This window comes from Festucalex cinctus, chromosome 2 (assembly GCF_051991245.1).
Source record: "Festucalex cinctus isolate MCC-2025b chromosome 2, RoL_Fcin_1.0, whole genome shotgun sequence".
Lineage (NCBI taxonomy): Eukaryota > Metazoa > Chordata > Actinopteri > Syngnathiformes > Syngnathidae > Festucalex > Festucalex cinctus.
The window spans coordinates 2,316,191-2,570,806 of NC_135412.1; the positions used below are offsets into that span (position 1 = coordinate 2,316,191).

General features: G+C 39.5%; 9 protein-coding genes across 15 annotated transcripts in view; 4 read left to right on the plus strand and 5 right to left on the minus strand.

Moving 5' to 3' along the window:
• syn2a (synapsin IIa) overlaps positions 1 to 12,010 on the minus strand; it is a 16,029-nt gene extending 4,019 nt beyond the window's left edge. Inside the window, exons 1-9 of the mRNA XM_077512098.1 lie at positions 11,298 to 12,010; positions 2,664 to 2,721; positions 2,451 to 2,542; positions 2,192 to 2,348; positions 1,996 to 2,085; positions 1,829 to 1,891; positions 1,581 to 1,723; positions 1,424 to 1,498; positions 178 to 280 (exon numbers count right to left, since the gene is read on the minus strand). Coding sequence (XP_077368224.1) covers positions 178 to 280; positions 1,424 to 1,498; positions 1,581 to 1,723; positions 1,829 to 1,891; positions 1,996 to 2,085; positions 2,192 to 2,348; positions 2,451 to 2,542; positions 2,664 to 2,721; positions 11,298 to 11,653 — 1,137 coding nt within the window. The 5' untranslated portion in view covers positions 11,654 to 12,010. The remainder of the gene's footprint in view (positions 1 to 177; positions 281 to 1,423; positions 1,499 to 1,580; positions 1,724 to 1,828; positions 1,892 to 1,995; positions 2,086 to 2,191; positions 2,349 to 2,450; positions 2,543 to 2,663; positions 2,722 to 11,297) is intronic.
• Positions 1 to 21,026, plus strand: part of LOC144013357 (transcription cofactor vestigial-like protein 4) — a 27,597-nt gene extending 6,571 nt beyond the window's left edge. The window contains exons 1-6 of one of the 2 annotated variants that reach the window (XM_077512100.1): positions 13,896 to 14,300; positions 14,690 to 14,840; positions 16,673 to 16,835; positions 17,189 to 17,414; positions 17,518 to 17,632; positions 18,558 to 21,026. In XM_077512100.1, the coding sequence (XP_077368226.1) occupies positions 14,759 to 14,840; positions 16,673 to 16,835; positions 17,189 to 17,414; positions 17,518 to 17,632; positions 18,558 to 18,769 (798 nt within the window). In that variant the 5' untranslated portion in view covers positions 13,896 to 14,300; positions 14,690 to 14,758 and the 3' untranslated portion in view covers positions 18,770 to 21,026. Of the gene's footprint in view, positions 1 to 13,895; positions 14,301 to 14,689; positions 14,841 to 16,672; positions 16,836 to 17,188; positions 17,415 to 17,517; positions 17,633 to 18,557 lie in introns of those variants that run through there. The other variant, XM_077512101.1, reaches the window with a different exon arrangement.
• Positions 21,027 to 36,049: 15,023 nt separating this feature from the next.
• Positions 36,050 to 56,190, minus strand: LOC144013358 (sodium- and chloride-dependent GABA transporter 1-like). Its single transcript, XM_077512102.1, has 15 exons — positions 55,785 to 56,190; positions 54,398 to 54,731; positions 54,196 to 54,327; positions 54,007 to 54,107; positions 53,792 to 53,901; positions 52,112 to 52,244; positions 46,694 to 46,828; positions 46,500 to 46,603; positions 43,926 to 44,050; positions 43,703 to 43,815; positions 42,192 to 42,323; positions 41,992 to 42,094; positions 40,773 to 40,873; positions 40,472 to 40,639; positions 36,050 to 38,612 (listed from the first exon to the last, which is right to left on the minus strand). Exons 1-15 carry the CDS (start codon positions 55,878 to 55,880, stop codon positions 38,163 to 38,165), a joined length of 2,337 nt encoding a protein of 778 aa, XP_077368228.1. The 5' UTR covers positions 55,881 to 56,190; the 3' UTR covers positions 36,050 to 38,162.
• A 26,472-nt stretch (positions 56,191 to 82,662) lies between these two features.
• On the plus strand, positions 82,663 to 89,977 carry tnnc1a (troponin C type 1a (slow)). Its single transcript, XM_077512103.1, has 6 exons — positions 82,663 to 82,934; positions 85,812 to 85,842; positions 85,941 to 86,087; positions 87,844 to 87,958; positions 88,215 to 88,351; positions 89,755 to 89,977. The coding sequence occupies exons 1-6, from the start codon at positions 82,911 to 82,913 to the stop codon at positions 89,784 to 89,786; spliced, it is 486 nt and encodes a 161-aa protein (XP_077368229.1). The 5' UTR covers positions 82,663 to 82,910; the 3' UTR covers positions 89,787 to 89,977.
• Positions 89,978 to 104,066: 14,089 nt separating this feature from the next.
• Positions 104,067 to 111,530, minus strand: LOC144013360 (dual specificity protein phosphatase 7-like). Its single transcript, XM_077512104.1, has 3 exons — positions 110,494 to 111,530; positions 109,447 to 109,878; positions 104,067 to 107,152 (listed from the first exon to the last, which is right to left on the minus strand). The coding sequence occupies exons 1-3, from the start codon at positions 110,861 to 110,863 to the stop codon at positions 106,842 to 106,844; spliced, it is 1,113 nt and encodes a 370-aa protein (XP_077368230.1). The 5' UTR covers positions 110,864 to 111,530; the 3' UTR covers positions 104,067 to 106,841.
• An 8,634-nt stretch (positions 111,531 to 120,164) lies between these two features.
• spo11 (SPO11 initiator of meiotic double stranded breaks) lies at positions 120,165 to 130,068 on the minus strand. 4 transcript variants are annotated; one of them, XM_077515210.1, is made up of 13 exons: positions 129,838 to 130,068; positions 129,302 to 129,412; positions 128,596 to 128,684; positions 128,274 to 128,340; positions 128,079 to 128,187; positions 126,664 to 126,750; positions 126,335 to 126,371; positions 126,112 to 126,221; positions 125,877 to 125,976; positions 125,546 to 125,583; positions 124,155 to 124,231; positions 121,148 to 121,259; positions 120,165 to 120,732 (listed from the first exon to the last, which is right to left on the minus strand). In XM_077515210.1, the coding sequence occupies exons 1-13, from the start codon at positions 129,873 to 129,875 to the stop codon at positions 120,613 to 120,615; spliced, it is 1,095 nt and encodes a 364-aa protein (XP_077371336.1). In that variant the 5' UTR covers positions 129,876 to 130,068; the 3' UTR covers positions 120,165 to 120,612. The 4 variants fall into 4 exon arrangements, 3 of the variants coding, with proteins under 3 accessions (XP_077371336.1, XP_077371337.1, XP_077371338.1); XR_013282628.1 differs by having other exon boundaries at positions 120,586 to 120,732; positions 121,148 to 121,252; XM_077515211.1 differs by lacking the exon at positions 126,335 to 126,371 and having other exon boundaries at positions 126,112 to 126,231.
• A 12,546-nt stretch (positions 130,069 to 142,614) lies between these two features.
• Positions 142,615 to 174,558, plus strand: bmp7b (bone morphogenetic protein 7b). 2 transcript variants are annotated; one of them, XM_077512106.1, is made up of 7 exons: positions 142,615 to 143,647; positions 163,435 to 163,627; positions 166,543 to 166,691; positions 170,162 to 170,365; positions 172,760 to 172,832; positions 172,917 to 173,027; positions 173,119 to 173,268. In XM_077512106.1, the coding sequence occupies exons 1-6, from the start codon at positions 143,248 to 143,250 to the stop codon at positions 172,993 to 172,995; spliced, it is 1,098 nt and encodes a 365-aa protein (XP_077368232.1). In that variant the 5' UTR covers positions 142,615 to 143,247; the 3' UTR covers positions 172,996 to 173,027; positions 173,119 to 173,268. The 2 variants fall into 2 exon arrangements, with proteins under 2 accessions (XP_077368232.1, XP_077368231.1); XM_077512105.1 differs by having other exon boundaries at positions 142,616 to 143,647; positions 172,760 to 172,836; positions 173,119 to 174,558.
• Positions 174,559 to 176,116: 1,558 nt separating this feature from the next.
• irf10 (interferon regulatory factor 10) lies at positions 176,117 to 185,615 on the plus strand. The gene is made up of 8 exons (XM_077512110.1): positions 176,117 to 176,585; positions 178,875 to 179,070; positions 179,153 to 179,229; positions 180,038 to 180,089; positions 183,255 to 183,359; positions 183,429 to 183,815; positions 185,136 to 185,254; positions 185,397 to 185,615. Exons 1-8 carry the CDS (start codon positions 176,406 to 176,408, stop codon positions 185,520 to 185,522), a joined length of 1,242 nt encoding a protein of 413 aa, XP_077368236.1. The 5' UTR covers positions 176,117 to 176,405; the 3' UTR covers positions 185,523 to 185,615.
• Positions 185,616 to 186,517: 902 nt separating this feature from the next.
• Positions 186,518 to 219,609, minus strand: LOC144013362 (uncharacterized). 2 transcript variants are annotated; one of them, XM_077512108.1, is made up of 3 exons: positions 219,431 to 219,609; positions 188,395 to 190,041; positions 186,518 to 188,118 (listed from the first exon to the last, which is right to left on the minus strand). In XM_077512108.1, the coding sequence occupies exons 2-3, from the start codon at positions 189,883 to 189,885 to the stop codon at positions 187,648 to 187,650; spliced, it is 1,962 nt and encodes a 653-aa protein (XP_077368234.1). In that variant the 5' UTR covers positions 189,886 to 190,041; positions 219,431 to 219,609; the 3' UTR covers positions 186,518 to 187,647. The 2 variants fall into 2 exon arrangements, with proteins under 2 accessions (XP_077368234.1, XP_077368235.1); XM_077512109.1 differs by lacking the exon at positions 219,431 to 219,609 and adding an exon at positions 194,498 to 194,837.
• Positions 219,610 to 254,616: the final 35,007 nt, after the last annotated feature.

Here is a 254,616-nt window from a genome sequence, read left to right on the forward strand (position 1 = left end):
TCCCATATTGCAAAAAAACATAGGGACCCTATTCCTATGGAGATTCAAGAGCGGGTTCATTTTTTGATAAATGCTCCATAAGCCCCTCCCCTCGTGTTTAATTAATTGTACTTTCTACCACAGCTTGTTTGTAATGATGTATTCCCCCAGACGTGCGCTCATTTGGGAGACTCCCACCTCTGTGATGTAATCTCTTCCATCCTTCCCGTGAATGGCCTTGACTGCGCAAATATCCAGACCCCCAAAAATCTCGGAGCAGGTGTCAACCCACAGTTTGTATCTGAAAAGAGTCAAAAACGCAACACGAAACTTGACTCAAGTACAGCATCTGAAGCTGTTCTTTTTAAGTACTGTATCAGTTCATTCCTCCCCCTTTCTTATTTTACTCTCATTAGGCGTTTATCCACCAACAAGCCCAGGAACATTGAATTCTGGGTAAAGGGAGTTCTTGGTTGTAAAAGTTCTGCAGCGTCTTCGAGTTCTCTGTAATTAATTCAAATGAGGTGGATTGAGCCCAGCTGATGTAAAAACAACGCCCCCAAATTTGACCAATCAGCCGTGGCCATTGTAGCCCGCCCCCCCCTCAAAGTTCCTGCCTGGCTCAGCAAGACCCTGCTGCTGAGATAGTACAGTCAAACCTCGGTTTTCGAGTGCTTCTGTTCTCGACCAAATCGGTTTTGGACCAGAAAATCCGAGAATTTTATGTCTCAGAACTCGTCCAAAAAAATCGGCTCTCGACCAAACTGAAAAAAAAGCCGAGCGTACCTGAACGCGACCCACTCGGGAGAAAAAGCCGAGCGTACCTGAACGCGACCCACTCGGGTGCCGAGCTAACTCAAATGCCCAGGATGCTTCCTCTGTAGCACATTCGTGTTCAAAGTTCGTTCGGAGCAGACCTGTTCATTGTTATTTACGCAAATCTCACTGGTTTTTTTTGTTTTTTGTTTTTTTTAAGTTTTGCATCGTGTATTAGCCCCTAATCATGTTTCCAAAGAAAGCAAGTGCATTTTTTTTCATCATTTTAGATAGGATATCTTCTATTAAAATAAAACTGTCTATTTGTACCCTTTTCTATTTATGGTAAACAATATACAGTGCAGTTTATGGTGTAAAATAGTAAAAAAAATAAATAAATAAAAAACTTGGAAAAAGCTTTTTTTAGACTTGGAACGGATTAAAATTATTTACATTAATTATAATGGGAAACATTGTTTTGGATTTCGAACAATTTGCTTTTGGAACAGCCTTCTGGAATGGATTATGTTTAAAAGGTTTGACTGTACTTGGATGGCCCCTGGGGAATTTAATTACCCTGCTAATTGTTGTTGGTGGAAAAACATCCAAACCGAATTTTACCAAAGTAAACTGAAAAGTTCTCCAAAAGTTCCAGCGGTGGAAAAACTCCTATTTTTTAAACACCCACTTGTCAGTCATGGCCACTTGTTCCAGCATGGCCGAGCCGGTGTTGGTCTTCCAGTTGCCCGACATAGATGTTCTCCTGGGGTGACAAAGCCTAAACATTAGAACAATTCCCACCCTCTTCCATTTAATTTGAGCTATGAAAGTGTTGTCAAACTTACATGTAGGCTTTGTAGTCTGCGCCAATCTTCTGGATTCTAATATCATACTTGGACTCAATGAGCGGCTCGGTGGTGGTGTACGTCTGGGTGAGAGCCACGACACTGGCTATGTCCTGGAACTTATTGTGATTGTCAGCCTTTACCTGCAAATCCACACACAAGTATGTTTTGAATGCAAGATAATTGTAAATTTAATTCAGCAAAAGGTCACAATAAGGTAAGCGTCGTAAACTGTGGAACTGCCAAACCTTTCCGATGCCAGAGTGGGCGTGTCCAATCTTGACAACCACAGGGAAGGATGGCATGCTCACCTATAAGATATGAAAGGTAATATTTGAGCATTAACCAACAGTGGATAAATAATGCCGAGTGTCACAGATTGATACAAGAAAGAGTTGCTGCTCTTCGTTCTCACCATCTCCTTGTAGTTCGGATAAAATGTCTGCTCAATCAGTGGGAACTTATCAGCACCCAACTTCCTGAATGTGTTGATAAGTTGGGCAAACTGGACACACAGAGAAATATACCGTATTTTTCCATTTTTCAAGTGAGACAAACAAGCGCAAAGCACGTCAGGATCTCGCAAACGATGACGGCGTGCCTCGCCTTACCGCCCAGGGCTTGTCACACAGGTTGTAGATGGACTCCAATGAGTTCATGCTTGGAACACCTCCGTACTGCAGACCGATGACGAGGTTGCGGAAATCTTCGTTCTGGGTCATACTGAAGGCATGCTGGCGAATGAGCACGAAGTCTGGCTTGAATGACCTAGAAAATAAAAAGAGAGACGGATGCGACCACAAAAAGTCAACAACAGGCAGAATAAGGTCATCGGCACTATATTTAGACATCCGTGTTAAATTCCCATACCTGACGACCTTGGTGCCATTTCTGAAAGCCTGCATCGTAACACTGCATGTCCCATTGGCCTGAGCCATGACGCTGATCTCACTAAACTCCGCCTGAAGGGTTCATGATTACATTGGCACTTGAGGACCAATATATATATATATATATATATATATATATATATATATATATATATATTTTATACAGACGTGCTTAAGATGGAGACAAACTGACCTGTTCCACTTTGACGTCATAGTCGCCATATATTTTCTTCCCTCGGAATAACTTGGCCCTGAGTTGAAATAAATGGAAAAATGAATAACACGACATCTTACAATTGACAAGCAAAAAAATGCTACATTCATCATCATTACAGCCCGTTTCAAACAGCGCAAAGAAGGAATTGCATGAGCGCAAGATTCCACATATTAAACCATCACATTTAGTTTGTGAGGATTTTTTTCTGGGTTAAAGTTAGCTAGCCACCTGGGATTAGGGATGTCACGATAAGGGCAATATCGTGATATCGTGATATTAAAACTGCCACAATATCGTCGGCGTCATGTTCACAATATTTAAAAGGAACACATCTGTTAAAAAAGTCAGGTTGATTTCCATTTGTGCAGTTCTAGCACCGTCTAGTGGCTAGTTTATTAGTGCAATTTAATTTTCATTAGGGTTGTTTTGGCCTTCTATGTTTAAAATCTATGCTAATGGTCAGAAGAAGGGGAACGTAATTTGCTTGTGAAGCGATCAATATGTGGAGGAACTCAATGTGTGCATGTATTAACAAGTAAGTGACACAATATTATTAGAGATAGAGCACAATGTTGTGCTTTTTTTTTGTATGGCCTCTCTTTTTTTTTTTACAGTATTGTGATATTTTTTAAATATCACCAACGCCCCTACAATATCGTGATAATTATCGTATCGTGACCTTCATATCGTGATAATATCGTATCGTGATGTTTGGATATCGTTACAAGGATGTAACGATATCCAAACATCATACAAAAATAAGGTCACAATAATGTAAAAAAAATTAGCTCATACTAAATAAAATACACATAATATTGTGCCTACAATAACACGTAGCCCGTAGGCAGTATCTTATTTTGAAATGACTTAGAACCATCAAAAAGCCCAAAACGGGTCACAATACTGCCTACAGGCACTTACTTGCTAATGCAAACACATTGAGTTCCTCCACATATTGACCCGGTTCACAAGCATATTACGTTCACCTGACGATTAATGTGGATTTTAAACATAGAAGGGCCAAAACATGCCTTGTGAAAATTAAACTGCTCTATAAAACTAGCCACCGGAGGGTGCTAGAACTGCACAAATGGAACTCAGCCTGACCTTTTCAAACAGATGTGCTGCTTTTAATATCGTGATATGACGACAGCGATATATTGTGGCAGTTGTAACATCGCAATATCACGATATTTGTGATATCGTTACATCCCTACTAGCCACTGTCTCATCTCAAAATACTTTTTTTATGTGAAGACACTTTCCATAGAGGACAAACGCATGCACGTTGTATTCAGAATCAGCGTATCATTGGGTAGTATTAAATAGCCACACACAGAAGTGAAGTAGTAGTGGAAGAGATGAAGACTTGGTTGGAAATGAGAAAACGAGCCAATTTTAAGTACCTTTGTACTGATGGTAGTGCTAACACAACATGGAGGCTGCCAGTCCTGGTCCGGTCAATGGCAATTGATAAAGATGTTTTTGCCTTTTTACAGGACGGTTCACCATACAAATGATTTTGTTTTGAAATTCTTATTTCAAGATATATATATACACATTTGCTGTGGAGGCTGATCTGATTTCGTAGCAACCAATATTTGTTTTTGAGGGTGATGGAATGAGGCCAGATTGTCTATGTGGACTGTTACGTAACTTCAGAAAGTACTGCACCTTTCGTGAGCAGTGAATCGGGTTACTGTGTATTTAAAGATCAACATTAATATTATGAGGACATTATCTTCTTTGAGGGCCGTTTCTCGAGGCTAAACATCCGACTGGATCAATATATGAAGAATGACGAGCACTTACAAAGACTCTCTTACAAAATATGATGAAATGCTCAGCCTCTCCATAGAATGCATCAGAAAACATGTCGGCTGCCATGTGTTGTGCTCTTCCTGCCTAATTCCTGTGGCTCTAAAGCTGAATAATTCATTCAGAAAGCAATTGCAGTGGTGGAGATTTGTTTGACTTTGGTGGAAAATAAACCTTAAAACAGGACTCATTATAGGTGCGTAAAAAAAAAAATGTTGCTGATGGAGAATTAACTCTTTTACTGCCATACAATATAAAAAAAAACAAGCAAAAAAAACGGTAATGATTTTGAGCATTTCAACTCATTTTTCAGGGCAAACAGAATATTGTGTACTTTTACTACATATACAATGTGGGTACCAAATGAAAGATCACATGCCATTCTTTCATTAGAAACAAAAAATCTTATTCTGTTGGTTAGTAATAATTTAAAAAGAGGTCATTTGAGTGACATTGAGCAAAAATTGAAAAGATAAGAAAACAAGCTTTTTGTGAAGATACATTTTCTCCACAACGGTCACTTTGACACAAAATATTTTTGTTTTGTGACGCGCTACAAATTAGGTTTAATGTGACAAAGGCTTTGATCGTTCACGCCCTCCTTGAAAACGTTTGATTTCATTCAATTTCATCAGATTCCGTCACGTTTCATTGTAATTCCGTACACCGGCAGCCCCTTGAAAAAGAGATTCAATGCTGCCATCTGCTGGCCATAACTAGTGTTTTTGATTCCACAATCCATTGACCTAGGCAGCACTCCACTTAGATGTTGCACTTCCCATTGATAAAAAAAAACAAAAAACCTTGTTGACGTCATTTAACGTTTATGGCAGCATACGTCGCGCTTTCACTCATCGTTATTAAACGTTTTTGGCAGTCAAAGAGTTAAATAGATAAGCGACAGAGTGTTTTCCAAAACATAAATCTTAGAAACGTGCACATGGATAATGCAGGGTAAAGCCTGTGATTTCTGCTTGCTGAAAGAATTATTCTATTCTGCACTTGAAGTGGAATTATCAAATGCATCCCTACCATTGACGACAAAGTATTAAAATGTATAATTATAATTACAGTTGTTATTATGATTGAGCACCTTAACTCATTCAGTGCCATTGACGGCTATACACGTCAAAGTAGGGCTGTGCAATTAATCGAAATTCAATTATAATTTCAATTATTACACTCCACAATTACAAAATCAGCATAATCGCAAAGTGAAAAGATGATTGAGTTGTTTGAATTTATACATTTGCACCTTTTTTTAATTTTAAAATAACTAATTTGATCAATTTTGTTTCATCCAAAAGGAAGTTACATAAATATAGTGTTTTAAATAATTTTATTTGTCTTAATATTTTTTTTATTAGTTTTTATATGTTTAAAAATGTTCTTGTTTTGTACCAAATATATAAAAAAAAATATTGCCCTACTGCACAGTGCATATGTTGCACTCCAACTTTCACCTTTTTGCCAACATAAATAAATATATATTATTATAAATTCTCTTTAGTCCAAAACTTAATTATAGTGTTTCGTTTTTTATTTTTTTTTATTTGGTCCTAATATTTTTAAACGCTTAAACATTTTCTTGTTTTGTGCAAAAACATAAATAACCGTTTGAATAATCGTGATTTCAACTATTGCCAAAATAATCCCAATTATTATTTTTCCCATAATCGAGCAGCCCTAAGTCAAAGATCCATTTTTACTGGGCTGGCAGTGAATGAGTTAAAAATTGGGTACTATGCATAAATGGACTTTCCATTAAAAATTATTTATATGTACAATTACTGTAGGTCAATTTTCCCTGAAAATGGACTTATGTACTCTAGTGTAATTTCTAAATGGTAAATAAATACCAAATTTTCCCTCAACGTCTTAAATTGAAGCCAAATGTCCTCACATATGCATTACATGGTTTTAAATACATTGGTGTTTAATGGAAAAGTCAGAATCCCTCTGCCACACTGTCAAAACACTTGTGAGCCTGACTGCGTGCACCAAGAACATCATCCAGCGTATTAATATTCTCCACTACAGCCACATCACTAAAAGCATCCTCAGTCCAAGGTTTCTCACTCCCCTTCACTGTGGCCGACATCCAAAAAGCATTCAAGTGGTTATATACCTGATCTACGTCCCGACATGCTGCATATGCTACATTTTCTCCTGCGTGGTGCTTAAGACGCCTTTGCGTGCACACCAGGGGAGAAGCGAGAGCACGATTGCAGCTGTTTACGTGCATTATTTATATGTCGGAGGAATCGATATGGGTTCACTTTGACCTGATTCAAACATTAGATCGCGAGCAAATGGAGCTGGGATATGTTTTATTGTGGCTTTGTGACTGCATTTGATGATCAGGATCATCAAATAATACCAATTTAATGAAAGGCTAGTATGTTAAAGCTGTCATTGTAAAAATGTTGACTGTTATAATTCTTTGGATAAGGAGATGTTAGTACTGTAACTGGGTATTGCCGCCAACCTCACGATACGATACGTATCGCGATACATATGTATCCCAATACGTGATCTTCAAGGCGATACGTATCCCAATATTTTACGTTCATTTACTTGCATTTTATAATAACAGTTATATGTAGGGGTGTGAATTGCCTAGTACCTGACGATTCGATTCGTATCACGATTCACAGGTCACGATTCGATTCGATACCGATTAATCCCGATACGAATGGTCACGATTCGATACCGATTAATCCCGATACGAATTTATAAGTCGATTGTTGCGATTTTTTTTCATTCATATTTAGAAAATACTAATCACTAAGCTTGTAGAGTGTAAGATTTATATTAAAATGTATTATTTATTTATCTGAAATTTCAGTCTTATAGAGGTTGTAATCTGTTTCATGTTTGAACAGCATTAAAACAAAAATAATAAGGCTTAATGTGCCGTTCATATAAAATTCTTCCATGCTCAAGGTGTGAATCCTAAAAAAAAAAAAAAAAAAAAAAAAAAAAAAAAAAAAACGATTCTGCCGATTATTGAATCGATTCGAGAATCGCGCGATGTAGTATCGCGATATATCGCCGAATCGATTTTTTTTTAACACCCCTAGTTATATGTGTATATACCTAAAGGAAATGTTTATTATGCTGGATGACAAAAATGTTTTTGTTAGTAGCTCTTCTGGTTTCCCACCAAGCGGCATGCCTGCTCTAAATGTGTTCGCACTGCAGAGCAAGGAAGATTTATTAATAGGCATGAGCCGATATGAGCAAAAAATATCAAAGTATTAAAATTACAGCTCTAAGATGTGCTTATTTGAAATATTTGGGGAAATAAAAACAGCATTTTTTTTTCATGTAACACATTCTATTTCGTTTTTAAACAAAATATACGAGAATTGGTACATTAAGACACGTGCCATGTTAAGTTTAGAAGTAAATAAATGTTGATATTCTTCCTCTGCTTTCATTTTTCTTAGCAAGACTGTGTGCAATCACTGGTGAGCTATTTTTGCATTAATTGAAGGCAATTAACTTCAAAGACGCTGCTGGTTTTTATTTTTTTTAGGTACAATGCAAGCTGCAAAGGCAAACGTTAACTGCCTATTTAAAGTTAACGAGCAATAGCGATTCTGACACCTGCGTATCGATACGTGTATTGTAATGAGGCCCGCAAAGATATATTGCCGTATCGATTTTTTGAGCACACCCCTAACTGTAAGTGAGAACTTTTGCCGAGTTATAAAATACCCCATTTTGTCAATTTATCATTGACTCTTATGTTATTGGCTGGGGGAAATAAAACCTGATTTCAGCCAATATAGTCCTCTGTGACATGATCCAAATATTACAGTCTCTCTCTCTCTCTTTTTTTATTTTTTTTTTATTTTTCATGGAGTGTATAATAAAATGTCAGTCGGCAATCAGTTTAATGTTAAGTGAAAGAGAAAAATGCTCTCCTCACACCACAAGAGCAATTTATAGCACAGTCTTCCTGGAACCAAACAAAGATCCATGGATGACTTGCAGAATAATCTGAGCTCTTTATTTGATCAGTGTTTTTTATCTTGATGACTTTACCAAATAGCTGCACATAATAAGATCTTCCAGTTAGTATGGACAGTATATCTAATTGCAAAATACCACAGTTTGAGTGCATGTTACCACTTGCATCTTATAGAATAACAATATAGTATGTCAGACACCAAAATCTTTTTACTTCATATGATGTTCTTCTGCACGATAGAGTAGCTGTCTGTATACATCGTTTTTTGTTTTGTTTTTTGTTGTTGTTGTTTTATCAGTGATTTACAGAAAGTAGGCGATGGTAAAAGTGAAGCTTTCTATTGTATAAGCCACTTCACTTGGGAACTTATGTTTATATTTATTCAGAACCCCCAGTTTAACTCTTTGACCGCCAAAAACGTTTAATGACGTATTCTAAAATCCTCATGAATGCTGCCAAAAACGTTAATTTACGTTTATTACGTTTTTGGTTTTTTTTGCTTTTCTCTCAATGGGCAGCGCAACGTCTTGTGCTGCGCTGCCTTGTCGCTAAACAAAAAATATTCGTGTCAAAGTCACTATTGTGCAAAAAAAATGTATCTTTTCATAAAAAGCTCGTTTTTCTCTTAATATTTTTGTATTTTCACTTATGTCACTCAAATGACCTAATTTCAAATGCTGATTACTAAAGAACGGAATAAGGTAGAAACATTTTTTTTCTCATGAAAGAATAGAATCCAATCTTTTATATGGTATCCACCATATTTATGTTGTCATACCGCACAATATTCTCTTTGCTTTGAAAGATGAGTGAAAATGCTCCAAATCGGCTGCCACCGTTGGGGTTTTTTTGGATAACGTTTGGCAGTCAAAGAGTTAAGTAATGTCATGGTGATTATGATAAATAGAGAACTCTGGACTTTGCCACAAAATCCTTTGAGAAACCTAATTTAGTTGAATGGAAGCATTATTTCAGTCCGAGCAGGTCTCATTTTTGCATCAGCCCAATGACGTACTGCACTGCACGAGGGTGCCAGCATTACAGAGGACAGAAGCCACTCAGCAAAAGCCATAAAAATAGATTTCATCAGCCTAATGCATTTGCCAGCAGCTATATGTTGCATCTTGCTATTGTACGACCAGAATTCAAAGTATTGCAAAGATGTGGAAGTGTTCCTGAAAAAAAAAAAAAAAAAAAAACTCTCTTGAAAAGATTAAAAAACAAATACATTTCAATTGTGTTTACAAGTTATATGTCCCATTACAGATAGAAAGAGTTTTGAAATTATTTATCTTATTTAGTTTTTTATTTATCACAAAAATCTGGTATTTGAACAGAGGTACAGTACTGTATTATGACCGACTCCACAGCAAGTGTGTGGCTTTCCTCTCACAGAAAAAATAGTAGCTAGCTAATGCATAAGCTTGGCATCTTGCCTGATCTTATTAACATTGATCCAGGTTTATTCAAGACGAATGCTCTGCCCTCCTCGCAGAAATTGCACTCTCCGGCCTAAATCCAGCTGCTATCCTAACATTCGCAATCGGGTGATGTGGTTTGAATCTCATCTTATTGCAAGGTCGAAATTGCTGTAACTGTTCAAAGTAAATCAGATGAGCAATTCTTCCTTCTGGATTGCACAGCTAACATTTTGTGTTGCGGTAAAATATAGGAAATAATAATAATGATGATACTCGGGGTGTGAATTGCCTAGTACCTCACAATTCGATTCGTATCACGATTCATAGGTCACGATTCAATTCAATACCAATTAATCCCGAATTTACAAGTTGATTGTTGTGATTTATTTATTTTTGACTCAAATTTAAAAAATACTAACCAGTAAACTTGTACACTATAAGATTTGTATGAAAATGTATTACTGATCTGAAACTTCAGCCTTATAGCTGTGAGCCACTGAATTTAACAGTCTCATCTTTGAACAGCATTGAAATAAAAAAAATCTTAAGGCTTAATGTTCCATTAATATAACATATTGTTAACTCTAACCATAAGTAAGACATTTTGTTGAATATTTTTCCATCAAAAATGGATGTTTAAAAATCGATTCGGCCACCTATTGAATCGATTCGAGTATTGTGTGCTGTAATATCGCCATATATTGCCGAATCGATGTTTTGTTTTGTTTTTAACACCCCTAGATGATACATTCGTAAATATATAATGAACTCACTTGCATTGCTGTAAAGGGAACCAAAAGTCGGTTGTGTAGAGAAATAAAAGCGGACGAGTTTACCATCTGAAGTGAGAGCCTGCCCTGAGATGATTTCAGCTACCGTACATGTGACATTAAATCACTCCTGTGAAAGATGGTAAGCCTTAATATAGCTCAATTAGTCGTCACAAAAACTGGCAAAGAGCATCCACGATAGAGTAAACAGTATTGTGCTGTCGTGTAGTGTGAGATTCTTGTATGTTAGTGCAGAGCAGGTCATGTGATCTGTGTGGAGGGAAACCCCATTGATGATGGGGGGGTGGGGGGATGGGGGGGAAGCACTGCAGTATTTTGTCTTGTTGCAAGCGTTGATGCAACCTGTGGAGCATCCATTTTATAAACAGACACATTGTTTGGAAATGTTGAGATAGTCAGAATGGCACCGATGAAAAAAAAAAAAAAAAAAAGCTCCTCACTCTTTATGTGATGAGTGGTGGGATGGGGATCGATATGTGTTTTAGTCTCGGCAAAAATTAAACCTCAAGATCCTTTCCACGCTGCTTCATAGAGACGTGATCACTCACCACATCGATACATTAGCAGGCTGCTGAAGACTGAAGATAAAATAGTGTCTTACCACTCTTGCTGCTGTTCGTCGATGACCAGGAGAATCTTGAACTTCTTGGCTGTCGTGACTGACGTTTGCTCCACGAGCCCAGCCGAGGCAGCCGTCTGCTTGACAACGTTGGTGATGGAGCTGAAGAAGCCGGCTCCGCTCGATTGAGCCGGCTGAGCTTTTTTCTCGGGAGCCGGGGAAGTGGCTGGAGGCATCGGCCCGGCTGTGGGGGACTTGGCAGGGGCGGCGGCGGCGGCGGCGGCGGCGGCGGGCGCAGAAGCCTGAGCGGGGTCAGGCCTCTGAAGGTCCGTCATGTAGCCATTGGGCAGGTTGGAGATAAACGTGCTGTCCGAGAGGCGCCGTCGCAAATAATTCATGGCTGGAGCTGGAGAACGGAAGCGGCGGCGGGTTGCGGAAAAGCTCTCACTGCTCTCGGTTGCGCGGCTGACGACGGCTTGAGCGCTCGGCGTAAATCTCCCAGGGAATGTGCTCCCTTCCAGCTCGCTGGAACATCCTCAGAGCTCCCACTCACTGGTGGTGACGTGACACCCTCCCTCAGCCAATCTCCTCGCTTTGTCTGCACCCTCCTCAGCCATCGCAAAGGATGCTGAGGCTTGTGCCACTCCTCTTCTCCCTCACTGCATGATGTGCTTCTTTGCTACACCTCCCCCACACTAGGCTGCCCATCAGGCATGCTGTATTTTATTTTATTATTATTATTATCATTTTTTACACCTGCTGCAGGAAATGCTAATGTTTCCAGTGGAAGCGCGGGTGTGATTAGAGAACACAACCGTCTCACGCCTCTCTTCCGTGTCCTTGTGCGACATTTGTGTATGTGTGTAAAGCTCAGACTTGAAATCTAAAATGGCTGGTCGGACATGTGGCCACTGACGTGTGCCGTAAGCGCAGCCCACTGAGACACAAATGCAGTTAACCGCGAATCCCAAATGAATGTGTTGATGTTCATGTAGGCCCGCCGTAGATTGTTTTCTAGTAGAACGTTCTTTTCAACCTCTTTGATCTAATTCTGCCGTTTCAGTGCCTTTTACACGTGAACATTCATAAACGAATTGTGTCATAAAAGAAATCGCAGCAAATGAAGTTATGTTGAAAAGAAACTTCATGTCCTATTTTTAGAACACTTTACTCTGTTTACCCTGTCTTATTATTGTTCTTCTTATTATTGTTATTGATTGATTGATTGCTTTACATCTGCATTTTGCACATCACACATCCTCACACAAAAGTGGACATTTGGTTTCAGTTAGAAGTCATGTTACTGATGCTATTCTTCCCAATGAAATAAATAGCACTTCGTTTGACATTATGTTGCTAAGGAGAAGAATAAACGGATCAATAAATCAATAAGTTGTCACCCTTACAAATAACCAAAGTCTGACTGGAAGGGAAAAAAAAGAAAAAAAAGTGTCCTCTCAAGAGGTGCAAGACAAAATGGCGGTCTTACTAGGTGAAAACAAACTCTCTGCTCATTGAAAAGCACTGGACTTTGGAACATTGTAATTTGATTTGTGAGGGTTATTTTGATTTCAAAACATGATAAAATATCATTTGACTACTATAACATAATTGGTCTAAAGCTAGATGATTGTCCTGACAGCCAAGAGGCACTTTTACATTACAGTATTAAAATAACGTAACATTATTAAAAGTTAAAGAATCAAAACAGTGTATGTATACAGTCCTTAGGTCATCTGAATATTGTAAATTATGCTAATAATTAAAAAACAAAACAAAACGGTTCCATAGAATATTAAAATGGGCGACGTACGATCTAAAACATCAAAAGACTAGCATATAGCACGTTAGGTATAGTACGGAGCTGGTTGAGATCGCCTCGCCTGGCCAGTCAATCTACAATCTTTTAATATTCTATACAAAGAGTAGGACGTCACATTTGCGTCAATAATTTCAGCGGTTTGGACAATTTGAGTGATGTTTCGCCCATTTTTATTTAGTTAACCTTTATGCTTGCTCTCCTGTTGCTGAGAAAAATGGGTAAACGTCACTCCATCACTTTTCGCAATTAAGCCAATGTTCAGCCATAGTCCATGTCGAAAAACATATAGATATAATTCCATCAAAATGTCTGGAACATCCAAGTCCAACCACATAACTTTTAAGCATGATTTACTGAGAGCTTTGCATGCTAGTCACAGGCTAAAGCAATACGGTACACAGTTTGTTTTCACCGAGTAGCAAAACCCACAGAAATATCAGAAACGCATGGATGGTTGGAACTGTCTGTGACAAATATGATGCCTTTATTAGAGCTGCAACTCATTTTAACTTCTTCTTCTTTCAAGCAGCAATTAATCCTGCCTTTGACAAGTATACTTGCCAATTATATTTTGTGGCAAGATGGGCTAGATTAGAATCTTATTATGCTCCACTGTAAATTTGAAACTTGGAAACAACTGTACTGATGCACAATCACCAGTAGGTGACACCATCGCCCCATTTTATATGAAATAAACACAGTTCGAGACTCCATGGGAGTAATGGCTGCATTTTGTGCAACCTACATTTTTTTTTTATATCATTGATTATAAAAGGATGCGACAAGGCAAATAGGACGGCGTCTATCCTGTCATTTGGTAGATTCTGTTTATAATATATAATTATTGAATATCGTGTGTGTATTGAAATTTTGACATTTTCTAAAATGGCTGGCAGTGAGTGAGTTTTAATGTAACCAACTATAATATTTAAGCAAACAAGAAAACAAGCAAGTACGCAAACAAACAAACATCAAACAAACAAACAAACAAACCCCACCCCCATATGCAGACGCGTTCATAATTCTTCGGAAGCTGTTGTCGTGGCGTGTCTCCTCCAGTAGGGCGCCATAGAGCTCTTTGTCCGCATACGGAGATAGACAAGTTGGGCTAAACATGTTTATGTTGTGTCTGGGGAAACTAGACGATTTTGTACAAGTCACTGGCGGCCAAAGCTACTGATGCTGGACACAGTGGAGGCACCGCCGCTGAACTGAAGTCGTGGGTGGGTGTAGTTGGATAGAATAACAAAAGACAGACGATAAAGTTGGCGACGAGCTGGCGGCTAGTTAGTGCGCATGCTAAAGTTAGCTAGCAAGTTTTATTATTAGTACAAGTGAGACATTCGACCGCTAATCGTAAAACGGTGTTTAAAACGTGTGATTCTTATAGTGGCAAGAAATAGACTACCAGTTTAACCGAACGTGACAAATGAAAGACGAGCTGGTGGGTTATAGCTATTAGCTTATCGTTGTTTTCGTTGGACGCCTTTAAAACATGAATAGATTCCCAACTACCGTCCAGAAAACGCACACTACTCATGTTAAAGTACTTGGAATGTTATTCCCGAAAGATGTTAACGAGTAACCAATTTCCCCAACTTCAATTCTTTAGGAAAGAAGTTTGTTGTCTTCGCCGGTGTTGCCTGCTAGCGTCAATGTTAGCAGCTAGCCTGTTCGTGTAATGCTGTTGCCTAGAATGGACCTGTTGAACTCTCAGTACCTGGACAAGATGAACAACAACATCGGGAGACTGCATTATGGAGGTGACTTTCTCTTTTAATTCGATTTGGGAAATACATATGTCGAGTTAGATTCTCTGTCCTGAACATAACAGGTTTGAACAATACTGCTATGGAGCGCTCTTCTAATCTTAGCAATGTGAGCGTTTATTTATTGCAGCGAAAATAGATATTTGCCTGACCGGTAACTCGCCACCTAGCGCTCTTTTGCCGTGAATTGCGCGAGAACTCCAAGTACAAAATACATTTCAGTGAATGTGTACTAGCTCGTGGAATAATGTGTTATGCCCCAATAACGAGCGGACGAAAGCCATACACCACATAATGGTGAAGGCTTTCACCCCTAAAGTGTGGGGTCACGGGTTTGAATCCCGCTCTGTACATCCCCCACACAATTTCTTAACAACCTGTATGAGGTTTAGGGTTAGGCTGGTATTGTCGAAAAGACCCTGAGAGTTATGGTTAGGCTGGTAATGCCGATAGCCAGGCCCTAAGTGATTTGGTAAATAAATACATAAATTAATAAATATATATATATATATATATATATATATATATATATATATATATATATTTAATAGCACGCAACACAATGCCAAATTTCACAGACAACTACAAATAAAAAATAAAATAAAAAAAATTATGCCTTTTCTCCAGGGTTCACCAATTCCGGTCTTGGAGGTCCGGGTCCTGCAGGTTTTAGGTGTTTCCGCCCACTAGCACACCTGATTCATATAATCATCTAATCACCATGCCCGATAACGATCCTGATGTTTAGTATCAGGTGTATTGGTAGGCAGAAACATCGGAAACCTGCAGTACTCCGAACCTCGAGGACCGGAATTGGTGAACGCTGCTTTAATATATATTTGTTTACACAACCAGCACACAATTTTTATCTTATATAAATTGACGTGGTTATGTGAAACAATGATTTATGTAAATCTGTTTGCAGGTGTCTGGACTGGACTGATTGCTTTATTTTAAGGGCTAGATACACCAATCCGACGTCGGGAGTCGGACAGCGTTGGGTTGACGGCATGCACCTTCTGATCAGTGTATTAATTACTGTCATAACGTCGAATCGAGTTGGAATACGTCAGGGGGGCACTGTAACGTGCACAATGCCGCATCGTCCAATCAGCACGAAGTATTGTACAGAAAGTCCCGCCTTTCCCGAGTAAATTACCGTGGAGCAATCCTAGATTGATATTGTGGATAACTCCCTTGATTGAATCACAATATTCACAATATGTGTATTTACGCCATTTTTCTACGCGACATGCCGGCGTCTGTGCCGACGCCACAGGGTAGGCGTCAGTCACATTTGTCCGACGTCGACATTTGTGTATCTAGGCCTTTAAAGCCAGCAAGGTTTGCCTCGGTTTGGTGCACCGAGTAGCATGGATGTAATGGTGGAGTAAACAAGTTATAAGCAAGCTAAGATGCTAATGCTATTTTCATGTTTATATTTTTTATAGACAATGATGATTGACTGACATACTTTCCTCAACCATGGGCCCATTTTTTCCTCCTCCTCCTTTTGCTGGGCTTGGACATTTTCATAGCAAATGTTTTTTTTTTTTTTGTTTGTTTGTTTTTGCCCTGCAATTTAGTGACTCCTTCACTAGATGGTGCCATAGTCTACCACAATGATTTATTGTCCCATTTTCATCCAAGGTGACGCTTGGCATTGATGTTCCTGCCATGTATGGTAGCAACTATTGGGTGAGGCTGATAATGCCGGTACCATTTGTGGACTTAACCAGTTTGCTGAGAGCTTATTAAATGAAGTGTCAGCTAGCTAATATGCCTGATGCACTGTTTTATTCAGATTTGATGATTTATTCCAACAGATGAGTCCAGGACACCCTCGCTGCCCTCTGCTATATCAAACATAAGCGGGCCGCCTCCTCTTTGCCCAAGCAAACGGAAGTATGGCGATGAACAAACGAAGGACCAAATGAATTGTGATGATGACCACGTGACCAAAATGAGCAGATTGTTCGCAACTCACCTGTAAGTTCCTTTAGTGCAAAGACTGAACTCTCCTCTGCTGCAATGTTTCACAGCATACATACTTTTCTATCCTGTACAGCAATTTGAAGCTATTGCTTCTTTAGCTGTACTTGTCAACATGTTGAAGGAATTCTCCTGGTCCTATTGTGTTTAAAACGGCAATAGAATTGACCCCTGACAGATTATAGGTTGTTATATAAAGGGCAGCTAGCTCCTTCGACATCTCATATGTGATGGAACTATGTAAGATGTTTAACAGAGGCTCTCCTTATTGAGTGGCACACCAGTCAGCAAGTCAATGGGTTGAAATATGAGACTGGCTGCGGTGGTTTAACACTTCTGTACTCATCAAGGGCTCGTCCCTCTGCTGGAGACTCCCGCAACGAACACTGGAGCATGAGCCGCAGTCCTGTGGAGCACATCAGCTCTTCCTCCAATGGTCTCCATGGGAACCATCTGTATGCTTCCATTTCTGGCTACGCTGTGGACCAGCCGCTGGCTCTGACCAAAAGCAGCCTTGACAACGCAGTCGGGGGCAGGGAGAGGTCCGTTGTCAGTGCAGCCGTTGAACGGCAGCAGGTACGGTGGTCCTCGGTCACTTTGTTTTATGGGAGAAATGTGCTTGATTGAACGTCCTAATTTTGTTTCACTAAATAATGTATTTTTTTTTGTAACCCTCCAGAATCGCCCCTCTGTTATTACCTGTGCTCCTGCAAGCAACCGCAATTGTAAACTCTCTCACTGCCACATGAATGGCTGCTCCCCGAGCGCAACTTCTGATGAGAGAAAGACCAATGGTAAGCTGTGAGCAGTCTATTTTGTGTGCATATAATACTTTTTGTATACGAGATACGTGTGGTCCCTGTTTTACAATATAGTTCGATTCTCACAGTGGCAACCTAACCTGAATTTATACGCAAGTCGGAAGTTGTTCTGACAGTAAGTAAGGTGGGAACTGTGTGTGCCACCTCACAAAGGCATTTCCGTCTACCATCGTTGATGATGCCCACCTTTCGCTGAGTGCTTCCGCATATTCGTCGGATGCTTTATGACGCAAAGCATCGCAAAAATACACAAAATAAGAGGGACCATCTGTTCCGTACTCGCCTCGATCGATGGACGTAAACATGCTTCAGTCAGTGCTAAGTCTGTGTATTTATTTGAGGCTTTGCGTCGTATTGTGCAGGTAGCCAAAGTTGGGTGTCGCTAACGATGGGAAGAGAGCGTGGGCGAGTAGCTAGCAGCTAGTTACGTGAAATTTGTGACCTTAGCCGCGTGCTGTTGTAAACTGAAGACCCTATTTACTAGATAATAAAACTAACTGCTGTATGTTGATACAGGAAAATACAACAAGGTGGCTTTTTGTGACACTCAAACTATGAAATATGATTTCAATGGCCATTTTACTGGTTGAAAATTGTTCAGTTTACTTTGGATGATAAGGGGAAAAAAAACAAACAACCAAAACGGTTGGATGTCTATTTTACTACTAGATGTCACACTTGCCTTTAGCTCTATATGATTCTACTGTTTGTATTTGCAAATTTGTTTTTGCCCACACTTAGGGAAAGCAAATGTTGTTCTTGTTCCTAAAAAAAAAAAGTCACTTAATTCAACTTTGATAAAAAAAAAAAAAAAAAAAGGATGTATATATGAGCATGTATGAACATAATATATGTACACGCACGTTTGTGTTTTTTAACACAAACATTTTTGTCTCAGCTAACACAGTTTGCGATCCTGTGATTGAGGAACACTTCCGCCGTAGCCTGGGAAAGAACTACAAAGAAGCAGAGCCCGTGACCAACCTGGCATCCAACTCGGTCTCCATCACAGGCTCAGTGGATGACCACTTTGCCAAGGCGCTGGGAGACGCCTGGATCCAGATCAAGGCTAAAGGTGGGGGTCCCCAGGGCCCAGAAGCAGATCCATGAAGGAAGGAGTGGAAAAAAAGGTTCCCAATCACTTGTGGACATCATGTTCACTATCTTTTCTTGCTGAGTATCAAATCTTTGCGGCCAAGAACAATATAAGACATGATTTTCGTCTTACTGAGTCAAAATTCCACTTTTTTTTTTATCTGACCTCTTGCCTTACAACAGAACGTTAACTAGACAAAAGAATTGTGGCAAAATTGGCTCCAATGACAGCTGTGAAATTATAAATGGATAGATTTTTGAATTGATAAGAAAAGCAGAGCGAACAAGAAACAGTTGCCACTTTTTTCAGAGCCTATGTTCTGTTTAAAGGCCCAGTCTGCCGGTTTCACTCAGGAAAATGCACTTTTTAAATACAGGATTTAAACAAAAAAAATGCTTCTCAATTTACAGATCTATGCTTTTCTTAATTTCTGGTGGTGATTTTGTCCTAAATCCCCACCCCCCAGCCTGTATTTTGCCATTTTGTGTTTGTTTTGTAAACACAGAAACGTCCCGCTGTTTACAAAACAAACACAAAATGGCAAAATACAGGGTGGGGTTGGGGGATGTCTCAGGACAAAATCACCACCAAACATGAACATAAGCCCAGATGTGTAGACTGAGAAGTAGTTTGTTTAAATCCTGTATTTAAAAAGTGCATTTTCCTGAGTGAAACCAGCAGACTGGGCCTTTAACTGCCTTTTGGAGCCAAAGAAATTTCTCCCTGCCTTTCAGTTTGTAAGCCATAACACGTTTTTTATGGCTTAAATGCATTCGGATTCAAATCCTCACCACTTTTGCTTCTGTATTACTTGAACATAATGTTCCCTGTCTCATTTGCACTATTACATTTCTAATGGTTTATGAAACAGGTTCCCATTTTGTGATTCTGAACCTTTATTTTTGTTTGTTGTGATAATCCAGTTGATATTTACTTCCCTTGCTTCCTAATCCACTACGTGCCCCTGAACTGGACTCCACTGTTAAATAATTGTAATTGCCTGTATGCGCTCTCTGACGTAGTAATCTAATCCTAATAGAAGTCTAACTCAAAAGCATGTTTCAAATAGCTGGATTCTATCACAAACCTTGCTAAATATTTTCTCAGAATTTATTTTTTATCTAACATTGTAGAAAATATTCACTGCTGGTACAGTTGTACTCAATATATATATATATTTTTTGTATCTGTTTCACATAATGGCAGGAGGTTTGCATCTTGGCCTCCTTTAAACCACAGCCTCTGGAAAGGTTGTCTGAAAGCAGTTTGCTAGGCAACATTGCTTCATTACGCCGCGTAGCGGGAAGATACACCTTTTTGCATGAGACTGAAAGCGACTCAATCGGAGCTTCTGTTCGCACGGACTCTATTTATTCTTTCTGGGCACGCCGGTTTTCTTGAACTTTTGGAAAAGTAAATTTTCAATTTCTTTTGAAGCGCATCGCCGTTGTGCACAAAACAAGTTTTCTTTTAAATGCAGTGTGGCGTGTTTAACTCACAATTAGGCAACAGACCTGACAGAACTGTCAACCCCGACTATCAGTCGCATCCTGTTGGCATGTTTGAGGGATGGAACTGACTAAAACTGAGTCATCGTTTGACTTTGACAAAAGGTATGGTCCTCAAGTTTTTTGTTTTTGATAGTTTATTTAAAAAAAAAAATTTTTTGTCTATGATCACAGTAGTAGTATGTGTTGGCCAACACTGATTGACGGGATTGTAAATTCAAAAGAGTTTAAAAAATAGATATATACAGTATATATACCCTGTGATGTTCAGTGAATCCCCATACGTTTGTATTAATCGACATTTTTGGAGCTGTTACACACTTGTCTTTATATTTTACTGTACTCTTATGTGACCATCATTGCGCGGCGCGGAATGATCATGTGTATTTCGTTTGTATTGTGTGAGGGATATTTGGATGTAGCATGGAAGTTCCCTATTCTCTTACCATGCATTTCATCTTTTTCTATCACTTGATGACTTTTTTTCCCACAGTTATGATGAACGTGCAGGAAACACATCAGTCTTTTTGCACGAAGAGCTCGGCAAAGTGTCAGATGTCCGCGAGACCAGTTAGGAGTCTTAAGATTTCTGTGCATACCACAGTGGGCTGGAGGGACGGATAAGATTGTCACCGATTTGACTTGTTTGACACAAGCAGATTTTTCATTCAAATATTTGGGCTGTCAGCCCATACGTATTTAATTTCTTTATGTAGACAGACTTTATCACAAAGTTTTTTTTTGTTTTTTTGTTTTTTTTTTTGTTTTTTTTTTTGTTTTTTTTTTTTTGTTTTTTTTGTTTTTTTTTTTACAAAAATGTACCTGCGTCATGTATCACGCCAGTTTGAGGAGAAATGATGCATTTGTACACTTGGGTCCATATTTCTCTGGAAGAAAATACCACTGTTTTATAATAAATGTCTTCCAAATAAACGCAGAAAAACAAGTTTGTGTTTCTTTTTTTTTTTCCCCAATTGTTGTGTCTGTTCTGATGAGAGTAAAACATTCACTTGCCATTCAAGGGTGAACTATTTTTGGCCCGAGTGCTTGTGATTGAGAGCAGACTTTTGCTCTTGATTGTGCCTTCAACAATTTAGAACAACAAATTGTGATCCAGGCAATAAAGACAAAAGCACTTGCACTGGGGAAGGTATTTATTCAACATAAGTGGTTACTAAAAATAAGGTTAAACCTGAAGAATTTACTGAAAATCACATATGACATTGGCCATTTTTGTTGACCAACAGACAAAATGGAATAAAACTGGCCTGCAGCAAAAAAAAAAAAATATATATATATATTGTATCCTTTATATTGTGTTGCACAAGATTTTGAGGCAATCAGAAATGATTTTTCTGTGAAGTGCTCAAATGAGACCACAAGTCTTTTGGTCCACCTTCAGTGACCAACTGCTGCATTCAGCTGTCTCAGGTTTGAAGGGTGCTCGCTCCAAACTAATGGTTCAGCTTAATAAGGTTAAGATCGGGCCTTATAGAAGGCCACTTAAGAATAGGCCAGCGTTTTTCTTCGAGCTGTTCTTGGGGCTTTTAGCTGTTATTGTACAGATTGAACCCACTCTTGCTGCATTTGGCTGCAATCACTCTTTGGCGGACTTGGAAAGGTCACAACTGTTAACCTTATCACTCAAGCATTAGACGGCTTTTTTTTTTTTTTTTTTTGGAGATGGTCTTTGCTCCCAGCAGATGGCAGTGTACACACACGAGACAGATTTCTCGGTTCGTTCAAGCTCCAAGAGTTGAGCATCGTCTTTCAGGTGAGATTTGTGTGGATGCGGTATATTTTGATCGTGTCTCCGAGTAATGTGCAAATGCAAGGATGCATGCAAACGAGATGTAGCGGTAACAAGACTCCTCACAAATTGTCTTATTAGAGACATAACTGCCAATATAAATAGTATGCACTGAATGAAATGTAAATGAGTATATATCTGCTCCATCTTGGCTCATTTGAATTCGCTCAGCACCATTCATACGGAAATTTTCAAATCAATAATTATATATTTTTTCCCCTGTCTCTTCAGTTGGTACTCGACCCTCCCCAGGCTAAAATCTGCTCCAAACCCCACCACTAGACCACTGACTAGACAAGATTAGAACCGGCTATTTACTAACCAGCTTGTGATGCACCGTGCTTTCCAAACAAGATGACGGGAAACTCCACATTTTGCCGTTTGTGCGAAAGCAATCGCTCGCACAGACCCACGCAGACGTCAGGTTTCATTGGCGGTCTGTCATGAAAATAGCGTCTAAATCAAGATGACTCATCGGGGTCACACCAATTTCATCTTGGCCACCAGGAGCATGCCATGACATTTTGCCGACCGCTTCCAACAGTAACAGGAGCAAACGATATTGCCTCTGTTAGACATGGTCAAGACAACGGCCCTCGCGATGTTCTCTTCATGGTTACGTAAAAGCCAAGAACCAATCATTGGGCTCCAGCACAGCGTCACTTTGCATGTGCTGCTGAGTTCTAATGAAACCAATTGGATAAATGCACGATTTTACTATACTGTAGGCTCAAAAATGGGAAATGTTGTTGCATCATCCACGCTGGCTCGCATATTAGTCTTCACAAATGGCTGACGGAACACGTCTGTTTTTGTATTTCCACATTTTTTTGTGCCCAAATAGAATGCACCCCTATCTGCAGCTTCCCTGAGCGCTCAACGTCTGGGGAATTTGCATGATTGCCTGTAGATTATTTGAACATTATCTATTCCCCCTCCCCGCCTTTCCGTCTTTCTTCAGCGGCTCTCTGCTGTGATGATGCACACACATCCTTGGGCTAAAGAATCGAAAATAAATCATACAAGCAACTGGAGTAGATGCACAGGGAGAGGAAGTGGCTCACGGGCAGACTTGAGTCATGCTGGCAAGATCATGCACCCTGAGCTGACAGCCTAACACGCCAGATTCCAGAGGACGTCGTTTCCAAAACGCAGGCCCGGCCTCGCAATTGGTCGCAAACATTAAGAACCGCCATTGATTTGCCAACACGTTCGGTCGCAGGCACACAAAAAAAAAAAAAAAAAAATTAAAAAAATGGACCTGATGAGCTCAAGACATTGTAGATCATTCATTGTGTCACGTGGACTGCTGGCAATGGCATAACCTTTGTGGAGGGAAGGCAAGACGCGGTCACTGTGGATCACAGTCTCCCACTGAACAGAAACAGACCCTGTCAGGCCATCTCAACATCAGCTTTCAGCAGCGCGCCACCACCAACTCACTCCATGATCGCTCTTTTTCTCTCACGTCCTCCCTCCGCCAGCTCGGACGGCTCGACGAGGCCTGCGCACGCGTCACATACATGTGCCGATGCATTTCTCCTTTACGCTGCCCCAGCTATGGCATTGACCTCTTTAGTCGCACTCATTTTTGGACGATTGTTTGGCCGTATGGCGCTGCGCACTGCCTGTGTTTCCTACTGATCGACTTGGCTGTGATTCAATTTATTTATAATTGACCGATTTGTCAATGATTGATTTGCAGGCCATCTGGTGTGCAAGAACATGCAGCCAATAACCCCCCCACCCTAATCTTTGTGTTTCGGAGCAAATGAAATCTGCACATTTAACACATTCACTGCCATAGACGATTTTAGACGTCAAAGATTATTTTTTTCCTGGACTGGCAGTGAATGAGTTAACAATTAAATGACACTAGATTTTAGGGGTGTGAATTACCTGATGATTCGATTCGCATCACGGATTTGATTCGATACGATTAATCCCGATATGAATTCATAAGTCGATTGTTGCGATTTTTTTTTTTTATTCAAATTTAGAAATTACTAATCAGTCAACTTGTACAGTGTAAGATTTGTATGAAAATGTATTACTTATCTAAAACTTCAGTTTTATACAGGTTGTAATCTGTTTCATGTTTGAACAGCATTGAAATAAAATATTAAATGTTCCATTAATATAACAATCTTTCATGTTTAAGGTGTGAACCCTAAGACATTTTGGTGAATATTTTTCCATCAAAAATGGATGATTAAAAATCGATTCGGCCGCCTATTGAATCGATTCGAGAATTGCGCGATGTAATATTGCGATATATTGCCGAAACGATTTCTTTTTTAACACCCCTACTAGATTCACATCTTTTGTACATTTTACAATAATCCGAAATAACATCTCAAAATACAGTTGACATATTTGGTGTATGCAAACGTATGAGCACACTGTATGGTGAGATAATGGCTTAACGTCCAAAACTACTGTGGCAATTCTGATATTTTCAGCGCTAGAAGTTGACACGAGTAGAAATGTGCATGTGCATTTTGGTGACTATTCATAGCATTTTTTTTTTGTGTCATTAAGCAGTGTTAAATTTTGTACATTTACAATTGTGCTCATGCCCAAATGTTTACATACCCCAATGGTATGTAAACTTTGAACTGTATACAGTAAATTCTATCAAGTAAATTTGACTGTAAACTAAGTCTATTTGGTCCCACTCTAAATAGAGTAGAATTTACACTTAAAAGAGAGTAAGAAAAAGTCACTCAAGGGTTGAGGAACAAACCCACAACTTCAGGTTGGGAGACAGCCAATCTACTCCTGAGCCACATAGCTCTTGCTGTGTGTTAGTATATCGCTCGTGTCAACTGGAATCTACGTAACTCCAAGACCAAAAACATTTGTGGTTTCTTGGATATAAGCAAACAGTAGGAGGGGCATAACTCAGGTGTTAGTGTGGCAGTTTCCCAGGCTGAAGGCTGTGAGTTCGTTCCTCAACCATTGAGTGACTTTTTTTTTTTTCTCCACTTCTTTATTTTCCAAAGGGAGGGACCAGCAACAGCAAAGGCTTGATCTCCTCTAAGCCTCGGCTTAGCTCTCGGTACCTCCAATTGAGTCCGGTCTGCTGACCTGAGGCACCGGGCAGGTGTGTAGGGATGCAAGAGCTCGGCGAGATAAGGTGGGGCAAGACCATTGAGAGATTTGAAAACAAATCTTATAGTGGATTCTAAATTTCACGGGCAGCCAGTGAAGAGAGGCCAGAATAGGGGTTATGTGTTCCCTCTTACGGGCACCAGTAGCATTTTGGACAAGCTGGAAACGCTGCAGGGAGGACTGGCTGATCCCAAAATAAAGTGCATTACAGTAATCAGGCCGAGATGTAACAAAGGCATGGATTACCATTTCTAAGTGCTATTCTATTCTATTCTATTCTATTGTACAATATGTGCTATGAAAATGATTCTGATTTTATTCACAGACATTATTTTGCAAATGAATGGCTGCTCTTATTACTCAAGATTATTGCACACACTACACGATCCATCCGATGGCTCTGGTGGGCCGCTTGCCCCGCTTTGCCCCAAATGCTAAATATCCACTGATGGAGATGAACATGAACTAAATGTTGGCATCGTCGCTCAAGGGCATTTTCATGTCTCATTATGAGGTCCGTTAAGGCCGACGTTATCGCCGCTCGACTGAGCTGCTTTAATAAGGAAAGTGACCCGACACCAATTTGAGCAGCAATATTTTTCCTCTCCCACGTCCAATCTTGCCGCCGCCGTCTGTGGTCATATCTCTTTCTCCTCGCCAGTGTTGAACAAGCGCACGCGCTCCGTTCCCATTTACCACAGCGCCCCAAAAACCCGCTACAACCCCCCCCCCCCCCCCATGTTTGGCAGTCACACAGTCAGCCATGTGTGCGCCCAAGACGTTACATAACGCTCGCTTTCCTGCACTCCAGATCAAAGAGAACAATCCAGCACAGGATTGCTCCTTGCTAACTTCCCTCCTCTTCCACCAACCATCCCATTGTTGCATCGCATCCCGGTGCCCGGAGCTGTTTTATAGTAAGGCTACCTTCAAATCTGCTTTGCTTTTGCACTTCCATTTGGAAGCCAAATGTGAGCCAACTGAGAATGATCACAGGTTTCAGCGTAGACGATTCGGATGCCTCAAGCGCAAGGGATCTTAAGACTTCACTTTTTTTGATGCGCTTGCCTTCATTTGCTCGTGTCACCACATCACAAATGTATGTTAACCCAGTCTGGTGAGGAAATGAGCAGGTGGCGGGCAGAGGCTGATTTTAATAAATGAATATCAAATTCCCCCCTCCTGAGTAAAGCGACAAAAATATTTCATTAATCTCAAACTTTGATATTTCATCTTTGATGTGCTGCCTCTCTCGAAACTGCTATTGAATAACCGACGCAATCATGACGAAATATAATTTTTTTTTTCTCTCCACAGGGTTTCCGCTCAGCATTTTTCACAAAAGAAGGCCAAAAGAGAGAGAGAGAAAGGGGGAGAAAAAAAAAACAGCATTGCTGAAAGCTTTTTTTTTTGCCAGCAAAAACAAAGGTCTCTATTAAGTGGGAGAAATAGTGACAGAGAGGGAGGCAGGAAGGGGGTTAAAATAGAGAAGGAGAAGAGTATGAAATGCTGTCAGAGGGGCCGGCTGGGCCTGTCTACTGCAGAGTGAGGATTGAAATAATGAGTTTGTGCTGGAGGAAAATGTACCTTCAATGTCAAATGCACAGTGGACGACCAAAGGGTAACGACGACAAAATAAAAAACAACAAATTGTTGCAGCCTTTGCTGTGTGCAAATGTACGGAGCCCCTAAGGTGACATGGTAAAAAAACAAACAAACAAAAAAAAAAAAAACCTTTGCGTTCCCTCGCAAAACATTTTGCGTTCTCTCACAGTTGTTTTGCGAGGGAACGCAAAGTTTTTTTTTCACCTACCATGTCACCTTCGCATCGCCGTAAACACTTCCGGGTTATCTTCCATGTGACCAAAAGCGACGTGTAAACAAAACAGTGGGAAAAATACATGCTCCATCCTAGTCGCTTTGGGAAAGCTTTCCCACTGTTTTGTTTCATGTTTACAAACGTTCCATCCTCGTCGCTTTTGTTCACATGGAAGATGACCCGGAAGTGTTTACGGCGCAGCTAAGGTGACATGGTAGAAAAAAACAACAACTTTGCGTTCCCCCGCAAAACATATTTGCGTTCCCTCTCAAAAACTGCGTGCCCTCGCAAAAAAAAAAAAAAACCTTTGCGTTTGCGAGGGAACGCAAAGTTGTTTTTTTCGCCTGCATGTCACCTTAGCTGCGCCGTAAACACTTCCGGGTCATCTTCCATGTGAACAAAAGCGACGAGGACGGAACGCTTGTAAACATGAAACAAAACAGTGGGAAAGCTTTCCCAAAGCGACAAGGATGGAGCATGTATTTTTCCACTGCTTTGTTCACACGTCGCTTTTGGTCACATGGAAGATAACCCGGAAGTGTTTACGGCACAGCTAAGGTGACATGGTAGGCGAAAAAAACAACTTTGCGTTCCCTCACAGTTTTGCGAGGGAACGCAAAGGTGTTTTTTTTTCTTTTCTTTCTTTTTTCTTTTTTCTACCATGTCACCTTAGGGGCTCCGTACATTTGCTTTCCCACTGTTTTGCTTCATGTTTACAAACGTTCCATCCTCGTCGCTTTTGTTCTTGTTTTGAGCGGGAACGCAAAGATGTAGTTGATCTTGAAATTAAATGATGCATTTTTTTTCTTTCTACCATGTCACCTTAGGGGCTCCTTACTAATGTATACAATAGCTAGGGGCCAAAAAAAAAACCTTACTGCGATTATTAAAGTTGTCATTCAGTGTAGCATAACGTGACCTATCTTGTGTTTGCTGCGCATACGGCTAAATACACACGCTATCTATCGCCTTGGTCTGTCAAAGTACCCTCACAAGGCAAGATGTCTTTGATTCACTTGAGTAGGCGCCGTTGCTATCTCTGGTCAACCCTCAGTGACTGGGATCACTTGAATGGTCCAAGGGGGCAAGTGGCTGCGGTATCAGTAGTGCCCAGTTTGGCCCAGTGCAGGTAAATCAGGAGTAAAAAAAAAACAAAAACAAAAAAATAAAAAATAAAAACAGCTCATAGTGGTGGTGCACATCCAAACGGAAGCTGGATGGGGGCGGGGCTTCTTTCAGAGGCTTCAGAGTCGGTTTGCCTCTCATGCCGTTATCACACCTGACAGTGTCTGGTTTGGGATCCAGCGGTGCGTGCGCCATACGTAAGCGGCTGGTCATCTGTGAGGCAGAGTGATAGGGTGTGACGTGTCACACGCTACGTTAGCACCCCCCCCCCCGTTCAACTTCCTCTTAACCCGCCCTTGCCCTTGGATGTGTTTGGCAGTTCGCAGGAACTTTTCAGATTTGAGCCCCGCAGAAGAAATGGAGTGTGAAATCAAATAAATATGTGAGCACGTTTAAACCGCTTTGCTTAAATGAAATAGAAGCAGCCGTGACAAACTAAGGTGTCAGGTGATAATCTTTTAATAATAATAAATAATTGCATGACTTCAATAGTTAACTCCTGATTAATTGCTAATTTTATATGGCTCCTAAATGTACAATAACATTTTTTTTCTAATTTTCATACGCTTGTAACATAAAAGTGTGGAAAAAAAGTTAAGCTAATAGAAATACGACTGTGTCTTTTAGTTATTGACACAGTAATTTCATATTAATTCATAAAACTGAGTTAAAATTAATTTAAAAAGATGTACTAAACTGTAAAAAAAACAAGTGTGATATTGTTTTGTTTTTGAGGTTATTTTTCTGCCACTAGAGGGCATAATAGCATTTATAAGACGTTGGTGACAGCTGAGTGCATTCTTCTTTTCATATTAAGAGCTATCTAATCTTGAACATGAAGTCACTTGTGAAATTCTGCACAGTTTTTTTTAAATTGTGAAATAGAACTTGACCCCAGCCCCCACAAATATGTGCATTAATTTAACATTTATCAATGCAAAATTTTACGCGGACATGTCTGCTGCGTTGCAAATGGAATTTCCACAGTACAGGCTTTCCAAGTCAGGGGTGGTCATTAATCACAAGTAAAAAAAATAAAATAAAATAAAAAATAAATAGCGTCATTAAAGGAACTTTAAATTAACTCACTAATTTTTACACCCGTACGTAGTGCTGTCAAAGTTAAAGCGTTAACTAATTAATTAATCACAAATTATCGCATTAATCATGTATTAACGCAGATTAATCGCACTATTAATTTTGACTGCAGATGATCCTTTGGCTTGACAACGGATGGCTACGTTAAAGGTAGCACAGGTTGTGTATGAACAATAAACATAACATGCATTAAAGAGAAGCATTTAATAAATGTTTGCATGTGACATTCAGAATATTTTTTCCATGTCAAACTATACGGGTCATTTTTTTCTACTTTAAATTCTGCAAGTAATGTTAACTGAATGCCGGAAAAATTAACACATAAGAGGTGCATTTTAAATTTGGCAGGCAAAAGATGTTGATAAAAAAGCCTTTTTAAATAAGCGATTAATCGCGATTAATCGACATTTTAAGATGTGATCAGATTTTTTTAATTTAATCGTTTGACAGCTCTAGTTAAAAAGGCACTTACAATACAAAATTAATAAATGTTTAAAAAAAAAAAGACACTTGAATGTCTTTATTTGTCATTTTGTCTTGCAAAGCAGACGAGAGTCGATCATGACAATGTGTCTGTAAATTGAAACAGAAATCATTTGTCAATCAAATCATTTTGAATCAAAAATCGTTTGAACCGAGAATCGAAAATCGACTCTGAATCGAATCGTAGACCCAAAAATTGTAATCGAATCGAATCGTGAGACAGTCAAAGATTCCCATCCCTAGGGGACAGTGTGCGAAGCCTGCTGTGGCCCTCGCTGGCCTTGCCCACTCATTAGTGAACAAGATGGCTCCCAAACTTCCCTGACAGATCAGAATAGAAAGCATGCGCCACATCATTGCTATGATTCACGGCAGCCTGGAGTCTGAGTCTCCCCCGGGGGGGCCTTCGGACCTCTTAATCATCATATGCATGTGTGTGCGCGCCGTTCAAGGAAAAGAGGGTGAGCCAGACGCTGACATGAATGAGCTTGTTTGCATATGACAGTGCTTCTCTAAAAGTAGCTTGTGTGTGTGTACCATGTGTCAGGCAGCGTAAACTGCATCTTATCAGAGCTTCACAACAATTTTTTTTTTGGAGCACTGAACTACTTATACATAGGATTTAGGTGTTGCAGTTTTTTTTTTCTTTATTTGTATTATAATTAGGGATGTCGCGATAAGGGCGATATCGTGATATTAAAACTGCCACAATATCGTCGTCGTCATGTTCACAATATTTAAAAGGAACGCATCTGTTAAAAAAAAGTCAGGTTGATTTCCATGTGTGCAGTTCTAGCACCCTCTGGTGGCTAGTTTATTAGTGCAATTTAATTTTCATGAGGGATGTTTTGGCCTTCTATATTTAAAATCTATGCTAAATGTCAGATGAAGCGGAACCAAATTTGCTTGTGAAGCGATCAATGCGTGCTTGCATTAGCAAGTAAGTGCCTCAATGTTGTTATTAGAGATTGTAGGTTGTTTATATGCATTTCTGTTATGTACAAAAGCACAACATTGTGCTTCTTTTTTTTAGTATGAGCTCTCTTTTTTTTTTTACAATATTGTGATCTTTTTTTAAAGATCGCCAACAATATCGCGATAATTATCATATCGTGGCCTTCATATCATGACAATATCGTATCGTGATGTTTGCATATCGTTACATCCCTAATTCTAATACAGAATGATTTGATTGATTAGTGGCGAACCCGCCCCACAATTTAGAAATCCCCTCGTAACAAAGGCATTTAACTTTGTGCTTAAAATAGAATTGGAACCTCCAAGGTCAAGACAGTCACTCCGGGATGGTGGCGGTTCTCTGTTTGGTTTTGAAAACACTTTTGTACAAAATAACAATGAGTTTATGGTCAAACTGTTGACATCACAGAACCGTAATAATGTCATGGTCAATTATTGTTATCATTATTGATTGTTACACTATACAAGTGTAAAAGTTTGGTACTGCAATAAGATGTGAAAACCACAAACAACTCCAATAATGACAGACTAAAAGCAAACGTAGATTTGCAGATGTGCCTCATGCTATTCATTTTTTTTTCAACACGCTTGTCTCACAAGCGTATAAACGTCAACCAGTGTAAGAGATAAGTAACAAAGAACGTTAGTAACAAGTAGTGTTGTTCCGATACGTTTTTTTGGCTCCCGATACCGATACCGAGCTTTACAGTATCGGCCGATACCGTACCGATACTTAAGGTTTTTTTCCCTCAACATGAAAAAGCTGTCCTGCCATTGGTTCAGAGCATTCAAGCGCCAATAGGAGATCTTAGATCGGCATGCAGTGAACATGTCACATATCAGTGAATGTCGTGCACCAGCAAGACACAAGATGCTGCATCCAAAATTATATATTAGCATTGGAATTAATGGTATCGGCATGTTACTTGTGAGTAGTCACCGATACAGATACCACTGTTTTTATGCAGTATCGGCACCTCTGCCGATTACAGCATCGGTATCGGAACAACACTAGTAACAAGTGACCACGCATACGGTATGATGTCACTCACCTCTCGTGTATATTCTGCTACTTCTCTCTCCCGATTGTTCTTCCCTTAAAAACTGGTCCAATCTCTTGGAATGGCTGTTACAAAAAAAAAAAAAAAAAAAAAAAAAATGAGTGAGCAGAATTTGGCCTTAGTTGTTGCAGTAAAATGAAGCTAAAGTGCATCTGGTTGCTCTGCTTGTTTTCTGTCTGATAAAACACAAGAGACCTGAGACCCTTTGGGCAGAGAATCGAGTAGGAGGCCATTAAGGGAGTCTCACTGCAGACTTTTGAGCTCATCCTCCTACGGGCTTAATATGAGGGCACGCTGTGCGTGACATCCGGCTTGAGCAGCACACCATGTTGAATTTTTTTTTTTTACTCCGTGACAGCCATTTTGGGCCTGATTTACTGAAGGTTTGAACAAACCGGACTACTCACGCAAACAGAAGTGGAAGCTCATCTACCAAACTGGGCCAACCCAATTTTCAGTGATTGCAGCGCAGTTCAATTTATGTGTGCCACTTCTTGGATCCACCAATCGATGCCATATTAGGAATTGTAGTCGCGCCATTGGGTGGGTTGGGTCTTTGATATGGCACACCCGTGAGATGGGATGGATTATCTCGGCAAAGGAAAAGTGCTCACCATCACAGATTTGGACTGGTTTGTGAGCAATATTTGAGGGAAATGGTGATATTGTAATATGCGGAAGAAGTTTTAGATCAAGTGGTGTCCAAAGTACGGCCCGGGGGCCATTTGCGACCCGCCGTCCATTTTTTAGTGGCCCGCGACGTATGCTAAAAATGGCATTTGACTCAGTTCAAATAAGACAAAAACAAAAATGTTTGGAGATGGTCAAAGTAAGAAGGGAAGGTGTCGAAAAACACAGGTGCTAATAAAGGTTATTTTAGTTAACTAAAACTAACAAAAAAACTAAAATTCAAAAAACAATTTTGTTAATCAAATAAAACAAAAACAAAAATGCTTTTTAAAAAAGAAAACCAACTGAAACTACATTTTATGTTTACAAAACTAAAATAAAACTATAATTATAGCAAACATGTCCTTTGTTTTATTCTTTGGTAATTAATTTAATACATGAGCCTTTGGGGAGGATTTGAAATGTGACTTTTAGTAGATTTATTTTAATAAAAACCGGAATAATGATGTTGCACCCATGGTGTTTTTTAAATGTTGCGCATGAGTAAGACACATTTAAAAAAAAAAAAAAAAAAAAACTAATACTGAAACTAACTAAACTAAAAATAAGCATTTATTAAAGAACTAAAACTAATAAAAATCTAACAGAACCACCCAAAAATAATTAAAACTAACTAAATTTAAAAAAAACAAAGCTCAAAACAAAATAAAAACTAAAATGAAAAATTCCAAAACTATAATAACCCTACTGCCATATTACAAATAAATTGGTTTATATACTGTAGCATTTTTCTAAATATGCAAAAGCACAAATCAATTATTTGTCCAATTTTTAGGACTAAACACAATTTCTCTTCATAACATTATGTGGCCCTTGAGGTTCTGGATGTGGCCCTCAAATGAAAGAGTTTGGACACCCCTGTTTAAGAACTTTAACTCATTCACTGCCAATGACGACTATAGACGTCAAAAATCCAAGCAAACAGCCAGTGCAAATTTTGACAAGAAATTTTAGTTTAGTTTTAGTTATTCATTGTTTTCACTCATAGTTATTAATCATTGTTGTTATGAATAACAACGATGACAACAATTTCATTGCTAAGTGCTTCCATTGTGTGTAGAACGGATTCCTGTTACCCTACAACACGGGCGTTGACGTTTTGTGATCGGTCTTGGTCTTACTGAGACCACATACTGGGTCTCGGCCTCCAAAAGCCAATTTTAGTTGACTAAAATTGCTCTTTATTTTTTGGATTAAAATTGGATTAAAACAAAAATACAATCAGGTGACTGAGTTATAACTAAGGCTTTAATTAAAATTAGTCAGAAGACTATAACTAAAACTAAATTAAAATGTTTTTTTTAATTAAATTTTTAATTTTAAATTGTCTTTTTTTTTCTTTTTTTCCCAAAATTAACTTGCTTGGATTTTTGACGTCTATAGTTGTCTTTGGCAGTGAATGAGTTAAGTTCATCTCATAACAAATGAAAAAAAAAAAAAAAAAGTGTTGCCTTTATATTCCCGAGCTCTTGCTTCATGACAAGGACAACGACCTTTTTTTTTTTTTTTTTTTGCCGTGTCACCAAATAACAACAAACTCATCGGAGGGTGTTTGTAGTTTCACATGTCCCAGTGTGCACCCAAAGAGTGCATGCATGTGCATATTAAAAAAAAAGAAGGTTATTTGTGCAAAGTTTATATTCACATTGGAAAAATGGTGCCCGATTAGCATGTATGCAAGAGAGGCTTTTGCATGCTTGACATCCTCTCAGCCTCCACTGCTGGAAATAGCCACGCACACAACATCCACTGATTACATTGATATGGAGATTCATGCATCTGCAAAGATGAGTTATTCATTCATGTATTTGCTTGCAATTCTCGGGTGAGCGTACCTCAGACAGAAGTCGAGGCCAAACGGAACGCGTGAGAGGAAAAAAGGTCACAAATGATCACATGCAATCTCCACTAAGATACGCGCAGGTTCGGTGACCCACAAACATGGCGCCGATGGAGCGTTAAAATGAAGAAGAAGAAGAAAAACAAAAAAAAACGAGAGGTATAAACTGGAAATGATTACGAGTCTTTTAAAGTTTGCAGCGGAATGCGCTTCTCTTCCTCTAAGTGGGATTAATCAGCGCAGCCTGTGCGACTTCATAAGCGGCGCTGTTCTGTCATCCTTTCATAAAAGCATCATGGATCACCAGTTTGCTTCTTCCGGTGTCCTCTCTCACGGACACACTGCGAGCACTTTTTCACATTTTAAAAATAGGGTTGCAGCCGAGTGCCAAGAAATTTCAAACAATGTCCCCAAACTGGGATCTGGACACAAAAACTAACTATAATTATAGCAAAAATGTCCTTCGTTTTAGTCTTTGGTACTTAATTTAATGCATGAGCCTTTGGAGATGATTTTAAATGTGATTTTCTTTTAGTAGATTTATTTTGATATGAACCAGAATAACAACGTCATGCCCATGGTGTGTTTTAAATATTGTGCACAAGTAATAAACATTTTTAAAAAAAAAAACAACAAAAAAACTAAAACTAATACTGAAACTAACTAAACTAAAACTAAGCATTTATTAAAGAACTAAAACTAATAAAAACCGAACAGAACCACCCCCAAAATAATTAAAACTAAATTAAAAACAAAAAAACAAAAACTCAAAATAAAATAAAAACTAAAATGAAAAATTCCAAAACTATAATAAGCCTACTGCCATATTACCATATCACCAGTTTGCTTCTCCAGTGTCCTCTCTCACGGCCACACTGCAAACACCTTTTACATTTTAAAAATAGGGTTTAATAACATTTTAAACAATGTCCCCCCCACTGGGATCTGGACTCAAAATGGACCTGAGCCGCACCCAGTAAGAAAACACTTAATGGTGTTTTGTGTCAATTAGTCTAATCTCGTCAGTTGATGACGGTGAATAGTTTCACAATAATCAAGAGTCACTGGGTGAATATTAGGGGTGTGCCAAAAAAAAATAAAAAATCGATTCATAAAAAAATCGAGATTCTCATTTGTTAATCGAATCGATATTAATATCCAAAAATCGATTTTATTTAAATTAGAAATGAAGCAGAAGGGGGAAAGGCAGTTGTAGCCGCACATGCTGTTTTTGTGGAAAAAGGCACTTAACTCATTTGCTCCCAATAACGTGTAAATACGTTTGTTGTTTTTAATGTTCTAAGTGTCCCAAAGACGTATTTATACGTTTTTTTTATTTTTATTTTATTTTATTTTTTTTATGCTAGAGCATACAGAAGGCGGGGGGGGGTGCACATCTCATTCTTTGATCCGTGGCGAGTCATTGTGGCGGTGTCAGCTGGTCGCATCTCTTTTATCACGCTGGCATCTAATGGGAGCAGCGACTGCAAGCGGTGGGGGCAGAAGACTGAAGCGCGTGCACGTACACGCGCATATAAACACACGCGGGGGGGTTGGGGGGGGGGGCTCGACAGGGCTCGGGGGCAAAGAGCTGTTTTGGTGGTGGTGTTTTTTCTTGTTGGCTCAGGTCTGTCAGACTTGCTGCTTTCTCCTTTTGATGTTTTTCGTTGCCTTATTATTTGCCCTTATTTTCAAATTAAGCTTGATTCCATTTTCCCTGTTTCCCAAAAAAAAAAAAAAAAAAAAAAAGAGACCCACACACAAGGAATTCTACTTCCGTTTTAACGCCTTTTTGTGCTTTTATTCGTGTCACATTTCCTCAAATGTGATGAACTATTGAGTAGAAATACTTGAAACATCAACAAGATGGAACAATGGCCGACAGGATTCAGCAGTTCAATCCTGATTACAGTGTTGAAAAAAAAAATCATGGGACTGCTACTTAGCACACATTGTTTTCATATTTTCTATAACTCTTTATTATTATTTTTTTCATTCTTTTTCTGTTTGTAGAACATAACAATCGTGCTTTATCATTTGACACCATTTAAATACATATCATGTCTATATAATGTTTTACATTAGGCAGTGAGACAGTTAAAAATATACAAAACAATATTGTTTTACTAGACATAGTTTCTATTTTTTTATTTTTTTTTTAATATATAATCATCGGTTATCTTCATTGTCATTTCGTCGTTTCATATAGTTCTGTCAGATATGTGCTTCAGCTTCTGTGACCAAAATATTATTGCAGAAAACAGCAACTCCATTTTTTTTTTTTCTTCAACATTTAGACATTAACTTCCAATGTATTACAGACATTCACAGTTACATGTTTACACGGTACGGATTTACAACAAAGTTCCAGAGAAAACTTGTGGTAGAGTAACTTTATACAAAGAAATAAAAATTCACAGGACATGAACAGTAGCCATTTCACATTTTTCACTCAGCTTGTTTTGCTTTTTTCGCTGTTTACTTTCCAAAACCCGATACTTTGATCGCAGTAGCTGCCGCAAGAAGCTAAACTAGCATTGTGCTAACGCGCTATTGGTAAACATCCGGGCAAATTAAAGCTTTGGGGGCGTTTTTCACGAATAAAGCAAAAGACAGCAGAAACAAACAAAAAAAACGGAAGCAGACCACTTGCTCACCGGCCTGCGCTTAATAAACATCTACATATGTATTGCTGAATACATATTGATCAAACTATAATTGATCGATATACGTACAGAAAAGTCATGACTCAAACACAGAGTTGGTCCAGGTTCTTGTGCTAGCGTACGATGTGGTCCTTTTGTTGTTCTTGTTGTTGTGCCCAGTCATGTAAACAGACCGAAATTGATGTTTTGGCTTAAGGCCATCTTTTTTTTTTTTCTTTTTTCTGTCTTTTTTTTTTTGGTCAGGAATTTCAGACAATTTTCACTGATGTTCCTGAGGAAAGCATGCAAATCGTAAACAGCGCTGACTGTAAAAGATTAAGGGATAGTCTAACGTTTGTAAATCACTTCCTCTAACCCTGTGACCCCTCCCCCCGCCCCCATTTTATTTTTGTTCCTCTTCTACCCTGTGCTTTTTGCCAACCAGATGCTAAAATGGCATCGTTTTTGCATGTGTCTGCCTATTGATTTGGTCCTCCATCACATCGACAACATACAAGTATAAAACCTCCTAAAAATAATTCTAAAAATGTTTTCCATCACATAAAAGTTTTCTTTTTTTTTTTTTTTTTCACTGAAAAAAAAAGGAAGGGAAAAAAATAACAGTCTCTCTCCACACAAAACATGACTGGATCGCTCCAGCTGACTTGGAAAACATGAACTTCTTATTGGCATTGTGCTTTCTCAACGAGCTCCTCTCGACTGCGCTCTGACCTTCCGTTTGCCTTACGGGAAGTGCAACGTTTTTGAAAAAAAGAGACAACCGTGTGAGATTTAGTAAACATCCACGATAAAATTGACGCGGCCCTTTTTTTGCTGTCGTCGGCGATGTCAATTTTGTTCACTACTTCATCTACTATATTCACACAGGTATTTACTCGATTCATGAAGATATTCAACAAATTTCTAATCTATATCTCTATTTAGTTTTTTTTTTCTTCTTTTCTCACAGTATTACACAGTATGTTTATTTTTTTTATATACTCAGATTTATGGTTGTACCGGCACACGAACAGTCTTTGATATTTTCGGAACGCAAACCAACAACGAGACATCGTTGGCTTGAAAAAAATGTAGGAAAATTAAATATGGTTGGAAAATCTGTTTCGATCAGGTATTGCCCTCGGAGGTAGGTGAATCAATTAAAATCTTGGAAGTAAGTCCTTTGTGTAAATGTTCTCTTTTTGTCTACATGCTCCAAGAGGGTTTCTTTGTTGTCTACACGTTGGCCTCGGCAGTGGTCAGGTTAGAGGTCGCACTCGCCGGGTTTGGCGGGTTGACGGGCTCCGCCGGGTTCGCCGGGTTCGGGGGCGGGACCGTCGGACTGACTGTTGTGGTGTTGATGGCCGGACTGGCCGCGGTGCTGGCGGTTGTGGTGACGGTGGTCACGATGGTGGGGCTCGTTGCTGGGTTCACGGGGCTAGCGGCGGCGGCGGCGGCAGCGGGAGGAGGCGGGTTAGCGGCCGGCGGAGCCGGGTTAGCCGGGGACGCGGGGCTGGTTGCGGCGGCCGGAGCCGGGTTGGCCGGGACCGGGTTGGTCGGGCTGGCGGGGTTAGCCGGATTAGCGGGGCTGAGTAGGTTAGCAGTGTTGGTTTCCACCTGCTGCTCAGGTCCGTTTTCCTGCGGCCGCCGGACAACCGCCGGAGGCTGAAGCATAATCCGAAGTCGCTGCCAGAGAGATGCGCGCGGGTTACAGACAGTCGTGAAAACTCCAGTTAAAAGGGGAAGTCAACCTTACACATTTCTTGACAATATTATGTCATTCGTGAGTTATTCAGCAAAAGCCAGCTGCTTTTAGCCATCTCAGGGGGCGGCCATTTTGCCACTTGCGGTCGACTTAAGATGACATCACAGTGGCACAGGCAACGACCAATCACAGCTCACCCGTCTTCTGAAGCTGAGCTGTGATTGGTTGTTACCTGAGACCTGAGCAACTGTGATGTCATTTTCAAGTGACAAAATGCTGGATTTGGAATATTTTGCAATATTAACCAAATGTATTTTTGACAAATGGGGCTGAATAGAACATCCATCCATTTTCTTGACTGCTTATTCCTCACAAGGGTCGCGGGTGGTGCTGGAGCCTATCTCAACAGCCTTAACATCGACTTAAACGCTTATATCAAGCCATCGTCTTCTTTGTCTTGTTTTCAGAATTATATACTTTGCAAGAGCAGAATTATTTGATTAAGATTATTAATCTTGTTTTAAGATTATTTGTCTTATTTCTCATTTAGTTTGTAAATCTTAAAATTGGTTAATTTTTATGCACAATAAGCTAAAACAACCCTACTGTTGCATTTCAGTATTCCTGGTCATACTTACTAAGCTCATTTGCCCTTTTTCCAGTAAACAGGTTCATGACTCTGTGGTGTAGTGGTAGAGTCTCTACCCTCAGACACGGAGGTTGTGGGTTCGATCCCAGGCTGAGTCAAACCAAATGCAATTAAAATACAGTTTTGTTAGTGATTTACGCTTTTAACTCATTGACTGCCATTGACGAAAAAAGACGTCAAATAATGCATTTTTGCTGGGCTGGCAGTGAATGTTTTAAACACAATGTGCCAATATATTTTGTGATTATATTGCAGCATCCTTTTTTCCCTTTTTCTTTTTTTAAGGCAATTTTTGCTTAAAAATCCGTCAATTTTGGTTACATCTCATCTTAACTCATTGACTGCCATTGACGGAAAAAGACGTCAAATAATCCATTTTTGCTGGGCTGGCAGTGAATATGTTAAAAAACAAAAAAAAGATTAAGTGTTTATGGCTTATTTTAAGATTTAATTTCCTTGATTTGTTGCTTAGAATAAGTGTTTTAAATTCATTTTAAGATTAATATAGAGCTACACATTTTTCTTATCTTACTGCACTGGCAGATAATTTCACTTGTTTCGAGTAAATTTACACTAAGAACAAGTGTATTTTATCTAGTGCTGTCAAAGTTAAAGCGTTAACTAATTAATTAATCACAAAAAAATTGTCGCATTAATCATGTATTAACGCAGATTAATCGCACTATTAATTTTGACTGCAGATGATCCTTTGGCTTGACAACGGATGGCTACGTTAAAGGTAGCACAGGTTGTGTATGAACAATAAACATAACATGCATTCAAAGTGAAGCATTTAATAAATGTTTGCGTGTGACATTGAGAATATTTGTTCATGTCAAACTATATGGGTCATTTTTTCTACTTTAAATTATGCAAGTAATGTAACTGATTAGAAAAACAGGAGGATGAGACGTCCTCTTAACATTAAATGCCGAAAAAATTAACACATAAGAGGTGCATTATAAATTTGGCGGGCAAAAAATGTTGATAAAAAAAAAGCCTTTTTAAATAAGCGATTAATCGCGATTAATCAAAATTTTAAGATGTGATTAATCTGATTTAAAAAAAAATTCATCGTTTGACAGCTCTAATTTTATCTCATATTAAGCAGACGTGTTTTTGCAGTGTGTGTGTGTGTGTGTGGGGGGGGGTTGACTTCCCCTTTAAGCAAATTCCAAAATATCCTCATACCTCTTTGTAGGTGCCCTTGAGGCCAAGATACATATAAATCATGTATCCCGGTATGAGAACCATAGAAGAGAGTGCCATGAGCCAGCCCACTCCCTGACCCCAGCCCGGGAACACGTATTCTCCCATCTTGAGAGGGACCATTTGTATGGCGCTGAACAAGAACACCCCCTGCGGCAGACACGAGACACTTTATGACATCATGACACCCGTTGACGAGCGGCGGCGGGCGGGCAGGCGGGCAGCAAATATCGACTTCTCACGATGTTCCATTTTTCACGTCAAGTGTACCGATCTCACGCACAGCGACAATGAGGGGGGTGAACACCACCCAGCACATCTTCCACCACACGCAAGGCTTGTAGCCAATCATCTCCTGGATGTTGTCGTAGAACTTGTTCACACCTGAGAGACAAATAAATGGAGGGTGAAAAAAAACGCGTCTCCAATCTACAGTGGAAGCTCGACTTACGAACGTCTCGTCATACGAAATTTTCGAGTTACGAAACGCCTCAACGGGAAAATATTGCCTCTTGTTACGAAAGAAATTTCTAGATACGAAAGGTGAAAATACATTACAGAACGCAACATACTTTCGGCTATGGCTATTTCCTACCATAGGTATCTATTAGCCTAAATACTAGATCGGTGTCTGTACAGCGTCCTCATCATTCATCCCGCGGCCCATGATGTGTTCCAATAGTTTTTCGTAAATGTGTGAACTAACGGCCGACAAATTTCTGCAAAAATTCAAACAATTGGTGATTGATGAAGGCACAGTAAGTTTTTAATTGCGACGAGACGGGCCTTTTTTTGGAAAAAAAAAGATGCCTCGCCATACCGGAAGTTTCCATGAATTTCAGAATTTGTTTAAAAGAATCGGCCATAAAAAGTGTTCACCAGTCGGGCGTTTGCTCACTAAGATGATGTTTGCCTTGGACATTTACGAAGGATTGTTAAAAAAAAAAAAAAAAAGGAAACATCCATGGATCAGTTCTTTACAAAACACCAGGCAGAAAAAAAAAAAACACTTCTGAGAGAGGAGGACATGAACCAAAGAGGGCAAAAAACAATGAGGACAGCAGTTTAAAAAGGTAAATGAGCATCATTTTTATTCTTTACTCTATTTTTCGTTTTTCACATTACGCACAACTCTCATTTATTGTGCAATAATCGAATTGTAACATTATTTGTTACATGTTTTGATACATTTTTATGCTTTAGAAAACATTTATGTCTGAAGTTTGGGAGTCTCGGAACGGATTAGGGCATTTACATGGAAAATGCGTCTCTCCTTACAAAATTTTCTACTTAAGAACTTTCTTCCGGAACCAATTAATTTCGTAAGTAGAGGTACCACAGTATATCAATTTGCAGCAGGTTTGCCGCGCGTGATGACGACGATGAGCGCGCCGCGACCTTGACGCCTGACAAGTTTACATCCCTTTTCACGAGAACCTCTGACTTCGAATGTCGCCGAATGAATGAACAAAGCGTCCGATTTTCGTGATTTTCATACACACCGTAGCACCAGGATATGGAGATGCATTCAAAGAAGACCAGGAAAAGCAGACACATTCCGCTGGCAGAGTAGTAGTCAAACAGTTTGAACACATAAATCCCACCCTGGTGGCAGAAAAAAAAAAAAAAAAAAAATGGAGTCGTGCCATTTCAGCGTGATATCACATGCGAACAGTTTTGGAGAGAAATCCGCCGGCTGTACCTGTGTGATGTTCGAAAGGCCGATCACGTAAGACACCAGGCAGACGACTGCGATGAAGATCTCTCGTCTACCTCGGAGCACTCTGGGAAATTCATCGACTAAAGCAGTAATGAAGCCCTCCACAGTGCAGAACTGACGGACGAGATAAATATGAGAGGCCATTATGGACAAGCATTCAACCTTGCAGCGTGATTGTGATTTTATTGCTCTCTATATCTACACTAGGTGCCATTCCAGTGTTCATATTTAAATTAACTCATTTGCTCCCAATAACGTGTAAATACGTTTTTTTTAATGTTGTAAGTGTCCCAAAGACGTATTTATACGTTTTTTTTTATTTTTTATGCTAGAGCATACAGAAGGCTTTCATGCAGCCTCTCAACTGCAAAGAATGGTTGTAGAAATGGTAGTTATTACACAAACGGCCAGCAGATGGCAGCAGAGCAAAGGAGATCAACCAGGGCCATGTAGAAAAAAAAGCTCAATTACTCACAATTTTGAATAGATTTCTTATTCTATAATAGATAGATTCTGACGTTGCAAATTTATGTAATCAACTCATTTGCTCCCAATGACGTGTAAATACGTTTTTTTCATGTTTTAAGTGTCCCAAAGATGTATTTATACGTTTTTTTTATTTATTTTTTTATGCTAGAGCATACAGAAGAAGGCTTTGATGCAGCCTCTCAACTGCAAAGAATGCTTGCAGAAATGGTAGTTATTACACAAACGGCCAGCAGGTGGCAGCAGAGCAAAGGAGATCAACCAGGGCCATGTAGAAAAAAAGCTCAATTAATTACAATTTTGAATAGATTTGTGAAAACTGATGAAACTTAGCTCTCTTCTAATGCTAATTGCTGCAAAACAGAAACAGATAGAAACATACTTTTTTTTTGCCACCTGTTGCCGTTTTTGTAATAACTACCATTGCTTCAAGCATTCTCCAGTTCAGAAGCTACATCAATCCTTCTGTATGCACTAGCATAAAAAAACATAATAAAAAAATCGTATAAATATGTCTTTGGGAGCATAGTAATATTTAAAATAGAACGTATTTATACGTTTTTGGGAGTAAACGAGTTAATGTAAAATTAAAATAATAATCAATAGATGAATCGATTCTAAAAAATATTCAATAGTGACAGCACCCAAAAATCCACTTGTTGGAATAATTCTCGATATGCAAAAATCAACATTTCTACAACCGCAACGTATGGCTGCCTCACTGCTCACAGTTGCCTCATTTGAACCGTGACATCACAAAATGCGGAGAAAAAAAAATAAAGAAATAAAGAAATGGCAGGCAGTATAACCTGCAGGCACGCCGAGGTGATAAAGTTGCATTAAAACACCTTGACAGCTAATGTCAAAACTGGCTTCAATCTGCACAACAAGAAGCAAATTGCATGCTTATCATGCAGCGAGCAGGGGGGTGCTGCCTTGTGATACGTAACCCGCATTTGACTATTTAGGTCAGCCCCATGAGCAGATTGTTACTGAGCCCCGCTTACCTGGCTGTCGATCCCCAGCATGAGCAGCATGGAGAAGAAGAGAATAGCCCACAGTGGAGACACGGGCAACTGGGTTACCGCCTCAGGGTACGCCAGAAAAGCCAAGCCGGGACCTGGACAGCAAACGGCAAAAAAAAAAAAAAATCACATCTCGCCAATTTGCATGTTAGGAAGTTGAGTGGGGTTGGCCGGGCTGGCCGACACGCCGTCAGTGGTCAGTTACCTGAAGCCGCTACGTCAGCAATGTCCTTCTTGGTCACGTGTGCCATGAAGCCGACGATGGAGAAGATGACAAAGCCAGCAAACATGCTGGTGCATGAGTTGATGCAGCACACAATAATAGAGTCTCTAGGGAAGAGCAAGTGGAGACAATTCACATTTTTGGAGATGGACGGAACATATTACATACATAATAGAGCAGGATTGTCCAAACTTTTTCATTTGAGGGCCACATACAGAAAATCAGAAGGATGCAAGGGCCACGTAATGTTCTGAACAGAAATTGTGTTTAGTCCTAAAAAAAAAATTGTACAAATTTATTTGTGCTTTTGCATATTTAGAAAAATGCTACAAGTACATAAACAAATTTATTTGTAATATGGAAGTAGGGTTATTATAGTTTTGGAATTTTTTTAATTTAGTTTTTATTTTGATTTGAGTATTGTTTTTTAAATTTAGTTAGTTTTAATTCGTTTTCAGGGTGGTTCTGTTCGTTTTTATTAGTTTTAGTTCTTTAACTCATTCACTGCCTTTGACAAGTATACTTGTCAATTGTATTTTTTAGAGCGGTGCTAAATGGGGGCGAATCTGAGCATGCTCCACTGTAAATATCAAACTTGGAAACAACTTTACTGATGCCCAACCACCGGTAGATGACATCATTGTCCCATTTTTTACGAAATAAACACAGTTTCAGAGTCAAATGGCTGTATTTTGGCAAACATACATTTTTCTGCTGTCAATTATAAAAGAACGGGACGGGACAAAAAGTAGGGAGTCTATTCTGTTATTTGGTAGATTCGGTTTATATATAATTATTGAATGGAATATCACGTGAGGATTGGAAATGTAAAAATTTTCTATAATGACTGGCAGTGAATGAGTTAATTAGTACAATTAAATGCACAATATTTAAAAAAAACACCATGGGCGCAACGTCTGAAGCTGCTTTTCTATTGGTTGCTGCTAGATGATGTCACTTATGATGCGACATACTTTCAAACGTCATTATTCCGGTTTATATCAAAATGAATCTACTAAAAATTACATTTAAAGTCATCCGCAAAGTCTCATGCATTAAATTAATTACCAAAAACTAAAACAAAGGAAATTTTTGCTGTAATTATAGTTAGATTTAGTTAGTTTTGTAAACATAAAATGTAATTTCAGTTAGTTTTTGTTCTTTAAAAAGCATTTTCCTTTTTTTTTTTTAAATTTCGTTAAGGAAATTGTTTTTTGAATTTTAGTTTTAGTGATTTCGTTAGTTTTTGTTAGCTAAAATAACCTTTAATAGCACTTGTATTTAAAAATAAATAAATAAATAGATAAATAAATAAAGAAATAAAATGTAATTTCAGTTAGTTTTCGTTCTTTAAACAGCATTTTCCTTTTTTTTTTTTTTTTTTTTAATTTCTTAAAGGAAATTGTTTTTTGAATTTTAGTTTTAGTTATTTCGTTAGTTTTTGTTAGCTAAAATAACCTTTAATAGCACTTGTATTTAAAAATAAATAAATAAATAGATAAATAAATAAAGAAATAAAATGTAATTTCAGTTAGTTTTCGTTCTTTAAACTGCATTTTCCTTTTTTTTTTTCTTTTTTTTTCTTAAAGGAAATTGTTTTTTGAATTTTAGTTTTAGTTATTTCGTTAGTTTTTGTTAACTAAAATAACCTTTAATAGCACTTGTATTTAAAAATAAATAAATAAATATATAAATAAATAAAGAAATAAAATGTAATTTCAGTTAGTTTTCGTTCTTTAAACTGCATTTTCCTTTTTTTTTTTTTTTTTAAATTTCTTAAAGGAAATTGTTTTTTGAATTTTAGTTTTAGTTATTTCGTTAGTTTTTGTTAACTAAAATAACCTTTAATAGCACTTGTATTTAAAAATAAATAAATAAATATATAAATAAATAAAGAAATAAAATGTAATTTCAGTTAGTTTTCGTTCTTTAAACTGCATTTTCCTTTTTTTTCTTCTTTTTTTTTCTTAAAGGAAATTGTTTTTTGAATTTTAGTTTTAGTTATTTCGTTAGTTTTTGTTAACTAAAATAACCTTTAATAGCACTTGTATTTAAAAATAAATAAATAAATATATAAATAAATAAAGAAATAAAATGTAATTTCAGTTAGTTTTCGTTCTTTAAACTGCATTTTCCTTTTCTTTTTTTTTTTTTATTTCTTAAAGGAAATTGTTTTTTGAATTTTAGTTTTAGTTATTTCGTTAGTTTTTGTTAACTAAAATAACCTTTAATAGCACTTGTAATTAAAAAATAAATGTATTATAAATATTTGAACTGAGTCAAATGCCATTTTTTTTAGCATATGTCGCGGGCCGCTGAAAAATGGACGACGGGCCGCAAATGGCCCCCGGGCCGTAGTTTGGACACCACTGTAATAGAGTCATCAAAAATGGAGTAGAAATCACTTTGAAAGCAACCAAACAGCCGACGGGGGGGAATCACACATTGCAGTCCCGTTTGATTTGCTTTCAGTACGCAGATTTAAAAAGCAAGAAAGCGTCTCGTGCCAACAGCAACCCACACTTGTTTTGCCACTGTGGGTTTTGTCAGTCTCACCTGTAAACGTTATTATTGAACGTGTTGTAGCTTCCGAGAGCTATAAGTGACCCCAAGCCCAATCCGTAGGAAAAGAAGATTTGGGTCGCCGCGTCCAGCCACACCTGATGAGAGGAGCACAAATATTTGAAATTCGCCGGCCAACGCTTTGTTCACTCACGCGTGCCGTCTCGTTGACACTCGCTCGTGTTCACCTCGGATTGTTTGAGCTTTTCAAAATCAGGGGTGATGTAGAAGAGAATTCCCTCTCTTGCTCCGGGCAGGGTCACTCCACGAATGAAGAGGATGAAGAGCATGAAGTAGGGATATGTCGCCGAGAAGTAAACCACCTGCGAAAGTGCGAAGCGGGCAATCAGCGAGGCAAAAAGTTGCAAAACGGGTCACGTCCGGTCAGCATCGTTTCTGTGATGCTAACCGGATTTGGGATGGACAGAATAATGAATGAGGGCGGCATAACTGACATTGTATGAAGCCACAATTAACTCATTCACTCCCAGACATTTTCACTGAAGTGTTTTCCTGGATTTTGACTGATTTTGCAAGGCCCGCGGAATATTGTGTTCTATTGCTAGTAAAACATGGAACCGACCATAAGAAAGATTAGAGTCTCTTCTTTCATCAGGAAAAAAAAACAACTATTTTCCTATCTGTTTCAGCAATTAGCATTAGAATATAGCTAAGTTGCATCATTATTCACAAATCTGGTTGATCTCTTATCCTCTTCTGCCACCTGTAAGCCGTTTTTGTAATTACTACCACTGCTTCAACCGTTCTCTGCAGTAGAGAGGCTGCATCAAAGCCAATGCTCTGGCATTCAAAAACAAAAACAAAAAAACGTATAAATACGTCTTTCGGACACTTAAAACATTTAAAATATAACGTATTTATACGTTTTTGGGAGCTAAAGAGTTAAAAAGCAAAAATTGAAATTTTCCTTACGATGCAGCACCACTAGTCTAAGTACGGCATTCTGATTAATATTGCATTTGTGAAATATGAATTAAGTCACCTGTTTTCTGTTTGGTCATGTGACATTCGCAAGCTGAACTGCGATTGGTCATTACCTGAGCCCTGAGCAACCAGGACAGTGGTGTCCAAACTACGGCCCGGGGGCCATTTGCGGCCCGCCGTCCATTTTTCGGTGGCCAGCGACATATGCTAAAAAATGCCATTTGACAAATAAAATAAAACAAAAAAATTTTTTTGGAGATGGTCAAAGTAAGAAAGAGAGGGTATCGCAAAAACAGGTGCCATTAAAGGTTATTTTAGTTAACTAAAACTAACGAAATAACTAAAATTCAAAAAACAATTTAATTTACAAAATAAAATAAAAATGAAAATGCTTTTTAAAAAACGAAAACGAACTGAAACCACATTTTATGTTTACAAAACTAACTAAAAATAACTATAAATATCGCAAACATGTTCTTCGTTTTAGTCTTTAGCAATTAATTGAATGCATGAGCCTTTGGGGATGATTTTAAATGTGTTTTTTAGTAGATTTATTTTGATATAAACCTGAATAATGACGTTTGAATGTATGTCACACAGAAGTGACGTCATCTTGCAGCAGCCAATAGAAAAGCACCAAAAGATGACGTCGCTCCCATGCTGTCTTTTAAATATTGCGCACAAGTAATACTTTTTTTTATTTTTAACTAATACTGAAATTAACAAACTAAACTAAAACAAGCATTCTTTAAAAAACTAAACTAATAAAAACGAACTAAAATGAAAAATTCCAAAACTATAATAACCTTACTGCCATATTACAAATAAATTAGTTTATATACTGTAGCATATTTCTAAATATGCAAAAGCACACATCAATTATTTGTACAATTTTTAGGACTAAACACAATTTCTCTTCATAACATGATGTGGCCCTTGCATCCTTCTGATTTTCTGTATGTGGCCCTCAAATGAAAAGGTTTGGACACGCCTGTTCTAGGATGTCATTTTCAGCTGGCAGCAAGTGTCAAAATGGCCGCCCCCTGAGACGGATGCTGCTTCATTCATGTTCCACAAATGCATCATTAATCAGAATATCGTGTTTAGGCTAGTGGGAGTGTGCAGAACAGATTATTGTAATGAATGATCGTCCCCATTGAGAAACAGTCTCTCTTATTTAACTCATTCAATCCCAAAAACGTGTTAAAACGTTTTTCAACACTTTGTCCTTCCCTCCCAAAAACATGTTTACACGTGTTGTTTGTGGTTTTTATATAATACAGAAGGCTTTGATGCAGCTTCCTGACATGAAGAGGTGGCTGAAAGCAATGGCAGTTATTGCGGCCAGCAAGTGGCAGCAGATTATAAGCAATCAGCCAGGGCCATGTTGCAACAAGCTCTTTTTGTCAGTGTTTTGACCAGGAATGTGAATATCTCAAGTCAGGATGAAACTTAGCTAGATTCTAATGCTAATTGCGGCAAAACGGAAACAGATACAAATACACTTTTTTTTCCTGATGAAAGTAGAGACTCAAATCTTTCTTTTGGTGTGTTCCATGTTTTTATAGCAATAGAACACAATATTCCGTGGGCCTTGCAAATTCAGTCAAAATCATACAAAACAGCAGGAAGCGGAGTTGCTTCAGTGAAAATGGTTGGGAGTGAATGAGTTAATTACTCCTTTCTTTTGTGGCCAAAGAACTAAGGGGCCTATTCGGTAAAGGTTTGCGTCACCTTTGCACCACACTAAGCGGCAAAAATAGAGCAATCCGAGAGTCCCTAATTCAATGAACACGCGCAGATGGGGAAATCCGTCACTAAGCGCGCTGCCAACCAGATTGCGTCACGGTGCGCCGGTGTTATTTGCGCGTATGTAAATGAGGTCATTTGTATACATTTGACGCAAAATATGCCCAATGCAAATGAGACTCATTGATATGCAGCGTCTAATTCACTAACGCCAGCGCAAACAGCCACACCGAGTTTGCAGATAACGTATTAACCTGACGCAACCTCGATCTCCGGGATCATGACAGCAGTGCATGGCACGGTGCACTTTGCTGATCACGCAGAGAAGAGAGATGGAGAGAGAGAAAGGGGGGGGGGGTATTTCCGTGTTAGTTTAGGACACATAACGTAAACTGGGCTGATCAGCAATGGCGGGGAGGCATTTTCCGATCATTTTTACACCCATGCCAACCTCTGAAAATATATTTTTAAAAAACGATCGCACCAATAATTTGTACTTTATGAATCAGCGATCAGGTTGAAGTATAACACGCAATATCGATCCAGATGTGCATCCACAACACTGAACAGGAAAACTCAGTTGCCAGCAAGCTTAGCGACACAAAATGGCACAAAATGAAAGTCGCTCTACGAAAGCAGACACATTCATTCATAACTATCAGCTTAAACGTAAGAAAACTGACCAACATTTTTTTGTCTGTTTTCTTGCATGCTTTGAATCAAACACGAGCCCAGTCAGTCCCAAAAGTTGAAAAATGAAAATGCTGAAGACTACCAAAATCTCATTTCTTTCTTTCTTTCATTTTTTTTTCCTTAAACATTTCTTGACAATATGTTTTATGTGACCTCACTAGTCTAAACACGACATTCTGATTTATGGAATAAGAGTTGTGCAGCAAAATCCAGCCGTTTTTATTCCATCTAAAGGGGCGGCCATTTTGCCACTTGCTGTCGACTGAAGATGACATCATAGCTGCTCAGGTCTCAGGTAACGACCAATCACAGCTGACCTGTTTTCTGAAGCTGAGCTGAGACTGGTGATTCCTGATGACTGTTTATTAACCAGTGGTTGGTGTTTATTTCATACTTCGTATTTGTATAGTGGTTTAAAAAGAAAAAAAAAAGGGGGGGGGGGGTGACTGATGTACTATACCCAAAGTAATTAATTAAACCAAGAAGATAATCAGTCTTCTATCCTGAAGGACTACAGAAATCCGTCAACAATTACTATATGCTGAAATCACAAGATTTGGCCATTTTTAAATTAAAAAATGGCTCCAAATGATTACTCGACTATTAAAACAATTGTCGATTAATTTGATAATCGATTACTTGTCGATTAAGTGAGTAACTTTGACAACTCTATTCAGAAGGTTTTTTTGTGTGTGTGTTTGCCGCAATCCTCCTTTAGCCGGAACACCAACTAGCTAACCTAATTGCATGCTACAATTTAACTCATTCACTCGCCGCCATTTTCACATTTCGCAATCCCGTTCGCTCCCGGCTGTTTTCCTGGATTTTGACTAATTTTGCAAGGCCCACAGAATATTGTGTTCGATTGCTATAAAAACATGGAACCTATCAAAAGAAAAATTAAAGTCTCTTCCTTCATCAGGAAAAAAAGTATGTTTCTATCTGGTTCCGTTTTGCAGCAATTAGCATTAGAAGAGAGCCAAGTTTCATCAGTTTTCACAAATCTATTTAAAATTGTTAGTAATTGAGCTTTTTTTCTACATGGTCCTGGTTGATCTCCTTTGCTCTGCTGCCATCTGCTGGCCGTTTGTGTAATAACTACCATTTCTGCAACCGTTCTTTGCAGTTGAGAGGCTGCATCAAAGCCGTATGTATGCTCTAGCATAAAAAAAAATAAATAAATAAAAAACGTATAAATATGTCTTTGGGACACTTAGAACATTTAAAAAAAACAACGTATTTACACGTTATTGGGAGCAAATGAGTTAATTTAAATATGAACACTGGAGTGGCACCTAGTGTAGATACAGAGAGCAATAAAATCACAATCACACAACAAAAAACTTATAAATACGTCTTTGGGACACGTCTTTGGAACATTTAAAAAAAAAACGGATTTACACGTTATTGGGAGCAAATGAGTTAAAATGCTCATAACTTTTGGTCTAAAAAAATTGTGGGTGATAAAAATAATGACTGTTTACTCATGACCTCTTAATTTGTTGTAAATTTGGCTACTTGTATTGCTTGGTTTGAAAAATCATTGCATTTTATTTTCCCCCTCCAGAAGCGACCGTTTCAGAAACGCCTGACAAAAGCTATCGGAAGGCAGCAAATGTCTCCGGGCAACATCGGTCGACACGAAAAGCCCACTTTCATGTCAGAGAGAGATTCTGCCATCCCTTTAAAAGTAACAGTTAATCCATGAATTCTTCCCTCAGTTAATTACGTGCTGTAAACGAACACTCCTGCTCTTGAAAGCGTCTCCGAGAGCAAAAAATGCTGCTGCAGCCTCGCCGAGCTCGTTCTGCTCTTCCGCCGTGCGCGTTCGTGACAAGCGCGCGAGCTATTTATTAGCCAAACGTGCCGAGGAGAATATGATGTTTTGTGACCAAGTCTAATTTTATTTGCCGCGGTCACATGACAATGGCGACGCGGGCCCGTGAGCGGAGGCGAAGCACCCGACAAACCCAGATTGCGGCCAATGGCCGTTTTTGTTGCTCCTCCTATCACGGATCCGCACGCGCTGCCAACGGTGTCGGGAGGCTTGGAATTAGAGGAGCCACGATCGGATTGTTTGCTGCCTCTTATTTTGAAATTCATCCCGACGACGCTTGCCTGAATTATGAATCACGTATGAGGCAATATTAGACGGATTAATAATGCATCCCGGTCGCATACGTCTCAGCTCCCGACGCCCAAATATGCGGAGGTCTTACCTTCCCTGTCCAGCTGACCCCTTTCCAGATGCAGAAGTAGACGAGGACCCAAGCGATGGCCAGCGTGATCGCGAGCGGCACTCGGATCTGGCCCGGTTTTTCCAAGCCGTCCGTCATTTCATGCACATTGCGCCTAGAAATCAAAAATCAAAGCCAGTGACCGCACGCCTGTTAGACAGTTCGGGATGCGACGATATCCGAACATCACGATACGATATTATCACGATATTGTGGCGATATTTACAAAAGATCACAATATTGTAAAAAAGAGAGCTCATACTAAAAAAAAAAAGAACAATATTGTGCTTTTGTACATAACAGCAATGCATATAAACCACCTACAATCGCTAATAACAATATTGAAGCACTTACTTGGTAATGCAAGCACACATTGATCGCTTCACAAGCAAATTAGGTTCCCCTTCATCTGACAATTAGCATAGATTTTAAACATAGAAAGCCAAAACATCCCGAATAAAAATTAAATTGCACTAATAAACTAGCCACTAGAGGGTGCTAGAACTGCACAAATGGAAATCAACCTGACTTTTTTTTTTAACAAATGTGTTCCTTTTAAATATTGTGAACATGACGACGACGATATTGTGGCAGTTTTAATAATATCGCAATATCACAATATTGCCTTATCGTGACAACCCTAGCTAGTAACGATATCCAAACATCACGATACAATATTATCACGATATGAAGGTCACGATACGATAATTATCACGATATTGTGGGGGCGCTGCCGATATTTAAAAAAGATCACAATATTGTAAAAAAGACTAAAAACTAAAAAAAAAAAAAAAAAGCACAATGCATATAAACCACCTACAATCTCTAATAACAATATTGAGGCACTTACTTGCTAATGCAAGCAACATTGATCGCTTCATCTGACAATTAGCATCGATTTTAATAAACATAGAAGGCCAAAACATCCCTAATGAAAATTAAATTGCACTAATAAACTAGCCACTAGAGGGTGCTAGAACTGCACAAATGGAAATCAACCTGACTTTTTTTTTTAACAAATGTGTTCCTTTTAAATATTGTGAACATGACGACGACGATATCGTGGCAGTTTTAATATCACGATATCACGATATTGCCCTTATCGTGACAACCCTAGCTAGTAACGATATCCAAACATCACGATACAATATTATCACGATATGAAGGTCACGATTCGATAATTATCATGATATTGTGGGGGCGCTGCCGATATTTAAAAAAGATCACAATATTGTAAAAAAGAGAGCTCATACTAAAAAAAAAAAAAAAGCACAATGCATATAAACCACCTACAATCGCTAATAACAATATTGAGGCACTTACTTGCTAATGCAAGCAACATTGATCGCTTCATCTGACAATTAGCATCGATTTTAATAAACATAGAAGGCCAAAACATCCCTAATGAAAATTAAATTGCACTAATAAACTAGCCACTTGAGGGTGCTAGAACTGCACAAATGGAAATCAACATGACTTTTTTTGAACAAATATGTTCCTTTTAAATATTGTGAACATGAATATTGCGGCAGTTTTAATATCGCGATATTGCCCTTATCGTGACATCCCTATTACACAGCCTGCCGGCCTTTTTTTTTGTTTATCTTGGGGGGATTCATGGAGGGCTACAAGACGACGAAGACGACGATGACGATATCTTACTCCCAAAACTCCACAACTGCACTGGTGAGATTGGCGGCGTCCGCGATGGAGTAATTCGTATAACACTTCTCTGTGTTCCATAGATTGTTGCATGAGCTCCACGGTAGTTCCTGGAATCAAGCACAAAAAAACAACAACAACAACAACACACGTACAAAATCGTGCCTGCGATTCTTTCAGAAATCGATTTGGTGCTTTTTCAATTTGGTACTCACAGCAGTGAAGGAGTTGTAAAGGTAATAAATAGCCCAGGAAATGATCACAATGTAGTAAATGTTAAGCCAGAAGGAAAGCACGGCAGCTGCGAGGCCCACACCTGCCACGCAAACATTCAAAGATGCCACCTCAAACGATTTGTCATCACTGATGCTGCTTTCAAATGCATCGGGAGAGGAGCCATATACCTTTAAACATGGGAGCCAGTTTCCACACGCCGAGCCCCCCAATCGAGGTGTATTGACCCAGGGAGCATTCCAGGAGGAACAACGGCATGCCGGCGAATATGAGAGTCAAAAAATACGGAATCAAGAAGGCCCCTGGATGGAGATTTGGAAAAGCGCGTCAAGTCAAGAACACGAAATCACGCCAGTTTTGCGCTTTGTTTACCTCCGCCGTTCTTTCCACACAGGTACGGAAACCTCCACACGTTGCCCAGTCCGATTGCGTAACCCACACACGACAGGAGGAAGTCGAATTTGCCTCCCCATGTTTCTCTATCCGGCAACTCCTTTTTCGTATTCTCCGGCTTGACGTCCAGCGACTTGGGCTTGTCGTTGTTGGCCGCCACCTCGTTCAGTTCCGTCGCTTGGCCGTCCGCTTTGGCGCCGTTCGTCGCCGCCATGTCCCTGCTGGCTTTGGCGCAGGCCCTGATGGCAGTCGGACGGGAGGCTTCTGCACCGGTCCACGTAGACAGCAGCGTCGCGGTTTTCGCACCCAAAACCTTGTTTTTTTTTTGTGGGGGGGGGGGGGGGTAGGGGGGAAGAAGCCCGCCGCGTATACGCACGGATCGTCAGTCGCCGTTAACCTGCAGGTGTGGTAAATAAACAGCAGTTGGTCCAGTTTTGTCTGGACCCGAACCGGCTCATTGTGCAATTTTTTATTTTTTTTGCACATTAATTCACTCCTCGTTTGGCGCAATAAAGCCAATTAAATCGAGCAAATCTGCTTCGCTTTGATATGTGCATTTCAAACACACATTAAAGAAGCTGGTGTGAATTGGGACCTTTGACATTCAAAAAAAAAAAAAACATTCATATCAGAATTGAAAAAAAAAAAAAAAAGTCATATTGGACTGAAACGCATGGCAGATTCAAGCCAATTATTTCCACATGCAAATTCTGGCATTTAATGCACCAAACGAACACAACCAACAAAAACGTACAAATGAAAAATAAAATGAGAAAAAAAAAAAAAAACTTGGATGAATCACTGCAAGCGCAACACGCGCGCGCGCAAGCAAATCGCCGATGAGCTTGCATGGGAATCATAATAAATCAGGCGTCCTCCAATTACCACCTGCAGATTCTCCTGACGCTTCTTCCAGAAAAAAAAAAAAAAAAACGTGTGCACGCGGAGAGGTCTCACACCAGCTGGAAGACACAAACACACCGCGGAAGACAAAAAGGGGACGTCCAATGCGTAAAAAAAAAAAAAAAAAAAAAAAAAAAAAAAAAAAAAAAAAAAACCTTTACGTGTCCGTCCAACCTCGACTTAATTAGCAAAAAAATAACGTGACTGCACAATTTGACACGATTGCACACGAGACATCACAGCTCATTTCTTCTTCATTTTCTTTTTTTTTTTTTTTTTTATTTATCGCGGAAGTCGCTCACGCGCACGCGCGCACGCGCGCACACCAATAAACGAATTTCTTGTGCGTTAACCCACTGGCGCAAAACAAGAATCATACATTGAGAGACGTTTGTTGTTGCCCAACACGTGCACGCGCGCGCGCGCACGCACACACACACACACACCAGCACCTTTTACTCACAGTGGACGTGGAGTGAAGGTGGAGGATGCTCCGAATCTGCGTGGATTCCTCCTCCGTGTGGTTGAAGTTGTAAACTCCCAATATGTCTTGTAACATCAATCGGCGTTACTTCCATTAAAAGCCTTTAAAGGGACCATGTGCAGCGTCCAAAGGGTCCAAAAAAAAAAAAAGCGCGAGAGCTGTCCAGCCGGGGAGCGGTGCTGAAAAGACCAAGAGGAGGAAGAAAAAGAAGAGGATGAAGAAGAAAAAAAAAAAGAAGAAGAAGAAGAAAAGGAGGTTGAATCAAGCCGGGCAAGCAGCAGCCGCTTTGCCTTCTTGTCGCGACTGTCGAACATCAACAAGCAGAGACTCAACTCCCATCTACACATGCAAGCCTCAATGTCATCTCAAAGTCGACCCCCCCTTCCTCCTCCTCCTCATCTTCATCTATAGGCTGCACTGACGTCAAACTTGCACCCTTTGTGTATTTTTTTTTTTTCATATTGTTGATATGTCCAATCACAGTCCAATCACAACACTGAACATCTTTTCAGCATTTTATCCCAACATTAGTGTTGTTCCGATACCGATGCTGGTATCGGCAGAGGTGCCGATACTGCATTAAAACAGTGGTATCGGTATCGGTGAGTACTCACAAGTAACATGCCGATACCATTAATTCCAACGCTAAAATAGGATTTTGGATGCAGCATCTTGTGTCTTGCTGGTGCACGACATTCACTGGTATGTGACATGTTCACTGCATGCCAATCTAAGATATCCTATTGGCCCTTGAATGCTCTGAACCAATGGCAGGACAGCTTTTTCATGTTGAGGAAAAAAAAACTTAAGTATCGGTATGGTATCGGCCGATACTGCAAAGCTGGGTATCGGTATCGGTCGATACTGCAAAGCTGGCTATCCGTATGGTATCGGTATCGGTCGATACTGCAAAGCTGAGTATCGGTATCGGTATCAGGAGCCAAAAAAACGGTATCGGAACAACACTACCCAACATGGTCAATATTGTCAAGTGAGCCACATTACGCTGCAACGTTATTTCCCCTGATACTCTTTTTTTTTTTTTTTTTTTCACAATGAAAGGCTTCATAATTTATCGGCGCCCCGTGCAGTGCCACAAAAAAAAGGAGGCTCATGGGGGCAATGCAGACCTGATGATTTGGACGGGGAGGCCAGTATGAAGGCAGCAGGTCAATAAAAAGGAGGAGATAAACACAACATTGCCCTCAAAAATAGAGTAATGATGACGAATACAAGTCTTGGAATGAGATTTATAAACTCTTGTAACATCTCGGGATGTAACGAGGGGTGCACCGATCACAATTTTCCATCCAATCACCGATCCCCCATCTTTTAAAAAGTCCAACCTGCCGATCCCGATTTTTGTCGATACCGATTTTTTTTTTTTTTTCTTCATTACAAGCAGCATATACCTTCAGTGTTCCAATCTTGTTTTATTGGAAAACATTGTACAATATCGGCAAATTAATAGAAATGGGTTGTTTTATTTGCACATGAAGTCGTTCTCGCAAATAAAAATGAAAATCCTATTAGTCATCTCAGCAGAAGAGGACAGTGGCTGATTTTTCAGAGCTCTGAGGAGGAGATGAGATTGGTGGAAAAGATCGGTTTATTTTTAAGGGATCGGCCGATCACCGATCTTCCAAAATTAAGGAAAGCATGGCCGATAAATCGGCCAGCCGATCGATTGGTGCACCCCGAGATGTAATGATATCCAAACATCACGATACGATATTATCACGATACGAAGGTCACGATACGATGATTATCACGATATTGTGGGGGCCTTGGCGATATTTAAAAAAAAGATCACAATATTGTAAAAAAAAAAATAGAGCTAATGCTAAAAAAAAAAAAAAAGCACAATATTGTGCTTTTGTACATAACAGCAACGCATATAAACCACCTACAATCGCTAATAACAATATTGGGGCACTTACTTGCTAATGCAAGCACACATTGATCGCTTCACAAGCAAATTCGGTTCCCCTTCATCTGACGATTAGCATAGATTTTAAACATAGAAGGCCAAAACATCCCTCATGAAAATTAAATTGCACTAATAAACTAGCCACTAGAGGGTGCTAGAACTGCACAAATGGAAATCAACATGACTTTTTTTTTTTTTTTAACAAATGTGTTCCTTTTAAATATTGTGAACATGACGCCGACGATATCGTGGCAGTTTTAATATCGCGATATCACGATATTGCCCTTATCGTGACATCCCTAGTAACACCACAAAATCAAAACATCTGCATTTTGTGATTTGCCTCCATGTTTGTAGTTTTGTTTCCCGGCCCCCCACACACTTGTTGCTGGCTAAAAAAATAAAATAAAAAAATAAAAAATAAAAATAAAAATAAGCCCCCCCGTCTTTAATAATTGGCAGTGTCAAGTGTGACTGAGTTGCAAAAGGTCTTGGCAGTAAGATGAAGAGCGTTTCCTGCATGGCAAGCTGAAGAGCGCCAGATGGTGAAAGCAATGAGGGGTGAACGAACCGACTAAACGATAGCACATGAAACGCAGCATTTCGGATCCCATCTGGGGCGGCCGGCGGCCCCCCGCAGCCGCTGTGAAACATGATACATATTTGCACACCTGCTGACGGCGCGCACGGGCATGTCCAATAGGCGGGTGACATGTTGACCTCCTCGGCCTTTCCACCAGCCGCCGAGCTGGAAAATGGAAAATTTGGCTGGACGTAAAGCCTCGTTAGGGCCAAGATGACTCGTTCGGCTTTTACGGAGCGTGCACGTGTGTCGCCGCTTTCCGAGCCCGCTGGCTGTAAAATCACTTTAACTCATTTGCTCCCAATAACGTGTAAATACGTTTTTTTTTGTGTGTGTGTGTGTGTTTTAAGTGTCCCAAAGACGTATTTATACGTTTTATGTTTTTTTTAATGCTAGAGCATACAAAAGACTTTGATGCAGCCTCTCAACTGCAAAGAACGGTTGCAGAAATGGGTAGTTATTACACAAACGGCCAGCAGGTGGCAGCAGAGCAAAGGAGATCAACCAGGGCCATCTAGAAAAAAAAAAAAGCTCAATTACTTACAATTTTAAGTAGATTTGTGAAAACTGATGAAACTTAGCTCTCTTCTAATGCTAATTGTTGCAAAAAGGAAACAGATAGAAAGATACTTTTTTTTCCTGATGAAAGAAGATACTTTAATCTTTCTTTTAATGGGTTCCATGCTTTTATAGCAATAGAACACAATATTCTGTGGGCCTTGAAAAATCAGTCAAAATCCAGTAAAACAGTCGGGAGCGAACGGGATTGCGAAATGTGAAAATGGCGGCGAGTGAATGAGTTAATAATGTGCTGCAGGCTTTTCCACCTCGACTATAGCATCGTTATTTGACATCATGTCTACCCTCTCATGATGCAATGAAAAACTGGTGAGCACATTTTGGTTCACGGTTCCGAGGTTGGGAGTTCAAATTCAACCAATGTCAACCAATCAGTGCCCTCGGCCACTTGTGTCTTGCCCAGGTGTGCAAGACAATAATAAAGTACTTTGTATCGGTGGCTATACAAGAATTGAGTACTCGTACTGATATCGGTCTGAAAAAAAGTGCGATTGAATTTTGAATTATATTATATAGAATTTGAGTCCCTTTTATGGGCCATTATGAAGAACCAATTAAAGTTTTTATTTCAAATATACAGTGCTGATGTTTATTCGATCTGTCTTTGCAGAATTGTTGATACGGTTCTTATATTGCATTTAACTGGAGCTGGATTGAATTGGGTTGTAAAACTTTACCTAATATTGATATAGTTTGTTTTATTATCACATCAAACTGGCATCATTGATTTAACAATATCATCAACCTTGGATGCTTTGAAAAAAATTAATCAATGTAATAAAAAACAACAAACTAAAAAAAGAAATAAAAATGACAGCATTTCATCAACACATTTTAAAAATTGGAAATTTAACATTGACGCTGCTGGTTATTGTACATTTGTGTTCTGTTAGTTATGATCATCATTACATTCAAAATAATGCTACAGAAGCATAAATACATGTTCCTGAATTCATCTTATGCATTGCCAGTGCTCAATTTTTGCGATGCACTTTGGTGGAGTCGCATCTCCCAACGCTTCTGTGCAATTTGAGGCCACAGATGAGCTCATTAGCATGATGATGTGACATTAGTATGCTAATCAAAAGCAATTCACATATTTTATTCATATTGTCCCAAAGTTGTTTTCCTCTTGCTGAAAATGTGCACACTTTCTCTTGATTTTACACTATTTTTATTTTGTACAATCAACATGTAAACAAGTAAATTGTTGTTCTCTGACTTTCATTATTATGGAAATCCATTTGGAAAAGGAAATACAGTATTGTCGGTCCGTGTACTTTTCGGCCATTCGTTTTTCCTTCTGAAGCAAGGACACGTGGAAAAATGGGAAACAAACCGATTCCCGTTTTTTGTTTTGATGTGTATGAACAAATAACGTGAAACGAGTCGTCTCACGTTTTTGCTGAAATAAAAATGAAAAACCGATGTTCTATTATGTGTTTATTTAGCACAAATCGGGAAATGAAATGTGGCCGTCAACCGTTTTTCGCAAGCTGGTTTCTCCTTGACCCGGAAGCTGTTCATCTTTTGCGGCGCGTCACTGCACTGCCGCTGCTGCAGTGGAAGCGGCCTCTGTTGGCGCCTCTTCTTCGGGACTTCCAAACATGGCTTTAGATGGCTCTCACAACTTGATAGTGGAAATGAAAAATAACGACGTGACGTCTAGTGAAATCGCTGCACATCTATGTAGCTAATTTGGCCCTATAAGAGGACTTTCGGAGAAAAAATGTCCGAAGGTGGCTCTCTGATCATTGTCTGTCAGAGGCCTCGAAATAGACACTAGGGGGCAGCAAGCTTCCACTGCAGCAGCAGCAGTGACGTGCCGCAAAAGATGAACGGCTTCCGGGTCAAGGAGGAATCAGCTTGCGAAAAACGGCCTGTGTCCAAATTCACAAGGGTGGGTCCTCCGAGGGCCAAATTTGTCGGCTGCGTGACGTCACTTCCGGGACGACTCGTCAATACGCACGCACAGACTTACACATGAATGGAGTGTCAGTCAACGCACTACCGACAAGCAACATTGACAATCCATTCATATGTGATTCAGTGCGTGCTGTCGCGTCGTGGCGGAAGTGACGTCATGCAGCCGACAAATTCGGCCTTCGGAGGACCCAGCCTTGTGAATTTGGACACAAGCACGGTTTATGGCCACATTTCATTTCCCGATTATGTGCTAAATAAACACATAATAGAACGGATAAGCCTCGTTTCCCGTTATTTATTCATATAAATTAAAAAATAAAAACGGAAATCGGTTTGTTTCCCGTTTTCCGTGTCCTTGCTTGAGAAGGAAAAACGAATGGCCGAAAAGTACACGGACCATCGTTCCAGTGAAATTGCGATACATATAGCACAACACAAACTATTTACAAAGGTGCATCCTTTCAGCAAGGTATTGAGACTAAAAGAACGTCTAATAATGACACGATCCCACACGGGATTGTGCTGTCCTTGTTCCCATCAGCCTCAAAGTGCCATTGCTGCAGTGCAAGAGCGTATAATGACACTCAAGTGGCCCACTTGCGTCTTCACAACACCCATTTTTCATAGGGGAAATGATGCATAGCTCGCACTTGCATGTGCTGAGGGCCCGGTTGGACGTGGCTCACATTGTATAGCATTCTCTTTACTTGCCCAGCTCTCCTTTTGGCGTAGCGTTTGTTTAGCATGACCTAAATCGCGATGAAGTGAGTGTCCCAGCAGCTCCGTCGTCTCGCCTTTTTTTTTTTCTTTGTGAGCCCCCCCCCCCCCCCCCCCGTCTTCCTTTCTGTCGCGCACGCACACGAGCGCGCGCGCATGCGCCACAATTTGCAAGCAAGCAAACAAGCTGAGAGGACCGTTTGTTGATAGCAAACAGCTTTTGCCAGACATACTTTGCATACGCGGCAAAGTGTTGTGGGATTCACAGAGGTCAGCTGTCCTCTGATATGGAAGCAATCTTTAGTGATTCGCCTGCCAAATTTGTGGCGCGTGCTTCTGCTTGCATCTTTGCTCTAAGTTGTAGTTTGTTTCATAAACTCGGATTTTCATATGCGAAGGAGATAAATCCTGACAGACAAGCTTCTTCTAGCATTTGCCGGTGATTCAAAAAAACAAAACAAAACATGCGCTTTGCACAAAGCAATAGAAATAGCTTACGCTGTATCAATTTCAGAAAGTTAGCAGCGTTAGCATGAACACATGCAGGCACTGAAAAGGACCATTATTATTTTAGTTAACTAAAACCAACAAAATAACAAAAACTTAAATTCAAAAACCACTTTCGTGAACAAAATGAAATAAAAATGAAAATCCTTTTTAAAAAACAAAAACTAATATTTAAAAAATGTAACCAAATTTAACTATAGTAATAGTGAAAATGTCCTTCGTTTTTGTCTTTGGTAATTTTTAATTATTTAATACATGAGCCTTAGGGGTTGATTTTAAATGTATTTATTAAGATATTAAGCGGAATAAGGAAGTGACGGAAGTGACGTCATCTAGCAGCAGCCGAGAGAAAAGCACATTCAGATGACATCACTCCTAGGTGACAATTTTGTGTTTGACTTTTGGCTCCAGTTTATTATTATTTATTAACTCATTCCCTCCCAGCCATTTTCACTGAAGCAATCCGATTGGCTCCCATCTGCTTTTACTGGATTTTGACTGATTTTGCGAAGCCCACAGAATATTCTGTTGGATTGCTATAAAAAAAAAAAAAAACATGGAACCTACCAAAAGAAAGAGATTAGTGTCTTCTTTCATCAGGAAAAAAAAAGTGTATTTTTTATCTGTTTCCGTTTTGCAGCAATTAGCATTAGAATATAGCATAGTTTCATCATTATTTACAAATGTGCTGAGAATTGTGGGGAAACGGCTTGTTTTCATCATGGCCCTGGTTGATCTCTTATACTCTGCTGCCACCTGCTGGCCATTTTTGTAATAATACCATTGCTTCACCCGTTCCCTGCAGTTGAGAGGCTGCATGCAAGCCTTCTGTTGTATGCTCTAGCATAAAAAAAAACATATAAATACATCTTTGGGGCACTTAATACATTTAAAATAGAACGTATTTATACGTTTTTGGGAGCTAAGGAGTTAAATCTTGCACACAAGTAGTACAGATATAAAAAACTAATACTAATACTAAAACTGAACTAAAACTAAGCATTTTTTGAAATAGCTAAGACTAGTAAAAACTAACAGAGCAGCCCAGAAAACTAATTAAAATGAACTAAATTAAAAATGAAAAAAACTCAAACGAAATAAAAATTAACGATAATGAAATTTCCCAAACTATAATAACCCAAAACGACACACCTGCTCGTGCAAAAGCACAATGTGACAACCAACGCACAGTGTGCATTTCATAAAAGTAAACATATGACCTTAATGATAAACAGTATGGGGTCACTCAATCGCTTCAAATTTTGTACACGGGTTGCTAGGCAACAGCTTCAACCAATCTCCATCTCTTCCCCCACTCCCCACATGGTACTCCTGGGATCACTCCGCTGCTATGATTGGAAATGATTAATTCACTTCTACAAAAAAGTCCATTAATGATGCAGATTAGGTTTCGAGGGGTTAAAAAGCACAGTTAGAGACCCAAATCCACTGCAACCTACAGATGCATGTCAGAGACGGGAAAGTCGTCCGTCATCATGAAAACTTGATTGTTTGCACTAGGAGCAACTTTTTTGTTGTTGTTTTGCACTAAGACACTCGTGTCCAAACTACGGCCCGGGGGCCATTTGCGGCCCGCCATCTATTTTTTAGCGGCCCTCAGCATATACAAAAATGTACTTTTGACACAGCCTGTTTTTTCTACAAAGAAACTTTTTAAATCTAAAACAGAAATATTTATTTTTGTAATTTAACGAATTAAGTCGGTGATTTCAGTTCCAGAAGCCAAACTGTTTTCCTCCGCGTTCCGCCGTCTGTGTCAAGGTCTAATTTGTGAACACATCACATTAATGATTAACTAAGATCCTCAAAGTGATTTAAAATTTGTCATTTTGTTACCGACTACTCTTGCTTTGATTCCGATTCTGCCTCCTCTTTCCGCCACTTGCTCTGTAAGTTAACAATCGTTGGTCCCGCTGGTAGCCGAAGACTCTTTTTAAGAAATTCCTAGCAGTGATCGGACTCGCCGACGCTCGCGCTGTAACCGCAAAATGTTGCTAACTCAAAGGCTGGCGTTTTATTGACATCAGCTTCTGAGGTCTTCACAGCAACTCCCCACTCAGCTAGAAGCTAACAGGCTAACTCCACTTTTCCACAGAACAAAACCTTCCCACCCGGAACTCTCCCTTCGTCCCAACGTTCCGTGGGTGAATTATGTTCCCATCACCACAAGTTATTCATATAACTCTAGCATAAAGAACATGGGACTCCCCGACGCTCGCGCTGTACCTCAAAATGTTGCTAACTCACCGCACTTGGCTAGCCTCTGCGAATCTATCCACTTTGAAGACGAGTTGGTTTGGTGGCCAGCGGGGGGAGAACACACAACTGATTGCGATCTACGCGAGAAGGCGGCTGCGTTTTCAAGCTGGTGTGACCACTTGAAAATGAAATGCACTCGTTAGCGTTGACCTCCTCTTATTTCAGTGCAGAGGTGAAACATCAGGGGGGGGGGGGGGGCAATCACAAACTAGATTGCAAGTTGTGGCTCTCACTCTGTCAAGCCATTGGACGAACTTGCAGGTGTTGTGGAAAGTTGAACCTGTGACAGAAATGAGGAAATCGTGACGAAAGCAGGACAAGCATATCAACCCCGCCTCCCCCTTTGCAGCCCTGACCAATCACCTTGTGGACGCACATTCAGGCGGACATCTGTGAGGACTTCCATGTATGCCTCAACACGGCAGCTCTTCCGGTGGCCGAAGACCTCCAATTTTAGTGGGCCGAGGCCGCCCGTTTGGGTCCGTCACAACCAAGGTTGTTGCAGACTTCCTTTCCTTCACGTTTGCCCGCTGGTGTGTGTCTGACGTTATCGCTTCTGATATGAACTGATGCATTCATCTTGGCTGACTTTGCAAGGTTTTGCAGGAAGGTTGGGGATTAAACACATCAAAAAGACTTGATACCATCCCCAGGCCAGCGGCGGTGTGGAGAAATTCAACCAAAACTTTTAAAAACAGGCTCAGGATGCACCTGGCAGACGCTCCGTCCGTCTCTGCTGAATCACTGCATGGGAACTGAATTGAAATTCTGGAATATGAATTGCATCTCGCTCTGGACTGTCTACATCCTCCAATAAGCGAAGTGCGCATCTCCAATTCAAGGTGCATTATGGGTAGGCGGAACTACCAAACGGTCATTGAAAATGAATTGGATCCGATGGAATCGGCTCTGATAGAAACGTTTCAACGGCTGGAAAGTTTGCTGTTTTTTATGAACACGCATAGCATGTGGCTTACTGACATCGGGGAAGTTGTCTTGCAAGCTTTAAAGTGGACAGTTAGGCAAAGATTGTCACCACTCGAATCTCCGCCATTCAAATTGATAGGGTAGCTGGTAGCCTCGTTTTTTCCCTCGCGCATGCGCAAACTTAATGCACACTTCACTTATTCCCCAGGATCAAAGCCGTCTGAGTAGCAAATTGGCCGTTAAAAAAAAAAGTCACAAAATATATGCAGGGGGTTCTCAAGTTAGCTGGCGATGTAACACGAATTTCCGCGTAAATCGGAATTTACCGTTAAAATTGAAATTTACATCAAAATACTTTTGTATAAAAAGAATAAAAAATAGAATAATTAAAATAAAAAATAAAATAAAAAGCTGCTGCAGGCTACTTAACATTACTGCTTAGAGATGGATGGAAAAGCCGAAAAATACTTCCGGTGCACAAACACAGACAAGCGCTAGCTAAGCAGAAACACTGGGGACAAAATGGGGACAAAATGGTGGACGAGAGACAAAATGGTGGATGAAGCGTGCCTGTCGTGTAGTTGAAACGTTGTAGGTCATCGTAGGTCAAGTGCATTGTAACTCAAGGACTCCCTGTGTATGTATCCATCCATTTCATACATACATATATATATATATATATATATATATATATATATATATATATATATATATTAGGGCTGCACAATATATCGAAAAAATATCGATATCGCGATATTGGCCCTTGCAATATGCATATCGCAAAGGCATGCAATAAGTTTTATACTGAATTTTATGCTTTTTATATGAATTTGACCAGTCAGATGCTAACCAAAATGTGCATCGCCATTCAATAGTTGAAAATTATCAAGACATAATTACAATTAATGAACTAAGATTACATTAAGGTTGCTTATTTCTGCCACATGGAAAATGTTTTTCTTTCATTAGGTAATAAAAATGTAATTTCCTTAGGTACATGTTAAATATCGCAATAATATCGATATCGCTATGTTCAGCAAGTATATCGCATATCGCATGTTTTTCCAATATCGTGCAGCCCTAATATATATATATATATATATATATATATATATATATATATATATATATATATAGTATTTAATTGAGCAAAGATGAGCTGATCACCAATACAGACTTGATCACATTATTTCACCAAATTTGAGATTCCAAACTTTCCACTTGGTGGTATTTATTGCAAAGGTTTGGAACAAACGGAAATCAAATACAAATCCGATAATAAATTGCATGTGAAAAAGAAGAAGGATTCGCATGTTCCAGTACTCACGCGCACGTATTGTATACATTCGGGAGCATGGAAAGGAAGTGAGAGGGGAGGGGCCCGTCATCAGTCTGACCAAATTGTAGGCAGGCGAGACACGGAGCCCTTTAAGTGTGAGCTGCAATCCTTTTCTCAGTACACTGGCCCTGCGAATCTCCTCCATTCTACCACATCACTATGGAAACTGACTGGGTGTCTCACCCTCGCAGCCTATTCGTGCCATGCGGCCCCGTCTGCCGCTGACATGGACATTGTGCTGCCAAACGCGAGCGTAGGCGCATCTCCATATTGTCACGTTGAAGACGCAAAATCAAGAGGTTGCGTGTCCTTTCCAAGACTGTAGAACCTCAAAATGACCAAGTGAAGTATTTGCCACTCCTCGGGCAGTATTGCAGGAGAATTACTTGTCATGCTTTTAAAAGGTTTATCGTCTTCAAAGCTGAGGGAGCGGCTCCTCCACCCCATCAGTGAGACCACACGCAATCCTTCCAGCACTTGACAAGAACGGGCAAAAAGCTTGTGGACAAAATTCACGAGCTAAGCTTCCAATCCGGAGCTTTTACCGAAAGCTTGGAGAGGCGTATTTGCATTTACCTCCGACGTCAGCTTTAATCCACCACAAACCACTTCTCCAACTCGGCCGACATCTTGGCCTGAAGCCACACTGATTGTTAATTACAGGGAGGAGACGCGTACAATCGCCGGCGCGAACAATACGGTTACAGTGCAACGTCGCACGCAGATTCGGTAACACCGGCCGGAACCGTGTGGCTCAAGACTATCTGCCAGCTCACATTTGCTGGTGCGTATGTGGTGTCCTTGAGCAAGACACCAATGCCGCAAACTGCTTCCTGGCTGCATAAGGAGCCGCCTGTTCCGGTGTTTACGCTTTCTGTGCCCACGACTGCGATGGATCAAATGCAGGGGTCAAATTCCACATAAGCATGTGGACATGACAGATAAAGACGAGTCGTCTTCTTCTTCTTCTTCTTCTTCTTCTTCTTCTTCTTCTTCTTCTTCTTCTTCTTCTTCTTCGTCTTCTTCTACTTTGTCTTCTTCTACTTTGTCTTCTTCTTCTTCGTCTTCTTCTTCATCTTCTTCTTCGTCTTCTTCTTTTTCTTCTTCTTCATTGTCTTCTACTTCTTCTTCATCTTCTTCTTCTTCGTCATCTTCTTCATCTTCTTCGTCTTCTTCTTCTTCTTCATCTTCTTCGTCTTCTTCTACTTTGTCTTCTTCTACTTTGTCTTCTTCGTCTTCTTCTTCATCTTCTTCTTCATCTTCTTCTTTTTCTTCTTCTTCGTCGTCTTCTTCTTCGTTTTCTTCATCTTCTTCGTCTTCTACTTCATCTTCTTCTTCCTCTTCGTCTTCTTCTTCTTCTACTTCTTCTTCTTCTTCTTCTTCGTTGTCTTCTTCTTCTACTTCTTCGTCTTCTTCTTCTTCTTTTTCTTCGTCTTCTTCGTCTTCTTCTACTTTGTCTTCTTCTACTTCGTCTTCTTCCTCTTCTACTTCTTCTTCTTTGTCTTCTTCGTCGTCTTCTTCTTCTTCTTCTTCTTCTTCTTCGTCTTCTTCTTCGTCTTCTTCTACTTTGTCTTCTTCTACTTCGTCTTCTTCCTCTTCTACTTCTTCTTCTTTGTCTTCTTCGTCTTCTTCTTCATCTTCTTCTTCGTCTTCTTCTTTTTCTTCTTCTTCGTTGTCTTCTTCTTCTACTTCTTCTTCGTCTTCTTCTTCTACTTCGTCTTCTTCTTCTACTTCATCTTCTTCTTCTTCTTCTTCGTCGTCTTCTTCTTCTTCTTCTTCGTTTTCTTCTTCTACTTCTTCTTCTTCATCTTCTTCGTCTTCTTCTTCTACTTCGTCTTGTTCTTCTACTTCATCTTCTTCTACTTCTTCTTCTTCATCTTCTTCGTCTTCTTCTTCTACTTTGTCTTCTTCGTCTTCTTCTACATCTTCTTCTTCGTCTTCTTTTTCTTCTTCTTCGTTGTCTTCTTCTTCTACTTCTTCTTCGTCTTCTTCTTCTACTTCATCTTCTTCTTCTTCTTCTTCTTCGTCGTCTTCTTCTTCTTCGTTTTCTTCTTCTACTTCTTCATCTTCGTCTTCTTCTTCTACTTCGTCTTCTTCTTCTTCGTTTTCTTCTTCTACTTCTTCTTCTTCATCTTCTTCGTCTTCTTCTTCTACTTCGTCTTGTTCTTCTACTTCATCTTCTTCTACTTCTTCTTCATCTTCTTCGTCTTCTTCGTCTTCTTCTACATCTTCTTCTTCGTCTTCTTTTTCTTCGTCTTCTTTTTCTTCTTCTTCGTTGTCTTCTTCTTCTACTTCTTCTTCGTCTTCTTCTTCTACTTCATCTTCTTCTTCTTCTTCGTCGTCTTCTTCTTCTTCGTTTTCTTCTTCTACTTCTTCATCTTCGTCTTCTTCTTCTACTTCGTCTTCTTCTACTTCATCTTCTTCTTCCTCTTCATCTTCTTCTTCTTCTACTTCTTCTTTGTCTTCTTCGTCTTCTTCTTCTTTTTCTTCTTCGTTGTCTTCTTCTTCTTCGTCTTCTTCTACTTTTTCGTTGTCTTCTTGTTCTTCGTTTTCTTCTACTTTGTCTTCTTCTTCGTTTTCTTCTACTTTGTCTTCTTCTTCTTCTTCTTCTTCTACTTTGTCTTCTTCTTCGTTGTCTTCTTCTTCGTCTTCTTCTTCGTCTTCTTCTTCCTCTTCATCTTCTTCGTATTCTTCTACTTCATCTTCTTCTTCATCTTCGTCTTCTTCTTCTTCTACTTCTTCTTCTTCTTCTTTTTCTTCTTCGTTTTCTTCTTCTTCGTCTTCTTCTACTTTTTCGTTGTCTTCTTGTTCTTCGTTTTCTTCTACTTTGTCTTCTTCTTCGTTTTCTTCTACTTTGTCTTCTACTTTGTCTTCTTCTTCTTCTTCTTCTACTTCGTCTTCTTCGTCTTCTACTTCTTCGTCGTTTTCTTCTTCGTCTTCTTCTACTTCTTCGTCTCCTTCTTCGTCTTCTTCTTCTTCGTCTTCTTCGTCTTCTTCGTCTTCTTCTTCTTCGTCTTCTTCTACTTCTTCGTCTCCTTCGTCTTCGTCTTCTTCTTCTTCTTCTCACGATACAGAGAAACAGAACTTGCAGACAGTCAGGTTCGTGACGCCAAACCAGACTTGTTTTTCATCCTTGGTAGAAAGCACAAGAAGGATCAATAGTCGCAATAGAGGTGAATGGGCCACCGTACCTCCACTCGCACAGTCGTAGCCGTTGATTTAGCCTCAACATCCCATTTAAATGAGTGTTTTGTTTGTTTTTTGTTTTTATTTTTCCAGGATTTTATGGTGGCCAGCAGACCTGTATGCCACAAAAAGAAATGTGTGTGTGTCGTCTCCAAATTCATCCTGATGTGTCTGACAGTGCTATAATGCTAACTTTGGATATGTCTGTTCTACATTGTCCTTTTTATAGGTTCAATTGTTTTTTGTTTCATTATGGAAAAGGCAACTTAAAAAGACAAAGACAAATACAATACACATACACATAACAAGTTCATTTCCGGAGAAAGTTTCAGAGAATTAATATCATCAATTAGTTTTCTTTCCTGTAAATTCAGATCACTGTGAAAGTAGAACCCTTCTAAAAGTTCCCCGAGTCGAATTTTGCCTCGTTATCTTCAATTTTCTCTGATAATATCATTTGAACTACGAAATGAATAAATGATGTGCTTAATAACAGATTCACGAGTCATTTGTTTTTACAAATTCACATCCGGCAGTACCACGATCAACACTATTGTAACATTCATGAGCACCGATGCTGCTGTTTGGACACATTCTGTCTCGGTGTGTCTCAGGGAACACCAGCAAGGACATGTTTGATCAACCATGACATGTCTGTTTTGGGAAAGTGCACATGTTCAAGAGAACGGAACTTCCTCAAAACAGAGCAATTTGTGAGCTCCATTCCATCAGATGTGAAAAATGGTGGCGGTGGTGAGGAACACACAAATCAGCTTCTCACTCCCTTAACTCTTTCTTAGCTTTAAAATGCACCACCAATGTTACCAATAATGTAAACCTTACATTAAGAACATTAAGAATGCTTCTCTTATCCTTTCACAACGTTCTTTTTCCATGCACACGTAGTAAATGTTCTGGGTCAGTTTTGTCCTGTGAAATATTATGGATTGCACATATTTTGCTGAGGAAATCAAGTGAACACGAACTCATTAACCCCCGTAACCCTGATGGAAATACGGGACGGTCGCTGTTTTGAGGTTGTGTCCCGAGTCTTGGCAGATTTCACCAGTCTCATTGTTTTATTTGAATTTTACGTAGGCGCCATCCTGGGTCTCATTTTCTTTCTTTCTTTTTTTTTTTCAGTCCAGTCATCCATTGGCCAGTTAAAAACGAAGTTCCTTTCTATTTATGTTAACCAACAGTATAAATAATATTAAAGAAAAATAAATTACTGTGTGTATATATTAATAAAGGATTATTAACCCTTCATGGTATTTTAGAAAAAAAGGTCAACTGTATTTTTACTTGCTACATTATAGACATTTGTTTTAAAGGTCAAGATAGTGATACTAATACTACTTATAATAATAATAATAATAATAATAATAATAATAATAATAATAATAATAATAATAATAATAATAACTCTGGTAGTTGCCCTGCGATTGGCTGGCAACCAGTCCAGGGTGTCCCCCGCCTACTGCCCAGAGCCAGCTGAAATAGGTGCCAGCACCCCCCGCGACCCTTGTGAGGAATAAGCGGTCAAGAAAATGGATGGATGGATGGATGGATAATAATAATAATAATAATAATAATAACTCTGGTAGTGCCAAAGATATGGGCAATCAAACTCTGGTGAGGCAATTAGCAAAATACATTCGAGCCTCTAAAAATCAAGTTACTCTTCAGAGAAGGTCTATAATTCCGAAATGGTAGCTGAAAGTCAACAAACGCATTTCAAATCCATTGTGATAAAAAAAAATAAAAAATCTCCAATCAATCGTCCCTCAGTCTGAAGAATGTTTAATACCACGAGGGAATTTTTTAAGTATGCTGCACATGTGTTGTGACATTTGTGACACACGACAACATGCAACGTTGTTCACTGTTTTGTTTTTTTCACGGCCACACATCACATTTCTGTTCGACGGGTGACACTTTGAAGACGCGTTACTGCTCGCTGTCAACTGACGCGCGTGACGTCAAACCCAGAGGTTGCAAACACGCTACATGGCCGACGGTAGCACTCGGTAGCACAAAAACAACACATGACCTTGTGTGAACAAAACCCCATTTTTCATAGCGCGTGCATTGCGTGCTCGTGATGCGCGTGCGCGCTCTGAATGATGCAACACCTCCAAACACGTCCGCTATGGAGTTAAATATGGTGCAAAAGTAACTCGTAAAAAAAAAAAAAAAAGACATTTTTATTTGTAAAAGGCGTGAAAAAAATGTACGTAAAAAAAAAAAACAATGTACGTAAAAAAATAAAATAAATTGTGCGTAAAAAAAAAATTGTACCTGTAAAAAAATTTGTAAATGTCATTTTTTTTTACGAGTTACTTTTGCACCATATTTAACTAAAATAGAAAAGGTGTACTTAAAAAAAAATGGACGTAAAAAAAAAAAATTGTACGTAAATTTTTTTTTTGTAAATGTCATTTTTTTTTACGAGTTACTTTTGCACCATATTTAACTAAAATAGAAAAGGTGTACTTAAAAAAAAATGGACGTAAAAAAAAAAAACAATGTACGTAAAAAAAAAAAAAAAAATTGTGCGTAAAAAAAAAATTGTACTTGTAAAAAAAATTGTAAATTTCATTTTTTTTTTACGAGTTACTTTTGCACCATATTTAACTAAAATAGAAAAGGTGTACTTAAAAAAAAAATGGACGTTAAAAAAAAATATTGTACGTAAAATTTTTTTTTGTAAATTTCATTTTTTTTTACAAGTTACTTTTGCACCATATTTAACTAAAATAGAAAAGGTGTACTTAAAAAAAAATGGACGTTAAAAAAAACAAAACAATGTACGTAAAAAAAAATAAAAATAAATTGTGCGTAAAAAAAAAATTGTACCTGTAAAAATTTTTGTAAATTTCATTTTTTTTTACGAGTTACTTTTGCACCATATTTAACTAAAATAGAAAAGGTGTACTTAAAAAAAAATGGACGTTAAAAAAAAAAATGTACGTAAAATTTTTTTTTTGTAAATTTCATTTTTTTTTACGAGTTACTTTTGCACCATATTTAACTAAAATAGAAAAGGTGTACTTAAAAAAATGGACGTTAAAAAAAAAATTGTACGTAAAAAAAAAAATTGTAAATATTTTTTTTTACGAGTTACTTTTGCACCATATTGAACTAAAATAGAAATGGTGTACTTAAAAAAATGGACGTTAAAAAAAAAATTGTACGTAAAAAAAAAAAATTGTAAATTTCATTTTTTTTTACGAGTTACTTTTGCACCATATTTAACTAAAATAGAAAAGGTGTACTTAAAAAAAAATGGACGTTAAAAAAAAAATTGTACGTAAAAAAAAATAAATTGTAAATTTCATTTTTTTTTACGAGTTACTTTTGCACCATATTTAACTCCATAGTCCGCCCCTTTAAAAATGAGACAGACGCATGAGCAAGAGATGAAATGACTTCATTTAGTTGTTGGGAATGGCATCAGGAAACACTGACCTTTCGTAGGCTCCTTGAGGCCATGAAGTGAGTCACATGATGGGGGGTGGGGGGGGTTTGGATATTTACAGTGCCTCTCGTCAGTGGCCCTGTCAAATCACAGCACACTTCAGTGGAGGCCAGTAAGGCCCAAGGCTGGACTTGGGCTACACAGACTGACGCAAAGGTGTTTTTTTTTTTTTTCTTCTTCTCTTTTAGGCTGCACTCTGCGCAACCCCGCGTGGCAGAGAACAACACGAGGGCACGAGGGGACACGCGTGTATGTTTGTGACAGCTCGTGTAAGTGTTTGCACATAAGAGCAGGCGAGTGACACACACTGTTGTGCGCAAGCGCAAGCAACGAATTTCGGGCCAATTTATCTTGCGAACGAGCCCCCGGCATGAAGACCGGATAGGTCGGTGAATTGTTGGGCAAATAGTGAGATGTCGGGCTCCCGTCATCAAGGTCAAAGTCCTGATATTGTATTCTTTATTGTTGATAGATAGATAGATTTTCTGTTTACAAAACTAACTAAAACTAACTATAATTATAGCAAAAATGTCCTTCGTTTTAGTAATTAATTTCATGCATGAGCCTTTGGGTATGATTTTAAATGTGATTTTTAGTAGATTTATTTCGATATCAACCGGAATAATGACGTGCGAAAGTATGTCACACAGAAGTGACGTCATCTCGCAGCAGCCAATAGAAAAGCACCAAAAGATGACGTTGCTCCCATGCTGTTTTTTTTAAATATTGTGCACAAGTAATGCACATTTAAAAAAAATACTAATACTGAAACTAACAGACTAAACTAAAACTAAGCATTTTTTTAAAGAACTAAACTAATAAAAATGAACAGAACCTCCCTGAAAACTAATAAAAAACTAAAGTGAAAAATTTCCAAAACAATCATAACCCTATTACAAATAAATTGGTTTATATACTGTAGCATTTTTCTAAATATGCAAAAGCACAAATAAATTATTTGTACAATTTTTAGGACTAAACACAATTTCTCTTCAAAACATTTAAGTGGCCCTTGCGTCCTTTCTATTTTCTGGATGTGGTGACTATTTCCTTCTTCTCTTTTCTTAACTTACTGTCACTTGTTAAAAACTCATTTACTCCCAAAAACGTATAAATACGTTCTATTTTAAATATTACCATGCTCACAAAGATGTAATTATACGTTTTGGCTTTGATGCAACCTCTGAACTGCAGAGGATGCTTGAAGCAATGGTAGTTATTACAAAAAAAAAACGGCCAGCAGATGGCAGCAGAGTATAAGAGACCAAAAAGCTCTTTTCCTCACTATTTTAAACAGATGTGTGAATAATGATGAAACTTAGCCATATTCTAATGCTAATTGATGCAAAATCGAAAAACAGCTAGAAATACACTTTTTTTTTTTTTCCCTGGTGAAAGACGAGACTTTAATCTTTCTTTTGGTAGGTTCCATGTTTTATATGCTACGGGCCTTGCAAAATCTGTCAAAATCCAGTAAAACCACAAAAATGTCCTAGGAGTGAATGAAGTTAAGAGCAAAACATTCCTCCTTTGATGTCGCTTTGGAATGACGTCTACTGACTAATGAATAAAGATGATGATGATGATGATGATGATGGTTGGACCAAGTTCCTATTGGATATTATTCACGATATTATTCTTACACTTTTGCTTCGATTTTGCAGCATTTCCACGGAGAGATGCATCACATGTGTCCTTAGTCGGCCTGACAAAAAAAAAAAAAACACAAGTCAAATTGTGCTGCATTTCGGGACTTGTGAAACATTGTCACAAGCCCCCGAGGGATGGAGGCTGGATTCCATTTCCAGGGATGGAGGCTGGATTCCATTTCAAAGTGCTGCCGTTTGACCCCGGGTTTTCACCGGATGCGGTTGCGGTGCGGTTGCGGTGCGGTGCGTCTTGACTGCGTGCTCCGGACGGGTCAATTTTTGTGTCAATCCACACCGGCTCCGCACAGCTGCGGTCCGGCAGCTCCGTCGCCGCCCACTTCCCAACGTGTCTCGCGGGACCGCGCGCGCGCGATCATGTGGCATTTCACAACGACAAACATACAGAAAGTCTGTGCTCAACAGAGAAGCAGAAAGAGAGGTGGACTTCTTTTGATTTAACCTTTTCTTCTTCTTCTGCTATGAGATTCCATGCAGCATCCTTTTTTTGGTTGTCCTTATAAAAAGGATGTGCCGTGTCATATATTATTTTGTGGTTTTCCACCTCCAATATAAACCTCTCCTCGTCCATGTTCGCTGGTGTCTAAACCGTGAATGAGCACATGGCCCGGCGACGCCCACGTCACGTTTTGCTGAAAAACTTGCGAAATAGGAGCTGGCGAGTGTTTTATTCTGAAAGGTAACCGGAAATTTATTTTGAAACTGCGTCGGTCTTCCTGTCCCGCTCGATGTGTTTTGTGCTAGCTTGCCATTTGCCGGAGGCCTACCGCTGCGGCGTCCGGCAAAAATAGAAAATAGGTCTATCCTTGCGGAAGGCTTGCGGCTTACGCCGCAGCTGAGACGCAGTCGACACGCAACGCACCTGCAAGCGGTGTAAACTGCACCATTCGAATGAATGGAATCTAATTGCTTGCGTCGCCGGACCGCACCGCAACCGCACCGCAACCGCATCCGGTGAAAACCCGGGGTTACGTGCACATGCAGCAGGGAAAGACGCTGGCAGATTCCAAAAATGTGTGCGTGCGCACATGTTTGCGTTTCCATGTATGCATGAGCAGGTTTTCTCAAAGAGGTTCACTCGGGGTTAAAGGACATCTTGGGGGGGTTCTCCATGGTTGCTTCCATTTGAATCTTTATGTACTATGCCAGGGGCGTCCAAACTTTTTCATTTGAGGGGCCACGTACAGAAAATCCGAAGGACGCAAGGGCCACATAATCTTATGAAGAGAAATTGTGTTTAGTCCTAAAAATTGTGCAAATAATTGATTTGTGCTTTTGCATATTTAGAAAAATGCTACAGTATATAAACCAATTTATTTGTAATAGGGTTATGATAGTTTTGAAATTTTTCACTTTAGTTTTTTATTAGTTTTCAGGGTGGTTCTGTTATTTTTTATTAGTTTAGTTCTTTAAAAAAAATGCTTAATTTTAGTTTAGTTTGTTAGTTTCAGTATTAGTATTAGGTTTTTTAAATGTGTATTACTTGTGCATAATATTTAAAAAAACAGCATGGGCATGACGTCATCTTTTGGTGCTTTTCTATTGGCTGCTGCGAGATGACGTCACTTCTTCTGCTTTTATTTGTCATTGTCCAAATAATTCCGTGTATTGATCAGACCTGTGACTGAGTTACTGGTCCTGGTACATCTGTGGTGACGTTCTTTCTTTCTTTCTTTCTTTCTTTCTTTCTTTCTTTCTTTCTTTCTTTCTTTCTTTCTTTCTTTCTTTCTTTTTCTTTCATTCTTTCTTTGTTTATTTGTTTGTTTCTTTCTTTCTTTCTCTTTTTTTCATTCTTTCTTTCTTTGTTGGTTTCTTTGTTTGTGTATTTGTTTCTTTCTTTCTTTTTTGTTTCTTTCTTTTTTGTTTGTTTGTTTGTTTGTTTGTTTGTTTCTTTCTTTCTTTCTTTCTTTCTTTCTTTCTTTCTTTCTTTCTTTCTTTCTTTCTTTCTTTCTTTCTTTCTTTCTTTCTTTCTTTCTTTCTTTCTTTCACTGGGATGTGCTGATGTAGGCGTCCAATATAATTTAATCAGGATGAGACCTGTCAATGTCATTACAAATGGATTTAAAAAACAAAACAAAACAAAACATAACGCTTAAGGCGCGCAGGATGCAACAAGCGATGCGACTGTATTCCAAGAAATGAAAGCGATGTGCGTATTCCATCCAAATCAACTCGAAAGGAAAACATAGCTACGGGCACACAGGAGAGCTTGAGCTTGCTTGCGCAAATGCAAATGTGTGTTTCTTCTCACACTTGCATTGGTGGTGCACGCGCGCTCGCATGCATCTGGACCGTCAACTCCAATCGGGAGCACTTGGACGAGTCCTTGCGCAACTCCAAGTGAGCGGCTCACGTGTCATGATGTCGATACGCATCATCTGCAGATATCACAGCACACAGTGTCGATAAATATGCAGTAGATTCGTGTCATGTCGATTGTGTTCAGCCACTAATGTGGGATTATAGAAGCTACGAAGCTTTTATTATGAACACTCATTCACTGCCTTTGACAAGTATACGTGTCAATTGTATATTTTTTACAGCGGGGATAGATGGGGGATAATCTGATTCTGCTCCACTGTAAAAGTCAAACTTTACTGATGCCTAACTAGTGTTGTTCCGATACCGATACTGGTATCGGCAGAGGTGCTGATACTGCATTAAAACAGTGGTATCGGTATCGGTGACTACTCGCAAGTAACATGCCGATACCATTAATTCCAACGCTAATATAGGATTTTGGAGGCAGCATCTTGTGTGTTACTCGTGCACAACATTCACTGATATGTGACATGTTCACTGCATGCCGATCTAAGATATCCGATTGGTCCTTGAATGCTCTGAACCAATTGCAGGACAGCTTTTTCATGTTGCGTAAAAAAAACAACCTTAAATATCGGTATGGTATCGGTATCGGCCGATACTGCAAAGCTGGGTATCGGTATCGGTATCGGTATCGGGAGCCAAAAAACAGTATCGGAACAACACTATGCCTAACCACCGGTAGATGACATCATTGCCCCGTTTTATACAAAATAAACAAAGTTTCAGAGTTCATAGGAGAAAATGGCTGTATTTGTCAAAACCTACAGGAAGAAAAAAAATCTTCTTTGTCCGAGACCAGTTTCAAGAGCAAGATTACTCAAGTACTTCAAACTCCAATGTCGAATGCAACATTTTTGGGGTTAGTACAAGTAACAAGTACCGTATTTTCACCACTATATGGCGCACCTTCAATGAATGACATATTTTAAATTTTTTTCCATCTATAAGGCGCTACAGTAGAGGCTGGGGCTACGTTATGCATCCATTAGATGGTGCTGCGCTGAAGGGAATGTCAACAAAACAGTCAGATAGGTCAGTCAAACTTTATGAATAGATTACAAACCAGCTTTCTGACAACTCCATTCACTCCCAAAATGAATAAACAGCTGTTTTATTATTTTCTCTGAGCTAAAGTATTAGTATTAGCTAGCGATCCAAGATGGCGGGATCTCCGATCGTGCAGGGTCACCGATAGCGTCTTGACAGCGAGACCTGTTGCGGCTCAATATTGATCCATATATAAGGCGCACCGGATTATAAGGCGCATGGTCAGCTTTTGAAAAAATTGAAGGCTTTTAGGTGCGCCTTATAGTGCGGAAAATACGGTAGTAGAGGCGGGGTGTTATTCTACAGCAACGTGACCACTTTCCTTCTTCCCTAACGACCTACAGTATCTCTCAATTTGTCAATTTGGGGTGAAGCTCTCGTCTGGCTTTGCCACAAAGTCACAGCCCGGCTGCTGGCGGCTAAGACGAGGTTTAAAACGAGGTAGAGGAAGAAGAAAAAAAAAAAAAAAAAAAAGGGACGACAGGCTCAGCCTCCCTCCTTCCTTTCAGCAATCAAGGAGGCGAGACTTGGAGCTCAGCTGCATGTTCAAACCCGATCATTATGTCACGCGAGCGTTTCGATTGGGACGTACGCTGTTTTATATGTCGGACAAATGGCGGCCAGCTGATTCAGTGTTGCCTGCGTCTCCCACATGGCGACATTTCTTGCAGATGTTTCTTCACTTGATCGTGGCCAATTGTCAGTCTGACATGCGTGTGCAACTTGGCCTTGTAAAGGAGCCGCCATGTTCATGCATTAAGCCTGATTGTGACCCCCCCCCCCCCCCCCCCCCCCCCCCGCCGCGGATTTGATTGGTGAAACAGACAAAGAATAGAAAATGATACAGTCACTCCAAGGAGCGAATGTGGCATGCAGAGAGGGAGGTGGAGTGGAGTGGAATTGTGGTTGTGTGTGTGGTGGGGGGGAAATAGCCCCGCTCATCTCTCATTTTCTCCCCGCTACTACCCAGCAGAGTTTCTATGGCAACCCCTCCAAAGCGGCGTGCAGTGAATTGTGGATTTGAGATGCGCCTTCTGATTGCGCCGTGTCGAAGGAATGGCGGCCGCTTTCGTCAGCCGCCCCCCCCCCCCCTTGTAAGAGGAAATTGGTGGAGAGGGCCAACGGAACAGCACACGGCATATGCTTGCTTCCATGTGCGCGACAATCTTTGTAGACACACACAAAAAAAAACAAAAAAAAAACAAACAAACAGAAGCTTTATATTAGCAACCGAGGCCTCATCGAGAAGGCACTCTGCTTTCCAAACAGGTCTGATACCAGACACGCTCAGCTTTATGTTTTAGGTTGCAACTGATCAACCAAATGATAACACTTCTTTTTTTTTGTATGTGTGCTGCTCTCTTGCCACACAAGAAATAGTGGCCAGGAGCGAGACACACACAAGGACAAGCAGCACAAATCATGTTTAACTTCAAGCCCCTCCCCCTCCTCCCTGGCCTGTGCCACCATACCTGCGTCGTGTCAGCCACGTGACGTGAGGTCTTTCTTTGTCAAGGTGTTGTGCGTGAACACAACATGTGTGTACGAGTGTGTTCAGTGCGAGCTTACGGAGTGGCAGCACGTTGCTTGTAAGCTGTGCCAGTCGCCATTAGCATCCCATTAGAAAGCAGCACGATCACTCGTCACTTTGAATGCCTGCTGCAGCATGAGAGAGAGAGAGAAAGAGAGAAAAATGATCGAGATGGCCTCGTTTCAATAGCCGCATGAAAAAGCAGCAATGTTTTTGCACTGTGTACTATTCAATTTCAATGTGTCTGCAAGTGCTTTGGTCGGGTTGTTTGACCCAGATTTCGCACCTACCCCACTGTTGGTAAATTGGATTTCCGGGAGGCAGCCTTGCGCAACTGTTAACGTTCGAGGGGAGGGGACAGGAAGTTGAACAGCGCCATCTGCTGAGTGGGTCTTTTTTTTTTTTTGTATTCACAATTCACGTTATGTCAGATGATTCCTAACATTTATTGAGTCATGGCGGCAAATTTTATGTTTGAAAAATGTCCCGGCGCTCTCAAACAAAATATGAATATCCATGCCAATTTTATAGGCTGCTTTCTGCCATCTAACAGAAGAGCATTTAGATGTTCTGGCTGTCACTCACTGTGTAAAATGCCTCACAAGACTGTCTCAGAAAATGAGAATATTGTGATAAAGTCCTTTATTTTTTGTAATGCAATTAAATAAATAAAAATGTCATACATTCTGGATTCACTTGGAAACACTTGCAGGTTTTTCAAGTTAATTCGACGATTCAAGTGATTAGTCGAATAGCCTACTAGTATACTTTTTCGTGATATTCTAATATTTTGAGATAGGATATTTGAGTTTTATTTAAGCTGTAAGCCATAATCAGCAATATTAAAATAATAAAAGGCTTGCAATATTTCAGTTGATTTGTAATGTATGACATTTTTGTTTATTTAATTGCATTACAGAAAATAAAGGACTTTATCACAATATTATAATTTTCTGAGACAGTCCTGTATATATATATATATATATATATATATATATATATATATATATATATATATATATATATATATATATTAGGGGTGTGAATTGCCTAGTACATGACGATTCGATTCGTATCACGATTCACAGGTCACGATTCGATTCGATACCGATTAATCCCGATACGAATTTATAAGTCGATTGTTGCGATTTTTTTTCATTCAAATTTAGAAAATACTAATCAGTAAGCTTGTAGAGTGTAAGATTTATATGAAAATGTATTATTTATTTATCTGAAATTTCAGTCTTATAGAGGTTGTAATCTGTTTCATGTTTGAACAGCATTCAAATAAAATATTAAGGCTTAATGTTCCGTTCATATAACATTCTTCCATGCTCAAGGTGTGAATCCTAACCCGAAGTCAGACGTTTTGTTGAATATTTTTCCATTAAAAATGGAAGTTTAAAAATCGATTCACACACACACACACACAAAAAAAAAAGGCAATGATGATAAGACGTTGAATCGGTAAGACTACCGAATGAACAATTCCGAGCTCTTAAAAAAAAAAAAAAAAAATCGTTTTTTATATTGAATCGATTCGAGAATCGCGCGATGTAGTATCGCGATATATCGCCGAATCGATTTTTTTAAAACCCCTAATATATATATATATATATATATATATATATATATATATATATATATATATATATATATATATATATATATATATATATATATATATTGGCACGCACACATACACAAATCCCCCTTGCAGCTACTATAGGCCTTGCTTGCTTCCCGATAATCCACATCCCCACTGTCAAGTTCTGTCAGGTTCCGGTGAAAACTTGTCTGTGGATTATCCCCAGAAACAGCCACGTGTCTGCAGGGAAAAAATATTTGTACTTTTATTAATGCAGAGATGAGTTTGCACTACTGCATGACAGGAAATCTAAATGAATTGTGTCTTCTTTGCATTTATTACAAGTACGCCTCAAACCACCGGGAGGTCAGAGACGATGTTTTATATATATATATATTTATATATATATATATATATATATATATATATATATATATATATATATATATATATATATATATATATATATATATATATATACATTTCCCCCTTAAAATTGCATATATTAAAACGGCCACAAGAGGGCAGCTTATACTGCTATCAGTACTCATATATGCCTTTGTACATAATATTTGTAAACATTCTAATATTATTTTCAAAGACAAGGCTATAGATTGTAACGTCAAATGTCCGACTACTAAATACATGCCCTTCTTCTCTTGTCTGAGAACCTTCAGCGGATTCGTTTTCTTTCCTTAAGTGCTTTGAGATGCTTGACACAAGTTGGCTCTTGCCTGACTTGTGTGCAGACAGCGTCGGTTCACTTCCCACTCAGTGACAGCGTGAATGTGATTGTGAATGGTTGTCTGCCTCTCTGAGATTGGCTGGCGACCCATCCGGGATTGTACACTCCCCTTTCAGTTTTTTTGTTTTTTGTTTTTCTTCACTCCCCTTTCAGCTGATGGCTTCAATTTTGGATCATTGTCGTTCTTCTTCTGTCCTGAATTCAATTGTGACATTCCACCCCCCCCCCCCTCCATGTTCTGATGCAGACCACATGGCACACATTCCTCCATGTGTTTGTTGTCCCTCCACAAACACTGTGCAGACCTGTCTGACAGTACCTCCGCTTTTTCTATTGTCTCTCGACGGACCTTTTGTGATCTGCTTTGCTTCGCCTGCCGGCCTCTTCTTCTCTCACTTCCACCACCACTCGCGCTCTCCAGAGCTTTCCGTGTCTCTCGTCCAGTTCGAGGGGAATGTTGAGTGTCTCTTTAGCCCCCCTCACAAAAGATTAAGCCGCCCCCCTCTCGCTTCATTCCATTCCCAAGTATGCCCCCCGAAGAGTTGCTGCATTTTTATCTGAGCCCGGTGATTGTGACGGATTGGCCGCATGACACACAGACACAGACAGACACACATTTGGAGTTGGGGAGGGACCAGACATCGGCAGGTATAAAACCTTGCCATGATGGGGCCAGCGTCCTGAGCTGGACACTTCCCACTTCCTCCGTGGACACCGTCAAAGACAGGCAGCAGACCGGCCTCCAACATGAACGACATCTACAAGGCAGCGGTACGTCCTCATTTGTAGTATAAAGTTTTGTTTTTGATAGCAACCCCCTCAGATTAATAATACTTGTGTAACGTGAGGGTTCGTTGGTGGTTAATGGAGCGCTCTTTAAAAGATGAGAAAGCAGGATGGAGACGGATTTGTTTCTGTTAAACAACGCTGTTTACTCGTCACACTTGGAGCGACACTTCCTGATCACTCGTCAGCTGACCAACTCTAACCAATCAGGAGCGAGCCAACTCAAACAAACGCAAGTAATTGAAAATAACAGATTCACCTCGTCGATTTAAGTACAGTATTTGTATAAAAAAAACAACCCAAAATATATAAATGTGTAAATAATAATTCTAGAAACATAAAAGTATTACTAAATATATATTTTGACAAATTAACTTAAATCTTACTCCTGTCTGAATCTTACACTTGTATGTCCAGTGTGGAATATGATATGTCCATAATATACAGGGGTGTCCAAACTTTTTCATTTGAGGGCCACATATAGAAAATCAGAAGGACGCAAGGGCCACATAATGTTATGAATAGAAATTGTGTTTAGTCTTAAAAATTGTGCAAATAATTTATTTGTCCTTTTGCATATTTATAAAAATGCTACAGTATATAAACAAATTTATTTGTAATATGGCAATCGGGTTATTATAGTTTGGGAATTTTTCATTTAAGTTTTTATTTTGTTTTGAGTTTTGTTTTTTTAAATTTAGTTAGTTTAATTACTTTTCAGGGTGGTTCTGTTAGTTTTTTATTAGTTTTAGTTCTTTAATAAATGCTTAGTTTTAGTTTAGTTAGTTTCAGTATTAGTTTTAGGTTTGTTTTTTTTTAGGTTTTTTTTTTATGTGTATTACTTGTGCACAATATTTAAAAAACACCATGGGTACAATGTTATTATTCTGGTTGATATATAAATAAATCTACTAAAAATCACATTTAAAAGCATCCCCAAAGACTCATGCATTAAATTAATTGCCAAAGACTAAAACGAAGGACATTTTTGCTATAATTATAGTTAGTTTTATTTTTAGTTAGTTTGGTAAACATAAAATGTAGTTTCAGTTAGTTTTCTTTTTTTAAAAAGCATCTTCGTTTTTATCTGATTTCGTTCACGAAATTGTCGCTTTGAATTTTAGTTTTTTTTTGTTAGTTTTAGTGAACTAAAATAACCTTTAATAGCACCCGTGTTTTTCGACACCCTCCCTTCTTACTTTGACCATCTCCAAACATTTTTGTTTTTATTTGATTTGAACTGAGTCAAATGCCTTTTTTTTTTTTTACAATATGTCGCGGGCCACTAAAAAATGGACGGCGGGCCGCAAATGGCCCCCGTGCCGTAGTTTGCGTTGCATCACGACCCCTCGATGTTGGCCCTCGTCGGCCCTCGTCGGCCCTCGTTGGCCCTCGTCGGCCCTGAGTGGAACCCCTCGGGAGGTTTCTGCCACAACTTCATTCATGACTCCAAATGGATCAGTCCAACTTTGCTATGTGCTAATTTGGGCTGCTTGCTTGTGGACTTGTGGTGCCAGAGAGGGTTTCGAGGTTTAGATAACCCAACCCCCCCCCCCCCCCCCCCCCCCCCCCCCCCCCACCGCCATCACCACAGGGCTGAATTCCGGCATTATCTGTCAGGTTGGTCTCGGACATCCCAGAGGAGCGATGCGGCTGAGACAGGAAAACCACACAGGAATGTTTAGTACAAACGCTCGTGCGGATTGATTCTTTTTACATTTACCCACCCTGACGGGAGGGGTGCCTTTTTAATTTATAGTGGACAGACAGACAGACAGACAGACAGACAGAGTAACTCTTACATAAGCAGCTGTCTCCTTCTCTCATTCGTGCGAGCTTTTCCAGGATTACGGTTCTATTGTTGCGCCAAGCTGTGCTCATTTAAAACGCCGTGTATTCTGTCCGTTATCGACAGTTCCCGATCCTCGGGCCTATTTTTAACTCCGCCTCTCACTGGCTCGCACTGGATATTTAGATTGTGTGTTTGGTCAGGGATAGCCCGGCGTGGCCAACTAAAAATAGCATCTTTTAGTTGGTGGAAAAAAAGTGGAATTCACATGGCGTGATTTGAAAGATTACTTTACGAGCTGGTGTGTTGTTTTAACTCACTTACTCCCAATAACGTATAAATGTTTTTTTTTAAATGTTCTAAGTGTCCCAAAGACGTATTTACACGTTTGTTTGTTTTTTATGCTAGAGCATACAGAAGGCTTTGACGCGGCCTCTCAACTGCAAAGACCGGTTGCAGAAATGGTAGTTATTACACAAACGGCCAGCAGGTGGCAGCAGAGCAAAGGAGATCAACCAGGGCCATCTCGAAAAAAAAAAAGCTCAATTACTTACAATTTTAAATCGATTTGTGAAAACTGATGAAAGTTAGCTCTCTTCTAATGCTAATCGCTGCAAAGCGGAAACAGATAGAAACATACTTTTTTTTCCTGATGAAAAAAGAGACTTTAATCTTTCTTTTGATGGGTTCCATGCTTTGATAGCAATAGAACACAATATTTTGTGGGCCTTGCAAAATCAGTAAAAATCCAGTAAAACAGCTGGGAGCAAACGGGATTGCTTCTGTGAAAATGGCAGCGAGTGAATGAGTTAATGTAGGGATGGGTGAGTACCGATACCGGGTTTCGTTATCGTAAAAATTTAATCGTTTGACAGCTCTAATTTTTAGTGATTATTATTATTTTTTTAATTTATCAAATGTACCACTGGTATCGGCACTTGATATCGGTATCGGTAAGTACTGAGGGTCTGAGTATCGGTATCGTATCGGTCTGTAAAAAAGTGGTATCGAACATCCCTAGTTTAAATGACACACAAATAAACCAATAACCAAAATATTTGTACTGTTTGCAGGTTGAGCAGCTGACAGATGAACAGAAAAATGGCAAGTGACCACATTTCATACAAACTTATAACAAAATATTCCGCTCAGCGACACATTTCTGACACGTGTTGCTAATTGACATCTGGCCGTTCTTCCAGAGTTCAAGGCCGCGTTTGACATTTTTGTACAAGATGCCGAGGACGGCTGCATTAGCACCAAAGAGCTGGGGAAGGTGATGAGGATGCTGGGCCAGAATCCAACGCCGGAGGAGCTGCAGGAGATGATTGACGAGGTGGATGAAGATGGTAAATCAGACGGCGGATGTTTTGATAGCAAAAGAAAATGGCGGGGGGGGTCCTACTTGTTGGGTAAATCAGGATGTTTTTGGCACTGGGAATATGAATATCAATATTAACTCATTCACTCCCAGCCATTTTTCATTGAAGCAACCCGCTTCGCTCCTCACTGTTTCACTGGATTTTGACTGATTTTGCAAGGCCCACAGAATATTGTGTTCTATTGCTATAAAAGAATGGAACCTACCAAAAGAAAGATTAGTCAGGGAAAAAAAGTATACTTCTGTTTCGTTTTGCAGTAATTAGCATTAGTATATAGCGAAGTTTCATTATTATTAACACATTTGTTTAAAACAGTGGTGAAAATCGCTTTTTGCAACATGGGCCTGGTTGATCTCTTATACTCTGCTGCCACCTGCTGGCCGTTTTTGTAATACTACCATTGCTTCAAGTATTCTCTTCAGTTCAGAGGCTGCATCAAAGCCTTATGTATGTTCTAGCATAAAAAAAAAACATTGAAAAAAAAACGTATAAATACGTCTTTGGGAGCAAATGAGTTAAGGAGCCTGGTTAAGCGACATCTGACATACTATTTGTTACTGTCAAATTGACTTCCCATTTTAAAACTCCCAATATCATAACAGCATCTGTTTGAGATAGATTTTTATGCTGATTAACTCATTCATTCCCAAAAACGTATTTATACGTTTTTTAAAGTCTTTAAAAAAAAAAAAAAAAAAAAATATGCAAGAGCATACAGAAGGCTTTGGTGCAGCTTCTGACATGAAAAGGTGGCCTAAAACAATGGTAGTTACTACAAAAAAATGTCCAGCAGGTGGCGGCAGAGTGGGATCAGCCAGCAACAAGCTCTTTTTGATAAGTGTTTTCACCTGGAATGTGAATATCAATGAAACCTGAAATCTGCATTCTAATGCTAATTGCTATACAACGGAAACAGGCACAAATATGTTGTTGTTGTTTTCCTGATGAAAGAAAAAGACGAATGTTTCTTTTTGTAGGTTCCATGTTTTGATGTACTGTATTTTGGCTGATTTTACAAGGCCCACAGAAGGTGGGAGCCAAAAGGGGGCGTTGCCTCAGTGAAAATGGCTGTGAGTGAGTGAGTGAATGAGTTCAAATGAACATTGGCAGGCTCATTCCAAAATGGCAGATAAGCAAAACTCCGCTGATTATCTGTAGTAAGACTGTAGTAAGAAGAGCTAATTATGATTGGACTTGTCTACAGCTACGTGGCAACTTGTTTGTGCGGTCGCAATTCATCGGTACAATCGATATCTGAAACCGAAATATCGCATCGTAGGAATCAATAAGATTCGTACTCTTAACCTTGTAACCATGCAGGTAAGTTCAAAAGAATATTGTGTTCAATTGCTATAAAAGCATCAAAAGAAAGATTAAAGTCTCTTCTTTTATCAGGAAAAAAAGTATGTTTCTATCTGTTTCCGTTTTGCAGCAATTAGCATTAGAAGAGAGCTAAGTTTCATCAGCTTTCGCAAATCGATTTAAAATTGTAAGTAATTGAGCTTTTTTTTCGAGATGGCCCTGGTTGATCTCCTTTGCTCTGTTGCCACCTGCTGGCCGTTTGTGTAATAACTACCATTTCTGCAACCGTTCTTTGCAGTTGAGAGGCTGCATCAAAGCCTTCTGTATGCTCTAGCATAAAAAAAAAAAAAAAAAACAATAAAAAAAACGTATAAATACGTCTTTGGGACACTTACAACATTAAAAAAAAATGTCTGCGCAGGGAGTGGCACGGTGGACTTTGACGAGTTCCTGGTCATGATGGTGAGGTGCATGAAGGACGACAGCAAAGGGAAGTCCGAAGAGGAACTGGCAGAGTTGTTCCGCATGTTTGACAAGTGAGTTGAATTTTCTTCTTTTTTTTCTTTTCTTTTTTTTGGGGGGGAGTTAAATTTTCAATGTAGCTTTTATTAAAATAAGATGTAACAAAACATGGCTGGACTGGTAATTTCTCATTTTCTGATAAATCACCGCAAATCCCGGCACATTCTCCAAAAATGTGGCAGCCTCACGTTGTGTGCGGCAGACATTTTTTTTTTTCTCACCTCTACCGAAGCGTCACAAGATGAGATCAAGATCGTGTTTTTTGCGCAGGAACGCCGACGGTTACATCGACCTGGACGAGTTGAAAACGATGCTGGAATCAACGGGAGAAGCGATTACCGAGGACGACATCGAGGAGCTGATGAAAGACGGGGACAAGAACAACGATGGCAAAATCGATTATGACGGTGAGGATACTTGAAGTCACGAAAAAGGCTGCGGCGTTTTCTTCTCTCTCGCTCGCTTATAAAGGCAAGTTAATTTGTATACAACATTTCATACACGAGGCAACTCGATGTGCTTTACACAAGGAAAGACAACACATAAGCATCAACAAACAGTAGTTAACATTCAGAGGAAGAAAAATACATGAAAATAGGTTACAAAATTTTACTAAAAAAGAACATACAATAATAATCTTAAAACATTATTCAACATACTTTAAAACTTTTTCATTTGAGGGCCACGTGCAGAAAATCAGAATGATGCAAGGACCACGTAATGTTCTGAACAGAAATTGTGTTTAGTCCTAAAAAATTGTACAAATAATTTATTTGTGCTTTTTGCGTATTTAGAAAAATGCGACAGTATATAAACCAATTTATTTGTAATATGGAAGTAGGGTTATTATAGTTTTGGAATTTTTCATTTTAGTTAGTTTTTATTAGTTTAGTTCTTTTAAAAAATGCTTAGTTTTAGTTTAGTTTGTTAGTTTTAGTATTAGTTTTTTTTTTTTTTTTTTTTTTTTGTTAAATGTGTATTCCTTGTGCGCAATATTTAAAAAACACCATGCGAGTGATGTCATCTTTTGGTGCTTTTCTATTGGCTGCTGCTAGATGACGTCACTTTTGTGTGACATACTTTCCAAAAGTCATTATTCCGGTTGATATCAAAATAAATCTACTAAAAATCACATTTAAAATCATCCCCAAAGGCTCATGCATGAAATTAATTACCAAAGACGAAAACGAAGGACGTTTGCGATAATTATAGTTAGTTTTAGTTAGTTTTGTAAAACTAAAATGTAGTTTCAGTTAGTTTTCATTTTTTAAAAAGATTTTCCTTTTTATTTTATTTCGGTAGCAATATTGTCTTTTGAATGTTATTTTTTTTCATTACTTTTATTTAATTAAAATAACCTTTAATCGCACCCGTGTTTTTCGACACCCTCCCTTCTTACTTTGACCATCTCCAAACATTTTTATTTTGATTTGATTTGAACTGAGTCAAATGCCATTTTTAGCATTTGTCGCGGGCCACTGAAAAATGGACGGCGGGCCGCAAATGGCCCCCGGGCCGTAGTTTGGACACCACTGCTTTAAAACATTTAGCATAAGGAAGTTTAAAATAATAACAACAATAATAATTAAGAATTAAAGATCACATGATCAGAACGAGAATGGGAAATTCACGACGCATTCATTTTTAACAGTCCACTGTTCTCTGCTTATTTAGTGAATCCGTTTTTTTTGTGTGCAATATATATTAGGTTTATCATTTAAAAAAAATCATTTTTGCCACTGTGTAATCAGGAAAGGATTAATTTCATGTTTTGGAAGCTGTTTGCTAATGCAGCCTGCTCATTTTGCAGAGTTCTTGGAGTTCATGAAAGGAGTTGAGTAATTCATCACGGGAGAAGATGATTTTTTTTTTCATTTGATTTTTTTTTTGTATTCCTCTGTCACATCTGGAAAACTGGAAGCCGACTTCTGGATGGAGCGCCGGAACGACTTTGCAAGATTTTCTGCATCTGACTGCGTCTGTTCTATTTTTCCTGCTCTTGCAAACGTTGTAAATAAAACTTTGTAACTTCATTTTGAGCCCATTTAAACTGAATTTGTGTAAATGAGATATCACATTTGCAATCTTTTTTTTTTTTTTTTTTAACTGTCTGAAGTTCCGTTTACAGCAGGGGTGTCCAAACTTTTTCATTTGAGGGGCCACATACAGAAAATCGGAAGGACGCAAGGGCCACATCATGTTATGAAGAGAAATTGTGTTTAGTCCTAAAAATTATACAAATAATTGATTTGTGCTTTTGCATATTTATAAAAATGCTACAGTATATAAACAAATTTATTTGTAATATGGCAATCGGGTTATTATAGTTTGGGAATTTTTCATTTAAGTTTTTATTTTGTTTTGAGTTTTGTTTTTTTAAATTTAGTTAGTTTTAATTAGTTTTCAGGGTGGTTCTGTTAGTTTTTTTATTAGTTTTAGTTCTTTAATAAATGCTTAGTTTTAGTTTAGTTACAGTATTAGTTTTTGTTTTTTTTAATGTGTTTAACTTGTGCGCAATATTTTTTATTTTTTATTTTTGTTTTATTTCAGTTTTGTAAACATAAAATGTAGTTTCCGTTAGCATTCTTTTCTAAAAAGCATCTTCGTTTTTATTTTATTTTGTTAACGGAATTTTTTTGAATTTTAGTTTTTCCGTTAGTTGAACTTTAATCGCACCTGTGTTTTTCGACACCCTCCCTTCTTACTTTGACCATCTCCAAACATTTTTGTCTTTATTTTATTTGAACTGAGTCAAATGCCATTTTTTTTTTTTTAGCATATGTCGTGGGCCACTTAAAAAATGGACGGCGGGCCGCAAATGGCCCCCGGGCCGTAGTTTGGACACCCCCTGGTTTTCAGGATTGTCACTGTGTAGCGGGTGTGCAAAAGCCTTCTCGGAGTCTTCACGGTGACTTTGGGACACATGACAAACATTTTTGTATGTTTGCGGCTTTTTGTTTCCCTCTCACAGCTTTGGAAAGCGTTCGTATGACGACGTGCTTGGAATGTGCAGTCCACAAATAAACAAGAAGCATTTGTCAGAGCAGTTTGACTCATCCGCTTTTTATTTCCTTACAACAGGGGGTGTCCAAACTACGGCCCGGGGGCCATTTGCGGCCCACCGTCCATTTTTTTTAGTGGCCCGCGACATATGCTAAAAATGGCATTTGACTCATTTCAAATAAATAAAACAAAAATGTTTGGAGATGGTCAAAGTAAGAAGGGAGGGTATCGAAAAACAGGTGCCATTAAAGGATATTTTAGTTTACTCAAACTAATGAAAATTCAAAAAACAATTTCATTCACGAAATAAAACAAAAACGAAGATGCTTTTTTAAAAAAGAAAACTAACTGAAACTACATTTTATGTTTACAAAACTAACTAAAAATAAAACTAACTATAATTATAGCAAAAATGTCCTTTGTTTTAGTCTTTGGTTATTAATTTAATGCATGAACCTTTGGGGATGATTTTAAATGTGATTTTTAGTAAATTTATTTTGATATAAACTGGAATAATGACATCGTGTCCATGGTGTTTTTTAAGTATTGCGCACAAGTAATACACATAAAAAAAAACTAAAACTAATACTGAAACTATTTAAACATTTATTAAAGAACTAAGACTAATAAATAAATAAAAACTAACAGAACCACCTTGAAAAATAATTAAATAAATTTAAAAAAAACAAAACTCACAAAACATGGTGTTTTTTAAATATTGTGCACAAGTAATACACATTAAAAAAAAAAAACTAAAACTGAAACTAACTAAACTAAAACTAAGCATTTATTAAAGAACTAAAACTAATAAAAAACTAACAGAACCACCCTGAAAACTAATGAAACCTAACTAAATTTAAAAAAACAAAACTCAAAACAAAATAAAAACTAAAATGAAAAATTCCCAAACTATAATAACCCGATTGCCATATTACAAATAAATTGGTTGATATACTGCAGCATTTTTCTAAATATGCAAAAGCACAAATAAATTATTTGTACAATTTTTAGGACTAAACACAATTTCTCTTCATAACATTATGTGGCCCTTGCGTCCTTCTGATTTTCTGTATGTGGCCCTCAAATGAAAAAGTTTGGACACTCCTGCCTTACAATAATCAGTCGAAAAATTCCTGGAAAGCTTTTTTTTTCCACCCCCCTATTTGTTGTGTTTTATTGAATTTCTCACGTTAAGAACATTATGACTCATTTGAAAAGTCTCTCACATCCGTTTGCATTTGTTTCCTGCGCTCGAGCTCGTCTGCGGCATGCAAACGATTCGCATGCTGGCTGTGCGACTCTCGAGTTGCGCGCACGATTGCGACTATTTACGTCGAATCACGTGAGTGGCCATGTTGGGGGATCTGGACTGGCTGACAATCACGCGCTCTCCTTTGTCCTTATAAAGAAGTGCAAAAGTGTTGCAGAGCGACCGCGGCGGATTGGACGACATCTGCCAACCAGGAGGACGCTGACGACGAACGTCTTTGAACATCGGAAGAAGATTTGGTGTTTGAAATTAATTTTTAAAATTGTAAAACTTTTCAAACTTTGATTGACTCATGGCGACGAGTCCAACGTGTCAGTTGAGAAAAATTCGAGCTCGCCACAGTAAGCATGAGAGCATTGAATGTTTTTTTTTTTTTTTTAAACCTTTACATAGACCAGTGGTGTCCAAACTACGGCCCGGGGGCCATTTGCGGCCCACCGTCCATTTTTTAAGTGGCCCGCGACGTATGCTAAAAAATGGCATTTGGCTCAGTTCCAATAAAATAAAACAAAAATGTTTGGAGATGGTCAAAGTAAGAAGGGAGGGTGTCGAAAAACACAGATGCTATTAAAGGTTATTATTAAATATTATATTTTTAATATTAATATTAATATATTATTAAAGGTTATTTTAGTTAACTAAAAATAACAAAAAAAAAAAACAAAATTAAAAAAAAATTCGTTCACAAAATAAAATAAAAACGAAGATGCTTTTTAAAAAACGGAAACTGCATTTTATGTTTACAAAACGAACTAAAATAAAACAAACAAAATTAAAAAATATTGCGCACAAGTAATACACAAAAACTAATACTGAAACTAACTAAACTAAAACAAAAACATTTATTAAAGAACTAAAACTGATAAAAAACTAACAGAACCACCCTGAAAACTAATTAAAACTAAACTTAAAAAAAAAAAAAAAAAACTCCAAACTAAATAAAAACTAAAATGAAAAATTCCAAAACTATAATAACCCTACTGCCATTTTCCAAATAATTTGGTTTATATACTGTAGCATTTTTCTAAATATGCAAAAGCACAAATCAATTATTTGTATAATTTTTAGGACTAAACACAATTTCTCTTCATAACATGATGTGGCCCTTGCGTCACTTCTCATTTTCTGTATGTGGCCCCTCAAACGAAAGTTTGAACACCCCTGACATAGACTGACAGTATCGCAAAGCATATCCCTTATTTTATTTTATTTTTTTAAAGCATATCCCTTATTTTATTTTATTTTTTTAAAGCATATCCCTTATTTTTCTGCTCTCATTTATCTCCAACATGCAGTGAAGTTCAAGCGCGACACGACTGCAACTTACAACCTAAACAATCAGCTGGTCGTTCTATGAATACGTCCCAAACAGATCTTAGCATGTATTGCCTTTGAGTTTTTTTTTTTTTTCTTGGATTGTGCACTTCTTACATGTCAACATTTATTTTTACCATTCTTCCATATGCAAAAGAAGTTCAAAGTTCAATGTTAGTGACCGTAAGCAGTAAAAAAAAAAAAAAAAAAAAAAATTCATGGATTGTGAATGCTGATGACTTAAAACACACTTTGGCCGAGTGACGCAGTTTCTGCAGTAACAAGTTGTTCACCACTTGATGTCAGCAGTGAGCCGGTGTCGTCATCACTGAGAGGTGACAGGACAAGGAAACAGATTTGTGCTGCTCTAAAATTCCATACTGAAATGTGGTGATGATGGATAAGATTGATCATCTAATTCTTCACTTTATTCAATCTTAATCTCTTTAATGGGAGGTGACTTGCTTCTTTTTTTTTTTTTTTGTTAATAAGTAGTTATTTTTGGGACCATCACTAGGTTGTATGGACAACGAGATGCCAAGAATATTCTTTCTATATCTATTCTGTTGCAATTTGGCTACTGTCGGTTTTCATTTCGATCCTTTTTGTTTCCTTTGGCCAGACGTTCTAATTTAGCATATAGAATTATTTACATGTAGTATTGTGAGAATAAGTAAGTGTGTTTTCTGTAAAATAAATTCATTATTTAACGAAGCTGTAAACAATGAAGTTGACACGCTTGGTTGAGATCATCATGTTGGAAATGTTGAGGAAAATGCTGACAGACGAGTCTTGGACAGGCTCTCGTGTTAGGTGAGCTCAGATCTCAAACAACTGGTTGTGCGGTAAATCCCACGGCTGGTCTGGCAGATTTATTATTATTATTATTATTATTATTATTACTACATTTTTTTAAAATTAGAATTAACTCATTCACTGCCATTGACGGAAAAAGACGTCAAATGATGCATTTTTTTTCTTTCTGGTCTGGCAATGAATGTGTTAATAAATAACTAAAAAAAAAAAATCTAAGTGGCCCTTGCAGCTTTCTATTTTTCTGTATGTGGCCCTCAGAGGAAAAAGTTTGGACACCCCTGCTATACATTATATCAACAATTTATAATTTCTTCATTGATTTTTACCATGTTTAAAAAAAATAATGTAGCTTAACAATATTTAAGGGGGCTTCTGCCACTGCCCAAGAGGATTGCATCACTCTTCGCATCTGTGCATTTGATAAAATATGAGTTAGTCAATGCTAAAAGGCTTAGTTTCTTTTTTCCTTTTTTTTTTTTTTAACACATTCATTGCCAGACCAGCATCATTTGACGTCTTTTCCCGTCAATGGCAGTGAATGAGTTAAACGTGGTAAAAATCAATGAAGCAATTGTAAATTGTTGATATAATGTACAGCAGGGGTGTCCAAACTTTTTCCTCTGAGGGCCACATACAGAAAAATAGAAAGCTGCAAGGGCCACTTTGATTTTTTTGTTGTTGTTATTTATTAAACATGGTAAAAATCAATGAAGCAATTATAAATTGTTGATATAATGTACGGCAGGGGTGTCCAAACTTTTTCCTCTGAGGGCCACATACAGAAAAATATAAAGCTGCAAGGGCCACTTTGATTTTTTTTTTTTTAGTTATTTATTAAACATGGTAAAAATCAATGAAGCAATTATAAATTGTTGATAAAATGTACGGCAGTGGTGTCCAAACTTTTTCCTCTGAGGGCCACATACAGAAAAATATAAAGCTGCAAGGGCCACTTTGATTATTATTTTTTTAGTTATTTATTAAACATGGTAAAAATCAATGAAGCAATTATAAATTGTTGATATAATGTACGGCAGGGGTGTCCAAACTTTTTCCTCTGAGGGCCACATACAGAAAAATAGAAAGCTGCAAGGGCCACTTTGATTTTTTTTTTTTAAAGTTATTTATTAACACATTCATTGCCAGACCAGAAAAAAACTGCATCATTTGACGTCTTTTTCCGTCAATGGCAGTGAATGCGTTAAACATGGTAAAAATCAATGAAGCAATTATAAATTGTTGATATAATGTACAGCAGGGGTGTCCAAACTTTTTCCTCTGAGGGCCACATACAGAAAAATAGAAAGCTGCAAGGGCCACTTTGATTATTATTTTTTTAGTTATTTATTAACACATTCATTGCCAGACCAGCAAAAAAATGCATCATTTGACGTCTTGTTCCGTCAATGGCAGTGGATGAGTTAACTGAGTTAACTCAGGTGTATTTTGTGACGTTAATAGGCTGACTGGCGACAACATTTTGCCCGCCTCTTTCCATCATCCCAGCGACCCCTCGGGTCCTTTCAGTCCCACCGCGTCCGCGTCCTGTTGTAGCACAGCCGCACGGCGGCCTGGTGAATAAACAACAGCGCATCGATTGGCTCCGCTTCCTCTGCCCACAACGTGCATTTGTAAAAGTCGGTGATCTGCGTGGACGAGGTCGAGCGGCGCTCACCCCGCCATCAATGGGAGCAGCAAGAGGAGCGTGTGAATGAATCCGGGGTGTGGCGCCACAAGCCGCAGCCTCTTACGCAAGCTCAGCCTGATGACTCATCATGCTGGATGTTATTTATCACACATTGCAGTTTTAAGGAGGCACCTTCGGATTCCAGCGACACAAAAAGGTCGCACGAGCCCAGCGTGGACGCCGACGGGATAAAAAGGGATTTGCGTAGATAACAAGACGTACGATCACCATTATGTAACCGATTTCATTCAGGTTTATTCAACCAGCGTGTGTGATTAGTGAGTAAAGTTGAGTCACACACACGTACAAGTGCACACATCCTCTGTAAAAGATTTTTTTTTTATATGGGTAATTCATTCATATTCACACATGTCATAAAATTGGGCTACAATTGAGCTGTGCCAACAATGTGATGCTTTTATAACCTCTTCCCAGCGCTGTAAGATTTATAGCGCAATAAAAGGGTTACAAAATCCTTGGAAGAATGAAAAAGGGCCCGGATACAATGTGAACTGCTCATGCCATCTTTGTGCCACCCACACAGGAAGGCTTCCATTGACGCTTCCTGTCTTACCACATAGTGTTGGAACGTGTCACTGAACCGACTAAAAATAATGAAGTCATCATTTCTATTTCATTCAATCTACGGTGAAATAAACTTATTTATTGATTGATTGAATTTGTATTTGTTATTATTATTATTATTATTATTACTATTATTATTATTATTACTATTCTTCTTATTATTATTATTATTATTATTGTTATTATTAATTCAATCTCTGGTGTAATAACCTTATTTATTGACTGATTGAATTTTTATTTGTTATTATTATTATTATTATTATTATTATTATTAATTCAATCTCTGGTGTAATAACCTTATTTATTGATTGATTGAATTTCTATTTATTTCTTCTTCTTATTATTATTATTATTTCTATTATTATTATTATTATTATTATTATTATTAATTCTATTTCTGGTGTAATAACCTTATTTATTGATTAATTGAATTTTTATTTATTTATTATTATTATTATCATTATTATTATTATTACTATTAATTCAATCTCTGGCGTAATAACCTTATTTATTGATTGATTGAATTTTTATTTTTGTTATTATTATTATTATTATTATTAATACTTAAATGTCTGGTGTAATAACCTTATTTATTGATTGATTGAATTTTTATTTATTTATTATTATTATTATTATTAATTCAATCTCTGGTGTAATAACCTTATTTATTGATTGATTGAGTTTTTATTTATTTATTATTATTATTATTATTATTAATTCAATCTCTGGTGTAATTACCTTATTTATTGATTGATTGAATTTTTATTTATTATCATCATTACTATTATTGTAATTATTAATTCAATCTCTGGTGTAATAACCTTATTTTTTATTTTATTATCTGTTCTTATTGCTGCTGGACATCCCAAAGGGATCAATAAAGTCAAGTCGAAGTCTCTTAAGACAATTAATAAATTACTGACGCCTCGAATGATGACACTGAAAGTTGGATAAGCGCCATCTCTTGTTGCGAAAGTGGTCGGCTGTTTTAGTTGTCATAAATACGCAACGAGGAAGTGGACGACGACACAAAAAGAGAGTGGAAGGCCTGCGAATGCATCTTGAACAGACAGAATATTGTATGGCGAGCGCTCCGTCCCACTTGTGGCGCTGAGAACACTGAAGTTCTGTTTCTCCATGGCCGGGACATAACGGCCCACACAACAGCCAGCCCCAAACACACAAATGTGCAAATTCCACAATAACTATTCATTCATTCAAATGAATGACGATTGTTTGGCGTGATTGTACCACTGGAGGCCTTTTTCTATTTTGAACACTTTCAAAAGGGAAATCCTCTTATATCTTGTAAAAAAAAAAAAGACCATTTAGATCATTTATGCACTTAGATTCAGTTTGTTTCCTTAAACATCAACAGGATGATATCAACACGCGTCTCATTCTGGCATCATGGTTGTTTGTTCCCATTCACCTTAACCATAGACCAGGGATTGTCAAACATAAGGCCCGCGGGCCGGATCAGGCCCGCAAAGGTGTTTAATCCGGCCCGCGAGATGATTTTATAAAGTTTAAAAAAATAAAAAATAAAAATGTCGGACTAATTAATCAAACGGCAAATTTAATTGCATTATTTTCTGTAATGCAATTAAATATGCAAAAATGCCATACATTCTGGATTCATTCCAAATCAACTGAAATATTGCAAGCCTTTTATTGTTTTAATATTGCTGATGATGGCATTTTCAGCCAAATATCCTATCTCGAAATATTAGAATATTTCCTCAGACCAAGTAAAAAAAAAAAAAAGCCATAATCAGTAATTAAAAGAATAAAAGGCTTGCAATATTTCAGTCAATTTGTAATGAATCCAGAATGTATGGCATGTTTGCTTATTTAACTCTTTGACCGCCAAAAACGTTTAATCACGATGAATAAAATCACGATGTATGCCGCCATAAATGTTAAATGACGGCATCTATGTTTTTTTTTTTTTTTTAAATCAATGGGCAGTGCAACATCTAAGTGCAGCGCTGCCTGGTCAATGGGTTGTAGAATCAAAAACACTCACTAACAATGGCCACCAGATGGCAGCATTGTATCTCCTCAATGGGCTGCCCCAAATTACAATGAAACATGACGAAATCTGATGAAATAGAATTTTTTCAAGGATGACGTGAACGATAACGTTTCGATAACGCGTGGCAGTAAAAGAGTTAATTGCATGACAGAAAATAATGGACTTTATCGCAATATTCTCATTTTCTGAGACAGTCCTGTAATTTTTGTCAGATGCTAAAATGACCATCCTGAGTCCCATATATCTTTTTTTTTTTCAGGCTTTTTGGCCTGATGTATCATATTCCATACAGCAAACAGCACGCCGCCTTGCGTGACGCTAACAGCAAAACAGATGACCTTTGTGTTGTGTAGCATCGAGTCGGCCATGTTAGACAACACCAGTCGTTCCCTTTCATTGGCTTGGCTAACGGATTGGAGCGCAAACACGCACATTTGTGAGCTCAGTCTACTGTAAAGCGGCGGATGGTGGAATTGGCGCCGAATCGAGACTTCTGCTCGTAACAGATGGGCGGATCGTCCATGTGGCTCTGCCTCACACATGACCTATATTCTCTTGGACAGAAGTGATACAAATTGTACATTGCCCTCCAAGGACGTTTCACTTTGTTGTTGTTTCGCTACAGATACATTATTTACTGTATATCAAATAGGGATGCAAATTCAAGCCCTGTAGTATTGCATGACATGATGGATGTCTTCAAATAGGATCACATTTAACTCGTTTACTCCCAATAACGTATAAATACGTTTTTTTAATGTTCTAAGTGTCCCAAAGACGTATTTATACGTTTTTTTTTTTTTTTTTTTTTATGCTAGAGCATACAGAAGAAGGCTTTGATGCAGCCTCTCAACTGCAAAGAACGGTTGCAGAAATGGTAGTTATTACACAAACGGCCAGCAGGTGGCAGCAGAGCAAAGGAGATCAACCAGGGCCATGTTGAAAAAAAGCTCAATTACTTACAATTTTAAATCGATTTGTGAAAACCGATGAAACTTAGCTCTCTTCTAATGCTAATTGCTGCAAAACGGAAACAGATAGAAACATACTTTTTTTCCTGATGAAAGAAGACACATTAATCTTTCTTTTGATAGGTTCCATGCTTTTATAGCAATAGAACACAATATTCTGTGGACCTTGCAAAATCAGTCAAAGTCCAGTAAAACAGCCGGGAGCGAATGGGACTGCGAAATGTGAAAATGGCGGCGAGTGAATGAGTTTTAATCTTATAGTATGGTGACAAAATCTTACACATAGTCGCGCCTTGTACTGCCTCTAAATGTGTCCTCTCCAGTGTTGCCACAGTTACCTTGAAAAAGTAACTTAGTTACTTTACTGATTACTTGCTTTTAAATGTAACTCAATTGCGTTACTGATGACTTGATTTTAAAAGTAACTAAGTTAGATTAAAAGTTACTTTTTTAGTTACTTTCAGCAGCTGCCGATAACTAAATCTCAAAATAAAAATAATGCGGTAGAAACGGAGTTCCAAATACTTTATTGAAAGGGCTTTTTTAACATGAAAATAAAGTTTTTTTTTTATGAAAAACAAAATAGGCAGTCTCTCTTGACTTCTTGTAACATAAATACTTTTTATAAAACAAAAAATAAAAATCTATCCAGGTTGAAAATGAAGATCCCATTAATTCCTCTATTGTTTGTTCCGCTATTCCAGTGTGTACACTTGAGTCGACTCGTGCATACTGAAAACGTGACTTGTCTGACGTCACTCCCCCTGGCGAGAGGGCGGAGACGACCTCATCCCATAATGCTTCGCGGACCAGTTGAGGATGGAGGATTGAGGATTTTTTTACCACTTTTATAGTCCATAATGTACACTTTTTTTGTTGCGTTGTGTGCCCGTTGGTTAATAAAACTAGTAGTAAAAGTATCATCACTTTTGTTTTGAATGTGCAAACCATTCACGACCAGACCATGACTGAATTCAGTGTTGTGATCAATGACTTCCGCCTCATCGTCGTAGTTAGCGGAAGTTGTTGGTGAGATATTTTCCCTGCTTCCATCACATAAATTGGCAAGAATGAAGTACTGAAAATGACTTTAATTTCAAATAAAAGGAGATTAAGATATTTACATTCCAATAATACAAATATAGATGACTCAATGGCGGCACAGGCGGAGTTATTCCTGTCACCGAACGCAACCGTTGGAAGTATTCACGGAACTCCGTTTGGGGCACGTCAGCTGCCATCACGACTTGGAACAAACATGGAAAGTATCCCACTCATCCAGCTGACCCTATAAAAGTGGCATCTTTCAAAAAAAAAAAAAAGATGACAGACATACATGATGTCATCGCTGACAGCGTTTACCAAGTAGCGAGATTAGGATTAACCCCCGGCATGAACATCTGCTGTACAAGCAAAGGGAGTCCACAGAGAAATGTTACTTGCCTTTCTCTAAAAAAAAAGAAAAAGAAAAAAAGTCGATTCATAAAATTGAACAAACATATTTCTCTTCCAAGTATTGCGCAATTCAGGAAGAAGCAGCTGCGAACATACTGTCAGCCTCGCGGTATGCGAAGCACGCGCTTCGAACCGCAGCAGATGTCAACCAGCTCCGACTGGCTTCGATATCGCATAAACACGTTGCGAATGAGCCTCGACTCGAATCCCATCCGACGCTTGCACGTCTGCTTCCGCAAGTGCTGAGCTAGCACGTTTGCCATAGCGGAAAAAAAAAAATGTTTGCGGATCATCGGATTAGTCGTCTCTCGTATCTCCGTACTACATTTGGAAGTGAAACCCGTCCCAATACAATGCTAATCTAGATGCCAAATATCACATTCAGTCATTGGGCATCACAATGTCAGAATGAGCATTGAAAAATATGATTTGTGGTTCCAAAACCTGATTTATTCACTTGATTGATGGAATATATTAATGCAGTGGGTTTCAAATAGTGGGGCGGGGGCGGGCCCCCCCAGGGGGGCACGTTTGACCTCGGGGAAAATGCTTTTTTATTTTTTATTTTTTTACTGTCCTAGAATAAAGTGCAATTGCACCTCCACTACATTAGGGGGCAGTGGCGCTCTCATTATTGGCAGAGTGCACGCAGGGAGCATTCGCTTGGTGGTGTAGGGGTTTTGTTTGCACTGAGCATGCGTGCTTTGCACACAGCAAAAAAAAAAATATATTTTATATATTTTGGTTTTGCAGGTTAAAGTTTTTTGTTTTTTTAATATTGTGCTCTTGAGTTAATGTTGGTGATCAGTTTCATTGATTTTATGTAATTTTATTTTTCCGTATCGTATGGTTTGACGTGCTCAGTCAAAAAATGTTTATAGTTTAATTAAGGATTTAATTTTATTTTTGAGATGCACTTTAAATCTTTGACCAGCAAAAAACGTTTATTAACGATTAGTAAAATCAGGACGTATGTTGCCATCAACGTTAAATGACGTCAAACTAAGTTTTTTTTTAATTTTTTCCTCAGTGCAGCGTCTAAGTGCAGCACTGCCTGGTCAATGCGTTGTGGAATCAAAAACACTTAATTAGGGGTGTGAATTGCCTAGTACCTGACGATTCGATTTGTATCACGATTCATAGGTCACGATTCGGTCACGATTAATCCCGATACGAATTTACAAGTCGATTGTTTTTGGGGGGTTTTATTCACATTTAGAAAATTCTAATCAGTAAACTTGTACAGTGTAAGATTTATATGAAAATGTATTATTTATTTATCTGAAACTTCAGTCTTATACAGGTTGTAATCGGTTTCATGTTTGAACAGCATTGAAATAAAATATTAAAGTTTAATGTTCCATTAATATCTTTTATGCTTAAGGTGTGAACCCTAAGATGGTTTGGTGAATATTTTTCCATCAAAAATGGATGTTTAAAAATCGATTCGGCCGCCTATTGAATCGATTCGAGAATTGCGCGATGTGATATCGCGATATATTGCCGAATCGATTTTTTTTTTTTTTTTTTTACACCCCTAGTATTAATGATCCAAATGAAAGAAAGCCCGCCAGTCCCATCTTGGGCTGCAACACCTGTGGCCTACTGCCGCTCTTTTCAGGCCTAATCGCAGATCTGGCCTGCAGGTATGTTGTGACTTGCCAGGTTCAGTCTTGCAGGAAAAGCCCATCACTCATTATTCGCACTGTCGCCAGGCGTGCCCTTTCATGCGCCGTACACTTGCGGTTACAAAAAGCTGGAGGCTGGTGTATAATATACTGTCATTTTCTCAAGCATATCAATCCTGAAGCTGGAACTAATAATACAGCATCAGCACGGCATGAAATCCCGACGGACAATTAACTGCTTCATGGATCATAAAAACAGTCCTTCTTCCTTACACACGTTGTGTATAACTTTGTCATGGAAGGTCATTTACTGCACTATATTTTCCTCTTGAGTTGATTAAATGACACAGATGAGGCAAAAAAAATCATCAGCATGTGTTAAGCTAAATTCAAAACTAAGCATGCAAATAAATAGTTTTCTACTGTAAATAAAGTTTTCCAAAATTTCAACAATTCCTAAATTTATTCATTTTATTATTATTATAAATTAAAAAGTGTTGGGACTTCCCAGTGTTTGCAGTGAATAAATAAATGTTCTAAAGTTTTCTACTGTAAAAAAAAAGTTTCCCAAAATGTCAACATAATTTCTATTTTTTTTTTAAGTATTATTTTTAATAAATTAAAAAGTGTTGGGACTTCCCAGTGTTTGCAGTGAATCAATAAATAAATACATAAATTAATAAATACCTTTTCTAAAGTTTTCTACTGTCAATGAAGTTTTCCAAAATTTCAACATAATTTATAAATGTATGTTTTTAATTATTTAATGGCATAACTTGATTCCAGCTTTATTGGCCTTCAGCTTTGTAAAAAGGCCGATGCCGATATTTGTCAACAAGTCAAATATCGGCACCGATAATCGGCCCAGCCGATAATTGGTCTATCCCTAATATATTTCCTTTAATTTTGACAAAAACAACAGGAAAATCACTCTTCAATAGTCTTAACGCTCAAAATAAAACACAAAAATGCTCTTTTAGTCTAAGATTGACAATTTTGAAGTATTTCCAAACTGGTGAAGTTTTGGTGAAAAACTGCTGCAAGCTAGCTAGCGCCACTTACAGGCAAGGAGGACTCACCTAACGTCTTCCCCCTCCGCCATCGCTCGCTTGTACCCGTCTGCGTCACGAGTACTCGAGTACTTGAAAAAAGGCTGGTATCAGTACTCGCCCACCCCTATTCAAAAAAGAAGTGAATGTGTACGATTAGCACTTGCAGAATTACAGTACATAAAACTACTTTTTAAGATTATGAACAATTTGGAGTTTAACTGTATTTGTTGTCTAATATGGGAGCCCAGCTTGTCATGTAAAAAACAAAACAAAACAAAACAAAGAAAGACAGGCAAGAGCATATTCAAGTAAAAATATACAATATATTTGTTATATAAACTTGTACAGAATACTTTGGACATTTTAGTTAAACATACACGATATATACGGGTCAGAATCAGGTCACTGTTTGATCCTTCATTATTCTTGAGAATAACAATTTGCCGTATGTACATCTTTACCAAAGGTAGCAACCAAAACAGCCCTTTGATGCACTTGGGAGAGACCGCGACGCGATAAGAGATGCTTACAAAAAATCCCTGAAAAAAAAGAAGCTCTCGGTGAGGTAAGAACACGTTAGTCCAACTTTCACTCATCATTCTCACGTGTCAGTCTCGCTCGTTAGCTGGAAGGCCCCGAGGGGCAAGTGGACAGCTAATTATGCGCCAGGCGCTTCCCGGACCGGATTCTGTCAGGAGTACAAAAAAAACAAGGCGCATTATCAGTCTGTTATGTGTTTTAGTGTAAGACCTCATGTTACACTTTTTCTTGCTTAACTCATTCACTCCCAACCATTTTCACTGATGTGTTTTCCTGGATTTTGACTCATTTTTCAAGGCCCGCGAAATATTATGTTCTATTGCTATAAAAATATGGAACATACCAAAAGAGAGATTAGTCTCTTCTTTTATCAGGGGGAAAAAAAAAAAAAAGTATATTCCTTTCTGTTTCCGCTGTGCAGCAATTAGCAATAGAACATAGCTAAGTTTCATCGTTTTTTGCAATTCTGCTTGGAACTGTGGGGAAATCAGCTTGTTTTAACATGGCCTGGTTGATTTCTTATACTCTGCTGCCACTCAACCATTTTCTGCAGTAGAGAGACTGCATCAAAGCCTTCTCTATGCTAGGCATAAAAAAACGTATAAATATGTCTTTGGGACAACTTAAAACATTTAAAATGTGACGTATTTATACGTTTTTGGGAGCTAATGAGTTAACGTGGCGCTAAGATACGCGAAACCTTGGTCCAGTTACCCGAGGTCAATTTCATTCTGTCAAAGTTAATTAAGAAATATTTTTTAAACAAAACAACAAGGTCTGTGAAAGACAATCATGCAAATCAGTCTTTTGTGATAAACAGTGTTATACGTTAAAAATGTCATTTTTTGCAGTATGCAACCACTTACATTTACCTCCCTGTTGTTAAAAAAAAAAAAAAAAAAAAAAACACGAGTGAGAACATTCTGACTTAAAACATGAGCCGCCCAGTTGGACAGAAATTCAAGGCCGGATGAACTGTAGTAGCTTATTTTCCCTCCGTTGCAAAATATTCGGAATTGAGAAAGATTCTATTAAGACTAGTGTTGTTCCGATACCGATACTGCTATCGGCAGAGGTGCCGATACTGCATTAAAACTAGGGGTGTGCTCAAAAAATCGATACGGCAATATATCGTTGCGGGCCTCATTACAATACACGTATCGATACGCAGGCATCAGAATCGATATTGCTCATTAACTTTAAATAGGCAGTTTTATTTATTTTTTATGTACTTTTTTATTTATTTATTTCCTTATTTATTTACTTCTAAACTGAACATGGCACGTCTCAATGTACCAATTTTCGTATATTTTGTTTAAAAACAAAATAGAATGTATTACATGAAAAAAATGCTGTTTTTATTTCCCCAAATACGTCAAATAAGCACATTTTAGAGCTGTAATTTTTATACTTTGATATTTTTGCTCTATGGGCTTGTGCCTATTAATAAAATTTCCCAGTGTGTTTGTAAAAACTGCTCCCTGCTCTGCAGTGCGTGCACATTTAAACCAGGCATGCCGCTTGGTGGTAAACCAGAAGAGCTGCTAACAAAAAATATTTTTGTCAGTCAGCATAACAAACATATCCTTTAGGTATACATATAACTGTTACCATAAAATGCAAGTAAATTTATGTAATATATCGGGATACGTATCGGCGTGAAGATCAAGTATTGCGATACATATGTATCGCGATACGTATCGTATCGTGACCCCCTGTATCGCGATATGTATCGTGTTGTTACCCCTGTATCGTGATACGTATCGTATCGTTACCCCTGTATCGCGATACGTATCGTATCCTGAGCCCTGTATCGTGATACGTATCGTATCGTTACCCCTGTATCGCGATACGTATCGTATCCTGAGCCCTGTATCGTGATACGTATCGTATCGTTACCCCTGTATCGCGATACGTATCGTATCCTGAGCCCTGTATCGTGATACGTATCGTATCGTGAGTTAGCGGCAATACCCAGCCCTAATTAAAACAGTGGCGTCGGTATCGGTGAGTACTCACAAGTAACATGCCAATACCATTAATTCCAAAGCTAATATATAATTTTGGATGCAGCATCATGTGTCTTGCTGGTGCACGACATTCACTGATATGTGACATGTGACACTGCATGCCGATCTAAGATATCCTATTGGCCCTTGAATGCTCTGAACCAATAGCAGGACAGCTTTTTCATGTTGAGGAAAAAAAAACCTTTAAGTATCGGTATCGGCCGATACTGCAAAGCTGGGTATCGGTATCCAAAAAACGGTATCGGAACAACACTAATTAAGACCATTGAAGCAGCAGTCATTACTAGTTCAAAGAAAAGCTGGTTTAAAAAAAAAAAAAGAAAAAAAAGAATTAACAGTCAAAGAGCAATCTCATTTGAGCATGTTCTGGCTATTATGGCGATTACACATGATTAACGCATTTCTCCGCGTGTTACATAATAAGGCATCAGACGCAGACTCAAATATGGCTTTGTGTCCTCCGCCCGAAGTGGCAGCGGCTAAAACGACCGCCGCCGTTAAGCGACGTTCACGCGGAATCCAGTGCGTCCAGCCGAAAGACGTTGTGATTGGTCGGCGTGGTGAAGAAGAGCTGCCCTTCGCCGGCGGAGCGGTTGTCGCAGGGGCTGTGCAGCCCCAGCGTCCGCTCAAAGTCCAACAGCTGACCCATAAAGTTAAAGTTGGGGGAAATGTTGGACTTCTTCCTCTTGACGAAGTCGTAGGCGTCGTTGAGCGACAGGTTGAGTCTCTGCATCAGGTAAGCCACGGTGACGGTGACGGAGCGGCTGATGCCAGCCAGGCAGTGCACCAGGATGCCGCACTGCTTGGACCGAGCTTCGTCTGGGAGAGCGGAGAGAAAGCCGCCGTCAGCACATTTAGCACATTTGTATTTTTTTGGGGCCAATGTGACTCAAGAAGACAAAAAAAAAAACAAGTTGGGCACAATGACGCCGTTGTAACCCTCTAACGGAGGACAGAAAAAAAAAAGCCGGAGACTTATTCTGGGAATTCAGTCGCTATCAACAAAACACGCAGCAAACATCCGGTTGACTCCAGACTAACTTGTGACCCTGCAATCAGACGCAGCACACGGAGTGGAAGTGCCACTTCCTTCCTGGTTCGGGCCCTGAACCGCTCATGAAACTGACAAACAAGCTGCGGTTTGGAAGAGCGGTCGAGGTTGCAGAGCATCGGTCGAATTGGAAAACACAGATATGTGCTCCTTCCCAAGTAACGAGGCATCGTTGCTTCAACTATTATCATTAACTCATTTGCTCCCAATAACGTGTAAATACGTTTTAAAAAAAAAAAAGTTTTAAGTGTCCCAAAGACGTATTTATACGTTTTTTTTTGTTTTTGTTTTGTTTTTTATGCTAGAGCATACAGAAGGCTTTAATGCAGCCACTCAACTGCAAAGAACGGTTGCAGAAATGGTAGTTATTACACAAACGGCCAGCGGGTGGCAGCAAAGCAAAGGAGATCAACCAGGGCCATGTAGAAAAAAAGTTAAATTACTTACAATTTTAAATAGATTTGTGAAAACCGATGAAACTTAGCTCTCTTCTAATGCTAATTGCTGCAAAACGGAAACAGATAGAAACCTACTTTTTTTTCCCTGATGAAAGAAGAGCCTTTAATCTTTCTTTTTGTGGGTTCCATGCTTTTATAGCAATAGAACAAAATATTCTGTGGGCCTTGCAAAATCAGTCAAAATCCAGTAAAACAGCCGAGAGCCAACGGGATTGCGAAATGTGAAAATGGCTGAAATTTACTATAAGCTTTTCCTTTATTACACTATGAAATAATCATCATAGATCCCACCAGGTGTCAAAATTTGCTCTAATATTATTTGCAACAAAAACAACAAGGCTCTACTACATTATATGACTTAAAAATAATAATAAAGGCCTCAAGTTTTGTTAAAAACACAATTTTAACAATATAGTCCTGTAGCAAATTTGAAATCAACTGTGTACCCTGAATTCCACTCTGAAAATTTCAAACCAATTAACTACAGTATAAGCAACCATGTGAGAATCACACAGCTGATTAGGAGTCATGTTCTACATTACAAATATATCATAAGAAAATATAAAATACATGTGACAGATGTCGATTAAAATGTACAAGCACATATTTTGATTGGGACTTTTTTCTGGCCACTGGATTATTAATCTAGAGTTATATATGTATAAGTAATAGGGGTGTGAATTGCCTAGTACCTGACGATTCGATTTGTATCACGATTCACAGGTCACGATTCGATTACATACCGATTAATCCCGATACGAATTTATGAGTCGATTGTTGCGATTTTTTTTCATTCAAATTTAGAAAATACTAATCAGTAAGCTTGTAGAGTGTAAGATTTATATGAAAATGTATTATTTATTTATCTGAAATTTCAGTCTTATAGAGGTTGTAATCTGTTTCATGTTTGAACAGCATTAAAATAAAATATTAAGGCTTAATGTTCCGTTCACATAACATTCTTCCATGCTCAAGGTGTGAATCCTAACCCGAAGTCAGACGTTTTGTTGAATATTTTTCCATTAAAAATGGAAGTTTAAAAAACGATTCACACACACACACACACACAAAAAAAAAAAAAAAAAAGGCAATGATGATAAGACGTTGAATCGGTAAGACTACCGAATGAACAATTCTGAGCTCTTAAAAAAAAAAAAAAAAAAAAAAAAAAAAAAAAAAAAAAAAAAATCGATTTTTTTAATCGATTCGAGAATCGCGCGATGTAGTATCGCGATATATCGCCGAATCGATTTTTTTTTTAACACCCCTAATAAGTAAATACAAGTACAACACGTGTATTTTATGAAAAAAATGGAAAACAGATAATAGAAAATTGCCATTAATTTGATGCATTTTAAGGGAAAATGCAAAATTGGGAATTTGGGATTATATAGGTCTTTATCTGTCCTTGTTTTTTTTGTTTCTTTTATATATCAAAAGTACTACTTGATATCGGTGACTACTTCAAGAGTACAAAAAAAAGTGGTATCAAACATCCTGAATTAAAAACATGAAGGTCTATCGAGTTGAATTCAATCTAAAATTTCCAAATAGCACGTCATTGTGATAATAAGCAAAAAGAAAACAATTGTGGGCACACTCACCTATAAATGATATTGCCTCTGGGAAGAACTGGGACAGATTTTGACTCCAGTGGTCCGAAATGGGGATCTGTTTATACCTGAAGCGTCCGTCATGTTCAAACATGTTGGGGAGATTGGGCGTGACGTTCAGGATGTACTTGATGTTGTATTGGCCCAGCACATCCAGGTTGGTCGAGTCTTTGGCGCAGCCCAGGTAAAGGTAAGGAAGGATCTGGACCGGGAAGGCAGGCTGATTGCTGGGGAGGGGGCTCTCCTCCGACGACTCGGTGGCGCTGCCGGGTTCTCGGTCAGATTCCCCGTCTGAACAGTCCGAGCTGATGCGCAAATTTCCAAACCCCAGAAAGGAGAGCGGAGGAGAGGAGCTCGGACAGGAGCTGTCGAGGAGCGTCTCACAGTGTTCTGGGTACTCGGTGTGGAATTTTACAAAGCCACCTGGCGGAGAGCCAAAACGACACACAAGAGAAGAAAAAAAAATCAGCTTCCTGGTTAAGAGAATTAAAAAAAAAAAAATTAAAAAAAAGTTACAATGTATTTCAGTGAAGATTGCGGCGGCACAAGGAGTGAAGTGGCGTAGTACACAAGTAGATCCGGTTGTCCTAACAGACCATTCATGAAATGCATGCATGCTCCAGCACAGCAAAACACATCGTAGCCATTTTGGAATTTTAATTGAGAATCTCAATGGCACACTAAAAAACTTTGGAGTCTGCTAACAAGCACACAGTAAACTTTCGCGGCGTATTTGGAGGGGACCGATAGTTCCACAAACAATTCACATTAATTAATTAAAAAAAAAAAAAAAACTGCAGTCGGCTTAAAGAAAACAAAAAAAAAGTTTTAAACGTGCTGTAAAACTTGTCGCGTCTCTTCGAACAGAACAAGCACCAAAAAAAAAACACAATTAGCCTCGCCTTAATGACGAATTACTACTACTACTACTAGTGACATAAGCGCGTGTTTACCTTTTCAAGTTAACGCTAGTTAACACCAGATGGAGTTAGCGACATGTTAGCTGACCCTCCAAAAGTAACTTACTCCGACACATACCTTCCAGGTAATACGCTTTGCAGCCATCCTCCCACAGCTTTTGAAGAAGCAAGCCCAAAACGGACGACGGGGCTCCGCTGTCCGGCCAGCTGACGGTGCTCTCGTCGTACAGGAGCACCGTGTCCGTTTGACACCGCCGCGCGAAATTCTCTTTGTCCTCGTGGTTCGGAATGATGGTCCGAATGGGGATGTTGCCCTTCTTGAACCTGCGGAGCATCAGGCCCGGGATGGCCACGCTGATGGCGCCCTCGACGTGAGACGACTCGTACAGCTCGTGTGCGCGGCAGTCGAGCAGGAGCACAGAAGTGGCGCCCGAGTCCAACTCCACTTGCAGCCATTCCACGCTCTTACTCGCCGTCGCATTAGACATGTCGCGCTCGGTGTCGAAGCTCGGGCTTTCGTTCTACATGCTCCGGTTTGACCGCGGCGACACACTACATTTTTAGCCCGCAAAACCCGGAGCCCCGCGGCCGCGACGAGCGTTCGGCTTGACGCATGAGCTGAGCGGAGAGCGTTTCCCCCTTTTTTTTTTTTTTTTTTTTTTTTCCTCCTCTTCGCTCTTCCCATCAAGCGGGGCGAGTGAGCCTTCCACTGATGCACCTAAGCGAATCCGGGTTAACTTGTCCAGTATCCACCCTTGAAACGTGCGTTGTTTCTCCAAGGCAAAACAAATGTTTGTCAACTTCAGCTCCTCCGCGTTGTACCCGCACTCGGGTTTTGTCATTCCGATGCATGACAAGCACAGCAACTCCGGAGGGAGGAGTTTGCTCCGGATGACTTAAAGTCGTAGCAGGAAAAAAAAAGTTAGGTAACAATCGACCGTTTCTTAATCGCCTTCAAAGTATATTTTCTCCTTCGCGTCACTCGTTAACCTGTAATGCGATGTGGAATCCCCACTTGGTTGTTTTTCACTTGCCAGTTGCCTGTTGCCTGTTCCCGGCTTGACACGTGACCTTTTCATAAGCACGGAGAACATCCATCCATTGCACTCGCTTCGCTTGTCTGCACCTTCAAGCTTCAGTTAATTTGCAGTCATAGTCCCTGCAGAAAGTTTTGGAATACATTACTAACTTAAGTAAAAATGCAACTAATTAATATACAGTGGTACCTCTACTTACGAAATGAATTGGTTCCGGAAGAAAGTTCTTAAGTAGAACATTTTGTAAGTAGAGACGCATTTTCCATGTAAATGCCCGAATCCGTTCCGAGCCTCCCAAAATTCAGACATAAATGTTTTATAAAGCATAAAAATGCATCAAAACATGTAACAAATACATGTTACAATTAGATTATTGCACAATGAATGAGAGTTGTGCGTCATGTAAAAACAAAGAATAGAGTTAAGAATAAAAATGATGCTCATTTACCTTTTTAACTGCTGTCCTCATCGTTTTTTGCCCTCTTTGGTTCATGTCCTCTCTCAGAAGTGTTTTTTCTGCCTACTGTTTTGCAAAGAACTGATCCAAGGATGTTTTTTTTTTTTTTTTTTTTTTTTCAAACAATGCTTCGTAAATGTCCAAGGCAAACATCATCTTAGTGAGCAAACGCCCGACTGGTGAACACTTTTTCTGGCCGATTCTTTTAAACAAATTCTGAAATTCATGGAAACTTCCGGTATGGCGAGGCATCTTTTTTTTTCCAAAAAAAGGCCCGTCTCGTCGCAATTAAAAACTTACTGTGCCTTCATCAATCACCAGTTGTTTGAATTTTTGCACAAATTCGTCGACCGTTAGTTCATACATTTACGAAAAACTATCGGAACACCTCATGGGCCTCAGGATGAATGATGAGGACGCTGTACAGACACCGATCTAGTATCTAGGCTAATAGATACCTATGGTAGGAAATAGCCATAGCCGAAAGTATGCTGCGTTCGGTAATGTATTTTTACCTTTCGTATCTAGAAATTTCTTTCGTAACAAGAGGCAATATTTTCCCGTTGAGGCGTTTCGTAACTCGAAAATTTCGTGTGAAGAGACGTTCGTAAGTAAAGGTTCCACTGTACAAGTAACAAATTGGGTCAATACAAAAATACAGTCCAATAATGTAGTAGACCAGCGGTGTCAAACATAAGGCCCGCGGGCCGGATCAGGCCCACAAAGGGGTTTCATCTGGCCGGCGAGATGACTCCAGTCGGTGTGCTCGGTGGTAAATTTCACTTTAAAAACAAAACAAAACACCTCAACGGGACTTTAGATAAAACAAAAGTTATTCGCATTTAATTAATTAATAATTGCTTAATTGAACCCAGTTGATGTGATGCTGTTACCAAGTTTTCGTCAGTATTTAGCATGTTCTTTGCAATATAACTGATGAATTGCACCCAATTGATATGATGCTATGTTTTGAGCAATACACGCATGCATTTGATCAATGTTTGCAAATGACATTCAGATAATAAAATGCATTAATGTCAAAACATTACGGTATTTTGTATTTAATATTACGCAAGTAATTTAGCTGATTAATCGTGATTAATCAAAATTAAAAAGTGTGATTAATCAGATTGAAAATTCGTTTGACAGCAGTAAAAAATATATAAAATTTGTAACTTCACAAGTAGTCCTTTACACACAACTTAAAGTTACGGTTTGTTTAATTATTATTATTATTATTATTATTATTATTATTATTATTATTATTATTATTATTATTATTATTATTATCATAGACCGACAAATGTGTTAAATATGACACATATTAAATTACTGGTAACACAAATAGATATGACAAGGATTAGCGTCCTTATAATGCCATTAACTGCGCCACGCAATGCATTCTGGGAACAATATATATGCAAAACGGGTAGATGTAACACATCCAGGACTCCATCCCATTTGCATTTGTATGATTTTTTTTGGAACAATATGATTACAGCTGAGCGCCGTAATTTAGGGCTGGCACACAAATAGAGAAAATCTGCGTATAATTGACAGCAATTGTTTTTAAGTTATATACCGTTATTTGACCGATGTGGCCCACTTGGTAATATATTTTCCTCCATGTGGCCCCTGAGCTAACATGAGTTTGACACCCCTGTAGTAGACAATACTGCAGTGCATGTGTCTTGTCTCTTCCTTTTGAACTATAGACAAAAAATAAAGAAGAGACGAATACACAACATTTAGCAACCCGATATTAGTCTATAATGGACAGTGAACTTATTACAATTGGTTACCATGAATGTCAGCTAGAAGTATTCAATCAAGTCAAGCGGACAGTTGCTGGCAGACTGCTATTGCCTATTACACATTTCATTAAATTATCCAACAGTTCAAAAGACTTACCTTGCAAAAATACAGTATTGTTTATGTTCAGGTCCTAAGTGGCTAATCTGGAGCACCGGGAGAATTCCCGTTGGGCCGGGCTGATTTATGGGCTGCTATTCAGGTCCATGAAGTGAACTCCTATGCCTTTGGTTACTCTAACCGTGTTATTGCTTTCTTGTTACAACAACAACTACTTTCCATATCGAATTAAAAAAAAAAAAAAGTAGGCCATTAAAATATACAATATATAGCACTGACTGCACTAATTGTGTCATCAAAAGTCACAAGAATTTAATGACCAAAGGTAGCCATGATTTGATACACAACTAGAAACAACACCACTGTAACACCTTGTCTGTACAAAGTGTTAATTGTAATTACAACAAAGAATGATGGGAAAACCTCCTCCAGTTCTCAAACAGCCCGTTGTGAAGCACCCATGACAAAAAAAAAAAAAAAAAAAAACTATTCCTGAAAAGGCCACCATGTAATTTATTCTTAAAAAGAAATATGTTGTCTGATTATTTAAGTGTCTTAACCATTGATTAATTTGCATGCATTTGTGTTATGTTCTTTCGCAAGTGACATACAGGGGAATCAAAACAACAGGTTGGCCGACTCGAATCGATTTGTATTCTGCGGATTTTGTCGTCTTTTGCGGGGTAAATTTAGTAACGTAAGCACCGTGATAAACGAGGGAAGTTTGTGTTCTATTTTAATTTACGTTTTGACACAATGTCCAAAACTTCATTTGATTTGGGGTTTGCGCCATTCTTGGCATATCTATAAAAATATAGGCAATAATAAGAAAATGTGTTGCCTACTTCTCAATTAGTTAAAAAAGGCTTCCATGATTTTATTCTGACATGTGACCATCCAATAAAACTGACCCAAAGTTTGGGAAAAGTATAGACGTGATTGCAAACCTTATCAATACTGTTGTGACACAAAAATATTTGCATGGACGTGACCATGTGAGAAGTTCTGTCAGAAACAAAAAAAACACGACTCATGTGATGATATTGAGGATGTTTTCATATCGCATACGCATCAGATTCTTCATTTCATAGTTTTGTTTTGTTTTTTTGTAATGCTGTGCAGTCATGTTTGTCAACATCAATCCTACGGTTAATAGGGCTGCACAATATATCGAAAACATATCGATATCGCGATATTGGCCCTTGCAATATGCATATCGCAAAGGCACGCAATAAGTTTTATATGGAATTTTATGCTTTTTATATGAATTTGACCAGTCAAACGCTAACTAAAATCTGCATCGCCATTCAATAGTTGAAAATTATCAAGACATAATTACAATTAATTAACTAAGATTACACGAAGATTGCTTATTTTGCCCCATGAAAAATGATTTTCTTTAATTAGGTAATAAAAAATGTAATTTCTTTAGGTACATGTCAAATATCGCAATAATATCGATATCGCTATGTTCAGCAAGTATATCGCATATCGCATGTTTTTCCAATATCGTGCAGCCCTAACGGTTGACTATTGATGCATACAATCGTGCAAGGGGGCTTGGTGGTGAATGAGGATGAATACGAGGGTTGGATGCGTGCAGAGGGAAGGCAAGCATGCAGCTCATCTGCTTCCACACGTGAGTGGGGGGGGGGGAGCAGATGTGCAGAGCATCAGGATTAACACAGAATGAGGAATACAACTAAACCTGCACACGCATTCTAACCACAGCACACTGATGATCCAGCAACAAGCACGTTGCTTTCCACATCCCACCACCGCTTCGTATGCACCTGCCTCCATCACTTATGAGCAGCATGTGCAAAAACACACCGTGCCTGTGGATCTGCATGCTCGCCCACATAATCGCTGTTCTAGCTGAACTCCCATACAATAAATGTCAGTTGTTGTTTTTTTGCAGTAAACATTGAAAGATGGGAAAGTATAAACGGAAAACTCTTTGCATCAGTCATACACTTTGTGGCTTTTCTGTGGGTGATATGAGGGACCTTGTCAATTACATCTGTCCCACGTGGCCTATACAATTACTGCATTAATTTTAGCTACATCAGTACCTTCATAGTGCATTAAAGATTAACGCGAGCAGGGGTGCATGATAGCGTTGCAGTGGTCACCTGACTGCTTCACTTCCACCAGCACTTTGGTGTTACATAATGCTCTCCAAAACGTGACCTCATGATAATTCGAGAGTGAGAGAGAGGAGGCGTCTTCGGTTCACAGAAGTCCAGGTTTTGCGTGTCAAGTTCTGCATCTGAGAGCTTTCATGCAAATATATATATATATATATATATATATATATATATAAAAAGGCGGCACGGTAGTCGAGTGGTTAGCACGTTCCTGGGTGGAGTTTGCATGTTCTCCCCGTGCCCGCGTGGGTCTTCTCCGGGTACTCCGGTCTCCTCCCACATTCCAAAGACATGCATGGCAGGTTAATTGGGCGAATTGTCCCTAGGTGTGTGTGTGTGTGCGTGTGAGTGTGGATGGTTGTTCGTCTCTGTGTGCCCTGCGATTGGTTGGCAACCAGTCCAGGGTGTCCCCCGCCTACTGCCCAGAGCCAGCTGAGATAGGCGCCAGCAGCCCCCGCGACCCTTGTGAGGAATAAGCGGTCAAGAAAATGGATGGATGGATATATATATATATATATATATATATATATATATATATATATATATATATATATATATATATATATATATATATATATATATATATATATATATATATTAGGGGTGTTAAAAAAATCGATTCGGCGATATATCGCGATACTACATCGCGCGATTCTCGAATCGATTCAATAAAAAAAAAACTAATTTTTTTTTTTTTAAGAGCTCAGAATTGTTCATTTGGTCGTCTTACCGATTCAACGTCTTATCATCATTGCCTTTTTTTTTTTTTTTTTTTTGTGTGTGTGTGTGTGAATCGATTTTTAAACTTCCATTTTTAATGGAAAAATATTCAACAAAACGTCTGACTTCGGGTTAGGATTCACACCTTGTGCATGGAAGAATGTTATATGAACGGAACATTAAGCCTTAATATTTTATTTTAATGCTGTTCACACATGAAACAGATTACAACCTCTATAAGACTGAAATTTCAGATAAATAAATAATACATTTTCATATAAATCTTACACTCTACAAGCTTACTGATTAGTATTTTCTAAATTTGAATGAAAAAAAATCGCAACAATCGACTTATAAATTCGTATTGGGATTAATCGGTATCGAATCGAATCGTGACCTGTGAATCGTGATACGAATCGAATCGTCAGGTACTAGGCAATTCACACCCCTAATATATATATATATATATATATATATATATATATATATATATATATATATATATATATATATATATATATATATATATTAGTGCTGTCAAACGATTAACATTTTTAATTTTGATTAATCACGATTATTTAGCTAAAGTACTTTCATAATATAAAATACAAAATACCGTAATATTTTGACATTAATGCATTTTATTATCAGAATATCATTTGCAAACATTGATTAAATGCATGTACGTAATTGCATGCATGCGAGTATTGCTCAAAACGTATAAGCATCATATCAATTGGGTGCAATTCAGCAATTATGAATTAATAAAATGCAAATTACTTTTGTTTTATCTAAAGTCCCGTCGGGGTGTTTCTTAAAGCGACATTTACCACCGAGCAAATCAACTGGAGTCACCCCGTTCATTTTGGAACAACAGGCCTAGTAAATGACGTGCATTGACCTCATCACTGACCTGTGCAGCCTTCAATGTCACCATCCACGGTTGCGTTCAAGGCTCTCCCTTTCTAATCTTTGTTACTTCCTGGTCCGCCACATTTGCCCCTACACTTCTTTTTCTCTCAATTTCCACATCTACTCCTCAAAGTATTCTTTCCCTCTATCCAGCACACGACTAGCACCAGTCAACACATTTCCATCTTTATCCATAATCACCCTAACCTGCTGCACATCACTTCCATCTCTATTTCTGTTTGGCCAACCTGTAACAGCCTGTTTATCTCCTTCTTTACTGTCCATCCTGGCATACATGTCATCATTTTGGATGGATATTTTTTGTTTATTGGTCCCTTGATAATTGAGTTTCAACATTTAAACTACACACAGTACTGTTTAAGATCTATATCAAGTGTGCATCTGTGATGCACATGCAGCACAACACAATGCGGGCGTATTTCATGTGCTGATTTTTGTTGCGATTCCTGCGTTATCTCAAGAGGAAATGCAATATCCTGTTGGTTGTTGATACCATCTAGTGGTTCATCATCTAACTGTACCGGTGTACCGCATACATGAGCATGAGTCATCAGCAGAAAGAGGCGCCCGTGTCACGGTCCAACACACTTCGCCCCCTTGTGGTGAAATCAAGGATGTCTGGAAATGCGTTTATGAATGAACCGCCTGGGAGCTACACGGTTGGACATACTAGTAACTAGTTTTAAATGTTCAATGAGTGCTACTATCGCTGAAGATACAAGTCACACTGGTTTTGTGCTTCCATTGGAAGTAATCAGCACAATTTTCTCGCTGTCCATTTTTTCTCTCGTTAGTGACCTTCATTTCCTGCCTTTCACTCATTCTTTCTGCTTCGGTCTGAATTTCTCCCCGCCCCTCGCATTTCCGTTTCCTTAATGTTTGTTGTCTGCTGTTAACTTCTTTATTCCTCACGCATTTTCTCTTTGTCAATCACTCCCCTCTGACCCCCAACCCCAAAGAGGATCTCCTCCCGTTTTGACTCGTCTTCCGGCTTGCAATGTTTACTGAGATTTGATTGGCTGAGTGGCGTCACGTGGGATTATCTCGCAATGGTCCGAGTAGTATCCAGGCCACGATCATCTAATATTTATTACTGATTTAGGATAGCTTTGCGTCATTAAAACTCAGATGACTGATGAAAGTAAAGTTAAACATGGCATAGCGGGTCTGATAATTGTTCTTAAGAGTATTTTTGTTTATGACAATTAAATATTTCTGTTTAAAGGGGACTTAAGGAGCTCCATTTTTTTTATGTGGTAAATGTTACGAGTCATATGAAGATGTATTATCTATTTTATCTATTTCTTTTCAAGGCAACAATTATTTTTGTTTAATTTGAGTAAAAAAAAAAAAAAAAAAAAGCCAGAAAATGAAATGTTACAAATAACAGTGATGAAGTATTTTCATACACGTGTAAACAGTTGTGCTACGTTCTACTTTTGCACAATCAGCAACAAGCAGCGGTTAATCACGTTCTGACAAAAGGTAGGATGATGGTGTTTTTGACGTTACAAGACCTTTCAAGGTTGGGAAGCACGGATCGAGCCCACAGTCATGATGGTGTGACTGAGACCATTGAAGTAGGACTTCACCCCGCTCTCTCATCGGACCAAAGTGGAGAGACTTGCTGACAAAAGTCACACTCCAACTGATGAGTGTGGACGCAACTCCAAGTCCACTTTTTTTCCCCAAGTTTTTACCAGGCAGTCTGTGGAGACATCAAGTAGTTTGTATTAGTAGTAGGGGTGTGAATTGCCTAGTACCTGACGATTCGATTCGTATCACGATTCACAGGTCACGATTCGATTCGATACCGATTAATCCCGATACGAATTTATAAGTCGATTGTTGCGATTTTTTTTCATTCAAATTTAGAAAATACTAATCAGTAAGCTTGTAGAGTGTAAGATTTATATGAAAATGTATTATTTATTTATCTGAAATTTCAGTCTTATAGAGGTTGTAATCTGTTTCATGTTTGAACAGCATTAAAATAAAATATTAAGGCTTAATGTTCCGTTCATATAACATTCTTCCATGCTCAAGGTGTGAATCCTAAAAAAACAAAAAACAAAAAAAACAAAAACGATTCTGCCGATTATTGAATCGATTCGAGAATCGCGCGATGTAGTATCGCGATATATCGCCGAATCGATTTTTTTAACACCCCTAATTAGTAGTAAAGGTTACTGTAAAACGTACTCTTGAGAGTTAATTCTCAAAACACAAATGCGAAGTGCAATTAGTCGAGGTTTGTGCAACTCACCAGTTTGAAGTGTGACATCCTGTTGCATTTCTATGCTGGCCTCTCTCACAACTTCCATCATCTGTCCGTACCATCTCTGAAGCAAAAAAAAGGACACTTGGAGATAACTTCCTCGGCAGCACCGGGTATAGCGTGACCTGCAGTTAACATCACCTCACCCTTGGAATCTGATGAAAACACGCGTTTCAATGTTACCTCAAACATACAATGTATTTTTCAAATATTTAGCTTGCACTCACCCAGTGATGTTTGGTGACATAACGGGGCTGAGGAGGGCAGAGCTCGTGCGAGGCGGGACAATTAGATGCAGAAGCCACCATGCAAGAGTCATTGTCAACAATAATTGTCACTGTGTTCAAAATAATATTTTCATTTAATTAACTTAAATAATTGTAATATTTAAAATACAATTACAAAGGAAAGGCAATACATGTACTTTCAGAAGGATAAATACAAAAAATAGATGTGGAACAGCTTCTTTTTTTTTTGCATTTAACAAATGCTACTAACCATCAGCTGTTTTTAAATATTGAAAGCTGTTTTATGACTGCAATCTTACTTAGAGGAATTGCAAAATAAATAAATAAATAAATAAAAATACGACCGCACCCACTGATGCTCCCAATCTGACAGAGATCATATTACAATAATAATAATTGAAAAAAAAAAAAATCCCCCTAGTAATTACCAATGCAAACGAAATAAACAAGGAATACTTGTCAGTTAGAGGTCAAAATAATGGGTCACACACAGGGTGAATTTTGACATTGTCTTTTTCTCCCGCTGGGTGGCAGCATTGCGCTCATAACCAGCCCCCAAAGCGCAGTTTGTTCGGCAGGTAGATGTTGGTGAGGAAATCTGGACCGATGGCTGCCAGCGACTGAATTTCAGCTTTGAATCTATTCTTCTTCATCAGCATCAGCTATAAAAAAAATAAATAAATAAAAATAAAAATAATAAAAAAAAAAAGAGTAAAACAGGCTATGAGTAACATGTCAAAGAAGGACCTCAATACATTAATATACATGTACTTGGCAGTAATTATTAGAATTAATGACCAAAAACAAATGATTATACAAGTTATCCTTAGTTCAATATACAGCAGAGGGTGGAGAATTGGATGAGCATAAAGATTAAGAAAAAAAAAAAAAAACACCCTCACCCATAACAAAGATCTACTGTACACAACAAAATGATGTCAAAATAAAAAGTCTAAGATCTTAAAGGAGATAATTAAAATTTTCAAGGGTGAGCCCTAATCCGTAGGGAGGCCACCCCTTATAGCGCACACATGTACCAAATAAATCACTGATTTATTGCTCTTTTTTTTTCCTGACCTCTTTAAGCCATTCGGCTTGGTCTGTTACATAGGACCTTTTAAGGAGGCTGTCAAGTTTGTTTTCATCAGTCTTGGTAAGCGGGATCAGAGCATTCCTGGGAACCTGTAACCTCAAGAATGAAATTAGTGTTTTAGCCCTCAAATTCTTTTCAAGGGTTAATACGAAATGAATATAACATGTAACTGTAGGTTAATTAAAAAACTGTTCAACGTAGACAAATCTATGACTTATTTTGTCAAATGGTTACGAGCTGAAGTGTAGTTTGCCAGTCTCTCCACTAGGTGGGATGATTGCACTCCAATTGAGCATTCATCCGCTTTCATAATTATTATTATTTTTTTTTTCCTTGCTTTATTAAACCAAAGAATAAGTGCAGATCAGGATAATGATTTTAACAAAATGGAACATATATCAACATACTTAAGTACAACACAAAACAAATACAACACTACTAAACAAAAAACAAAACAAAATAATAATGCCAGGGGTTTCATGTGCATTCAAACAATCTAAATTTTTTACAAATATTGATCGTTTTCATAGCCTTCCTGTTATGAGAGTCATTTATAAGTCTAATATTGGTGAGCATGTCAATGTGAAAGTGTGTGAAGTTGGGTTTTTGATTTCCATACTTACATTTATGAATAAAGAATTTTGCCATAAGTATTAAGAGATTAATAATAAAAAATATATCTTCATTAACATACTTCCTAAAAAAAACAAAACACTATATTTTCCCATTTCAACAAAAAGTCTCTATATAAATGCCTAATAACAAAATTACTAAACTCTCTCCAAAAAGTCCGAGTGTGTCCACAGATCCAGAAGAGGTGTTGAACTGTCTCTGGGTGGGTTCCACACAATGAGCAGTTTGTGTCGATGTCCCTTTTGAACTTGGTCATATAGTGGTTGGCCGGATAATATTTATGCAAAATCTTAAAGGACACTTCCTTCACCTTATTTGTCAGCAAATACTTATTTGGAATAGACCAGACCTTTTTCCAATTAATGTCTGTAACAAAGCAATTCCAATAGGACACAACATATGAGATAGTGACAATATTCTTCTGAAACAGAGCACGAATTTTCTTATTGCCATTATTACTTGATGTCAGACAGAAATGACCAATCTCTGTCTCTAAAATACTGGGGAGAGAAAGAGGACAGGGCAATACAGAATTATTTTTAAAAAGCATTTTAACTCCAGTCGGTATTGCATTAAATACAATAGCATATTGTTTTGGTGAAACTTGAAATTTGTAGGTATTCACAAACTCTAAATAAGACATGAGTTGCCCATTGCCGCCAAATAACTGCCGGACGAAAAGCACCTTTTTCTCTACCCAGTCAGAAAAACATTTGTTCTTGTATAACATGTCTTTGTTGTTCCATATTGTATATTTATGTGACGAAAAATTATGCTTGTAAATCATTGACCATGCCAAAAAAAACTTGTTTGTGGAAAACAGATAGTTTGACAGGAATTTTGTCCACATTATAATTACAACTTAAACTAAAATTTAAACCACCAAATTTAGCAAAAACATAATGAGGAATAAAGTTCCAAACTGAAACAGGATTTTTAATAAAATGTTTAGCCCAATTAACTTTAAATGTATCATCCGCTTTCATAATACCTGAGATAGAGTGTGGATGCCACTGACTGTTAGGGGCCAGGGCTGGGTGATTTCTTGGCTTCTCATGATCATAAAAAAACATTATAAACAAAGAAAAACTATTAAAATGTGCTTTAAACTGTTTACTAACATCCAAGTTGGAATTGACTGTCAACTAAACACGCAGAAATAATTATACACATTGTATATTCAAATACAATAGCCTACATACAGTACTTTGTTTGGAAGACATTGCCAGTTTATTGCGAGCTTTCAATACAAAAGCCCGTTGAGGGGCGAGTAAAAATTAGCATTAGAACTCGCAGGAGGGATTTAATTCCAAGTAACGATTACTCACACACAAATGCTCTATTAACACATACACAGGTAAAATAACAATACATACACTCAACCTAATCTGTGAAAATCCATGCATGGACCACACCAGACCACCCAGAAGAGGCTGAGGTGCTCAGATCATATATTTTTTTATTTATTGTTTACTATTGCTATTATTTTAAAATTATTTATTATTTTGCTTGTTATTAATTTATTTTCCGGTTGTTCTTTCAAGTCATTTTTAAAGTTGGGTTGTGGTAATCAACTCATTTACTCCCAAAAACGTATAAATACATTCTATTTTAAATATTACCATGCTCCCAAAGATGTATTTATACGTTTTGGCTTTGATGCAGCCTCTGAACTGAAGAGAATGCTTGAAGCAATGGTAGTTACTACAAAAACGGCCAGCAGATGGCGGCAGAGTATAAGAGATCAAAAAACTCTTTTCCCCGTGGTTTTAAACAGATTTGTAAATAATGATGAAACTTAACCATATTTTAATGATAATTGAAGCAAAATGGAAAAAGATAGAAGTATACTTTTTTTTCCTGATGAAAGAAGAGGCTCTCATCTTTCTTTTGGTAGATTCCATGTTTTTATAGCAATAGGACATGATATTCTATGGGCCTTGCAAAATCAGTCAAAGTCCAGTAAAATAGCCAAAATGTCCTGGGAGTGAATGAGTTAAATAAATAGATAGTAAATTTTGAAATCACCGAATAATCATGTTTATTAATCATGATTTCAATATCAATATTTCAATAAATAATTGATGTGTTTTTTCATAACCGCCCAGCCCGATTAACTCGGCACTCAGTTGCTTATTCACTTACTTTAAAAAAAAAACAACACACACTGCAGAACTGCAATAGTTATATTTACCGAACAATACAACTTTTTTTTTTTAAGCATTTAAAGTAGCCTAAGTTAGAATTCAATTATTCTCAGATCCTCCAAACAATAAACTAGTAGAGACGGCAACAGTGACATAAACCAAAACAAATAGTCAGGAGGAAGTAGCAGAAAAAGTTGATTTGAGTCCAAACCTCTCGAGGTCCGAGGGGAGGAGGCCTAACCACATGACACTGGGGATGGTCAGGCTTTCCGCTTCAAATGACATGGCCTAACAAAACAAAAAAATGTGCAGAAATAAATGAATCAAGCAATATTGTAAATAAATAAAACACAAACAGCCCGAGCAACATATGATTTTCATGTTAGTTTAAATCATCCAGGGTGGGTGACTGGTCTATTAATACATCATCAGAAATCGGAAGCTTATAGGAGAACACGGTTCACCAACATGGTGGCCATAGGTTTATTTCTATAGGAATGTTGAAGAAGTGATCATTTGAACATGGAAAAACAGAGATTTATAGAAATAAAGGGCTCCATGGGCTCCTGGAGCCTATCTCAGCTGGCTTTGGGCAGTAGGCGGGGGACACCCTGGACTGCTTGCCAGCCAATCGCAGGGCAAACAGAGACAAACAACCATCCACACTCACAAGCACACCTAGGGACAATTCGGAGCGCCCAATTAACCTGCCATGCATGTCTTTGGAATGTGGGAAGAGACCGGAGTACCCGGAGAAGACCCACGCAGGCACGGGGAGAACATGCAAACTCCACCCAGGAAGGCCGGAGCCTGGACTCGAACCAGAGTCCTCAGAATTGGGAGGCGTACGTGCTAACTAGGGATGTCACGATAAGGGCAATATCGTGATATTGCGATATTAAAACTGCCACAATATCGTCGTCGTCATGTTCAAAATATTTAAAACAAACACATCTGTTCAAAAAGTCAGGTTGATTTCCATTTGTGCAGTTCTAGCACCTTCGAGTGGCTAGTTTATTAGTGCAATTTAATTTTCATGAGGGATGTTTTGGCCTTCTACGTTTAAAATATATGCTAATTGTCGGATGAAGCGGAACGTAATTTGCTTGTGAAGCGATCAATGTGTGCTTGCATTAGCAAGTAAGTGCCTCAATATTGTTATGAGAGATTGTAGGTGTTTTTTGCATTGCTGTTATGTACAAATGCACAATATAGTGCTTTTTTTTTAGTATGAGCTCTCTTTTTTACAATATTGTGATCTTTTTTAAATATCGCCAACACCCCCACAATATCGTGATAATTATCATATCGTGGCCTTCATATCGTGATAACATCGTATCGTGATGGTTGGATATCGTTACATCCCTAGTGCTAACCACTCAACCACCGTGCCACCTGGTACATTTCATATGTTATGTTAATGGTTGAACAACAAACATGCAGTTTTTGGGGTCTCCTGAAAAGTGATGATTTTGGAAGAACAAGATGTTGGCCCCATGCCAGCAATATGTTTTTTTAAAAATCACCTCCCTGGCCACAGCACAAAGCTATGGGTGAAGGGGATGGGGACATACAAGGCAGAATGGAGCAAACGGGACTCACCACTGATCCATACTTGTAGACACACATGATCTCAATGCCTGGGAAAAATGGGAGACACAACACGCCACAATCACCGACATACAAGAGCAATTACGCTAGGAGATGCGCAACAGAGCGGCTCGGAACAAAGTAAAGCATTACATATGTGTCCTGCCATGCAATACAAAAGAAGTTGAGTGTCTGGATGAGATTAGGCCTGCTGGAATGATAGCCTGAGAAGATACCCTCAGGCAGCTAGCTAACAGGTGCGCTGAGTCGCAGACTGTTTAGTGAGAAGAAATATGTTCAGTGGTATAAGATGTCAAATTGGGCCGCACTCAAGCAGATGTACCATGCGGGTCCGCATCCACCAGAGTGAAGACGGGGACATGGAGCACGTCCCAGAGCTTTCTCACCATCAACCTGCTGTTCACATCTGGAAAGCCTTTACCCTTTAACAAAAAAACAAACAAAACACACATGCGCGCTCTAAAAAAAAAAAATGGACAGCTGTAATTCGAGGCAACATTACGATGTGAAGATTATTATCGACGTGAGGTTGAAGATAAAAAGAAATGCTCACATACTGTGATCATGATGCACGGAGAAAGCTTTGTGCAGAAGTCATCGTGAAGAAGTCTCTGGAACGTCGCGTCCTTCTCAACCACCAGGACGAACTTGGCGGACGAAACAATATCTGTGCATGGCTAAGGCACAAACACAGCCCCTGCGGCCGATTAGCACAAATCCCCATATGCTCAAGTACAAACATGAACAGTCGCAATCTTGAACAAATAAATCAAAGGATACTTCGGATGCCTGCAACGTTTGATGAGACCGCAACAGCCTAAAACAAGCAAAATTAATGTCTCGTACTTAAATATGCATGGTTCTGTCTGCCCTAAGCCCAGTTAAGGGTTTGTTTGTGCAATAGTTTGTATAACGGCACCACTGGCAACCAGTTCAGGGTGTACCCCGCCTACTGCCCGAAGCTGGCTTGCGATAGGCTCCAGCACCCCCGCAACACTTGTGAGGAGTAAGCGGTTAAGGAATTGGATGGATGGATGAATATTTCTACTTCCGTGACTCATATTGAAGAAAGTGGTCTTACTTGACCCGTGGAAGTGAGAAGAACTTACAGCAGAGCTTGAGTGGCAGTCAATCCTTGTACCATCCTCTTCCAGATAGCAAAGATCACCCGAGATTAAACCTTTGGACGTGGCCAACTGTTGGCGTCAAAAATGCAACGTTGTTAGTTCAGGCTAATATTAACGTACACCTGCAGTATGTTCTTCATATCTTAATTACAGTACTACAATTTTGAGCGGATTAATATATCGATGTGTTTTCACTACGCAACATAGGATGAGGCAATAATTGTTTCTACTGTATATATGCACTGTATGGTTCCACTGGAAAGCCCAGTAAGCCGATGCCAGTTTTGTTTTTTTCCCTCTTGCTCTGGTCAAATGTCTGTAAAACCCCACCACCAACATCCACAAAACACCAGCTCACAAATCAGAAGAACAGCAGAGTGCATCTTAGTAAACATAATGTGACATTAGGGCTGGGCGATATGGTAAAAAAAAATGTCATATCATGATAATATAAAAATAAATTCATGGTCTCAATTTTAGCACGATTTTTTTTTTTTTTTTTTACATATTTTTAGATTAAACTTCAAATTTTTTTTTAACATTTTTGTAAAATTTAAAACATATTTACGAATTCCGAATTGTCCCTAGGTGTGCTTGTGAGTGTGGATGTTTGTTTGTCTCTGTGTCTCTTGACTTCTTTAGTGCACCATCATTTTTCTCTTTTATTTCTTTGTGAAACATTTTCCAAGCATGTTTTGAATACACAACTCAAAATTGGGGGTTGGCGATATTTAAAAAAAGATCACAATATTGAAAAAAAAAAAAGAGCTCATACTAAAAAAAAAAAAAATAGTACAATATTGTGCTTTTGTACATAAAAGCAACACATATAAACCACCTACAATCTCTAATAACAATATTGAGGCACTTACTTGCTAATGCAAGCACATATTGATCGCTTCACAAGCAAATTAGGGTCCCCTTCATCTGACGATTAGCATAGATTTTAATAAATATAGAAGGCCAAAACATCCCTCATGAAAATTAAATTGCACTAATAAACTAGCCACTAGATGGTGCTACAACTGTATAAATGGAAATCAACCTGACTTTTTTTTTAACAGATGTGTTCCTTTTAAATATTGTGAACATGACGACGACGATATTGTGGCAGTTTTAATATCACGATATCACGATATTGCCCTGCGATTGGCTGGCAACCAGTCCAGGGTGTACCCCGCCTATTGCCCAGAGCCAGCTGAGATTGGCGCCAGCACCCCCCCCGCGACCCTTGTGAGGAATAAGCGGTCAAGAAAACGGATGGATGGATGGAAATATCGGCCCATGTCGCCCAACTCTTTCTTAGTTTTAATAAAAGATACCTTTTTCTATGCAATGTGGTCAAAGGTCGTGTTGTTACTGTTATACATTGACAAAACATATCCAAACACACTCACAATGTGTAGAGATCTTCGAGGAACCTTCAGCATGCAGGACACATCATCCACTATTTTGTCGACTATTTTCTGGGAGCCAAACAGTTGTGGATGGTTGTAATAGATGTCTCTGTGCGGGAAAATACAGATAAATAATAAAAAGCCGAGTTAATGATGTGGAGTTGATTCGGAAGAAATGCATGCTGAAATTCTGACCTTTTTGTGGCATACGTGTTGCTCTGCACGAGAGTGTACATGACAGAGAGAATCTTGAGAATCTGGGCTTCAAAACAGAGAGTGGGGAAAAAAAACACAGTATGGAATGCATGTATTGGAGGTTAGTGGTTAGGTTAGGCTGGTGTGAAAATATTTAGGATATCCATGTGGTTAAAAAAATAAAAATAAATCCCCCTTTATAATTAGCAACTGAATGTGCCGTAGCCCCCCCTGAAAAAAAGAATGTCAGTTGTGAAACACAGTTGTGCGTAAGGAGGAATAAATGGAGGTTAAGTACATACAAATGCAAAAGTCCTCTTACAAAATGTAGTAGCGGTCTTTGGGCAGTCGCTTCTGATCATCCTGACAGCACTTGTTGAACTCATCTGAAGCCCAATGGCACTGTCAAAACTTAAAGAGGGACTTAGTTTAAATTCCCAAGAGCAAATGAAGCCAAATGAAAACACATTAAATAAATAAAGTGTGTGGTGCATTCTGATTTACATACTTTTACAGGTTTGAAAATCTGTAAAACCACATGTAAGCTATCAAGAATTCCCCACAGCCAGAGGGCTACCTGAGAAGACCCCCACCCGACGCCACACAATGTGCTTTGCTGAACATCTTAGTCACATTAGGCTCTTTGTTGTTTTAATCATTCAGCCATCTTTTAAGCAGCAGGAAGTTATTTCAGCTTCAATCTCTGTGGTCTAAAGTACATTTTTTCCCCCACTGCTAACACCTGGCTACCCCACAGTTATTTTTGAACTCTCCTTTGTGCAAAATCTAAGAGGTATGTTGTTGTTGTTTTTTTTTTTCCCCCTCTCCTGAAGGAAATGCAACAATTAGCTGGTCATCTTGTGTGGCCCAACTGCCTACAAAAACAACAACAACAACATATAGGTAAATGTTTTTCAGCACAACAGCATTATGTTATCTTTTTAAAGTTCAACCATCTTACATATTTTACACACAGTTAATGAAGGGTGCCAGGTACATGTCCATCTGTTCAAATGAAGTCAAGTCACCTGACATTGTCCCAGCTGGATCTGTTTGGCAGCACAAGAGCTGGTGCCTCGGACTTCGAGAGATGAGTCACTATTTCCAGGATTACATTTTCAATGCTGTTCAAAACATCGCTGGATATCCAAATAGAATTGATTATTGACGCAGTCAAGCAAATTATGTTTGCATTTGAATTATTCATGGCGAAATAAGCTAATGTGAATACAGTACTTCAATCCTTTAGTTATGAAGCATACGCATGTATATGGATTGTCTTTATCAGATGGCATCATGATATTACACTTTCTGTCTAATTATACAGTACAGTAAAACACACATGGGCTGCCCCTCAGACCTACATAGCATTAAGCTCAGCAAGATAAGTGAAAAAAAAAAAAACATTAGCGCTGTATACAGTATTAGGTTTAGGTACAAGCTACAGTACTGTATTGACGAAGCTTACTAGCTAATGCTAACTAGCTAGCTAGCCCGATTTTGTATTACAGTACCTACTCTGTATGGACTGATAGTATGAGTTAAAAAAAAAATACAAACATACAAACTATTTTCTTCATCTCCACGATGGTGGTCAGCCATTTCTTTTCAGGTAGTGTACAACGAGTGTAGCCAAAATTCTTGAAAATACTGTACTACTAGTGTACTCTAATTTCCCATTTCCCGCCTCAGAATAGGGTTAAAAAGTTAGCCCTCAATGCTGCCTCACAGGAATGCCTGCTAAGAACTGGTATGTACGTGCATTGATATCTTTCAAGTCTAAATGTCTCGTCCGCGCTGCTGGCCAATGGAATCGAACGTTTGTGTGTTTGTTTCACAAATAGTGGTGACTGTGAGTGGCTATGGGTGATTAAAAACGTACACAAATACTAAACCACAATGAAAAGGTGGGTCTCATTTCATGACCCTCCTAAGAATGGCCTAAGTTTGTTTATTTATTTATTTATTTTCAGGAAAACATGAAATACCGAACCAAATAAATATTTTTATTATATGTATTAATAATTTCATTTCAGGGGTATAATAACATTTTTTATATATAGAATTAAATTATTTAACTAAGGATGTAGCCGATTTTAGCAAAGGTGGTCGGCATCCAAGGAGGTGTTTAAGGTATTTTATTGTCTTTATGCAACAATCGTTGGCTTATACATGTTAACATGTGTAATGTGTACAATATTTATATATGTAGAGTATGTATGCTATATTCAGTATCTATTAGCTTAGTAGTGGCAATGTTACATTTTGAAATTGGACTGATTGTACAAATAATACAACATATTTTTGTGCTATATATTTGTCACTGTCTGTAGATATGCAAGCATGAAACTTTTTTTTTCTCTACTGCTTTGCGTAACTTCTTATTTTTTTTTTTTTAAGTCTTGTTTGGTTTTGTAATTTTTTTTTTTTTTCTCTTTTGTTTTTGTACTTGTACATGATGTGCAGTATTGTTTGCAATATTATGGGCAGCATAGCTCATGTCATGGTCTTGGGCATTGGCACCGGAGGTTCACGGTCGAAGTCCTGTTATGGACAAAATGAAAACATAGAAAGTCTTTGAGTTGTTGGGGAGATGCGAGTCTGCTTAGGGTCTGCCTTGCTCCCATCGTAGTGCCTTTGAGCATGGCACTGTTGGCTTTAAATGTCATTTTATTTAAATGTAATTAAGACTTAACAATCTGTGTATTGTGTGTGAATATTGCTGCTTTGACAACTTATTTTACATAACAGGTCGAATTAAGTATATTATTGCGTTAAAATACAGAACAACCGATTCAATTAATCATTACATATTACTTGGCTGACAAACTTTCACAAATGGTTCCGTCCCTTCTTGTACCTACCTTACACCACTTTTCTGATAAACCCTTAAATCGGGTCACCCTGAGTAACCGTATCTTTGTCCGTTGACAGAGCCACACTGCAGTCCATCTTTCACAGTGTGAAGGCCTCGTCAGAGTGCGTGTGAGAGACAAGATCCAAAGAGAAGAGGTCTGTGCCCCTGACCTGACCCTGAATTTCTCCTAATGTGCAGCTTTACCAAAAGTATTCATTTACCCTGAGTGACTGTGACAAGCTGCTTCCGTTAGTAAGGGTTCTTAATTTCCCGAGTAATTGCTATCTCTAAGTGATGAGGGACAACCTCCTCACCCAAGCTGGAAAAAAAAATCGTATATGTGAGCGACCTCAGGTTGTTGTTTTTTTTCTTGTGCTGTGGAAAAGCTGAGCCCCCTGCTGTTCGCTTTGCCCAGGAGAGATTTGTGTCGAGTGCTAGGCTCTAACCTGAGGAGACAGAGTGCAACGAGTCATGTGCTTGTCTCGGGATGAGTGTTTGTACTGGGCAGGAGTGAGCGGGGCACAGGGGAAGTATCGGGGGGGAAGCTGGGGGCTGTCGGGTCAGAGGAGAAGAGAAGGAGGAGGGGAGAACTCGCTGCAGGTGAGGGGGATTAACTGCAGCTTGGCCCGGAGAAACTAAATACAAATCTGTCAGCCTAATCCTCACAAATAGAAAACAGAGCTGCCCTCCATTCACAACCGCCATAGTTCAGCAAATCTACCCCCCCCCCCCCCATCTGGCCCCCTACCTATCCTCTTCGGGCTCTCTTGGCTGCTCTGTTTCTCATCATCTCTTGGCCGGTCTGACGATGCCGCCTCAACTCTAATGGCTCCTCAGTCCAGTATCCCCTTAAGGAGGTTCTGACTGGTCAACCGGGGGTCCTCTGTGATTGACAGGTCAGGACACACTTAGGCAGTGATAAAATAACCAGTCAAAGGGGGCAAGGCCTCTCAAGTGACGAGAAAAGAATCTAAATGGGACCTCTGCCCATCGAGGTCCACCTAAGTGGACAGAATTGTATCAGGACCTGACACCTTGGTAAAGCCTACTGATAAGCATGTGGCTCGGTGTGGAGAGCAGTCCAGTGTCAAAGTGATGACACAGATGCCTGAGTGATAAACATCCTCCTATGGCTAAATAGGGATGGAACGATAAGGGCAATATCGTGATATCGTGATATTAAAAATATCGTCGTCGTCATGTTCACAATATTTAAAGGGAACACATCTGCTAAAAAAAAGTCAGGTTGGTTTCCATTTGTGCAATTCTAGCACCCTCTGGTGGCTAGTTTATTAATGCAATTTAATTTTCATTAGGCATGTTTTGGCCTTCTATGTTAAAAATCTGTGCTAATGGTCAGATGAAGGGGAACGTAATTTGCTTGTGAAGCGAGTCAATATGTGAAGGAACTCAATGTTAGCGCAAGTAAGCGCCTCAATATTATTAGAGAATGTAGGTGGTTTATATGCATTCCTGTTATTTACAAAAGTACAGCTTTTTTAGTATGAGCTTTTTTTTTTTACATTATTGTGACCTTTTTTAAATATCGCGAACCCCCCACGATATCGTGATAATTATCGTATCGTGAGCTTCATATCGTGATATTATCGTATCGTGATGTTTGGATATCGTTACATCCCTATGGATAAAGCTACGTCTGGCATTTGGGATAAGCTCGACGAGAACCATATCACAGAACGTCATTGACATAATGAATAAGTTAACACATTCACTGCCAGCCCAGCAAAAATGCATCATTTGACGTCTTTTGCCGTCAATGGCAGTGAATGAGTTAATGTTGACAGCTGAGAGCCATGAGTCAGATCACAGCGGCGTTCCGGCATGACATATTCGGCTGCAGGCGAACGGACAAACAAAAGGACGTACCAGATACATGGCAAAAAAATATGCCGACAGAATGACTGCGATTGCAGCATGTCTAATACAATAATCGTGCTATCATGGAACCCATTTGTTACAGTGATGCAAACTTAGCCATTATGGAAATCCCAGAAAGAAGGGGATAAAGGCTCAATTTCACTTCAAAACGGAAATTGGGAATTCCAAAAAAAAAAATTACCACTATGTTTTTAGTCAGTCTAATTTGGTTGAGCTTTTAAATCTTTGACCCATAAGCAGCAAATATTAATCATTTTCCAGATTAGACAACGGGATTTTAAGCATCTGGATTTCAGAACCGTGTTAAATTATATTAAATAGTAAAACCAGCACGGATCAAACATGAAACCTAAATGGGATATTAGAAGTGTTCCATATCCCCGCCCCCCTTTCTTTTGCCCGCTTCACAGCTGTGTTTCATATGTTCATAGGGCCCCTGCAAGTGCGACACTCGTAGTGGAAACATTTACCACTGAGGCGCATTGTTGCACCAAAAAAAGACAAGGACGACTGTGACAGACAAGAGGAAATTGGTGGACAGAAACTGAATTTTCCACCTTAGACTTGGACCACTCGATTAGGCTCTCAGTTATCGGGTGTCAGTTGAACCCGAATAAAGTTTTACCGTATCGACCGTGGGTCTACTTGCTGAGAGCTCCCCCTTCTTGCACCCACTCAAATGGACCTCATCCACCTCCCTCGGTCCACAGGTCTTCAAAGGACTGTCGCCCGCTGTTCTCTAAGGCAACACGTGAAATAAATATTAATCTTGCCTCTGATCGCGCGCTCCAAAAGGCCCCGAATGGAAGCAATACACGGATGGATAGTGCACCATCGTTTTTCTTTTATTTCTTTTGTGAAACATTTTCCGAGCATGTTTTGAATGCACAACTTAAAATTGTCAACTCAAAAGCTGAACGATAGTGTAGTGTAGGGATGTAACGATATCCAAACAGCACGATACGATATTATATCACGATATGAAGGTCACGATACGATAATTATCACAATAATGTTGGTGGGGTTGGCGATATTTAAAAAAGATCACAATATTGAAAAAAAAAAGAGCTCATACTAAAAAAATAAAAATAAATAGCACAATACAGTGATACCTCAGCTCACGAACATAATTGGTTCCCAGAAAGGGTTTGTAAAGCAAAAAGTTTGTCTTCCGAACATTTATTTCCCATAAGAAACCATTAAAATGAGAATAATCCGTTCCCAGGTGTCAGGACTTGAAAGTGTGGTGGTGGACCCAAATTCAGGAAGCGGACAAGTCAGGGAGGCAGAGGTGCGAAAACGGAGTAAATTTAATCAAACAAAACTAAAGTTGCAAACAGGGCTTGGTAACAAAGAATAACAAAACACCGAAGGGAAAAACAATGCACGAGCAGACTTGACTATGGGAGCACGGACGTGGGGCAACAAGAACAATGAACCGACAAGAACTGAAGCGAAAACCGAAAACTAAGTACACACACTAATTGAGCACGATGAGACACAGCTGGGCAAGACACAAGTGGACGGGGATGCTGATTGGTTGACACATGAGGAAGGGCAGGCAAACACAGGTGGACATCAGTGAGGCTTAACGAGACTATGGAAGACAAGAAAAACAGAACATAAACATGACAAACTCAAAACCCAACAAAAACAAAGCAAAACGCACCCCAAACAGAACCCAAACATGACAGTACCCCCCCTTCAAGGGACAGCTCCCAGATGTCCCTAAGGTACATAAATAAAAACAGGCGAGAGGGTGCACGGCCCACTGTCACGGGCAGTCCAAAGTACAAAACAAAATTTCAACACTAGAGTTGGCCAGACAAAGAGTGCCCAGAGGAGCCAGTCTGGTGGGCGTCCCGGACGCCAGACAAGAAGGACCCAGCGGGGCCGGTCAGGAGGGCGTCCCTGACGCCCGACGAGTAGGGCCCGGCGGGGCCGGTCAGGAGGGCGTCCTCGACGCCCGACGAGGAGGGCCCGGCGGGGCCGGTCAGGAGGGCGTCCTCGACGCCCGACGAGGAGGGCCCGGCGGGGCCGGTCAGGAGGGCGTCCCCGACGCCCGACGAGGAGGGCCCGGCGGGGCCGGTCAGGAGGGCGTCCTCGACGCCCGACGAGGAGGGCCCGGCGGGGCCAGTCAGGAGGGCGTCCCTGACGCCCAACGAGTAGCAGAGGTGGCGGCGGGATGGTCGCCGCCAGACGAGGAGCTGGAGGCGACGGCCTCAAGTCGTGCGCCGCCAGGGTTGACGCTGGCGGAGGCGGCCGCTTGCCGGGCGCCGCCGGAACTGGTGCATGCGAAGGCGGCCGCTGGCCGGGCGCCGCCGGAACTGGCGCAGACGATGGCGGCCGCTGACCGGGCGCCGCCGGAACTGGCGCAGACGATGGCGGCCGCTGACCGGGCGCCGCCGGAACTGGCGCAGACGATTGCGGCCGCTGGCCGGGCGCCGCCGGAACTGGCGCAGGCGATGGCGGCCGCTGGCCGGGCGCCGCCGGAACTGGTGAAGGCGATGGCGGCCGCTGGCCGGGCGCCGCCGGAACGGGTGCAGGCGATGGCGGCCGCTGGCCGGGCGCCGCCGGAACTGGTGCCGGCGATGGCGGCCGCTGGCCGGGCGCCGCCGGAACTGGTGCAGGCGATGGCGGCCGCTGGCCGGGCGCCGCCGGAACTGGTGCAGGCGATGGCGGCCGCTGGCCGGGCGCCGCCGGAACTGTTGCAGGCGATGGCGGCCGCTGGCCGGGCGCCGCCGGAACTGTTGCAGGCGATGGCGGCCGCTGGCCGGGCGCCGCCGGAACTGTTGCAGGCGATGGCGGCCGCTGGCCGGGCGCCGCCGGAACTGTTGCAGGCGATGGCGGCCGCTGGCCGGGCGCCGCCGGAACTGTTGCAGGCGATGGCGGCCGCTGGCCGGGCGCCGCCGGAACTGGTGCAGGCGATGGCGGCCGCTGGCCGGGCGCCGCCGGAACTGTTGCAGGCGATGGCGGCCGCTGGCCGGGCGCCGCCGGAACTGGTGCAGGCGATGGCGGCCGCTGGCCGGGCGCCGCCGGAACTGGTGCAGGAGAAGGCGGCCGCTGGCCGGGCGCCGCCGGAACTAGTGCAAGCGAAGGCGGCCGCTGGCCAGGCGCCGCCGGTCGAGGAGCAGGAGGCGGCGGCCGCAATCCATGCGCCGCCGGACGAGGAACAGGAGGCGGCGGCCGCAATCCATGCGCCGCCGGACGAGGAACAGGAGGCGGCGGCCGCAATCCATGCGCCGCCGGACGAGGAACAGGAGGCGGCGGCCGCAATCCATGCGCCGCCGGACGAGGAACAGGAGGCGGCGGCCGCAATCCATGCGCCGCCGGACGAGGAACAGGAGGCGGCGGCCGCAATCCATGCGCCGCCGGACGAGGAACAGGAGGCGGCGGCCGCAATCCATGCGCCGCCGGACGAGGAACAGGAGGCGGCGGCCGCAATCCATGCGCCGCCGGACGAGGAACAGGAGGCGGCGGCCGCAATCCATGCGCCGCCGGACGAGGAACAGGAGGCGGCGGCCGCATTCCATGCGCCGCCTGACGAGGAACAGGAGGCGGCGGCCGCAATCCATGCGCCGCCTGACGAGGAACAGGAGGCGGCGGCCGCAATCCATGCGCCGCCTGACGAGGAACAGGAGGCGGCGGCCGCATTCCATGCGCCGCCTGACGAGGAACAGGAGGTGGCGGCCGCATTCCATGCGCCGCCTGACGAGGAACAGGAGGTGGCGGCCGCAATCCATGCGCCGCCTGACGAGGAACAGGAGGTGGCGGCCGCAATCCATGCGCCGCCTGACGAGGAACAGGAGGCGGCGGCCGCAATCCATGCGCCGCCGGACGAGGAACAGGAGGTGGCGGCCGCAATCCATGCGCCGCCTGACGAGGAACAAGAGGTGGCGGCCGCAATCCATGCGCCGCCTGACGAGGAACAAGAGGTGGCGGCCGCAATCCATGCGCCGCCTGACGACGAACAGGAGGTGGCGGCCGCAATCCATGCGCCGCCTGACGAGGAACAGGAGGTGGCGGCCGCAATCCATGCGCCGCCTGACGAGGAACAGGAGGTGGCGGCCGCATTCCCTGCGCCGCCTGACGAGGAACAGGAGGTGGCGGCCGCATTCCCTGCGCCGCCGGACGAGGAACAAGAGGTGGCGGCCGCAATCCATGCGCCGCCTGACGAGGAACAGGAGATGGAGATGGCGGCCGCTGGCCGGGCGCCGCCAGAACTGGTGCAGGCGAAGGCGGCCGCTGGCCGGGCGCCGCCGGAACTGGTGCATGCGAAGGCGGCCGCTGGCCGGGCGCCGCCGGAACTGGTGCATGCGAAGGCGGCCGCTGGCCGGGCGCCGCCGGAACTGGAGCAGGCGAAGGCGGCCGCTGGCCGGGCGCCGCCGGAACTGGAGCAGGTGAAGGCGGCCGCTGGCCGGGCGCCGCCGGTCGAGGAGCAGGAGGTTGCGGCCCAGGCAAAGCGGCCAGGGGCTGCGGCGGCAGCGGCGCAGGCGAAGCGGCCCGGGGCTGCGGCGGCAGCGGCGCAGGCGCATTGGCCAGGGGCTGCGGCGGCAGCGGCGCAGGCGCATTGGCCAGGGGCTGCGGCGGCAGCGCCGCAGGCGCAGCGGCCAGGGGCTGCGGCGGCAGCGGCGCAGGCGTAGCGGCCAGGGGCTGCGGCGGCAGCGGCGCAGGCTGCGGCTTGGATCGCCTCTGCCTCCTCCTAGGTTTTCGGGGAGCTGGGGCTGTCGTCACACCAGCCTGTTGACCAAGGGACCGGGGAAATCGAGACAACGGGGAACCAGGTGATGCGGAAACAGGTGCTACTTGACGTGACGGGGAACGTGCAAACAAAAAACTATAAAAGCTTTCACTCGCACTCAAACCAAACTTGGTGTGCTCACTCACTTCACAATCATCCTCTAACTCTGAATCAAAATCAAACTCGGGATCGTGGTCAACAAAAACGTGGGGTGACAAAATCGTGTCATAAGGAAGTGCCCGGGGAGACTCACTAGGTGAACAAAAACTGGTGTCAAAATCAGAAATGTTTAACTCTGTGTCTGTGAGTTCCAAATCAGAATCACTTAAATAACTGTAATGGGAATCATAAGGTGGTGAACTGGATAAATAGGTTTTAACAGGTGAGGGGAACACGGAGACACAAGTACCAGAAGAGAAAGCTGAACCCACATAGAGGGAACGGGGTTGGTCAACAGGCTGATGGTGTCTGGGAGCTGGCCGACGTCGTGCCGGTCGGCACCGGCTCCCTGCAGGGTCCTTTCCTGGTCGGTTCATTCTGTCAGGACTTGAAAGTGTGGTGGTGGACCCAAATTCAGGAAGCGGACAAGTCAGGGAGGCAGAGGTGCGAAAACGGAGTAAATTTAATCAAACAAAACTAAAGTTGCAAACAGGGCTTGGTAACAAAGAATAACAAAACACCGAAGGGAAAAACAATGCACGAGCAGACTTGACTATGGGAGCACGGACGTGGGGCAACAAGAACAATGAACCGACAAGAACTGAAGCGAAAACCGAAAACTAAGTACACACACTAATTGAGCACGATGAGACACAGCTGGGCAAGACACAAGTGGACGGGGATGCTGATTGGTTGACACATGAGGAAGGGCAGGCAAACACAGGTGGACATCAGTGAGGCTTAACGAGACTATGGAAGACAAGAAAAACAGAACATAAACATGACAAACTCAAAACCCAACAAAAACAAAGCAAAACGCACCCCAAACAGAACCCAAACATGACACCAGGTCCCTATAAAACATAATTTTCTACTAAATAAGCCTTAAAACTACACAAAAATATACCTTATTTTATGTATAATAAATGTGCTATTGTATTGTAATTAAAGAAATAAACTGTACTGTATAATAAAGTCGTTTTATTTACCTTTGTGATGGTAGTTCTTAAGGATGGTAGCAATGGTAGACTTACTTCATTTGTGAGCGTTTCACCGCGTGTGTTTATCGAACGGTTGCCGCTCATTCGCGCTTTCGTGCTCACCGGAGCGGAGGAGGCGTGTCCCTTGGTGAACAAGGAAGTGGAGGACTTTAGCGAGTCAACAAAAAGTGAGCACCGCCAACTACTTTCACTTCTTTCCTGGGACTAAACTGCCGAGGCACTATTTTCTCCTTTTTTGAGGTACGTGATAGCACTTTCGCTTTTTTTAGTGGCGCGAACTCCATTGACTACAATGCAAACGCGCCGCCGTCCCTCACTTTTGGTGAGAATTAGGCTTAACACTAGCCTGTGGTGGGGTCTTTTTCGGTCCCATAATAGCAAAAGTACACTCAATATGGTCCAAAATGTCTATCAAACACAAACCGCGTCCGCACTCAAAGAAAGGGGGTGACGAACTGGGACGCCGTGAGCGTGCGTCAGCTTCTCGTGGCCGCCACCGTGGCGCTGTTCGACCGCGTGGTTTGGTTCGTCCGCCGAAAACTAGTTCGTCAGCAGAGACTATATGCTCGCGAAATTAATGTTCTTGAGGCGAAAAGTTTGTGAGCTTAAGCGTTCGTCAGCGGAGGTTTTACTGTATTGTGCTTTTGTACATAACAGCAACGCATATAAACCACCTACAATCTTTAATAACAATATTGAGGCACTTACTTGCTAATGCAAGCACACATTGATGGCTTCACAAGCAAATTAGGTTCCCCTTCATCTGACAATTAGCATCGATTTTAAACAGAAGGCCAAAACATCCCTCATGAAAATTAAATTGCACTAATAAACTAGCCACTAGATGGTGCTACAACTGTATAAATGGAAATCAACCTGACTTTTTTTTTTTTTTTAACAGATGTGTTCCTTTTAAATATTGTGAACATGACGACGACGATATTGTGGCAGTTTTAACTAATATCACGATATTGCCCTTATCGTTACATCCCTAGTGTAGTGTGCTTAATTGTCTCACAAAGTGGTATATGCCATGGTCCGAGGAGGCGGGACTTACGACTTCTGTAAGGGAGGGAGTGAGAAACACCGCAGCTTTGTGATGCGAGCAGCCAGGAGCAGCTTCTTGCTCACCGTGCGGGGTGAGATGGAGAGACCGAGCTTCAGTTGTAGCCAAATCACGTAGCGTCTTCACTGTCGCGTGTCTGTCTGCCATCTAAACTCGTCTTCTCCGTCTGTAACTGTCAACAGCTAACATCGCACTAGCCATCAACATGTTTAAAAATGATCATGTGTGACAGCAGGGAATTAATTAATACAGGAAGAGCGAGGAAAAATGAGAAGACATGAAGATGGAACGTGTAAACTTTGGGTTATGTTACTCAGAAATATTCGTGCGGGCCATACAAAACTAAATTGTTTCATTTAATATTTGATACCCAAAAAAACCCCATTGAATTTAATAATGAACAATGTAGCATATGCAAGAAGAGCATTCAAAGGAAAATTTGATATGAATTTTGACAAATAGTGGTAAAAAAAAAAAAAGGCCAAACAGATTGGTAAAATACTCACAGATGAACACGCTTGTTGAGTGAACATGTGTACAACATCCAGCCAGCAGCCTCTCTTTTTCTAGACAACACTCGGCTGATAAAATGAGATAACATCAGTTCTGCGAGTAAAATGATGACTGGCCGAAAATAAACGTGTCTGTTGTCAATTTGTGTGCTGTCTTGCGAGATAGTGTCTGCCCACAGCCGAACAGATCATTTGTGACAGAGGAGACTCCGACTCCAGTCTGTAATGCAGCTGTATGCACTGTTTGGAGGGTTGTTGATAGAAGCTTCAAACGCAGTTTCCTCTGCTTTTCTGCTTTCCGTCCCCCCTGTCAAGGACCTCTCGGCGAGGCTCGCCCGGTCTCGCCTGAGCCTTGTGCCCACTGTTTACTGTGAATGTCACCAGGCTTGGTGAGTCACAAACAAAGGGAGGTCTGTTCTTTTTTGTCCCATCCATGATTGTCATCTCATGGCTTGGCAAAAACTAAGCCAAAGGGGGGGTTGACCTCAACAAGCCAACACGAAAAGGGAGAGAAGAGAACGCGAGAACAAATGAATGTAATAAATATGAAGAACATAGAAAGTCCCTTGAAATACTGAATAACTGTTTATATCTGGTACAGCAACTATTTTAAGCAAATTGATCAACTAATGAAATTAGCTCATTTGCTCCCAATAACGTGTAAATACGTTTTTTTTAATGTTGTAAGTGTCCCAAAGACGTATTTATACGGGGTTTTTTATGCTGCAGCATACAGAAGGCTTTGATGCAGTCTCTCAACTGCAAAGAACGGTTGCAGAAATGGTAGTTATTACACAACCGGCCATCAGGTGGCAGCAGAGCAAATGAGATCAACCAGGGCCATCTGGAAAAAAAGCTAAATTACAATTTTAAATAGATTTGTGAAAACTGATGAAACTTAGCTCTCTTCTAATGCTAATTGCTGCAAAACGGAAACAGATAGAAACATACTTTTTTTTTTTCCTGATGAAAGAAGAGACTTTAATCTTTCTTTTGGTAGGTTCCATGCTTTTATAGCAATTGAACACAATATTCTGTGGGCCTTGCAAAATCAGTCAAAACCCAGTTAAACAGCCGGGAGCGAACGGGATTGCTTCTGTGAAAATGGCGGCGAGTGAATGAGTTAAAAAAAACAAAAAAAAACGAGTGAAGATGAACCACACAGTATTTTGCAGTCATTCAGCCATTTTAAATATTGACAGAGAAGTGAATCACTTTCTGAGAATAACAAAAAGACCCATGGGATAGTGGGAAGGTGAGCCAAGTGGACAGGACTCGAAGACCCTCTCGGCCCGCCCTCTCTGTTTACAATCATAGCTAAAGCTGTCTGGCAGCCTCGCTTGCTTGCTGTGCGATTGAAGTTCTAATTTTATTGTCATAAAAATCTTCTGGCGAGCTGCGGCCCTAAACCATCTCAAGAGGGGCCTTTGAAAACTCCATTCTCCAATGTTTTAAGAGTTCGGTCCCTGCGACAGCCATCTGAAATACATTCAACTGTGTCAGTGAGAACAGAACTCACGAGAGGGTCAGCGGCGCTCCTTAAAAAGTTTGGTGTTTAAGAGGTGCTGGGGCACTGGGGGCAGATGGAGTGTGGAAGCAGCTGCCAAACATCTGCAACCCTCCTTTGTAATCTGTGGCTGCACTGCCTTTGTCACAAACTTCCTGCCACAGTGTAAGTTAGAAAGTTTGGATATGGTCAAAAATAAGTTTGGGGCCGCAAGAGCAAAGATCTTTGGCCCAATGAAAGTTGGCATATCACCCAAAGAACTAAGCTGTGTAAAAAAAAAAAGGGGTAAACCTAACAATTAAATTCTTATATTATTCAAAACATACCATTTTCCATTCGTCATTCTAACAATTTACGTGAATGAAAAAAATAATCCACGTCGTTTGTTATGCTTGTACGGAGCCCCTAAGGTGACATGGTAGAAAAAAAACAAAAAACTTTGCGTTCCCCCGCAAAACATTATGCGTTCGCAGTTGTTTTGCGAGGGAACGCAAAGTTGTTTTTTTTCGCCTGCCATGTCACCTTCGCTGCGCCGTAAACACTTCCGGGTCAACTTCCATGTGAACAAAATCGACGAGGATGGAACGTTTGTAAGCATGAAACAAAACAGTGGGAAAGCTTTCCCAAAGCGACTAGGATGGAGCATGTATTTTTCCACTGCTTTGTTTACACGTCGCTTTTGTTCACATGGAAGATGACCCGGAAGTGTTTACGGCGCAGCGAAGGAACGCAAAATGTTTTGCGAGGGGAACGCAGTTTTTTTTTTTCCTACCATGTCACCTTAGGGGCTCCGTATGCTTGCACCAACTTTCATTCAAGAGTAATTCTACAAATACAAATCCCACGTCTTCATTCAGCTTACACCCTCTTTATCTCTCTTTCTCCTGCTCCTCCCATCACAGCTGTGTGCAGAAGTTGTTCTCTGCCGTGCACTTGTATTCAGCAGTACACTGTGGTGTGCAATCACTCAGGTTGGGAGGAGGAGGACCAGCGACAGATAAGCCACGCGCGCCTGATTTAAAAAAAAAAAAAAACGTCATAAAAAGGACAAACAATCGAAGCTGATGTTCTGTTCGGGAGAATTTCCCTCATCATGAGGGCAGCGGATTCAGGACATTGAACACTGTTGCTAAAAGTGGCAAAAGCCGTTTGGAGCGTTTGGCAGCGGCGGCAGAGACGAGACTTTTTTTTTTTTTTTTTTTTTTTTTTTTACGCACGGCACTGTTTTTGCTATGGCACCGCTTTTGGATAGACGCGCTCCGGCTTTGCTCTTAATTTGGAGTTACTGCGTCGTGGCCGACATGGCTTTCGCCAACTTTTCCGTGGACAACGAGTTCCACTCCAGCTTCATCCACCGGCGGTTGAGAAGCCAGGAGCGGCGGGAAATGCAACGGGAGATCTTATCCATCCTGGGGCTTCCGCACCGGCCGCGGCCGCACCTCCACGGCAAGCACAACTCCGCTCCCATGTTCATGTTGGACCTGTACAACGCCATGACCACGGAGGGGGACGAGGACAGGTACTCTTATCCATACAAGCCCATCTTCACCACGCAGGCACCCCCCATCGCCAGCCTGCAGGACAACAACTTCCTGAATGATGCAGATATGGTCATGAGCTTTGTCAATATAGGTAGGACGTCTTATTTATTACATAACCGCCTTTCGGTTTGTATTCTTTGGAAGTCTAACACGGGACATCCATCCCATTCACGCTGAATCATATGCACATTTTAGGAGCAAAGCTGCCACTAAATATTGTGTCAGTTCAAATTCCACAAACACAAGGAGGCTAATGACCTGGCTTGCAAACTAGCTTGTCATTCAAATCACCACTGAACACTTTCCACACTACTCAAAATATTAGGGCTGGGAATCTTTGACTGTGTCATGATTCGAGTCGATTACGATTTTTGGTTCTACAATTCGATTCAGAATCGATTTTTGATTCTCGATTCAAATAATTTTCGGTTCAAAATTATTTGCTTGACAAATGATTTCTGCTTCAATTTACAGATATGCACAACATTGTCATGATGTACTCCAGTCTGCTTTGCAAGACTAAATGACAAATAGAAACATTAAAGTGTCTTTTTTTTTCTTTTTTTTTAAATTATTATTAATTTTGTATTGTAAGTGCCTTTTTTCCACAAAAACAGCATGTGGGCTACAACTGCCTTTTCCCCTTTTTCTTCATTTCTAATTTAAATAAAATCCATTTTTGGATATTAAAATCGATTAGATTCGATTAATAAGTAAGAATCTAGATTATTTTATGAATCGATTTTTTGGCACACCCCTACAAAATATATTCTTGTTTGTGGTGTACACTAGAGGAGGGCAGTACTGTCACATAAACATCTGTGCGGCACTATGGATGTTGGAGGAGGTTGCTGCGATGTCCACCATGCGCTCATCTAATGAATGAGAAAGTCGACAGCACAATGGGATCAAAGTGCAGCGGGCGCCTCCTTTTGAAGATGTGATTCAGAGACGCCCCGATGAGTACCCTGGCTTGCTGAGCAATGGCATTCAGCTATGAGCCACGCTTAATTGAGTCAGATGCAGTTGGTCACACGATGAGACAACAACAAGGACTTCCGTGCAAAGTCGTCAGCATAAACTCATGGCAGCACGTCCGGTTTAAAGTTGCACTTTTTTACACTCCTGCTAAGATCATTGTCGCGAGCATCTTGGCAGCAGAGAGGGAGGTGACACTGGCTCCTGCGCCTGCACCGTGTAATTACAGCGGGGAGCTGCTGCATTGTGACTATTTTCGACAGGCTGCAACACAGATGGATTTGACCACAAAGACTCCGAAAGTCAAACGGCCTCGCAAAGTGTGCAGCCGAGAGTGAATGCTGCAAGGGAATGAGGGAAGAAGGGAGCTTTTGGATTGCACCCGATGGTGATTCTTTGATGTGTCAGTTACAATATACATTGGTCACATTCAAGTCATATATTAACTCATTTACTCCCAATAACGTATAAATATGTTTTTTTTTAATGTTCTAAGTGTCCCAAAGACGTATTTATACGGTTTTTTTTTGTTGTTGTTTTTTATGCTAGAGCATACAGAAGGCTTTGATGCAGCCTCTCAACTGCAAAGAACGGTTTCAGAAATGGTATTTATTACACAAACGGCCAGTAGGTGGCAGCAGAGCAAAGGAGATCAACCAGGGCCATGTAGAAAAAAAGCTCAATTACTTAGAATTTTAAATAGATTTGTGAAAACTGATGAAACTTAGCTCTCTTCGAATGCTAATTGCTGTAAAACGGAAACAGATAGAAACATACTTTTTTTCCTGATGAAAGAAGAGACTTTAATCTTTCTTTTGATACGTTCCGTGTTTTTATAGCAATTGAACACGATATTCTGTGGGCCTTGCAAAATCAGTCAAAATCCAGTAAAACAGCCGGGAGCGAACAGGACTGTTTCTGTGAAAATGGCGGCGAGTGAATGAGTTAAAAGGTTCGTCGGTAAAAAGTCACTCTGAACTTCTGACGCCGTCCCCCCCCCTTATGTTATATGTGCTGCATCTGCCTACAGAGTTCTGTTGCCACTTGCGATACCATCAGTTTCCTGGCAGCTTGATTAGAAGCAGGCTGCAGCAGGTACACGTTGGTTCTTTGCTTTCAGATGAGCGGTAAGGGAGAATCAGATGGATTGTCCATTTCCTCTCCAAATTCCTTCCTTTCCACATTTGCTCATTGTGGTTTTTATTTTTATTTAGGTCGCCTGAGAGTAGAATGAGTGTGGCTTTTATTTAAAAACAGTCCCTGGTTTCTCGGGAAGTATCCACAGCCTCTATGCCAGTGCTTCTCAATTATTTTCTGTCATGCCCCCAAGTAAGAAGAACCCCCCCCCCCCCCCCCCCGCGACTATAAATAGTATCATTTGTCTATAAAATTGTTATAAGCACACCTCTGCATAACACTATCCGTATTAACATATAAGAGAATAAAAAAAGAAAAGAAATATGGACCAACTTACAACAAAGAATAGCTTTATTAACTGTAACAGAAAAGATTTAAAGTGCATCTGAAATTCAAAAATAAAATTAAATCCTTAATTAAACTCTAAACATTTTTTGACTGACCGACCATGTCAAACCATATGATACGGAAAAATAAAATTACATAAAATCAATAAATAATAATGCATTCAAATCACCAACATTTAACTCAGGAGCACAATATTTAAAAACAAAAAAAAACAAAAAACTTTAACCTGCAAAACAAAAATATATAAAATAATTTGTGCGGATTATTTTATTTTATTTTTTTATTTTTTGGTGTGTGCAAAACGCGCATGCTCAGTGCAAACAAAACCCCTACACCACTGAGCGAATGCTCCCTGCGCACACTCTGCCAATAATGAGAGCGCCACTGCCCCCTAATGTAGTGGAGGTGCAATTGCACTTTATTCTAGGAGAGTAAAAAACATCAAAATAAAAAAAATAAAAAAGCATGTTGCCCGAGGTCAAACGCGCCCCCCTTGATGGAGCCTCGTGCCCCCCTGGGGGGGGCCCGCCCCACTATGCCAAGGTGCATTAGCCTACTATTTCCTGAAAAGCCTTTTTTAATGCACTGGTTTACTATTAGTGTCAATCTAAATACATTGATGATCCCAACTAAAGTGTATTTATTGACAGTATTTCACCAAATCGCAGTTGTTCTTCTGTATCACTTGTTGATTGTCACCCAGAAGAGCCAGATTTTTATTTATTTTTTTCTAGCCAACTTGCGTGAGAGGCCAGCGAGGGTTGGTGCGGGTTATGGGACAGACCCCCCCCATCCAGGAACGTCCTCTCGCTGAGTCACCTCCGTTTGAAAGGCCAGCTGTGTAAATGGCTTACAGCATACGTTTAGAATGCAAAGCACTTTGCACGCAGCTTGGGCCACCCAAACGCGTCGTGCGTGTCGCACGTGAAGCTAAAAGAGGGAAACTTTTTGCAAATTGATGCGCCACATACAGTTAGATCATAAAAGTGTTGTGTCATTTTAATAGAAACCGTCAAGAATGATGTCTCCATTCAAAAATGTAACCTACGTCTACATTTGGTATCTGGTTACTGCTATGATTACAATGAAAAAAAGAAAGAAAAAAAACTTCCTTTTTGCCTTCCTTTTATGACTGTCATTAATGTGACTGCAGCGGTCTATGGTAGCATTATTGCTCAGCCACGATTAATTAAGTTTTTATTAAGTATTTCCTCTGTAACAAATTACAGATTGCAGGGCTTTTGGCCGGTGCTGCTGAGACGGTGCATCATAGTTCATTTACTCTGGGTCTGGTTAAGCTCATTAAAAAAAATATATAAAATGACATTTTCGTGCATCCCTATTCTGAAACAATACTGGTGCGTTGTGACATAGAGGAAGTGTGCAACTTTTTTGCACACCAGGTAATTATCTTCTGCGTTTCCTTGGTAACCTGACAGGGCACCACCTGCCCCTGTTCCAAATCACTTTTTTTTTTTTTTTTTGCTCCCATAGGGGTTTGCTCTTGGATGCCTGCTTGTTCATCCTTGCAGCATGCAGCAGTTAGAAGCGCCATGCAGAAAATTCATACCTAGTACATTTGTTGAGATTTCATCGTCCGTATTGTGTCACCGGCTCTCAGGACTGCACGCTCCAATCATACCAGAGGCATGCATTCATCCATTCTCTCCCCACCTATGCGCCGATTCCTCCTTGCATTCCTCCGCAGCGGGATGCACGTGGAGCCGAGGTTAATAATATCGATATTTCCCACTGTCTGCGGGCCAGGAGCAGCTGCGCAGAGAAACTTGATATTTTCCGAGTCCCTCATTGCAACCTCCTCCGTCTGGCCCTGACTCCGATTCATCCCGCACGCGAGACCGCGTGACACCCAACGTGCCTCGTTTTCCTTCCTGCGCCAACAGTATTGATTAGCGGCACTGGGGATGTAACGGTATCCAAACATCACGATATGATGATATCACGATATGAAGGTCACGATACGATAATTATCACGATATTGTGGCGGCGTTGGCGATATTTAAAAAAGATCACAATATTGTAAAAAAAAAAAAGAAAAAAAAAAAAGAGCTCATACGACCCAAAAAAACAAAACACAATATTGTGCTTTTGTACATAACAGCAATGAATGTAAACCACCTACAATCTCTAATAACAACAGTGAGGCTCTTACTTGCTAATGCAAGCCAACATTGATCGCTTCACAAGCAAATTGGGTTCCCCTTCATCTGACAATTAGCATAGATTTTAAACATAGAAGGCCAAAACATCCCTAAAGAAAATTACATTGCACTAATAAACTAGCCACTAGAGGGTGCTAGAACTGCACAAATGGAAATCAACCTGACTTTTTTTTTTTTACAAATGTGTTCCTTTTAAATATTGGGAACATGACGACGACGATATTGTGGCAGTTTTAACATCACGATATCACGATGTTGCCCTTATCGTGACATCCTTAATTGGCACCGGTGCGGTTGGTTAGCATGGCGTCCCCCGATGGGTTTGGTCGTATTTAGTCTCCAAGCAGCAGCCCCTGGCCCCCTCACCTCACGAGGTTGAAGCCTCCTGTGCGCTCAGACATGCAACATTTCAACACTTTCTTTTGTGTGTTTTTCCACTCCCCACCTATTTCGTGCACACACTTTCTCTGAACCCCAAACACACACACACACACACACACACACATCCTTGATTTCTCACTTTCCCACCCTCGTAAATACACACACATATTTGTGTCTATCTAGTCCAGTGCTTCTCAATGATTTTCTGTCATGCCCCCGCCAGTAAGAAGAAAACATCTCCCCCTCCCCTCGCGACTATAAATAGTATCATTTGTCTATAAAATTGTTCTAAGCACACCTCTGCATAACGCCGTATCCGTATTAACATATAAGAGAATAAAAAAATGAAAGAAATATGGACCAACTTACAACAAAGAATAGCTTTATTAACTGTAACAGAAAAGATTTAAAGTGCATCTGAAATTAAAAAATACAATTAAATCCGTAAATAAACTATAAACATAACATTTTTTGACTGACCACGTCAAACCATACGATTCGGAAAAATAAAATGACATAAAATCAATAAATAATAATGCATTCAAACTGATCACCAACATTAACGCAGGAGCACAATATTAAAAAAACAACAATTTTAAACAAGTTATACAACGAACTTGAGAACAGTTCACACACACGTTATTAATACCCCTACACCACCGAGCGAATGCTCCCTGCGCACACTCTGGCAATAGTGAGAGCACCGCTGCCCCCTAATGTAGTGGAGGTGCAATTGCACTTTATTCTAGGACAGTAAAAAAACATCAAAATAAAAAAGCAGGGTCCGCCCCACTATTTGAGAAGCACTGATCTCGTCCAACATTCCGTCTCTTGTTCAACTATGCGTCGCTTCTCCAAAATGGACACATAAGCACGCACTGAAGGCCTCATCACTGGATAGTGAATGCATCCGGCGATTGACAACATTAAGTTGCCTTCCTCAGTTCATGAAATCACTTTTGGACCTCTCCAAATTAAACTTAAAGTATACACGTTTAAGTGTGGACTTGGACAAAAAAAAAATAAAAAAAATGCTTGCACTTTTTGGAGGCCCAAAAGGAATGTTCTTGGAGCTAATTAGTGTTATTCGGGGCATGTTTTACTGCCTCGTGAAGAGCGGGGAGTGAGCAGAAGCAATGGAATGTTACAGTTGGTAGAGATAGACATGCCTTCCTGTCAAGTCATTCCTTTGAATGCCCGCCATGATTTGATGTATTATACGGTGGACTGGTGCATAAATCAATACCAGAAACAAAGAAAAAAATAATCTTGCATTTCCAATGGCTGCCAAAACAGTTCCGGGAAAAAAATTCAGCTCTGGATCCGATTCACCTGTTGAACCCACGAGTCCAAAATGACATCTGGGAGTGTGCAGCAACTTCTCTCTGCACTCTTGGCCATGACACGGTGCTCGCGAAAGCCCAATTCACACTGACTGCGGAACGGACGCGGCGCGGTCTCGGTACGGCGGCCGTACGGACGCCGCAAGGATAGAACGCATTCAAGAGAAGCAGAAAGAAAGATGGACTTTTATTATTTTGTGGCTTTCCACCTCCAATACAAACCTTTCCTCGTCCATGTTCGCTGGTGTCTAAACCGTGAATGAGCCCCTCGCACGTTAACTCCAGTTCCGGCTACGCCCACATCACGTTTTGCTAACATGCTTGCGAAATAGGAGCTGGCGAGTGTTTTAATTTGAAAGGTAACCGGAAATGTATTTTGAAACTGCATCGGTCTTCCTGTCCCGCTCGATGTGTTTTGTGCTATCTTGCCATTTGCCGGAGGCAGACCGATCCGGTGTAAAATCCCGGGTATTTCTTCCGGACGCCGCATGCGGATTTTCATGAAGCCAAAGAAATGACACGAGCCGGACAGGAAATCGAGCGTCTCGCATTAAGGTAAATCCGGTATATTTCAAAATACAACTGCTTGCGAACTCGTTTTCTTTGGGGAGGGAAGCTAGCTAGCTGCATAGCATGACATGAGTCGGACATTTAAGACAAAAAAAATGAGCTCAGAATAAATTAAACACGACAAAATGACACTATTTAAACACAAAACGTACTTACCCAGCCATGTTAGAAGTCCCAGAAATAATGTCCAAAAAGCATAACGATGTGACAACAGGCAAGCGTGGCTATTGTTTACAAATAGGTTTGCTATTGGGTGAACTCAACTCGCCAGCGTGAACCCCACGTGATCTCGTGGTCTGTCGGGAGCAGATTTCCGGACACGCAACGCAGTCCTTGCACGGCCGCCGTACGGAAAACGCACCGCAGCCGTTCCGCAGTCAGTGTGAATTGGGTTTAAGAGGAATTATGAAACACTTGTGCGGCAAGGTGTCCAGATGAACAAAGCAGTGGGTGTTCTGTGATGGCCAAAACTCATCCACTGCAGGAACGTTGGTCTCATTTTGGATTATTTTGCTGTTCTGCAGTGCCCATTTTACAGTAAACTGGTGTAATATTATGTGCTATATGTGTAGAGAACACGTGAGCTAAAAATAAAAAGTTAAAAACCACAGCAACATTTTTAAAAAGTCCACATGATGATGCAGTACATCCTTATTTATACCCGTTTTGCCACTTTTCTTTTAATCTGGGTTACTCTGGCCTTGGCTTATCAGTGACCAGCAGCATATCAAACTCCCAAAAGCAAAAGCTGATAGAGCAGCTCAACTTCGGTGGTAAGAAGCATCGGGTGGGCTGGAAAAGCAAGCCGTAATATCAGAATAGCATCGCATTCCTTCAAAGCAAATCAGGCACTTTTTTTTTAGAGCCCCTTTTCTTGTGGGAACACGAGGTGCTTTCGCATTTATGTGTTTGTGCGTGATAAAACACTTATTTCGAAGCCACATTCCCTGCCCAGTCACCAGTATTGTGTGATGTGTTTGGTTTGAGGTTCTTGCAGAACATTACGTTAGCGGAAGCCCCGTAATACCGACCAGACTCTGTTGGCCAGATCAAAGCTTGCAAAAGCAACAGTGGATGTTTTTAATGGTATGTCGAGGAAACGTTACGTCAGTTGTGCATAGGAAATGGGAAAGCTTTATTATTCATTCATTTTTTCTGAACTACTTATCCTTACTATTTTTTTTTAAAGAAAATATTAATTTTCTTTAGTTTTACTCTCATTTTACCATGGCCATTTTATTGATTGTAGTTATGGATGAATGGATGGATTGTTTCAAAGTAAGTTTTGGTTTAGTTTGGTTTGAGAGATCAAATTGATCACAAATTAACAGTGGGTAGAATGTGCTTAAAAATTAGAAAAAAGAAAAGAAAAGAAAACATACCAATCTGACGCTTGACCACATTTCTTGACTGGGTTGCGAGAAAAATAAAAATTGTCATGTTTTGGTTCTGGGCGGAACGGTGGTTAGCGCGTCCGCCTCCCAGTTCTGAGGACTCGGGTTCGAGTCCAGGCTCCGGCCTTCCTGGGTGGAGTTTGCTTGTTCTCCCCGTGCCCGCGTGGGTCTTCTCCGGGTACTCTGGTCTCCTCCCTCATTCCGAAGACATTCATAGCAGATGCCATATTTGGTGCTTATGAAAATCTTAAATACTGTTAGTGACACACAGAAAGTGAATATCGTTCAAATAAAACCGTGACCTACGATGTGTGTTTTTGTTCTACACACACAAAATCACAGTGGGGGACTGGATGTATTTACATTCATTGTCCTATTTGTCCAAGGCTCAAAGAGGACTGCGAGATAGTCACAATGTTGCTTGGGGATGCAGAAGGGCCATGTGCAAAGTGAATGTAAGGGTCTGTAATGACAGATAGGAAGGAAGGTTGAGGAGGTTGCAGTCGCTGTGGCCCTGAAATGAAAGAACATAAAACACATAGTTCACTGGTGCAGTTATTTACTCGTATCACTTCCATATAGTCAGCATGGGTTGTTGTCTGAAATTGACTCTGAAAGATGTCTGTCTATATATGTGCCTTGTGATATGTTTCCAGGGTGCAGTCTGCCTTTTGCCTGAACTCAGAACTGCAACCTTAAACGATCCCAATCCCAACTAACTTGAATGGTCGAGTGCACCCTGGACTCTGGTTGCCAGTCAATCACAGAACACATCTATGAAGACAAATAACTTATTACACCGTTGCTGAATGAGTACTGAACCCTTGAAAGAAAGAGAGTAGGTCTGGAAAGGCTGCCAGTGACCACTGTTTGGCCCGGTTCAAAACAAACCTTGCAATCAAATTTGTTTAATCGCTGTGACGTCGTCTTCACGAGCAACGTCAATCCGGCGCGGAAGACCATTCAAAATGGCGTGCAAGAGAAACTATAGCTTGTTTCCTTCAGCATTAAACTAAATGACAAGAAACACACAGCAGCACTAAAGTCAGACGAACAAACATGTGACATGTGGATCTCTTCAGTGCTGGGTTTTCATCATACGCAAAGGGTTTTTTTTTGCTCAAGCTTTTTGGAACCTTACCAAGTTATGAGAGTTCCAGTATTAGTGTTACATCAACTGCTTCGCCCACATTTTATGGCATAGGGCCATAGACTAAATGCTGCGTCATATGTTTTGCCCATGTGTTTCACATTTGGTTAAAATTGGGAATATTGCGTAGTAGGAGTTCATTTAAGTATGGCCCCTGGAATTTGCCAAAAAAAAAAAAAACAGTGCAGGGTGGAGGTCACCAGCTGGTCAATGATGGTGATGTCTTGGCGAGAGGTGGTTGTGGTTAGGCCAGTTCCCTGTTTACTGTTGTTAAACCGAGTGAGGAAAATGTTGAGTTCCTTTGTTGATCAGTGCAAGTTAACAAGGTTCAGCACGTCATTACGTCCAATAACTGCCATTAACTGATCTCAATTTCTGATTCGCCTCATTCCTATAGTTGATCTTTGTCATCCTCCCCAGTCTTGTTATTTCTCATTTTAATATTTGTTTGTCTTCGTGATATATCTCACCTTGCCACCTCTTTACGTTGTGATCCGAACAGCCGAAAGGTGGCTCTTGTTTTGAAATACTTTGTACTTGCACCAGGGATGCCGCCAAAGCTCTTTCTGGCATGAAGAAGTTTGGACAGATGCGTGATGATGTCACACCTGTTAAAATTCCACAGTACAAATATTGGTTGCCCTCACATACGATTGGCTACTCTGTTGTGAGTTATGTGCTCAGTCACCAGATAGAAAACAGGCCTTGGTACGTAAATGGGAATCGCAGTAAGTTGGGAAAATTCACAGGACAAATAGTGTGGTCTAAAGCAGTTGTTCTCAACTGTTGTCATTTCAGGACGCTCATTGCCGGAAAGTCGCTTGATCCAGAAGAAGGTGAGAGAAATAAAGAAGAAGTATTGTTTAAAAATACAGGGTTTTTCCTGTGTGCAAAATTGAGAGGCGGCCCCCTCCACCTAATTTGCTGAGCCACTGATATCGCTCAACACAGCGCTCCAGATGTGTTGATTGAGCTCGGCAGGAACACACTGTAGTTGCAGTGTTGCACCATTAAGGAGGCGCTATATCAACAGCAGTGCACCGGAAAGACCTGAAGCAAACACCGAAGAAGAAATATCGTTTTTGTTTTTGTTTTTGTTTTTTGTTTTTTAAACTTTAATGTACCGAAGAAGAAACAGATCATGGAGCAACCGTTGTGCACGGCCATTTCCCGGCATGCTCCAGCCCTCGCAAAAGTATTAAAAACACAGTATATGCAATAAATATAATAGTGTTTTACAACAACGGTGAACTATATTTACAATTTAACTCATTGACTGCCATTGACGGAAAAAGACGTCAAATAATGCATTTTTGCTGGGCTGGCAGTGAATGTGTTAAACACAATATGCCAATATATTTTGTGATTATATTGCAGCATCCTTTTTTCCTTTTTTCTTTTTTTAAGGCAAATTTTGCTTAAAAATCCGTCAATTTTGGTTACCTCTCATCTAACTCATTGACTGCCATTGACGGAAAAATACGTCAAATAATGCATTTTTGCTGGGCTGGCAATGAATGTGTTAATATGTAGTAGTGGAGGAATTGAGGCTGTTTGAAAGCGCTATATAATTATAGATGACTTAAAAATGGCAAAAAATAATAATAATAATGGCAACTTTTTTTTATTTTTTTTATTTAGATTTTCTAGTCCCCAGCCTTGTAAAATGGCTGCAAGAGGGCAGCCCATAATAGCATCGGTCACCGTCGCGAGTACCAATACTTTAAAGTACCTGGTATCGGTAGTCACCCATCATAGTCACGGACTTACGCCATGAATGGAATGTCAGTCAACGCACTACCGACAAGCAACATTGACAATCCATTCATATGTAAGTCCGTGCGCGCTGTCGAGTCGTGCCGGGAGTGACGTCATGCAGCCGACAAATTTGGCCTTCGGAGGACCCAGCCTTGTGAATTTGGACACAAGCACTGTCTTGTCTGCCTGTGTGACACAATGGTCTCAACTGGATTCAAGTAGATAGATGTGTGTGTGTGTGTGTGTGTGTTCCATAAAGTGCTATAGATTAGGGTTGGGCGGTAATACGGTAATAAGGTATCACGCGGTGTCTAAAAATAGAAGCGGTATCACTTTAAATCCCACCATTTAAGAAAAATAATAATAACATGATATAACTATATTTTTTGAGAGAAAATGTAAATGTGTACTTGTTTTCAACTTAATATAACTATTTACGTATAACTATTTTAAAAACTCATCGCAATAATTAGTCACGTGACAGTCATGTATTAAAGTATTCGTATTAGCTAGCGATCCGAGATGGCGGGATCTTCTGCGCACGCGCGTCACCGATCGTGCAGGGTCACCGATAGCGTCTTGACAGCGAGACCCGCTGCGACTCAATATTGATCCATATATAAGGCGCATGGTCAGCTTTTGAAAAAATTGAAGGCTTTTAGGTGCGCCTTATAGTACGGAAAATACGGTATAATACCGCAACATACTTTTAACCGTCTGTGGTGACAACACAGTTTATGTACGACGATGTATTCTTTTTTGAAATATCTGCAACAGGCAGTGTTATTGGTCAGCGATTTCCCTTACAAAATACGGACAGCCTGTAAGGTTTAGAACCTCTGCTAAATTGAGTGTTTTGTATCGTACAAATTTGTCTACATGTTGTTTACATCAAAGTTATGTTCTGCACTAGAACAGCTGGACAAGCTAGAACATAAATGGTGAAACAGAGACAAACAACTGTAATTCTCTTACAGTTATGTATCAGCAAATAACAGTACGGGTAATTGAAACATGTGGTTGCACTTGATCGTCTTTAAACAAGCAGCAGTCCAACATGTTCTCCGTGTTCCAGGCTGTTACGTATGGAGTGTACCATAAATCTCTGGTCAGTGATGCCCAGTGAAGCATGAGTTGGAACCTTGCTCCTATGCTTTATGGCTGCAGAGGGAAAGCTTGTTTGATGACTGCACTGAGAGAACAAGAAAGGCCAAGACCTGCGATCCGCAGACGGCCCGCAGGCTAGAGAACGCATCAAGGTTTGCTTTGACCACAAGTAAAAGGCTCTTCTTCCTGTGGTTACTGCCTCAACTTGCACACATGCAGTCTGAGCGGCACGTGCACGCCCTCAGGCGGACACGCGCGCGCGCACGCACGCACGCACGCGTGTGCGCTTATGCGAATTCGAGTTAATTAATGATTGTCGATTGTGACTAACGTGAAACTCCGTTGACCCCGTTTCAGTATAAATACATCACATGGGCATGATGTCATCAGTCAGCGGCGGGCAGGAAGTTTCTTGACATAGTAATCGCCCTACTGTGGTTAGCTGAAAGATCAAAACCTCTTTAAACTTTATAGCATAAACATCTTGAGCAACTTGTCTCTTCTTTGCAATCCCTTTTTCTGCCCCAAGCTCGTGGAAACTATGACTACTACTTGTTCCCCGGATTGTAATTAAAACATTGTCAAGGCAACTGAGAGGGAGAAAGAAAAAGGCAGATCGTTATATCGTGTCAATCAAATACGCATGGCTCGTTATGTTCCACTTCCTGTAACGATATCCAAATGGGGTGTTAAAAATAATCGATTCGGCAATACATCGCGATATTATATCGCGCAATTCTCGAATCGATTCAATAGGCGGCCGAATCGATTTTTAAATATCCATTTTTGATGGAAAAATATTTACCAAAACGCATGGAAAAAATGTTATATTAATGGAACACTAAGCGTTAATATTTTATTTTAATGCTGTTCAAACATGAAACAGATTACAACCTGTATAAGACCGAAGTTTCAGATAAATAAGTAATAGATTTTTCATACAAATCTGACACTGTACAAGTTTACTGATTAGTATTTTCTAAATTTAAATAAAAAAAATCACAACAATGGACTTATAAATTCATATCGGGATTAATCGGTATTGAATCGAGTCGTGACCTGTGAATCGTGATACGAATCGAATCGTCAGGTACTAGACAATTCACACCCCTAATTATCCAAACATCACGATACGATATTATCACGATATGAAGGTCACGATACGATAATTATCTCAATATTGTGGGGGCATTGATAATATAATTATAATAAACAATATTGAGGCACTTACTTGCTAATGCAAGCACACGTTGATCGCTTCACAAGCAAATTCGGTTCCCCTTTATCTGACAATTAGCATAGATTTTAAACATAGAAGGCCAAAACATCCCTCATGAAAATTAAACTGCACAAATAAACTGGCCTCTAGAGGGTGCTAGAACTGCACAAATGGAAATCAACTAGACTTTTTTTTTTTTTTTTTAACAGATGTGTTCCTTTGAAATATTGTGAACATGACGACGACGATATTGTGGCAGTTTTAACATCACGATATCGCGATATTGCCCTTATCGTGACATCCCTACTTGCTGCCATCGGAAAATGATGACTGATCAAGCCTCTCACGGGAAACAGCTGTATTGTAGGACTTAATTAAGCCCACGGGGATGCGGTGGAACCGACATGTCATGGGACCGGAAGGCATTAAAAGAGTGAGGGGGTGAAGATTAAGCCCAAGTGCAGCAGTGCCAGGGGTGAGAATCCCCCCACGGGGCCTCCTGCCATGCAAGCGGAAGTGTTCAAGGTGCTATTGAGGGGTGTGATGTTGCTGAGCAGACACTTGGGCTAATGTGAGTGGTCAGATCTGTCTTGCTGTTGCTCCGGAAGCCGAGGTGTCTGGGATGCTTCTTGGGTCTTGTAAGACAAGGAAGGGAGGGAGGGAGGGAGGGAGGGGTGTGCAAGCAGAAGGAGAACAGAGAGAGAAAACAGGACAATGATTTTATTCCTATAACATGAATTCAAATCAAACAGGTCATGTGGCAGCCATTATAAAGTAACATTTGGAGGTTTTTCATATGATTATGATGATATAATCTTATGCATCACACTAACATCCATCCATAGTCTTAACCGCTTGCTCCTCACAAGGGTCAAGGGGGTGCTGGAGCCTATCCCAGCTGGCTTCGGGCAGTAGGCGGGGTACACGCTGAACTGGTTGCCAGCCAATCGCAGATCACACTAACATATTTTTTTTTAGAGTTTATTCTCAACTGCCGTAGTGCGCACTCATTTAATCTGATGACAAAAAACTGTACATGTACGAACAGCTTTCCTTAAAGCATATATTACATTCTTTTATTCAATGTTTTATTGAGCCATTTTGTAGTGAGCAACCAGAACAGATATGTGTCGACTACACTGTTACATACCAACATATCGCTATGTTTATCAACAAATATGTTGAGCTTAGTAGTTTGTGGTGGAATCAGAAAGACTGGTGACCATTTGAACCTCACGACTGTGGCAAGACTCTGAAGTACCTGGTTAAGGCGAAGGGTAATGGGATATTTTTAAGGTTTTAGGTGAATTAATGAGTATAAATTTATACGTATTTGCACGCACGCAAACGCACGCACGCAAACGCACGCACGCATACACACAAAAAAAAAAAAAAAAAAAAAGAGCAATGATGATAAGACGTTGAATCGGTAAGACTACCGAATGAACAATTCTGAGCTCTTTAAAAAAAAAAAAAAAAAAAAAAAAAGAGTGGCGGGTGACTACAGTGCAATTAATGTACATGTTAAGCCTCCAATTGCAGTCTTTTACCATTAAAATTAAATTAATTTAAAAATGTACTGTACTGTACTGTACTGTATTTTGACCTTACTTAACAAAGTAATAAGCATTACATTCAATTGAATAGGGATGCTCCGATCAGGGTTTTATGATGCCGATACCGGTCATCTGTGAGTTACAGCAGTATAAGCTCACAGTGCAAACTTAATATCTATCCCAAGATTTGCATGCACCATTCCATAATTCATTAGAGTGGGTTACTGAGGAAAACATGGGCACAATCTACTTTAACACATTAATTTACTATATTAATCCACGATGTATATGGTAGGGCTGCACGATATTGGAAAAACATGCGATATGCGATATATTTGCTGAACATAGCGATATTGATATTATTGCGATATTTAACATGTACCTAAAGAAATTACATTTTTATTACCTAATGAAAGAAAAATATTTTTCATGTGGCAAAATAAGCAACCTTAATGTAATCTTAGTTAATTAATTGTAATTATGTCTTGATAATTTTCAACTATTGAATGGCGATGCACATTTTAGTTAACATCTGACTGGTCAAATTCATATAAAAAGCATAAAATTCCATATGAAACTTATTGCATGCCTTTGCGATATGCATATTGCAAGGGCCAATATCGCGATTTTTTCGATATATTGTGCAGCCCTAGTATATGGTTATAAATAATTTAATACGTTATATAATAATAATTAATTTAATACATGATATTAGAAATATAATACTTTATATCTTATATTAATTTATTATATAAAAATACAAAATTATTACAACTATAATAGAGTTAGAGTATCTATATTTATTTGATTAATGTATTTATAAAAAAAATAAAAAATCTACCGAGAGTCAGAAGTCAAGTTACTAATTGAATCTTAATTTCAACGTTATCATTACTCCCCTACCCATGATGATGATGTGATTTATAGAAGTTACACTCTGAGAGTTGACAACTTCTTTGTATCTTGAAAAAGATGACTTGGCATTGTGTTTGCCAGGTGCATTTACAACTCTAAAAATGGATTGGGAGCTTGAAGTCATCATGCGTCATCTTTGTTGTGCTTTGCTACCTGTGGCCAGGTCAAGTCAAATGATGCGAGCCCTCACTGCTTAATCAGCAGCTTGTGTAAAACTCAAATCAGACGCCAGACTGAATGATGAAAGCATCTCACTTTCTGCGTCTGTGTATTTGTGAGTGTCATTATTGGATGACAGAAACCCATAATGATTGTCTAACTGTGCTGTGACGCACAAGGCTGTCTGCTTCACAAGCACTACTCTGTGATACTTTTCCCATGCGTGTGCAGGATGTGGACCCTCGGCACACTTATTTAGTAAGAGTGGCTGTGTTCACCTTGTTTGTGGTGTGCGTGCGTGTTTGTAGCACAGGTGGAGCAATGGCTCCTTCAACACTTCCTCCTTCAGGAAGTCATGAATGTTTGGTTCCCACATCTAATGACTGCCATGCTACTGTTAATTGTCAGAGCAGGTTCACGGTTAGGCTAAAGCGCCTTTCGGATCTAATTTTGCCACAAACTTTTTTTTTTTTTTTTTTCTGTTACAGAAATTAAAGGGTGAAGAATCAACAGAAATGAACATATAAGTCTTAGGTCAAACATTATTGTTATTTATTTTTGTTTATTTATTTATTGTTTTTTTAATTTATTTTTTTGTTTATTTATTATTATTTATTTATTGATTGAAGTTATTATTATTATTATTATTATTATTATTATTAATTCAATCTCTGGTGTAATAACCTTATTTATTGATTAATTGAATTATTTTTTTATTTTATTAGACTTAGACATGACTTTATTGATCCCTTTGGGATGGTTCCCTCTGGGAAATTTACATGTCCAGCAGCAATGAGAACAGAAAATAAAATAACAAAATAATTCAATCAATCAATAAATAAGGTTATTACACCAGAGATTGAATTAATAGTAATAATAATAAAAATAAAATAAAAAGTAAAAATTCAATCAATCAATCATGATGATGATTATTATTATTATTATTATTATTATTATTATTATTAATTCAATCTCTGGTGTAATAACCTTATTCATTCATTGATTGAATATTTTTTTATTTTATTATCTGTTTTTATTGCTGCTGGAGATGTAAATTTCCCAGACGGAGCCATCCCAAAGGGATCAATCAATAAAGTCAGGTCTAAGTCTTAAGTCTAGAAAAAGTTTTGAATTGATTCATCTTGGGCTACCTTTTTATATTAGAAAACTTACCTGACATTTAAAAAGTGGTGTTGGGACTTTTTATATCTACAGTAAATGATAGATTTTGATATTTAAGGCACAAGTCTCTTTCAATCCGACTAATGCTGACTGGGTTTGTGACGGACATAAACGAAAAGAAATGTGGAGTCTGCTGGGGCGAGAAAACAAAACAAAACAAAAAAACATCACAGCAACCAGAGCAGAGGAAGCAGCAGGTGCACTGAGAGTAAAATAACCGCACAGGCATGTGCATAGTGGAACATGCGTAATAGTGACATCATGCCACGTTCATATCGTCAACAGCTGCTTTAGAACGTGTTGCGCTGTCATCAGAAATTCTCATTAAACTGGTCTGTTTGCGTGATGTCGGTTTGAAAAATAAATCGCTCTGTTTTTTCTGCCTGTGTTTTGCCAAGGAAGTCGTTATGTAGCGAAGAACATTTGATGGGTGGAGCTTATATCAACAAGGAGGCGGTAGAGTAGAAGATTAGGCAACACGGAAAGTTAAAATAGAAGTTGGGAATTTGTATTTATTTATATTTTATTCTTTGCAAGTTAATGTGCTGCACATGTTAAACACTTTTCATGCGCTGGCATAATTTTTTTGAGGATCTTTTCAGTCGTAGCGGGCCCAGGTTTCTGATCTGAATATGATGAATACCATGAACACCTTTATCTTCCAATAGCTCACCTCCTAACAAGTCCAAACCTCTAAACTACAATAGAGCAGTTAACAATCCATATTTATCAATATACAAAACTTCAAATAAAACGTGTCACATTCACCAGAAATACTGATGCAGAGCCAGCAGACTTCATTTCTTTGTTTCTGTCTGTCTGTGTAAGCTAACTCATACATACTGCTCTGAAAATGCCCCCCAAAAATTTATTTCCGGGTTCAAACGAGCCAGCCAGCAACAGATTCGTTTGACAATCCTCATAATATTAAGCTTTTCTACAAAAGTGCGCTTTGAAAATGAATTTTTAAACATGTCCGACATTGTCTCAGCCTGTTAATCAATCTTTGGTGTGCATTTTAAGTTCAACCAATCAGAACCAATTAAAGGAATAATATATCTGAACCAATTAGAGGATGGAAAAATGCTGAAGTCACTCTGGACTTTTGAAGGTGAATTGTGTGAAATTTAAAATCGGATTGGTTTAAAAAAAAATTATTGATTGATTGAATTTTTATTTTTTATTTTATTTTTCTTCTTCTTCTTATTATTATTATTATTAATTCAATCTCTGGTGTAATAACCTTATTTATTGATTGATTTAATTTGTATTTTTCATTTTTTTTTATTATTATTATTATTGTTATTATTATTATTATTATGAATTCAATCTCTGGTGTAATAACGTTATTTATTAATTGATTGAATTATTTTCTATTTTATTATCTGTTCTCATTGCTGCTGGACATGTAAATTTCCCAGAGGGAGCCATCCCAAAGGGATCAATAAAGTCAAGTCTAAGTCTAAGTCTCATTTGCATTGGGATGGGCATATTTTGCGTCAAACGTATGCAAATTACCTAATTTACATACGCGCAAAAATGACACCGCCGCACCGGGGCGCAATCTGGTTGGCAGCGCACTTCGTGACGGATGTCCCCATCTGCGCGTGTTTCGTGAATTAGGCGCTCCCGGATTGCTCCATTTTGAACGGTTAGCGCGGTGCAAAGGCGACGCAAACCTTTAGTGAATAGGCGCCTAAGTGTTTGTGGGTATGTGTGAGGTCTTGTGTCTGTGTGAGATGTTGAAAGTTGACCCTGATCCCTGGGACGTCCTGCTGAGACATAAGAGGAACATGTTGAGGGGTGGTGGGGATGATCTGGGGGGGTCACTTCCCAAGGGGCAGTTAGCGCTGAGGAGGCGATTGGAAGTGTGTACTCCAAACATGGATTCTCAACTCACGAGAACCAGATGAGGGGTGTACTGGATGACTCTCTGGGGCTGAGTGGGGGGGGTATAAGAGAGATGCTTGTAAACTTGTCAGAATGTGCTTGCGTCTTTATCATAGTGCTCACCAGATGTCGCTTTTAGCTCGTAGGCCACAACCATCAAGACAAAGCACATTAATGCGCTTAACTCATTCACTCCCAGCCATTTTCACTGAAGTTGTTTGTTGTGAAGTTGTTTTCATCATGGCCCTGGTTGATCTCTTATACTCTTCTGCCAACTGCTGGCCATTTTTGTAATTACTACAATTTTTCTTACCCATTCTCTACAGTTGAGAGGCTGCATCAAAGGATCCTGTATGCTCTAGCATTAAAAAGAAAACAAAACATAAAAATGCATAAAAATGTCTTTGGGACACTTAATACATTTAAAATAGAACGTATTTAAACGTTATTGGGAGCAAATGAGTTTATGTGGCAATCACCAGCTTCCCAACAACTATCAGCTATTTACAACCGATGACTGTCAAAGGCAATTCCATAACGACATGTGATGCAATGATGGGTCACCCATCAACAAATCTCTGAAGCCAACTTTTGTTTCCTTCTTGCAGTGGAGCACGACAAGGAATTCCTGCCAGTGCGACGGCATCATCGAGAATTCCGATTTGACCTGTCCCAGATTCCCGAGGGCGAGGCGGTCACCGCTGCTGAGTTTCGGATTTATAAAGACTTCGTTCATGAACGCTTTGATAACGAAACCTTCCGAATCGGCATCTACCAAGTGTTGGAGCAACATTCTGACAGGTGAATAGTCCTGTTTATTTTTTATTTGTCTCAAATTGTGCTATGGTAAGTAGTGATAGACCGATACATTTTTTTTCAGGGCCGATGCCGATACAGATTATTAGTCGTCAAGGAGGCCGATAACCGATATTTCAAGTCGATATCATTTGCAGTAAAAGAGAAAATAATAGTGTAAAAAATAATAATAATAATAAACTTTTGTTTTAATTTTAAACATATAATAATAGACAGTTTTGTTTCATTAAAAATTTTAACAGAAAATGTAGGGAACTTCCAGGGTCATCAGCATGTGTTAAGCTAAATTCAAAACTAAGAAAGCAAATAAATAGTTTTCTACTGTAAATAAAGTTTGGCAGAATTTCAACAATTCCTTAATTTATTCATTTTATTATTTATTTTTTTTATATATAAATTAAAAAGTGTTGGGACCTCCAAGTGTTTGCAGTGAACAAATAAATAAATACATTTTCTAAAGTTTTCTACTGTAAAAAAAAAAAAAAAGGTTTTCCAAAATCTCAACATAATTTCTATTTTTTTTAAAGTATTATTTTTAATAAATTAAAAAGTGTTGGGACTTCCCAGTATTTTCAGTGAATAAATAAATAAATAAATAAATAAATAAATAAATGATAAATAAATACCTTTTCTAAAGCTTTCTACTGTAAATAAAGTTTTCCAAAATTTAAACATAATTTATAAAAAAAATTTTTTTAATTATTTAATGGCATAACTTCATTCCAGCTTTATTGGCCTTCAGATTTGTAAAAAGGCCGATGCCGATATTTGTCAACAAGTCAAATATCGGCACCGATAATCGGCCCAGCCGATAATCAGTCTATCCCTAATGGTAAGTACTGGTGTACAACTAGCAGAATACAGTTTACATATCTGATTCACCCACAAATATCAAGTAGAGACCAGAGGTGGGTGCGTTAATAAATTGTGTGGGTCTGTCATTTGGCGTCCGTCAAGAGTCAGGACACACATCCGTCATCGTCAGTCCGTCAATATTTCAAGCCGAACCAAACGGTTTCATCAACACTAAATTACATTTTTTGCCACTATTTTCGGTTTATGTCAGTATTCTTTTCCTTACTACTGTCACCGCATACAGGACTGTCTCAGAAAATTAGAATATTGTGATAAAGTCCATTATTTTCTGCAATGCAATTAAATAAGCAAAAATGCCATACATTCTGGATTTATTACAAATCAACTGAAATATTGCAAGCCTTTTCATTATTTTAATATGGCTGATTATGGCTTACAGCTTAAGAAAACTCAAATATGCTATCTCAAAATATTAGAATATTTCCTCAGACCAAGTTAAAAAAAAAAAAAAAAAACAACACAATCAGCCACATCACAATTAAATTTAATATTATATAAATTCTATCAATTATATATATATATATATATATATATATATATATATATATATTAGGGGTGTTAAAAAAAAATAGATTCGGCAATATATCGCAATACTACATCGCGCGATTCTTGAATCGATTCAATAGGCGGCTGAATCGAATATATATATATATTTTTTTTTTAAAGAGCTCAGAATTGTTCATTCGGTAGTCTTACCGATTCAATGTCTTATCATCATTGCCCTTTTTTTTTTTTTTTTTTTTTTTTTTTTTCTTTTATATGTGTGAATCGATTTTTAAACTTCCATTTTTAATGGAAAAATATTCAACAAAACATCTGACTTCGGGTTAGGATTCACACCTTGAGCATGGAAGAATGTTATATGAACGGAACATTAAGCCTTAATATTTTATTTTAATGCTGTTCAAACATGAAACAGATTACAACCTCTATAAGACTGAAATTTCAGATACATAAATAATACATTTTCATATAAATCTTACACTCTACAAGCTTACTGATTAGTATTTTCTAAATTTGAATGAAAAAAAATCGCAACAATCGACTTATAAATTCGTATCGGGATTAATCGGTATCGAATCGAATCGTGACCTGTGAATCGTGATACGAATCGAATCGTCAGGTACTAGGCAATTCACACCCCTAATATATATGTATGTATACATATATATATATATATATATATATATATATATATATATATACATATATATATATATATACATATATATATATATATATATATATATATATATATATATGTATATATATATATATATATATATATGTATGTATATGTAAAATTCTAATTTTCTGAGACAGTCCTGTATAGTATGTATGTGCACATCCAAATCTGCCGGGGATACTCCCGTGAACGGCCAATGGACTCTATACTTCCTGTTTTTAGGACCTCTTAGTTGTTAAATAATCTGCCTGATGTAAAATGAAGCACCGAAGGAGCCCTCAACTGTCTTAACAAGATGCCTGATGTAGAATAAACAAGTTGAGCACTAAACTAACGCTTACACAAATGTAGCAAAAACGAGGAATTTACAACAGGAGGAAATCATTATTATCGAGTCTGTATAGTCTATTGGGGACAGAATGGCCACATAAAGGACAAGGGATTTTACTCTCCATCCCATAAAGGCGCAAAAATCACAAAGGTACTTGGTGGAGCAATGTGTCTGACCCTGCGCCATTTAGTTTTTCTTCTTTCCACAACTGTTTTCTTCTTTCTGGATTTCCTTGAGTCTTTCACTGTCTTTCTTCTTTTTGACTCATGACGACAAAACAAAAGCCAGTGATGGACTGCGTGCGTGTTGTACGAACGGCCCGTCATTTATAAAGCCATTATTGTCAATTAAAGAAATGAAGTGTTCCCTTGGGCTTCGCCATCTGGAGGGCCCCCTGCTCCGTCCTCCCGACCTCCCTCTTTGCTTGCAATTCCTTCCGATCCATCTGCTGCTCCTTGCGGCCGTTTGGGTTTTGACACGTCTCGTCTTCGCTTGTTCTCTGCGCAGAGAGTCTGACCTTTTTCTCCTGGACTCGCGAGTCATCTGGGCTGCAGAAGAGGGCTGGCTGGTTTTTGATGTGACGGCCACCAGCAACCACTGGGTGCTCAACCCGGGAAGAAATCTGGGTTTGCAGTTGGCTCTCGAGGGCACGAACGGTGAGTGTCACGAGCATCCATAACTGGGCAGCTTGAAAAGAAAGACAGTAGTTCACTATAGCACCAAATTAACTCATTTGCTCCCAATAACATATAAATACGTTTTTTGTTTTAAGTGTCCCAAAGACGTATTTATACGTTCTTTTTTTTGTTTGTTTGTTTGTTTTTTTTATGCTAGAGCATACAGAAGGCTTTGATGCAGCCTCTCAACTGCAAAGAACAGTTGCAGAAATGGTGCACAAACAGCCAGCAGTGGCAGCAGAGTATAAAAGATCAACCAGGGCCATGATACAACAAGCTGTTTTCCCCACTGTTTTAAACAGATTTGTGAATAATGATGAAACGTAGCTATATTCTAATGCTAATTGATCAACCAGGGCCATGTTGAAAAAAAAGCTCAATTACTCACAAGTTGAAATAGATTTGTGAAAATTGCTGCCTACGATTTCATTGTGCTGAATAATTCCACTGCTATTTAGACACTTTTACCATTAGAGTACATCACAAAAGAAAAAACAAATAAATCCTGCCAAAAAAGCTTTTTACATACAGTCTTCCCTCGCTATAACGCGGTTCACTTTTCGCGGTCTCGCTGTATCACAGATTTTTTTTTAAGTGCAATTTTGCATATTTTTTGACAGTAATATACCCATTTTATAAAATTTATGAAGGTTTGAACATTGTCAAAGTTTGAACAAGAGAGAAATGTGAGAACATGTAAATGCCTCAATGAGAAAAGTGTATAAATTGTGCGGTCGGGGATTTTAGAGCCTTAAAACATTTATAAGAGTTGTAAAACATAAAGCTAACTACTTCGCGGATTTCATTTATTGCGGGTATTTTTTGGGACCTCACCCCAGCGGAAAACGAGGGAACACTGTATTACTTATTATTAATATTAGGGGGCATATTCTCCCATGTGCTGAAGTCAGAAAAGACACGACGTTGCACAGATCCTCCCACCGACTTAAGCGTATCACTTATGCACCATCATTGAATGTGGGTGGAGCAAACAGACAATACCGCCGCAGTCCATCATAGCAGCAGCATGGTTAGCATGCTTGCAAGGGAGTATGTCACGTTATCACATTTTCCCGAATGCGACTGCTTGAGGTCGTCATCGCCAGCCTCGTTTGTTAGTCTTCGGAAAACACCGTCAACAAACCGGCGTTGATTACAAGCGCGTGATTGATGACACGATGTCTGTCGGCTTGGCAGGATGTTGCGTGCTTGCCAAGCAAAACGGATGCTTTCATGTTTAACGCTGCAACTAAACGAGCGTCTGTTGAGGTCCCTGTGAGGGGTTACGGGCGAGCGTGTGCAGGCAGGCACGCGGGACGGTCTGCCGGCGGCGACAAGCGGGAGCCTTGATTTACCACCGAACGCCGATCGGACGCACATTCTTCTGCGCGAGCACTGGGCCACACACGCGTGTGCCAACACACCCACGCGGAACACACAAGGAAGTGAAGGCCTTGATGTTAACCATGAATTTCATTTCACACTTTGATGGGTGCGTAAGCACTCAAGAAGGTAAAATGTGTTTACAAGCAATAAGCGGTTAGGGAAACGCATGGATGGATGGATGAATGAAAAAACGATTTTCAAGTGTAATTTTGTGTTAACTCATTCACTCCCAAAAACGTATACGTTTTTTAGGTTTTTGTTTGCTAGAGTTTTTGTATGACGGCTTTGATGCAGTTTCTGGCCTGAAGTGGTCGCTTAAAGCGATAGTAGTTATTACAAAAAACAAAAAAAAGTGTGCTTCATCTGTTTCATGAATGAAACTTTTTTTTGTAATAACTACCATCGCTTTAAGCTTCCACTTCAGGTCAGAAACTGCATCAAAGCCTTCATACAAAAACTCTAGCAAACAAAAACCTAAAAAACGTATAAATACGTCTTTGGGAGTGAATGAGTTAATGAAAACGAAAAAAAAAATTTTAACACACATTTCTCACCCGACGAAAACTAGTTAGACTAGACTAGAATAAAACCCTCGTTAATAAGCAAAAACTGGGACAAAATCAGTCTGCATTTTCATCGGCTAATGAAGATGAGGTGAAAATGTACATAAATAAAAACTGGACTAAAATCTATGGACATTTTAGTTCATGAAAAAAGACAGAAGAAAATGATCAGATTTTGTCAAATCGGGTCTGACCTGCAGCTAGCAAGTGCAACATGCACAAACACATGGGACAGACAGGAGGTGGATTTACGGGGAAAGGTTAAAATAAATAAATTATAGTTATAATTTAACCTTAATCCAACGGCTATAACGTTCCAACAACAATGTTAATCCAACCTCTAAAAATGCTAGCTTGTAGCACTAGCTTGTAGCATGGAGCCATAGTAGCCACTGTAATTGTGTGTGAAGTTGTTTTACATCAAAAAGGATGACAGCAAATTTTGTGTGCAATAGTTTTAGATCCGAAATGCTCACCATTACCTGCTGAAAAAATAAATACATTAATAAATAAATAAATAATATCCTGTAAAACTAGACTAAAACATTGACAGTTTTTGTTAACTCAAACTAGACAGACATGACAGAAAATAATTGAGAAGCACTGTTGTAAAGTGATTTGGGCACCAAAGCACGATATAAATTACAGTCGACCGCTTCCGTTCTCGACCAAATCGGTTTTCGACCAGAAAATTCGAGAATATTATGTCTCAGAACTCGTCCAAAAAAATCGCCTCTCGACTAAACTGAAAAAAGCCGAGCGTACCTGAACGCGACTCACTCGGGAGCCGAGCTCACTCGAATGCCCAGGATGCTTCCTCCGTCGCACATTCGTGTTCAAAGTTCCTTCGGAGCAGACCTGTTCATTGTTATTTACGCAAATCTTTGTTTTGCATCGTGTATTAGCCCCTAATCATGGGTCCAAAGAAAGCAAGTGCATTTTGTTTTGTTTTTTTTCATCATTTTAGATAGGATATCTTCTATTAAAATAAAACAGTGTCTATTTCTACCCTTTTTTATTTATGGTAAACGGTATACAATGCAGTTTATGGTGTAAAATAGTAAAAAAAAATAAAAAAAAAATAAAAAAAACTTGGAAAAAGTTTTTTTAGACTTGGAACAGATTAAAATTATTTACATTAATTATAATGGGAGAAATTGTTTTGGATTTCGAACAATTCGCTTTTGGAACAGCCATCTGGGATGGATTATGTTCAAAAACCGAGGTTTGACTGTATTATGAATACAGTATAGTGTCATGGTGAATTAAACACATTTTTCCCAAACCGCTATCCAAGTCATCTGGTGAAAATTCTGCCATTTTTAATATCGCAATATATATCGCAGAATCAAAAAAAAAAAAATCGCAATGTCAGTTTTTTCCAATATCGTGCATCCCTAGTGTGATTGCTGTTCCAATCAGGAAGCACACATTGAATTTCAAGAAAGCTGATTTTCAATGACAATGATTTGGCACTCTTCTCTGTGTCGCCCTCTACAGGAGAAAGTATAAACCCTCGCGCAGCCGGGCTGATCGGTCGGAGTGGGCCGCAGATCAAACAGCCATTCATGGTGGCCTTCTTCAAAGCCACCGAGGTGCACCTGCGAAGCATTCGCTCGGCACAAGGGGGCGCCAAGCAGCGGAACCCGAACCGCTCCAAAGGGGCCAAGAGCCAAGAGGCCCTGCGAGTGGCCAACATTGCAGGTGATCGACAAAACCGTTTTCAGGAGGAGTCAACGACACATAAACTTGCTTCTGTGCTCTTTACACGTGTTTTAATTATAAAAAAAAATATGTAAAGGTAGTTTTATCTAGGACTGGGTATTGCCGCCAACTTCACGATACGATACGTATCACGATACAGGGGTCACGATACGATACGTATCACGATACAGGGGTCACGATAAGATACGTATCACAATACAGGGGTCACGATACGATACGTATCACGATACAGGGGTCACGATACGATACGTATCACAATACAGGGGTCACGATACGATACGATACGTATCGTGATACATATGTATCCCAATACATGATCTTCAAGGCGATACGTATTTACATTAATTTACTTGCATTTTATAACAACAGTCATATGTATACCTAAAGGATATGTATATTATGCTGGTTGACAAAAATGTTTTTGTTAGCAGCTCTTGTGGTTTACCACCAAGCGGCATGCCTGGTCGAAATGTGTACACACTGCAGAGCAAGGAGCAGTTTTCACAGACACACGGCAAATTTATTTATAGGCATGAGCCGATGTGAGCAAAAATATCAAAGTATTAAAATTACAGCTCTCAAATGTGCTTATTTGAAATATTTTGGGGAAAAAACAGCATTTTTTTTTCATGTAACACATTCTATTTCGTTTTTTTAAACAAAATATAGGAAAATTGGTACATTAAGACACATGTGCCATGTTAAGTTTATAAGGAAATAAATGTTGATATTTTTCCTCTGCTTTAATTTTTCTTCGCAAGACAGTGTGCAATCATTGGTTAGCTATTTTTTGCATTAATTGAAGGCAATTAACTTCAAAGACGCTGCTGTTTTTTTTTATTTTTTAGGTACAATGCAAGCTGCAAAGCCAAACGTTAACGTCCTATTTCAACCTAACGAGCAATATCGATTCGGACGCCCGCGTATCGATACGTGTATTGTAATGAGGCTCGCAACGATATATTGCCGTATCGATTTTTTTTAGCACACCCCTAGTTTTATCCAATATGAAATATGCACAATAATCTGTGTGTATCTGAAATCTGAAAAGTTTATTGTTTGACAGGCCCCAAAAACAATCTTGGCGAGATTAAATTGTGAGATTGCAAACGTCTATAATCAAGTCCAGCTGCCTAACATCATATTTTGTAATCCATTTGCCAACAAGCATGCCAGGAGCCTGCCAGTTTGTCCATTTATCAATGAAAATTAAATTATCCTAAAAAAATTCTTACCAAATGACACTAAAGCAGATTTGAGCCCAACAAAATATTCATTCCATATTGCATGACCTTTCATTGGGATGCGAGAGGTTCGTGTTTATGGGACCCGCTGAAACATTAGACCGTATTGGCAGAGCTTTGAGTATCCCTCGGCCGCCTTTGTTTATTTACAGGAGCATTACAAGAGCAGTTGGGTCCGTGTTCCCTACGAGGAGGTAAAAAAAAAAAAAAGGCTTTTATGGCAAGAGCACATCTGGGGTGTGCTGCGGGGCCACAAACACACGAGCCCTGTTTGGAACTTTTTTTTTTTGACCAGCGTCCCTTTTAAGTGGATGATGAGAACCAGTCGCTCTTGATCACTGATGACTTGGATCCCTCTTAGCCGGAAATGCAGCACAGCAATCCTTTTTTTTTTTTTTTTTTTTTATGTTTTAAGTGTCCCAAAGACATATTTATACGTTTTTTTTGTTGTTGTTTTTTTTAAGCTAGAGCATACAGAAGGCTTTGATGCGGCCTCTCAACCGCAAAGAACGGTTGCAGAAATGGTAGTTATTACACAAACGGCCAGCAGGTGGCAGCAGAGCAAAGGAGATCAACCAGGGCCATGTCGAAAAAAAGCTCAATTACTTACAATTTTAAATCGATTTGTGAAAACTGATGAAAGTTAGCTCTCTTCTAATGCTAATTGCTGCAAAATGGAATCAGATAGAAACATACTTTTTTTTCCTGATGAAAGAAGAGACTTGAATCTTTCTTTTGATAGGTTCCATGCTTTTATAGCAATAGAACACAATATTCTGTGGGCCTTGCAAAATCAGTCAAAATCCAGTAAAACAGCCGGGAGCGAACAGGATTGCGAAATGTGAAAATGGCGGCGAGTGAATGAGTTAACAGTGGGGTCTGTGGCTCTTTTACACGTCACTGGTAAACAGTAACGCAGATAACAAGAAAAGCAAGCGAACAAGGCCTGCACATGTGCTGAAAGTCAAATCGACCGCAAAGTGACTTAATTCTCAGCTGGGTGGCCCGTTAGCAAATTGCGACAGGATCTGACAAAAACTGCCGAAATGTCTGTCTGGATCTGCGCTGCGTCAACCGGGCCTCATTGTTGTCTGAGGGTGACAAATGTCTCGCCTTCTTCCTCGCGCAGAAAACAGCAGCGCTGATCAGAAGCAGGCGTGCAAGAAACACGAGCTCTACGTCAGCTTCCGCGATCTCGGCTGGCAAGTACGAGCTTCCTCACGTGCGCGTCTCGCCTGCGGTCCGCTTTTTTTGTCAATCAAACTCCTGTCCCGTTCGTGCCCCAGGACTGGATCATCGCCCCGGAGGGATACGCGGCGTACTACTGCGAGGGCGAGTGCGCCTTCCCGCTCAACTCGTACATGAACGCCACCAACCACGCCATTGTGCAAACGCTCGTGAGTAATCTTTGACGCCGAAATCTTCTCAAGATGGCCACTGTTTATTCTTTATTCTTTTTTTTTTTTTTTTTTTTCCGGGCCCACGCAGGTTCACTTCATCAACCCGGACACGGTTCCGAAGCCTTGCTGTGCGCCCACGCAGCTCCACGCCATCTCCGTCCTCTACTTTGACGACAGCTCCAATGTCATCCTCAAAAAGTACCGCAACATGGTGGTCAGAGCTTGCGGCTGCCACTAGACGCCGGTCACCTCGTCACGCGCGCACGCGCAAACTCGTAGTCGCGCAAAACACAATCCTGACAAAAAAGTTCTGTCACGAGCACATGCGGCGGTCCGAGATGATTTCCTGTGTGCAAAAAAAAAAAAAAAGCTCTTGTTTCTTCTTCAGGGTTGTCTCCAAGTAAACACTGTGTTGTGCGGTTGAAATGGAATTTTAGATGATGCACACATACACACACTACACACACATTTGTGCTTTCTACTGTGTATACAAAAACATTTTAAGCCGTGTATTCCTTCACCATCAACAATCGTGTTTATTTTCAGTTTTGTTTAGTGTTGTTCCGATACCGTTTTTTGGATACCGATACCGATAGCCAGCTTTGCAGTATCGGCCGATACCGATACCCAGCTTTCCAGTATCAGCCGATACCTATACGATGCCCATTCCCAGCTTTGCAGTATCGGCCGATACCGATACGATACCGATACCCAACTTTGCAGTATCGGCCGATACTGATATGATACCGATACCCAGCTTTGCAGTATCGGCCGATACCGATATCATACCGATACCCAGCTGTGCAGTATCGGCCGATACCGATATCATACCGATATTTAAGTTTTTTTTTTCCTAAACATGAAAAAGCTGTCCTGCCATTGGTTCAGAGCATTCAAGGGCCAATCGGATATCTTAGATGGGCATGCAGTGAACATGTCACATATCAGTGAATGGCGTGCACGAGCAGGACACAAGATGCTGCATCCAAAATCCTATATTAGCGTTGAATTAATGGTATCGGCATGTTACTTGTGAGTAGTCACCAATACCACTGTTTTAATGCAGTATCGGCACCTCTGCTGATACCAGTATCGGTATCGTAACAACACTAGTTGTGTTACTACCTTCTTTTGCTGTAGATGTTTATTTCTTATGAGAGAACCTGGATGCAAATTAGGACTTAGTGAACTGTATAAAGGAATTTGTAAATATGTTGTCAAACCCAGCAAAAAAAAAAAAAAAAAAAAAAGTGTATTTATTTCCTGAGACGATGTTTTGTGACGCCGACAGCTCTCGTTCCCATAAAATTGGTCCTGGGCTCGACTGACCACTCATGTATCCCCGCCTCTTGTCCGAAGTCAGCCGGGCGAGGCTCCAGCTCACCCACGACACTAATGAGGACAAGCAGTATAGAAAATGGCTGCAGTGCATACGTAAGCATGAAAACGACTCTGGCGTGACGCTGCGCACACGTGTCATGGAAACGGGGACTTATTTCATCAGTGGAAGCTGCGACATAAAGTTGAAAGCTGGTTTCGCAAATGTGTCGGGGGGGGGGGGGGAGGCGGCTTGTGCTCCTGACGTGCTCAGGTTCTCTGCTGTAATAAAAGCGGTTATATTCAAGGTGGTGTATTTATTTGGAAGTTATTGAAGATATGTCAACGTGCCACAAACTAATACAAAACACACACAAAAAAATCCTTTGAACAATTAATGTGCAGTAGAGTATGATTCTTATGGTTTTTGTAGTTTGCAGCACTGTGGTGTAGAATTTCCTCGTATTTAGGTTGCCCTATTTAGCAAGACAATATTAGAAACGCCTCTCATTGTGATAGTTTAAATCAAAATCCGTTTTATTTTTGTTGTGTACTGAAAGGTTTGGATCCCAAATGCAGACACAAAAAACGATTTTCTCCATTTATTCGCATCGAGACGCAGTACACCCGACAGTCTCTAATAATTCAGCAATGAACACATCTTCCAGACAAGCATCACGTAGACCTCACCCAAAGGCTGACATCACGAACATCACGCACTGTAAGCAGACACTTGTTACACCAGTTCCGCCGCCTAACAGGTCATGAATTTTATTTGTATATATTATGGTTATTTTATATGTATATATTAGAGTTGTTTTTAGATTATTGATTTATTCCTTTATAATTGTAATATTTTAAAACGGATTTTTGATAATTATCATGAATAGATTTTAGATGATGCACTATTACAGTTGAATATTTCGCACCTTTTTTTTTATTTTTTATTTTTTTATTGACATATATTTTGACATTCCTGAACTAGGAAGGTATAAAATCAGGTTAGGCGTCATCGTCGTCCTTGTTTTGCATTTCATACAAAAACCAATAGCTGAATATATGCTAATGTGATTAAGGAGACCATTTTGTATATTCTTTCGTTCGAACTATCAAAATAAGAAATGAAAACGATTTTCATTGATCAGCTCACTTACACGTAATCGAGCTGTTCATTCAATCAGTTGTCGGTGAATCGGGCTGATTAGAACGCAAATAAATTCAGCAGCTGTTCTTAGTCGTTCACGTTCGAATGAAATAATAGAATTGTATTCAGCAAAAACACAATTTTTTTCGCCTGATTTTTTAAAGTCACCGTTCAAGTTAAAAAAAAAAATATATATATATATATATACATAATATATTTCCTAATAAATAAAGAGTGTGAGTCTCTGTGATGATAACTGGCAGCAGATGTGAGCAGGAAAGCAAGTGCACACTGCCCTCTAAAGGCCAAATAACGCACTTCTTGTATTTGAAAAATGTTGATACAGTCCAGTACTGTGTACATTATATGTCAGTTAACAGTTTACAGTACATGGTCAACCTTCTCTGGCTTTGATGGTGAAACTCAGCAGTTTTATGTCTTTATTTTCTATCTTTATTCTGCGTGTGACTCAATCTTACCCTCCCCGCACACAATACTTGTTGTTGTTGTTGTTGTTGTCGTAAATTAGGCTATATATATTATTATGATGACCTGCAACGAATCTATACAGTAAAATGTCATTGACGTCACACGTACACGAATTCACCCGATTGCGCCAAGCCGCTTTCGCTTCCTGATGAGTGAACTTGACTCAAGTTTGGCTTTCTCGAAGTTGGAAACGATCCAAAAAAGCCGTTTGCGCGATTTGGAAACCGAAAGAAAGCGCAAACTTTCGCTTTCGGTTACCAAAACAGCTTTTGCGCTCGCCTTGACATGCTGATCGTGTTCCTTTCTTTGAGCAAGCTTTGAACTTATTCGTTTATTTGTGCTTTGCAATGGCGTCGCCCGCCGCTTTCACGCGCTTCGTTCTCAAGCGGGCTGATTGCTTGTGAGCAGCCGTGCGAGGAGGCCTGATGAAGATGGACGAAGGGCAAAGCAAGTCGCACCTGAGAGAGTGGCTCATCGCCCAGGTGGAGAGTGGCGCCTACGAGGGTCTGTGCTGGGAGGATCGGGACAAAAACATGTTCAGGATTCCCTGGAAGCACGCAGCCAAGAAGGACTACAGGCAGACGGATGATGCTGCTCTCTTCAAGGTCATCTTTCAAACTACTTTTTTTACTCATGGCTGCCAGAGAAGTCGCCTGCTAGCTTGTTTTCTTTATGTTAAGAGCTCTTTTGTTTCCATTTAATTCAGTTTGAATCGAAGTAATGTAGTTCTCTTCGTCACATCGCGTATTAACTCATTCACTCCCAGCTGTTTTACTGGATTTTGACTGATTTTGAAAGGCCCACAGAATATTGTGTTCTATATTTGATAAAAACAAAAGAAGGTTTAGCAAGTATATTTTTATGTTTCCGTTTTACAGCAATTAGCATCGTAATATAGTTTTTCACAAATCTGTTTAAAACTGGGGAGAAGAGTTTTTTGCAACATGGCACCAGTTGATCTCTTATACTCTGCTGCCACCTACTGGCCGTTTTTGTAATAACTACCTTTGATTCAAGCATTCTCTTCAGTTCAGCGGCTGCATCAAAGCCTTCTGTATGCTCTAGCATTTAAAAACAAAAACAAAAAAAACGTATAAATACGTCTTTGGGAGCTAATGAGTTAACAGCAGTAAGAATGAATAAATGATTGAATACAGGCAGAAAAATGTCTTGAATAATTTGAGATAATGGACAAGGTTGAGTGGTGCAGGAAGTGTTGAGCGTGTTCGCACATCCGCCTCACAGTGGAGAATAGCGACGTAACGATATCCAAACATCACGATATGATATTATAATGATGTGAAGGTCACGATGCAACAATTATCACGATATTGTGGGGGCGTTGGCGATATTTACAAAAGATCACAATATTAATAAATAAATTAAAAAAAGTTCATACTAAAAATACATAAAACATGCATAACAGCAATGCATATAAAACCAGCTACAATCTCTAATAACAATATTGAGGCACTTACTTGCTAATGCAAGCGCACATTGATCGCTTCACAAGCAAATTAGGTTCCCCTTCATCTGACAATTAGCACAGATTTTAAATATAGAAGGCCAAAACATCCCTCATGAAAATTAAATTGCACTAATAAACTAGCCACTAGAGGGTGCTACAACTGCACAAATGGAAATCAACCTGATATAAATATTGTGAACATGACGACGACGATATTGTGGCAGTTTTAATATCACAATATCACGATATTGCCCTTATCGTGACATTCCTAATGTCGGAGTTGGGTGGTGATTTGACCTTCCTGTGTGGACTTTGCATGTACAGGACTGGCTCAGAAAATGAGAATATTGTGATAAAGTCCTTTATTGTCTGAAATGTAATTAAATCAGCAAAAATGTCATTCTGGATTCATGACAAATCAACTGAAATATTGCAAGCCTTTTATTATTTTAATATTGCTGATTATGGCTTACAGAAAGTAAGAAGGGAGGGTGTCGAAAAACACAGGTGCCGCTAAAGGTTATTTTAGTTCACTAAAACTAACGAAATAAAACTAAAACTAAACTAAAAAAAACAACAATTTCATTAACAAAATAAAATAAAAACAAAAAATGCTTTTTAAAAAACGAAAACTAACTGAAACTACATTTTATGTTTACAAAACTAACTAAAAGTAACTATAATTATAGCAAAAATGTCCTTCGTTTTAGTCTTTGGTAATGAATTTAATGAATGAGCCTTTGGGGATGATTTTAAATGTGATTTTTAGTAGATTTATTTTTGATATAATGACGTTTGAAAGTTTGGTGTTTTTTAAATATTGCGCACAAGTCGTACACATTTAAAAATAATAATAATAATAATAATAATAATAATAAAATAAAACTAATACTGAAACTAACAAACTAAACTAAAACTAAGCATTTATTAAATAACTAAAACTAATAAAAACTAACAGAACTGCCCTGAAAACAAATTAAAACTATTACTATTAAAACAAACAAAACAAAACTCAAAATGAAATAAAAAAAAATAATAATAAATAATTCCAAAACTATAATAACCCGACTGCCATATTACAAACAAATTGGTTTATATACTGTAGCATTTTTCTAAATATGCAAAAGCACAAATCAATTATTTGTACAATTTTTAGGACTAAACACAATTTCTCTTCATAACATGATGTGGCCCTTGCGTCACTTCTCATTTTCTGTACGTGGCCCTCAAATGAAAAAAAAGTTTGAAGGTTGATAATTGCATCTAAATGCCACAAGATGGCAGGAAATGACTATTTTGATTTTCTTTTCTTTTTTAATTGCACCCGTTTCACCTTGCAAAACATTTTTGGATGTTTTGGAATTCAACGAAGACAACAAGGAAGTGATTCTTTTCGGCACTTTCCCCCGTCTGCCGCTGCGTTCAGGCCTGGACCTTGCACAAGGGCAAACACAGGGCGGGACGAGACAAGGACAACCCCACAGTGTGGAAGACGCGTCTGCGGTGCGCGCTCAACAAAAGCACAGACTTCCAAGTGGTCCACCAACTCAGCCAGCTGGACGGGGCGGAGCCTTATAAAGTTTATCGCATCCGGCGAGACGGCGCCGAGACCTCGCAAGTTGGTGAGGGGAATATTTTTTGATGTGCCGTATTTGAAATCATATCTGGGTTCATAATTTCTTAATTGTTTTTTTTTTTTCACAGAGTCTACACAGACGAAGGATCACATGATCGGCCTCGTTAAGACATCGCCGAGGAGCACCGGTTTCCAAGACAAACAGGTTCGTCTTGGTGGGAACTCAAAACTGATAACCATGGCAAAGACTTAGACTTAGACTTAGACTTTATTGATCCCTCTGGGAAATTTACATGTCCAGCAGCAATTAACTCATTCACTCACAACCATTTTCACTTAAGTGTTTTCTTGGATTTTGACAGATTTTTCAAGGCCCGTGAAATATTATGTTCTATTGCTATAAAAATATGGAACATACCAAAAGAGAGATTAGAGTCTCTTCAATTATCAGGGAAAAAAAAAAAAGTATATTCCTATCCGTTTCCACTGTGCAGCAATTAGCAGTAGAACATAGCTAAGTTTCATCGTTTTTCACAATTCTGCTTAGAACTGTGGGAGTTTTAACATGGCCTGGTTGATCTCTTATACTCTGCTGCCACTCAACCATTTTCTGCAGTCGAGAGTCTGCATAAAAGCCTTCTCCATGCTCTGGCATAAAAAAACCAAAAACAAAAAAAAAACGTATAAATACGTCTTTGGGACACTTAAAACATTTAAAATATGACGTATTTATACGTTTTTGGGAGCTAATGAGTTAAGAACAGATAATAAAATAAAAAAATAATTCAATCAAGATTGAATTAATAATAATAACAATAATAATAATAATAATAATAATAATAATAATAATAATAATAATAATAATAATAATAATAATAATAATAAAATAAGCAGCAAAACTATTTTCCAATATTTAAAGAAGAACTCTATTAATTTGGAATGATGTGCAAAAATGTATGTCAGGACAATTTTCACAGACGTAATTTTATTTTTGTCGTTTTGTTGCGGAAAAGGAATCGTCTCAAGCTTACGAGGAAGAGCCAGAAGAAGAGGAACAACAACACCGTACGAGCTTCTCTTTTTTTTTTTTTTTTTTTTTTTTTTAAACCGCACCTATAAACCACACGTAGACACACAAAAAGTTACCATCTATTGAGTTGGAAAGGTGTTGATTAATAGTTATGAAAATTAGCGTTCAGAATTTCTCAAGAAAATGTTGGTGAGGCCACAACTTTTTTTTTTTTTTTTTGTCTTATTTTTAAATTCAGTTTTTACATTTCAAACAGGTCTTTGAAAGCGAGTTTCTGCGCGCGCACGTGTGAGAAAGTGAAAGTGAAAGTTTTACTCTGTTATCTGCAGCCAAGTTGCCGTTGCAAATGAACTGAATCTGTTGTCGATTGCCTGACCGAGATAAAGCTAATAAAAAAAAAAAAAAAAAAAAAAAAAAGTATGCTGCGCAAGCAACTATATTATTCTTGTTAGTAGGGCTGTGCAATTCATCAAAATTCAGTTACAATTTCAATTATTACACTCCATAATTACAAAATCAGCATAAGCGTTAAAAAAAAAGAAAAAAAAAGATTAATACTAATTTTTGAATTGAGTAAATTTGCACCTTTCTAAAATTTTAAAATAACAAATTTACTACATTTTGTTTCATCCAAAAGGAACTTGCATAATTTAAGTGTTTCAAAGAATTTTGTTTTCACATTTTTTTTTACTTTTAACTCATTCACTGTCAGCCATTTTAGAAATTTTCAAAATTTTCAATACCCACGCGATATTACGTTCAATAATTATATATAAGCCGAATCTACCGAATGACAGAATAGAATAAAATACTTTTTGCCCCGCCCCGTTCTTTTATAATTGACAGTAGAAAAATGTAGGTTTGCCAAAATTCAGCCATTTTTCCGATGGACTCTCAAACTGTGTTTATTTGGTATAAAATGGGGCAATGATGTCATCTACCGGCGGTTAGACATCAGAGAGGAGTAATAGTAGTAAAAGGCGAGGCTAACCGTTAGCTTATCTGATTGACATTCCAGTTCAAATCGCTTCTTTTTTGTGTGTGTGCGTGTTTAACTCATTGACTGCCATTGACGGAAAAAGACGTCAAATAATGCATTTTTGCTGGGCGGGCAGTGAATGTGTTTAACACAATGTGCCAATATATTTTGTGATTATATTGCAGCATCCTTTTTTCCTTTTTTCTTTTTTTAAGGCAAATTTTGCTTAAAAATCCGTCAATTTTGGTTACATCTCATCTTAACTCATTGACTGCCATTGACGGAAAAAGACGTCAAATAATGCATTTTTGCTGGGCTGGCAGTGAATGTGTTAATGACTCGGGAGACATTTTGAAAGCACTCAACACAAGCAGCTGCTGCTCTATTTTTGTCAGGCTTGCGTTTGGTTTCAAATCAGAGTTACGTCGTGGTAGAAGTTACAATTATAAATATTGACGACGAGGTGTCAAATTTAGGATCGTCGCTGATCAGTCAGATCAGTGATAAAAATCAATCGACAATCAACTCATTGATAAGGATCATTTTTGACAGCTTCGGCCAGGGGTGTCCAAACTTTGTTTTTCATTTGAGGGGCCACATCCAGAAAATCGGAAGGACGCAAGGGCCACATCATGTTATGAAGAGAAATTGTGTTTAGTCCTAAATAATTGTACAAATAATTTATTTGTGCTTTTGCATATTTAGAAAAATGCTACAGTATATAAAACAATTTATTTGTAATATGGCAGTAAGGTTATTATAGTTTTGGAATTTTAGTTAGTTTTTATTAGTTTTCAGGGTGGTTCTGTTTTTTTTTATGACTTTAGTTCTTTAAAAAATGCTTAGTTTTAGTTTAGTTTGTTAGTTTCAGTATTAGTATTAGTTGTTTTTTTTTAAAATGTGTATTACTTGTGTGCAATATTAAAAAAACAACAACAAAAAAACAGCATGGGAGAGATGTCATCTTTTGGTGCTTTTCTATTGGCTGCTGCTAGATGACGTCACTTCTGTGTGACATACTTTCAAATATTATTCTGGTTTATATCAAAATAAATCTACTAAAAATCACATTTAAATTCATCCCCAAAGACTCATGCATTCAATTAATTATCAAAGACTAAAATGAAGGACATGTTTGCTAGAATTATATTTAGTTTTAGTTTTGTGAACATAAAATGTAGTTTCAGTTTTCATTTTTTTTAAAAGCATTTTTTATTTCAGTAACAATATTGTTTTTTGAATTTTAGTTTTTTCATTAGTTTTAGTGAACTAAAATAACCTTTTAATGGCACCTGTTTTTCGACATCTTCCCTTCTTACTTTGACCATCTCCAAACATTTTTGTTTTGTTTATTTTACTTGAACTGAGTCAAATGCCATTTTTAGCACAGGTCGCGGGCCACTGAAAAATGGCCGCAAATGGCCCCCGGGGCCGTAGTTTGGACACCGCTGACTTAGGGTGTTTACTCGAGCCGATTGGGTTACTCGGTTCATATAATTAGGCACGGAGAGACGCTTACATAGGCTGCAGAGAGCAAATCAGAACAGACAAGAAAGTACTGACTCTTTATTTCCACTTGTACCCTTTAGATCAGGGGTGTCAAACTCATGCTAGCTCAGGGGCCGCATGGAGGAAAATATATTATCAAGTGGGCCGAATCGTGAAAATAACAGTATATAACTTAAAAACAATTGCCATAATTGATACGCATATTTTCGTGGACCAGCCCTAAATTACGGAGCTCATCTGTAATCATATTGTTCCGAAAAATAAGACGGATGCAAATGGAATGCGGCAACACTTTGCCGGTATACATTCCGGACGTGTTAAATTGACCTGTTTTCAATATATATTGTTCCCAGAATGCATTGCATGGGTGTTAATAATGTTATAAGCACGTTAATCCTTGTCATATCTATTTGTGTTACCAGTAATTTAACACATTTATGTCTGTGTATGATTAAAAAAAAAAAAAAAAAAAAAAAAAAAAAAGTTTAAGTTGAGTGCAAAATAAAGACATCCAGGATGACGATTCCCCGTTCAAGTTGCATTACTCATCTGAGGACAAATTTGTATGTTTCGATTGTGGCCGGCTGATGAATTAGTCATTACATTCTTTTTATTTATTTTTTTTAACTTTACAAAATCAACTCGCGGGCCGGATTAAACCCACATGCGGGCCTGATCCGGCCCGCGGGCCCTATGTTTGACACCCCTGCAGATGATCTAATGATGAAACATGAGCGTTCTCAGCTGACAGGGAAAACAAGTCACCCTCAGCGCTCTGCTTTATGGACCCTGTGCACCTCTGTGAATACCATATCAGGTAAGAAAAGTTGAGGAGAAAAAAACAAAAAAAAACACATCACTGAACAGCCTGCAAATTCGTCCGCAGATCTTCGAATGCAGGTGACGCTGTCGTATCAGGGCCGACGCGTGATGAACTGTACCACCAAGAGCCCCGACGGCTGCTTCATCCTGCAGGGTCGCGTCCGTTTAGGAAGCGAGCGCATATACGGCCGCTGCACCGCGCAACAGCTCGACTTCCCCTCGCCCGACGGCCAACGCATGCCGGCGTGCGCGGTGGAATCCATCAAGCGGCTCCTCGGCCATCTGGAACGGGGGGTCCTGCTGTGGGCGGCCCCCGATGGGGTGTTCATCAAGCGGTTCTGCCAGGGCCGAGTGTACTGGAGCGGCCCCGTGGCCCCGCACGCCGACAGGCCCAACAAACTGGAGCGGGAAAAAACCTTCAAACTGCTCGATACGTCCACGTTTCTTCATGGTGAGTGAACTTGGCTTTTCACTTTAAAGCGTTTGTTGAAATCAACTAAATTGATTAAAAAAAAACACAATAAATAATAATAATAATAATAATTAGGGGTGTTAAAAAAATCGATTGGGCAATATATCGCGATCTTACATCGCGCAATTCTCGAATCGATTCAATAGGCGGTCGAATCGATTTTTAAATATCCATTTTTGATGGAAAAATATTCACTAAAACGTCTAACTTTCACACCTTAAGCATGGAAGAATGTTATATTAATGGAATATTAATCATTAATATTTTATTTCAATGCTGTTCAAACATGAAACAGATTACAACCTGTATAAGAATTAAATTTTAAATAAATAAATAATACATTTTCATGCAAATCTTACACTCTACAAGTTGACTGATTAGTATTTCCTAAATGTAAATTAAAAAAAAAAATCGCAACAATCGACTTATAAATTCGTATCGGGATTAATCGGTATCGAATCGAATCGTGACCTATGAATCGCGATACGAATCGAATCGTCGGGTACTAGGCAATTCACACCCCTAATAATAATAACAATAATAATAATAATAATAATAATAATAATAATAATAATAATAATAATAATAATAATAATAATAATAATAATAAAGCATTTGCTCTTTCTGGACAAATGAAATTTTAAAGGCAATATTTGATGCCCCGCCCCCGTCATATCATATTCCGAAACGTCAAGATTTTTTGCCCAGTTGTTGTCTCAGGTCTTGAGATGATAAATGCCAAGTTTGAAGTCAATTAGATAAAAAAAAATGTTTGCAAAGGGGGAAAAAGTATGACCACAGTGAATGTGCCAAAATAGGCCAAAATTAGACATTAAAAAAAATTCATAGCTCACTTCCTGTACATTTTAGCTACATGGTCCCAATAGACTTTTTTTTTTTTTTGTGCATCTCGGGGTGCGACACGTGCCTGCCAATTTTTGTTGCTCGAGCTCAAACGTGCCAGGCTTGGTTTATGTTTTTCTACGCTAGGGGGCGCTATCGAGTCGCGTTGTTATGACGACTTCATAATATCACATTTTTCGCCGGGCACGAAGAGTGTGCAACGTTCGGTGAGTTTTCGTGAATGTTTAGGTACCCAAAATCGCGATCGTTTGCGGAGAATAAAGAATAATAATAATAATAATAATAATAATAATAATAATAATAATAATAATAATAATAATAATAATAATAATAATAATAATAATAAAAAGACACACAGTAAATTACAATATGCAACATCAACTGTTGGATTGCACTAATATGAGAAATAAAAGCCTCCAAAAAACACGTTCACAGATCTTCAGAGCTGTTTACAAGGAACGGGAACGACACCCAATTATAAAATTGATCTCTGCTTTGGAGAGGAGTACCCAGACCCGACAACCCCAAAAACCAAGAAGCTCGTCATGGTCGAGGTGGGTCAACTCAAAAATTCAGATGCTGCGATCTGAGAAAGTTGTAACTGTAACTCAAAATCAGTTGTAGTACCTCGCAAGTTCCAGTAGAGGTCGCTGCAACATTGATTTTTGTAAAACAGCCGCCATCTGTCCTGCACAGGTGGTTCCCATGTTTGCAGTAGAATTGCTGAAGAAGTTCAGATTGGAGGAGAGGAAGGAAAAGTCGGACGCTGATGAAGGGAAAGAAAGTCAAGAAGTCGAGAATCCTGCGGGGGGGCCAACATAAAACTCGGCAACAGGTTGATGTCTCCTTTTCATTATCATGGACAACATCGGCGCTGTAAAGTTTTGTCAGGGAAATAAATGTTTTCCATGTACTTTCAAAAAGGTTTTTTTTTTTTTTTTTTTTTTTTTTTTTTTTTTTTTTTTTTGTGAAACAGTAAAACCTGTCAATTTAAATATTTTCATATTCAACCAAAATGTAGAATATGACGTTGTGAACTGTTTTGACTTCATGCAAATTCAAAATGCAACCGCAAAGGATAACTGGGATGAAAAAAAAAAAAGAAGAAAAAAAACGGAAGTCAGAAGCTCCTCACTTCATTTCACTGTTAAGATTTTTATTTGAGTCGTAGCGCACGTTTTTCAGTGGATTGTGCACGAGTGGATAAACGTGCAAAATTTTGCACGAGGCTTCCTTGAGACGTAATAAAGGATTTTAACCTTAGGAGCCCAACTCAGATATTGGAAATATCCATCTACATCACAAAAGTAAAAAAAATATATATTATTATTGAGTCAGAAGAAGATTAACATGGATGATAGATTTTTTTTTTTATTTTATTTTTTTTAATTTTTTTTATTTTTTTTACACTTAACTCATTCACTCGCCGCCATTTTCACATTTCGCAATCACGTTCGCTCGCGGCTGTTTTACTGGATTTTGACTGATTTTGCAAGGCCCACAGAATATTGTGTTCGATTGCTATAAAAGCATGGAAAAAATGACCAAAAGAAAGATTAAAGTCTCTTCTTTCATCAGGAAAAAAAAAGTATGTTTCTATCTGTTTCCGTTTTGCAGCAATTAGCATTTAGAAGAGAGCAAAGTTTCATCAGTTTTCACAAATAGATTCAAAATTGTAAGTCGCCGAATCGCCGTCCCTCGCTTTTGGTGAGAACGCAGCATAAGACTCGATTTCAAGTCGTCCGCACTGGGAGGCGGACGCGCTCACCATTCATCCACCGGGAATAAATCACAAGTGATAATCAAATCTACGAAGCTTTTTTTTTTTTTCCATTTATTTCTAGCGAACATCATATAACAGATTCACAATTTTTTAAAAATATACATTTCGTAGCTATGACATTTAGAAGGAATAATTAACAGGGATGGTTTATAGTGACAAAAAAACTCAAGTGAAAGAGTGTGCTGAATCAGAGGAGATACCCGTATCAGAGTTGAAAATACTTTCATCATTTTCCCTGCTTTCAGACATACTGCATACAGTCGTACATAAACAATGAAATGGAAACAAGCGTACAGTACACATCCACAAAGCATCGTGTTCCAACGTGTTATTAGCACCATCACTCTTACGCCTTTTACTGCACTCGTTCCACTTATTCAGCTTTTAATGGAAAAAAACAACAACAAAAAACGGCGATTTACACGCCTGACCGTGCGGGCGTGATTGTCTCATACGCAGTTTTCATTAGTGTTCTTCCATCTCTTCTCGAGAGATGATGTTAAGAACATATTGGAGAGTAATGCCTGGAAAAAACAACTCGTTGAAGGTGATAAGATTTGAAGAAGGCAAAGAGTTGCTCGCGCTCTTACATTCATCTTGCCTGCTCAGACCGATGCGGACGCAATTGGTTGAGAAGCAAGAAAACAAAAAAAACAAAAAAAAAGAAGAAGTCGAACACAACGTATCTGGACAAAATTGCATTAAATCTGTTTAGCATACTCACTGTACACATTTAAGATATTTAGTAACTTTTTTTTTTTTGTTCATATTTTTTATATATACGTATATCTGCAATGTTTGAATAGCACTTACTTTCATAACACTGATTGAAATCGAAACCCCGTCGGTAAATATGCGTGTGGGACGACCGTTGACATAAACTGAGTGAACACGGATGAGTGCTTGATTGTCTCACGAATGTCTTCAGTGTGTCTGCGAGGAGCCACCAAGACAATCGTTCAGTGGCTGCCAAGGAAAGGAAAGGAAAACAAAAGAAGGGGGAGGAGGAGTGCAACAAGTAGACATATTGAAGCCTTAGGGCCGCCTGTGTGAACACCCGTAATTTTTCATCGTTCGTTTTTTTTTGTTTTGTTTTCCATACCTGCAACCCTAGCGGGGGACACATGGCCCATGTACATGTGCTTACTGTTGGTGTGCAAGTTTCTACTGCCACTTCATCAGCTTGGAGCCTTGAGGTAAATCCAGGAGGCTTTCATCAGTTCCTGTCGAGGGGAGGACATCGGGGGCTGACCAGCGCCGTTTCCGAGGGCGCCCCAGCTCCCGAGTCTGAGGTTTTGCAGCAGCCGGAGTGTGCGGAGGTCCGGTCGGGTGTGGGTGTTGGGGGAGAGGGGGAGGAGGAGGAGGAGGAGGAGGTGGCATCTTCTCCCTGTGCGAGCCGCTCGGCCCTCCTGCCGCAGCCCTGGAAAGGTGTTGCGTGCGTTGGACCCTGGAGGAGGGACGCACATGTGTCCGGTGGAGTTGCTTGGGTGTCGGGGTGAGAGCAAGGCAGACGTCCCCTTCTGTGAGTTGGCGGCAGGCGAGGCCGTACAGTTGAGCTGTTCTCCGAGGGCAGCAAGAAGACCAGCCTTGGTCCTGGACGAAGAACGGGTACTCCACCAAGACCTTCAGTAACTCCTTAAGAAACGCAGAAGTGGTCACAGGTCAGATGATTGGCAAATGGGACTTGAAAGGATTTCAGTTGAACAGGAGATGCTCGATTGAGAGGGCGAAAGCATGAGCCTAGTAGAGGTCGTTAAATCCAGTCCAAACCCTGCCACAGTGTGGCTGGCTTTAGCCACAGGTGCAGGGGTGGGTTGAGTAGAAGCACCTGTGGCTAAAACCAAACAGTGGGAGGGCTTCTGCAATACCAACCTAATTTGTTCAAGACGGTTTTCTGATACGATTGCTTACCTGAGTGTTGCGGTCCGTGAGGTGGACCTGCAGATGGCTGACACCCTGTGCACCGCTGGGGGAAATGAGCAAGACCGTGCAGGTGCTCAGATGGAACTCTGGGGATGTGTCGGCACTCCTCAAGAAGTCCTCTGTCTGCAGCTCCTCCACCTGTTTCAACTGCCCACTGGCCAGCTCAATGAGCGAACCCTTGGTGAAGTGAGGTAGGAGCGCCGCAGGGGGAGATGGGTGAAGGGCAGGGGGTGAGGTGTGAACATGTTCCCTGTTAGGTTTCAGGTGTTTCTCTTTGTCTTTACCTCGCTCCCTGTCCCTATGCAGAGTCTTTCCTCTGTCTTTGTCTTGGTCTCTGTCGTGGTCTTTTTGGGACCGTTCATGGCTGTTCAGAAGACCCTGCGGTGAACTGGGGGAGTTTCTTGGATTGTGCTTCTTTGGGCCTGGCTCAACTTGCAAGTTATACAGTGGTGTTCCCGAGGGACTGCAGGGTGGGTAGGTTTGGGAGGCCTGAGGGCTCGGCTGGCAGACAGATCCCAAAGAGTAGTAAATGTGAGCTTCAGCCGCTGGCGCTCCCACGGGGTCCAGTAATCCCTCTCTACCCACCCTGGGGTCTTGTCCCAGAGGATGGGGGCTAGTCGGTATTCTTTGCCGATGTCTGTCCTGCGGTGAGGAATGTGGCTCATGGCCCTCCTGAGCTTTAGAGTCTGAAAAAAATGGGCCCCCGGATTGCGCATGAGGTGTCAAATCTTCTTGCTGTCCCCGCCCGCCATTGGTATGGGAGCTTTGCGGACTCACGTCCAGTCTAGTTGTGATACTATCGTGTCCGTAATCACCTGCCAGCAAATGCCTGGAGGCGGAGGCAGTCCTGCTGCCCGGCCCATCCAGCCCATTGGGCCTCTTGCCCAGGTACCGGTTTCTGGCTTCAACTAAACTTGGCTCGTGAGGGTAGAAAGAGTTTTGGCCAAACAAATAGGATGGGGAGAAGAGGGAGGAGCTGTAATCTCGTCGACCGCTGTTGATATAAGACCACATTTCTCTTGAATCGGCAGGGAAGGGAGTCTTAAAAGAGCACGTGGAGGACGGGGGGGAAAGGGGCCCTTCAGGTCGGAGCCACCTGGAGTGGTGAGGCAGCGGTGTTGAGAGGGGATCATCTCTCCAGGCAGGAGAGCCGGAACCCCTCCTTTCCACAACATGCCCCTGAAAGAGCGGAAGGGACACGGAGGAAGTGTAGCTCAAAGGCCATGGCAGGGGCAGGGCTGCTGGTGCAGGTAGGGGTGGAGGAGTATGTATCAGATGGGGGTTGGGGGTTATTAGAGCCCGCTGCCTTTCCCCCACCTCCCTGCTGCTCTCCCCTCGCCCTACGTTGGTCCGACTCCGAAACGGCACGGGGGGCTTAAATTCATCCGGCGGGGGAAGGTAGTGTTCCGATGACCCTTGCCGAGACTCCCTCTTCTTGGGAGGGAGGCACTCTTTGCCGCGGTCAGGGCTGGGATTCATGGGTGGGCTCCAGCGGCAGTGGGTGCCCCCTATGTGTGGGCGTCGGCTAGGTCACATGGGCCTCACGGGAGAATGGGGGGCACAGACAGAGGGGGAAGCTGTGGCACAGCATCACTGTTAGATCACCGTGGATTTTTCGGGATTGAAGACACTCACCTACAGAGGAGGATATAGATGAGATCGGTCAAGGTCACCGGAGGAGCCAGAAATTGTAACTGACGTAAGAACACTGTTACCGTATTTTCCGCACCATAAGGCGCACCTTTAGTGAATGAGAATGACATAACGTTAAATATTGTTCGAAAGACAATAAAAACTATTTGAGAAGCACTGACATAAGTCGAGATGCGCATGTGAATTTGTGCATTTTTGTGTCATAAACGTGTCGCTTTTACGTACAAGCACAAATGTAAATGTTACTTATTAAATGGAGCACATTACTACCCACTAGGGGTGTTAAAAAAAAAACATCAATTCGGCAATATATCGCGATACTACAGCATGCAGTTCTCGAATCGATTCAATCGGCAGCCGAATCGATTTTTTTAACATCCATTTTTGATGGAAAAATATTAAACAGAACAACTAACTTTCACACCTTAAGCATGGAAGAATGTTATATTAATGGAACATTAAGCCTTACTATTTTATTTCAATGCTGTTCTAACGTGAAAAAGGTTACAACCTGTTTGTGACTCACAGTTATAAGACTGAAGTTTCAGATCAATAAAGAATCCAACTTCATACAAATCCTACAGTGTACATGTACAAGTTTACTGAATGGTATTTTCTAAATTTGAGTAAAAGAATCGCAACAATCGACTCGTAAATTGATATCGGGATTAATCGGTATCGAATCGAATCGTGACATATGAATCGCGATACGGATCGAATCGTCAGGTACGAGGCAATTCACACCCCAACTACCCACCTTTAGACATGAATAAATACTCGGGCTGGGTATTGCCGCCAACCTCGCGATACGATACGTATCACGATACAGGGGCCACGAAACGATACGTATTGCGATACATATGTATCCAACATAAGACATATTTTATTTCGTTTTTTTTAAACAAAATATAGGAAAATTGGTACACTGAGACACGTGCCATGTTAAGTTTATAAGTAAATAAATGTTGATATTCCTCCTCTGCTTTCATTTTTCTTAGCAAGACACAGTGTGCAATCTCTGGTGAGCTATTTTTGCATTAATTGAAGGCAATTAACTTCAAAGACGCTGCTGGTTTGTATTTTTTTATGTACAATGCAAGCTGCAAAGGCAAACGTCAACTGCCTATTTAAAGTTAACGAGCAATATCGATTCTGACACCTGCGTATCGATACGTGTATTGTAATGAGGCCCGCGACGATATATTGCCGTATCGATTTATTGAGCACACCCCTAATAAATACATATGAAGATGGGCCTGCTGTCCGCCGCTGACATCAGATGTTGCTAAATTAAAAAAAAAACGGTCAGAACTTTGCACTTTTAACTCTTGCTTTCTTGATGGCGATGGCTAATTAGTCACTTCCTGAACGCGCTGTGGCGGGACTGAAACTCTTCAACTTAGTCATTTTCATTCAAACACATTACCAGTACTCCCACACGTTAGCTAAAAATACACCTTTACAACTAACGAAGCGGATGCTTTCCCGTTTGTGCGTTAAAAGCACAGCTGGAGTTTTCATCTCCGACTCTTTGGTAAAGATTAGAAGAATATGGAGTCGTGTTTTGATGTTTATTTTGATGTACCGCCCCCGCGACGCCTGTCGGCAGTTTATAGAACTGTACTACAGGCACCCCCCCCCCCCCCCCCCCATTACCCGTCACCCTCCCAACTTACAACAACCCCCCCGGCCCTTCGCATTCACACACACAAGCAGCAGCAGCAGCAGCAGCAGACACACAAACACTCCCACAGCCGTCAGCGTTTGCTCCCCCAGTGACAGTCAAAGCTGGTCACCACCCACCCAAAAGCTGACAGAGACAGCACCAGTTGTTGTGAGTGAGTATCTGTCTGTGCCAACTAAATATTTGTCAAAAGAGGCGAGAACTGCGCGACTGCGTGCCGCGTTGCTCGCGATATGAGATCATGTGTGAACGTGTTTATTTGTTTCGGTTTTTTTTTGTGTGCGTTTGAGTCCCCCCAATGTGTCACAGATTTTGCAGTCTTGTTTCATTCAGTGAGAAGTGCGGGGGTGCTCCACTCCTTCGCTTTCATCAAGCCCCCTAAAAAGAAAAAAAATGCATCGAAATGAGCCCTTCGTTGCCATCTTGTCGCCCCAGCTTGTTTGCCTCCATCCCCCACTTGCCGCAAACGCCACGCCGCCTCTTGGCCCCACGTTCACCCGACGACAACCTACAGTCCCGCCATCCGCCATGCTGCTGTCGCCATGGCAACTGCGTCGGCTCACGCATCTCGTCGGTTAATCGGGAGGTGAGACAGGGACACTCCGCAGAACGGCGGCTAAACTGTTGCTCAACAAGTTACCAGGTCCAAAAACAGAATTCAGTGTCGGAGACCAGCAAGCTGTTTTGTGCATCTGAGTGGAAAGCTGAAAAGTTGGCTGTGTGCTGCGGGTGTGAGATTTAGTGCCTCAGATGTACGGAGACATTTTTTTTTTACCAATGTAATATTAACATTACCAATTTCATACAAAACTTCATTCACTCTACTATATTTTCAGAGTGCCTCTCAATATTTGAACATACAAAGATAAAATATTGTTGCTATGTGAAAAACACATGTCCATTTTTGTCTTTTTTTTTCTTTTTTAATATTTTACGTTTTTGAGATGTCTGCATTCAGTTTCATCCCAAAACTTAAGTCCATTTCTGTCTTTTTTTGTTTGTTTGTCTTTTTTAAATACATTTTTTGAGATGTCTTGCACTAATCCCAAAAACAGTTTCACATAACTGAAAAACACTTATGTCCATTTTTCTTTTTTCTTTTTTATATACATTTTTTTTAGATGTCTTGCAATAGTTTAATGCCAAAAACTGTTTCACATATGTGAAAAACACTTATGTCCATTTTTGTCTTTTTTCCCCCTTTTTTTTAATATTTTACGTTTTTGAGATGTCTGCATTCAGTTTCATCCCAAAACTTAAGTCCATTTGTCTTTTTTTTGTTGTTGTCTTTTTTAAATACATTTTTGAGATGTCTTGCACTAATCCCAAAAACAGTTTCACATAACTGAAAAACACTTATGTCCATTTTTGTCTTTTTTTTTTTAAATACATTTTTTCAGATGTCTTGCAATAGTTTAATCCCAAAAACAGTTTCACATAACTGAAAAACACTTATGTCCATTTTTGTCTTTTTTTCCCCTTTTTTTTTATATTTTACGTTTTTGAGATGTCTGCATTCAGTTTCATCCCAAAACTTAAGTCCATTTCTCTTTTTTTTGTTGTCTTTTTTTAATACATTTTTTAGATGTCTTGCACTAATCCCAAAAACAGTTTCACATATGTGAAAAATACTTATGTCCATTTTTGTCTTTTTTTTTCCTTTCCCACTTTTACATTTTTAAATGTCTGCATTCACTTTCATCCACAAAACATAAAAATGTAAAAAAAAAAAAAATTGACATGTGTTTTTCATATAGCGGCGACGATACGTCCCATCAGCAGCAAAAATGTAGGATTTTAATTTACGTGTTCGTTTTTAATACACAAATATAAAAGTTTAACCTTTGTGCTAAAATAATTTACAAACCAAATCTTATGTATCATCCCAAAATAAATGCAATGCAATCAAATATGACCGTGGCGGGTTCAGCTTCCACTCAGTGACATCGTCAACGCGAGCACGAGTGGTTGTCTTGATTTATACATGCATGTACGTGTCCGGCCATTGATTAGTGACCACTCCAGGTTTGGAACATCTTTAGATGGATGGACAATCAAGTGTGAAGAAAAATGGAGAAAATATAACTAAGATTTTAAAGTGTTAGGGTAAAAACATACCCCAAATGTATATATAGTTAAATTTAATGATTAAACAGTTCTTTGGTGTACTGTAGCATTTTAAAATTCCTTAGCTAAACTAATTATTAATCCATTTTTTTTCTCCAGAAATGAACATCCTTGTCCCTTTGATAACCCCATTAAAAAAAAAAAAAAAAAAAAAAACCACGTTTCCCCAAATAAACCTCTTGAAACCTGCCAAACAGTATGAGAAAACAAAGATGGAATATTGTGCATGTGGAGGAGTTTGCAGAAAAACGTCTTCTGAAAGACGACTCCTACACTGTGCACACATGCATATAAGAGCTGCTCTTTCCATGCAGCCACTTTGCTGTGGGAGTGTGATCATAGAAATGTTATGCACTTTTTCACATCACACTTTCATTTTTTTTTTTTTTTTTTTTTTTTTTTTGGGCAAAACATCAGCACAGTTTATGCCAAGAGTTGAATTTCTATACCACTGCTTACTTGGAATAAAAAAAAAATGCTTTAATTCATTTTCCAATCTGAGAATATCTTGAAAAGCGGATTAAACATGTGAATGTAATTGCGCCTCTTTGTCGATCGGCCCTCCGTCGCGAGCGCAAACTTGATGCGCCGTTGCCGGCCGGATGGAGCTTATGACGAGAGACTGACCTGAGCGCAGGCTGAGCGGACATCCCGGCGTAGCGCGCCATTCATATCCCGGGCGTCCCGGAGGGTCAACCCGCTCTCCAGCTCCTTTTTTTTTTTGCGCCGCTGCCACTCCGCCGTCTGTCAACACCTGCGGCGGCAAGCTACACGTTTACAAGCTACCCACCCTCTGATCTCGCTGTGTGAAATGATATAGGCGAGCCAGCAAAATCAAGGGAAATAACTGAGAGCTGCTGTTTGTCTCAGTTGTGTGTCAAGTGTGTGTATGTGCAAACGACTGAGGAAATGAGTAATATCGAGCAGTGAGAAACATGTCTGCTATGCAGAGCCACACAGGCAGACCAGTTGCTGCTGCCACCCACTCGCTTTAATCACTCTGAGGGATACAAACGCACACGCATATGCACACGCACGCAGGCGTGCACGAGCAGCCGAGGACGCTGCACGGTCGCGACGTTAAGGGACACTTATTGCGTCCATTCATGTTTGAGAAATTCAAACCCGCAACCTCGCTGTCTTTCCGTTCATGAATTTTGTACACTTTATTCGAATTAGCCACGTTTATCTCCATCACTGAGGATGAGATATGTATCTCGATACACTGCAACCGGATGAGACATAAACAATAGTGATGTCACGATATCCAAACATCACCTTACAAAATTATCACGATATCAAGGTCATAATTATCGCGATATTGTGGGGGCGTTGGCGATCTTTAAAAAAGATCACAATATTGTAAAAAAAGAGAGCTCATACTAAAAAAAAGCACAATATTGTGCTTTTGTACATAACAGCAATGCATATAAACCACCTACAATCTCTAATAACAATATTGAAGCACTTACTTGCTCAAGCAAGCACACATTGATCGCTTCGCAAGCAAATTAGGTTCCCCTTCATCTGACAATTGGTATCGATTTTAAACAGTGAAGGTCAAAACATCCCTAATGAAAATTAAAGATCACTAATAAACTAGCCACTAGAGGGTGCTAGAACTGCACAAATGGAAATCAACCTGACTTTTTTGAACAGATGTGTTCCTTTTAAATATTGTGAACATGACGACGACGATATTGTGGCAGTTTTAATATCGCGATGATATCACGATATTGCCCTTATCGTGACATCCCTAATAAACAATGTACTATTTCAATGCAAAATAATGACACGATTCACTCCAATTACGATAGAAAAAAAATACAATTCAGTGTTATGATGTAATGACTCAGTCCAAAAAAACAAGTGCAACATGAGCGACAAACAACTTTGTTTGAATTCTGTGTTTCATTATGTCATGGTAGCTTTGAGTAATTGAGGCATTCCCAATTGAGGCTGGGCCAGTTGCAAGAAGGTCAGTTATGTGAACCACTCCCACTTGCGCAATATCTCGTGAGTTCTAATGAGCACAATAAAGACAGCAATCAGGTTTGTTGTTTCCCCAGGTAAAATAAAACTTTCACATTTAACATGAACACTTGAAATGATGCGAGACGATACAATCATTGATACTCATTTGTACAATGTACATTTGTACTTGATCACTACACACAATGTCTGATAGCACGAAGCTGCGCGATGTGTGAGAGACTGTTGGCTTTGCTTTTTAGCCACAGTTACATATGAAACTAGACTCAGTGCAGTTTCTGAAGAAATTGTTTGGGAATGCTGAAAGCTGAATGCTAATATAGCTGAATGCTAATAGCTAAATGCTAAGCTGAATGCTAATAACTGAATGCTAAGCTGAATGCTAATAACTGAATGCTAAGCTGAATGCTAATAACTGAATGCTACACTGAATGCTTATGTAGTAAATTGAAAGATAAATTATGTGAAAATTACAAATTAATTGAAGTTGAATGATGAAAGATGGCCCTGGTTGATCTCCTTTGCTCTGCTGCCACCTGCTGTCCATTTGTGTAATAACTACCATTTCTGCAACCGTTCTTTGCAGTTGAGAGGCTGCATCAAAGCCTTCTGTATGCTCTAGCATAAAAAACAAACAAACACAAAGAAAACGTATAAATACGTCTTTGGGACACTTAGAACATTAAAAACGTATTTATACGTTATTGGGAGTAAATGAGTTAAGTTTGAATTGTGCAAGTACTTCAAGTAATGTGGAATAATCTGATATATACCCCGGAAGGCGTGAATTTTTGAAGCAAGTTGAAATTTGAATAGTGTAAATCAGAAGTATTATGTGGTAGTTGATTCTCTGCAAAAAAAAATTGAGTAGAATAAAATGCTATAATAAAAGTTGAAACAACCTTTCACCATTCCCACAATTATATAGTGAAGTAAAATTGCTGTATGTATGTATATTGTTCATATTATGCAGTACAAGTTTAGTGTACTGTATACACTGTCTTCGCATGGCTTGGTGACTGCATGTTGTACCGGCAAATGTAGTTTTTGCTGTGCAAGCCCGAACCCTAACCCTAGATCTGTCTTTACATTTGAGTTGAAGCAAAACTAGCGGTTAGAGAGCGGTCAGCCGCTCACTACTAGGGATGTAACGATATTGGCAATATCGTGATATTGTGATATTAAAACTGCCGCAATATCGTCGTCGTCATGTTCACGATCTCTTAAATGCTACACGTCTGTTAAAAAAAAAACAAGTCAGGTTGATTTCCATTTCTGCAGTTCTAGCACCCTCTGGTGGCTAGTTTTTTTTTTTGTGCAGTTTAATTTTCATTAGGGATGTTTTGGCCCTTCTACGTTTAAAATACACTAATTGTCAGATGAAGGGGATTGTAAAATGCTTTGAAGCGAGTCAATAGGTGGAGGAACTCAATGTGGGCTTGCATTAGCGAGTAAGTGCCTCCATATTAAGTGTTATTAGAGACTGTAGGTAGTTTATATGTATTGCTGTTATGTACAAAAGCACAATATTGTGTGTGTTTGTTTTTTTTTTTCGTATGAGCTCTTTTTTTTTTTACAATATTGTGACCTTTTTTAAATATCGCCAACCTCCCAAGAATATCGTGATAATTATCGTATCGCGAGCTTCATATCGTGATAATATCGTATCGTGATATTTGGATATCGTTACATTCCTACTCACTACTAATATGGCAGAACTAGTTGCAGAATCTCGCTCTTTGCGCAAACGTTTGGTCGCCTCGCTCTGATGTGCGGCAGTTCTTTTGATGCACCGGATAAATGAATCGTTCGCCGGAAAGCAAAGTGACGCATTGATGAGACGCTGGAATGTGCACAGTATAGTTGAGTTCATCCTACACACATTCTCAGATTTTGCCTTTCTCTGCTGCTGGTGACACAAAAGCAAACTTGGCATCTAAAACGCATGCACACGTTTGCTCTTTGTCTGAAGTTTTTAAATTTGAATTTGCATCCTTTGTCCTCGGCAAAGTGCCTCATTTGATGAATGCATTTAGTGTGACGTGACAAACACGCACGCACGCCAACGGGAGTGCCACAGGAGAGCGCTCGATGATTTTCCTTCGTGAGTCGAGACAAGTGCATTGGCATGGCTGCTGTGGCTCATTCAAATAAAACTAAACTGGTGACGGCAGTAGGCCTAAAGTTCAATGAATGCTTGAAGTCAGAAATGGTCAAGTAAGGTTTAAAAAATAAAATAAAATACAACCATACAAACCAATAACAAAAAGGAAAAGACCAAAGTTTGTGAACAAATTTTGGCGAAGGATACATTTATCATCAATTAGTAGTGTTAGTTTAACACAACAAATATATTTACACGATATTCAACCAAAGCAACATGCAGGCAGTTTAAGTGCGTTTGAACAGAGTGTAATGACAGTGGAGGAGGACTGGAAACGTCTCAGCTCTTAAGGCCACACTGACATATTTTCACTGTCGAGCGACAACCGTCTCGTCTGACATTTATGGTGAGCATCACTTTTATTTTTCAAAGTGATTGCTGCTTGAAGCTGATGTACTGCGAGTCTGTGTGGGCTGCCGGTGTGTGTCTGCTCTGCTATTCACTGTGTTCATTGTGTGGGTTTATTTCTTTACCTTTTAGTATTGTAGGGACTAGGGAGTGAGCCTATTTGCTTAAAATTATAGAGAAATGAAGTAATTTTATTGATGAATAAAAATTAACAATGCTTATATATTTATTTATTATTTGCATTTACAAATCACAATTACAATGAAGTTGGGAAATGATTCAAAACGTAAATCAAAACCAAATACAAAGATTTGCAATTTCCTTTCCACATATATTCAATTGAATACACTAAAAAGACAACATATTTGTGAACATTATTATTACTATTATTATTATTATTATTATTGTTTGGGAAATATCCATTTACTTTGAAATTGATATCTGCATCATCCTTCAAAAAAGCTAGGACAGGGACATGTTTACGAGTGTGTTATATTTTCCTTTAACAACATTCAATAAGCATTTGGGAACTGAGGACACTAAGGGTGTATTCAGACCAGAAAAGTCCTTTAGTCCGCTTGTTTGGTCCGGACCAAAAGCGGAAAAGCGGAGGAGCAGTTGCGCTGCGCTAAAATAATCCTAAAAAAATGGCAAATGTACGATAATTTGACCATTTCATATTATTGCCGGCGAAGCTGAAACTGCCAGAGGTTTTTTTCGAACCCTGAAGGTATCTGTTGTCATGTGACATAATAACAGCCAATCACGAGTGACGTCCATGCATTGATTGGCTGAACGGTGAGCGCCCGCCCCCAGGAGACTCTCCCAGACAGGAAATGGCGCAAGGCTCAAATCACCAAAACAACGTGAATGAGAGCCAAAAGCAGAAGACAGAGGAGAGATAACCTGAAGCAAAATGAATTCCATTGAAGGTAATAGTGTAGAGGGACGAGAGACAAGAAAGAGAAATTTAGCAGCATTGTCCACAAACTTACAGAAAAGAATGGAAAAGCCACTTTGCCGATTGGCTGAAACCTGTTGCGGCCTTACATGGTAAGCCTTTTCTCTTGTTGCAACAGATCTGTTGGCTGAATTAATGGTTTAAAAAATGTTAACACCCCTTTTTCTTTTATTAGTTTTTATTTTCTTCCTTAGACCCCAATCTTAGATCTGGCAGATGCATCTTTTGAATTAGTTAGTTTCTTCCTGTAAACATCATTCGGCATATGTATTGAAGGCAAATTATAAAATGTCTGAAGTACTCTTGTTTACATTTACAAATTTTAAAACATCATAAATCATGCTGTTTCTACTAAGTGCTGTCTCAAATGTACTGTAAATGTATAGGACCGTATACTGAGGAACGTTTCTTTGTTGGGAGTAGTAATATGGCGGCTTCAAATGTCTTGGCCTGGCTAACCAGGAATATATACAGATCAGTGATGTTAACCTGCAACAAAGCTCTGAGTGCCTGTAAGCACTCGACTACATTTGACTGTCGTGAAACGGTGTATTTTGGTTATGACAGGGTGTACGATAATTTCCATCAAAATACGATAATTTTGAGTCTATGGTACGATAATCCTATATTTCCCACCTGGCAACACTGTGCAGTTGGAGCGGATCAGCCGTGGTTTGTATTCAGACTGCAAAGCGAACCGCGCCGAGTGCGTTTGGAAGCGGACCGAGACCGATTCGTTTGTGTGTGTGTTCAGACCTGCACAAAAGGTCCGCACCAGCGTGGGAAACGAACTCTGGTCCGTTTAAAGCGGACCAAACAGCGCAGGTCTGAATACACACTAATTGTTGAAGCTTTGTAGCTGGAATTCTTTCCCATTCTTGCTCGATGTACAACTTCGGTTGCTCACCAGTCTGGGCTCACAGTGATCATAGTTTGCGCTTGATAATGCTCCACACAGGTCTGGACTGCTGGCAGGTGGCACTTTTATCAAGAAGTCATGCTGTTGTAACACATTCACAATGAGGTTTGGCATTGTATTGCTGAAATAAGCAAGTGCGTTAAAAAAATATGTTGCTTAGAAGCCAGCATTGGTTGCTACCAAAACCTGTCTGTAACTTCACGGTACTTTCACAGATGTGTAAGTTACCCATGCCAAGGGCCCAAACGCACCCCCATAGCATCACAAATTCTGGCTTTTTGGTCATTTTCCTCTTTGGCCTGGAGGACACGACAGCCATAATTTCCCAAGCCAAATTTGAAATGTGGACTCGTCAGACCACAGCACAGTTTTCCACTTGTGTCAGATCAGATCACAAATGAGCTTGGGCCCGGAGAAGCCGGTGGTGGTGTTTCTGTGGTGTTGTTGATATATGGTTTTCACTTTTCATGGTAGAGTTTTAATTTGCATTTGTAGACGTCACAACGAACGGTGTTAGTTGACAATGATTTTCCGAAGTGTTCCTGCGCCCCTGTGGCAACATTCTTTACATACAGAATCAGTCGGTTCAGCACTGGCTGTGGGATCAAAGCCCATGAGCATTCAACATTCGTTTTTGGCCACATCACTTAGCCGCTTGAAGAGATTTCTTCTTTGATGATATTATAGACCATAGAAGATAAAATCCCCAGATTCCCTTCAATTTTTTGTTGATAATCATCATTAAACAGCTGGACTGTTTGCTCATAAAGATGCTCACAAAGTGTTGAACTACATCCCATCCTTGCTCGTGAACAACTGAACATTGTGAGGAATAAGTGGTCAAGAAAATGGATGGATGGATGGCTGTTTTTTCTTGCATTTTCTTGTGTGCTTTGCTTTCATTTCATTATTGATAGTTCTGATAACTGGTTCTGATGATGCAGACCAATCTTTGAGTAGCACTCTCAAAAATACCCGAGATAAGATTTATATTCACATTCTTACTGATGTATTCTGCATTTAGAGCCTCTTACACACTTATTTTATACTTATTGGTACAAGTGCACGGCACACACAGTGGTATTTTTGTGGTATTTTCAACGTACAGCATTCAACTACTGTTGGTGTGGCCGGCAACGCAAGATGGCCGCCGCTGGCTTCACTTCTCTCTTCAGCGTGAGCAGCCCAGGTTATTTATTATGTCCGTGCTGTACAAGCGAATCCACCGTCTTTTTGACGCTTTGAGCTGGGACAGCTTGGTTAAGTTTTTATTTCATTTAACTTAACCCAAGAACTATGGTTGTACACAACGTTGTTACATTCGTAACTGTCAAGGTACTTGCACAAGAACATGAAGAACGTGCTCTCTTTAAAACTCATTTGCTCACAATAACGTGTAAATACGTTTTTTTTAATGTTCTAAGTGTCCCAAAGACGTATTTATACGTTTTTTTTGTTTGTTTTTTTTAATGCGAGAGCATACAGAAGGCTTTGATGCAGCCTCTCAACTGCAAAGAACGGTTGCAGAAATGGTAGTTATTACACAAACGGCCAGCAGGTAGCAGCAGAGTAAAGGAGCTCAACCAGGGCCATGTAGAAAAAAAGCTCAATTACTTACAATTTCGATTAGATTTGTGAAAACTGATGAAACTTAGCTCTCTTCTAATGCTAATTGCTGAGAGAACGGGACTGCTTCTGTGAAAATGTCTGGGAGTGAATGAGTTAAATGGCAAGACCACAAGATTAAAAACATATTTTTGGATGAAATACAACAATACATAGTGATGAACAGCGTGAGTGTTTAATTGGTAAAGATAAAAATCATCCTCTGCTACGTAAACATCATTTTTGAACAAACACGTGGAATAATTAGATTCTTCAGTCAAATTAAGTAGAACACAAAATCAATCTCACGACTAATCATATTTCCACTGACTGCCATAGAATTGATGCAACAACACAGTCATAGTGAAAGAGGAGGAGAGGTGTTCTTTGAAGGTTATTTACTATTTTATATAGTGCTTCACAAATGTATGAAACCATGACCCAGCATAGGCCCCTGCATTGGTAATTTAAAAAAAAAAAAAAAAAAAGTTTGTGTAACTGGAAGCACACCAATATGTAGATACTCTCAGTAATATTTAATTGCAAACGTGTAATTATTATTAAAAGGCGATTAAAGTCAATGTGCCTTTTTACCAACACAACACTTTTTTTTCTGACTACCGTAATAAATAAAACTACCATACTTCAATGCAGTGGCGTTGTTAGACCTATTTTAGGGGGCTCAAGCCGACCTAAAATGTTTTTAAGCCTCCCTAAATGAATTGGTTGTGTGTTCTTTTTTAAATTATATAAAAAAAATAAATAAAAATAAATATATATATATATATATATATATATATATATATATATATATATATTTCAGAGGGAACTTTATGCTTGAATTCACACTAAAGTAGGAGTTACAAGATCATTCACGTATGGTTGTCGTCAGTGGATGTTGATAATATTATAATTCACAATACTAATCCTCCACCCATGTTGAATTGTCAGAAACAAAACGGATGAGTAGAGAGAGTGGACAGACACAATTCAATTTACAGGAGGGAAAAAAACAACAACTTGTGATGCAGACAGTGGCATCTCTAAAACTCAATATGGATTTAATATTATGAATATGAAACATGTCAGTCAAGGTGCATCGTTTAAGACTAAGTAATGAACAGAAAGTGGAGATATTTAAAACAAAAGTTAAGGCAGGCAGCTATAGCGCGTCATACGCAAGGAAACTCGGTCTGCTTTACATAATTTAAGGTACAATATTTTAAAGCAAAAGAAAAAAAACTAAAAAGAACTAACGACACCTACAAAGTATGAAAATAAATGTTTAGATTTTTAGAGATTACTAATATTAGAAAATAAAACAGTGTAAGAAAAATAATTTGGGGTTAAAAACTTTGAAAGATCTCAATCACGGCATGGTGAAAAGTAGTGTTGTTCTGAAACTGTTTTTGGCTCCCGATACCGATACCGATACTCAGCTTTGCAGTATCGGCCGATACCGATACCATACTTATACTTAAGTTTTTTTTTCCTCAACATGAAAAAGCTGTCCTGCCATTGGTTCAGAGCATTCATGGGCCAATAGGATATCTTAGATCGGCATGCAGTGAACATGTCACATAGTGAATGTCGTGCACGAGCAAGACACAAGATGCTGCATCCAAAATCCTATATTAGCATTGGAATTAATGGTATCGGCATGTTACTTGTGAGTAGTCACCGATACCGATACCACTGTTTTAATGCAGTATCGGCACCTCTGCCGATACCGGTATCGGTATCGGAACAACACTAGTGAAAAGCATAGTTTATAACCTGAAATTAAGTAAAAAAAAAAAATTCACACTCTAATATTTCTTTCATATTTAATTTAGAAGTGACTGAGTAATATTTTCCTTCTACCAATCACTTATGCACCGAAATGTAACATGTGACTTCAGAAGAAGGTATTTGAGAGCAAACAGTTACTGTGCTTGCAGCCAAATTCATGTCATTTGCCTCTCTGTTGATCAGTTGATAATTAATTCAATAATATATGTGTGTAAGTTGAACTTGAACAACAATTATTTTTGGAATATGAAATGTAGTCTACGTATTTGCATGTGCTGAGCTCGAAACTTCTCCACCTTGGCCGCTGCATCTGAAGTGGGGTTTCCCCTTTGTAGGTGCCCGCGTCTTCTGCGTGCGCGCGTGTGGTTTTTTTTGTTTTTGTTTTACTTTATCAGAACTTGGCTCTGTATAAATCTGTTGGTGTTTTTTTTTTTTTTTCTCCTCGAGTTTTTGTTGCAATTCCGAGTGTGGACTGTAGCCGCTGCCTTGGAGGATAAAACGCGATACAACAAGCCATAGCTGACAGCCAAACGGTTGTAAACAAACTCAGCTTTAGGAGTACAGCGTGGGACAAAGAGGCTTTGTAGTTTTGTAGAGGTACCGCCACAATAGAACAAATCGTGCAGGATTGAATGATCCGCACAAACCCAACGGGACAGCCAGTGAGAAACTTATTTGATGAGCAACAGACCGGTTAATCGTTTGGATTTGTTGACAGCACTGTCTTTTTCCGATCGGGGTGGAGCAGCAGCTCACGTGGAAATGCATTATGAACAGGCCCGCAGTGACACATCAGGAGCACCAGTGGCGTTCCTAAGCAACTTGGCACCCTCGGCAGGATTTCTGGTAGTGCCCCCCCCAAAAAAGGGTGGTTTAACCACTGTCCACTCACCATATAAAAGGTGTTGGGGTAGTTTTGTTTAAAAAATAAATAAATAAATAAAAATAAATGATAGAGCTGTCAAACGATTACATTTTTTAATCAGATTAATCCCATCTTAGAATTTTGATTAATCGCGATTAATCGCTTGATTAAAAAGGCTTTTCATCAACATTTTTTGCCCGCCAAATTTAAAATGCACCTCTTATGTGTTAATTTTTTTGGCATTTAACTCATTCACTCCCCGCCATTTTCACATTTCGCAATCCCGTTCGCTCCCGGCAGTTTTACTGAATTTTGACTCATTTTGCAAGGCCCACAGAATATTGTGTTCTATTGCTATAAAAGCATGGAACCTATCAAAAGAAAGATTAAAGTCTCTTCTTTCATGTTTCTATCTGTTTCCGTTTTGCAGCAATTAGCATTAGAAGAGAGCTAAGTTTCATCAGTTTTCACAAATCTATTTAAAATTGTAAGTAATTTAGCTTTTTTTCTACATGGCCCTGGTTGATCTCCTTTGCTCTGCTGCCACCTGCTGGCCGTTTGTGTAATAACTACCATTTCTGCAACCGTTCTTTGCAGTTGAGAGGCCGCATCAAAGCCTTCTGTATGCTCTAGCATAAAAAATAAAATAAAATACAAAACAACGTATAAATACGTCTTTGGGACAGGGACACTAAAATCCAGAAATTCGTACATGGCTGCACTGGCTACACAAGCACAGTTCTCGCAGTGAAGCCAGTGAATGTCCGACATAATGTCCAACACGATTGCATTCAAGCGGATGTCATGTTCTGCTTGACTTTGCCACTTGCGGCTTCTGATATTCGCATCAAGGTGTCTGCAATGAATGTGCAGAGTAACACAAATAGGCGCATGCACACGTATGACTCAGTAGTCTTGCGACTGTCTCCGGGCGCATGCAGATTAACGTGTGCGCGTGTGCGTGTGTGTTTGTGTTAATGTGTTTATAGTAACTCTTGAGCCATAAGCCCATCCTCATTGCGGTTGAGCCGGCTACGGGCTGGGCTTCCTGTCGGAGAATGGGTCAATCTATCTTTTCCCTCTGCTTTCTTTTCTGCTTTCTTACATTCAGCAACAATTTTTCGCTGATTCAGATGTCCATCACAAAGAGATCCCGCTCTCTTGCACGGCCTCAAATGGGATCAGATTCCTCATACAGGACTATGAGAACAAGAAAGCAATACAAAATCCATCACTCATATCTGCCAAGATGAATTGATATGATCAAGATGATTGGGGTGTCCAAACGTTTTCATTTGAGGGCCACATCCAGAAAATCAGAAGGACGCAAGGGCCACATCATGTTATGAAGAGAAATTGTGTTTAGTCCTAAAAATTATACAAATAATTGATTTGTGCTTTTGCATATTTAGAAAAATGCTACAATATATAAACCAATTTATTTGTAATATGGCAGTAGGGTTATTATAGTTTTGGAATTTTTCATTTTAGTTCGTTTTTAATAGTTTTCAGGGTGGTTCTGTTGGTTTTTATTAGTTTATTTCTTTAAAAAATGCTTAGTTTTAGTTTAGTTTGTTAGTTTCAGTATTAGTATTCGTATTTTTTTTTTTCCAAATGTGTATTCCTTGTGCGCAATATTTAGAAAAACACCATGTGAGCAACGTCATCTGAAGGTGCTTTTCTATTGGCTGCTTATAGATGACGTCACTTCTGTGTGACATACTTTCAAACGTCATTATTACGGTTTATATCGAAATAATTCTACTAAAAATCACATTTGAAATCATCCCCAAAGGCTCATGCATTAAATTAATTACCAAAGACTAAAATGAAGGACGTGTTTGCGATAATTATAGTTAGTTTTGTAAACAGAAAATGTAGTTTCAGTTAGTTTTCGTTATTTAAAAAGCATTTTCGTTTTTATTTTATTTCGGTAACAATACTGTTTTTTGAATTTTCGTTTTTTCGTTAGTTTGAGTTAACTAAAATAAACTTTAATAGCACCTGTGTTTTTCGACACCTTCCCTTCTTACTTTGACCATCTCCAAACATTTTTGTTTATTTTATTTTATTTGAACTGAGTCAAATGCCATTTTTAGCATATGTTGCGGGCCACTGAAAAATGGACAGCGGGCCGCATATGGCCCCCGGGCCGTAGTTTGGAAACTACTACAATAGTTTAACATTATCGAAAGGTCATAAAAATTAAGACAACATTGAGTTTGCTTATTTTGCCGCATGAAAAAATGTCATTCTTTCATTAGATAATAAAAATGTCATTTCTTTAGGTCCATGTTAAATATCGCAATGATATCGATACCGCTGCATTCAGCAACTATATCGCACGTTTTTCCAATATCGTGCAGCCCTAATATAGGTGCACATGCACATCTCCTTGCAGAAGTCAAGATGACAGTTAGCAAGTATTCTGCAAAGCCGTGAGGCTGACATTTTCTTAAGTGGGCGCAGTAGCTTGTTGTCATTCATTGACATTTAAAAGCCTGCTGAGGGTAGTTTCATTCTTGCACTTTCCACTAGTGGAGCGTGATTGCCCTCCCTCTGTGCACCGTCTACGTTCAAACCGTGAAGAGCTCGCACTGACAGGCTCAGTATCAAAGACAAAAGTCCAACTCAAGTCCCATCATGTGCATTTTTGAGGATGCGCTAGTGCTGAGGTGTCCAAACTACGGCCCGGGTGCCATTTGCGGCCCGCCGTCCATTTTTCAGTGGCCCGCGACATATGCTAAAAAATGGCATTTGACTCAGTTCAACAAAAACAAAAATGTTTGGAGATGGTCAAAGTAAGAAGGGAGGGTATCGAAAAACATTAAAGGTTATTTTAGTTAACTACAACTAATGAAAAAAACAAATTCAAAAAACAATATTGTTACTGAAGTAAAATAAAAATGAAAATGCTTTTTAAAAAATGAAAAATAACTGAAACTTACATTTTATGTTTAGAAAACTAACTATAATTATCGGAAACGTCCTTCGTTTTAGTCTTTGGTAATTAATTTAATGCATGAGCCTTTGGGGATGATTTTAAATGTGATTTTTAGTAGATTTATTTTGATATAAACCGTAATAATGACGTTTGAAAGTATGTCACACAGAAGTGACGTCATCTAAGCAGCAGCCAATAGAAAAGCACCTTCAGATGATGTCGCTCCAATGGTGTTTTTTAAATATTGTGCACAAGTAATACACATTATTAAAAAAAAAAAAAAAAGCTAATACTAATACTGAAACTAACAAACTAAACTAAAAGTAAGCATTTTTTAAAGAACTAAACTAATAAAAAATAACAGAACCACCCTGAAAACTAATAAAAACCAACTAAAATGAAAAATTCCAAAACAATAATAACCCAACTGCTATATTACAAATAGATTGGTTTATATACTGTAGCATTTTTTCTAAATATGCAAAAGCACAAATAAATTATTTGTACAATTTTTAGGACTAAACACAATTTCTCTTCAGAACATGATGTGGCCCTTCCGTCCTTCTGATTTTCTGTATTTGGCCCTCAAACGAAAAGGTTTGCGCTAGTGGCATCACTTCTTTATTTGTTTTCCACAAATTTTTAGAAACACAAATTCCTCGCCAGCTCCTCTGCACCAGCTTGCGACGTTACGAGTACAACTCCAAGGTGCTGATATGAGTACGTACTCTGAGAGTACTCAGGATGAGTGGGGGGGTGGTGGTTAGCTGACTGAGAATGTGATGGCACCGCTTGTAAAGAAAGAATATACGCAAGTCTGTTTCCATTCTAAATATGAGTTTATTTTCACACCGTCCCCTGGAAAGTGTCAGTCAAAGAGGGGCTGATGTTAGTTTTCTTGTTTCGCAGTAAAATGTCAGCACGCAGTTGATGGTAGCTCCATGGAGGGCCCACAGCCAAGTCTCTTGTTGCTAGCTTGAGTGCCATTCACTGACAGAGAATCTGTCTAGACTGTCTGCACAGAAGCTGTCTAGAATGCCTTCGTCACTGCTCATATTCAACGTCTCTGCTATAATAGACAGCCCTGAACATCAAATCAGACTCGTTTGTGAGGACTTTTTTTTTTTTTTTTTTTTTTTTTTTTTTAAACCACTTGCACTACAGACTTATTATTGAACCATTTGATCATCTGTTCCGATGATCACCAACTAATAGAGAAGAGACTGAACTGCATAAAGGTCAGATCAAGGGTTTGTGTGCGTGTGAATGTATTAGCCAGTGGTACAGTATTTATAAAAAAAAAAAAAAAAGAATATGAAAGGAATTGAAAAGCATTCAAGGGTATTGAAGGCAAGAGCGTCTTTTATTGACGACATAGAAGATACAGGATGTCTCGGATGTTACTTCTTCTGTACAGTGACACCAAAACCGATACTCTGCAATATTTCGTGACATGTATGTCTGTGTCGCACATAGCGGGGAACAGATCACACTAGGTTGCGGCATGCACACAATGAGTCCTGACTGAGAGTAGGTGTGAGCTATGGGTAGCAGGGGTGAAAGGACACGGAAACCCTATTGTAGATGAGGTGTGCCCATCTGCGTTTTCGCCCAAGGTTCGCTGAATGTGTCACCTTTAACACATTCATTGCCAGACCAGAAAAAAAAAAATGCATCATTTGACGTCTTTTTCCGTCAATGGCAGTGAATGAGTTAAACATGGTAAAAATCAATGAAGCAATTATAAATTGTTGATATAATGTACAGCAGGGGTGTCCAAACTTTTTCCACATACAGAAAAATAGAAAGCTGCAAGGGCCACTTTGATTTTTTTTTTTTAGTTATTTATTAACACATTCATTGCCAGACCAGAAAAAAAAAAGCATCATTTGACGTCTTTTTCCGTCAATGGCAGTGAATGAGTTAAGTAGTCCAGCCAGTTTTGGAAACCCTTCCAACCGGAAGACCGCTGACTGAGAAACAATGTCGCGCAACACCCCCATCCCCCTAACAAATGTGACGACACGTTTCTTGCTCCATCCAAACTCTTAAATTATGTTTACATGTAGATTGTTTCAATTTGACTTGGAATAACGGACATGCACTCATTGTGGCGGATTATAAGTCGAACCAGCCAAAAAATGCATAATTAATAAGGAAAAAACATATATAAGTCGCACTGGAGTATAAGTCGCATTTTTGGGGGAAATTTATTTGGTAAAATCCAACACCAAAAACATACATGTCATCTTGAAAGGGAATTTAAAATAAAAATAAAAGAGAGAACAACAGGCTGAATAAGCGTACGGTGTACTAACGTTACATGACTGACACGCCTGGTAATGTCAGTAACGACGTAACATATTAAGAGTTTGTAGCGAGCAGTGACGGGAGTCGGAGGCGGAGTGTTGAAGGGCGGAGCCAAAGGCTGGCGTTTTATTGACATAAGCTTCTGAGGTCTTAACAGCAACTCCCCACTCAGCTAGAAGCTAACAGGCTAACTCCCCTTTTCCACATAACAAAACCTTCCCACCCGGAACTCTCCCTTCCCTTCGTCCCAACGTTCCGTGGGTGAATTATGTTCCCATCACTACAAGTTATTCATATAACTCTAGCATAAAGAACATGCTAACAAGTTTACCAAACTATCAGTTTCACTCCAAAAATCCATCACTCACTAAATCCAATGAAATCTTCATCCTCGGTGTCACTTTTAAACAACTCCCCCAACTCGGGAGGTCGACGATGCAATGTTGGACTTATCAACACAGGCCTAGAGCGCCCTCTTGCGGTTTAGTGTGAAAATAACATGTGAAATGATATAATAATGTGTTAATTTCACACATAAGTCGCACCAGAGTATAAGTCGCACCACCGGCCAAACTATGAAAAAAACTGCGACTTATAATCCAAAAAATACGGTACTAACCTGCTGCAACCTATCATGACAACAGTGCGTGCCATTTGCAGCACAACATCCACGGCAGATCACGCAGAGAGAAGACAGAGAGAGAGAGAGGGAGGGGGACATTTTTCTACGTTTGTTTTAAGACACATAACGTAACCCGGGCTGATCGGCAATGGCGGGGAGGCATTTTACGATCATTTTTACGTGCCAGATGCATACTGTACGCCCACGCCAACCTCTGAAAATATATTTTTTTAAAACGATCGCACCAATAATTTGTACTTTATGGATTAATGATGTCGTTGTCTTCCTCTCTGCTCTGTACAGCTTAAAATGTCGCTCTAAACGCTTACTCTCGGTCCAACCTCGCTTTCTGATAATGTCGTCTTTCTCGCAACTGTTACTATAACAACCATGTTGTTGTCGCAAATCCATTGCCATGTGTGGTAAATCAGGTGCAAATTTGCTCCAAGCTGTCAGTTTTGTGGGCGTGTTTGCGCCGGTACAGTATATGATTAGAGCAATATCCTTAGTGAATAGGTGGCTAACTGGGCGCAGACCGCGGGTGCAGTTGGTGTGCAATATTTCGCGCTATTACCGGACGCAGCGCATTCTTAGCGAATATGCCCCATTGTTCTATTTAAAAGGTAACAAGGGATTGAGCCAAGGGTGTGACTGGGAGTGAGAAAAGAGCCATTATCCTTTTAACACGTCAGTCAAACCGCAAAGGCCTTGAAGAAGGAGTGAATGAGTTCAACACCCACGTACTGTATGTACAGTATAAACTTAAATCACGGTCTTTATATATGAATGCTTATGTGAAGCCACAGGCTGCCATCTTACATCGGGAAGACTGGGGCTGGTGTCACACGGTTAAGTTGTCACGACCAGACGGCACAACTAAAAAGTGGAATACAAGTTTTCTTCCTCTACATGGTCAAGGCCGTGTCCTGTCTGAGACGTAAATAGCATATTGTGAGCTCAGATGAATAACAGTTAAACATTTTGCACAACACAAAGTCAAATATTTTAACTTTATATAGTTTGAAACAAGCATTGTCCACACACAAATTTTCGCGGCAATTCTTGCGGACTCGTTAGAGGAGAAATTTGGGTATCTTGTCTACTCTTGTTTTAAGTAGAGCTGTCAAACGATTAAATGTTTTAATCTGATTAATCACATCTTAGAATTTTGATTAATCACAATTAATCACTTAAATAACAGGCTTTTTATTAACTTTTAATTTTTTGCCCACCAAATTTGAAGAGCATGTTGTGGTTCTTTCGACATTTAATGTTATGAGGATGTCTTCAACATTTTTTGACCCACATTCTCATTCTCCTTTTTTTCTACTCAGTTAATTACTTGACAAATATAAAATGAAGAAAAAAAAGACCCCAGTAGTTTGACATGAACAGATATTCAGAATGTAAAAAAAAAATACAGTAATATACTGCTATAGTATAGTATAGTATCGTAACAGTAACTAGAAAAATTTCCGCGGAAATTTTGGATGTGACTGCTGACTCTTGCAAGGTGGAAAGCCAAATGCACTGAACAGTTTGCCAAATATTGGTGTACTTTACCTCTCAATCAGTCAGCAAGCTAGCATTAGCATTGCTAAACTAACTGAGCATTAGCAATAGCATGATAACTTAACATTAGCATTAGCATGCTAACTTAGCATTAGCATGTTAAGCTAGCATTGGCATATTAAGTTAGCATTAGCATGCTAACATAGGATTAGTGGGTTAATTTAGCATTAGCATGCTAAGCTAGCATTAGCATGCTGACTTAACATTAGCGGTAACATGCTGACTTGGCATTAGTAACATTATCATTAACATGCTAAGCTAGCAGTAGCATGCTAACTTAGAATTAGCATGCTAACTTTAACTTCGGTAAATGTGTGTGCGCACAGTGTGGCTTGGAAAAAGGTGCTTAATTTGTGTCTCTTTTCTCCCCTTCTCCATTCATTCCTATGTGACTTTTTGGCGTTTTTTTGGGGGGGGAATTGCGTTGCCATGGTATCTTGGAATAAAAAAAAAACTAAAAAAAAAAACTAATTTGTGCCGGTACGTTCAACGGTTCGGGACAGATTTTTTCTGAAAAATTCCGCTATAATAACCGCCGGGGCCGTTTTCTAGGATAGTAATATGTGCCTGCTTTGCTTCGCAGCAGTCACATAATTAAATGAGATTTTACAAGAATTAGCTGGCAACTTTTTTGACAGTGATTTCTTGTAAATTCTAAAGTCAATTTGTTACAGTGTTAACCTACATGGGGCAGTTATTTTGGGATTAGTTGTCACATATGAAACGAATGGGAAAAACTGCACTGCTGGCAACTCGGTTTTACGTATGACAAACATTCCCTTTGGATGATGTCTGACCAGTGAGGAAATTAGTTTGTCCCGTTTTGTTTGAGTGTTTAAAAAATGGATCTTCAAGTTGTTGTTGGAAGTATGTCACATCACATATCACGACTGGGGTAAATTTCATGATGAAGCAATCGTTTTTGTTTTGCAACTCAATTTAATCTTGAAATTTCAGTTTAAAAAAGGTTACAAAAATGCATTTGAGACTGAGAGCCAGCAGTTCCTAAGGACTTTAACGCAGTGCATGTTGCATAATAGTTTTTGTTAACGTTTGCTATGGTCAACAAATTTTTCGAGATCACGGTCACACTCTCTATTTGATTGCTTATAAGTCTGCACTGACGCAAAATATGAAAATGCCATGAATGCAAAATCTATACCTTTTTATCTGTTACACATTTTGTGTAAAGATGTAAAAATTGTGACATCAAGCCCTGGTCTCCCCTATGTCACCATTTACTCAGGCCGCCTAACTTGAATACATTGATTTCTCTGCGACATTTTCACATCATTTTCTGTCTCTATGGCAAAAATGCCACCACGTATGGCATATGGTTGTACCAATATGTCTGGGTGAAGCTCTACATGCACATTTAATTGATAAAAAAATGCTATTTTAAAAGTTTCTCAAGGGATATCTCTGAGTGCCACTCAAACATTTGTCTGCATCATGTTGTCAGAACCATCAGCAATGAAATAAAAGCAAAGCCCGTCAGGACAAAATTCACTGCGACACGCGAAAAAGTCACAAAACTGACATTATATATTCTGAATGCAAACAGGGACTCTTATGATTCCATTCAGGGATCCTCGTCTAAAATACACACTGATAACAGCTTTCAGTGGAAAAAATAACAGAAGTTGGCAGTAAAACATTAGCAACAAAAGATGGCCGCCCTCTGACTTCAGCCGTAAGGGGCCTATTGACAGTCCATTCCATTCATATATAAGTCCGCATCTTAAACCCCGGTAACAAACTGCCTGATAGGTTGCATACATATTCATATTCAAACTTCACTTTTTTTTTTTCACCTCCTTTCCCTTCTCACTCATTTTAGCAGGCCGCAGCCGAGCACGCCATCAAAGTGGGTGAGAGCGCTCGAGTAGAGTACATGACTGTCAACACAAGGTGCAGTGTGTGTGCGCGCGCGGTAGGTAGGTGGAGAAGCACAGCAGGGCGTGAAGGAGCCCTGTGATAATGACAGGCCACGCATTATATAACATGCAGATTGCATAAGGAGATGATTATTTTAGGTTCGCATATATCGACAATGTGTAAGTATTTTTTTGGACGGGGGCGTAATAGCGCCGAACGCACCTCCAAGTGTATGAAATATTCCGAGATGTGCTCTTTTCGTTTTGCGGATAGTGTGGGTGTGAGTAAACTAAGGGAGAATGATGTGTTTTTTTTTTTTTTTTTTTTAAGAAGGGGGCACGGATGAGATGTTTCACGATTTCTTTCGCCGCTATCTGCATATCAAAACAATTTATGTGGGAATGTTGGCACACTTGCGCACAGTGTGCATAAGGGTGTCTTTTTATCTCGGGCTCCCACTCATTATCACTTTTTAGGCTTCAGAGAGATCCACTTGAAAGGGGGGCTGACTCTCCTTGTCAGATGCAAAACCTGTAGCTTTGACTTTTGATGATGTTCCTGTTTGAGCTTGTGCTGAGAGAGCACACGCTCGCACTTTTATCACTCGCTCCCGCAGTCACTCTAGTCGCAAGGTTACGCTCCGCCGGGATGTGTGTTGCGGAGTCACACAAGTGAGGCTAGCGGCCCGTACGCTACGATCTGCGCGCCGCCGCGGCCTCCTGCTTCATGCGTGCAAAAATAGACCTCTTAAAGGGCCGGCAGCACGCTATAACGCACTTGATTCCTGAGCAGACACACGTCTAAGAAAGCAATCTGACTTACGTGTTAATTCCACTAGAGACTGACCAATATGGATTTTTTTGAGGCCAATACTGATACCAATTAATGGCGGTAAAAAATTACAAATTGCCAAATAATTGGCTGATTAATTTAAAAATATATATAAAATGCATTAAAAAAAAAAAATCCCCTCCAATGCATTTCTTTATATGCAGATTTTCACCATTCATGAACCGGCCTGTTCGCTATTCCTCACGAATAGCGGGTGTCAACTGTAAATGGGTCACATGACGGCTAAGTTTGTCCGGTTTTATGAATTATCATGAGGTGCGCTCAAAAAGAAGTCACCAATATCACCCACAGGCCAGTCAAGAACTAATGGAAGCAGATATAAGGGTTGTAATGTCTCACAAAAAAATATAAATAAATAAATAAAAGAAAGGTTACCCTTTTAGCAACTGGTATGTAGTATAGTCATATTTGGACATCATGTGATATGACCTGAAAAAAAAATAATGCAAATTTTGCCCAACAAATGTATATTTTCATTATAATTTTAATTGTGGTGGCTGGCTAGCTTGTTTTGTTTAGATTGTTAATTGTTAGCCTCCATCCATCCATCCATTTTCTTGACCGCTTATTCCTCACAAGGGTTGCGGGGATGCTGGCGCCTATCTAATGTCCTAAATTGTAGATAATAGTAAACTTATAAATAATAATAAAGAATAAATATTTTATGTTTTTTTTTTTGTGTGTTTTTTTTTTTTTTTTAAATAATAAATTAACTGTGCTGGTCTGGTAAAATCCATATCTGTCAATAAATACTGTGTATTGTTTTTTTTAAAAAGAAAAAAGAAAAAAAAATTCCCGGTTCCTAGAATGTATTGTGCGGCACAATGCATTTAATTAATGACATTATAAGGACATTACTCCTTTTCATAGGTGTGTTTGTGTTAGCAGTAGTTGAACATAACATATTTAACACTTTTTTTTATTTTTTTTTATTTTTTTATCTTGCTCTTTGTTATTATTTTATTAATTTCACTCTTTTTTTTTAATGAACTGTGACTTTAGATTGCGTGTAAAATAATGACATCCAGGCCATATAATGATACAAGGTTATTGTATAGATTTATGTGTAATAAATAAAGAAACCATTGTGTGCAACTGCTGTAAAACGTTACAGCAAACAAAAGTTAAAAACAAATCGGCAAACATTTGGCATTTAGCTGATTATTTTGTCCAATGTTTTGAAGGGCCATAATCAGCCAGCCGATTAAAACGGGTCTGGCCGATGATTTCCACCATCCCATCATTCAAGTGGCAACATTTTGATCAATGGCAGTCAATCTTGGAAATCAGTTTAGTTTAATTTATTCTGAGCTCTTTTTTTGTTTTTTTTGTCTTAAATGTCCGACTGATGTCATGCTATGCAGCTAGCTAGCTTCCCTCCGCAAAAAAACGAGTTCGCAAACGGTTTTATTTTGAAATATACCGGATTTACCTTAATGCGAGACGCTCGATTTCCTGTCCGGCTCGTGTAACTCGGGATTTACAGAGGTTGCGTGTGTGGTGCGGCTGTGGTGCGGTGCGTCTTGACTGCGTGCTCCGGACGCGTCAATTTTTTGGGCCAACTTTACACCGGCTCCGCACAGCTGCGGTCCGGCAGCCGACCAGTTCCCGCCGTGTCTCGCGTGATGCGCGATCATGTGGCATTAAAAACGACGACAAACGCACAGAAAGTATGTGCTCAACAGAGGACTTTTATTATTTTGTGGCTTTCTACCTCCAATATAAACCTCTCCTCGTCCATGTTCTGGTGTCTAAACCGTGAATGAGCACCTCGCACATTAACTCCAGTCCCGGCTACGCCCACATCACGTTTTGCTAACATGCTTGCGAAATAGGAGCTGGCGAGTGTTTTAATTTTGAAAGGTAAGCGGAAATGTATTTTGAAACTGCGTCGGTCTTCCTGTCCCGCTCGATGTGTTTTGTTGTGCTAGCTTGCCATTTGCCGGAAGCCGACCGATGCGGCGTCCGGCAAAAATAGAAAATAGGTCTATCCTTGCGGAAGGACGTAGTCGACACGCAACGCACACGCAAGCGGTGTAAATTGCACCATTCGAATGAATGGAATCGAATTGGTTGCGTCGCCGGAACGTAACCGCAGCCGCATCCGGTGTAAAATCCCGGGTAATTTCTTCAGCTTCATGAAAATCCGCATGCGGCGTCCCGAAGAAATAGAACGCTTGCGGAAACCTTCCGCACCGCCCGCCACACCGAAGCTGGTGTGAATTGACACGTCGACTTGAATGCGTTCTATCCTCGCGCCGTCCGTGCGGCCGCCGTACGGAAAACGCACCGCAGCCGTTCCGCAGTCGGTGTGAATCGGGCTTTAGTCCCCCTCCGAACTTTATTCACTGACTAGGAGTGTGAATTGCCTTGTACCTGACAATTCGATTCGTATCACGATTCATAGGTCACGATTCGATTCGATGCCGATTAATCCCGATACGAATTTATAAGTTGATTGTTGCGATTTTTTTTTTTTTTTTTTTTTTTTTTTTTTTTACTCAAATTTAGAAAATACTAGTCAGTAAACTTGCACACTGTAAGATTTGTATGAAAATGTATTATTTATCTGAAACTTCAGTCTTATAACTGTGAGCCACTGTATTTAACAGACAGTTTCATGCATTGAAATAAAATATTTAGGCTAAATGTTCCATTAATAGAACATTTTTCCATGCTTAACGCGTGAACTCTCACCATAAGCAAGACGTTTTGTTGAATATTTTCCCATCAAAAATGGATGTTTAAAAATCGATTCGGACACCTATTGAATCGATGCGAGAATTGCGTGCTGTAATATCGCGATATATTGCCAAATCGATTTTTTTTTCCAACACCCCTGATGCACCTGCACATGTTGGCACAAGATCTCATACGCAGCAAACTGCACTTCCTATTTTGTTTTCTTTCTCTCTTTTTAGAGTTCTCTTTTCTCTCTTTTTTTTTTTTTTTTTTTTTCTCATATTGCTCCTGACTGGACTGCAAATTGTCCCACTCTGACCAATCTTTCCCGTGTACTTTCCCAGTTTAAAACACACCTCCTCTAGGGCCCCTTTGCTATCTGTGGACCAGGGCTATTTAAGCCCACTGCTCTAATTCTGAAAGTCCTGATCAGGCTGAGTGATGCACCTCCACCTCCCTCTCTCTCTCTCTCTGGATCAGTCACACTCACCAGCTTGTTCACACTCTCTCGGTTATTCCCCACCACGCGCCTACACACACACATGCATTATGAGTAGCCTACACGCACACACGCAGGTGGCGGCTTACATTGCCGAATAGCGCACGTTCATCCCGGCACACGCGCACACGCGTGTCATCCTACTTTGAGTGAACGGTGAACATTAGGGGTGTGCTAAAAAAAAATCGACACGGCAATATATCGTTGCGGGCCTCATGACGATACACGTGTCGATACGCAGGCGTCAGAATCGATATTGCTCGTTAACTTTAAATCGGCAGTTGACGTTTGCCTTTGCAGCTTTCATTGTACCTAAAAAAATAAAAACCAGCAGCAGTCTTTGAAGTTAATTGCATTCAATTAATGCAAAAATAGCTCACCAGTGATTGGACACTGTGTTTTGCTAAGAAAAATGAAAGCAGAGGAAGAATATCAACATTTATTTACTTACAAACTTAACATGGCACGTGTCTTAATGTACCAGTTTTCCTATATTTTGTTTAAAAACGAAATAAAATGTGTCACATGAAAAAAAATGCTGTTTTTATTTCCCCAAATATTTCAAATAAGCACATTTTAGAGCTGTCATTTTAATACTTTGATATTTCTGCTCATATCGGCTCATGCCTATTAATGAAGGTTCCCGTGTGTCTGTGAACGCTGCAAATTTAGAAGAAGAGCTGCTAACAAAAATATTTTTGTCAGTCAGCATAACAAACATATCCTTTAGGCATACATATGACTGTTATTATAAAATGCAAGAAAATTAATGTAATATATTGGGATACGTATCGCCTTGAAAATCAAGTATTGGGACACGAGGGGTGTGAATTTGCCCAGTACCTGACGATTCGATCCGTATCACGATTCATAGGTCACAATTCGATTCAATGCCGATTAATCCCGATATGAATTTACAAGTCGATTGTTGCGATTTTTTTTTTGTGCTCAAATTTAGAAAATACCATTCAGTAAACTTGTACATGTAACACTGTAAGATTTGTATGAAAATTTATCTTAAACTTCAGTCTTATAACTGTGAGCCGCTTTATTTAACAAACAGGTTGTAACATTTTTCATGTTCGAACAGCATTGAAATAAAATATTAAGGCTTAATGTTCCATTAATATAACATTCTTCCATGCTTAAGGTGTGAAATTTAGACGTTTTGTTGAATATTTTTCCATCAAAAACGGATGTTAAAAAATCGATTCGGCTGTCTATTGAATCGATTCGAGAATCGCGTCTATGTAGTATCGCGATATATTGCCGAATCGATTTTTTTTTTTTTAACACCCCTATGGGACACATATGTATCGCGACCCCTGTATCGCGATACGTATCGTATCGTGAGGTTGGCGGCAATACCCAGCCCTCGTGAACATGCATCCTCTCACATACGCAACGACAACAACAACGAGATTTGGAGACGTTTGCGACAGCGGCGCATCCTGCGCGAACTTCAGACTCGCTCTCCGCACGACAGCGCGTCTCATTCAAAGTTGCTGGCACTTGGCAAGCACGCGGAAAAAGAGGAAGCGGTGCGGGCGACATACCTCGCCGGGCGCCTGAGCGTGTCCGCTGCTGGAGAGTTCACGCATTGGATCGGGCTGGCGGCAGCAGGCGTGGAGGAATATCCCACTTTGTGTCTTTCTTCTTCCTCGCTAGTGCTCAGCCGTTCCACGATTCATCCTGTCGCTGCCTCTCCTTCCTTCTCACTCTCGAAACGCCTCTTTTTTTTTTTTTTTTTTTGCTCCCGCCCTCCCTCGTTCCCGCTCCCTCTCTCGCTTTCTATCTCCCCGTCAGAGCATTCGCTCTCCCCAGCTCGCTTGATCTCACCACCCCTCCCCTCACTCTTCCCTTATTCCTGTACAAGTGCTCCCTGACACTTGCTACCCCCCCAACACACACACACACACACACACACACACACACCTGCAATGGAGTGTATAATTAGACAGAGCTCAGTGGTAATACAGTCAGGCTCATTGTGAGAGCTTTGGCATTGACGCTCATGTTTGGCGGACTGCCCGGTGGCTTGGCTCATTAACCTCCCTTCAGCAGAATGTAGAATGGACCGGCCCTGTGGGCTCTCGCTATTTGTTGCAACACCCTCAGCCTTCTTAGCCTCAGCGGCCAATCCCAGGACAGGAGGGATGAAGGCTAAGGTGCGCCTGTAAGCAGGTGCCGGACTGGCCCCACAGAAAAATAAAAATAAATAAAATAAAAAATGTCACAAATGGCACAAAAGCACAATGACACAAAACAAATCTTTCTTCACAATTGTAAATGCTGCTTTTTACTTAGGTTTGTTCCAGGTTTTATTATGAAAAGGCGTTTTTTTCCACCGCTGGAACTTTTGGAGAACTTTTCAGTTTGCCTGGGTAAAATTCAGTTCTTGCGTTTTTCCAACAACAACAATTACCAGAGTAATTAAATCCAAGTACTATCTCAGCAGCTGGGCCAGGCAGGAACTTTGAGGGGGGCGGGCTGCAATGGCCACGGCTGATTGGTCAAATTTGGGGGCATTGTCTTTACATCAGCCGGGTTCAATCAAACTGAATTTGAATTAATTACCGAGAACTCGAAGACGCTGTGGAAACACAATTCTAAATTCCCTGCTGAACTTTTTACAACCAAGAACTCTCTTTACCCAGAACTCAAAGTTCCTGAGCTTGTTGGTGCAAAAACGCCTAATGTGTTGAGCCAAGGTTGTGGATATGTGCACACTTTTTTTTTTTTTTTTTTTTACTGGCTGTGGATGGTATGGCAATGACTTGTCAGCCATGTTGTTTTCTTGTTATGTTATAAAAATAATTGATATGTTTGACATTGAAAGAATCAAATGTTCTACTGTAAAGACAGATTCTTGTAAATTTGCATTCAGATTCTGATGTTGATCGTTTCAATTTGCTGTCTATAAAATAAATGGATTAATGGGGTTCTCCCTCTAAATTGTTGACTGGTCTGTTGGTAAAAAAAAAATGGAGGAAAAACAATAATTAAATAGCGCTGCATCGGCCCCAAAAGACGCCGGCCCATCGGGCGTCTGCCCTCTATGCCAGATGGCCAGTCCAGCAAATACAAATATACTTTCGAGTCCTACGATAAGTCGAACGTGAACAAATACATTGAAACATTGTGTCAAATTTACACGTTTCAAATCAAATTGACAATTTCAAATTGGTCGATAATTTCTGATCATTTTCAGCGGATTTCTTTATTATCTGGTTTATCTGTATGACGTCAAATTGGTTGATAATTTTTGGCGAATTTGTTTATTATCTGGTTTATCTGTATGAAATCAAATTGATCGATAATTGACGATCATTTTTGGCAAATTTCTTTATTATCTGGTTTATCTGTATGACGTCAAATTGGTTGATAATTTTTGGTGAATTTGTTTATTATCTGGTTTATCTGTATGAAATCAAATTGATCGATAATTGCCGATCATTTTTGGCAAATTTCTTTATTATCTGGTTTATCGGTACGATGTCAAATTGGTTGATAATTTTTGGTGAATTGGTTTATTATCTTGTTTTTATTTGTATGAAATCAAATTGGTCGATAATTGCCGATAATTTTTGGTCAATTTCTTTATTATCTGGTTTATCTGTATGACATCAAATTGGTCGATAATTGCCGATAATTTTTGGTCAATTTCTTTATTATCTGGTTTATCTGTATGACATCAAATTGGTTGATAATTGCCGGTAATTATTGTTGAGTTCTCTATTATCTGGTTTATCTGTTTGACGTCAAATTGGTCGATAATTGCCGATAATTATCGGCCACTGATATTACCGTGCATCCCTAGTCATGACACAGGTAAGACTTCATTTTCTTGCACCAAATTGCCGGCCACCACATAGTGGCATGATGGGCTTCTCTTTCAAACAGAGAATAACCTCGTGGACTTTGATGAAATCCCCTTGTCTAATTTTTCAATTAATTAATAAGAGATCATCAGCAAACGAACGTCTGTGACCTTTGTCATCAGTGTTGGAAGTGAGTGGACAGTCCAGGCCAGCTCAGGTCACGTGAGAAGCTTAACAGGGCCAAGAATGCAGCACCAGTACCAATTCAATTAGACGAGGGATATACGACGGTGTGCACGTGGCAAGTGAAAAATTAGGTGATTTCACCAGGAGATCAATTGCAGTATGTCCTAGCGTTCAGTTGTGAGTACCCAGCTTTTTAATTTGTACATGAAAATGACCTATTTAATGTATCTAGATTATTAACACTTTTACTACCACACGTTATCAAAACAACAAAAAAAACAACAACTTTGATATGACAAAGGTTTTGATCGTTCACAAAAAGAGATACAATGCTTCCATCTGCTGGCCATAGTTAGTGTTTTTGATTCCACAACCCATTGACAAGGCAGCGCTGCACTTGGACGTAGCACTGACCACTGATATATATTAAAAAAAAAAAAATTAAGTAGTTCACATCGCTTAACGTTTATGGCGGCATACGTCGTGATTTTACTGATCGTTATTAAAGGTTTTTGGCGGTCAAAGAGTTAACATTAATATTGTTTGCAGATGTCACAAATGTACTCTATAGCAGTGACAATTATAACAAAATCGTGAGTGCAGTAAATAAATACAGAATTTAAATTAAAAAGTGGCTAGATCGTAATAAATTAATTCTAAATAACAAAAGTATTGATATTTGGAAAATATAAAAGTAATCCAGAGTTGATAATACAGATAGATGGTGTACAACTAGAAAATGTGAAGGAAGTAAAATTCTTGGCTGTAATAATTGGTAATAATTTGTCATGGAATACCCACATCTGACACATAAGAACGAAAATTTCCCAAAAGCTTCCCAACCATGAATAAAGCAAGCAATTTCTAGATCATGATGCTGTCAGAACATTATACCGTTCCTTAATTCTCCCATATCTCACCTATTGGGATATAGAAACAATTATAAATGTTCCATATATCCCTTATTTATATTGCAAAAATGTGCAGTAAGTATCATACATAAGGCTCAATTTCTAGCAACGCACAAATAATTTGTTTATTCAATCAAACCCAATGAAGATACTTGACCTTGTGAAATATTATACCTTATTAATCTTATTGAAAGCCTTTACTAAATCATTACCAAATAATGTACTTCTGGCATGAGAGGCTTTGGAAATTTTATGCTAACATTTCAAACCGCAGGCAATGTCAAAGCATGCATAGTTTTTCATTATCTTGTTGGTATTTGCTTGATGATGCCATACCATGTTGGTATTATTTATATTAGGGATAGACTGATAATCGGCCGGGCCGATTATCGGTGCCGATATTTGGCATTTTGACAAATATCGGCATCGGCCATGTTTTTTAATCTGTTTTTTAAAGCTGCCATCTCACTGAGCAATAAATACTTGCGAACGTAGCGAATTTGGGGTTTTCTTCAGGAATCGTAAGCTGTTCACAGCCAGTTTTTACTTGTTGTAAACACATTTGGAACATATTCAGACAATTTTTCACTACAAAAATGTTTTGAAACGTTTTATGAACCCGAATAAAAACCCCAAATGAGCTACATTCGCATGTATTTGTCACTCAGTGAGATGCAGGGAACTTTTCATTTACGGATCTATTTAAATTTCCACTTTATAAAAAATAGGAACTCCCTACACATTTTAATTAAAAAAAATAATACATAAAGGAAGAAATTATGTTGTAAAATTTTTTTTACAGTAGAAATCTTTAGGGATCTATTAACTTGCTTTTTTATTTTTATTTATGTATTTTTAATTTAGTCTAACATGCTAATGACCCTGGAAACTGATGTGTCAGTATAGTTTAAAAAATATATATATATAAATATATTTTTTTTTTCTATTTTACTGCAAATTAATATCAGCATGAGATATCGGTTATTGGCCTCCCTGACTACGAATAATCTGTATCGGTATCGGCCTTGATAAAACCATATCGGTCTACCTCTAATTTATATTACCATTTTTGGTATGTAAATATTAATGAAACATAATGTACTCTAAATTGCACAACGTATTTGGATAGTAACTGTATGTACAACTTCAGTTTTCTTAACCTGTTATTTGTATTAGTAGGATTTGTTTGGCTGTAACTTAAATATTCAGGAAGCGAAAGTTGCATGAATGGCGTGCATAGTAAACGCAAAGATGGGGGTGGGGATGTTTGGTTTTCATAATGTATTGTTGATGTTTGGCTTCTTGGAAGATGAGGCATTTGTTTTGATCTGCTAAAAAAAAATAAAAAAAATAAAAAATAAAATCAATTTCATTGCCATGGTGACTACAGATCTGCTTTGGCTGGCTGTAATATTTGGTGGATTAACCAGGTCACCTCTCATGTTATTGCTCAGAGTTGAGTACTGTCTTTATAAAAACTTAATTTGTTGGACTTGAAAGAAAGAATTAGTCACTGCTGCATGTACACAAAATGCAATTTGAAGTTTATAAAACAAAAACAAAAAAGTCTTACACATTACACAGCATTACATTGTTTGGGGGTGGGGGTGGTCAATATAAAACTACAACATTATTGTGTACTTGGCACTGCATTGTTTAAAGCAGGGTTGTCAAACATATGGCCCGCGGGCCGAATCAGGCCCACAAAGGGTTCTAATCCGGCCTGCGAGACGACTTTGGAAAGTAAAAAAATAATAATTAAATGTCGGACCAATTAACTCTTTGACCGCCAAAAACGTTTAATAACGTTTAGTAAAATCACGATGTATGCCGCCATGAACGTTAAGCGATGTCAACTACTTACTTTTTTTTTTTTTTATATATCAGTGGTCAGTGCAACATCCAAGTGCAGCGCAGCCATTGTGAAAGTTGTGCAGTTGTGAAATCAAACACACCCACTAACTATGGCCAGCATACGGTAGCGGTAGCTGCTCGGGCCCTAACTAGAGCTGCGAATTACAATGAAATATGACGCAATCTGATGAAATCGAACGTTTTCAAGGCTGACGTGAATGATCAAAGCCTTTGTAACATAAACCTAATTTGATTGAGTGTCACTAAACAAAAAAATAGTATCAACGTCACTGTTGTGGAGAAAATGTATCTTTTGTTTTCAATTTTCGCTCAATGTCACCTCAATGACCTATTTTCAAATGGTGATTACTAAAGAACGGAATAAGGTAGAAACATACTTTATTTTTCTAATGAAAGAATGGAATGCGATCTTTCATGTGGTACCCATGCTGTATATGTAGCAAAAGAACACAATATTCTGTTTGCTTAAAAAAATGAGTTAAAATGCTCCAAATCCGCTGGCATTGGGGGTTGTTTTTTTGTTTTGTTTTTTTAGAACGTGTGGCAGTAAAAGAGTTAATCAGCCAGCCACTATCAAATATATAAATTTGTAATTTCCCAAGCATTCCTCAGATGAGTAATGTAACTTGTACGTGGAATCGCCGTGGAAGTCATTATTTTACATTTTTACATTTACATATTTACGTTTTTTAAACCATAGACCAACATAAATGTGTTAAATACGACACAAATTCAATTACTGGTAACACAAATACATATGACAGGGATTAGAGTCCTTATAACTTCATTAACTGTGCCACACAGTGCATTCTGGGAACTATATATATATATACATATATATATATATATATATATATATATATATATATATATATATATATATATATATATATGCAAAACAGGTCGATTTAACACGTCGGGAACTCATACAGGCAAGGTGTTGCTGCGTTTCATTTGCATTTGTGTAATTTTTTTAAACAATAAATTACAGTTGAGCTCCGTAATTATTTAGGGCTGGCCCAAAACTCGCAAAAATCTGCGCATAATTGACAGCAATTGTTTTTAGGTTATATACCATTATTTTACCGATTCGGCCCACTTAGTAATATATTTTCCTCCATGCGGCCCCTGAGTTAATGAGTTTGACACCCCTGGTTTAAAGTATGTAAGTTATCACATATTCGAATATGTTCCACACAAATATCAATATTTTCACAAACATCATCTTGTGAACATTTCCACTTGAGTGATTTGGACTGGAAAGCAGGAAGGAGATTGTGATCAAACAAGAGAGTGGGAGGGTGTGACCACAGCACTCCTCGACAGATCACATGCCATGTTGTTGTTGTGCGTGTGTGCGCGCTCGTGAGTTCACATGCGTGCATGCGCTCGTGATGATTCGGCGCCTCATCGGACAAACGTTTTGGTATCATTTCCTCTCTCCTTCTTTCTCTCCAATTTTCACTTCTGCAATCACACTACAACGCCCTACGAAGTGGGAAAACTTGTCCTGGTCTACACGTTTCTTAATTGAATACAAAGTGAATGGAGGCCAAAGCTGAACATTCACAACATTAGCATGTGTGCTTAAGTCAGCAATTTTTTTTTTGCCCTTTTAGATCAGGGGTGTCAAAGTCATGTTAGCTCAGGGGCCGCATGGAGGAAAATATATTACCAAATGGGCCGCATCGGGAAAATAACGGTATATAAACTTAAAAACGATTGCCGTCAATTATACGCAGATTTTTCGCTATTTGTGTGCTAACCCTAAATTACGGAGCTCAACCGTAATCATATTGTTCCAAAAAATAATACAAATGCAAATGGAACGCGGCAACACTGAGTTCTGGACGTGTTAAATCGACCTGTTTTGCATATACATTGTTCCCAGAATGCATTGCGTGGCGCAATTAATGACGTTATAAGGACGCTAATCCTTGTCATATCGATTTGTGTTACCAGTAATTGAATTTGTGTCGTATTTAACACGTTTGTCGGTCTATGATTAAAAAAAAAAATAATAATAATAATAATAATAATAATAATAATAATAATTAAACATAGTGTAACTTTAAGTTGTGTATAAAATAATGACATCCAGGATGATTCCCCCATACAAGTTGCATTGCTCCTCTGAGGACTGCTTGTGAAATTACAAATTTTATATATTTTAATTGTGACCGGCTGATTAATTAGTCTTTCATTACAATTTTTTTTTTTTCTTTTAACTTTACAAAATTATCTCCCGGGCCGGATTAAACCCCTTTGCGGGCCTGATCCGGCCCGCGGGCCTTATGTTTTGACACCCCTGTTTTAGATAGACTCTCTTTGCTAACTGAATCGCAAATTTTGCCAATGTCAAATCGTGCACAAATAACATGAAATCAGCTTTTTTTTTTGTCACATACTAGATTAAAAAAAAAAAATAAAAAATAAAAATCTCCAATCCCTTTTTAACTGTACAGGTTCCATGTATTCCAAAAAAAAAAAAAAAAAAAGAGCACAATCTGATTTATACCATATTTACTTCAACATTTGTGTGGGACTGGAATAAACAGGCCAAGTAAACACAAGCGTACTGATGGCTTGACAAGCACATGACGACAGCAGCAGGGGTGTAAGAAAGACTACAGGAGAAACCGACACTCCTTGTTGAGTCCCATGGAGCTCGCTGACGTTTCAAACTACTCGCCATTAAGAAAAAAACAATGGGGAGTAGGTCACAAAAAAAAAAATGCCTGGTGAGAATACTGCCTTTCTTCAAGCCAAGAATCGGGTATTGTTTGTTGGTATAAACAGAATGACAAAGTGAGAAACCACAGAGCCAAAATGTGAAGGCAGGAGCCAGAACACACTCAGCAGTGACCAAGATCATTTCACAGCGCGAGGCTCCATCAAGGGGGGCGCGTTTGACCTCGGGGAACATGCTTTTTTATTTTTTTATCTTTATTTTATTTTAGTTAGTTTTTTTTATTACTGTCCTAGAATAAAGTGCAATTGCACCTCCACTACATTAGGGGGCAGAGTGCGCAGGGAGCATTTGCTCGGCGGTGTAGGGGTTTTGTTTGCACTGAGCATGCAGCAAAAAAATAAAAAAATAAAATAAAAATAAATATAAAAAAAAACAGCACAAATTATTTTATATTTTTGTTTTGCAGGTTAAAGTTTTTTTTTTGTGTTTTTTTTTGGAATATTGTGCTCCAGAGTTAATGTTGGTGATCAGTTTGAATGCATTATTATTTATTGATTTTATGTCATTTTATTTTTCCGTATCATATGGTTTGACATGGTCAGTCAAAAAAATGTTTATAGTTTAATTAAGGATTTAACTTTATTTCTGAATTTCAGATGCACTTTAAATCTTTTCTGTTACAGTTAATAAAGCTATTCTTTGTTGTAAGTTGGTCCATATTTCTTTTTTTTTTTCTTTTTTTTTTATTCTCTTATACGTTAATACGGATACAGTGTTATGCAGAGGTGTGCTCATAACAATTTTATAGACAAATGATACTATTTATAGTCGCGTGGGGGTGGGTGGGTGTTGTTTGGGGGGGGCGAGATGTTTTCTTCTTACTGGGGGGGCATGGCAGAAAATAATTGAGAAGCACTGATATACAGCATAACAGCACACCTCTCACTATCATATCGTGCAGTTCCATACATCTGCAAACTACAACCACAAATGACAAACAAACAATAACTCCCGAATAGTTTTGGAACTCCGAAAAGGTGTGGTAATTAGTATCATTGTCATTGTAAAGAGAATATTATTAGATTGTGCACTAATCAAGTGTCTGGCTGAGAGTTACAGTACCTTGCTTGCGTGTGCGTGTTTGTGCGCCTGACTCAGCCCGTGTCAGTTACTCCTCTGCTAAAGTGTCCTTTCCTTTTTTACTTCACACCTCTCTAGTTTGCTATTTTGGCTGCGTGTTTGCAGAACTAGTAGTATCCAGTACGTCGCACGCGCATACACGCGCGGGCAGGCACTCACTCGCGACTTTACTACATGCAAAGCCCATTGGGAGCATATTGTGGTAGCGCTCGGGGCAACGTGCATTTTTTATGGTGTGCTGGTAAAAAAATAAATAAATAAATAAATAAAAGGCTGATTGGAGAGAGCGCAGAGGAAGGGCCAGGGTTACTCGCAAAGTGAAAAATATCATATTGCATAAGACGGTGAAAGGATCTGACCATGTACGTAAAACGCAATAGAAGCTCTCGACCACAAAAGGTGCATGGCTGCACGCACACGCACACACACACACACACACACACATATATAGAGTGATGTCCTAATAGTGTCGGGCAAGGATAGAGAAACTGGAGCTGGGGCAGAATGCTGACTCAGGGAACAAACCAGAGAGAGAAAGAAAGAGAGAGAGAGAGAGAAACTTTCTGCCTCATGATTTTTGTACGCTAAATAGAGTGAATTTTCAATCCTGTTACCCAATAAAGGGCCAAATTTGTCTCACTTTGGAAATAATTCGCTTGAGTAAAATGGAGAAATTCGATCTTCTGCATTTTTATTATTAACTGCTTCTTGTTTGTAAGCGAACACAAAGCGGTTAGCTCGTCATCTGACTTGTCATGTTTGCTTGCACTTCGTCACAAGCATGTGCTTTTATGTTAGGGTCGTACTATAAATATTGGCAATAGGGCAGTTTACAATTACGTCTAAACTACTATATTTTTAGTAGGGCTGGGTATGGCCGCCAACCTCACGATACGATACAGGGGTCACGATGCGATACGTATCCCGATATTTTACATTAATTTACTTGCATTTTATAATAACAGTCAGATGTATACCGAAAGGATATGTTTGTTCTGCTGAATAACAAAAATATTTTTGTTAGCAGCTGTTCTGGTTGACCACCAAGCGGCATGCCTGGTCTAAATGTGCACGCATTACAGAGCAAGGAACAGCTTTCACACACCAGGAAACTTTTGAATAGGCATGGGGCAATTTGAGCAAAAATATCAAACTATTAAAATTACAGCTCTAAAATGTGCTTATTTGAAATATTTGGGGAAATAAAAACAGCATTTTTTTCCCCCATGTAACACATTCTATTTCGTTTTTAAACAAAATCTACAAAAATTGGTACATTAAGACACGTGCCATGTTAAGTTTATAAGTAAATAAATGTTGATATTCTTCCTCTGCTTTCATTTTTCTAAGCAAGACACAGTGTCCAATCACTGGTGAGCTATTTTTGCATTAATTGAAGGCAATTAACTTCAAAGACGCTGCAGGTTTTTATTTTTTAGGTACAATGCAAGCTGCAAAGGCAAGCCGTTAACTGCCTATTTAAAGTTAACGAGCAATATCGATTCTGCCACCTGCGTATCGATACGTGTATTGTAATGAGGCCCGCAACGATATATTGGCCGCATCGATTTTTTGAGCACACCCCTAATTTTTAGAACAGCGCAATGTGCATGTGCGTGCGTGGCCAGTTGATTTTCGGCTAAGAATCACAGGCTGATGGAGTGTATTTGTATTTTGTACGAGGCAAAACTCCCTATTTCACCATAAATATACTTAACAGACGTATTGTGATTACAACAAACTTCTGTGTGTCTTGCTGCCTCACTTGTAAGCACAGAAGAAATCCCACCCCCTTATCTTATAAATGACTGACTTCAGATTTTTAAATAGAAGCAGCGTAAAATACATTACATGTTAGATAGTTTTTGCCAATCGTGTCGGAAAGACAGGGGCGGAACAAAGTTTGGTTCCGTTTCACGTACGTCTTCTTTTGAGGTAACACACGAGTTCACTTCCTTACTTCCGGCAGCACCATTTCAGTGTGCGTTACTGACGATAACTAAGTACTGTAGTTGTGAGAAATAACTTCCATATGTGTTATATATGCGGTTCAATGTGTGTTACTGATGTTTGTAGCTCACGTAACTTCTGCGTTTAATTGTCTCGTTTACGTTGTACGGCGCTTAATTGCCTCGTTAAAGCCGCGGAGCTTCGATGCTAAAAATAGAACGGTGCCGCTTACGGCCTACACGGAAGCTAGTATGAGCTCTTCCCCATCCTACATTGTTTGTAATGTAGTTCTTTTCGTTTACCGTTTGGGCTTGTATTTTAATTCCTTATTTCTTTCTGTTTCAGACCACACACACACACATGTAAATTTATAAATTTAAGATAAATTTTATATTATGCAAATGATATTCCACCTGCTGCCATTAAAAGCATTCAGTCCATTCTGCCCGCTTCAAATCAGCGTAATTCTTCTAATCAATGTGGACAACACAACAAATCGTGTTACATCAAAGATTCACAGGGAGACGTGAACAATGCACGGTAAATGTTGCATGCTTCCAAACCTTCAAACTTCTAAAAATGGCGATTACACGTGAACATCCTGCGAGGAGCCAAAAGCGTCAGATACAGTGGAACTTACGAACGTCTCGTCATACGAAATTTTCGAGTTACGAAACGCCTCAACGGGAAAATATTGCCTCTTGTTACGAAAGAAATTTCTAGATACGAAAGGTAAAAATACATTACCGAACGCAACATACTTTTGGCTATGGCTATTTCCTACCATAGGTATCTATGAGCGTAAATACTAGATCGGTGTCTATACAGCGTCCTCATCATTCATCCTGAGGCCCATGAGGTGTTCCGATAGTTTTTCGTAAATGTGTGAACTAACAGCCAACGAATTTGTGCAAAAATTCAAACAATTGGTGATTGATGAAGGCACAGTAAGTTTTTAATTGCGACGAGGCGGGCCTATTTTTGGAAAAAAAAAGATGCCTCGCCATACCGGAAGTTTCCATGAAGTTTCAGAATTTGTTAAAAAGAATCGGCCAGAAAAAGTGTTCACCAGTCGGGCGTTTGCTCACTAAGATGATGTTTGCTAGGGGTGTTAAAAAAATCGATTCGGCGATATATCGCGATACTACATCGCGCGATTCTCGAATCGATTCAATTTAAAAAAAAAATCGATTTTTTTTTTTTTTTTTTTTTTAAGAGCTCAGAATTGTTCATTCGGTAGTCTTACCGATTCAACGTCTTATCATCATTGCCTTTTTTTTTTTTTTTTTTTTTTTTTTTTTGTGTGTGTGTGTGTGAATCGATTTTTAAACTTCCATTTTTAATGGAAAAATATTCAACAAAACGTCTGACTTCGGGTTACGATTCACACCTTGAGCATGGAAGAATGTTATATGAACGGAACATTAAGCCTTAATATTTTATTTTAATGCTGTTCAAACATCAAACAGATTACAACCTCTATAAGACTGAAATTTCAGATAAATAAATAATACATTTTCATATAAATCTTACACTCTACAAGCTTACTGATTAGTATTTTCTAAATTTGAATGAAAAAAAATCGCAACAATCGACTTATAAATTCGTATCGGGATTAATCGGTATCGAATCGAATCGTGACCTGTGAATCGTGATACGAATCGAATCGTCAGGTACTAGGCAATTCACACCCCTAATGTTTGCCTTGGACATTTCCGGAAAAAAAACAAAAAAAACATCAAACATCCTTGGATCAGTTCTTTACAAAACACCAGGCAAAAAAAAAACACTTCTGAGAGAGAACATGAACCAAAGAGGGCAAAAAACGATGAGGACAACAATTAAGAAGGTAAATGAGCATCATTTTTATTCTTTACTCTCTTCTTTGTTTTTTTACATTACGCACAACTCTCATTTATTGTGCAATAATCTAATTGTAACATGTATTTGTTACATGTTTTGATCCACTTTTACGCTTTATAAAACATTTATGTCTGAATTTTGGGAGGCTTGGAACGGATTAGGGTATTTGCATGGAAAATGCGTCTCTACTTACAAAATTTTCTACTTAAGAACTTTCTTCCAGAACCAATTCATTTCGTAAGTAGCGGTACCACTGTATATGGATAGTTTCGATGCAATGAAAATAAGAAGTGAGCGCAAGCCACAAACAATGATTATTGAACTTCACGTCAGCAAGATTGAAGAGATTTTGCTTGAAATTTCTGCTTCTTCCTCTCACTTCCTGTTGGTCGCCATGTCTTTCCTTCGTCATCACTTGTACGTGCGCCCGCCGTCTCTGGCTAAAAATACTTTGCTGTCCTGTCAACTAGAAGAGATCAGCACAGACGAAATCTGCTTGCCAGCTATGGTCAGCGTTTCAAAGAGCAACAACACCACCACCACTCACTTGGCACACGTGCAACACATGCATGCCGTACACCTCCATAGATAAGCGTTTGTAACTGCAAGCGAACACATGAAAGCTCGTTTGCGTGCGTGTATTAGACAAACAGGTGCAGCCAAACGGCACCGGCAGAGCTGCCAGGAGGGCCAAACGCGTTGGTGTAATAAATGTATGAGGCCGAAGCATTACACATCTATCAACAATATAGCAGCTATATTATTCTCCAGCACGGCTCCATGGTGTGATGAAGACAAAGGAAACATTATACATGCATACGTGTGAAATGTCTTTCTGTGCAAGTGGGAGTTAGATAAATAGAGGGGGGAGGGGGGGGGGGGGGGTTGACAGGGCACTCTTGGTGACTGGTCAGGAAATTAAATAAACAACAAGTTCTCACTCTTGCTTTCACACTTGATGTGCCTCTCAACCGAGTCTCGCGGTGACAACGTAAGGTGTCACTGTTTGATGGGTCTGAGGTTTTTCTTTGCTGTTGCCGTGGTTACAGTGACCGGCAATGACCCGCAAAGAACTGGAGGTGAAGTTGTCATTTAGCACAGGTCAGTGGATGAATATTGGTGATATGTAGCGCATTTCCAGGGCGGTCTGTTATTTAGTTGCGTTTGGAATAGTCGAGTTTGTTGTCCGTTTATAATATTTCGAGGTCACCAAACATTTCTACAGTCAAGAATGGAACTCGTAGGTGATACAGTCCGACTGGACTGAGAGGTCCAACAAAGTCCAAATTGAACAAAAAATAAATGCAACACTTTTTGCATAGTTTTTGTTTTTTTTTTCAGCTCAATCAAAAGGTCCAAGACCTTTGTACACAAAAGGCGCAATTCTCTTGAATATTTGTCAAAAATCAGTGTTGAATATTTGTCAAAATCAGTGTCAGTGTTGCTCCTTTGATGAAAATTTCCATCTTTTTCACAGGTGTGGCATATCAACAGTCTGAATAAAAAGCATGATTATCACACGCATGTGCATTCGGCTGCCCGCAATAAAAGGCCACTCTAAAATCAAATGTGCAGTTTCATCACACAGCACAATGACAGATTCTGGCATTGTGAGTGCAGTACAACCAGTATAATACACACACGCACACAAAAAATGATGCGCATTTTAGATTGGCCTTTTTTGTGGGCAGCCTAAAAGGCACACTTGAGCAACAATCAGGCTCTTTTTTTTCTTTTTTTCTTTTTCAAAGCTCAGAATTGTTCATTCAACTTCTGATCATCATTGCTCTCTTTTTTTTTTTTGTGTGTGTGCGTATTTATGTGCATGTACATATGCGTCCGTGTGCGCGCGATTTCGTGTAAATTTGTACTCATTAGTTCACCTAAAACCTAGTAAAAATCTCATTACTCGTCACCTTAACCGGATACTTCAGAGTCTCGCCAGAGTCGTGAAGTTCAGAAAGTCAGGAAACCAGAGGAAAGTTCAAAGGAAAGAAAGATGAATCAAAGTGAAACTAAACACCACCTGCCACCCACATGGTGACAAAACCAGAATCTTACGCCAACCCCTGAAACCTCTAAATCCCAACACATAAGGGAGATCTCAAGAGACCAGAGGAAAAACTAAAGAGAGGAAGGAGGGAAGGATAGATGAAGCAGAGTGAGGTCCAGCATCCACTGATTCAACGAGCAGTGGGAGGGACAAGCGAATTCTGTTTGAATTTCAGTTGATGTTGGTGTGATGGATCTGGACCACCAACAAAGAGGGGAGCACGTTTTTTTTTTGGACAGGCTGTATCACTGAAACTACAATGTTCACATTGAATCTGCTTGTTTGTAGAGAGGTGCAACATACCTGAAATATATATCCATCCATTTTCCGAACCGCTTGTTCCTCACAAGGGTGGCGGGGGGTGCTGGAGCCTATCTCAGCTGGCTTCGGGCAGCAGGCGGGGGACAACTTGAAGTGGTCGCCAGCCAATCGCAGTGCACACAGAGACGAACAACCATCCACACTCACAAGCACACCCAAGGACAATTCGGAGCACCCGATTAACCGGCCATGCATGTCTTTTGGAATGTGGGAGGAGACCGGAGTACCCGGAGAAGACCCACGCGGGCACGGGGAGAACATGCAAACTCCACCCAGGAAGGCCGGAGCCTGGACTCGAACCCGAGTCCTCAGAACTCGTAAAAAAATAAATAAATAAATAAATAAAATAAAATTAAATAAATAAATAAATAAATAGAAGAACTGTGAGGCGGGCGTGCTAACCAGTCAGCCACGGTGCTGCCCTACCTGAAATATATATTTAAAAAAAAACAAAAAAAAAAAAAACGCTCAACTGCCTTCTTGTGGTAATTCCTCAAAAGGAAAAATGGCTCAACCTGCCCCACACTCTCCCCAACCCAAAATCCACACTGTTCTGCAGTAAGTGAGCACTTCTGTTACTTTCTGTTGTTGTGTTATGCAAAGTCGACGTGACAAGAATCCCGCTAGCAAGTGGAAATGATGATTTTCAATGCATTTGTTTTTGTCGCTATTAATACGAAGAAATGTCTCAATGCTCTTTCAAAGTGGAACTCTTAATCACACGTTTCCTGCCATATTACGCACATTAGTCTTGTGCTGGTTCGAGGGAAAATGAATGTAACGTTTTTCCAGTTCATTCTTCTTTGAATTGCTTGCTTTTCTTTCTTTCTTTTTTTTTTTGTTTTTTGTTTTTTTTTGTTAGCAGCAAACTCGGAACACACCGATTGCGTGCAATCGAGGCTCCGACAGCTGGCAAAGTGTCAACAATATGCCAACTGCTCCAAAAGTGAAAGTTAAAAATTGCACTCAGAGCAATGAACTGTGAGTAACACAGTAACAAGAAGTCTGTGTATTGTTGGCATGGAGATAAGTACCTATGTAGCTAGCCTATACACATACGTGCTGACCCTCTCAAACCACAGAAGCACATATAGATGCAAGAAGCACGCCGCTTACACAATGTGCTGGATTTGTCAGACTCAGCCACACAGCGCTGCGCTACATACACAGTTCAGGTCAGTGGGGCACAACGCTGTGCTAAGTGCAGTGTGAAAATGCCCTAACAGTTCAGGGGCCACAATTAACACATTCATTGCCAGCCCAGAAAAAAAATGCATCATTTGACGTCTTTTTCCATCAATGTCAGTGAATGCGTTAAACATGGTAAAAATCAATGAAGCAATTATAAATTGTTGATATAATGTACGGCAGGGGTGTCCAAACTTTTTCCTCTGAGGGCCACATACAGAAAAATAGAAAGCTGCAAGGGCCACTTTGATTTTTTTTTTAAAGTTATTTATTAACACATTCATTGCCAGACCAGAAAAAAAAAATGCATCATTTGACGTCTTTTTCTGTCAATGGCAGTGAATGAGTTAAACATGGTAAAAATCAATGAAGCAATTATAAATTGTTGATATAATGTACAGCGGGGGTGTCCAAACTTTTTCCTCTGAGGGCCACATACAGAAAAATAGAAAGCTGCAAGGGCCACTTTGATTTTTTTTTATTTTATTTTTTTAAGTTATTTATTAACACATTCATTGCCAGACCAGAAAAAAATGCATCATTTGACGTCTTTTTCCGTCAATGGCAGTGAATGAGTTAAGAGGCCAGGCTGATGAATGAAGGTGCTGATCTAGACCTAAATCTAAATACATTTTAAAAAAAAGCTCCAGATACGCTCAAACAGGTGCTATAGCTGTTTATTAAATTTGTTTAGATTCAACCACCCCCTCAAATACTGTATATGACTTGCTTCGCATGTTTACAATGACATCCAGTCAACCATAATTCTTTGTGTATTGCGTCACAGTGGTCCAGAAAGTTGCTTTCCTTAGTGCAGTGCTTCTCAATTAAGAAGAAAATATCTCGACCCCCCACCGCCAACCCACCCCCACACGGCTATAGATAGTATCATTTGTCAATAAAATTGTTATAAGCACATCTCTGCATAACACTGTTATCCGTATTAATGTATAAGAGAATTAATAAAGAAAGAAATATGGACCAACGTACAACAAAGAATAGCTTTATTAACTGTAACAGAAAAGATTTAAAGTGCATCTGAAATGCAAAAATAAAATTAAATCCTTAATTAAACTATAAACATTTTTTTGACTGACCATGTCAAACCATATGATACGGAAAAATACAATTACATACAATCAATAAATAATAATGCATTCAAACTGATCACCAGCATTAACTCAGGAGCACAATATTAAAAAAACAAAAAACAAAAAAACTTTAACCTGCAAAACAAAAATATATAAAATAATTCGTGCTGATTTATTTATTTATTTATTTATTAATTTATTTATTTATTTTTTGCTGTGTGCAAAGCACGCATGCTCAGTGCAAACAAAACCTAGCAAATGCGCCCTGCGCACGCTCTACCAATAATGAGTGCGCCACTGCCCCCTAATGTAGTGGAGGTATAATTGCACTTTATTCTATGACAGTAAAAAAAATAAAAATAATAACTAAAAAAATTAAAAAAGCATGTTCCCTGAGGTGAAATGCGCCCCCCTTGATGGAGTCTCGCGCCCCCCCCCCCCCCCCCCCCCCCCCCCCGCCCCACTATTTGAGAAGCACTGCCTTCGTGGGACAATCAATGTGTGACAGAAAATAATTGAGAAGCACTGCTTTAAGTGTAATATAGAAAAACATTGTTACTCTCAGGGCCCTGTTATTACTATAACTGCAAAAAAAAAAAACATCATTTTACATGACCTGAAATGTCTTCATAGGAATGTTGAGCCGTCGGCATGCTTATGTATTTCTCTGCGAGTGCAGTGTTTCTATATATGTTGCATGAGCACACAATCTAACCCAACTACCTGTATTTTCTGACGTCTCATTATCTGAGTGACATTTGTGCAGTCCTGCCGAGCCATCTGGATGCGTCCCACACATGTGAGAGAAACCAGCCTGGGTTTAGATCTGACTCACATCAAACAGCCTCTCTGCCCACACACGCTTGCACGCGCGGACGCATGCACGGGGAAAACACACAAACGTCGAATGCAGATGGCCCGCAAAGTGTTGTTTCCAATATCTGACATTTAAAAAAAAAAAAAAAAAAAAAAATAGGCAGGCGACAAAGAGATTGAGACAAAGCTGCTGGCAGATGCTAACAACAAATGATAAGCAGCTGATTGAAAACGGTGACCTTGGCTCGAAACTAGTTGAAATATCGTCGTGTTCGGGGAAAGTCCCCACAATGGAGAATGAGATGAATTGAATTGTTTCGGTCAGGGGTGTCCAAACTTTTTCATTTGAGGGCCACATATAGAAAATCAGAAGGACGCAAGGGCCACATAATGTTATGAAGAGAAATTGTGTTTAGTCCTAAAAATTGTACAAATAATTTAGTTGTGCTTTTGCATATTTAGAAAAATGCTACATTATATAAACCATTTTATTTGTAATAATATTTTTCATTTGAGTTAGTTTTCAGGGTGGTTCTGTTAGTTTTTATTAGTTTAGTTCTTTAAAAAAAATGCTTAGTTTTAGTTTAGTTTGTTAGTTTCAGTATTAGTATTTTTTTATTTTTTTTGTATTTTTTTAATGTGTATTACTTGTGCGCAATATTTAAAAGACACCATGTGAGCGACGTCATCTGAAAGTGCTTTTCTATTGGCTGCTGCTAGATGACATCACTTCTGTGTGACATACTTTCAAATGTCATTATTACGGTTTATATCAAAATAAATCTACTAAAAATCACATTTAAAATCATCTCCAAAGGCTCATGCATTAAATTAATTACCAAAGACTAAAACGAAGGACATGTTTGCTATAATTATAGTTAGTTTTAGTTAGTTTTGTAAACATAAAATGTAGTTTAAGTTGGTTTTCATTTTTTAAAAAGCGTTTTCGTTTTTATTTTATTTCGGTAAAAATATTGTTTTTTGAATTTAAGTTTGACTTAACGAAAATAACCTTTCATGGCACCAGTTTTTCGATACCTTCCCTTCTTACTTTGACCATCTCCAAACATTTTATATATTTTTTGTATATTTTATTTGAAATTTCTCAAGTGCCATTTTTAGCATATGTCGCGGGCCACTGAAAAATGGAAGGCGGGCCGCAAATGGCCCCCGGGACGTAGTTTGGACACCCCTGCATTAGATGGTGCTGCGCTAAAGGGAATGTCAACAAAACAGTCAGATAGGTCAGTCAAACTTATTATTAATAGATTACAAAGCAGCTTTCTGACAACTCCATTCACTCCCAAAATGAATAAACAGCTGTTTTATTATTTTCTCTGAGGTAAAGTATTCGTATTAACTAGCGATCCAAGATGGCGGGATCTTCTGCGCATGCGCGTCACCGATCGTGCAGGGTCACCGATAGCGTCTTGACAGCGAGACCTGTTGCGGCTCAACATTGATCCATATATAAGGCGCATGGTCAGCTTTTGAAAAAAATTGAAGGCTTTTAGGTGCACCTTATAGTCGTGAAAATACGGTAAATGCAGCATTCTAAATTCAGAAGATCTCGCAGATGATCTCATCGAGACCCATTTGCTCTGTGGGGCAGCATCGGTACAAACTTGAACCAAAAACTGTTGTTTATTGTCACAATAATTCTTGGAATCTGTTCTCGCGTGCGTCACGTGTTCTGCAGCGACAATCAGCAGAGACAGAAGGCCCGTGTGAGTCAAACGCGGAAGGGAATACAAGAGTACCCTTCAACTTTTGCTTCTGAAACCATTCAATATTCCGGTTTCAGGGCGAGCAGTAACATGCTGAGGGGACGCTATGAACGTCTCTCGACATTTGTGAGGAGGCTGAATGCAGTTTCACTATGAGTGAGTCAGCGCACTCAGTCGTAGTGGGGGGGAAAGAAAAAAAAAAACATAAGCATACACACGCAGGGGAGGCGAGGGAGTGCAAATTTGCCATGCTGAATAACTGCTTGCTGGTATGGCTCATGTTGCATGTACGCTGACGGTGTCGTAGCTTTTAACGCTCTGCTGAGCAATGTGGCCTGGAGAGTCGGGCAAACAAGTGCCCGCCTTCATGCAGGGCGCTGCCACCTTCGCCGACATGCTAAAGCGCTGCTGCATGCAAGGTGAGGTTCGCTTTATACCCCTTCACCCCCCCCCCCCCCCCCCCCCCACCTTCTCTCATCTATATTTGATTGCTCCCACTGTACCAACTTCATTTGCTTCCTGTGAATTATGAATGAGGCACGGAGTGGAGGCGCTTTTTCCTCTCCGCTGGTTTGATCCCTCGATTAGCAGCAAATAGTGTTATCGGCGCTATTCGTGAGCAGTGTCGTGCTTCCGACGCGTGCCACCCAGTGAAGAAACCGTGCCATCGAGCGCTCTGCATCGCTAAAAGCAGCCATGGCAGCATGGAAATAAGTACAAGTGGAACCTCGACTTACGAACGTCTCGTCATACGAAATTTTCCAGTTACGAAACGCCTCAACGGGAAAATATTGCCTCTTGTTACGAAAGACATTTCTAGATACGAAAGGTAAAAATACATTACCGAACGCAACATACTTTTGGCTATGGCTATTTCCTACCATAGGTACCTATGAGCGTAAATACTAGATCGGTGTCTATACAGCGTCCTCATCATTCATCCTGAGGCCCATGAGGTGTTCCGATAGTTTTTCGTAAATGTATGAACTAACAGCCAACAAATTTGTGCAACAATTCAAACAATTGGTGATTGATGAAGGCACAGTAAGTTTTTAATTGCGACGAGACGGGCCTTTTTTTTTTTTTTTTTTTTTTTTTTTTTTTTTTAAAAGATGCCTCGCAATACAGGAAGTTTCCATGACGTTTCAGAATTTGTTTAAAAGAATCGGCCAGAAAAAGTGTTCACCATTTGGGCGTTTGCGAACTAAGATGATGTTTGCCTTGGACATTTACGAAGCATTGTTTAAAAAAAATAAATAAATAAAAAATACATCCTTGGATCAGTTCTTTACAAAACACCAGGCAAAAAAAAACACTTCTGAGAGAGAACATGAACCAAAGAGGGCAAAAAACAATGAGGACAGCAGTTAAAAAGGTGAATGAGCATCATTTTTATTCTTTACTCTATTCTTTGTTTTTTACATGACGCACAACTCTCATTTATTGTGCAATAGTCTAATTGCACATGGTGGTGTCTCTTTATTCGTTCAGCAACTTTCTTTATTTGCTCGACACTATGAAGGGATTAACAATAAGACAACTACCACAAGTCGACTGGAGACTTTTTAGTTATTCCGAATGAAGATCTGTTTACGTGTGTTTCGATCCATTCGGATCTGTTCTTTACATGCTTGTCTCAGTTAATCAGATTCGACCCTTTTACAGCCGATTTATCAGGATGGAGTTCGTTCACCATTTAGCACAGTAGTCGTGATAGTTTTTACACTTTTTTTGAAGTAACATCTCGATAAAAAACAAGTCCAAGGCACTTTAAAAAAAAAGTTAAAGTGCGGGAACAACAACGTCACGACGCATTTTATGTCAGGACAGAACGCATACCAAACTCAGGGGACCTTTTTTCGTGACGCTCGTTCAGATTGACAATAACGCGCCTCTGACTCCTTGATTCCGTTCCGATTCAGCTCTTTCATTCCGATTGAGGTGTTTATTTGGAGCAATTTCATTCTGTTAGGTCGTTCGGATTCATTCTGATCAGAATACAGATAGGGCAGGGGTCAGCAATCGTTCCTGTCAAAAGAGCCAAATAAATAACATAAAATCTGTCTGTGATATGCAGCATCCAATGTGCAGAGATTCATTTTCTTCTACCGCTCGTCTTCAGTTTTTGGATTTTGTGTTGTCATGTGTCTGTAAATCAGAATTCATTTTTCATACATTTTTAGACTTTTCTGCCTTTGTCAAGTTTCTGACATTTTCGGCAATTTTAAGGACATATAGTAATTTCTGGGCCGCACGGTGAGCGAGTGGTTAGCACGTCCGCCTCCCAGTTCTGAGGACTCGGGTTCGAGTCCAGGCTCCGGCCTTCCTGGGTGGAATTTGCATGTTCTCCCCGTGCCCGCGTGGGTCTTCTCTGGGTACTCCGGTCGTTCCAAAGACATGCATGGCAGGTTAATTGGGTGTTCCAAAAATTGTTCCTAGGTGTGCTTGCGAGTGCGGATGGTTGTTTGTCTCTGTGTGCCCTGTGATTGGTTGGCAACCGGTCCAGGGTGTCCTCCACCTACTGCCCAAAGCCAGCTGAGAGAGCCTCCAGCAACCCCCTGCGACTCTTGTGAGGAATAAGCGGTCAAGAAAATGGATGGATGGATAGTAATTTCTGCCTCCGTTTTGTTTTTTACCCTTCTGCCTTTTTTGATATGGTAACTTGAATATTTTCTTTTCTGCCTTTTCCTCTTCCTTTTTGGACATTTATTGCCATTTTTGGACATTTTTTTTGGAGGGGGGAGGGTTGTTATGGTAACTTGAATATTTTCTTTTCTGCCTTTTCCTCTTCCTTTTTGGACATGTATTGTCATTTTTGGACTTTTTTTGGGGGGTATGGGGGGGGGGGGATTGTTATGGTAACTTGAATATTTTCTTTTCTGTCTTTTCCTCTTCCTTTTTGGACATTTATTGCCATTTTTGGACATTTTTTTTTTTTTAAACAAAAAACAAAACAAAACAACAACAACAACCTTAAAATCTTTTCATGTAGCCTATGATAGGCCAAGCAATGTAGCGTGATCACCTGCAGCTATGATCATCACAAATCATTCGAGTCGGGTGCGTGTCATGACCTCGGCCGACCCCGCGAGACTGACTCACCGATTCCCTATGGTTCGATTGAAGCGCTGCTGCAGACAAACTCTTCACCAGGGTGAAATGTACTTGTTGAGGCGCGTGCCACGCGATGCACATTATACCTCCTCTGCACAGCTCAACGGACTTGCTCACACTCGCTTAGCCAAGATTATTAATAGCATGTTGCAGTCCCACAATGCGGCCGGGAAGTACAAGGCAAGCAGTTCAAAACTCAAAAGGATGACGTTACCGTTTTCAGGGAGGGGGGGTAAGGTTACATCATCGCATGTGGCATATTTCCTGGAAGAGCAAAGCTGAGCACGGGTGTCGTCCTCGTTTCGTACACGCGCGAGGGCGGTTCTCCATTCATGAAAACCTCGCGATTCGCTGACACAGACGTGCGCACAAACGGATAAAAGAGACACATTGTTGCCAGTCTGCCTTTTGGACAATGTTGTATCTAACAGAAGGGTCTCGTTGTGGGCAACAGAGTGCTGATGACACAAAAGCTGTTCAACTTTTCGCCGCCTGATGGAACGGGCGCGCGTGTGTGCGTGCGAGCACGCGTGTATTTGGAAAGCCCGTCACGGCATTGGCAAGCGCGCGAGTGAGAATTCGGAGGATGTGAAGTGGAGGATGGCGTCTCCAACTGGAACGCAGGTGTGAAAAGCACCAACATCCTCTTTTTTTTTTTTCTTCTTTTTTTTTCTCTCTCTCCTTTGCTGCCACCTCCTTCTCTCGTCTGCCTCTTTTTTTTTTTGCTGGCCTCATCTAACAGCTCAACGAGACGGGCCTAACACAGAGAGAGTCCCTGAGTGTCTGAAATGTTAGCGCTATAGACTGTCTGTGAGTCAGAACAAGTCTTGAACTGCAGAGGTAGATACACACAGGCATGGTTCTAAAGAGAGACTTGGGGGGGGGGATTGAGAGAAAAGAGAGCGTGAGTGCATGAGAATGAGCGTTGGGAGTTGGATGGAGACGGAGAAAGCTGCAGAGAACAGACGAGCACGAAAGAGGAGAGAGAGTGCGTGAGAAATCGAGAGGGAGGGAGCGTAAACAAGCGGAGGGGTTCACCGAGTTCAGTGTGCAGTAGCGCTGAGAGATGGGCATCAGAAATGGAAGCCCAGGAGGCTGTATAGTGCCGCGTGACTCACATACTCAATCATACATTCACGTATACAGTACATGTGCGCGCACCTGCGCCGCCATGAGAAACATTTAACACGATCGCCTTTCAATCATGAACTATTAAACACATAAAAGTCCCGGGAGAATACAACACTTGAACAACATGGCACGTCTGATTTTATCTTTGGTACCACCACTCAACAAATGATTTCGAGCTTGAAAGAGAGAGCAAGTACAGTTTTGTAATAACTGTACCAAGTATTCAGTCTCTCCGAAGATAGTCGTGTTCAGAGAGGTATTCATTTAACAATATGCTCTCTCTCCGCCAGATGGATGGATGGATGGATGGATGGATGGATGGACGGATGGATAGACAGACGGATGGATAGATGGTCGGATGGATGGATGGTTAGTTAGATAGATAGATAGATAGACAGACGGATGAATGGATAGATGGTCGGATGGACGGACAGACGGATGAATGGATGGATGGACGGACGGATGAACGGATAGACGGTCGGATGGATGGATGGACGGACAGACGGATGAACGGATAGATGGTCGGATGGATGGATGGATAGATGGATGGACGGACGGATAGACAGACGGATGGATAGATGGTCAGATGGATGGATGGATGGACAGACGGACGGACGGATAGACAGACGGATGGATAGATGGTCGGATGGATGGATGGTTAGTTAGATAGATAGATAGACAGACGGATGAATGGATAGATGGTCGGATGGACGGACAGACGGATGAATGGATGGATGGACGGACAGATGGACGGATGAACGGATAGACGGCCGGATGGATGGATGGACAGACGGATGAACGGATAGATGGTCGGATGGATGGATGGACGGACAGACGGATGAATGGATAGATGGTCGGATGGATGGATGGACGGATAGATGGTTGGAGGGAGAGAGAGAGAGAGAGAGAGAGATGGATGGATGGATGGATGGATGGACGGACATTGAGACAGACAGAGAGACAGATAGATAGATCGAGCCACTTTAATTGGGTACATTTAAATTCTATATTTTGGATAACGAATCGGGCGGCACAGTGGCTGACTGGTTAGCACGTCCGCCTCCCAGTACGGAGGACGAAAGATCGAGTCCGGGCTTCCTGGGCGGAGTTTGCGTGTTCTCCCCGTACCTGCGTGGGTCTTCTTCGGGTACTCCAGTCTCCTCCCACATTCCAAAGACATGCGTGGCAGGTTAATTGGGCGCTCGGTGTGCTTGTGAGTGTGAGTGGTTGTTTGTATCTGTGTGGCCTGCGATTGGTTGGCGACCAGTTCAGGTGTGTACCCCGCCTACTGCCCATAGCCAGCTGGGATAGGCTCCTGCAACCCTTGTGAGGAACAAGCGGTTAAGAAGATAGATATGGAATACATGAACTTAGTAAAGTTTACTTCACTAACTGACACTAAGAAACAAGTGGATGAAACTATTTTTTTTATTTCTGGAACTGAATTATTAGCTGCAAATTTGTGTCTTTGCGTAGCTAGAAATGTTTAATCCACCCTCTTTTTTTTTAATTTTTTAAATAAACAGCATTGAAAAATTATTTTTAGTATTTGCCGCGGGCCGCCAAAAAAATGTATGGCGGGCCGCAAATGGCCCCCGGGCCGTAGTTTGGACACTGATGCTGTAGATGAATGAGGAAACAGTGGTTCAGAAGTTAAACGTTTTTAGTAGCCCAAATGTTGAACAGCACAATAAAAGTAAAAACATTCTACCATTTTACATGTGTTAATTAATTTTCAGTAATTATTATTCATTAGTGTTGTTAGTACTAAAAATTGTGAGTTTATTTCACTCAATTACAGAGTTGCCAGTTAACCCTCTTGTGAATCGTGAAAAAAACAAGCTCAACCCACGAAAATTCTCAGCATATTTCACATATGCTTGTTTGTTTATATCTACGTAACTAAATAAATCCTCTTATCCTCATATCTGAGGGAAAAATGAATCCTTAGAACTATATCTTGGTCTTCTAGTTCTTACTGATGTCTGATGTCAAGTTTGCAATTGAAGCGTTCATCATGTCAAGATTTCAAGATTTCGAGACAGGCACACACTGATATTCAGTCACAAAGCACAAAAATGTTTTTGTTCATTGTGCATGTATTTTTCCCCAATCAAATACGAATTTATAAAAGTATTTATATTTATTCCATTTTTCTTAAAAACTTCATATAATCTGACTAACCAGTGGTGTTTGCACTTGTCCTGTCGAAATCAATGTTTATATTTATTACTGTGTGCTTTCGAGCTGGTAATGGTAACATAGATGCTATGGAAATACCATATTACAGTATGTTGATATTTTTAACGTACTAAATAATTAGTGTTGTTCCCGATGCCGATACTGGTATCGGCTGAGGCCCTGATACTGCAGTAAAACAGTGTTATCGGTATCGGTGACTACGAAATTACAAATTTATATGTTTTGATTGTGACAGGCTGATTAACTCATTTGCTCCCAATAACGTGCAAATACGTTTTTTATGTTCCAAGTGTCCTAAAGACGTATTCATACGTTTTTTGTTGTTGTTTTTTTTATGCTAGAGCATACAGAAGGCTTTGATGCGGCCTCTCAACTGCAAAGAACGGTTGCAGAAATGGTAGTTATTACACAAACGGCCAGCAGGTGGCAGCAGAGCAATGGAGAATAACCAGGACCATGTAGAAAAAGAGCTCAATTACTTACAATTTTTAATAATTTGTGAAAACTGATGAAACTTAGCTCTCTTCTAATGCTAATTGCTGCAAAACGGAAACAGACAGAAACATACTCTTTATTTAATTTAATTTTTTCCTGATGAAAGAAGAGACTTTAATCTTTCTTTTGATAGGTTCCATGCTTTTATAGCAATAGAACACAATATTCTGTGGGCCTTGCAAAATCAGTCAAAATCCAGTAAAACAGCCGGGAGCGAACAGGATTGCGAAATGTGAAAATGGCGGCGAGTGAATGAGTTAATTAGTCCGACATTACATTTTTTTTTTTTTTTTTTAAACTTTAAAAAATCATCTCGCGGGCCGGATTAAACCCCTTTGCGGGCCTAATCCGGCCCGCGGGCCGTATGTTTGACACCCCTGCTCTAAACCAATGGCAGGGCAGCTTTTTCATGTTGAGAGAAAAAAACAAACAAACAGGTATCGGTATGGTATCGGCATCGGGCGATACTACAAAGCTGGGTATCGGAATCGGTATCGGGGGCCAAAAAATGGTATCGGAACAGCACGATAAATAATGATTAATTTTTTATTTTTTTTTAAACACCTTACCAATGCAATGGAAACATTTTTTGCAATCAGAATCAGTTGTAAAACAATAAAAAAAGAAAGTGACCAGTAAATATGCACTTGCATTATGGAGTTTGTTGTTGATGGACACCCCCCCCCCCAAAAAAAATAAAATAAAATTTCCCTGACCGATTTCATGGAGAAGATAATAATAAGCCCGCTGTTGTGATGGTGTCCAAGTTCGTTCAAGCAGCCTGCTCTCCCCTCGTGAGTCACTCGCTCACGTTTAGACACCCTTGCAAAAACCGACCTGACAGATACGCGTCACCTCCACACGTCTCTCGCGGAATTTGCTCCTTTACAGCTTGCCAGACATGTCAGCCACCAAGTACAGTATCAATTATATAACTTATTGTCGGCAGCCTGGAGGCAAGGTCAAACCTTGTGCTGAATTCTCTCAAAGGAGCCGTCACTGTTAGCGCGAAGAAAGAGAGAACGCGTCACAAAAGCCAGCGCGTATATCAGCACTGAAGCCGACGACGCACACAAAGCCAGACAGCCCCCCCCCCCAAATTTTCACAATGCGTAATTAACACCTTGCCGGTTGCAGTGTGCTCCTCTTGGTGAACAAAAAGCATCTCTCTGTCCTGCCACATTTAGCAAACAGCAGCAGCGAGATGGTGTGTGAGGGCAGCACACGCCGTCAGGCAGGTGTGCGTGTTTGTGCATGTGGCACTGGGATGTCTGTTGCCATGGTGATCCCCAGAATATCCAAACACAACACAGATCTGTTTTGTTTTTGTTTTTTTTTAATAAAGTTTGAGTGCTTTGACTTGACTGTCACGAAAGTACGTCTCTGAGGGGTCGTCAGGGACATAATTCAGCATTACTCATACACGCAAGTGATCCCCCCGTTTACATGCATACACAAGTGTGAAATATTCTACAGTAGATACACGAGAGAAACACTGTCATAATCACACATTAGTAACTAGGGGTGTTAAAAAAAATCGATTCGGCAATATATCGCGATATTACATCGCGCAATTCTTGCATCGACTCGATAGGCGGCCAAATCGATTTTTAAACATCCATTTTTTGATGGAAAAATAGTCACCAAAATGTCTTCGGGTTCACACCTTAAGCATGAAAGAATGTTATATTAACTCATTCACTCGCCTTTTTCACTGAAGCAACCCTGTTCCCTGTTTTACTGGATTTGGACTGATTTTTGCAAGGGCCACAGAATATTGTGTTCTACTGCTGTAAAAACATGGACCCTACCAAAAGAAAGTTTAGAGTCTCTTCTTTCGTCAGGAAAAAAAAGAAAGTATATTTGTATCTGTTTCCGTTTTGCAGCAATTAGCATGAGAATATAGCTAAGTTTCATCATTATTCATGAGTTGCTTGTTGCAATGTGGGCCTGGTTGAGCTCTTATACTCTGCTGCCACCTGATGGCCGAATTTTGTATTAACTACCATTGCTTTTAAGCGACCTCTTCAGGTCAGAGGCTGCATCAAAGCCTCAAACCCTGCTCTAATATAAAAAAAACCAAAAAAAAACGTATAACTACGTCTTTGGGAGCAAATAAGTTAATGGAACATTAAGCCATAATATTTTATTTCAACGCTGTTCAAACATGAAACAGATTACAACCTGTTTAAGACTCAAGTTTCAGACAAATAAATAATACATTTTCATACAAATCTTACACTGTACACGTTTACTGATTAGTATTTTCTAAATTTGTTATATATATATATATATATATATATATTAAGGGTGTCACGATTTCGATTTTTTATCGAAATCGATCGAAATTACGTCACGATTTCGAGCATCGAAATAGAAGAGAGGACACACGATTCGATGCCCGCGCCCGCCGCCACCGCCGCCACCGCCGCCACCGCCACCTCCCAGGAAAGCAAATGAGACGCAGCCATTCAGCTACTAGCTAACGGCACTTGTTAGCTGACTTCTCCTGCAGTCATGATGGCAAGCGCGGACAGACACAGCAATGGTGCTTCAAGCCGCTCCCGCTTCTCTCGTCACCAGTTTGGAAACATTTTGCGTTCCCGGTGAGTTATGTCGACAACGTTCACGTTGTCGATAAAAAGACCACAGTTGCAAGATATGCTATGTGCGCGTACTGTACTCGGCCACGGTGTTACGCCCGGCTCGTCAAGGGGAAGGGAAGTAACACAATAACAGAAAATATAGAGTAGATAAACACGGGTCGACTTTAACATCTGAGTAGTTTTAATTGAAATTTCAGGCAGGGGTTTGACAAGGGAGTGAAAGTGGAAGGTGAACAAATAATAACCGCATTTGACAGAACTGACAGAACGGAGGAGAAACAACAATAACCAATAGGGGTATAATACACGGATACACAATAGCGTCGCGCTGGCACAGTCGTCCAATCGGAGTGTCGCGCTGGCACAGTCGTCCAATCGGAGTGTCGCGCTGGCACAGTCCTCCAATCAGAGTGTCGCGCTGGCGCATTCAAACTGAAGTACCATTATACGGGCACCAGCCGACACAAACACACACATACATACTAGGGGAGCGGAGCCGGCGGCGAAAACAAGTGGGAAAACAACGGTCCAACCAACTATTTCATCCTCATTTACAGTGAAACTTCCACACACTTCAGCTCGCGCGAAACGCCAGATCCATAGGTCTATTTATAGCAGCAGACCTGCAGCCTTGGAAAACGCTGGATTCAAACATTTAATTAGTGTACTTGAACCACGCTACAGTATGCCCAGCAACTGTAAATGTTGGGATATAGTTTGTTCAGGCTGTATTTGTTCCATGACTTTGGATACAATATATTTTTTGTTGTTGTTGCACATTGCACATTATTTTAAGAGGAACGCACAGCACACTGTTGTAACCAAAAACAGTCAATAGATGGCAGGCACCCACTGTGACTTTTTGTTTTTGTTTTTTTATTTTTTATTTTACACTTCAGTAAGAACAAGACGGTTAACTTTATATTGTAAATAAATTCTTTGAATTTGATCATTCCTGCCTAATGTCAATTATCATATATTACATAAATTTACACAAAAATAATATGGAAATTGCATCACCTATATGTAGCCGATCTTTTGAAATAAGATTTACTGTACAATGAATAGAACCAATGATCATAGACTAGCCTTAGCCTACAGAAGCATATGCCTCTGTGTTATAAAGTGGGGGAGCGGAAAAAAAAAAAAAAAAAAAAATCGAAAAAAAAAATCGAATCGTGACCCCAAAATCGAAATTTAAATCGAATCGTGGAGTTGGCGAATCGTGACACCCCTAATATATATATATATATATATATATATATATATATATATATATATATATATATATATATATATATATATTAGGGCTGTCAAAGTTAAAGCGTTAATAGATTAATTAATCACAAAAAATTATCGCATTAATCATTGTATTACCACAGATCAATCACACTATTAATTTTGACCGCAGATGATCCTTTTTAGGATGGTTAGGTTAAAGGTAGCTGTTGGAGTTTGGGCAATAAACATAACTACATGCATTAAAGTAAAGCATTTAATAAATGTTTACATATGCCGGAAGTCATTTTTTTCCCATTTTAAATTATGCAAATAATTAATTGATTAGAAAAAGCAGGATGAGCGTGTGCAGCGGGCAAAAATGTTGGGGAATTTTTTATTTTTTTTTAAAGTCAGTGATTAATCATGATTAATCAAACTTCTACAATGTGATTAATCTGATTACAAAAATGTCATTGTTTGACAGCTGTAATATATATATATATATATATATATATATATATATATATATATATATATATATATATATATATATATATATATATATATATATATATATATATATATATATATATACACCTGGTTTTCACCTGTCCAATAGGACATATTGTACAAATGGCTCTAATGTTTTGTATTTGTATTCTGTCTTGGCTGTTTGGCAGTCTTTTATAAATCTTGTCGAGTGTTGCCCACCCAGAGAGTCGCTCACGACAGAACCACCACTGGCTGAAGCTATTACATATCTTGGAACTGTCATAAAGACCAGAACAGAAATGTATAGGACAAATGCCTTAAAAATATATATATACTGATTTCATACAGCCTGCAATTTTATTTATTTTTGTAATTATATACAGACATCCTATACTTACTTACTATTTGTGGTTGTGATGTGATCTTAATTAATCTAAAAGCCTCAATTCTGGAAGTGAATGCTATAAAACATTTCCACTGTGATTGTGAGTGAAATACATTTTTACAGTATGATCCTGAATTATGTCCCTGACATCAACATGCATCTTACATATATATATCAGAAGGCTCAAAACTTTACAACCCAAATGATTCACGTTTGAGTGACGGCAAAATGACTTGTGGGGAGTGCGCGGCTGTGTGCGCGTGCACGCATGCGCGTTCAAGCGTGTGTGTATTTATCAGTGACTCACAACACAAGCCACATCACAGGCGACACAGCCTGAAAGCTGAGACGACACTGTTTCAAAGAGGAAGCCAACATGCCAACGCTATAAAATAGTCTTTGGAAAGCCCATTTTCAACTTCACACTATCGCGTGTGTGGAATTAATTACGCTTCAGAAATATGGTGTTTCACTTTCAGTTTTTATCAGCTACCTCAAATATATAGTGCAAATATGTTTTATTTCCCCCCATTTGTCGTGGAAATTAACATGAAACACGTTTTCAGAGTCTTATTTCGTGTTGTGTTCAACGTACTATACTGGAAACAACTTTTAAAAAGTGACACTTGTAATGTACAACACCGCTTTGGCCAGTAGATGTCAGTATTGTGTCACACTTGAACGCTTGACGTCTGTTCCCTTTTCATCAGTGCGTTCAATTCATCTAAAAACAAAACAAAACAAAACGTTTGATTCATTTATTTATTTACACCTCTTAAAGCAGCATCACTATCACTTCAATGGATCGAAGCAGGTTGGAACAGGTGGAGGAAAGTGTCAGGGCTGTTATGTGAAAGCAGTTTGCTCGGATGAAAGGTAAACGTTGACAAAGAAAGCGATGAGGCCGGCCATGATGTACAAATTCGAGACTCGACTCTGTGCGGATGACAGGCAGCAGAGCTGGAGATGGTGAAAATGACGATGTTGACATTTTCGTTCCGTGCCCATGACCAGGTTGGATGCGATTAGAAGCTCATCAGGGGGGCAGCCAAGATTGAGATATTTTGGGGAGAACGTTGGATAGAGCAGACCGAGATGGTTTTGGACACATCCGGAAATAGCCGGTATGTTGGTAGATGGGCGGTGCCAGGAAAGAGCGCGAAAGGAAGACTTAAGAGACGGTTTATACGGAGTCAGGGAAGAAGAAGTGGCTTTTATTGCTGGGGATAATTGTTGGCAGGTGGAGACAATCATGGGCGGGGCCCGGTAATGAGTAGACAGCAGGAAGGGCAAGTGACCTGGGGTGAGATGGGACTTAGGATTTTCATTGTAAACAGGAAATGTGTCTACAAAATAAAAGCATGAGCCGTCACGCCGGTGGCGGCGTGACAGAGCCCTCGATTTTCATTCGTTCTTCTAAAGCAGGGCCGTCCAAACTTTTTCATTTGAGGGCCACATACAGAAAATCAGAAGGACGCAGGGGCCACATAATATTATGAAGAGAAATTGTGTTTAATCTAAAAAAAAAAAGTACAAATAATTTATTTGTGGTTTTGCATATTTAGAAAAATACGACAGTATATAAACCAATTTATTTGTAATATGGAAGTAGGGTTATTATAGTTTGGGAATTTTTCATTTTAGTTAGTTTTTATTAGTTTTCAGGGTGGTTCTGTTGGTTTTTATTAGTTTAGTTCTTTAAAAAAATGCTTTTAGTTTTTTTATGTGTAGTATTGTGCGCAATATTTAAAAAAAAAACAGCATGGGAGCAACGTCATCTTTTGGTGCTTTTCTATTGGCTGCTGCTAGATGACGTCACTTCTGTGTGACATACTTTCAAACGTTATTATTCCGTTTTTTTTATAAAAATAAATCTACTAAAAATCACATTTAAAATCATCCCCAAAGGCTCATGCATTAAATTAATTATCAAAGACTAAAACAAGGGACATGTTTGCTATAATTATAGTTAGTTTGAGTTAGTTTTGTAAACATAAAATGTAGTAAATGTAAACCAGTTAGTTTTCGTTTTTTTAAAAGCATTTTTGTTTTTATTTTATTTCGGTAACAATATTGTTTTGTGAATTTTAGTTGTAGTTTTTTCATTAGTTTTAGTTAACTAATATAACCTTTAATACCAACAGTTTTTCGATACCCTCCCTTCTTACTTTGACCATCTCCAAACATTTTTGTTTTGTTTATTTGATTTGAACTAAGTCAACTGAGTTAGAGGGATTATAGGAACATTACAAGTGTTAGAATGGAGTGGAGTCACACACACACAAAAAAAAATAAATTAAAACTACTACCTGCTACTACTACCTAAAACCTACTACTGTACTCTATTTGACTACATGACATTGTCCCTTATATAGTTGAAAATTGAGATGAAGTCATTCTGCAGTCTTCATTCATAAACACTGCATGGAACATTATTATAACATGCTCTACTCCAGAGATGTTATACGGTTACCATGCTTGCATGTTGTTAGCATTTGGTTCAAAGCCAATATGCAGGTCCCTGTACACTGAGGTGAACCCTGTGAATTATTTGATCTAAGATGGACCCCTACTGGGTGCAGCCCACATGAGTATTTTTACCCAAATTTTCTATTTTTCTTCTTGGCTCTAGGACCAGTGGTGTCCAAACTACGGCCCGGGGGCCATTTGCGCCCCGCCATACATTTTTTGGCGGCCTGCGGCAAATACTAAAAATGATTTTTCAATGCTGTTTAAAAAAAAATAAAAAATAAAAAATAAGAGGGTGGATTAAACATTTCTAGCTACGCAAAGACACAAATTTGCAGCTAATAATTCAGTTTCAGAAATAAAAAATAGTTTCATCCACTTGTTGCTTAGTGTCAAGGTCCAATTTGTGAAAACATCACATTAAATTAATGGTTGTTAAGTTTTCAATAAGTAACTGTACATTATATCAACCATTTATAATTGCTTCATTGATTTTTACCATGTTTAACTCATTCACTGCCATTGACGGAAAAAGACGTGAAATGATGCATTTTTTTTCTGGTCTGGCAATGAATGTGTTAATAAATAACGTTTAAAAAAAAATTAAAAACAAATCAAAGTGGCCCTTGCAGCTTTCTATTTTTCAGTATGTGGCCCTCAGAGGAAAAAGTTTGGACACAACCTGCTCTAGATGGAGTCAGATGCTTTTTACTCTCCCCCCCCCCTTCCCTTATATTTCCTTTTTTACGGGGTTTGTCTCATGTAGTGTCCAAAACTGTCACCCTACCGTCTGCTGCTGCATTTTTCTCAAAATTGTTTTTTTGCAAAAACGATTTTATACCACTTTGTATTGGACCTTGTGGAGAGTGTTGTGGCTAGTTGGCGCAAAAAAAATGACATGATGAACAACGTGAACAGGCATTGCTCAATAAAAATAGTGAGCATGTTTAGTTTTCTGATCTGGTGTTTCTATTATACGGGCCTCTAATCATA

Excerpts from the sequence above, each read along its gene's own strand:
- LOC144013358 (XM_077512102.1), bottom strand. The coding sequence starts at position 55,880 with ATGTTACAAGACATATTGGGAGTTTACAACTTCAACCACACGGAGGAG. Across the intron at positions 44,051-46,499 it reads TTCAATAATAACGTTTACAG|AGACTCTATTATTGTGTGCT; the intron begins GTGAGACTGACA and ends GCTCTTCCCTAG. Across the intron at positions 43,816-43,925 it reads TGCTGACGTAGCGGCTTCAG|GTCCCGGCTTGGCTTTTCTG; the intron begins GTAACTGACCAC and ends TTTGCTGTCCAG.
- tnnc1a (XM_077512103.1), top strand. The coding sequence starts at position 82,911 with ATGAACGACATCTACAAGGCAGCG. Across the intron at positions 82,935-85,811 it reads ACGACATCTACAAGGCAGCG|GTTGAGCAGCTGACAGATGA; the intron begins GTACGTCCTCAT and ends TACTGTTTGCAG. Across the intron at positions 87,959-88,214 it reads TTGTTCCGCATGTTTGACAA|GAACGCCGACGGTTACATCG; the intron begins GTGAGTTGAATT and ends TTTTTTGCGCAG.
- LOC144013360 (XM_077512104.1), bottom strand. The coding sequence starts at position 110,863 with ATGTCTAATGCGACGGCGAGTAAGAGCGTGGAATGGCTGCAAGTGGAG. Across the intron at positions 109,879-110,493 it reads CAAAGCGTATTACCTGGAAG|GTGGCTTTGTAAAATTCCAC; the intron begins GTATGTGTCGGA and ends GCTCTCCGCCAG. Across the intron at positions 107,153-109,446 it reads AGAGGCAATATCATTTATAG|ACGAAGCTCGGTCCAAGCAG; the intron begins GTGAGTGTGCCC and ends CCGCTCTCCCAG.
- spo11 (XM_077515210.1), bottom strand. The coding sequence starts at position 129,875 with ATGGCTGACCACCATCGTGGAGATGAAGAAAATAGTTT. Across the intron at positions 128,341-128,595 it reads AAAGACCGCTACTACATTTT|CCCAGATTCTCAAGATTCTC; the intron begins GTAAGAGGACTT and ends TCTGTTTTGAAG. Across the intron at positions 126,372-126,663 it reads ACTGCCACTCAAGCTCTGCT|GCTGTTGCGGTCTCATCAAA; the intron begins GTAAGTTCTTCT and ends TGCTTGTTTTAG.
- bmp7b (XM_077512105.1), top strand. The coding sequence starts at position 143,248 with ATGGCACCGCTTTTGGATAGACGCGCTCCGGCTTTGCTCTTAATTTGG. Across the intron at positions 166,692-170,161 it reads GGCTCTCGAGGGCACGAACG|GAGAAAGTATAAACCCTCGC; the intron begins GTGAGTGTCACG and ends CGCCCTCTACAG. Across the intron at positions 172,837-172,916 it reads TCCGCGATCTCGGCTGGCAA|GACTGGATCATCGCCCCGGA; the intron begins GTACGAGCTTCC and ends TTCGTGCCCCAG.
- irf10 (XM_077512110.1), top strand. The coding sequence starts at position 176,406 with ATGAAGATGGACGAAGGGCAAAGCAAGTCGCACCTGAGAGAGTGGCTC. Across the intron at positions 179,071-179,152 it reads CGCCGAGACCTCGCAAGTTG|AGTCTACACAGACGAAGGAT; the intron begins GTGAGGGGAATA and ends TTTTTTTCACAG. Across the intron at positions 179,230-180,037 it reads CCGGTTTCCAAGACAAACAG|GAATCGTCTCAAGCTTACGA; the intron begins GTTCGTCTTGGT and ends GTTGCGGAAAAG.
- LOC144013362 (XM_077512108.1), bottom strand. The coding sequence starts at position 189,885 with ATGAATCCCAGCCCTGACCGCGGCAAAGAGTGCCTCCCTCCCAAGAAG. Across the intron at positions 188,119-188,394 it reads TCACGGACCGCAACACTCAG|GAGTTACTGAAGGTCTTGGT; the intron begins GTAAGCAATCGT and ends GCGTTTCTTAAG.